Source organism: Urocampus carinirostris, chromosome 1 (assembly GCF_059441175.1).
Source record: "Urocampus carinirostris isolate Australia breed hairy pipefish chromosome 1, RoL_Ucar_1.0, whole genome shotgun sequence".
Taxonomy (NCBI): Eukaryota; Metazoa; Chordata; class Actinopteri; order Syngnathiformes; family Syngnathidae; genus Urocampus; species Urocampus carinirostris.
In genome coordinates this window covers 495,575-783,932 of record NC_142349.1, presented here as the reverse complement: position 1 = coordinate 783,932, position 288,358 = coordinate 495,575, and the positions used below count along the sequence as shown (strand labels likewise).

General features: G+C 41.2%; 4 protein-coding genes across 11 annotated transcripts; 3 read left to right on the top strand and 1 right to left on the bottom strand.

The window, feature by feature from the left end:
• The first annotated feature begins 49,726 nt into the window (after nt 1-49,726).
• ppl (periplakin) lies at nt 49,727-73,934 on the top strand. The gene is made up of 22 exons (XM_088331185.1): nt 49,727-49,922; nt 52,423-52,522; nt 53,553-53,707; nt 53,799-53,919; nt 54,149-54,274; nt 54,350-54,391; nt 54,496-54,657; nt 54,896-55,003; nt 55,085-55,180; nt 56,668-56,790; nt 56,871-57,017; nt 65,450-65,601; nt 65,693-65,793; nt 66,713-66,870; nt 67,015-67,193; nt 67,321-67,459; nt 67,620-67,813; nt 67,904-68,054; nt 68,157-68,240; nt 68,328-68,444; nt 70,677-70,769; nt 70,855-73,934. The coding sequence occupies exons 1-22, from the start codon at nt 49,867-49,869 to the stop codon at nt 73,522-73,524; spliced, it is 5,274 nt and encodes a 1,757-aa protein (XP_088187311.1). The 5' UTR covers nt 49,727-49,866; the 3' UTR covers nt 73,525-73,934.
• A 6,175-nt stretch (nt 73,935-80,109) lies between these two features.
• Nucleotides 80,110-123,425, top strand: glyr1 (glyoxylate reductase 1 homolog (Arabidopsis)). 3 transcript variants are annotated; one of them, XM_088330627.1, is made up of 16 exons: nt 80,110-80,245; nt 84,854-84,890; nt 84,982-85,061; nt 86,763-86,901; nt 88,434-88,544; nt 99,047-99,124; nt 108,622-108,675; nt 108,973-109,023; nt 109,110-109,183; nt 109,509-109,608; nt 118,609-118,719; nt 118,805-118,906; nt 118,996-119,158; nt 119,308-119,487; nt 121,343-121,467; nt 122,482-123,425. In XM_088330627.1, exons 1-16 carry the CDS (start codon nt 80,208-80,210, stop codon nt 122,554-122,556), a joined length of 1,518 nt encoding a protein of 505 aa, XP_088186753.1. In that variant the 5' UTR covers nt 80,110-80,207; the 3' UTR covers nt 122,557-123,425. The 3 variants fall into 3 exon arrangements, with proteins under 3 accessions (XP_088186753.1, XP_088186839.1, XP_088186925.1); XM_088330713.1 differs by lacking the exon at nt 99,047-99,124; XM_088330799.1 differs by lacking the exons at nt 84,854-84,890; nt 84,982-85,061 and having other exon boundaries at nt 80,130-80,245.
• Nucleotides 123,426-130,033: 6,608 nt separating this feature from the next.
• Nucleotides 130,034-174,137, bottom strand: rogdi (rogdi atypical leucine zipper). Of its 3 annotated transcripts, XM_088331005.1 has the most exons (12): nt 174,006-174,137; nt 173,873-173,932; nt 160,681-160,752; nt 157,841-157,923; nt 157,318-157,372; nt 157,153-157,233; nt 152,963-153,058; nt 148,484-148,582; nt 147,501-147,614; nt 146,790-146,839; nt 138,467-138,593; nt 130,034-133,513 (listed from the first exon to the last, which is right to left on the bottom strand). In XM_088331005.1, the coding sequence occupies exons 2-12, from the start codon at nt 173,906-173,908 to the stop codon at nt 133,472-133,474; spliced, it is 855 nt and encodes a 284-aa protein (XP_088187131.1). In that variant the 5' UTR covers nt 173,909-173,932; nt 174,006-174,137; the 3' UTR covers nt 130,034-133,471. The 3 variants fall into 3 exon arrangements, with proteins under 3 accessions (XP_088187131.1, XP_088187052.1, XP_088187207.1); XM_088330926.1 differs by having other exon boundaries at nt 173,873-174,084; XM_088331081.1 differs by lacking the exon at nt 157,153-157,233 and having other exon boundaries at nt 173,873-174,086.
• A 43,738-nt stretch (nt 174,138-217,875) lies between these two features.
• Nucleotides 217,876-287,933, top strand: cog1 (component of oligomeric golgi complex 1). Of its 4 annotated transcripts, XR_015849923.1 has the most exons (16): nt 217,876-218,287; nt 223,770-224,011; nt 231,927-232,108; nt 237,156-237,332; nt 252,621-252,777; nt 254,629-254,839; nt 263,270-263,606; nt 265,198-265,640; nt 275,540-275,686; nt 275,775-275,933; nt 276,012-276,136; nt 276,219-276,327; nt 280,380-280,489; nt 282,275-282,356; nt 286,634-287,267; nt 287,365-287,933. XR_015849923.1 is itself a non-coding variant. In XM_088330190.1 (15 exons), the coding sequence occupies exons 1-15, from the start codon at nt 217,982-217,984 to the stop codon at nt 286,769-286,771; spliced, it is 2,925 nt and encodes a 974-aa protein (XP_088186316.1). In that variant the 5' UTR covers nt 217,876-217,981; the 3' UTR covers nt 286,772-287,933. The 4 variants fall into 4 exon arrangements, 3 of the variants coding, with proteins under 3 accessions (XP_088186316.1, XP_088186513.1, XP_088186429.1); XM_088330190.1 differs by having other exon boundaries at nt 286,634-287,933; XM_088330387.1 differs by lacking the exons at nt 263,270-263,606; nt 265,198-265,640 and having other exon boundaries at nt 286,634-287,933.
• The last annotated feature ends 425 nt before the right edge of the window (nt 287,934-288,358 follow it).

Genomic DNA, 288,358 nt, shown 5'->3' with positions numbered 1-288,358 from the left:
AAAAAAAACTGAATCGTCTCTGCACCGCACAACACAGTGGCCACGATCACACTCTCAGTCCGCTCTTGGCGCCCATACTCAGTCATCCCTCTCCTCAGAGCGCCCTAAACCTTGCTTCCTTGATTGAGTAGAAGGACGTGTATAAATAGTGCAATTGCGATAGAAGACAAGTTTGAATTACTGAAATTCCGAGTATTATGGGATGAGTCAGACGAAAGAGAGACATAGATTGTGAACTTAGGTTTTAACTCAGGGGGGAAGTTGAGACATTCCGTAAAAATAAGTTAAAACCTAGTTTTTTCCGAAATTGATGAAAAATTGTCTTCTGAATAAGCTCTCCATATAACTGTTTTTTGAGATTCAAATTACGAAATTTGGACGGATAGAAAAATATTACACAGAAGAAATGTTGTAATATTACAAAATTTACAATGTTTGTCAAATTGATTAACAAACAAGTTTACTTACTGAAGAGATCATATATAGGTTATGATTTTTATAAAAGGCAAAACAAAGAGTGGATCATAACAATAAAAACGTCTTTTCTTGGGTTAAATTGACAATTTAACAATCTATCCTGGTCATCTGCCTCGAGGGGAATGGCCAACAGCAAGATAACACGTTGAAAATCAAAAGAAAATGCAAATAAAAAGTGCATACAAATTTTTTCTCGGATGTGATCAATCTACAAAAGAGAACACTCAAACACTCAAATCAGGGTAAATGATTCTGACAAGGATAATGGTTAAACTGATCCAGTGACTGTATTTAGTGAAAAAGCAAAATTTAAAATTTAGAACTGACAATTTAAATAATAAATTGTTTATCTTCTAGTTAGAATTTTGGGATAGAATGCTCAAAATGGGTAGGGCATCTTATAGTGGGGATTTTGATTTTCACTTAAAATAAATATAGAAACGTGCAACCAGTCGGAGTGCCGATGGACTACCAGAAACCAAATGTGTTAACGACAGTACAGACTAAAGTGACGGATAATATGCTAAACCTTAATGTGACGATACAGGCGAGAAGGGTACCGACACACCAAAGTCCAGAAAAACCTACACCCACGGCGACAGCACTGAAGAGTGAGGTTACAACGCCGACAGCCAAAAATGAGTGCACGGCCAGTACGTAAAATTCGGGAAATTGTGTAGAAGAGGAAAACCATAACCCTAACTCGGTAGTTGTGTAGGCGCATGGTCTCAATGTGCACTGACTTAATTAGACTAATTAACTTAAATTTTTGTGGGCCATCTGTCTTGTTTTATGTTTTATGTTTGTTCAATGTTGTAAGTGTTTGTATTCTTTCCTGTATTCTTATCTTTCTTGTCTATATGGTTGTCCAGCGTTTAATCAGCCCACGTAACTGAAAGGATTAACAGAAAAATATCGAAGGAAAAGGAAAAAGGGAACAATACAGTGCTCATTGAGACGAGAAAAACGTTTTTAAAGAGGAAGACGGTTTAAAATGTATTGTTTTAGATAGAACCGATAGCACGTCTCGTTAGGAATCGAAAACGTTCGTTTTTTTTAAGAAATCGTTTTGACGCTAAGGGTGTGCAACATAACGTCTGAGAGCCTATGGAGTTCCCAGAAAAATAAATTTTTTTTCAGTTGGAAAACGATGAATTTAGGGGTGAAAAGTATAGAAAAATTAAGTTTGGTTATTTTAGGTGCTTTAGATTAAGTTAATGCCAGAATAACACCAAGAAAGGATAGAATAATAACAAAAAGAAAAAAGTTAACCTATTCCGGTTTTCAGTTCAAAATTGGAAAGTTGAGGAATGTGAAGACGAGGAAAAATCCAATTGAGAGAATTGGGATGGAGTAATTTGAGAATGAAAAGCATTGTTGTACGAGAATAGTGGAAAAGCGTGAGTAAATACTTTCTTTTCATTGAATATGGAGGGAAAATTCATTGAGTGGAATACAAATGAGTAAGAAGAATCGTTGTAGATCAATGCACGTCATTTTCACATTAAGTAGGTGAAGCTAAGATAGTAGATTGAATTGGTTTGGAAAGACAAAAAATAAAAATAAAAAATAAATAAATAAATAAATAAGTGAGATGGTTATATGTCAATTTCCCATTAAACTAGTGGGCTAAAAAGAATGTGTTAGAGGGCGTAGGAGAAGGGAAAGTTATGTAGAAAATGGATTGTTGGCAGAGCAAGTAAGGAAGTTACAAATACAGAAAGATAAATGTTAGTAAAAGAAGGTAAAAAGGGGAGAGATAGTAGGCATTGAGGAAAAGAGAAGAGGGGGACATGCAAGTGACAAAAGGAAGGAATGTAAAGGGGAAAAGGTAATTGAATGAAATATTTTTGTTGACAATTGGCCGCAGTAAAGAAAGCATATGTTCCGGGTAGACGTGTATATCTAGATACCATCAGACAACCGAGAGGAATTCCAGAAGAATTTAAAGCTAGGAATAAAATTAAGTCTGGATTAGAATCGATATTTATCTGGATAACTCCGAATAAGAACGCAGAATGGATTAATTACATTTATTACAACCAGCAACGTTTTATTAATTACATTAACGAGGCCTTTAGTGCAGTAGGAGAGCAAAGCGATTTTCTCTTAGCCAGTAAAGGAGGCGTGTGTCATATGATATAGGAGGAATGCTGTACTTATATACCTTTAAATACATCCGAAGCAGGAAGCTTCACAAAAGCACTGTCAAAGATTCGTGAGTTGAGCAATGAAGTGACAGTAAATACTGAAAAGAACAGTATCTCTTTTGATTGGTTCTCGTCTACATTTGGGTACTGGGGTGGTATGTTAGCGAAAGGGGGAATTCTTGTACTAACTGTCGTAATAATTATGTGTTTGTTGTGTTTCTGTGCCATACCTCTTCTTAAAAGAGGAATGCTTAAGACTTTTGGAGAACAAATGACAGTAGTGGCTAATACTAGGGTGGCAGAAGCTCAATGAGCACAGTTGGTGATTAAATATCCAAGCCTATTCCTGAGTGAGGAGGAACAGATGACTCAACTGAATTCAAATTCAAATTGAAATTCCATTGAATTTTATCTGGCAACATTAACAGTCAGTCTACATTACATTAAATAATGGAGCATCTGCGGAAAGAGACACAAATGATGATCTGCACTAATAACAATATCAATTAGCACTACTGTTAAACACGTAACACACTATATAGCACTAGGAATAACAGCAACAAATATGTTGGTTTCTGATTGTGATTCTTTTGTTGGTATGTCACACTGCCGGGGAGCAAGCTGCTGTCTGAGATGGTCAGGATGCATCGTCGCTTCCGGGTTTTTGGCTGCATGGAAACTGAGCGTGATGCCTGCTGGGATGAACACTCACTCCAACATCTGACTTCATGAGACCCGTTGACGAATACGACAGTGCATGGTCTTCAAATTGTTCACGGGGGTCAGGCCAATGGCCAATGTGTACACTGTATCACTATCCAGTCATGCACTCATCTTGAAATGTATCGACGACTGTTACCAAAATTTGTTTCATTTACCTTTATCACGTACCGATCAACCGTCGACGGTCCACGTGTATAATCCAGTATGTATGGATAAAGATAAATGAAGGGGGGGTTAGTGCATGGGTCAGATGTTTGGAGTGTTGGGGGTTTTTGTAAATGAAACATGAACAATGAAAGTTAGAATGATCACAGCAGGCTGACCGCCAGAATTTTATTTTATTTTCGATTCGCGTAAACTCTGTCCGTGTATTGATATCTATGATTTGTAATACTTTGCCACTACTCTGTATTGATTTTCAATTTTAATTTCCATTCAAAATGGGAGTATAAACTCCCAAAAGGGGGGATAAGGTAACAGAAAAAAAAAAAAAAAAAAAAAAAAAAAAAAAAAGGGGGGATATGTTGTGGTAAATACACTTGCAAATGTAGAATGGATTTGCATACATGTAGAAATTTAGAAAGACTTGCTTACAGTAGTGGGAAACGGTCGGGTAGACATCCTTGAAGATACTCTTGGCAGACATTAAGTTTCCTTGAAGATAGCGTGCAAGGGACGGGACGCTCTGTACTTGATACGTGATACAGGACCGCCTTTTGGGGTGTACTCAATCGAAGCCTAATCGTCACTACCAGCTTTAAATACATTGTCATGTTCCTAGCTCTGTGAGATCTTTATTGACGCATCAATAAAGTGACATCTCCCTCCGTAACGAGGCTGGCTCCTGTCTATTTCTCTTATCCACATATGAGAAGACTTTTCTCTCGATTATCGGACCTCCAATTTCTCCAACAGTGCTGTGGAATGCTCTGCATCCGGAGATAAGATGTGCAGCCTCAGTGGAAGTTTTTAAATCACAACACCTCTCCACTCATTCCCATCACCAACAAGAGCTGTAGCTTCCACTACATTAAGACCTATTTCCTCTCGTGCACTCATAACACCATCCATCCACGTCAATCGCTGCCTTCCTCTTGGTCTCCTTTTCATTTACTTCTGCTCTGTAGATCCTCTTCACCATTCGCTTCTTATCCATCCTCTCCATGTGCCCAAAACAACCGAGTATCCACACGCTTACTCAGTTCCACTACTACTCCAATTCTGTCTCTCACAATTTCATTTCTCAAGCCATCCAATCTTGTCACTCCTAACATATTCCTCAAACACTTAATCTCGAAAACATTTCATTTCCTTCTCAAAACCGCGTTAAGGCTCCAAGTCTCTGCACCCTACAACACAGTCGGCACAATCACACTCTCAAACAGTCCTCGCTTAACATCCATACTTATACTGTTTTTTACTCATCACTCTCCTCAGAGCACCCAAAACCTTGCTTTTTTTGATTCACTGCAATACCTCGGACTCCATTCCACCAACTGCAGCCACATCACAACCCAAGTACCTAAAGGTTTCAACTTCTAACAGCACCTGTCCATTTAACCTTATTTCAACGCCATGCCCACTCCATTACGTGAACACTTCATCACCTTACTCTTGCAAACATTCACACATAACTTCTTTCTGAACCAGGTCCACATGCACTTATAAACATCCATACTTATACACCCCACTTTAATCGCACCCACATCAATCTTGAAGATATCTCTTTCCACTCTACCATGTTCTTCCTTTGCTTTCCAACACACAAGCATAGCCACCTCTTCTGTAGCATGTCCACCCGTAACTCCAGACTTTCTACCATACATACCTCCAAGCTGTAATTCACCCTTTCCTTTCTTTTTTGTTTCACTCAAGGCTAACACATCAACCTTCTTTTTAGTCATCATCCTTCCGATCTCCTCTTTTTTCCACTCAGTCGCTTTACTTCCACATCCTCTCACATTTAGTGACCCTATAACCAGGGTTTGCGAGACCTTTCGGTCTTCGGCCCCCCTTTCTTTGTCTTGCTGTCTCTTAAGGAGTAGAGATAGAGAGGAGAGGATCCCCAGTACCCTCGCTCCCTCCATTTTAGTCGCCTCTTACCACACGCAGCGGATCACGGTGGGACAATTCTCACACCTCCCAGAGGGAGAAGGCCCCTCACCACAGGAGATTAGAGAAATATAATTAATATATTAATCTTAAAAAAAAAGATAAAATACAAAACATTTTTTACCTTTTTATGCTAAACAAATTTAGTCAACACGGAATCCATCAAAAATGCATATTGAGAAAAAAACTGTCTCGGAGAGAACAGTCTTTTTATTGGTGGGCTCCCTCGTTCACTTCCATTACAACAGTGGGAAAAATAATGAGTTTGATGACCTCGTTCCTGGAAAAAAATAACTCCATTATGTAATGGTGTCATTTACAACGGTGTTATTCCCGAATCCTGACACCGCAGCTGAGACATGCATAATCTCTCTCCAGTGCTACAGCGCTGACTTCGTAGAAGTGTCAGCACACATTGCTGCTGGAATCAGTGAGCTGGAAAGTGCAGTCCCATAACAAGAAGCTCAATGTGAAAATCACGTGCACACAGTGGCAATTTTGGAGGATACTGAGGTTACTTGACCCCAGGGCCGTAGCCAGAGATGACTCTCAGGGGGGGCGGGGCACAACTTTTTTTACCCCCCAAAACGTTTTCACGCAGCCCTGCTACGTGGGTTTTTCCAGTGCGTTTCGCAATTAGTGTTTATGAAAATACAGTTCAATCTTGTGTTTTGTAGTTTCGTTGTTGATGCACTGAAAAGTCAATATGTTTGATAGACATTTTGTTGTGTCATGCAGGGATTCCAGTTGCTAAGTATAAATACCCTCTCAATATTTTGCTAGGGCCTGCGATTCTGACGTTTGTAAAAAAAAAACACAAATGTTAAGATTTTCAGCATCAAGAGATGCTTCTCTTAAAAAATAATAAATTAATGGGTAATAAAAAGTTATCATGTATCTATGACAGCATATAATGCTACACAGGAGTCAGGAACCACTGGCTCTTTTCATGAGTACATCTGGCTCAAAGACAAGATTCTTTCCAATTTGAATATTTGGTACAGTAATGCAACACCAGGGTTTAAGCATGGGAAGCCAAAGCAGCACACAGATTGCATAGGGTTCAAACCAGTTTCTATAGCAGGGGTCTCAAACTCACGGCCCCCAGGATGATAGTTTGAGGCCCCTGCCTTAATATAAAAGTTAAAGAGACAGTGTGCATCTCTTGCCCATTAGATGTCACCGTATTCTGTCGTGCCACTGAAAATGAGTAGTAAAAGCACAACGGATGACAAAATATGGAAACTTTAACGCGACCCAAACACACCCTACTACTTCTGAAAAGAAGATAGATAATAAAAATTTAAAAATTAAAAAAATTGACAAAAAAACGGGTAAAAAAAAAAAAGAAAACTATAAAATAAATGTCAGAGCCAGAACAGATGGTAGACCCAAATGCTAAACGTTTCACAACAAACTTCAAGTATGGGAAAGCGAGCGCCAGCAATCCGGCGATCGCTGGCGAGGAGGAGCAGGGAGTTCACGGGATCAGAGTGTAGTCGGAAGACAGGAACGAGTTGAGTAGCCGGGCCATCGGAGCGTGGTCGACGGGCAAACACGGGTTGAGTAGTCGGGGTGGGAGATCGGCGCATGGTTGAAGGGAGGAAGTCAGGGAGCCGGAGACGATTGGGAAGCCAGGGGCGGACGAGCAGGACACAGGTAAGGACGGGACAGACGGGAGCCAGAGTCAAATAGTGCTTGCTTTGCGTGTGCAGAGGTTCGCTGACGGACTGACAAGGAGTGAATGGAAGCATTTAGGCAACGAGCAACAGCTGGCACCAAACGAGTGGGCAATGGGTAATCGTGACTATAAACAATAAGATGAAACTCCTGGAAAAAAAGGAATAGAAAAACGAAAAAAGCAAAAAAGAGAAAAATTTAGAAAAATTGAAAGAAAAGAGAAAATGTTTTTCCATTTTTGTCATTAATCTCTTTAATTCACATTCTTTCTTTCCTTTTTCCCTTCTTTTCCCTTACTTTTCTTAATTTTCTCGTTTTTTTGCGTCTTTTTCTCCTTTCTTCCCTATTTCTTATTCTTTCAAAATAATTATTTTCATTTAGTCTTTCTTTGAGAAAGGCTGGGTAAAAATTGGAAGAAAACGGCTGCTTTTTGCTCACTGCTCACCGTAGTTTGTAGTCTTCCTTGGACTCATTTTTGGTTGCACTATGCATTACAGCAACATTTAGTGGACAAACATAAAACACTGTCCCTTTAAGAAACAGCGGAATGTTTTTATCAGCCGAATCCTAGCTTAACCTCACCCGAATCCTAGCTTAATGACACTAACAGACCCCGTTTTGGCCGCACGTTGCTAAGGGACAATTTATATGGAAGCTCATTGAACAATGCATATTCACTGTTGAGACATTTTATGATGAAAACCAACAGAACAAACTGTACCCAAAAAGCTGGCCACGCACCCGAAGCAATTTGATTTGGTGATTGGTGCAACTTTTGCAGTCACTCAGCAAATGCTTCCTTCTTTCTGCCTAGCACCGTCTGCACCGAAGGTAAATACGATCATTTGCTGATTTGTGTGACCAAATTGAACCTCAACAACTCTACCCCCCAAAAAAATTTCTTAATATTTTGCTTTCATGGCTCTTTGGGTCAAAAAGGTTAATTCAAAGTTTTTGATGGTTTCTATCAATCCATCCATTATCTGAACCGCTTATCCCCGCGAGGGAGTGCTGGAGCCTATTCCAGGTATCTTTGGGTAGGGAACCCCCTGAACCTGTTGCCAGCCAGTCGCACGGAACACGGAGACAGACAACACACTCGCTCATTCAAACCCATGGACAATTTGGACCGGCCAAATTACCTGACATTCAAGTTTTTGGAATGTGGGAGGAATCCGGAGTACCCGGAGGAAACCCATGCAAGCACGGGGAGAACATGCAAACTCCGCACAAGAAGTCTGGTAGCTGGATTTGTACATATGACCTCAAAACGACTTAGCTGCCGTGCCACCCTGATTGTTTCTATTGAGTCTATATTACTTATTATACCGGCAAGATACAGTATGTTGTTTTTTTAACGTTTTTCTGATTCTGGCACACAAACTCACAACATGACAACATTTTAAGACCAAACTAGCAAAAACTAAAGCTCGGTTTGTTTAGTGTTTTGACTAGCGCAGAGATTATTTTGCCTTCAAGCTAAGCTCACTTACTTGATACGTCACAATGTTTACAAACAGGCGAAAGGTCTATTGGCTAAACATTATTGTCCACAGTGATCTTTTTATCCAATTGTTGTTATGTACCTTTCGTTCTCCTAAAATTTGTTCCACCAACCAGCAATTGAAAAGACCTGCCTTTTTCTGGGAGTGAATTTACAGCATGACTAGAATTCCTCGACATTCTCTGTCTCCAAGCTCTCACTTATTATACATATATATATATATATATATATATATATATATATATATATATATATATATATATATATATATATATATATGCCCACTGCCCGATGATTGCTGGGATGGGCTCCAGCACCCCCGCGACACTACTGAGGATAATAATAATAATAATGAGATGAGATGAGATTATATATATATATATATATATATATATATATATATATATATATATATACTGGACTGTCTCAGAAAATTAGAATATTGTGATAAAATTCTTTATTTTCTGTAATGCAATTAAAAAAACAAAAATGTCATACATTCTGGATTCATTACACATCAACTGAACTATTTCAAGCCTTTTATTATTTGAATATTGCTGATTTTGGCTTACAGCTGAAAAAAACTCAAAAATCATATCTCAAAATATTAGAATACTTCCTCAGACCAAGTAAAAAAAATAATTTTATAACAGCAAAACTAAATCAAACATTTGAAAATGTCCATTGATGCACTCAGTACTTGGTTGGGAATCCTTTTGCACGGATTACTGCATCAATCCGGCGTGGCATGGAGGCAATCAGCCTGTGGCATTGCTGAGGTGTTATTGATGCCCAGGATGCTTCGATAGCGGCCTTCAGCTCATTTGCATTTGTAGGTCTGGTGTCTTTCATCTTCTTCTTAACTATACCCCACAAATTCTCGATGGGGTTCAGGTCAGGGGAATTAGCAGGCCAATCAAGGACAGTGATGCCATGGTCAGTGCACCAGTTACTGGTGGTTTTGGCACTGTGGGCAGGTGCCAGATCATGCTGGAAAATGAAATACTCATCTCCATAGAGCTTTTCAGCAGATGGAAGCATGTAGTGCTCTAAAATCTCTTGGTACACAGTTGCATTTACTCTGGACTTGATGAAACACAGTGGACCAACACCAGCAGCTGACATGGCTCCCCAAACCATTGCTGACTGTGGGAACTTCACACTGGATTTCAAGCAACTTGGATTTTGCTCCTCTCCAGCCTTTCTCCAGACTCTGGCGCCTTGACTTCCAAATGAAATGCAAAACTTGCTTTCGTCTGAAAAGAGGACTTTGGACCACTCTGCAACTGTCCAGTGCTTCTTCTCCATAGCCCAAGTCAGACGCTTCTTCCGTTGTCTTGAGTTCAGAAGTGGCTTGACCATGGGAATACGGCTATTGTAGCCCATTTCCCGGACACGTCTGTGAACTGTGGCTTTTGATACCTGGACTCCAGCTTCAGCCCACTGTCTTTGAAGCTCCCCCAAATTCTGGAAGCGGCTCTTCTTCACAATTTTGTTAAGGCTGCGGTCATCTCTCTTGGTTGTGCAGCGTTTCCGGCCACATTTTTCCCTTCCAACAGACTTTTTGTGGATATGCTTTGAAACTGCACTCTGTGAACAGCCTGCTCTTTGAGAAATTTCTTTTTGTGTCTTACCCTCCTGATGGAGGGTATCAATGATGGTCCTCTGGACAGCAGACAGATCAGGAGTCTTCCCCATACTTGTGATTTAGTTTACTGAACCAAGCTGAGTGTTTTTAAGGCTCAGGAAACCCTCGCAAGGTGTTTCGAGTTAATTAGATGATTCAGGTGATTAGTTGAATAGCCTACTTGTATACTTTTTCATGATATTCTAATATTTTGAGATAGGATTTTTGAGTTTTCTTAAGCTGTAAGCCAAATTCAGCAATATTCAAATAATAAAAGGCTTGAAATAGTTCAGTTGATGTGTAATGAATCCAGAATGTATGACATTTTTGTTTTTTTAATTGCATTACAGAAAATAAAGAACTTTATTACAATATTCTAATTTTCTGAGACAGTCCAGTATATATATATATATATATATATATATATATATATATATATATATATATATATATATATATATATATATATATATATATATATATATATATATATATACAGTATATGTATATATACATACACATATATATATATACACATATATATACACATGTTTGGATATAGGGCATAATTCCAACATCCTGGAAGATAGCGGATGGGTGCTTTGTGCCAAGGAAAAAGACTCATCTGACATAAGCCAATTCCGAACCATTTCTCTACTAAGTGTCGAATGTAAGATCTTCTTCTCAGTCCTGGCAAAGAGGCTGACAACGTACATGGTCAAGAACAAATATATCGACACATCAATCCAGAAGGGTGGCATCTGGATGTCTGGAGCACACAAGCATCATCAGCCAGTTGATCCGCAAGGCCAAGGAAAGCAAAGGGGACCAAACAGTCGTCTGGCTAGACTTGGCCAATGCATATGGGTCAATTCCCCATGATCTCATCAACACTGCTATGGAGCATTACCATATCCCACAGCACATAAGGGGAATGATCACCTCCTACTTCAGTGGATTCAAGTTTCGGTTCCGAACCACCCAGTTTACCACCCAGTGGCAAGACTTGGAGAAGGGGATCGTCACGGGTTGCACCATCTCCCCCATCCTGTTGGTTATGGACATGAATCTACTCATCACTGCCGCGGCGAAGGACACCAGAGGGCTGATGACGAGGTCTGACATATGTAAACCTCCGTTTAGATGCTGTATGGACGACCTCACTATTACAGCGGTAACCCATGTGCAAGCAAGATGGATCCTGAAGGCACTTGACGAGGGAGCAACCTGGGCTCGGATGGAATACAAGTCTAGAAAATCAAGAAGCATGGTGATCAGGAGTGGGAAGGTCACAAGCAGATTTCAACTTCGAATCCAAGGCGAAAACATACCATCAATTCAAAGATAACCCAATAAAATGCGTTGGAAAGTGGTACGATTCATCTCTGGGCGAGAGGGGCAGCGTTCTCAGGACAGTAGAGCAGGCTGATGAGTGGCTGCAAAGGATTGAGCGATCAGGCAAGTTCAAGACTTGGTTGTTCCAGTATGGTCTCCTACCAAGACTTCTGTGGCTGGTAACGATCTATGAAATCTCTATGACGGCTGTCGAAGTAATTGAGAGGAGGACAAATAAACATCTCCGCAGGTGGCTTGGGATTCCACCAAGCTTCACATCAGTAGGGCTGTACATCAGGTCGGGGCAGCTGCAGTTTCCCCTGTCTTCGGTAGTCGAAGAGTTCAAGGTGACCAAGTGTAGGGCTGTCATGATGCTCCAGGGACGAGATGGTTAGGGGCACGGGCGTGATTACAAGATCGGGGCGGAAATGGGCAGCAGACAGCCAAGTACATCAGGCAGAAGGCAGGCTGACGTTGAAAGATGTAATCGGAAATGCATGCATAGGGCGTCAGGGACTGGGGTCTACTCATTTCCAGCAATGGTCAAAAGCTGATCCAAGTCAGAGGAGAGACATGGTGCAGGCCGAAGTCCGTCAACTGGAGGAGGAAGGCAGGTGGTCCAGGTCAGTGGAGCTTGGAGTCCAAGGAGCCTGGACGAAGTGGGACCTACCAAAGCGAAGGATCACCTGGCCAGAACTCTGGAGGGTGGAACCGTTCCGGATCTCTTTCTTGCTCTGGTCAGTGTACGACACACTTCCCTCAACAACCAACCTGTACAGGTGGGGGTTGAGGGAAGACCCAAAGTGCAGGCTATGTGGTGGGAGAGGGACACTGGCGCATATTCTGGCAGGATGCCAGGGCAGATACCGCTGGCGCCATGACAAGGTCCTCGGGGCACTGGCTTACATCTTGGAGCAGGAAAGGCGGAAGATGCACCAACTTCAACCCAGTCAAATACATTCCATCCAGTTCGTCAGGGACGGGGAGAAACCAGCATCCTCCAAGAAGACCAAAAAGAGCCTCCAGCAAATAGCACCAGCGTGGGAGATGAGGGTAGACCTGGGAAAGAAATTACACTTTCCCCAGGAAGTCCAAACTTCCTTGAGGCCAGACATCGTGATTTGGTCAGAAGAGGCTCAAAAAAATCATCCTCATTGAGCCTACTGTACCGTGGGAAGAAGGATTGCAGCGAAGCCCATGAAAGGAAAAACGGCAAATATCAAGAACTGGTCCAACAGTGCAGGGACAAGGGATGGCAGACCTTGCTATTCTCAGTGGAGGTCGGGTGCAGGGGCTTCCCAGTACAGTCTGTATGGGACACATTAACAGCCCTGGGAATAAGAGGGAGAGGAAGGCAGCTGCAAAAAGGGTGGGGGAAGCCGCGGAGAGAGCCTCTTGCTGGCTCTGGAGTAGGAGAGAGTTGTTTAGCTGGGGACCAGGAGAAGATGGGCAGTGACTGGCCATCACTGCCGGCCCGCCAATTTGAGGGCGTTGTGGTTAAGGGTCGAAACGCCCGGTGACGGTTGGACACCACCTGACGACATCTTTTCCTGGTTGTAGGCGACAGTCGCTGTTTGAGTGACTGCAAAAGTTGCACTGATTAGAAGTGTATGTAATCTCATCTCATCTCATCTCATCTCATCAGCTGCACCACTTATCCTCAGAAGCGTCGCGGGGATGCTGGAGCCCGTCCCAGCAATCATCGGGCAGTGGGCAGGGGACACCCTGGACTGGTTGCCAGCCAATCGCAGGGCACACGGGGACAGACAACTCACTCGCTCAGTCACACCTAGGGACAATTTGGACCGGCCAATTCACCTGAAATGCATGTTTTTGGAATGTGGGAGGAAACCGGAGTGCCCGGAGGAAACCCACGCAAGCACAGGGAGAACATACAAACTCCGCACAGTAAGGCCGGGAGCTGGATTTGAACCCACTCAGGAGGTTCCCACGACCTCTGAACTGTGCCGCACACGCGCTAACTACTGCGCCGCCGTGCTGCCCAGTGTATGTAATAGTAGTGTATATATATATATATATATATATATATATATATATGTATATACTGGACTGTCTCAGAAAATTAGAATATTGTGATAAAGTTCTTTATTTTCTGTAATGCAATTAAAAAAACAAAAATGTCATACATTCTGGATTCATTACACATCAACTGAACTATTTCAAGCCTTTTATTATTTGAATATTGCTGATTTTGGCTTACAGCTGAAAAAAACTCAAAAATCCTATCTCAAAATATTAGAATACTTCCTCAGACCAAGTAAAAAAAAATAATTTTATAACAGCAAAACTAAATCAAACATTTGAAAATGTCCATTGATGCACTCAGTACTTGGTTGGGAATCCTTTTGCACGGATTACTGCATCAATCCGGCGTGGCATGGAGGCAATCAGCCTGTGGCATTGCTGAGGTGTTATTGATGCCCAGGATGCTTCGATAGCGGCCTTCAGCTCATTTGCATTTGTAGGTCTGGTATCTTTCATCTTCTTCTTAACTATACCCCACAAATTCTCGATGGGGTTCAGGTCAGGGGAATTAGCAGGCCAATCAAGGACAGTGATGCCATGGTCAGTGCACCAGTTACTGGTGGTTTTGGCACTGTGGGCAGGTGCCAGATCATGCTGGAAAATGAAATACTCATCTCCATAGAGCTTTTCAGCAGATGGAAGCATGTAGTGCTCTAAAATCTCTTTGTACACAGTTGCATTTACTCTAGACTTGATGAAACACAGTGGACCAACACCAGCAGCTGACATGGCTCCCCAAACCATTGCTGACTGTGGGAACTTCACACTGGATTTCAAGCAACTTGGATTTTGCTCTTCTCCAGCCTTTCTCCAGACTCTGGCGCCTTGACTTCCAAATGAAATGCAAAACTTGCTTTCGTCTGAAAAGAGGACCTTGGACCACTCTGCAACTGTCCAGTGCTTCTTCTCCATAGCCCAAGTCAGACGCTTCTTCCGTTGTCTTGAGTTCAGAAGTGGCTTGACCATGGGAATACGGCTATTGTAGCCCATTTCCCGGACACGTCTGTGAACTGTGGCTTTTGATACCTGGACTCCAGCTTCAGCCCACTGTCTTTGAAGCGCCCTCAAATTCTGGAAGCAGCTCTTCTTCACAATTTTGTTAAGGCTGCGGTCATCTCTCTTGGTTGTGCACCGTTTCCGGCCACATTTTTCCCTTCCAACAGACTTTTTGTGGATATGCTTTGAAACTGCACTCTGTGAACAGCCTGCTCTTTGAGAAATTTCTTTTTGTGTCTTACCCTCCTGATGGAGGGTATCAATGATGGTCCTCTGGACAGCAGTCAGATCAGCAGTGATTTAGTTTACTGAACCAAGCTGAGTGTTTTTAAGGCTCAGGAAACCCTCGCAAGGTGTTTCGAGTTAATTAGATGATTCAGGTGATTAGTTGAATAGCCTACTTGTATACTTTTTCATGATATTCTAATATTTTGAGATAGGATTTTTGAGTTTTCTTAAGCTGTAAGCCAAATTCAGCAATATTAAATCAGTTGATGTGTAATGAATCCAGAATGTATGACAACTGTCCAGTGCTTCTTCTCCGTAGCCCAAGTCAGACGCTTCTTCCGTTGTCTTGAGTTCAGAAGTGGCTTGACCATGGGAATACGGCTATTGTAGCCCATTTCCCGGACACGTCTGTGAACTGTGGCTTTTGATACCTGGACTCCAGCTTCAGCCCACTGTCTTTGAAGCTCCCTCAAATTCTGGAAGCGGCTCTTCTTCACAATTTTGTTAAGGCTGCGGTCATCTCACTTGGTTGTGCGTTTCCGGCCACATTTTCCCTTCCAACAGACTTTTTGTGGATATGCTTTGAAACTGCACTCTGTGAACAGCCTGCTCTTTGAGAATATTCTTTTTGTGTCTTACCCTCCTGATGGAGGGTATCAATGATGGTCCTCTGGACAGCAGTCAGATCAGCAGTCTTCCCCATACTTGTGATTTAGTTTACTGAACCAAGCTGAGTGTTTTTAAGGCTCAGGAAACCCTCGCAAGGTGTTTCGAGTTAATTAGATGATTCAGGTGATTAGTTGAATAGCCTACTTGTATACTTTTTCATGATATTTTAATATTTTGAGATAGGATTTTTGAGTTTTTTTCAGCTGTAAGCCAAAATCAGCAATATTCAAATAATAAAAGGCTTCAAATAGTTCAGTTGATGTGTAATGAATCCAGAATGTATGACATTTTTGTTTTTTTAATTGCATTACAGAAAATAAAGAACTTTATCACAATATTCTAATTTTCTGAGACAGTCCAGTATATATCTACATATATGTATATATATATCAATATATATGTATATATATTTATATATATGTATATATATATATATATGTATATACATATATATATATATATATATATATATACATATATATATATATATATATGTACTTACCTTAAGTACTTCATATTTCTTTGTGGTTTTGTGCAAAACAGCACTGCACATTTTCACACCAGTGATGCACTAAGCAAATACAAGATGATAAAAGGACCTTACAGCAAAAAGGGGCTAATAAAAACATTCTACTGTTCTTAGATAGCTTTTAAAAGATTATAAACGAATTACGATCTAAAAAATGGGATGGGCTCCAGCACCCCCGGGACCCTACTGAGGATAAGCAGTGCAGCTAATGGATGGATGGATGGACACACTACACAAGACAGCAACATTTAGTTGTCAAATAATACACACTGTCCCTTTGACTTTCATATTAAGGCCACAATTGGCCCCGGGTCGCGAGTTTGAGACCCCTGCCTCACAGACCTTATCACTGAGTTATTTTCTTAATTACTCACTACCCGGGCATGGGCTTACTGCATACTGATAGTAGGAGTGTAACGTCCTATGGCAGGGGTCTCCAACCTTTTTAAAAGCATCAAGCTACTTTTTTCTTTTACTCATTAGTGCAAAGGGCACCCATTTTGATATACATTTCCAAAATAAAGTATTGTCTTGCAATACTAACTTACTATAAGGAAGAAAAAAACGACAAAAAGAAAGAAAGTGTGAGAAAGAGAGAGAGGGAGGCAGAGAGACACAGAGAGCGAGAGAGAGAGAGAGAGAGAAAGAGAGCGAGAGGGAGGCAGAGAGAGAGAGGGAGGTAGAGAATGAGAGGGGGAGGCAGAGAGAGAGAGAGAGACCGCCTAAAGATGAAAAAAAGACAAACAAAAGAAGAAAAAAAAAGTATAAAAAAAGAAAAAAACAATAATAAAACAAGAAAAGAGAAGGTAAACGCAATGGGGGGAACAAAATGAAAAAAGAAACGCCAAAATAGAGATTAAAAAAGGAAACAAGCAAGATTTTTTTAAATAGTAAAAAGCAAGAAAAAGGAAACAAAAGAAGAATAAAATTACATTAAAAATAGAACTTGGAGACCAAATTTTAAAGCGAAGGGGTGGGAGTAAAATGCTGGAAGGAAAGAAAAAAAGAAACAAAGGAATAAAAGAGAAAATATATATATTTCTTGTGCCCCAACAGTCACCACGAAATGCCCATTTACCCCAATCCCTCTTTCGACTGGCAATGGCCCTGCACCGAACACTTGATATGTTTATTTTTTACCACGAAAGTGCATTGGAACATATAAATAGTTATTTGCTGCCCTCGTCTGGACAGTTGCATACAAGTCAAGTCAAGTCATTTTTATTTGTATAGCCCTTAATCACAAAGAGTCTCAAAGGGCTTCACAGGTTATTACACAGACTATTTTTTTCAGACTATTATTACACCATCCCCTGATCTGGAACCAACATGAGGGCAAGGAAAAACTCAAAAAACCTCAACATTAGGAAAATGAAGAAACCTTGAGAAGGGACCGCACATGTGGTATCCAGGATTACCAGACAGCAAATGATTATGCAATCACAAAAAATACAGAGATATTGTCCACAAAAAGTATAGGTTATTCATATGCTATAGCGTAGAAGTGAGTCTTAAGCTTAGATTTAAACATTTCCACTGAGGTTGCAGATCGAATCTCAGGAGAAGGAGCACCTAACCCTAACCCGGATGGAGAACGCTTTCGAACCAGCGGAACACTTCTTGGCTCTTGGGATCACCAGAAGACTGGCGCTCTCCGAACGAATGTTTCGGACCGGATCCTGGTTAAAAGCCTCGCTGCGGCATTTTGTACCAGCTGAAGACTCTTGATTCTGGACTTCGGGAGACCGGAGAGTAGTGCATTACAGTAATCGAGAGGAGATGTCAGGAGACCGGACCAGAGCGGAGGCAGGAAGGGAGAACTCATTCGCGTTAACGATCAGATACTTTTATTAAGGAAATAAAAGTCGTCCAACACTCAGGGACAAGATAAAACAAAAACAGGCTTACAGGCAAACAGGAAATAAGACAAGAGATACTCACAAAACAGGCTTTTACTCAAAACGTGCAAACACAGGTTTCTTCCGAATCAAACAAAACAGGACAGAGCAAAACAGAACAGAAAATGCAATGAACCAGCAACCCGCAATACCTAAACCCCCCCTTAAGAAGCAAACACGCAAATTAGGCGATCTGCTTCAGACGGTGCCCAGGGAGCGGGGCCAGCCGGTCGCCACGGCGACCATGCTGGCCATGATAGAGCCCCCCCTTTAAGGGACAGCTCCTGAGGTCCCAAAAAGAAAATAATTACCTCGCACCCCGGAATGGGTCGACGCTCTCGATTGGGGCAACCCCGCTCCCTCCTCCGAACACGCAGGAACGGGGAGAGGCAGGCGCCATCGGCGTTGGACGGATCGGACTCGGCGCTCGGCAGAGGGGGTCGGACAGCCGATCGGCAGCGGAGTCGGACAGGCGATCGGCAGGGGAGTCAGACAGGCGATCATCAGGGGAGTCAGACAGGCGATCATCAGGGGAGTCAGACAGGCGATCATCAGGGGGAATCAGACAGGCGATCATTAGGGGTGTCGGACAGGCAATCATCAGGGGAGTCGGACAGGCGATCATCAGGGGAGTCAGACAGGCGATCATCAGGGGAGTCAGACAGGTGATCATCAGGGGAGTCAGACAGGCGATCATCAGGGGGAATCAGACAGGCGATCATCAGGGGGAATCAGATAGGTGATCATCAGGGGAGTCCGGCGGGCGATCATCAGGGAGTCAGACAGGTAAGCAGGAGTCAGACAGGTACAGGAATCAGACAGGAAAGAAAGAGTCAGACAGGTAAACAGGAGTCGGACAGGAAAGCAGGAGTCCGACAGGAAAGCAGGAGAGTCAGACAGGCAAGCAGCAGGGGAAATCAGACAGGCGAACAGGACAGGCGAATCAGACAGGTAAGCAGGAGTATCAGACAGGCAAGCAAGGGAGTCGGACAGGCAAAAAGGACAGGTGAATGAGACAGGCAAGCAAGGGAGTCGGACAGGCAAGCAAGGGAGTCGGACTGGCAGGCACGGGGGTCGGACAGGCAGGCACGGGAGTCGGATGGGATCGTCCGCTGAGTTCAAATCTGGGCTGGTTCATTCTGTCACGGGACCGGACCGGATCAGAGGCAGGAGGCAGGAATGATGAACTCATTCGCGTTAACGATCAGATACTTTTATTAAGGAAATAAAAGTCGTCCAACACTCAGCAACCCGCAATAGCCAAAACCCCCCTTAATAAGCAAATACACAAATTAGGCGATCTGCTTCAGCCGGTACCACGGCGACCATGCTGGCCATGACACGGGAGGTAACAAACGCGTGAATTATAATCTCCGCATCCAACTGAGACAGTATAGGACGAATTTTAGCAATGTTACGAAGATGGAAGAAAGCGGTTTTGGTAATTTTTTTTACATGTGTTTGAAAGGACAGATCGGGGTCAAATATGACACCTAAATTTTTAACTGAGTCACTCTGTGTGATGTGACATTTGTTCACAGCAGTTTTTGAGAATAAGTCGCGGCATTTAGATAGACCAATAACTAACATTTCGGTCTTTTCAGAGTTAAGACGCAAGAAATTCAGTGACATCCACTCTTTTATCTCAGTGAGGAAGGCCTCCAAATTTCCACAATTTAGTGTGGCAGATTCCTCCAACGGAAGATATGGTTGAGTGTCATCTGCGTAGCAGTGGAAACTGATTTTATACTTGCGAATAATATCACCTAATGGAAGCATGTAAATGCTGAAAAGAAGGGGGCCAAGCACTGAACCCTGCGGAACACCACAGGTAACACTAAAGAGCTCAGATGTCATTTCGCCATATTTAACACAGTGCGTCCTATCTGAGAGGTAGGATGTGAACCATGAGAGGACGGTTCCCGAGAGACCAATCGATTTTTCCAACCGTTCTAGTAAGATATTATGGTCCACTGTGTCAAAAGCAGCACTAGGGTCCAGCAGCAGCAAAAGTAATGATGCGCGAGTCCATTGCCAGTAGGAGATCATTGGTTTCCTTAATCAGAGCTGTCTCAGTAGAGTGGTTAGCCCTGAATCCTGATTGCTTTGATTCAAAAAGATTGTTCTCGGATATGAAATCATTCAGCTGCTGTGCCACTACTTTTTGAAGTACTTTAGAATGAAACGGTAGGTTTGACACAGGTCACAATTACATAAGCTTTCTGGATCAAGGTTGTGTCGTTTCAGTGTAGGTTTAATAACAGCTGGAACTACACCTGAGGAGAGTGATATGTTTATAACATTTAGAACTGAAGGTCCAAGGACCCCAAAAATACCTTTAATAAGCAAACCTGGAAGCAGGTCGAACTGGCAAGTCGTCGGTTTGGCCGTATTCACCATCTGTTTAAGATTATCGTGTGACACTTCACTAAATCGGGACAGATTCCATGGACAGACACCATGTCGTGCATCAATAGACTTCAGCCCTTTAGTATGTGTTGTATTGATACTGTCTTTAGCAATTTCTTCCTGTATGCATTGAATCTTCTTATTAAAGAAGACCATTAAGTCATGGGCTTAATGGGTGGAACTATCTGGGATAATCTGTTGCCTTGTAAGCGATGCTACAGTGTCGAAAAGGACTTTGGGATTGTTCTTTTGTGACGCAATCACCGCTTTATACTTTAACAAGCTGTCACACCAGGTTTGATGGAAAACCTCAAGCTTGGTAGCGCGCCATTTTCTTTCAGATTTCCTGCATTCTTGTTTAAGGGATCTAGTTTCATCGGTAAACCAAGGCGTGCGTCTTTTAGGTCGTGATTTAAGCCGCATGGGCGCTACTGAATCCAGGACACTAGTCAGGGTAGCATTAAACTCATTCATGAGTGAGTCGATAGAGCCTTTGTATGGAGGAAAGGACGCAACTGCTCCTGAAAGAAGATCGGAGAGCTCAGAAACTGTGCCAGTGCTTATATTGCGTCCGCTAAATCCTTCAGCTTTTTTAGTACTACATTTAGATAGCACCTTGAATGTAACTAAATAATGATCCGAGATAACGGTAGTACACGGTAACACCGTCATGTTTGAGGTTAAAACGCCTCGAGTCAGAACCAAATCTAGCGTGTTTCCATCTTTATGAGTTGGCAAATCAACCAGTTGATTAAAACCAAATACATCAATTAGAGACCGAAACGCAACAGTGAATTGAGTGGGGAGTTTATATGAATGTTAAAGTCCCCCATAATTATAATTTTGTCTGCATAGGTTGCTAGTTCAGACAAAAGTTCAGCAAATTCGTCCAAGAAAGCTGTGTATGGCCCTGGTGCGCGATAAATAGTTACGACATAAATTGACAATAGAGAGGACCGCATAATAAGAGCCTCAAACGCCTTGTAATTGTTAGGGGTACGAGGAGTAAATTTGAGCGTTTTTTTTCGGAAATTAGCGCGACACCTTGAGTCTTGAGGAAAAGCCTCATTTAACGGTAAAAACTCATCCGGTCTCAACCAAGTTTCACATAGACCAATCAAGTTAAGTTTGTAATCACGAATAATATTATCAACAAGTAAAGCTTTAGGAGCAAGCGATCTAATATTTAAAAGACCAAATTTTAGCTTTGTTGAATCGTTTAACTGAAGTCTTTGTAGAGATCGTCACAAGATGTCGCCGTTCGGGTGCGTTGAGTTTCAGACGTCGGTTGACCGGCAAGACCGGTGAAGAAATAATGGTGGAATTAGTCATATCTTCGTGTCCTTCTTGCTACTTCTACTTCGCACGCTCCACACACTTTCCCGCACGACAACCCTGCTTCTGCTTTCTATCTTTACGGCGCCTCCGTCGTTTCGTAGGTGGAGTGGCTGACCACGGAGATGCCAGATGCCTTTGTAGCTCGTTCGGGATATCATAGGCAGTGTAAAAAGTGCCCGAAAAGTCGAAATTTAGACGCCCACCCAATTGAATAAGTTCCTCCCGACTATAAGTCTTATTGGCCACGCATGTGTCCAAAAAAGAAAGCAAAAAAGATAAGAGAACTTTAGTAAATAGAAGGTTAGCTGGACAGCAACTAGCCGCAACGTCCTTACGCGCCGCCATGTTGGATACATTATCAACTCTCCCTCAATTAAATTTGCATATTTATTTACAGCAAAATATGCATGCAATTGATCATTGTAATTGATGCTATAATTATTCCGTCTCTCCGGTAAAAGGTTGCAGTATGCTCATCCGAACATGCTTCTGCACAATTGGCACGACATACCTGTCCAAGGTGTGTTTTGTTTATTTTTCTTTCCAGCAAACGCTAAACTTTAAAACTAATATGTAGGGTTGGCATGAAAAGGAACAGCGTGTACAGTGTCATCTGCATTGTTATGTTAGTAAAGATTAGGATGTGACTTTCAAAAAGAATATGAATACGAATATAGTACAACAGTACTCCCTTTACAGTATATAAGAAAGCTGAAATGGGCTCCAGCACCCCCGCGACCCTACTGAGGAAAAAGCGGTGGAGACAATGGATGGATGGATGATTTTTAAACCTATTTTGTGAGGGGAATTTAAATATATATAGGATTCGAGGCGAATTACGATCTAAAAAATGGGATGGGCTCATTATTATATATATGTATGTGTGTGTATGTATATATATACAGTATATACCTGTATGTATATATATATATATATATATATATATATATATATATATATATATGTATGTATTACAACAGTGGAATGTTTTGTGGCCCAACCTCAGCCAGACCCTATCAAGTCAATTTAGTATGACACCCCTAATGTTGCAAACTTAGGACTTTATATAAGCACTACAGCAACCTTGGCAACAATGTACCATACCTTTCATTCCAAGTGTGAACCCTCCTCCCAGTAATTACCTTTAGTGAAAAGCAACACACCTTAAAGTTGCAAAGGTCCTACCTCCCAAGGGAATGTGGTAATCCAACAACCCCATTTCATTCATTCAATTGACAGAATGAACCAGAATGGTGCCACACAAACATTTTCTCGCATTTTATTTTAGTAACGTGGCTAAGGTACTGGTTGTTATGTTTTAACTGTAGTGGCCTTAAAATATCTCGATCATTCGATGGTAATTATATTTTGTCCATGAATACTTTTTAAATTATTCAGAATGGCAGTCATCTTCCTTTTATTGTTTTTTTCCCTTGTTGTGCTGCTTCCAGATGTATGCTTTAGCTAAGCCAGCCAGGTGCTAAGCCACCTGCTAAAAAAGGACTACCTTAATGGTGAATGGATTGCATTTATATAGTGTTTTTCAAGTCAATGAAGAGCTCTGAAAGAGCTTTTTACATGTGCTTCACACTTACCCATTTACAAACACACTCACACACCGATAGCAGGAACAGCAACCTGCTTATCGGGGGCATTAGAGGTTCAGTGTTTGGCCCAAGGACATTTAATATTTAAATGTGTGTTTTTCAATTGGATTAATATTTATTAATATATTTAAAAAAAAACATGTTTATTGTTTTCCCATAAGAGTGAGATGGAAATTTAAAACTACTGTATCACGAGCTGCAACTTGAAAAATAATGATGGGACAAAAGTTCAAACTCAAAAAAAAAAAAAAGTTTAAAGTGAAGTTTAAGGATGTACCGAAAATCAACTCAAAGCTACACAGGTTAACTTAATTTAAAGTATTTCTCTTTTTACGAAAATCTATTTGTAGAAGGTGGATTCAATCTTTCCTACAGTGATTTTTGTAAATCCCTAAAATGTAAAATTGTATCCAAAACGTCGCTACCTTTTGGTAATCAGTTTATTATTATTTTGCCTGTTCTTGACGCTTTTCTACTTTTTCTGCGTTTTTTTTTCTTGTGAATTCTGGAATCTCTATTTAGAGGTTTTTCTTGAAGGGAAGCAGCACACTTTTCTATTTTTTTCTAACATTTTGATGTTCATTTTCCAGAATTCGTGAACGGGACACGTCACTGTTCTTTGTATTTCTGGATAATTGGGCCATAATGATGAAGCATGACCTGGGTCGTGTAATTTTGGTAATTACCTCGGACAAATCAGCAGAAAAATGGGAGGCTGGCCAACCAAAAGCATGCAGTAGGCACCAACAAAACTATAATGGGAACAAACACAAACCCAGCTGTAAATGTACCAAATGGTCACGGCAGACTACCCAGATGCGATAGAGGGCAAACCGGGACTGATCAGAAATCTAGCTGAAGGCCGTCACAATCAGTTCTACAGGCCCTTAGGCATAAAATATGTTTGAATAAAACTGTTGGTTCAGCCAATCAGATTTTGAGTTGGTGGATAAGGGCCTTCTGGCAAGCAAAATGATATGTCAGCGGTTCTACAAAGTATGATTTCCTAGGAGAGCTGTAATGCACAAAAAATCTTTGTGTCCTCTGCTTCTGTCAAATGGACATTTTCAGCCATAAATTGAAAAAAAAATTAAAAACGTATGCCAGAAATATGACAGAGGCTTGACTTTCAGCATTAGCTTTGAAGACGATGGAAAAGAACATATTGATGGAACTGGAAGGCACGGAAAATCTGTCACGGTTGCTCATTGACCCCAATTGTCTCCACCCGTTTGGCACCAGCTGCGGTTCGTTGACTGATTGACTTCCCTCCTCTTTAAGCTCAGTGCTCTCACTCACCCTTTGTCAGTCCGTCATCGAACCTCTGAAGCCGCAGGACGTGTTTTCTGTCCGGTATCCTGCTTGTGTATCTTGTCTGGTATCGATCCCGTCAACCCCTTCCTGTTTGATATCTGACTCCAGTCTCCAGTGTCTGGTATTGATCCCGTCTGTCTCGTTCTGTCTGATACCTTGCTACAATCTCCAGTATCGGGTATCGTTCCCGTCTATCTCGTACTGTTTGTTATTGGACTCCAGTCTCCAGTGTCTGGTATCGGTCCCGTCTGTCTTGTCCTGTCCGATATATTTCGCCAGTCTACAGTCTCCGGTATCAATCCCGTCTGTCTCGTCCTGTCTGATATCTGTCTCCAGTCTCCTGTATCTGATATCGATCCTGTCTGTCCCGTCCTGTCCAGTATCGACCCTCTCGGTCCGGTATCTGCTCATGTATCTGGTATCGATCTCGTTGTCCTCTGGCTTCTTGTTCTTCCACTTCTGCCTTTTGTCTTCCGCCTAGCGATCACCGAATCACTGGCGTTTGTGTTAACGTGCATGACTGCCCTACCCCTGTAGAATAAAAGCTTGTGTGAGAAACGTTACGCATCTGGGTCCTCCTCCTGTTATGGTTCTGACAAAATCTTCACAACAAATTGAATTCTTCTTGAGGACAGAAAGGTGGATGGATTTTGTGCACAAATGAAAAGGATTTTTGGTGAGTAAAATGTGGCTACATTCCTAAATAATAGTGCAGTACATTTTTTTATTGCCATAAAATAGAGTTTAAGGGCCAGATTGTTTCGGACGTAACTTAACTGTTATATTTTGGCATGAAGGTATGCAAAATAATTCTGGTTCTATTGATTGATTGTTTGATTAATGATTGGAAAGTGGGAAATTAAATGTAACGAAATACGTGAGGCATGGTTAAAATAAAGCAAGAATTAGAGACGCTATTTTTCATCTTACCGTTATGTAAAGGACATTAAAAACGAAAATAAAATAAACAATTCTCAAAAACTCTAAGGAAAGTGTCAAAAACCAGGACAGGAAACAGCAAGCAGAACCCACTCGCGCAACGTTACTCCCAGTTTATTGAGGAGAAGAGGAATGAGCGCGCGCCCGATCCGGGGATTGTTGGTCGCGGAAGTAGATTGATCGGAATGAGGAAGTGGTAAAAATCAAACAAATCGGGGATGAGAACAAAACAGTAGCAAAACAGAGGCAAAAATAGGGATTCACAGGGCTTGACGTATCACAACAGAGTTTAGCAGGAGTTTTGCAGACGCTCCGACACCAAGCGACTCACAGACAGCGTTTAAGTAGTCAGGGAGCAATCTGTCAACGCATTTCACCTGGTGTCCATGGATGGGACCAATTGGGCGCCATGGCAACCGTGACAGAAAGTGTCAAACTAACAGATCAAATAAGAAACGATTATTTCACAAATATTTAAATCATTAATAGGACTGTGTGATATTGAGTGTTGCCTAATGGTAAAAAAACATCAGTAAAGAAAAATCTACTTGAATACTACGCACATAAACTATCATACCAATGTACATTTGTATATAAAAAAAAAACATTGGTTGAGAAATTTGTATTTCTTTCTATAGTGGAATCCCTACCTAGAAGTTGCTGCCATGTTTGTCTTGCAACTTGCTGCTACGCTATGCTCCGTGGCACTGGTTTTTGTTCACATTAGAAAATACAGTTCACTTTCAAGGACAACAAATGTGTGGTATTACCTTTAAGTGTCATCAGATATCATTTTATATGCACCACAAGTGCAGTTCCTTAACTGAGGATGTATAAAGAATTTTTCAATTATTTGTGGTTTAAAATTAAATTGTCAGTTAACTTTCAATGTCAATCCTGACATATTTAAATCACTCTTGCGCAGGGGAATAGTGAAGTCGCCTTTGATTGGCACAAATGAGACGTTCTCTGGCATTTATTTGACTTATAAATTTTGATAAAGAAGCAGAGCAAGGCAATTTAAAATCTTGTATAAAAGCTTCAGGTTGGAAAACACTGCTAACTAAAATGTGTATCCTTAGGTCACTTCATACAAAAACTCACACACACACACTTAAGTGTACATGAAATGATGGGGCCTTGGTAAAACCAAACTAAATACCTTGGTATTTAGTTTTTTTCCCTTTAAAGCACTCAAAGCATCACATTGGTGTTTTAATAAACTCAGATGTTAAAATGTGTGGAGCTTGCTTTGCTGAACAAGAGTTACTGTGTATTACCCGGAATGCTATCAAACCTGTTCTACAAATGAGGCAGACGTTCCAGTCATAGTGTCGCACTGATGTAACGTCAGGATTACACCTTTCAGTATTTTTTTTTCACAAATACAATTCATCTGGGAAGTATTCACATTTTACATTTTGTTATATTACAACTTTATTCCAAATGTCTTTGATCCCTTTTGTTACAAAACAATATGTACAAAAGCCCCCATAATTGTCAAGGTGAAAGAAGTTTAGCTAGATTTTTGGGAATTAATTCAAAATGGAAAAAACAAAAACAAAACAAAAAAACATACAAAAAAGTATTCACAGTAATTGTCCAATACTTTCTCGATGCAATCACATGCTCACCTTTTCATATATCCCCTGAAAAAAGGTATTCATAAATCAATTTTCAAGCAATGAATCACAACCCAAAATGCTGTTCAAAATCATTTAAAATAAAATCATCTTTTTTTCCCTCACCCAACAACGCTAAATACACAGACACACACAAAACGGTTCAAATTGAAAACAAAATAAGTAGTTATACAGGAATAATTATTAAAATAAATTTATGGCAAGACACAGACCATGAAGGGAAAAAGACCTGACGAAGACTCATCCACACAGATAAAGATGGCAGCTGATGGCTTCAGGAAGGATTTTCAGCAAGATAATTACACCTAAAACATTGGAAGAAACACTGAAATTAAATAAAACAAAACTAGAGAACTCTAACATAAAATATCTGAAATAGAAAAGAAAATAAATTACAGTAAAAGGTTAGAGGCAAAAGGAATCAAATTACATTAATATGATCAATCAAAAGCCATATTAAAAAACATATAATGCCGCAAAGTTGGCATGCCTTTCTTTGGGTAATCTAGTCCATTCCTCGTTGCAGCACATCTCAAGCTCCATCAGGTTGTATGAGAAGCGTCAGTGCACAGCCAATGTGCGAGTGTGTGGAAAGGATTTAACACATTCAGGTTCCTGGCCGAATCTCAAATAATCTCTCCTGGACAGTCAACACCACAGCCATCATTAAAAGCCCCAGCAGCATCCACAATTCCTGAGAGTCATCAGAAGGAACAACCTGGACGGTAAGCTGCTGCTGGCCTCTTGAAAGCCTACTTAGTTTAGTATTTTCATCTAGGTCAGATGCTGCTCTGAGGCAGACAGATCTAGAGGACAGTGAAAGCAGCACAACCCATCATTTCTTGACCCCACTTCCACCCCCTACCCCCCAATGATGGAAATCTTGTTTCACTTCTTGCTTGGTTTAAGCTTTGACATATACTTTCAACCGTGAATAGAAAAGTGAGTGCCATTCTAAATCATGTCCAATCAAATGAATATGCCATTGGTGGACTCCAATTAGGCCATAGAAACATGTCAATAATTATTAGTGGAGGATTCACTTGAGATAGATTTTGAGGTTTGTGGCAAAAGCTTTGGATGCTTATGTTCACGTTTCAGAGATCGCTTAACCGCTAGGGTTGTCAGGGTACCAATTCCTTTTGTGTGTCTTGGGCAATTACAGCCTGGCGGGGCCTATTCCTCTCCAGACTGTTTTTTGGGTAGAAATTTGCTCCCCCATGAAACAGCTAGTTCTTTTTTCAAAGGTTAGAACTTACTAATAGCAGAATAAGCCTCCTGGTGTGACTCAGATACAGCACTTTCATCATCTGGTGGCTGTTGCCTTTTGGTGTAAAGCGGTATTCCGGTCCTCATAGATGAGCCGAACCTCAGCATTGACAGGCAACAGTATGTGAAAATACTGATACTGGGGAAAAACGATTTTGTTACGAAATAATGAGTATCACATTGTACAACACACATTACATCACTGACTTTTATAATTTTGTTGCAAAAATAACCTTCGTTGCAATGATGTAGCATTTGTGTACTTTAAAAAAATACATATATGAAAGAATTGAATACAGCTGTAACATTGCAAAATGAGAAAAAAAGTAAAGTGATGGGAATACTTGCCAGATGCACTATATTGAGACAATTGCTCTTTGTTAAAATAACAAAGTTGGTTGCTAGGCCTCCCTCAGCCCAAATTAATAGAGTATCTATCCATCCATCCATCCATCTATCTATCTATCTATCTATCTATCTATCTATCTATCTATCTATCTATCTATCTATCTATCTATCTATCTATCTATCTATCTATCTATCTATCTATCTATCTATCTATCTATCTATCTATCTATCTATCTATCTATCTATCTATCTATCTATCTATCTATCTATCTATCTATCTATCTATCTATCTATCTATCTATCTATCTATCTATCTATCTATCTATGAAATGATCTGCATTTATATAGCGCTTTTCAAGTCAATGACTTCCCAAAGCGCTTTACAATGTGCTCCACATTTCCCAATAGCGGCCTTGCAGCCTTGTAAGGCACTAACCTTGGGGGTATTAGGGGTTCAGTGTCTTACCCAAGGACACTTGGACATGTAACACGGACGAGTCGGGATTCAAACTGGGATCCCTTGATCCCAAGACGAGCGCTCTACCTCCTGATCTATCTATCTATCTATCTATCTATCTATCTATCTATCTATCTATCTATCTATCTATCTATCTATCTATCTATCTATCTATCTATCTATCTATCTATCTATCTATATATATATATATATATATATATATATATATATATATATATATATATATATATATATATATATATATATATATATCTCTATATAACACAGAAGAGCTGGGAATTGAACTTGTGACATCTTGGTCCCAAGATGAGTGCTTTACTTCCTGAGCTACTGCCGTACAGTCATCTATATACAGGCACTTCACCCAAGTCAAGTTACTAATAGCATATACATATACATATACATATACATATACATATACATATATATATATATATATATATATATATATATATATATATATATATATATATATATATATATATATATATATATATATATATATATATATATATATATATATATATATATATATATATATATATATATATATATATATACATATATATATATATATATATAGGTGTTGGGAGTCATTAGGTGACCAAACCCCCCAATTCCAACCCCTAATGCTGAACGCCAAGCAGGGAGGCAACGGGTACCAATGTCTAAGTCTTAGGTATGACTCGGCCGAGGCTTGAACCACAACCTCCCAGTCTCGGGGCGGGCGCCATACCCCCAAGGCCACCGAGCCGAAACGTTAGTTATTGGTCCATCTAAATGCCGTTACTTGTTCTCAAAAACTGTTCTGAACATTGACAAATGTAATATAACCCAGAGTGACTCAGTCAAAAATGTAGGTGTCATATTTGACCCCAATCTGTCCTTTCAAGCAGACTTTAAGAATATTACTAGAACAGTTTTTTTCTATCTTCGCAACATTGCTAAAATTTGCCAGATGCTGTCTCAGTCGGATGCAGACATTATAATTCATGCGTTTGTTACCTCCCGCATCGATTACTGTTATGCACTACTCTCCGGTCTCCCGAAGTCCAAAATAAAGGCCTTCAGCTGGTACAAAATGCTGCAGCGAGGCTTTTAACTAAGACTAGAAAGTTTGATCACATTACCCTGATTTTAGCTAACCTGCATTGGCTCCCTGTTAGCTTAAGATGTGATTTCAAGGTTCTGTTGGTAGCATACAAAATCATGCATGGACTTCCTCCCTCATATCTTTCAGATTTAATTTTGCACTATTCAAGATGGCGGCGCGTTGTGCAGACTCTGCGGCTCGGGCTCCAGTTCGTCTTTTGTTTTTCAGTGTCCCCTGATCCCTCATATTTTCCCTTCGACTCCCTTCGCATTTACAATAATATCCACTACATCCCGAGGGATATACAGAGACCACCAAATCTCCCTGGAAGATTTGCCCGCCTGTCGACAACAACAACGACGGAGCAAAGGCTGAGCTAAGAAGGCGACCACACAGACCAGCGCTCCCAAGCATGTTCAACCAACGCCAGATCCATCGTCCACAATGAGTGAATTTGAGCTGCGGATCGCCACCAACAACGTCCGGAATTTGAGGATTTTTTTTTGTCATCACGGAGTCTTGGCTTTCCCGACGCCGCATTACATCACCGGCTCGAACGAGACGAAGACTCCGGTAAAAACAGGGGTTGGAGACTACGCGCTATTGACACACACTGCTCACTCGATATGGAGTTTCTAGCAGTATCGTGCAGACCCTTCTATGAGAGTTAACTGTGGTCTTTGTGTTTGCTGTTTACTTTCCACCGCTAACCGTTTCACCGGATGCTAACGTTAGCATAGCGCTAAATCTTAATAAACAGCAGCTTGCACACCCCAACGGAGCTTTATCGTCGACGGCGACTTTAATCGGGCATGTTTATGGACTGTACTACCAAATCCATTCAATTGTGGACTCCATTCAATTGTGGACTGAGCAATTCGGAAAAACACTGGACTATGTGTAATGTAAGGGGCCGGTCACACAGACATTTGCGGCTGAATCACGGCCAAAATTTTGCGATTTTTTTTCGCCCGTGGTTGCCCGCGATGGAAAATGCGCAAAATTGGCCACCCCGCTGTTGATCGGTGTATGGCCGCAAAAAAGACGCCGGCGACTGTTCCGCTTCCTCATCGCGTCATTTCTGCGTCATTTTCTCGTGTGGACCACAGGTATAAAAGCTCCCGAGCCGGTGTTGTGCCCAAATCCGACTCCTACGCAACACAACCCACCGCCACACCCCCTCGCGTGAACGCACATTCTGCTGTGATCGCTTTTGTTGTCATCCGCGTTAACAAACGCATTTTGTAGAATACGATCGCACTTTATTGTTTAAATAAACGCGTTATATAGACTAGGATCTCCCAATTGTTATAATTAGCTCACTTTATTGTTTTAATAAGCGTTTTATATAGAATACGATCGCTTTTGTTGTCATCCGCGTTAACAAACGCATTTTGTAGAATACGATCGCACTTTATTGTTTAAATAAACGCGTTATATAGACTAGGATCTCCCAATTGTTATAATTAGCTCACTTTATTGTTTTAATAAGCGTTTTATATAGAATACGATCGCTTTTGTTGGAAGCGCAGCAGAATGCGCGTTCACGCGAGGGGGTGGGGGGGTTGGGGTGTTGCGTTCGATTACGTTCACAACAAAAACAAAGACGGAATGGTTTAAGTTGTATTAAATTCCCAATAAATGCAAGACGAAGTGGTTTTGGTTATATGTTCGCCATTACATTCCCTAAAAGTGAGATAAAACGAGGTAAAAGTGGTTGTTGTAGCGAGGGTATGCAAATCTCGGCAGGGATGCACCGGGCTGTAGAAAGACACAGTCCCGTGAAGATCAAGATTTCAAGCTATGGAATCATTTTTATTTCATTATCTTGAAAAGAAATGTCAAGAAATAAAAATGGATTAAGACGAGGTCACTACGCTGACGGGGATCCATGTTCACCCCCTTGACGTCTCCAGCACAACTGACGTGTGCTTGTGCTCGGCAAATCGCGCTGTATAAACGCAGAGAAAGGCGAAAGACTGTCACACGCGTAACACGCTAATTTCACGTAATAACACCACGGTACAGGCGCAGAACATGCTATTACCATGCTCCACCCACTATTACCCGCTGAAATTTCCCGTCCTACCCATGTGTAACCACGCCCTGGCCGCGACCATAGCACGTCATTTCCGCGTCATTACCTCGTGTTGACCACGTGTGCGGCACGCGGTTTAACACGTGCTCAAACTTTTGAGCAGCTCAAAAGTTTTGAGTGCGGCCAACCACGTGTGAATTTCCGACCGCGAGTAAAGCACTGCTGTATCTCGTCTATATAGCGGTCTCAAAACGTCCCACTGCGCCCAACAGCATCTGCTTCACGGTCAGAAAATTCTGGCCGTGGTTCAGCCTTGATACGCTCGTGATAGGCTGTATACACGCGCTCTGCAGAATTGAGCAGCGCAAACTTATTTCGCGCTGCCACCCGCGCGCGAATTTCCGACCTCGTGTTAAGCACTGCTGTATCTCGTCTGAATGGCGATCTCAATGCGTCCAATAGCGTCTGCCCCAAAGGCAGAAATTTCTGGCCGTGATTCAGCCGCAAATGTCTGTGTGACTGGCCCCTAAGATCAAACATTCGGTTGTATCCGGCAACTCTGTTTGACCCTCACCCCCTCTCACCCCCCACCCCAACAATGGGTAAGTGTGAAGCACACTGTAAAGCGCTTTGAAAGGTCTTCATTGACTTGAAAAGCGCTTTATAAATGCAGACCATTTACATTTAAAGTGAGTTTATTGCTACCATAAAACATTTTTACTGTTACTTCAGAATAATATTACTCTAGAAGAAGTAAAAAATGGCATCCAAATAACTTTTGAGTAAAAGTGAAAAAAGTACTTGGTGAAAAAAATATACTCAAGTACAAAGTATCTGTAGCAATGTTTTTTATATGAATTTTCTCTTTTTAACCAGTCAATCAGAGCATCAAATCATCAAAGTCCATCCAATCAACTATAAATTACATTTGATTAAAAAGAAATACTGAAATAATCAAGGTAAATTCAAGTACTTTAATAAAGAATAAAATAATGCTAGTATAAATCAAATTAAGCACTATTAGCACATTTAAAGCTCCAGTACTTTTTTAACAGGGTCTGCAGGCAGAACAACAAACCCAGGGATGTGCAAACCAAAATGTTGAAAGAGCCATTCTGGACCAAAGAATTTTTTTTTTTTTTTTGTCGGGAGCTGCAAAAAAATTAAAAGCTGTATCTGAGCCTTATCCAGAAAGTAATACATGCTGTATGTATTCATATTAGCCTATTGTCAAACAACTAAATTGGATGCGGCACATTCTGTGGAGAATGACGTGACTACTCTGTTATACAGGTTAAACTTTGTTACAATAAGAACGAATTACGGAATGTTTAAGTGTTTGGATGAAATGAAAGAAATGCAATCAAGAAATCCAATTGTGTATGTCGTTTTTATTTTGCGGATTGGAAAAAAATAACCACAACAAAGATGCATGATGTGCCCCTTATCTGGGCAACAAAAACAGTTCAATAAAACACAGCATGCATTTGTAAAAATAAAATCCACCTTTTCAAAAAGTAAAGTAAATGAAATCACATTAATAAAGTTTAAGTTTGATTTTTGGGCAGTTATTATTCTATATTTTACCTTTGAGGTCCTTGGTCGATCACACGAACACGCCTGTTTGCGGCCCGCGTGGGTCCTTTATAAGGGAGGGCCTTGGACCACAAAGCTGGCTCTCACACATGGAACACGAAAGAAGACAAAAAAGGGCGTAATTACTTAAGTAACAGATTCAATGAAGCCTAATGCAGCAGAGTAAGAGTTACGTTTCTTTTCTAATAGGTAAAAGTTAAAAAATAATGATTTAAAAATACTCCCAGGAGTACTAAATGTCACTAAACGTATTCAAGTAAATGTAATTTGTTCCTACCCACTTACATGTAAATGCATTTCAAGGAAGCAACCATGTATTAAACCTTTGCTACTCAAAGGTCTATTTTTAATGGTTATTTGAATGGTTACTCCAACAAAACTGTTCAATGTCATGCGTAAACTTAAATCAAATGCTAAAATGCCTAAAATATTAATGGGTAAAGCTTTTTGTTCATTGTACAGTATTTTTTTTCTCCTTTCAAAAGAAAGACATAGATTGTCCACTTAAATGCAGCAAAAAGACATGGTATCCCATGAATGTGCATGCTAATGCAATTATTTAACAGTGCATTTACTGGCCACACCTATGCAACCAGATTCCCCACCGTAGATCCATTTGAGTGTCTGCTTTGCTTGCTAACGCTGTGAGAACATTCAAAGTATGATTTTATCTATATAAAGAGTGCACGATTCATTAATATTGTATTTTACTTTTAATTAGTTTTTTTTAATGAAATTTGCTTCAAAAATAATTTGTGAAAAACTTGTCTTAGTTAAAAGCCTCGCTGCAGCATTTTTTACCAGCTGCTTGATTTAGGACTTTGGGAGACCGGAAAGTAGTACATTTCAGTAATCGAGATGGTAGGTAACAAACGCATGAATTATATCTCTGTATCGCACTGGAACAACATAGGGCGAATTTTAGCAATGTTGCGAAGATGGAAAAAACTGTTCTCGTAATATTCTTAACGTGTTTGGAAGGACAGATTGGGGTCAAATGTGCCACCTAAATTTTTGACTGAGTCACTCTGGGTGATATTACATTGGTCAATATTCAGGGCAGTTCTTGAGAACAAGTCACGGCATTAAGATTGACCAATAATTAACATTTCAGTCTCTTCAGAGTTGAGGTGCAACAAGATGAGTAACATCCATCTTTTTATCTCAGTGAGGCAGGCCTCTAATTTTCCTCAGTTTAGTGGCACAGATTCTTCCATCGGAAGATATAATTGAGTGTCATCTGCGTAGCAATGGAAACTGATATTAAACTTGCAAATAATATCACCTAATTGAAGCATGTAAATGCTGAAAAGAAGGGGGCCAAATACTGAACCCTGCGGAACACCACAGGTAACAATAAAGGGCTCAGATGTAATTTCACCATATTTAACACAGTGCCTCCTATCTGGGAGGTAGTATCTTAACCATTAGAGGACGGTTCCTGAGAGACCAATCCAAACTGGTTTCGCAAGATATTTGGTTCCAACGTGTCAAAGGCAGCACTAAGGTTCAGCAGCAGCAAGAGTGATGAAGCGCTGGAGTCCAAACATTATACAAAGGGATTTATTTTTCATAGCAAACTACTGATGTGATTTTGAATGAAAAAATGCATAACTCTGCATTGCTTTGCCGTTACAAGCAAACATGGGTAACAAGTGTGTGAGACAATAGTTTATGTTGCCCAACGGCAAATGGAAATAAATTTAAGGCTTTTCTATTTTCTATGTTCCATATACTAAATGTTTCAGAGAACCTGGAGAAACCAATCATGTAGGTCAAGGTATGAAACCAAAACCAATGAACACGTGTAATCATTGACCACTAGATGGCACTGTCTAATGCGAATGGAAATCAGTGCCAAGAGCACAGTCTAGCACAGCAAGATGCTAGACAAACCTTGCTGCGACTTCTAGGTAGGGATTCCACTATCTACAAAAAGTACAACTTTCTTGATCTGACTTTTTTACAAAAATGAACATTGGTATGATGATTTGTGTATTTTTGAATAGTATTCAAATGAATGTTGTTTTTTTTTACTGATTGAAGGTTTTTTTGGACTACTAGAGGGCACTAAATATTACAGACTTTACATTTAGTCCTTACAAAAGATAAAACTATAAAACCACATGGAGTTTAAAAACACACCAAAATAAAATAAATAGACCTTGGTGTGATATCTTTACATGAAAATTAACACTTTAGTAGAAAGAAGAAACAGATTATTAGCCACAACATAAAAGATTTGCAAATCTTTTTCCTCACTCTCATCTTGGATGACCTGATAATGTACTGAAAAGTCACATTCGAAACGGACATTCAATAATTTAGTGCCAGTGTGAGAAAAATACGTGTTAAAAAACATCTCATCTCATCTCATCTCATTAGCTCCACCGCTTATCCTCAGTAGGGTCGCGGGGGTGCTGGAGCCCATCCCGGCAATCATCGGGCAGTGGGCAGGGGACACCCTGAACTGGTTGACAGCCAATCGCAGGGCACACAGGGACAGACAACTCGCTCGCTCATTCACACCTAGGGACAATTTGGACCGGCCAATCCACCTGAAATGCATGTCTTTGGAATGTGGAAGGAAACCGGAGTGCCCGGAGGAAACCCACGCATGCACGGGGAGAACATACAAACTCCGCACAGTAAGTCCGGTAGCTGGATTTGTGTTAAAAAACATATAAATGTATATTTGTTTAACCCACGAGAAACCAAAAACACTTTTCTTCTTTGGAAAATTATGATGTGGGTTCTCCAGGGTTTAATACTCGTAGGCTGAGAAGTTTGTATTTATTTTACTTAACCATAGTCTCACCTAGAAGGAACTCTAATGATTGTCCGCCATCTTGCAGGTAAGGGTACCCTCATAAAACAAAAACCATGTAACGGTTTTTAGGAGGATGATAGACCCATGTGGGGGACACAAAAACTGGTAACAAGGGTTCAAAACGAGGACGGTATTTATTTACAACACTAACACCAAAGTAGCAAACAAAGAAGTGGGCACCAAACATCTAACAAAATGTCCAAACATGAAACCAGAAACAACTACCAAACCTGACAATTTTTAAACTGGAAACAACGACCGAAACTGAAAACTGCAATGAGCAAAGTAACAAAGAAACACCAGAAAACAACCACACACAAACTTAGCGTGCTGTTTAATACAAAAACACAATGACCCAACAAACATATGTAGATTCAAATATCCTTTTTAAAGGGTTCTGAAGAATTGGGCACACGTGCGTGTGGTGATTGAATACACCTGTGCGCAGTTCAAATCCCAGTTGGGGCCCTCAGGTCGTAGGAGGCTTGTCAAACCAAAACGTATCCTCCCCCAAAGGGTTGGATACCAGACGCCCCCCCAAAAAACTACATTGAAAACATTTTTCACTGAGGCTGCAGCAATGGGAGCTGAGTCCTTGCCCCTTGCCACAAGAAAGGAAACCAGGGAGTGGCTGAGTGGGCTTACCCTCGCCGACTGGACAGAAACCTGGCGCGGTCGAGAGGGCTTTATCCTTGCCGCCTAAACATACGACATTGAAGGCCTCTGGATATATTTCTGGGCCTGGCAACAAGTAATGGCTAAAATGTGATTGATTAAATGCTTAAATGAAAGCACACATCCTTAAGCGGTGCATGCCGGAACATACTCAGTACCTATTTTTTTTTACAGATACAGATATACTTTATTGTCATTCTTGTACACATGTATATGTAACGGGTGTAATAATAACTTTTGTTTTATTGAAATTCCTGCTGAAATATGTGTATAGTTTTTGGTAAGTGTCCTGCAATGATGAGTCCAACAGTGCCACCTGCTGGTATGGGGTGGGGCTTGGTTTTGGCTTCTGACATGAGACGGGGAGGCAGGGTTTGTTGGCAGTCTACAGAGAGAGGTGCTAACGGTAAGACACATCTTTTGGTGCTCCACAAAAGAAGTTAATTTTAAACATTATAACCACAGCTGACAAATCTCTCAACATGCACAGTAATGTGATTGCTGTTGTCAAGCTGTTTGGATTTATTTTCGTTTTGTTTCTGTTTTACTAAAATGTTAATTCCCTTTGTAGAGATCAAAGAGATCAAAGCCAGCAGAAAAGCTAATGTTGTGACTCATTTAATCTGCAGGTAAATTGTATCTGTTTTTATACTCATTATTGTTTTTATTTCTATTTTCTCATATATGTTAAAAAGGATGATGTCGGTTGAAATTCAGACTAAAGAAAAACATGTTGAATTCATTGGAAACGTTAAAAATCCGCTATACGATCTCTTGTTAAAAGTATCTTGTTAAAATGGATGTAAAAATGTATTGTGATATTCTAAAATGTATTTTATGTACATTGAAAAGAAAGCTCTTTGATAAGCTTTGTTGGGCAGTCTACAGAGAGAGCTGCTAACGAGATCAAAGAGATCAAAGCCAGCAGAAAAGCTAATGTTGTGACTCATTTCATCTGCAGTAACTGTAATAAAAACCTCATCATCCAGTCCAGCGTGAATGTGGATCTTTGGTGGGACAAGTACACCACGGTTACATTGGTACCGTGACCCATGACTTCTATCAAACTCTACGAACCGAGGACTGTCCTACCTGCCACATCAGCTCACAGTATTTGAAATTTTAGTTACATGAACGTTGTCGTTAAGCTCATTGGCGTTTCCACTCTGATCAGGGAGCCAATTTTGAGAGCAAACTGATCAAAGAGCTTCTAGAGATGGCTGGGGTGCAGAAATCCCATACGACTCCGTACCACCCCATGGGAAAGGGTATCGCAGAACGATTTAACCAAACATTGGGAGATATGATCAGAGCCCTTCCACCTCAGCCCAAAGCAAAGTGGCCACAAATGCTGCAGCAGCTCACCTTCTGCTACAACTGCACAGAGCATGAGACAACAGGGTTTGCACCGTTCTACCTAGTGTTTGGGAGGATCCCTCGTCTCCCTGTCGATGTCATGTTTCAACATGCTAGTACCAATGATGCTGTTGTCAGCTACTCTGACTTTGTAACCCATCTTAAAAAGGATCTACATGAAGCTGCTCGGATTGTACGGAGGAATACTCTCAGAGAACAGACTCGCCATGCCAAGCTGTACAACCGTAGGGCCAAAGGATCACCCCTCGTCGTAGAAGACCGGGTATTGATCACCAACAGAGGTGTCCCAGGGAAACGCAAGGTTGCAGATAAGTGGGAGTCGACCCCGTATGAAGTCATATCAGTCAAGCCTGATCTCAATGTCTATAGAGTCAAGGATTGCCTGACGGGCAAAGAGAAGGTAGTTCACAGGGATTTGCTGCTCTCTGTTAGCTTCTTGCCCTGTGAGGAAAATATGGCCAGCGAATCTAAACAATCAGGGTGTGACGCTGCTATGCGTGGAAGTGATGTATGTCCTGATTTACCTGACGCGGTCGAAGGCTGTGATGTCCGTACAGTAAACTGGGTGATACAGTCAGGTGATGAGCAAGTTCATTCAGAGGTGGAGGATAACTCACTAGACAGCAGATCTGATGCCCAGTCTGACTCTCTCAGAGTCGATACATCCAGTCAAGGAAGTACACCAGGATAAATGACATTATTATCAGCGGTTTGGACATTAAACCTCGGACCTATGCCAAGGCTGTGGCAAATAAAAATATTGCAACGGATGCTGATGAAGATTCTGCTGAGCAACAGCTCATTGCTTTTATGAGCAAAAAAGGCATATCCATCAATGTTGAGGACATAGAAGCATGCCATCAATTAACAAGAGGTGAGAACCGACCTAAGGCGACCATCGTGAGATTTGTCAACAGAAAACGGAAACATGAAATCCTTAAGCAAGGAAAAAAACTAAAAGGGACAAATGTTTATTTAAATGAACAGTTAAGCAAAAAAAACCCTCACATTGCAAGACAGGCTCGATTTTTGAGGAAAACGAACAAGATACAAGGAACTTGGACTTCAAACTGTAGAGTATACATAAAGCTAAACGGCACTCCAGAAGAAGCAAAAATACTTTGGGTCCGAGAAATGCAGGAGCTGGACAGATTTGCCTGAAGTGTAACAATGGCATCCTGGACTGACAATATGGACACCTTTATTACAGATCACAATAAAAAAATCCATCATAAGATATTACGCCATGATCTAACGGAACTTAGTATTATTGATCACACTGACTCCAATAATTCAAGACTAGATGACTTCGATCCTGACCACAAATTCCTATCAGCTAGCTCAGACAATTGCAAGTATTATACTAGAAATGAATATAATACTTTTGTTAAATCTGAAGGCAAATTCTCAAGAATACACTTCAACAGTAGAAGTATGTACACACATTTTGATGACATCACTGAATACTTACAGCAATTTGGGAACCCGTTTAGTGTTATTGCAGTTTCTGAAACGTGGTTCAGTGAGGAAAGGGGTGTAAATTTTGAATTAAACAACTATAATTTGAACTACGTAAATAGAACAAACAAAATAGGAGTTGGAGTAGCTATATATGTGCACAAAAGATTAAAATAGAAAATATTACAAAACATGTCATTTGTCATTGACGATTTATTTGAATGTATTACAATAGAGATTATAAATGAAAAAAGGAAAGATATTATAGTCAGTTGTGTATACAGTATAGATCACCGGGCTCAAATCTGGAAACCTTCACAAACTGGGCTGAAAAAACATATTCAGCAATAGGCGCCAAAACACTATTCATTTGTGGAGATTTCAACATCGATCTAATGAATCCAAACAAACATAAAAACATTGATGACTATATTAATATGATGTACAGTATGAGTTTGTACCCAACTATATTAAGTCCTAGTAGATTCACTTCACACAGTGCAACACTCATTGACAATATATTTACAAATAATATGGAATTTACAAACATCAGCGGATTACTGGTTTGTGATATTTCTGATCACCTCCCAGTATTTACAGTGTATGATGAAAAGGTTACTAGACAAGAATCAATTAAGGATTATGTTTACAAACGAGTTAGAACTGAAGAGACTATTATATCACTCTATGATGACTTAGTTAAACACAACTGGAATGCTATATATGGTACAGAACATGTGGATCGTGTGTTTGACATATTTTGGGAAATATTCACCAACAAGTATAACAAAAATTGCCCAATGAGACAAACTGATATTAAGAATAAATCTGTAAACCATCCATGGATAACTAAGAGTTTACATAATGCTTGTAAGAAAAAAAACACCTTATATAGAAAATGTATTAAACTAAGAACTGAGGAAGCCGAATCCCGATATAAAACGTATAAAAACAAATTGACAGGAATATTAAGAGCAAGCAAGAAATTATACTATACCAATTTATTACATCATGACAAAAGTAATATCAAAGGTATTTGGGATATATTAAATAGTATAATAAAAGGAAAGAATGTAAGCAAAGCATATCCAAACTGTTTTATTGATAAGAACAGTGAAAATTATAATTTAAATCAAGTTGTGAAGAATTTCAATAGTTATTTTGTAAATGTTGGACCAGAGCTCACTGCAAATATCCCAGAGTGCAGTGGTATACAATTTGAGTCACTGATAAAAATGAACTCCAAAACCATGTTTTTATCTGGGGTTACGGAATCAGAAATCTTAGACGTGGTTAACAACTGTAAAAACAAAACGTCTATGGATTGTTTTGACATCGATATGGTACTAATTAAGCAAATTATAAATAGCATTGTGAAAACATTGACCTACATCTGTAATCTATCATTTCTAACAGGCAAATTTCCAAATCAAATGAAAATAGCAAAAGTTATACCAATATACAAAAATGGAAACAAGCACAATTTTACAAACTATAGACCAGTATCTCTGCTTCCTCAGTTCGCTAAAATATTAGAGAGACTTTACAATTTGTAGATAAACATAAATTGATTAATGAAAGTCAATATGGTTTTAGAGCAAACAGATCAGCAACAATGGCAATTATTGATGCAGTAGAAGAGATCACCCATAGTATAGAAAAGAAGAGATACGCAGTCGGAGTATTTCATCTCATCTCATCAGCCATACCGCTTATCCTCATTAGGGTCGCGGGGGGGCTGGAGCCCATCCCAGCCATCTCCGGGCAGTGGGCAGGGGACACCCTGAACTGGTTGCCAGCCAATCGCAGGGCACACAGGGACAGACAACTCATTCGCTCATTCACACCTAAGGACAATTTGGACCGGCCAATTCACCTGAAATGCATGGTTTTTTTGGAACGTGGGAAGAAACCGGAGTGCCCGGAGGAAACCCACGCAAGCACGGGGAGAACATACAAACTCCGCACAGGAAGTCTGGAGCTGGATTTGAACACACGACAGGTTCCCATGACATGAACTGTGCCGCACAAGCACTAACCACTGCGCCGCCGTGCTGCCGTCGGAGTATTTATTGACTTAAAAAAAGCATTTGATACCATTAATCATAATATACTATTAAAAAAACTGGAAAGATATGGCATCAGGGGAGTGGCTTTGCAATGGATTAAAAGTTATTTGACGGGGAGGAAGCAATATGTAAAAATGGAAGAGTTTTCATCTGAATATTTGGACATCTGTTGTGGAGTACCACACGGTTCTATCCTGGGACCAAAGTTATTTAATTTATATATTAACGATATCTTTAATGTTTCAAAACTATTGAAAATAGTAATATTTGCAGACGACACTAAAATTTTCTATTCAAATGATAACTATATTGATTTGGTAACCTGTATTAATCTCATCTCATCTCATCTCATCATCCGTACCGCTTATCCTCATTAGGGTCGCGGGGGGGCTGGAGCCCATCCCAGCCATCTCCGGGCAATGGGCAGGGGACACCCTGAACTGGTTGCCAGCCAATTGCAGGGCACACAGGGACAGACAACTCATTCGCTCATTCACACCTAGGGACAATTTGGACCGGCCAATCCACCTGAAATGCATGTTTTTGGAATGTGGGAGGAAACCGGAGTGCCCGGAGGAAACCCACGCAAGCACGGGGAGAACATACAAACTCCGCACAGGAAGTCTGGAGCTGGATTTGAACCCACGACAGGTTCCCATGACATGAACTGTGCCGCACAAGCGCTAACCACTGCGCCGCCGTGCTGCCCCCTGTATTAATCGTGAACTAATTAACCTAAAAGTATGGATGGATATAAATAAATTATCTTTAAATTTAAATAAAACCAAAGTAATGTTCTTTGGTAATCGTAAGGCAAATCAAGATTTAGAAGTAAAAATGGATGGTGTCGCAATAGACATTGTATCAGAAATTAAGTTTTTAGGGGTCATAATAGACAATAAATTAAGTTGGAAAACACACATCAGACACATACAAACTAAGGTATCTAAAAACATTTCAATAATTAATAAAGCCAATTTTCTTTTAAATTATAATGCATTGTATTTGTTATATTGTTCTCTCGTTCTGCCATATTTAACATATTGTGCAGAAGTCTGGGGCAATAATTACAAAAGTTCACTACAGCCCCTTTTTATCCTTCAAAAACGTGCAATAAGAACCATACACAGGGTAAGATATTGGGATCATACCAATATTTTATTCATTCAGTCCAAATTATTAAAATTGGATGATTTAATACAATTTTTCACTTCACAACTGTTATTTTAAGGTCAACAAAAACATAGTGCCAGAAAACATCCAAAAATTATTCACTCGGAAAGAGGGAAATTGTTCTGTGTACATTGTTACAAAGAATGACAATACAAAGGAAATTATTATTATTATTATTATAACTTGAGGGGCTGTGGTGAATTCAAAATCCCAAAGGTGAGAACCACCAGGAAAAGTATGTGTGTGTCTGTGTGTGGAGTCAGACTCTGGAATAATTTGCAAAATGAGATCAAACAATGTCCAACTATCCATGTGTTCAAATTTAAATACAAAAAAGCATTACTGGAGAAATACAGCGATGAAGAAAATGGGATATGAGGGAGATTGGAAATACTGCATTTCAAACTATGGTTAACTTGTTGTTATTGTTGCTATTATTATATCAGAACTGTTATTATAAGTATTGTGTTTATTTTTATTTTTATTATCACTGGTGCCGCAGTGACATTATCCGCATTTTGACATTGAGGGATGGGTATTGCGAAGATTAGTGTATAAAATATATGATTATTGTAACTATTATAATTATTGATATCTGACCTATGTAATAAGTATATCCATGAGATTTTGTTGTATTGGACACAAGAGGAGCTATCTATAAAATTTCTTTAATAGGGAAGATAAAGGGGTAGGAAAAATAAGCATCTGCTTCTGACTACCCCTTTTCGAACATGTTATGTGACATTATTCTGTTGTTGACTCATTGTTTTTGTCCTGTTTTTATTTTTATGTTCGAAATAAAAGTTTTCATTCATTCATTCATTCATTGTGATATTCTAAAATGTATTTCATGTAAATTGAAAAGAAAGCTCTTTGATATGCTTTGTTGGGCAGTCTACGGAGAGAGCTGCTAAAGAGATCAAAGACCGCAGAAAAGCTAATGTTGTGACTCATTTCATCTGCAGTAACTGTAATAAAAACCTCATCATCCAGTCCAGCGTGAATGTGGATCTTTGGTGGGACAAGTACACCGCGGTTACATTGAGTGAAAATCAAGAGTTGCGTGACGCTGAATCCACGGACCGAGTACCTTATTTGGGGCAAGTTACCCGAGTCGGCCGGGATGTCAGCGGGCAGCACAGTGGTCGTTGAGCCAACCCAATCTAGGGCTGGGCCCAGACAAGTCCTCGTCGGACGAGTTGTTACTCCACTCTGGGGAGATGGATGGGTGCCTGTTAAAATCTTTAATCCTACGGACAGAGTTGTGGTGCTGAGAAGAAACAGAAAAATTGCAGATGTGTCTCCTTGTATCGCAGCGGAAGACCTGCCCAGTGCAGAAGAGGTCAAGTGCAACGTGGACAGTGTACAGAGCGAAGAGGTCCAACCCAGTTCAGAAGAGGACATGATGCATACATTGGAAGCTCTGGGACTGCAAGACATTGACCTGAAGTCATGCGAGGTTTCGCTGCAGTGTAAAGACAAGTTCCTTCATATCATCGAACAATTCGAGTCAATCTTTTCTCGCCATAAGATGGACTGTGGAGAGGCCAAAGAGTTTGTACATCGTATCCACCTTGTTGATGATAAGCCGTTCCGTCTACCCTAGAGACGTATACCACCAAGTCAGTATGAAAAACTGAGGACGACTCTGAACGAGATGGAAGAGAAAGGAATTATTCAGAAGTCGACTTGTTCTGCGCTTGTTCTCATATGGAAGCGGAATGGAGAACTCAAGGAATGTACTGATTTCAGAAGGCTTAATGCGAGAACCATAAAGGATGCCTACCCACTACCGCATCAAGCTGATGCTTTGGCCGCACTTGGGGTAGATGCCTTTTTCTCCACGATGGACCTGACGTCAGGCTACTACAATTTCCCCTTGCACCCTAATTACAAAAAGTTAAATGTTAATTCCCCTTGTAGAGATCAAATAATTTCATCAGCAGTAACTGTAATAAAAACTTCATCATCCAGTCCAGCGTGAATGTGGATCTTTGGTGGGACAAGTACACCGCGCTTACATATACAGAACGAAATGTCGATACATCTTTCCCTAAATATGCAGATATAAATATATAGTATTGAGTTGGAGTATTGAAAGGGGATTTTATGTACAACAGTGCTAAAAAAATACAAAAATTGTAGAGTGAAACACGCAAGTGGGGGGTCATATAATGTACAAAAAACAATATGGATGAGCAATGGTAGGTAAAGAATTATAGCAATGAGTACTGTACACTAGTGCAAAGAGTGCAAGAGGAGCAGCTGAACAGATATGCAAAATGGGCTGTCAGGTAAACAAGTCACTATACAATATCAATAACAATGGAGTACGGTAGTGCAAAGGAGAACAGATATGCAAAAGGGTTCGCTAGGTACAACAGAACTGCCAGTAGTGCAAGGACGAAAAAACAAAACAAACAGATGTACAGATTAGCAGCTGGGTAGGCTTGCTATGTGTGTGATTGACCGTTTAACAGTCTAATGGCCAGGGGGTCAAAGCTGTTGCAGAACTTGGTGGTCCTGCACCGCACACTGCAGTACCTCTTCCCAGAGGCTAGCAGAGTGAACAGTCCATGATGGGGGTGAGAGGGGTCCCTAATGATGTTTTTGGCTCGGGATAGGCAGCGCTTCTGGCCAATGTCCTGAATGGAGGGGAGAGAAGTCCCGATGATTTTCTCTGCTGTCCTCACCACCCTCCTCACACTTCCTTCAGTCGGAGGCACTGCAGCCTCAACACCACACAGAGATACAGTTAGTCAGGATGCTCTCTATGGTGCTTCTGTAGAATGTGATGAGGGTGGGTGGGGGCAGGTGGGCTCTCCTCGTCCTCCGCAGGAATTACAGGCGCTGCTGAGCCCTCTTCACCAGTGATGCAGTGTTCACAGACCAGGTGAGTTTGTCAAGTCAAGTCAAGTCAAGTGATCTTTATTTGTATAGCCCTAAATCACGAAGAGTCTCAAAGGGCTTCAGAGATTATTACACTATATTACACAGACTATTTTTCAGCCGACGAGAAGTGTAGGTTATTCATATGCTATGGAGTAGAAGTGAGTTTTAAGTTTAGATTTAAACATTTCCACTGAGGTTGCAGATCGGATCTCAGGGGGAAGAGCATTCCACAGCACCGGTGCCCAGATGGAGAACGCTCTCGAACCAGCAGAACACTTCTTTGCTCTTGGGATCACCAGAAGACCGGCACTCTCAGATCGTAGGCTTCGGACCGGGACATAGGGGCAAATCAGATCTGAAAGATAAGAGGGAGCAAGTCCATGTATGATTTTGTACAATACTAAAAGAACCTTGAAGTCACATCTATGGCTAACTGGGAGCCAATGCAGGTTAGCCAAAATCGGTGTTATGTGATCGTACTTTTTTGTCCTAGTTAAAAGCCTTGCTGCGGCATTTTGTACCAGCTGAAGAGACTTGATTCTAGACTTCGGGAGACCAGAGAGTAGTGCATTACAGTAATCGAGACGGGAGGTAACAAATGCATGAATTATAATTTCCGCATCAGACTGAGACATTATTGAACGGATTTTAGCAATGTTACGAAGATGGAAGAAAGCGGTTCTAGTAATTTTCTTTACATGCATTTCAAAGGATAGATCAGGGTCAAATATGACACCTAAATTTTTAACTGAGTCACTCTGTGTGATGTGACGTTTGTCAATGTTAACAGCAGTTTTTGAGAATAAGTCACGGCATCATTTGTCTGTGATGTGCACCCCTAGGAACTTGGTGCTGCTGACCACCTCCACAGCCTTGTTGTTGATGAGAAGTGGGGCATGGTTGGGCTGGTTTTTCCTGAAGTCGACAATGATCTCTTTAGTTTTGTCAACATTCAGGACCAGCCGACCAACTGCTCCACCTCCTCTCTGTAGGCCAGGTCGTTGTCGTCCCTGATGAGGCCCACCACTGTTGGGTCGTCCGCAAACTTCACAATGTAGTTTGTGGCTGACCTGGGGACGCAGTCATGTGCCATCAGGGTGAACAGCAGGGGGCTCAGGACACAGCCTTTTAAATTAGTTATTGTTTTTTTGGGGGGTGAGCACTGTTCAAAGTCCTGCAAAAAAAGGGAAATAGAGAGAAAAAGCTTCAGCATGAAAGCACGACGAAGGAGCGGTACACACTCTTAGCGAGATGCAGAGGAACGCAGAGCAGGTTTACCGTCACAGTAGGAAAGAAGTAAGCTGCCTGATCTGCATGAAGCTGGCTGACTCCACACCCCCACCGCCCTCTCCCACGCAGTCGTGAGAGCGGTGCGGTCCGTGTGGGGAGCATTAACATTGAATGGCCAATCGGCTTTATTCTTGGCTCCCCCAAAATGTTTCTCAACATTCGTTGTCGTTTTTTTCAAATCCGATATATTTTTTTTCTTAATTAACTATTATTTTTTTGTGATTTCTAGTTTTGATTAGAAAAATTGGGGGCGATAACTGAAGCATGAAGTAGCGATAAGTCTCTGTACTACATGGTGCAGCGAGGTTTTTAACTAAAACAAGAAAGTTTGATTACATTGCCTACAAGTGATCCCAAGAGCCAAGAAGAAATGTAGGGTCGAGAGCATTATGAATGACCTATATTTCAATGTCGATATTTATGTATTTTTTGTTGACGCCCTTGCAACATCCATTGCAGCCTGGTCATCCTTGAAGGGGATTACAACTTGTGCGGTCCCTTCTCAAGGTTTCTTAATTTTCCTCATGCTGAAGTTTTAAGTTTTTCTTTCCCCTCATGTAGGTTTTAGGATTATAATAGTCTGTAATATTCTGTAATGTGTATAGAACTTTGAGAATTCTTTTGGGCTATACATGTAACCGCGGTGTATGTGTCCCACCAAAGATCCACATTCACGCTGGACTGGATGATGAGGTTTTTATTATTACAGTTTCTGCAAATGGATGAGTCACAACATTAGCTTTTTCTGCTGGGTCTGATCTCTTTGATGTTCTCTCTGGTAAGACTAACAACAAAGCATATCAAAGAGCTTTCTTTTCACTTTACAGAAAATACATTTTAGAATATCACAATACATTTTTACATCTTTACATTTTAACAAGATACTTTTAACAAGAGATCGTATAGTGGATTTTTAACGTTTACAATGAATTCAACATGTTTTTCTTTAGTCTGAATTTTAACCAACATCATCCTTTTTTAATGTATATGAGAAAATAGGAATAAAAACAATAATGAGTATAAAAATGGGTACAATTTACCTGCAAATGGATGAGTCACAACATTAACTTTTTCTGCTGGGTCTGATCTCTTTGATCTCTACAAGGGGAATTAATATTTAGTAAAACAGAAACAAAACGAAAATAAACGTAAACAGCTTGACAATATCAATCACATTACTATGCATGGTGAGAGATTTGTCAGCTGGGGTTATAATGTTTAAAATTAACTTCTTTTGTGGCGCACCAAAAGATATGTCTTACCTTTGTAGTTCTCTCTGGTAAGACTAACAACAAACCCCGCCTCCTGGTCACATGTTAGAAGCCAAAACCAAACCCCACCCCATACCAGCAGATGGCACAGTTGGACTCAGCATTGCAGGACATTTACCAAAAACTATACACATATTTCAGCAGGAATTTCAATAAAACAAAGGTTATTATTACACCCGTTACATACAAATAAAAATGACTTGACTTGACAGCACAAAAACAATTCATGATTAATTGAAAATATTGATAGAAAAAATACACAATTAATATCAAATGATTCTGATATTTTTTAGGCCAGCAGAGAAGGCCTTGCAGGTCTTCACGGCCCACCACTGCCAACAAAAAATATTCAACTCAATTGCATTCTGCAGTAGGTGCATTTGTCAAGTAACATTCTTTATGCGGAACGCCCTTGTTCCTCGGTGTCCACACACACACACACACACGTTTCCTAATTTCCAGATGGACCGGCTCATCCAGTGCAATTGCAGTGTACCCGTGCATGAGCGTGTACGTTTGCCAGCACCTTTGGGTGCGAACACCTGAAATCATGCATTCAACCACGCCTTGTTTGCTGCTGCAGGCTGTCAACAAGTCAACGGTGTGGTTTGTGCAGGTAATGAGAGCAGTGTGGGAGGGGAGGCGTGGACAAAGTAAAGGGTGTGTAGACACAGTTGACATTCAGCAATCGCACGCGGGCGGCGACGGATGAACACCGGGAGAAATAGAGCCCATTTTTGGCATTGGTGTCTGACAGAAAGCCGACGACAGGTTCACCTGTCACCATGAATCGGACAAAGAAATCAAGCAAAAGTCCGGTCGTAAGTCCGGTCAAACAAACGTAAGTGGCCTTTTGAACTGACAAATGTTTATCCCTGAAGTTAAGGTTAAAATCTTTCATGACGATGTTCTAAGATGCCTTCAAGCAAACTCGGTAATATGAAACACTAAACACTCACCTACCTAATGATAGTACAACTTTAACTTGTTTTAAATCAGGGGTCTCAGACTTCAATTACTTGGGGGCCCTCAGAGCTAGGGTCTGGGTGAGATGGAACCAAAACGGGTCTTCCACAAAAAACCTCTGATAAATGGCTTTTCCTGTTCTCAAATATAATTTGTTAGCCTTTGCTTTAATGAAAGATCTAAAAAAGGAAATAATGAAGTCATTTCACGTTTATTTGTATAGTCCTTGATCACAAAAAGTATCAAAGGGCAGCACAGATTCCATGTCACGAGTTTGAGACCTCTGTTTTAAAGTGTTTGTTTGATGCCTAGAATTACTTAATTTGAATACTCATTATGAGTTTTCCCCTTTTTTTATTGCTCCAAAGGCGTAAGTTTGGTCTGAGCGAGGACATATATTTTTTTAAAGTGATCACATTATATCGTGGGGACAAGTCCCGTCAGTCCATGCCAAAAGTATGTTAAAAAAAAGATAAAAAAATGTCTTAGTGCTAAAAAAGACAATGTGAATATTAAAATGCCACCTCAACCGTTTGCATGATTTGTCCTTTTTTTTTTTTTAAAGTAAGGGTGTGTCACTATTGTAAAGTTGTGGTAACTGGTTTGATAGGTATTCAGCAGTATCACAATGAGAAATGCTTGCAGCCTCTCCCACAATAATTTAACGTATCTCAGCACGAAGCCACCAACCTCTGCCTTGTGGTATTTGGAATTTTTCTGAGCTAAATTTTCAGACATTTTCTTTCATCAACTATAGTAATAGCAGTAGTCAACTTTGAAAAGTTGCTACTATGTCTTGACAATAATCTGCAGGCAACTATAAATGGCAATTAGCAGTAAACCAGAAATTCTTACATATCTGAATGTCTGTCAGTCCAAAAAAGCAACATTGGAAAAGATAGTGACATTTTGAGTATTAGTGGTAGAGTAAGCAAACATTATAGCAAATACAATGTTAGGGGGAAATGGTACTGTTTTGCATAAGGACCTTCTTTCTAAAAGTGTAGATTTCTCAATTCAATCAACAGTTCATACTTTCTAAAAGTGTAAATTTCTCAATTCAATCAACAGTTTTTATATGAACATGTGTTCGGTGATGCATTTCCTATAACATTGTCATTGTTGACCTACGTAAAAGCAGTTTGGCAACTGCAACTACAGTACTACAAACGATGTAGGGCTTTCCCAACAAGTGTGCATGGTAACAGATGCCAATAAAGGAGTAATGATCACAACAAATGACACCATCGCCCAACCCCATGATGATTTCAATGGGCTGATTTGGGCCTCTTGTTCCCTATTAAGCCCCCCCCCCCTAGTTTTAAAATGACATAGACATTTCATGCCGAACACACAAACATGCATATATTGTCACTGAATGCTGTTCACTTGTTAGTATACTGTAATAATGCAAACCATTAACATATATACAGGGGTGAGGGGTGTAATAATATGAATCTCTTTATCAAAATTTTAACATTTTAGGACTGAAACAACTTATAAGCATTTATTAACCTTTATTTGTGCTCAAAGAAACCTGTAGATATGGCTAATTAGCCTTACCTCTTCTTCTCGAGACTTGGTCCTCTAAAATGTTAATACCAACCAAATAACTCACCACAACTTTTAGCAAAAGCACTTGTCTCATCTGTGCTACGTACTGATCTGGTTGAAAGTGATTACAATCAGATCCAATGTCAAATAAATGTCACGATGCATAAGTAATGAGTTTTCTGAAATGCTTCTTATGAAGGCAGGAAGAACGCGAAACTTGACAGCAAAACTTGTCAAACTTGTTTTTGTCTCTTTCCTATCTTTGAGCTGACACACCCTGTCCTATCACTATGACTGCTATGTTTGCAATGTGTGCAAAAGTCCATAAAGTGCTTGTAGTGATTGACTTGGCAGCCAGGAGTATGGTGGGGCTTTCCATAGAGAGAAAAAGTGGCATTCATGTAGTACACAACCATTGGAGATTGATGGTTTAGGGATATCCATATGTTTTGTACGTTTATGTAGTTGACTTACATTACAGTTACTGCAAGGATAAAAAAATTACAATTTATCAAACTTCAAGGTCAAATTTCAATGCGTTTAAGCATACACTATAAGTGCCAGAATAAAGCTTGTTAAATTTTAGGGTACTTAGACAACATAGTATTCCACAATATTTGTAACAGCACAAGATTAATCAGTTTTTTGACATCTATAAAATCACACATTACTATTTTCATGAATTAATTCAAAATTATTAAGTCCACTGGCTTTCTGTTATTTTGCTGATAGGAAAGCAGGAAATAAATACCGATACTCTCAAATCATTGAATGCTCTACTAAAATGACTAATGTTTTCTCTCTGGTTCTGTTTATTTTAGTGTAACGTCTACAGAATTGACAATTCTGATCGAGAAGCTGCAAAAGAATGCTGATAAAGTGGAAAAGAACATCTATGATGTGGAGCAGAACCTTAATAAGGTACTGGCATCTTTACACCTAACACTTTAATATTGATAATACAAAAGCGAGATTTTAACTGAACTCGAATTTTGATATCCTTGTGTTAATAATTGTGAGTTAGTCACATTGGTGGGTGTTGGAGCAAGTTGTGACTTTTTGGGTTCCAAGGACGTCCAAATTAAGAAAAAATAAAGCAGATTGTAAGGTCATTAATCAAGCCAAAGTTCAAACATTTCATATTGGCATCATCCCAGCTTAATCCAAAACACAATCCAATTGTAATGGTATTTGCGTTATACTTTTGTATTGAATACAAATAGGTGGCCACAGCGCTCTCCTTATGTATACTGGTGATGTGCACCAGACAAAGAAAAGAAACTTATATTTCAAAAAAATGTAATGCTCACTAGATAAAAATGAGACGGTTAGTATTTTGATAAATTTAAAGTAAAGTTGAGATTTTAAGATGTTTTAGTTAAAAAAAAAACAGAAACAAACCCAATTGGTAACTGAAGTAAGAGTTAAGGCAACGTCATATTTGATTAAAGGAATACAAAAGTTCATGTCATGGGAACCTGTCGTGGGTTCAAATCCAGCTCCAGACTTCCTGTGCGGAGTTTGTATGTTCTCCCCGTGCCTGCGTGGGTTTCCTCCGGGCACTCCGGTTTCCTCCCACGTTCCAAAAACATGCATTTCAGGTGAATTGGCCGGTCCAAATTGTCCCTAGGTGTGAATGAGCGAATGAGTTGTCTGTCCCTGTGTGCCCTGCGATTGGCTGGCAACCAGTTCAGGGTGTCCCTTGCCCACTGCCCGGAGATGGCTGGGATGGGCTCCAGCCCCCCGCGACCCTAATGAGGATAAGCGGTACGGCTAATGAGATGAGATGAGATGAAAAATCTCAACAAAAAGAAAACATGCATTTTTTTGTGTGGAGGATTGGTCACATTTGGAATGAAAACACTTAACATTTCATTTTGGAAGTAAAATGAAGATCCCTAGAATTCATTGTGAGTACATATATTTTTTTTTCACTCTGTCATTGCTGCAGGACGTGAGTAAGATCAACGAGGGCAAGCAACCACTATATCAGGAGGACACCAACAAGCGACTGCTCAATTCACTGGAGCTGCTCGTAGGCCTAGATGAAGATGCTGTCAACGCCAAGCGGCTTCAGCATCCTCAAGCTGAAATGATAGAACAAGAGTGAGAAATTGTCTTAATATTCTATCATATACTAAATGGCTGAATTATTGAGCATGCATGCATGTGTTTGTTTGTATGTGTTGGTATACAGTATGAAGCAGCTCCGTGAGAGAGTGAATAAACTGAGAGAGGACCATGACCGCATCTACCATCTCATGCGCACTGAGGGAGTACCCACTATCAACTGGGGAAACATGATGGACGAAAAACTGGCAAGATTTTGATTTTTTTTTTAAATACGAGCCAAACAAATTTAATGTGTTCCCAAAACAAATTGACAGTAATCCTACATTTGTATATTTATATCAAGTATTCTATATTATCTTTGTATATTTATCTTTGTGTTGAAACTTAAGATACATGCTATTAATACTCTACACCAGTAATAAACTACAATGTACATGAGTGAGGTTTGATTTTTATTTTCATGTGGTTTCCTAGGACAATCTTAGCAACAAGGGCTTCGGTCAGGACCTGCCAACTGTGGAAAATGATGTGGAGGAGCATAACATCTTCCATAGTGAAGTAGAGGCTTTGGCTCCTCACATTTCTGCTGGTGGTGATAAGGTAGCAAATAAACAAGCATACTTATTTCAGGCAAATTAAATGTCGTCCTCTTATCTTTTTTTTCTTTACTTTCAGGAATATGTCAGTGGTCTTCAGATGAAATACAACAAACTGCTGGTAGTTAAAGTGACATACATTCTGTCTCACAATTAAAATTGCATTTAGACAGCTAATGTGGAAGAACACCTATTATTATAATTATCTTAAATTCCTTTCTCTAGGCCCTTTCCAGTGATCGCCAGCGTCACCTGATGAGTCTACGTGACTACATGCAACGCTGCACCAATGAGCTTTACTGGATGGACCAGCAAGCTGATGAGAGAATCAACTACGACTGGAGTGATGGCAACCTAGACTACCCTGCCCGCCAGAGGCAGTATGAGGTACCCACCCGGGGGGATGCCTGAATGGCCAGAATTTGTCTACGTATCCATCTATGTATCCGTCTAATTCTCTGTCAATGTGTCCGTCTATGCGTCCGTCTGTCTGTCTACAAAAAAACAATAGTATGAATAAAACAATAAAAGTATGGTATCCTTTTTGGAAGGCACTCTCATGTGAGAAAATTGTATAATTCATATATTTTATTTTATAGTAACTCTCACCCTCTTGCCCAAACAGAACTTCATCGGCAAATGCCTGGAATCCAAGGAGGGAACAATAACAAAGCTTAATGAAGATGGAGAAAAGTTGATTACATCAAAACATCCAGGGTCAAATGTTATTGAAGTAAAATATTGCAATTGAATATACCGCATTTATTGACCAAATTGATACATCTTTGTTGTTAATGAATAACTCTTTCCCCAGGCTCATATGGAAGCGGTTCATGCTGACTGGAAGGAGTACCTGAATCTGCTCATCTGTGAGGAAAATCACCTAAAACACATGGATGAGTACCACAAGGTTAGACACTGACCATAAATAAGGATTATAATAATTTGACACTGGGTCATAGACAATGTTCACTCTAAGCTTGGACTAAAAGTCAGCAACATCAATCCCTAGTGTCAACCAAATAATTGGCAAACATGCTCCAAACTGACATCAAGTTACATGTTGAGTTTTTGGCAATGCTAATAATATTTGTCAAATTTTAATGAATTGACTAATGCACTATTGGAAAGGTTGCACGGCCCACACGTTATTTTTCCTCCAATTATGACATAAATTTACCATTTTTTTTTAAAGTATCATTTTTTTAAATAATTCTAACATTTGGTGGATTTATTTAGTTGGTTGCACCATACTAAACTGTATTTGATCACACTTTTTTAGTGGAAGGACAATGTTGGCAAAAACGATAATTTGCAAATTATTTGAATGTAAACACAAAACCGATAAAAGAGACCCCCATAACGTATCCTTTTCCTGTTTTTTTTCTTCTTTTTTAACTTTTCTTTCTTTATGTTTTTCTTTTTTGTTTTCTTTTTCTTAACTTTTTGTTTCTTTTCTTTAGCTTTTTACTCCTTTTTTCTCGCCTTTTTTTATTTTGTTTGTTAGTTTTCTATTTATTTTATGCGTTATTTCCTTTTTCCTTGTTTTTGACTTCTTTTTTGTTGCTTTGTTTTTCTTGCCTTATATTATAGCTTTTCTTGTGCGCTAAGAAGGTCTGGACAGTGCGCAATAACAGATCCAACAGGGTTTGTTTTCAGCCAATCAAACAGCGAGGCACAAGACAGCCGGGTCATTTTGTATCACAGACAAGCATGGCATACTAGCGACTTCACGATCAACTCAATGTGCATAGGATCGATGGGAATTGAAAAAAAGTTATATTTGTTCGGCACTAAGTGTTTTATTTTTATTACACTGCTTGCACTTTCTTTGAGTATTGTCACAGCGCCCTCGTTAGCATATGACCAAAACAAATGGAAGCACAGGTGGCGTTTCGTAATTAAAGTTAAACGGGTTAATTATTATGTCCTCTATATACCATTATTTCTCGCAAATCTCAATCTATTTCTATGTGTAGTTGGTACAGGGCTTCTGACTTCCTCATAGATTGCCATCATTTTGCATCCATTTTACGAGGTTATTAGCGTCTTTGGACACCATGATGCCATGAATATAAGTGAGATCCTTTTCTCTGTCTTTTGAGATAGGTTTGCATAATAAAGAAGAAATAATATGGCTATGCTATCAGGAATAGCGACTAAAGAGTCACTTGCAGTTGTTTCGGCCGCCCTTTTTGCTCCGTGTGTGATACATGGATACCGTAACTATTGTGGGCGTGGCTTAGCGTTCTCTGTCAATTCTAATAATTGAGCACCAGCGCAGCTTAGATGGAACATTGGTCATAGATGATCACACTTACTCAATCATGCTGACATCTACACAAAAATCATATTGTCTAACAGAACGTTTTAATGTTTATGCACGTTTCTGATTAGTATCACAAGGAGGCACGTGACACCCAGGACCTCCTGAAGCGCCTGGACACGGAGGTCAAGCAAAAGTACAATCCTGAGTTTAAGGATGTGTACCAGGTGGAGGGTCTGATTAGAGAGCTGGATGTAAGTTATTTTGGGTGTGATTGCTCATGTTTCACAATCATCTACAGTTTGCTAAAATATTTACTTATTTGCCTCTATAGGACCAATCCAAGGCCATGGATCACTTTGATGATCGTGTCAAGGCTCTTCAGAAGCGTGGCCTGCAAGTTTTGCCCCTAAAATACAGACGGGAGAACACGGCTAAACTTCTCCCTGTGGAATCACTTTGCGATTTTGACACAGATGAGGTAGGTCTGCATGCTGTCTTGTCTTTTAGGAAAGTAATTGGTACAAAGTTTAGAACAGTGTGTTGGTAAACATCTAAAAATAATTTCAATAACCTGTGAAATGGCGGTTGATACAATTTTGCCTTTGATATGTGTGTTTAGTTTGCACTTTTCTCTTTCTTGATTTAGAATAAAGAATAAGAAAATCATATTCAATGCTGAATGCTTGAAAAAATGTGGCACGGCTATGATTGACTGGTTAGTACACTTGTTTAATGTATGCTTTGGTTGTGGTTCCTGTTGATTGGTGTAGTGCATATGTGATGCCATTGTATAAGGGTAAAGGTGATAAGTATGAATATAGCAACTGGAGAGGTATCAGTTTGTTGTCTGTGCTGGGTAAGCTGTATGGAAGAGTCTTGATTAAGAGAGTGAGAGGAAGAACGAATGAGTTGGTGATTGAGGAGCAGAGTGGTTTTAGGAAAGGAAGAGGATGTGTGGATCAGGTGTTTGCAGTATGACAGGTGTGTGAGAAATATTTTGCAAAAGGTAAGGATGTTTATTCGGCTTTCATGGACTTGGAAAAGGTGTACGACAAAGTTGATAGAGTTGTGGCAGGTGATGGTAATCTATGGAGCAGGTGGAAAGTTGTTGGAAGCATTGAAGAGTTTTTATGTGAACAGCAGAGCATGTGTAAGAGTAGGGAGTGAGACAAGTGAGTGGTTCCCTGGGTTAACTGGTGTGAGACAGGGGTGTGTGATGTCACCATGGCTGTTTAATGTGTACATGGACGGTGTGGTGAGAGAGGTGAATGCAAGAGTATTTGGCAGAGGTGTAGAGATGATGGATAACAGTGGAACGGTGTGGCAGATAAGTCAGTTGTTGTTTGCAGACGACACAGCACTTGTGGCTGATTCTGAGAAAACATTGAGAAGGTTGGTAATGGAGTTTTGAAGAGTGTGTGATCGGTGTAAGTTATGTGTAAATGTTGGGAAGAGTAAGACTAAGTGTTCACGTGATGGAGTGGGCATGGTGTTAGAAATAAGGTTGCATGGACAGGTGCTGAAAGAAGTTGAAAGCTTTAGGTACTTGGGTTGTGATGTGGTGGAATGGAGTGCAAGGTATTGCACAGAGTGAATCAAGGAAGCAAGGTTTTGGGTGCTCTGAGGAGAGTGATGAGCAACAAGAGAGTATGAGTATGGTTGTCAATAGGGGACTGTATGAGAGTGTGATTGTGCCGACTGTGTTGTATGGTGCAGAGACTTGGAGCCTGAACGCAGATTAGAGAAGGAAATTAAATTTTTTTTAGATGAAGTGTGAGGTTTGAGGAGTATGTTTGGAGTGACAATATTGGATAGATTGAGAAATGAAATTGTGAGAGACAGAACTGGAGTAGTAGTAGAACTGAGCAAGAGTGTGGATAAGGGAGTACTCGGTTGGTTCGGACACATGGAGAGGATGGATGAGGAGAGAATGTTGAAGAGGGTCTACAGAGCAGAAGTAAATGGAAGGAGACCAAGAGGATGACTGCGATTGACATGGATGGATGGTGTTATGAGTGCACTGCAGGAAAGAGGTCTAAATATAGTAAAAGCTAGAGCTCTCGTTGGTGATAGGAATGAGTGGAGAGGTGTTGTAAAAGGATAGTGGGATGTTTAGACCAGTGTTTTTCAACCAGTGTGCCAAGGCACACTAGTGTGCCGTGAGAGATCGTCAGGTAAGCCGTGAGAAACAATCAAATGTCACTTTTTAAAATTTTATAAAACATTTATGAATCATTTTCTGCAATTATTACGTCATTGTCAAGTGTCTGTGTGGTAAAAAAAATGGGAGTATTATAAATTATAATTATATTTTAATTAAACGTACTGTTCAGTGTCATTGTATAACATTTTTGGTTAGTAGAGTGCCGCAAAATTTTTACAATGTCAAAAAGGTGACCTGGCTCAAAAAGGTTGAAAAACACTGGTTTAGACGCGTTCTAAGGGATGGGCTGGGCACCTGTATGATGCGGCAGGGGTAAACCAGTAAAAGCTGTCAGGCCCTGCTGTTGAACAGATGAGTGTATTGTGTCACCCTGACCCGAGTGACATGGCCGCTTTTTTTGTGTCCCGTTTCATGACCAACTTGGGTGCCGAGATGCTTAACTTGTTTGGGTGTTTGGGCATTTGGGTTGGCCATGGTCCAAAAAATGTGTGTTTTTTGCTACTTTTTCCCTTTTTTATTTTCTTTGTTTTTGTTTGTGTTTGTCTTGCTGTCGGTCACTCCTCTTGAGGGATATGACTAGGGTAGATGGATAGAAATTCAATGCAAAGAAGAACATGCGATTTTCTCTTTAGCAGAGAGGACGAGCAACCGTTAAATAGTTTCTGCTACATAATGGAACGCACACAAAGAAGTTCATCTCATATCATCTCATTAGCTGCACCGCTTATCCTCAGTAGGGTCGCGGGGGTGCTTGAGCCCATCCCAGCCATCTCCGGGCAGTGGGGAGGGGACACCCTGAACTGGTTGCCAGCCAATCGCAGGGCACATGGGGACAGACAACTCACTCGCTCAGTCACATCTAGGGACGATTTGGACCGGCCAATCCACCTGAAATGTATGTCTTTGGAATGTGGGAGGAAACCGGAGTGCCCGGAGGAAACCTACGCAAGCACGGGGAGAACATACAAACTCCGCACAGTAAGGCCGCTAGCTGGATTTGAACCCACACAGGAGGTTCCCACGACCTCAGAACTGTTCAAGTTCATATAATGATAAAATGTATTCCTTTTCTATAGGATTTGTTGCATTTTAATGTTGCAAAATTTTATATATATATATATATATATATATATATATATATATATATATATGTATATGTATATATATATATGTATATGTATATATATATGTATATGTATATGTATATATATGTATATATATATATATGTATATGTATATATATATATGTATATATATATGTATATGTATATATATATATGTATATATATATATGTATATGTATATATATATATGTATATATATATATGTATATGTATATATATATGTATATGTATATGTATATGTATATGTATATGTATGTATATGTATATATGTATATGTATGTATATGTATGTATATGTATATATATATATGTATGTATATATATGTATATGTATATATATATATGTATATGTATATATATATATGTATATATATATATATGTATATGTATATATATGTATATGTATATATATGTATATGTATATATATGTATATGTATATGTATATGTATATATATATATATATATATATATGTATATATATATATATATGTATATATATATATGTATATGTATATACTGGACTGTCTCAGAAAATTAGAATATTGTGATAAAGTTCTTTATTTTCTGTAACGCAATTAAAAAAACAAAAATGTCATACATTCTGGATTCATTACACATCAACTGAACTATTTCAAGCCTTTTATTATTTTAATATTGCTGATTTTGGCTTACAGCTGAAAAAAACTCAAAAATCCTATCTCAAAATATTAGAATATCATGAAAAAGTATACAAGTAGGCTATTCAACTAATCACCTGAATCATCTAATTAACTCGAAACACCTTGCGAGGTTTCCTGAGCCTTAAAAACACTCAGCTTGGTTCAGTAAACTAAATCACAAGTATGGGGAACACTGCTGATCTGACTGCTGTCCAGAGGACCATCATTGATACCCTCCATCAGGAGGGTAAGACACAAAAAGAAATTTCTCAAAGAGCAGGCTGTTCACAGAATGCAGTTTCAAAGCATATCCACAAAAAGTCTGTTGGAAGGGAAAAATGTGGCCGGAAACGCTGCACAACCAAGAGAGATGACCGCAGCCTTAACAAAATTGTGAAGAAGAGCCCCTTCCAGAATTTGGGGGAGCTTCAAAGACAGTGGGCTGAAGCTGGAGTCCAGGTATCAAAAGCCACAGTTCACAGACGTGTCCGGGAAATGGGCTACAATAGCCGTATTCCCATGGTCAAGCCACTTCTGAACTCAAGACAACGGAAGAAGCGTCTGACTTGGGCTATGGAGAAGAAGCACTGGACAGTTGCAGAGTGGTCTAAAGTCCTCTTTTCAGACAAAAGCAAGTTTTGCATTTCATTTGGAAGTCAAGGCGCCAGAGTCTGGAGAAAGGCTGGAGAGGAGCAAAATCCAAGTTGCTTGAAATCCAGTGTGAAGTTCCCACAGTCAGCAATGGTTTGGGGAGCCATGTCAGCTGCTGGTGTTGGTCCACTGTGTTTTATCAAGTCCAGAGTAAATGCAACTGTGTACCAAGAGATTTTAGAGCACTACATGCTTCCATCTGCTGAAAAGCTCTATGAAGATGAGGATTTCATTTTCCAGCATGATCTGGCACCTTCCCACAGTGCCAAAACCACCAGTAACTGGTGCACTGACCATGGCATCACTGTCCTTGATTGGCCTGCTAATTCCCCTGACCTGAACCCCATCGAGAATTTGTGGGGTATAGTTAAGAAGATGAAAGACACCACACCTGCAAATGCAAATGAGCTGAAGGCCGCTATCGAAGCATCCTGGGCATCAATAACACCTCAGCAATGCCACAGGCTGATTGCCTCCATGCCACGCCGGATTGATGCAGTAATCCATGCAAAAGGATTCCCAACCAAGTACTGAGTGCATCAATGGACATTTTCAAATGTTTGATTTAGTTTTGCTGTTATAAAATTATTTTTTTACTTGGTCTGAGGAAGTATTCTAATATTTTGAGATAGGATTTTTGAGTTTTCTTAAGCTGTAGGCCAAATTCAGTAATATTAAAATAATAAAAGGCTTGAAATAGTTCAGTTGATGTGTAATGAATCCAGAATGTATGACATTTTTGTTTTTTTAATTGAATTACGGAAAATAAAGAACTTTATCACAATATTCTAATTTTCTGAGACAGTCCAGTATATATGTATATGTATATATATGTATATATATATATGTATATACATATGTATATATATGTATATGTATATATATATATATATATATATATATATATGTATATGTATATGTATGTATATATATGTATATGTATGTATATATATGTATATGTATGTATATATATGTATATGTATGTATATATATGTATGTATATATATGTATATGTATGTATATATATGTATATGTATGTATATATATGTATATGTATATGTATGTATATATATGTATATGTATGTATATATATGTATATGTATGTATATATATGTATGTATATATATATATGTATGTATATGTATATATGTATATGTATGTATATGTATATATATATGTATATATATATATGTATATATATATATGTGTGTGTGTGTAAGGCGCAGTGGTTAGGGCGTGTGCGGCACAGTTTTGAGGTCATGAAATCGAACTTTCCTGTGTGCCACCTTCTTCCACATGTTTGGTGTGTCTCCCAGGTGGCTTGTGGCAAACTTTAAATGACACTTTTTCTGGATATCTTTAAGAAATGGCTTCCTTCTTGCCACTCTTCCATAAAGGCCAGATTTGTGCAGTATACGACTGATTGTTGTCCTATGGACAGATTCTCCCACCTCAGCTGTAGACCTCTGCAGGTCATCCAGAGTGTTCATGGGCCTCTTGGCTGCATCTCTGATCAGTTTTCTCCTTGTATGAGCTAGAAGTTTAGGAGGACGGCTCGATCTTGGTAGATTTGCAGTGGTCTGATACTCCTTCCATTTAATCATTTTTGCTTGCACAGTGCTCCTTGGGATGTTTATAGCTTGGTAAATCTTAATGTTTCCAAATCCAGCATTTAACATCTCCACAACAGTATCTTGGACCTGCCTGGTGTGTTCCTCGTTCTTCATGATGCTCTCTGTGCTTTAAACAGATCTCTGAGACTATCACAGTGCAGGTGCATTGATAGAGAGACTTGATTACAGACAGGTGGATTCCATTTATCATCGTTAGTCATTTAGATCTACATTGAATCATTCAGAGATCCTCATTGAACTTATGCACAGAGTTTGCTATACTGAAAGTAAAGGGGCTGAATAATTTTACACACCCACTTTTTTGTTTATTATTTGTTAAAAAAGTTTAAAATATCCAATAAAGTGTGTTCCACTTCCTGATTGTGTCCCACTTATTGTTGATGCTTCACAAGAAATTCCAGTTTTATATCTTGATGTTGGAAGTCTGAAATGTGGCAAAAGGTCACAAAGTTCAAGAGGGACAAATAGTTTCGCAAGACACTGATATATATACAGCGCATCCGGAAAGTATTCACAGCGCTTCACTTTTTCCACATTTTGTTATGTTACAACCTCATTCCAAATTGTATTAATTTAATCTCTTATCTCAAAATTCTACACAAAATACTCCATTATGACAATGTGAAAAAGTTTTTTTTTTTCCTTTTTTTTTTACTTTTTAAAAATTTATTAAAAATAGAAAACTAAGAAATCACATTTACATAAGTATTCACAGCCTTTGCTTAATACTTTGTTGATCCACCTTTGGCAGCAAATACAACCTCAAGTCTTTTTGAATATGATCCCACAAGTTTAGCACACCTATCCTTAGGCAGTTTTGCCCATTCTTCTTTGCAATAAGTCTAAAGCTCAATCAGGTTGGATGGGAGACGTTTGTGCACAGCCTTTTTCAAAGTTATTTTATAAAATTGTGAAAAATATTGCTATGGAGAATAGTGAGTCTTGCGTATTTTGCAGACTAAGCTGGGCAAAGAGGCATGTTCACCCTTTCAAATTGCTGTAGGTGCTTTGCTAAAGCTTATGGGGCGGGGGTCGCCAAACCCGTTCCCACGGGCCCGTTCTAAAAATAGACAGAAACAGAAAAATAGACCTAATATCAATTTCTAAAATGTGATTAAATTGTGGTTCGATTTTTTTGGGGGGGAATTGCATTTGCAGTGATAAATTAAAAACTATAAGTATGAAAAATATCTAAAAAAAACTTTACAAAAAATCAAAGTAGCAGAGTTTGATAATCTGAGAAGGGTGACGTAACACGAGGCAGAGGTGAGCGCGCATGACAATCGCAGACTTGATTTTCACGTCGCGAAGGAGTGCAAATCGATTTCTACATACATAAACAAAGCGGATCGAGGAAGAACCCAAAATGGAAGGAGGAATTATTTTTTTAATTAATGTGAAAGAAAACTCTCTGTGTCCTATTTGCAGAGCAACTGTGGCTGGAGCAAAGTGGAGTGCCACTTCAGCACTTGTCACAAAGGCTTCCATCATACCGTAATTACCCACTCGGCAGCGCACCACTAACAGAAAAGGCCCACGAGTTGAATCCAACTTTGGGCAAAGGACAGTCTTTTTTTTTTTTACCAGGCCAGTAAAAAAAAAAAACTCATAAAGCAACCGTAGCCTCTTTTAAAGCCACACCATTTTTGGTAAAGTGGATGGAAGAAGGCATTTTCAGACTGGGAGGTTCTTTGAGAGGCAAACAAACAAATGACAATGTTGTTGGTGGCAATAGTTTAGTGCCATGGCAGAGATGGAATTCAAATATTGAAAAACTGTTAAAAATGTATTACTGAGATTAAAATGTTTTATTTTAATGGCTGCACCTTTAGTGATTAGTAAAATTGTTTTATGTAAATAATAAAATATTTTTTTTGTTCCTACAAAATGTATCATTTGTACAAAAACTGAAAAGAGTTTATGAAACTGAAACTGATGATAGCATCATGAAAAATTGAAGGTGATTTTCTGAAAAATGTTGTGACCATTTTTTTTTGGTTTCATTTTGAGCATTTGTAATCGAAACAATTGGAAAGGTAAGAAGAAATAAAAAATTACATGTTGTTTATAAGAGTTAGTTTATATGTTTCCTACCTTGTTGAATCATTCTGTATAATTATTATATATTAAAAATCAGTTACCAGGTAAAAAATCAGTAAACTATAAAATAAATTAATCAATTAATTAAACGAAAGTTCTTGTTTCGGGGGTGCGTTATCAAGGTGCCCTATGTGTTACTCCGTGCCCTTGAAGTTGCTCTCGGGCTCAAAAAGGTTGGAGAACCCTGTTCTCCAGGTTTTGAAGTTTGTTATGTGGCTTTTCATCATAAAATATCTCAACAATTAATATAGATTTTATGGGGCTTCATTAAACGTAATGAAGGATTATTTTGCAATTTATAACCAAAATGGGTCAGTTGGTGCGACATCTTGACTGTAAACAGTAGTTAAAAATGTGTCCTACATATATACTTGACCGTGCCTTTAATTCTGTCAGTGTTGTCTTGGTTTTGCACGTGCGACAATCTGCTCTGAAAGTAAGTAATTACACAATGTCTATTTTATCTTCTAATCATATGTACTCACGACAAGAGCCATATATGGTTTGCCATAAGTTCCCAACCCCTGACTTAGAGAGTTTCTACCTATAATTTAATGACCTGTTTTGAAACGGTGCAGGGGCAAATTGTTCGAGGGAACAGATACACTCTGCTTCGCAACAATGGAACCAAGTGGGATGTGAAGGACGCAGCAGGCCAAAAATTCACTGCTCCAGCCGTCTGTTTCATTATTCCCCCGACAGACCCTGAAGCAGTGGCCCTTGCTGACAAGTGAGTTAGTATTGTTTAACAAATTCCTAATATACGTTGGAATCATGATATAGAGCTTTAACTGTTGCAATGATTTGCCTTAACACAATAGCTTGGCTGGTCAACAAAATGCTCTCAAGCACAAAATGGGAGACAGCAAAGCAGGATTGTTGAAGCGCTTTGATGAGCTGAAAAAATCCAGTGGTGGGGCAGGTAAACCCGACATTTTATTCCCAGCTTTCACAACTTTCAAGTCGGTAACAATTTCCCATCTTAATTTTAGAATCAACTTCCTGGATATCTCAATCATTATACGTGTTTCATTCTCTTCTAGAAAATAAATAAGTTCGGGCTGAAGCCATTTGTGTTGGTTAAAAGTCCACCAGCTTCTGTCCCCCCAAAAATCTTTCCTCTATACCAAATGTACTAATGACTTCTAAATCACCCCCACCCTTTCCTTACCAACAATTTATCTGCAATAAACCAGGATCCAATCAACGACTTTGTTCTTTCTATCTTTTGCACGTCAAAAAGTGTAATTCCAATTGTTCCACAACCCGAAATTCTGACTTTTACCTGACTATTGTCTGTATGGCAGCTTTATTCCTCTGCCTCTAAGGCCAGATTCCCACCACAGAAGAATAAGTTCACATTTCTGCCGCTACTGATGGTCTAAAAAGACGCACTGAGTTGTGCCAACCTCACAAAAGATCATCTTAAATACTATCCTACTTTGTGTAATGGGATGTTGGTCACCTGGAGGGCACTCTTGGTATACTCAGAAAGCAGTTTGAACAAATATTGCTTCTTATTGTGACAATTAAAAAAAAGCAAAATAAAATGTGTATAGTTCATTTGTGATGTGCTGTTTGTGTTAAGTGGTTGCAAACCCCACAGTGCACATTCATTACTGTTATTTCTGTGATTGTTTCTCTCCTAACATACGGCATCCAAGTTTGGAAGTGGGTTTATTCCTTTAAAATCTTGTCATTAGATCAAGGCTTATCTGGGCTAGGGCCTGGCTTACAGTTTCCACAATATCACAAATCAAAGCATGACGCAACTATCCATCTAAGTTACTGGAAATGACCACGAAATAATAGTCAGCAAAATGTATTGTAACTGCCATCAGACAAGCAGGAGCAGCAGTGCCGCCAGTTGATGGCTGGACTCGATCAGGTTGCCAGAGACATGGATATGCAAGAGAAGGCTATTCAAACCCGACTGCGCCCACCGCTGGAGCTGAAGAAGCCTCTGCAGGATAGCAGTGACCGCCTGCAGGATTTGAGGGTAATTACTGTACTGCAACTGTTGTATTCCACTCTAAATGAAATATATTCAAAATGTGTTTGTCACTGCTATTTTAAATACTTTTTTTTTTTTTTACATTTTAAAAAAATGCTTGTATTTTTGCACTTTTTTTCATTTCTCCAGGATATTGACATTGCAATTCATAAAATTGAGCCAGAAAAAACTTCCAAAGTGCAAGAAGCAAAGAACTTTTTGGTCTCAAACCCGACATGTGCCAGCGCTCCTTACCTTCACAGTAAAGCAGATGATGTCAACAAGAAGTACAATTACTTAGAGCAGCTTCTTCAATACTCTCAGGAAAAGTATGACATATCATTCATCTAATCAATCTCACTTATCATGGGAAAATTATTAATGTGATTTTGTTCTATTGACTCCTCTTCAAGGTTTAGATTTTAGTAAACAATCAGTAAACCTTACTTTCCTCAGAATGAAGAATTCCAACCAACTGGAGGGCTCTCTTCAGAATGGAAAGACTGCACTGTCCAACTATGAGAACAGGCTGGCTAGGGAGGATGTTGCTCCTCCTGACTTAGGGTCTTTGGAGAAAACACAGCGCGAGCTTGCAGTATGATTATACTTTGTTTCTACATTTACTGTGATATATTGTTTAAGGGATTTACTCCACCTTTTTTTCCTTTTGAGATTCTAAACCGTTGTCAGCAGTAGCTTTTGTCTTAGTGTCGCTCTTTACATAAAATAACAGACTATATTGTGTACACTGACAGGAAATTGCCTCAGACCTAAGAGCCAAGAGGGGAGTGGTCAATGAAACTGAGCAGAACCTGCGTTTGGCCAAAAACAGCGCTGACCAAATGGCCATAAAATTCCAAGAGCATTGTCCTGACATCGAGAGGCAGGAAGCTGATGTCCAGAAGCTTAACAAGCGCTTCAATATCCTTAACAATCAGCTCGACACCAGGTCAAAGCTTTTTGAGAAAGAAAAATTTATAAAAGAACTCAATGTATTATATTTAATGCATTTATCACTCTCCTTTAAACAATGTCACAGGTCTCAAAATTTGCAGAGAGCAAAGATGGCATACAATAATTACCGCAATGACTATACTAACATGAACAACTGGCTTGCTCGTATCCCAAACTATGAACCATTGGCAACTGATGACTTAAAGCAACTTGAGATCAAACTTAAAAATCAAAGGGTAAGCACAGTTTGCTGACTGTTGGAAAAAAAAACATTTTTTCTCTGAAGCATGATTACACAACCCCAAGCATAATTTATTATTTTGCTTCCTTATCCATAGAACCTATTATCAGATATTGCAAGAAAGGAACCTGACATGAACAATCTTTCAAAAAATAGTCGACTTTATCAGCAAGCTATCAAAGTAAGTGTTTGTTTTTGGTCACATCAGAAATTGTTTACATTAATGGAAATAATTAATAATCGTAATTTTTCTGATGGATCTTTATAGGACTACGAGGGAGAAACAGAGAAGTTCCGATCTATTTTAGACCTTGATGATGGACTTGTACCTCAGACTTACAAGCGGAGCAGAATGGAGTCCCCTGCACTGGTAGTCAAAGCAGAGGTGAAGCATGTTGTATTAATTTAGCAATCCTGTAGTTCATTTTTCCAAGAATATTGATGATATATATATATATATATATATATATATATATATATATATATAGTCATATGCGAAAGTTTGGGCACCCCTGATCATTTTCAAGATTTTCCTTTATCAATCATTGGTTGTTTGGATCAGCAATTTCAGTTAAATATATCAAATAGCAGACCAGAAATGATATCTGAGAAGTGAAATGAAGTTCATATGATTTACAGAAAGATTGCAATAATTTCATAGAATTTACAGAAAGTTTGCAATAATTGCATAAACAAAAGTAGGCAGGTGCACAAATTTGGGCACCCGAACAGAAAAATGTCCTCAATATTCAGTAGATCTTTCTTTTGCAGAAAAAATAGCCTCTAAACGCTTCCTATAGCTTCTAATGAGGGTCTGGATTCTGGTTGAAGGTATTTTTGACCATTTTTCTCTACAAAACATCTACACTTCAGAGAGGTTTGATGGTTTCTGACCATGGACAGCCCGCTTTGAATCACACCACAGATTTACAATAATATTCAGGTCTGGGGACTGACATAGCCATTCCGGAACATTGTACTTGTTCCTCTGCATGAATGCCTTAGTAAAATTTGAGCAGGGTTTGGGGTCGTTGTCTTGTTGAAGTATCCAGCCCAGGCGCAACTTCAGCTTTGTCACTGATTCTAGAACATTGTTCGCAAGAATCTGCTGATACTGACTGGAATCCATGCGACCTTCAACTTTAACAAGATTGTCAGTACTTGCACTGGCCACACAGCCCCACCACCACCAAATTTCACTATGGGTAGCAAGTGTTTGTCTTGGAATGCTGTGTTTTTCTTCTGCCATGCATACGGCCTCTTGTTATGTCCAAATAACTCAATTTTAGTTTCATCAGTCCACAGCACCTTATTCCAAAATGAAGCTGGCTTGTCCAAAAGTGCTGTAGCATACCTCAATGTTTATGGCACGTGCGCAGAAAAGGCTTCTTCCGCATTACTGTCCCATACAGCATCTCCTTGTGCAAAATGTGCTGAATAGTTGAACGATGCACAGTGACACCATCTGCAACAAGATCATTTTGTAGGTCTTTGGAGCTGGTATTTGGGTTGAGTTTGACTGTTCTCACCATCGTTTGCCTCTGCTTATCTGAGATTTTTCTTGGCCTGCTACTTCGGGCCTTAACTAGAACTGTGCTTGTGTACTTCCATTTACTCACTATGTTCCTCATAATGGAAACTGACAGCTGATATCCCTGAGCTAGCTTTTTGTATCCTTCCCCTGAACCATGATGTTGAACAATCTTGGTTTTCAGGTCATTATACAGTTGTTCTGAGGCTCCCATGTTGCCATTCTTCAGAGAAGATGCAAAGAGGAGAACATCTTGCAAATGGCCCCCTTAAATACCCTTTCTCGTGTTCACCTGTGTATGAAGGTCAACGGTCAATGAGCATACCAAAAAAATGTTGTGTTCCAATAATTACTGCTAAAGTTATTCAAATCAATAAAACAACAAGGGTGCCCAAATTTATGCACCTGCCTAATTTTGTTGAAGTTATTATTGCACACTTTCCGTAAATCCTATGAACTTAATTTCACTTCTCAGATATCACTGTTTGTCTGCTATATGATATATTTAACTGAAATTGCTGATCCAAACAACCAATGATATATAAAGGAAAATCTTGAAAATTATCTTGTGTGCCCAAAATTTTGCATATGACTGTGTGTGTGTGTGTATATATATATATATATATATATATATATATATATATAATTACACACACATCCTCAACATTATTATATCATTAGGACACATTACCAGCTCTGGTATAAATGGAAGGGAGAGGAAGGTAGCTGCCCATAGGGTGGCTGCAGAATGAGCATCTTGCTGGCTCTGGAGTAGGAGAGAGGAGTTTAGCTGGGGACCAGGAAAATTGGCAGTGACTGGCCATCACTGCCTGCCCACCAACTCGAGGGCGTGGTTTAGGGTTGAAACGCCCAGTGACAGTTGGACACCACCTGATGACATCTTCTCTTGGTTGAAGGCTACATTCATTATTTGAGCGACTGCAAAGTTAGCACTGATTAGAAGTGTAGGTAATAGTATAAATATATATATATATATAAAAAAATTGGCATCTTGTGTGTGCGTGTGTGTGTTTTACACTAAATATTTTTTTATGCTGTTCCAATGGTGTTTCTCCCCCTTTTAAGGAAGCTGTTATTGAGGCCAAATACACTGAGGTGAACACTCTAAACAAGCAAAGACTGCAAAATCTTGAGTTTGCTCATAGCCTTCTCAACCAGGTGACGTTTTACATGACAGTGGACTCAAGTAATATCATAAATACTTTCACAAATGCTGAAATAATAGTGTGCACTCCCTTTTTAGCAACCAGATATTCCTTTGATCCAGTCAACAAATCTGCAGTCGGTTAACACTGCCCCAGGAGGGGAGCTCTGGAGAATCAAAAAGCAGTTGCAAGATGAGATCCAGAGGAGAGAGCAGTTGGATAAAGAAATAGAGATAATCCAGACTGACATATATGTCCTAGAAGGACAGAAGCCTCAGGATACCATTGTCAAGAAAGAGTTAATTAAAAAAGTCCCGGACCCTCAGCTAGATGAGGAAGTGTATAAGGTTCAGCAGAAGCTTTCAGAGGAGCGTCGTCTTACGCATGTCATGGAGAATGACCTGGAGGTACTGAAATTGAAACTGCGTGGTCTCGAAACTGAGGTCAAGGAAGGAGCACAGCAATACATGGTGAAAGAAGTTCTCAGAATTGAAAGAGACCGTGGTCAAGAAGAGGAGATGCGAAAACTTCGAGAAGAATTAGATGAGCTCAGGAGGCAGAAGTTGATTAAAGACAATGAGCTTATTCAGATACAAAAGCAAGTGACGATCCTGGGCGAAGAAAAGAACAAAGAGCAGGAAGTAATTAAAGAAGAGGAGGTCATAAAAGTACAAAATGACCCACAACTTGAAACAGAATATAGACTTCTCCTAAACAGAAAACAAAAAGAAACTGACGGGAGGAAGCAACTAGAAGATGAATTGAAATTCCTTCAAGAGAAACTCCGCAGGCTAGAAAAGGAAAAGGCAATGGCAGAAGAAAAGATTTCCATCAAGGAAGTGCTTAAAGTAGAGAAAGATGCTGCCCTGGAAAGGGAGGTAGAAAACCTTAGGAGGCAGTATGAAGATGAAAAGGCCAAACGGAGATCATCCCAGCGAGAAAAGACTGATCTTCAAAGGAAAATTGCAAGTCTAGAGGAGGAAAAGTCCAAGGTTGTGATCCAAGAGAAAATGCGGGAAATTGTCCGCCCTGACCCTAAGGCCGAGAACGAGGTAGCCAATCTACGACTTGAACTTGTTGAGCAACAGAGGCGTTACAAAGATGCAGAAATGCAACTTCGATCCCTTCAGGATGAGGTGACTTTGCTCAAGAACAGGGGACCTCTAGTCGAGGTCAAGGAGATCATTAAAGAGGTAATAAAGTACAAGACGGATCCACAGACTGAAAGAGAACTTGAAAGACTTCGTAATGAAATTGTTGACAAAACTCACCAGTCTGAAAAATTTGAAATGGAGATCCGCCAACTTAATGATGAAATTCATAGATGGAAAGATATGAAACCTCAAATACAGACCAAAGAGGTTGTCAATGAAGTACTCCAATACAGAGAGGATCCAAAAACTAAGGACGAGGTTGAGATGCTTAAAAGAAAACTTGCTGATGAGCAATCGAAACGCCTCGAACTTGAGAGAGAAAGGTCATCGCAAGAAGAAAAGATCAGATTGAGGAAGATAGATCTGTCTCAAGTCCGAGAAAAATTTGTTCAGCAGGAAGTAGTGAAGATGGAAGAAGATGCTCTGCTTCGATCGGAATGTGAAACCTTCCTACAAAATATTAACAATGAACAAAGACAAAAGGATAATCTGAAAGCAGAACTCTACCAATTGCAAAGACTGAAGGCAGACATGGACATGCAGTTGGAGGAACTTGAGCGTGAACGTAAGGCAAGACGCGAAGCTGAAATAGAGATCCAGAGGCTTCGCGTCAGACTTACTGAGCTGGAGATGCGAGATAAAGAAAATCGTGAGAAGGTGACTGTCAAACAAAAGGTTGTCCTGCAGCAGGATCCCCAACAGGAAAAGGAACATTCTATTCTAAAACTTCAGCTGGATGAGGAGAGACACAAACGCATTTTGCTTGAGAAAGAACTGAATGCACTGATCCAGCAGCAGGTCACCTTGGAGAAGATGGATGTGAAGGAAAGAGTTGTCCGCACAGAAAAAGTCCAGGTTGAGAAAGATCCAGAGGCTGAATTTGAGATTGAGAATCTGAAGAGAACTCTGGAAGAGGAGAAAAGGAGAAAAAGAGAACTTGACCAAGAGTTGGTAGCTATCACTTCCAGGCTCTCAGAAATTGAATTTTCCAACACCAAGTCAACTAAGGAGTTGGATTACATCCGAGATGAAAGTAGCCACTTGCAGCAAGAAAACCAAAGACTTCAGAATGAAATTCGCAAGCTTCGTTCTGAGATTGATATCACCAGTAAAGAAACTCAGCTTATCACTGAGTCTGCACCTAGAGAAGATGGAAAGAACCTGGAGTTGAGGCTAGATTCTCTACAGAGAGAACTTGCAGAACTCCGTGCTATAACCGTTAAAAAAGATGAGGAGATAGAGAGGCTACAAAAGAATCTGTCGGCTGTTAGAATGAAGAGAGAACAGAGAGAAAGTCACCTACGTAGGTCTATTGTTGTTATTGACCCAGACACAGGAAAAGAAATGCGACCAGAAGAAGCCTTTAAGCTTGGCCTGATTGACTGGAAGATGTTTGTCAACCTTCAAAGTCAGGAGTGTGACTGGGAAGAGATCACAGTCAAAGGTCCTAAGGGAGAATCATCTGTACTCCATGATAGGAAGTCAGGAAAAAAATTCTCCATTGATGATGCTTTGAGTCTTGGCCACATCACAAATCATCAGCTTCAGCAGTACATGAACAAGCAACTAACCATCCAGGAGTTTGGTGCACTGGTGTCGGGAAAGAACAAGTAAAGTGATTAACAAAATTCTGGTTGATTTCAGAAAAATACATGTATTAGTTGAATATTTTTAATGTGTTTTTTTTCTTGCTCCTGGTGAAATGGCTCCCCTGACCCCACACTACTTTTACTACTTTTTCTACTTTTTAATGTGCACTTTGTATTTACTTGCCTAATCATATTGTTGAATTCAACACAGTTATAACCAAAATGATCTACATTAAATATAGTCTTGGAAAAAATGAAAATTGCAGATCTTGAACGACTATAGTGGGTAAAAGGGTTCATAACTCTTTTTTTTTCTCTCTCTGATTCTTCAAATTCAATGCATTAGGACACATGTATATTTCCATTATTTGTGGGATTTTCCAGGAAATCAAATGTATACTTTACCTGTGATAAAATAAAAGTCCAGTAAACCGATGAGCGGGTTTTTTTTCTTTATGGGCACTTTTGAAACCCTGAGTGGTTTTTAATGCTCATTTTTTAACAAATGAATGATGACATCACCTCAAATCGGCCTTATTCCACCTATTCAGTTATTTTTTTCTATTTGGTTGTCCATTGAAGTAACCGAATTACAGCCCTATGCAAGAAATTTAGAGCCTAAAGCAAAAAAAAATGTAGTAGTGCAAACTCCACATACAAAAGTTCTCATACACTTAAATTTCCAATCTTACTGTGTTATGTACTTGCGGACTTCCGATTTTGGAATTTCAGGCCAAGCACTGATTGAAAATTATTTTCAACCCGAAGCATTTGTCCTTTTCAGCTTACTGCAAGCGGCCAAATGGCCTTCCCATGACATATGTTAAAACATATATTTGGATCTTATTTGGCCTTTTTAAGTCACGTTCTACAATTTATCAATAGAAACAGTCTTTATGAACAATAGGGCCACACACTATTAAAGAGGTTTTGTTCATTTGTAAAAGCTATAAAATTCAAAGGAAGCTGAAAGTAATCCACATGAAAGCTAGTGAATTGTATATATTTTTTAGTAACTACAGTTAATCACAAGATGTGGTCCTTAAAAAACACATCTGTAAATACAAAGGACCACACACGTTCAACAATTGGGGGTGATGATGCATGCAGTTACTGCAAAGCAGTAAGAATGTTCATATGTAATTTAATGAGGTGTGATGCTAGGAGAACATACTGTATATCCAGTGTCCGTACTGCTTATGATTAATGGCACAGGGGGAGTGCTAGACTTTAACACAGCTGTCTTCGGGCAGTAGGTGAATGACAGCCCTAACTCGAACCCTAATCTAAGGTATAGGTTGGCTTAAATTCTCAGTGGCCATTTTACTGAAGGATGATTTGTACTCACCACTGCAAACGATGCTCTTTAGAAAGTGTAAAAAATGTGAGCACCTGGCCAAATCACAAGCTTTCAAACCAGGTTTCAGCCTTCCTGATTAATAAATAAAATGTTAAAATTTAAATACAAAGGATCCCTTAACCGCCTGAGTTGTCGGGGCACCGCTGAGGAAGCAACTATGGACAGCTTTCTCCGCTGCTGACAATTCCTGGCCTGAGTTTGGGTTCTTGCAAAGTTGGCAACAGTCCATTCCTTGATGTTGTCGGCCCAGTTCCTTTTTTTGTCTTCCTCTTCAAATGTGCCCTGAAGAATTATCTTGGCCAGTCCTGATGATCTTGTGACATGACCATACCAACGCAGCTTTTGTAATTGTATTTAAGTAGAATTGTAAATATTTTGGGTATTACTTGAGTATTTTATTCTTTATTTTCATACTTTTTATTCCACTTATTAGATACAAGTATCCACACAGTATAAATAATTGTAAGAAAATAGCTTATTCCTTTTTAACATAGAAGGGGCAACAATGTACCACAACTGTGATTATATATGAACAATATGACAATATCTATTGGCAAAGATAACAAACACATGCAAACGATTAGCTAACATTGATTAGATTTTAAATTTAAAATGCACCAAAATGACACAAATTATATATTTTGCAAATTCCGAGTGGGTGCCAGTATACTAATTATTACTTGTTAACCTACATGATTGAATCATATTGTACATGGATTTGGGCTAATCAAATGTATTAGGTATTAGTATGATTGTCATTTGATAGACAATTTTTAGCATACCTTAAGTGAAAAGGTTTTTATTACACTAAACGTAACTATCTTTGGCCAAACGTCAACCTGAGTTAAACCCGCGTGGTGTTTTGTTATTGGACTTCTGTGCTCTTCACGGTTTGCACATAGCACATACCATGTTCAAATATAAGGGTGTCCATATGAGCACTTGGCAAAAATACATCCTAGGCTGCAGTTCATTGATCGACTTTGTAGTTGTTTCCTCAGACTTGCATATTTTGGACACTTGAGTTGGGAGTTGTCAAATGATCACTACCTTGAGGTGAGTTGGTAAATTTCGACGATCACTCTGGAGTGTTTACTTAGCCTCGGAGTGCTACGTCAACAGTACGCAGCGGCCTACAAAGCAGCGAGTAAAAGTGGCAAGCGGAAGCGCTGTGACCGGGGAAGGAAACGAGGTTGTCGGGCCGGGCTAACGGCTCGGATGAAGGCTAAACCCTTCAAAACGCCTCTACCATCCATTTTCCTATCCAACGTCCGCTCCCTGGACAACAAACTGGACCATTTACAATTGGAATTCTCATCGAACCGCGAGTTGACGAACTGTTGTGCTTTAATTCTGACGGAGACATGGCTAAACTCATCTATCCCGAATGACGCTGTTAGCATTGTGGGGCTAACTGCTTTCCGCGCCGATAGAAGCGGCGAGCTCACCGGCAAAAGTAAGGGAGGCGGTCTATGCATTTATACAAACAACAACTGGTGTAGAAATGCGAAGATAATCTCGAATCACTGCTCACGAGACATTGAACTTTTGACGGTGATCTGCAGACCATTCTACCTACCGAGGGAGTTTAGCGCGACCATCATTACTGCCGTGTACGTGCCCCCCAGCGCTAATACGAAGGAGGCAATGGACGTTCTCTACCGAACTGTGAGTGAACTGCAGCATGCTTACACCGAGTGCATTTTTATTGCGGCGGGGGACTTTAACCAGGCCAATATGAAAACAGTTCTCCCGCATTTCCATCAGCATGTAAATTTTGCTACAAGAGGTAGGAACACATTAGACCTGGCCTACACAAACATCAAAGGTGCATATAAAGCAGCCCCCCGCCCCCACCTTGGCTCATCAGATCACCTTTCTGTTATGCTAATTCCAGCATACAAGCCCCTGCTGACCAGAGAAAAACCTACAGAGAAGCAGGTGAGGGTGTGGTCTGAGGGGGCAATGGAGGCACTACAGGACTGCTTTGATTGCACTGATTGGGACATGTTTAAATCGGCTGCCACTTACAACAACAAAATAAATATAGATGAGTACGCCATTTCTGTGTCAGCCTATATCAGTAAATGTGCAGAAGACGTCAGCAATACCAAAACTATATGCACCCGTGCCAATCAGAAGCCCTGGATGACTGCTGAGATACGCAAACAACTAAAAGTACGGAACCTTGTCTTTAAATCTGGTGACATGGAGGCGCTGAGATCAGCGAGGGCTAACCTGAACCGTGCTATCAGACTAGCAAAGCGAACGTACAGTCAAAAAATCCAGGAACGTTTCCTCAACAAAACCAACACCAGGGATATGTGGAAAGGCATTCAGGCCATTACCAAATACAAGCCAACCACCGCCCCAGTGCAGGACACTAGCATGGACTTTCTGAATGACCTCAACAAATTCTTTGGAAGGTTCGAGGCACAAAACGGCACCACTGCAGCGAAAGCGGTTCCAAATCAGGACGAAAGAGCACTCCACCTGGACTCATCTGACGTGAGGAAGACCCTGAGAAGGGTCAACACAAGGAAGGCTCCAGGCCCGGACAACATTCCGGGGCGGGTACTTAGGGAGTGTGCCGATCAGCTGGCTTGTGTACTAACAGACATTTTCAACACCTCGCTAGACCAAGCCAAAGTACCATCCTGCTTCAAATTTGCCAACATCATCCCAGTGCCAAAGAAACCCCAGATCTTATCATTCAACGATTACCGGCCCGTTGCACTGACTCCTATCATAATGAAGTGCTTTGAGAGACTGGTTAAAGAGCACATCACCTCCAGTCTCCCCTCCTCATTCGACCCCTTTCAGTTTGCCTACAGGACAAACCGCTCCACCAGGGATGCCATCTCCTCTGCGCTTCACCTGAGCCTGACACATCTAGAGGAGAAGAACACCCATGTGCGGATGCTGTTCCTGGACTTCAGTTCAGCATTCAACACCATCATCCCACAACATCTGGTAGACAAGATGAGACTCCTGGGTTTCAACACCCCCCTGCGGAACTGGCTGCTGGACTTCCTCTGTGACAGACCCCAATCAGTGCGGATAGGTCAGAACAGTTCAGATGTCATCTACCTCAGCACGGGCTCCCCCCAAGGCTGCGTCCTAAGCCCCTTGCTGTTCACCTTGATGACACACGACTGCGTCCCTAGGTCCGCCACCAACCACATCGTGAAGTATGCTGACGACACAACAGTGGTGGGCCTCATCAGGGATGACAACGACCTAGCCTACAGAGAGGAGGTGGAGCAGTTGGTGGGCTGGTGCAGGGACAACAGCCTGGTCCTGAATGTTGACAAAACTAAAGAGATCATTGTCGACTTTAGGAAAAACCAGCCCAACCATGCCCCACTTTGCATCAACAACAAGGCTGTGGAGGTTGTCAGCAGTATCAAGTTCCTAGGGGTGCACATTACAAACAAACTCACCTGGTCCGTGAACACTGCATCACTGGTTAAGAGGGCACAGCAGCGCCTGTACTTCCTGCGGAGGATGAGGAGAGCCCACCTGCCCCCACCCTCCCTCATCACATTCTACAGGGGCACCATAGAGAGTATCCTGACCAGCTGTATCTCTGTGTGGTGTGGAGGCTGCAGCGCTACCGACTGGGGTAGTGTGAGGAGGGTAACGAGGACAGCAGAGAAAATAATCGGGACTACACTTCCCTCCATTCAGGACATTGGCCAGAAGCGCTGCCTATCCCATGCTAAGAACATTACCGGGGACCCCTCTCACCCCCATCATGGACTGTTCACTCTGCTAGCCTCTGGGAAGAGGTTCTGCAGTGTGCGGTGCAGGACCACCAGGCTCCGCAATAGTCTAGTCCCCCTGGCCATTAGACTGTTAAATGGTCAATCTAACATATAGTTAACTTAAATCTAAACGGCTGCTAATCTGTCTTTTTGCACTACTGGCAGTTTTTATAGCTTGCCACTTATTGCACATTGCTCTCTGCACTATGGTAATTACAGCGTTATTGTTACAGTGTTAATGTTACTGTGTACCTGACTTGTTAACCTGGCTGCCCATTTTGCACATCTGGTTAGCTACTCTTCTTGCACTATCGGCACTATGGTAAAATACTATACGTAGCCAATTACAATACAACTTTATTTATATCTGTACATTCAAGGAAACTGTGGGGGTCAGATGCATCGACATTTCGTTCTGTATACACGTGTACTAGAATGACAATAAAGTAGATCTGAATCTGAATCTGATCTACTGATGGTGGGGGAAGATGCCAGTCTATAAGGAGTTTTAATTCCCACGTCAAGTCACATTTATTTGTAGAGCCCTTAATCACAAAATGTCTCAAAGGACTGCAAAAGCCACCATAAGACCATACCCTGATCTGTAACCAGCATGCGGGCAAGAAAAAAACTCAAAAACCTCAGCATTAGGAACATAAGCAACTTTGAGACGGGGCCGCCCAATGTCAAGGGTGGCTATTAGATGTTATATCATATCCATCCATTCATCCATCATCTGCACCGCTTATCCTCAGGAGGGTCGCAGGGGTGAGAGACCTTGTTTCTTTTATTTAGATTTGACCACTGACCCAAACAACCACCAGGTGGTGGTTGTGGGTATTGTTAGTAATTATTTTCCCCTTTTTTAGAGTACTGTATGTGCATTGTATATAACTGTAGCGTTACATTTTTTAATTCGCAGAGGGTTCACCCAAACAAACTGAGTGCACAGACTTACAATTACACAGACTGGTACTTTATTGTTGATGGACTTTGATGATCTACTTGAATAGTTGTTTGGAGGGAAAACATCAATAAATTAGACGTTGCTACAGTTACTCAGTACTTGAGTAGTTTTGTCACTAAGTATATTTTTACTTTCACTCAAGTCATGATTTCGATGACTACTTTTTACTTCTACTTAATTCATATTATTCTGAAGTAACAGTAATTTTCCTTGAGTAAAATGTTTGGCTACTCTACCCGCCTCTGTATACATATGCGCTATTGCATTCTCCAAGCACTACACTGTAAATATTTTTTCCTATTAATCCTGATATTTTGTATATCTATTTTTTATCCGTAAAGTCTTTACTTACACGTTAATACTAGGATGCAATGACAAATATTTTTGAAAAACATGTTTACGTTGTTATCAACGACAATAAAGACAATTCTAATTCTAAAGTACCGTACTGTACCTTTTGTGTATGTCATCCGAGCCACCGGAAACGAGGCTTGTATCAGCCAATTGCGGACGCTTCTTGGACTGTAAAGGCGGGGCCTCGCTCCGAATAGAGCGGGCGTCTAATGTGTTGTCTTTTTCTCTCATTTGTTGCGACGTTTTATTAGAGTTGCAAGATGGCGACGATGCATCTGAGAATCGGTGACCTGGTGTGGTAAGATATCTTTAAATCCCGGCCCATTAACTCGTAATGCTATCCATATAAACACATTGTAATCAGTGCAGTTCTTTATTGTGTTGGCCATATTGGAAAAACTATTACTAACTGTAAAGCTTTTGAGTGTAAGGTTTTTTATTTGGTAATGGACGACCCAAACAAATGGTAAGCCAAGCCGAATCGACACTCGGCTCCTTGCTAACATTAGCAGGGGAATTAGCAGATGTTAACATTATTGATATTTGAGATATTAATATTAAATATTTGTTTTTTTTTTCTTGGAAACTGATTTGAAACACTAAATTATTAGCCCCACTTTCACTCTATCATATGAATTAAGCCGTTGAACCTATGAAGACGGGCGTTAATGCCAAATTTGCTTAAGTGGAAATCTAGATTAGCTCGAAGACGTCCCCCTTGTAAATTGGATTTATTTATCGACTTGTCCGATTCAAAACGTTTTGCATTATGCTTACGTTTACAATAATTTTCGGGCACATTTTTATTACTTTGTATTGGATACACTTGCGAAGCTGCTCGAAACGCTAGCTTGGTATGGTATCGCTTGTTTGCTCTTCTCATCGAGAATGATCCTAACACAGTGTAGACTTCTGCAGTTTTTAGTGAAACAACAAGAAATAGGGCGTCCTCGATTGTTTTGTCACGGAGACGTTAGGGTTCTTTGAGTATATCGCCTAGATTAGTGGCACTAAAATGGTCTGGTTTAACGAAATACTTTCGTGGCAACATCGCGTGACCACAATATTGCAACTATCAAAATGGTGGTTCTTGTGGTATTAGTTGGGCCTTTTAGAGCAAATGCATGCCACAAGTTAACCCACCATACACATTGTTTATTTGGACAGAGACCTTTACATTGCACCGTGGGAAAGTGTTACCTTAATACAGGGGTCGGGAACCTATGGCTCGCGAGCCATATATGGCTCTTTCTACGAGTATCTGTGGCTCAGAGACAGATTTGATTGCATGCAAAATTTCTCCATCTTGTCCAAAACTTGATTTGTCTTACCTATTAAGTTACACGCAATGCCAAACCAAAACTTACTGACGAATGATTACTTCGCAGTATATACTGGACTGTCTCAGAAAATTAGAATATTGTGATAAAGTTCTTTATTTTCTGTAATGCAATTAAAAAAACAAAAATGTCATACATTCTGGATTCATTACACATCAACTGAACTATTTCAAGCCTTTTATTATTTGAATATTGCTGATTTTGGCTTACAGCTGAAAAAAACTCAAAAATCCTATCTCAAAATATTAGAATACTTTCTCAGACCAAGTAAAAAAATAATTTTATAACAGCAAAACTAAATCAAACATTTGAAAATGTCCATTGATGCACTCAGTACTTGGTTGGGAATCCTTTTGCACGGATTACTGCATCAATCCGGCGTGGCATGGAGGCAATCGGCCTGTGGCATTGCTGAGGTGTTATTGATGCCCAGGATGCTTCGATAGCGGCCTTGGCTCATTTGCATTTGTAGGTCTGGTGTCTTTCATCTTCTTCTTAACTATACCCCACAAATTCTCGATGGGGTTCAGGTCAGGGGAATTAGCAGGCCAATCAAGGACAGTGATGCCATGGTCAGTGCACCAGTTACTGGTGGTTTTGGCACTGTGGGCAGGTGCCAGATCATGCTGGAAAATGAAATCCTCATCTCCATAGAGCTTTTCAGCAGATGGAAGCATGTAGTGCTCTAAAATCTCTTGGTACACAGTTGCATTTACTCTGGACTTGATGAAACACAGTGGACCAACACCAGCAGCTGACATGGCTCCCCAAACCATTGCTGACTGTGGGAACTTCACACTGGATTTCAAGCAACTTGGATTTTGCTCCTCTCCAGCCTTTCTCCAGACTCTGGCGCCTTGACTTCCAAATGAAATGCAAAACTTGCTTTCGTCTGAAAAGAGGACTTTGGACCACTCTGCAACTGTCCAGTGCTTCTTCTCCATAGCCCAAGTCAGACGCTTCTTCCGTTGTCTTGAGTTCAGAAGTGGCTTGACCATGGGAATACGGTTATTGTAGCCCATTTCCCGGACACGTCTGTGAACTGTGGCTTTTGATACCTGGACTCCAGCTTCAGCCCACTGTCTTTGAAGCTCCCCCAAATTCTGGAAGCGGCTCTTCTTCACAATTTTGTTAAGGATGCGGTCATCTCCCTTGGTTGTGCAGCGTTTCCGGCCACATTTTTCCCTTCCAACAGACTTTTTGTGGATATGCTTTGAAACTGCACTCTGTGAACAGCCTGCTCTTTGAGAAATTTCTTTTTGTGTCTTACCCTCCATCAAGAGGGTATCAATGATGGTCCTCTGGACAGCAGACAGATCAGCAGTCTTCCCCATACTTGTGATTTAGTTTACTGAACCAAGCTGAGTGTTTTTAAGGCTCAGGAAACCCTCGCAAGGTGTTTCGAGTTAATTAGATGATTCAGGTGATTAGTTGAATAGCCTACTTGTATACTTTTTCATGATATTCTAATATTTTGAGATAGGATTTTTGAGTTTTCCTAAGCTGTAAGCCAAATTCAGCAATATTCAAATAATAAAAGGCTTGAAATAGTTCAGTTGATGTGTAATGAATCCAGAATGTATGACATTTTTGTTTTTTTAATTGCATTACAGAAAATAAAGAACTTTATCACAATATTCTAATTTTCTGAGACAGTCCAGTATATGGCACGTTTTTCACTACAATTTACAGTCAAGGTGTTACACAAAAAATGGGGAAAAAAAAACTTGTTTTAGCTGTACAACGCTAAAGAATCCTTTATATAAAAGTTCACTATGTAATCTGTGTTCAGATACCTTATGATGAATCCACAGAACTGTAAATACGCCAAAACACCGGAAGAGAACTTAGTCATTTGATTGGGTGAGTGGGAGGGATGGGTGGAGCTATGCAAAAAGTACAAGCACTCCTTCCCATCTCTCGCCAAAGGTAAGCACATAAGACTCCCTATTCTCAGAATGTTGTGACGTTTTTACAAAATAAATGCTTACATCTGGTTTTGAAACCAATATGTATGATAAAAAAGGGTCAAAAGGAGTTTAAACGATCTTGAGTCATTGCAAGAAAGAGACAAGTTTAAAGTGGTATGTTTGTTGATTTTGGGACAGGGGCTCTGGCATTATTCTCTTTTCATAATTTTTATCAAATCATCAAAAATGAATGTGCTGAAGACTAAGCTTTTGTCTGGGGCGCGGGTTTAGCAATTTAGTAAATTTGTCTCATAATATATGGTGTGGCTCTTTCCCAAAATAAAATTAATATTTTTTGCTTTTATGGCTCTTTGAGTCAAAAAGGTTCCCGACCCCTGCCTTAATAAGAAGTGGCTGTCCGACGAAGGTTGTTCGCCATGGCTAAAAGCTGTACCAAGTAATGTGTACGAGGCACGCTGAATTGTGTGCAAGAAAGTTTTTTTTGGGTGTGTTTTGTATGTTTATTTTATTGTTTTTAATTAATCTTAAATTTGACTTCTAAAGGTATTAGAAGTCTTTTAAAAAGTCTTGAATTCAACTTATCTTAAGCTGTGGGTACTCTGGATAAAGATACAATCAATATAATGGTAAACAAGCTAATAAAATAACATTTTTAAACCTTATACTGTACCTTCAAGCTATGCTTTAATAGCAAACATTCCTGCAATATTTTTGTATTTCACAATTATTTCTTTCAACTCGTTCCTTGTTGTCACAGTTTTCCACTAGTTTCCCCTTATCAACAAGTTTCTTGGGAACCATTATTATGGGCTGAAAATGGGAATAAAACCAATGAAATGACTATAAAATGAGATTTGGTTTCAAACAGACTTGGGGCAGTGCCGATTGAGTGAACAGGAAAAAAAGATTGACCGAGCAGGGCATATCGCCATTTACTGTGTAATTAACCCTCGTATTTTGTCGTCTTCTTAAATTCATTTTGGCCTGTGATTCACTTTTTGATTCCGACCCACCAGTTGAAAAACACTGACCTAGATAGAAGGCTATGAGCTGCATTTGTGGTTGTTGTTTTCTAATTGAATCAATGCCATCCAGATGTTTTGTTATCAAAATCAAATTATTAATTCAAAAACATTAGACTTTGTAAATCGTAAACACATCTCACTGACCCCAACGATAACATTGTAGAGTATTTTGTGACATTCTGCAATTCAATTAGATGAATTTGGGCAAACCTTGTTATTACATGACTTAAACAATCACTGCAATAGTCCATGGTTGAAAATGAGATCAATAACCAATTTGATCTAACTAAAATATTCCCAAAAATCTCGTACGGCATATTTTTTGATCACATTTCTCTTAATATGACTTGGACTACTTTTTATAATAATAATAATTTCCTTTGTATTGTCATTCTTTGTAACAATGTACACAGAACGAAATGTCGTTACACCTGACCCGTTGTAGCGAGTCGATGCAGCCGCAGCCAGAGGGCGCCGCCATTATACGTACCAGCTCAGTAGCCTAGATGGTAGTGTGCCCGCTTTGAGACTGGGAGGTCGCTGGTTCGCGCCTCGACTTGCGATACATTGCATAAGATTTGTTTTAAATATTTCTAATCTTACATTTCAGGGGAAAACTTGGCCGATATCCGCCGTGGCCCGGGAAGGTAACAGATGGGCAAAAACTCACATCTTAATAAATGACTAAAATGGACGATTGTCACGTGGTTTTCTTCGTAACATTTATTTTCAATTTAGATTGTAAGCCCGCCCAAGGATCTTAAAAAGCCAAGGGGAAAGAAATGCCATTTTGTGAAATTCTTTGGTACTGAAGACCAGTAAGTATCTTTACTATATACAGGGCTGTCTCAGAAAATTAGAATATTGTGATAAAGTTCTTTATTTTCTGTAATGCAATTAAAAAAACAAAAATGTCATACATTCTGGATTCATTACACATCAACTGAACTATTTCAAGCCTTTTATTATTTTAATATTGCTGAATTTGGCCTACAGCTTAAGAAAACTCAAAAATCCTATCTCAAAATATTAGAATATCATGAAAAAGTATACAAGTAGGCTATTCAACTAATCACCTGAATCATCTAATTAACTCGAAACACCTTGCGAGGGTTTCCTGAGCCTTAAAAACACTCAGCTTGGTTCAGTAAACTAAATCACAAGTACGGGGAAGACTGCTGATCTGTCTGCTGTCCAGAGGACCATCATTGATACCCTCCATCAGGAGGGTAAGACACAAAAAGAAATTTCTCAAAGAGCAGGCTGTTCACAGAGTGCAGTTTCAAAGCATATCCACAAAAAGTCTGTTGGAAGGGAAAAATGTGGCCGGAAACGCTGCACAACCAAGAGAGATGACCGCAGCCTTAACAAAATTGTGAAGAAGAGCCGCTTCCAGAATTTGGGGGAGCTTCAAAGACAGTGGGCTGAAGCTGGAGTCCAGGTATCAAAAGCCACAGTTCATAGACGTGTCCGGGAAATGGGCTACAATAGCCGTATTCCCATGGTCAAGCCACTTCTGAACTCAAGACAACGGAAGAAGCGTCTGACTTGGGCTATGGAGAAGAAGCACTGGACAGTTGCAGAGTGGTCCAAAGTCCTCTTTTCAGACGAAAGCAAGTTTTGCATTTCATTTGGAAGTCAAGGCGCCAGAGTCTGGAGAAAGGCTGGAGAAGAGCAAAATCCAAGTTGCTTGAAATCCAGTGTGAAGTTCCCACAGTCAGCAATGGTTTGGGGAGCCATGTCAGCTGCTGGTGTTGGTCCACTGTGTTTCATCAAGTCCAGAGTAAATGCAACTGTGTACCAAGAGATTTTAGAGCACTACATGCTTCCATCTGCTGAAAAGCTCTATGGAGATGAGGATTTCATTTTCCAACATGATCTGGCACCTGCCCACAGTGCCAAAACCACCAATAACTGGTGCACTGACCATGGCATCACTGTCCTTGATTGGCCTGCTAATTCCCCTGACCTGAACCCCATCAATAATTTGAGGGGTATAGTTAAGAAGAAGATGAAAGACACCAGACCTACAAATGCAAATGAGCTGAAGGCCGCTATCGAAGCATCCTGGGCATCAATAACACCTCAGCAATGCCACAGGCTGATTGCCTCCATGCCACGCCGGATTGATGCAGTAATCCGTGCAAAAGGATTCCCAACCAAGTACTGAGTGCATCAATGGACATTTTCAAATGTTTGATTTAGTTTTGCTGTTATAAAATTATTTTTTTACTTGGTCTGAGGAAGTATTCTAATATTTTGAGATAGGATTTTTGAGTTTTTTTCAGCTGTAAGCCAAAATCAGCAATATTCAAATAATAAAAGGCTTGAAATAGTTCAGTTGATGTGTAATAAATCCAGAATGTATGACATTTTTGTTTTTTTAATTGCATTACAGAAAATAAAGAACTTTATCACAATATTCTTATTTTCTGAGACAGTCCTGTAATTGTATTTTGCTATAACTTGCTCATATGTCTCCAACTAACAGGAATTGATCAATCATATTTCTCTTTCAGTGCTTGGATCAAAGTAGAGCAGCTGAAGCCCTATCATGCTCACAAAGAGGAGATGATCAAAATAAATAAAGGCAAGCGCTTTCAGCAAGCTGTTGATGCAGTTGAAGACTTCCTTAAAAAAGGAAAAGGCAAAGAACAGGTATTAGAATTGTCACTTCACACTTCTAAACAGATACACAATCATTCACTTTTGATCTGGATACAATATTGTAAATATAGTGTGTTGTAGGTATACACGGTAACCGTTACCAGTGCCGATTAAGACTGATACCGATCACTAATAACCTTTTTTATATCTAATATTATTATAATTAGTGGGGAAATAACACAGAGAGAATCCAAACATTTTTAATTGTGTCTTTGTTCACAATAACGTTATACAGGTCCAGTAAACATGTAGTGTTGTAGACTCTATTTCATCAATAAATAGATCAACTTATTACAAAATAAATATTACGTTTGTGCCTGTTGTGATTCGCCAAAAGAGTACAAATATAAAAATATGAATATTTGAGCATCTTATTTATGATTGTACAAAAAAGAAGCACGTAATGACATTTAGAACACTTGTTTGCAGATTTTAATTTGTGCTCCAAATCTTTATTAAATCCACATTCAAGAACAAACACATGCAGAAGTGCAACCACAAAAAATATGTGAAAAAAACACAGTGCTCATTAAAGTTTGGGTTTGCATAGAATGACAACAGCGCAGAATACAGATCCTGAGCCTTGCAACTGGCAGTGGGCGAGCCCTCAGATGCCTGGCACAAATTGCGTAGACTTTAAGAGAGACACGACCAAATTGTGCTGCTGCATACTACTTTAGAAACTATAAATATGACAACGGGGAACATAAGTGCTTGAAATATTTTAGCAAGTTGTCTCTGGTGATTTAATAATGTAGCGTGGCTCCAAGTGACCAATTATCCGGTCTGCTGTTTTTTTATTGGACTAATTAAGATGATTTCATGTTTTGCCACCATGATTTCTTTCCCCTTTGTGTTTTATTTAGCATGGGATTATTTATTCTTCAGGCTCCTTCTTGCCGCTTTGAATTTCATAGTCCTCAGTCACCGGCTACTGAAGCTTCTGGTTGTTTAATAAGTAATTGAGAAAGCAATATGAAAACCAAATTATTAAAATCTTGGTTGCGTCGTTTAAGGAGTCCTTAAAAACGTTAAAAGGTAAATACCTTTTCTCTTTAGCTTTTGTTAACAATGCCCAACAGAGCTTTAAACATGTGTATTCCGTATTATCCCATGTGCCTATCTGGTTTCATCTTACTCTAAGCAAACCTGTTTGGAGCAGGTATTTTTTTTTCTATTTGTATGTGTGAAATGTAAAATGTTGATAGTGGAAAGGCCTTCTTCGAACCCTTAGAAAGATTAAAAAAAGGTTTATACGACCGCAACTTGCACGTGTATCATGAGGGAGCTGACTAAGGCTGCACTAATAACAAAAGCCAGGAGATTGGCAGAAATTAGGAAAAAAGTTCCAAATTCCGTCCTGCTCCTTTCAATTGACATAACGGAACCAGCACTGTTTGGTGACTTTCTTTTGTATGGGTTAATTCCAATGCCATTTTTTTTCTTAATTAAAAATGTCCGAATAATGTTTACTTTATAATGCGCTAAAGTAAATGGTCTAATTGTGAGATGTATATTTAAAGAACTCTGAAGGTAAAGGAGAGTCCAAAGGAAAGAAGACTCCTAAAAGGCCCCTAAAAATCCTTGATGAGGATGATGAGGATCTCAGTGCCTTGAGGGACCCTTCTGACAAGGTCAGTAAAACACAAACAAAACGGGACAAACTTTTTTGTTGTGTCTGTTAGTCACAAACACACTAAGCTTGACACTTTCATTATTCTGACATGTGCTGCCATCTGTGCTATACTGTCACTGTTCCACCAGCTGATTGATAGATCCCTTTTAGACCTCATTGTGGATATAAATTAGCTGCTATGTTTGGCTGAACCTTTAGAGTCCTACCATGAATATATTGATTATACTTTGACTGGAATTGTCCCAATTTGATATGAATATTTTATATTGATCTGAAATTGATTCAATAACAGTCAGCTTGGCAGCGCAGTGATTAGCGCGTGTGCGGCACAGTTCTTAGGTCATGAGATCGAACCTTCCTGTGTTGAGTTTTCATGTTCTTCCCTTGCTTGCGTGGGTTTCCTCCGGGCACTCCGGTTTCCTCCCACATTCCCAAAAACATGCTTGTCAGGTTAATCAGCCGGTCCAAATTGTCTCTAGGTGTGAATGAGCGAGTGAGTTGTCTGTCTCTGTGTGCCCTGCAATTGGCTGGCAACCAGTTTAGGGTGTCCTCTGCCCACTGCCCGGAGTTAGCTGGGATGGGCTCCAGTGCCCCCGCTACCCTACTGAGGATATGCGGTTCAGATGATGAATAGATTGAATAACAGCCTTTACAAGAGTACCCGATTAAATCCAAAATCTCAGCTACAGTAGATGTGGAAACCCCAGCCATTGACATTTTCACTCTTCGGCAGTGTTCCCTCTAAGCTGCGCGCGTGCGCAATTGCGCACTGTTCGCACATTCTCAGGGCACAAGAAAATCTAGCCAGTGCACAAAAATGAGGGCTCAAAATTCCTAATTAAGAAGCGACTTAAGTCAAAGTTACAGTGCATGAAGGTAAAAATACACGGGTTACACTGAGGTTGTGTCCTAAATGCGGTATTTTGAAGTCGAGTCGAAGTAGAATGAAGTTGAGTAAAGTTAGTAGAGTTTGTTGAGAACTGGCTTCTTCGGCTCTACTCACTAAAAGGAACCGGCTCTTTCGGGTCCTAAACGGCTCTTCAGGTTGTTTTTGCTCCTTTAATCCCAACATGACCAAATATTATGTAAAATTATGCACAAAATGACTTAAGGAAGGGGGGAATAGAACAACAACAACAAAAAAATACCATTTACTGATGGCGAATATTTTACAGAACCCGTGTGTATGTGTCTGTGCGCGCTCGTGTCTTATGCTTTGCTGCTGTTATTTCAAGTTTTGATATTTTCTGCAACAGGATATCATTGATGAATGGTATGGTAGCTGTCCATAGCAATTGTTCTTTGATTGTAGTTCATTGTTAATGAAGGATGATAAATTCTTGTGGCAAAAAGTTGAAGTCATGGATGGTCGCAGCCCTTTCCACTTGTTATTCACATTCATTTTTTAGTTGATTGATGACCAAGAATAGTGGAAGATGAATTGGTTATACCACTGTTTTTCAACCAGTGTACCGTGAGACCTTGTCTAGTGTGCCGCTGGAATTTGCCCAATTTTATCTTTAAAAAAAAAAATCAGGCAATTATTCAGTATTTTTGCAATCTTCAGACAGGGAACTGTAATAGTCATCCATATCAGTAGGTGGCAGTAGATTTTTTATATACTTTTTATGTACTAATTATCTGCTCTTGAGGTAGCACAGTACATTTAATAACTTAATTTGTTTAACAAAAGGGTTTTAGATTGCACTGTAAAACATCATAAAGCACATCATTTTTATTTTAGTTATTATTTTCTTTTTATATACCAATTATCTGCTTATGAGGTAGTACAGTGAAATATTTGACATAACTTCGTTTTCAAACATTTTCGACCGACGCTGTGCCTCGGAACTTTATTATGAATAAAAGTGTACCTTTGTTCAAAAAGGGTTGAAAAACACTGAGTTATACGATTAAAATGTATATCCATGTTGTATATATGGACTGGTGTAAAATTACAGCTCTGTTGGATATTGAAAAAATGTTGTGCGTGTCATTAATCTTGGTGTGGCAGACTGATTTACAAAGAAATTTGAAAGTGGCTCTCCACACCAAAAAGGTTGCTGACCCCTGCTCTACACCAATGGTTCCTAAACTTTTGCAGGCTGGTGGCCCCTCGGCTCCCAAGTAAATTCATAGCGTCCTTTTAGCTCAATGTAATTTTGAATTGAAATCAGTTCTTCCTCTGCCACTCCAGTTTCTGCACCGTCGGCATTTAGGAATGGATTGATCACCGAGTTTGGTACTTCAAGCAATGAAATGTCCTCAAATGTCTCATACATGTCTCTGTGCAGTTCATCCAGGTGTGTACATTGCACTTGAAGGTCATTGTCTGGTATGGCTTTTTCCTTATCCTATTCAGATAGGCTTGGGAACTGGTGGAGTACATGGCGAGCTTTGTTTCGTTTAAACAACTGTAACTTGGCCGGGAAGGTGGAGATAGCTGATTTACCTTTAATTAGGTTAGCCTCATTTCTTTGCAGCTGCAAATTAACTTTATTGAACTTTGTGAATATATCTGCCAAATAAGCAATGCCATGCTTCATGTTTCTTTGTTTAGCACACAGAACAGAATTGGAGTCTTGGAAGAATTCAACAACTGTAAAAAACAGTGAATAGAAACGTTTCAGGCAGTTTCTCTTTGACAGCCATCTAACTTCTGTGCGCAACACTAATCGTTCAAACTCGTCATCATTATCAGTGCACAGCTGTCGAAACAGTCAGGAATTGAGGGCATGTGCCTTGATTTTATTTATTGCCGTGATAACGGTACTCATTGATTTGTGTAGTCTACCACTCAGCTTTTTTGCGACCAGATGCTGCCTGTGGATTACACAGTGTAAGTACTGCAGGTACAGCTTTTTTCAAGAAACTAATGAAGCCACGATAACAACCTACCATTGATGGTGCCCCATTTGTTGCACAAGCAAGAATGTTAGAAAGTGGGATGTCTTTCTCTTTGAAGAAAAAATCATCATCGACACAAAATACTGACTCCCCTTTTTGTGTCTTTTTCAAGTTGTCTCGCAAATAACAGCACTTGAACCAAGCGTTCATCTTTGATGAAACGAACATAAGCAAGAAGCAAAGATTTATTTCCTGGCAGAGTGGACTCATCTAACTGTAAACTAAATTCTGTTGTCCTAAGCATGTCACACAATCTTTCTTCAATATTTTCAGACATTTTACCTATTCTCTGAACAGAATTATCACTGAGAGGAATAGCTTTTCTAATTTGGTCAGGTGACTTGCGTAAAACTGTGCGTAGAACCTCTTTTACTGCTGGTAGAATAAGCTCGTTTCCAATTGTATGAGGCTTACCAGATCTATTAATCAGCTAAGAAATGTTGTATGACGCTCGCAAACCGACAGTATATTGTTCTGAAGCGCTGGCAAATATATTTCTGATGGTTTTCCATTTCCGAATGTTGTCTCGGAGTGACTGAAAATATGCCAAGTTTTTGTCTGCATTTTCTTCAAATGTTCCTAAAGCTTTGAAAGTTTCATAGCTTCATTTTAAAACGCTTGATTACACAGCAGACACATTGGTTGCTGTTGGTTGTGTGGTGCTGCGACATCCATATTTCAGATTCCACACTATATTGCAGACACTTCTTTTTTTGTTTGCTGTACCAAGGCCATACTTTATCCTGGAACAAAAAAATAAAACCATGTAAAATACAGCCTTTTTTCACATTTCATTAATAGGCGTGCTCAAAGAGAAAAACGACCAAATTAAAGGTATGAAAAGTAAGTTTACCCTCTCATGTATCCATTTTCTTCCATTTACTCACAGAAAATGGCGGACGTGATCTAAGGCACGCCACCCTCGCCCACCCACAAAACAACTCACGCATATATGCACACACATTCACACACACATGTAGTCACATGAACATACAGGTACAAAGTCGTATACATTCGTAACAATATATTTCAGTGAATGCACCACCCTAACCAGCTCAACACGGCGCGTTCTGGCGAGTCCCCAATTTCATGTTGACCTGAACTCAAGATGACATTGACCGCCAGAATGCGGTTTTTATTAAAAGATAAAATTCTGAACATTACAATCTAGAAATTACAAACATGAGCTTTTGATTTTGTAGTCCATGCTGTGTCGTCCATTGACTAGTCCTGCTGCACGTGTTGAGTACGAATCATTGAACAAACGTTCGAACTTTGACTGACCTCCCGCACCCCCTACAGCCCCCTTCTTCAGGGTGGCGCTCACTTTGGGGAACCGCTGCTCTACACAATCGATAGTGAACTTTTACACATGGGCGCAACCAGCCTGTTTTAAATTCAACTCAAGCACCCCTAAATATTATAGAATTTAAAAAAAAAACTCTCTTTCCCCTAATAAAAGACAAGGTAAGCTTGAATTTGATGAAAAATGCTAGATTAAAAAAAATTAAAAACAGTTGGAAATACTCCAATGCCTTCAAATAGTTCTGTCCATTTAATTCTTATCACTGCTCTAGAGCTAGGGTTCTTGTGAAACTGGGCCAAATCGGGTTTTCTACAAGAAAAACCTCCTGAAAAACATCATTTCTTTAATTTGCAACACAAAATAAGTAAAAACATTTTGAATTAATGTATAAATATGAAAAGGGAAAAACTGAATCCGTAATTTGCATGGACTTAACTTGCATCAAAGGTACAATGTGTATTATTTGATGTTGTTGTATTGTATAGTGCAAGGAAGAATACAAATTATGAAGACTCAAGTGACTAAAAATCACAATTTCACCACTTTTTCTTGCCCAACTCTGAGGTTTTAGTTACCCTTAGCAGCAAGATGACTGACAATTGGCTCATGTTATGTGAAATAAATGGAAATTTCTCTCACGAGTATTTTTGAAGATGCACACTTTATCATATTTCGTGAATTTTGGATTTTTTAATATTTTTTAATTCCATGGGAATCACTGCTCCTTATGATTAAGTAAAGGAAAAAACGAGCACAGAAAACTCTACAATCGCATTGAAACTTCAATGCTGGTGTGAAAAATCGCAATTAGGTTTTTTTTATTTTTTATTTTATTTTTAATTTTTTTTTTATGTTGCAGCCCTTACTCTCCACCGTGGCTCTGTAAAAGGACTCCGGCAGCTTCTGTTCAACGTTGTTTTTCCCTGAGCACTCTTATAAAGTGGAGTCATTGCTGGGCCTTTCCTACCACAGCTCTGGTGTTAGTAGGCAAGGAGAGGTCATCTCTAAATTTTAAAAGAGTGGACTCTACATGTCAACCTTGTGGCCCATGAGTCGCATCAGGCCTACCAAGGGTTTTAATCTCTGTCGCTCTGTCTGTCTCTGACAATCTGATCAGTCTCTATTTCGCTCTGCTCTCTCTGCTGCTCTTTGATCAAGAATTGAGAAAAGATGACCAAGAGAGGATGGAATAAAAAAAAAAAAAAACCATTATCAGATGTATTTTGATAAGTACATTCAGGGTACTTGGGTGTTAATTTTTGTGTCAATTGTGATTTCTTCCTTTAGCCCAATAAACTTGAGATACTTTCAATTAGGGCGGCAGTAGCTCAGGAGGTAGAGCGATCGTTTTAGGATTAAGGGATCCCAGTTCGAATCCCGGCTTGTCCGTGTTACATGCCGAAGTGTCCTTGGGTAAGACACTGAACCCCCAATACCCCCAATAAGCAGGTTAGCGCCTTACATGGCTGCACAGATCACGGCCGCTATTGGGAAATGTGAAGCACAATGTAAAGCGCTTTGGGAAGTCATTGACTTGAAAAGCGCTATATAAATGCAGATCATTTCATTTCAAATCCCACAAAAAAAGGCTTAGTATGTAATATTAAGTATTGTCTTTTCTCTAAAATTACATCGGCTTACTTCATGCATTAAGCCAGACATGGTGCGGAGGGACATCCCAGCCACACATTGTGTCAACATTGAAAAATTCACCTACACGTGATGGGCTAACACCTGCAGTGAATATTGCGCTTCCTTCAAACGCCATTGGAATTCGCCAATAAAGTGCAGCGCTTAATCTACGCATGTTAAGTCAAGTCATGTTTATTTGTATAGCCCTTAATCACAGATTCTCAAAGGGCTGCACAGACCACAGATTATTGCAAACCACAGACTATTGACAACATCCCCTTATCTAAAACCTACATGAGGGCAAATAATACTCCGATATTGTCAACATAAAATTTAGGTTATTTATAAGCTATAGAAGTGTGTTTTAAGTTTAGATTTCCACTGAGGTTGCAGATCGAATCTTAGGGGGAAGAGCATTCCACAGCACCCGAATGGAGAACGCTCTTCAACCTGCGGATCTCTTCTTGGCTCTTGGGGTCACGAGTAGACCGGCATTTTCAGAGCGAAGGCTCCAGACCGGAACATAGGGGGAAATTAAATCTGAAAGATATGATGGAGCAAGTCCCTGCATGATTTTGTATACTACCAACAGAACCATAAAATAACATCTTAAGCTAACAGGGAGCTTATGCAGGTTAGCTAAAATCAGAGTAATGTGATCAAACTTTCTTGTCTTAGTTAAAAATTCTCACTGCAGCATTTTGTACCAGCTGAAAGCTCTTGATTTTGGTCTGCGGGAGACCGGAGAGTAGTGCATTACAGTAATCAACACGGGAGGTAACAAACGCACGAAGTATAATCTCTGCATTCGGCTGAGACAGCTTAAAAAAGAATATTCTTAACGTGTGTTTGAAACAAAAGACCGGGGTCGAATAGGACACCCAAATTTTTGACCGAGTCACTAGATGATATTACATTTGTCAATGTTCAGAGCAGTTTTTGAGAACAATTCACAACATTTAGATGGACTAATAACTTACATGTCGGTCTTTTGAGAGTTCAGGTGCCAAAAGTTGTGACATCCATTCCTTTATCTCAGTGAGGCAGACCTCCAAATTTCCACAGTTTGGTGGGGCAGATTCTTCCATCGGAAGATATATTTGAGTGTCATCTGCTTAGCAATGGAAGCTGATATTATTCTTGCGAATAACATCACCTAATGGAAGCATGTAAATGCTGAAAAGAAGGAGGCAAGTACTGCGGAATACCACGGGTAACACTAAAGCGCTCAGTTGTCATTTACCATATTTAACACAGTGCCTCATATCTGAGAGGTAGCATGTGGACCATAAGAGGACGGTTCCTGAGAGACCAATCCATTTTTTCCAACCGTTCTAGTAAGATATTATGGTCCACAGCGTCAAAGGCAGCACTAAGGTCCAGCAGTAGCAAGAGTGATGAAGCGTCTGAGTCCATTGCCAGTAGAAGATCATTGGTTACCTTAATCAGGGCTGTCTCAGTAGAGGGGTTAGCCCTGAATCCTGATTGCATATATTCAGAAAGATTGTTCTCAGATATAAACTCATTCAGCTGCTGTGCCACAACTTTTTCAAATACTTTAGAAAGAAACGGTAGGTTTGACACAGGTCTGTAATTACATAAGCTTTCTGGATCATGGTTGGGTCGTTTCAGTGTAGGTCTAATAACAGTAGGCTTAAAACCAGCTGGAACTACACCTGAGGAGAGTGATATGTTTATGATATTTAGAACTGGAGGTCCAAGGACCTAAAAAGACCTTTAATCAGCAAACCCCGAAGCGGGTCAAACAGGGAAGTATTCGGTTTGGCCGTATTCAACACCTGTTAAAGATTATCAAGTGACTGATCACTAAATCGGGAAAAAAATCCCTGGACAGCCAACGTGTCGCACATCTATAGATTTCAGACCTTTAATATGTGATGTATTAACATTGTCTTTAGAAATTTCTTCGTGTATGCGTTGAATCTTATTATTAAAGAAGACCATAAAGTTGTGGGCTGAATGGGTAGAACTATCTAGAATAATCTGTTGCCTCGTTAGCGATGCTAAAGTGGAGAAAAGGGATTTTGGGGTTATTCTTTTGTGCTGCAATAACCTTCTAAAATGGGCTGATTTTGCAGAGGCAAGGGCTGCTCTATACTTTAACGAGCTGTCACACCAGGTTTGATGGAAAACCTCAAGCTTGGTAGTGCGCCATTTCCCTTGAGATTTCCTGCAGTCTCATTTAAGCGATCTAGTTTCATCAGAAAACCAAGGCCTGCGTCTTTTATGTCGTGATGTAAGCCGTAGGGGCGCCACAGAATCCAGGAGACTAGACAAGGTAGCATTAAACTCATTCATGAGTGAGTCACTAGCGCCTTTATGTAAAGGAAACGACGCAACGACTCTTACAAGAAGATCAGAGAGTTCAGAAACTATGCCAGTGCAAATATCGCAGCCGCGAAATCTTTTAGTTTCTTTAATACAACATTTAGCCAACACCTCAAATGTAACTAAATAATGATTAGAAATAACGGTAGTCCACTGTAACACCGTCACATTTTAGGTTGAAACTCCTCAAGTCTAGTGTGTTTTCATCTTAATTAGTCGGCAAATCAATCAGTTGATTAAAACCAAATGTGTTACGAGACTGAAACGCAACAGTAAGTGAACTGAGTGGGGAGTTCATATGAATGTTAAAGTCCCCCATAAATATTATTTTGTCTGCATAGGTTACTCGGTCAGACAACAGTTCAGAGAAATTATCTAAGACAACTTGAGTATGGTTCTGGTGCACGATAAATAGTTACTACATAAATTGACATTAAAGAGGACCACATGACAAGAATCTCAAACGCCCGCTGCTTGAAGTAAGCTAGGATGGGCTCCAGATGCCCTCCTCCGATTATAGGATAAGCGGTGCAGATGATAGATGGAGGAATGGTGTACAGTATTCTTATTTTTTAAGACGATGCATTTTATAAACTGCATGTCTTGTCTCAGTCATCCTGAGATGTGACTTCATCGGAGGAACACAAACATCCTTGCAAGCCAGTTGTCATATTTTTACGTATTAATTAGTTGAAGAGGTTTCCTGTGTTATAAATCCTTATGTTCCATGGCCTGCTTTCGGGCTGTTGAAAAGCAAAGTCTTATTTTCACTAAGTCACTTGTCACTGAAATACGTCCTGTCACATCATTGGAAACGAGATGCTCAAACTATCAAGCCGGAGTAGCTTACTATTAAGTCCCCTGGTTGACAGCTCATGAGATCATACTTTGCAAAAGATGGAGTCGTTACATCCAGGACCACCCAGTGATTTCAACCATGTGAAATATTTACTCAAACGCTTGATAATGCAGACATAAAGAAATCCGCCTGAAAGCATTTCTGCATCGTTGGACATTCTCTGTTGCAATCCTTCTTTCACCACACAATTTCCAATAACAAATAAAAACTCGTATAATTATTTTCAATATGGCTGTTAGCCTCTGACCTTTTAATTGACACCACTCTTAGCCAATAGCAGGCTTTTTTCACACTCCACAGCCCGCATTTGCGTATAAGGGCCTATATTGATGAAATGGGGATCTCCTTCTTTAGCTCCGGATATCTTAAGCCATTAGTAACCAATTCAATGATGATTGAAAAATTCTGAAAAGAACGATATGGCAGATGTAGGTAATGTATTTAATTTAGACCCCAAAATAAGCATGCTTAAAGCCACCAGTGATTCATTTTTTTCCCATTATTTACGTGCAAGTGTGCACAATCATTAATTGATATTTGGAAATAGATGTGAAACATTTTCAACTCTTTCAAATGAACACTTGGAAACGCCAAAACCGGTTATTTGATTGCAAGATGATATTGAGGCGAAAATAAAAACTTTCAATTTTTGTGTGTTCCAACTCAGATTACTTAATGTGAGTAGCACTTGCGGTGATTATTTCATTTTGGGACAAAGGATTAGTGTGTTTCTTTTGAAATGATACACAGTCCATTTTCTCCAGATGGTTCAAGGACAACATTCAATTTACTTGGATACGTCTTGTTTGGGATTTTAGGCGAATTTTACAGGAATGTTAAGGGGCTAAGCCAAGTTTTCGTAGTATTGTAGAAAATTCCTAGGCATTGTATGCAGGTTGATGCAGTAAACGTAAAACATAGGACAAGTATTTAAAAAGAGGCTAACAGGCAAAAAAAAAAACACGGTGAGCCACCAACAGGGGATAAATGCAAAGCCATCCATGAATAAACCAGAGGGTTAACCCTAACCCTAAATCTTCCAGCCGAGCAAAGGACTTCAATATTGAAGGTAATCAATCTCTGGATGTTAACCTCATTTATCATGCATCCTCGAAAGTACATGGCAAAAAATGTTAAAAATGTTATGAAAATATTCAAATACTTCCTAAAATGCTGCTGAGGAGTAATTTCATTTACTAGAAATTAAACACATGTAGATGCATAAGTTCTAAACTTTTTTATCCGAAACCCAAATGTCTTTAGCATGCACCTCAAACATTCCAATCAGGAATGATTTTTGTTGAGGGTTTAAATGTCTTTCAGAACTGAAATCGTTTCAACAGTGGTTGTGTTCACACCCAAAATGGGTGCTCCTCCACAAAATATTAAGGTTTTTGAAAATTAATCTAGTTTTAAAGGCGGATGTCTGTCTTTTTCCTCCTCAAAGGATTTAACTGACTCTGACCCTGAGCCGTCCACTTTTGAGAGGCTGGGGGCTGCACCTGGATTCAAATGGGAAAGCAGTGTAGGTGAACACATCCTGCCCTACTTCCCACCAAGCTTGCCTTGCCCTCCTTCTGTCATTAATCTTCGCTTTGAGAAAACTTTGCAGAATTCTCCCCTCTGACCTTTTTGGTGCTTGCAGTGCTTGTTTTTGTTTTGCTTTCGAACTGACCCCTTTTAGTTTATTGGGGCGGCAGTAGCTCAGGAGGTAGAGTGCTCGTCTTGGGATCAAGGGATCCCAGTTCGAATCCCGGCTCGTCCGTGTTACATGTCGAAGTGTCCTTGGGTAAGACACTGAACCCCTAATACCCCCAATAAGCAGGTTAGCGTCTTACATGGCTGCAATACAAGGCCGCTATTGGGAAATGTGGAGCACATTGTAAAGCGCTTTGGGAAGTCATTGACTTGAAAAGCGCTATATAAATGCAGATCATTTCATTGAGGCTTAAAAAGTGGCGAGTTGCCTTTAGTAAAAAGAAGAGAAAGATATGAGTGGCTGATATGTTTGAGTTGAGAAACCTTTGTTTGTCAAACAATTATAATGTGCCTAAAGGATCTGTTTTAGCACGGTTTTCCACTGCCATTCTTAAAATGTATCAAATTATCAAAATGCTCGCCAACAAAAAAGGAGTTATAACTTTTAAAAATCAGTTAAATGTATGTAAAGAAAAATTATGATCAAAGTGCCAAATAACAGTACATAATAAACCAAGTGCTCCGCAACTTTTTCTGTACCATGGACCGTTTTACAATGTTGTATTGGAGCATTATGGGAACAAGTTCAGCCAAAATGTACGCCAATTGACTAGTGCGCCTTCAAGATAGAAAAACAGGCAAGACAACGTGATACCGTGATTTAAAATATTGTGATAAAATTAAACTTAATGCATTTTCCTGTGTCATCAATGGCGCTCTCTGTTGCAATTCAGGTTCATTTCCCGTTTCGTCTAATGTTGAGCAAAAGCGGTCAATGGCATTTGTCGACTGATCAACCATAGCTTAAGTATGGTAATTTACCAGAGTAAAATCTCACAAACTTTTGCAGTTTTTCCAGGCCAAAAAACTGTGGGTATACACAAATACATTCGGTATAAGGAACAATCAAGAAGTTTTTTCTTTCTGTTCGGCCACGGCCCTGTGGTTAGCAACCAAAAACCAAATATCATACTGTTTTTTTTTTCTTTCTTCCTTTTTGTTTTTGGTCTTACACGTAATGAATCATTGTCAAACTCTTGGGTCTTGAGTTGTCATTCACCTGTTACAAAAACCTTAACATTTGTCAACTGGAGCCTTTCACCCTTTCGTTTCCTTCTCTGTTTGCTCCATCTAGTCCTGACACTGACCCTCAATCATTGCATTTAAAACACACTGCAAAGGAAAGCTTTTTTTTTTTTTTTTTTTTTAATAATGTGCAAATCCGTGTGAACTACGCGAATGTTTAATCTTTTTAAGTCTCAGTAATTCTCATCTCATCAGCTGCACCGCTTATCCTCAGTAGGGTCGCGGGGATGCTGGAGCCCATCCCAGCAACCATCGGTCAGTGGGCAGGGGACACCCTGGACTGGTTGCCAGCCAATCGCAGGGCACACAGGGACAGACAACTCACTCGCTCAGTCACCACCTAGGGACAATTTGGACCGGCCAATTCACCTGAAATGCATGTTTTTGGAATGTGGGAGGAAACCGAAGTGCCCGGAGGAAACCCACGCATGCACGGGGAGAACATACAAACTCCGCACAGCAAGACCGGTAGCTGGATTTGAACCCACTCAGGAGGTTCCCACAACCTCAGAACTGTGCCGCACACGCGCTAACCACTGCGCCGCCGTGCTGCCCAATTACGCCGCCGTAATTGGGCAGCACGGCGGCGCAGTGGTTAGCGCTTGTGCGGCACAGTTCATGTCATGGGAACCTGTCGTGGGTTCAAATCCAGCTCCAGACTTTCTGTGCGGAGTTTGTATGTTCTCCCCGTGCTTGCATGGGTTTCCTCCGGGCACTCCGGTTTCCTCCCACGTTCCAAAAACATGCATTTCAGGTGAATTGGCCGGTCCAAATTGTCCCTAGGTGTGAATGAGCGAATGAGTTGTCTGTCCCTGTGTGCCCTGCGATTGGCTGGCAACCAGTTCAGGGTGTCCCCTGCCCACTGCCCGAAGATGACTGGGATGGGCTCCAGCCCCCCGCGACCCTAATGAGGATAAGCGGTACGGCTAATGAGATGAGATGAGTCTCAGTAATTTAGAAATGGAAAAGAACGATCCAGACGGACATGAAAGAAGGTACAATTTGGAATTATTCTTTTTCTTCATTCTCAACTTTACAGAAGCATTGGGGTTGTTGTTTTCTTTTTAATTTCCCAGCTGAAAGTATTGTTTGACAACCTTTGACGCAATGTATTTCTTGAAATCGTGTGCGAGCAGGCCATTAAAACGTGGGAGGAGGGTGCTGCCACAGGTGTAATGGGTGAAATTTAATCAGTATTCAAACCGCGGCATTACCTCAGCCTCAACTTGGAGGTAGAGCAGGCTCATTGCTCAGCTAAAAGGCTCTCTCATAAAGTTCAGCAAAGTAAGATTTTAGTTAATTTTAAAATGCATGTGAATGTTCCATTTGTGACTAGTGTAAAATTGGAGCACACGTTTCAATACGATTTTTCACTTAGCTGCTTTATGGTAATAATATTGTCTTTAATTTTGAGCAACCTGAATTCTAGTGGCCAAAATTATAGTTTTTACAACATATTCATATAACAAATTTCTTTCAAAGGGGAAGAGCCAGCCAATTTTTGCTATTTTGACTAATTTTTAAGGCCTATTTCTGTAGCTGTGTAGGCATAGGACAGGGGGTTGTGATCAAATTTTAGAGAAAGCGTTTCCTCTGTCTGAGACCTAGTAATATATGGCCCATCAGTAATGTTGACTGCAGTATAAAATACATTTGTACAAAAAAAATTACCACTTCACCAGATAAGGGCAGAGCCCTTCGGCCATATTGCCCTTTGCGTTCCGTCAGAATTTTAGCCCACACCATTTCTGACATGGCGACTGTTAATAAAAAAAAAAAAGGGGGGGGGGGGAAGTTGCCTGTGAAGGCTAACATTTCCAGGACAAGTGGAAATTGTAATATTATTTTCACAGAAATTCAAAACAACTGCATCTGCCTATTATGCCAAGAGTCTGTGACTGTTTTCAAAGAATAAAATATGAAGAGGCACAGCCAGTCGAACATGCTAACTACACAAAGGTAACTGGAAACACCCTGACAATGAGAAAGGGACTTTGTCATCCTTTTAGAAAGAAAAAAGCTCTGAGCGTTAAGTCTTTACCTTTTCACAAACGTGTGTAATATATATATATATATATATATATATATATATTAAGGCTGGGAAGAATGTCGCGTTAACGAGTTGTGTTATAATTGTTCAATTTAACGCGTGAAAATATATTAACGTAACGATTAAAATTCCGCCCTGGGCACGCCCCCGGGTGTCAAGCCGCACTGCTCCAACAAACGAAGAGTCACTTACGTTTTCTGAGACAAACGCGGCGTAGCATGCTAGCAATGGAAAAAGAAAAGAAACAGTTTTGCTTTATAACATTGCTCGATGGGAATATTGACAAGGCAAAATATGTATGCTTTGCTAAGCTGAATTTCATTACCATCGGAGCACTTCTTCCCTGATGTATCTCTTGAAAGCTAAGCACCCCGGTGCGGTGGTACAGTCAGACAACGGACCTCGTCAAAGAACTTTAGATAAGTTTGGTGCAAGAGACTGGTGTTCAACAATGTTTACATAAGAAACTTGAATATTTTGTTTATGGAAGATTTGTCTTTTCCTTTACTTCGTATGCATTTTTTGTTAGAATATTTGACAGCTTTACAGCAAATTTACAGTTCAACAATGTTGACATAAAGTACTTGAATATCTTTGTTATGAAAGCTATCTTTGTCATTAGTCTGTATGCAGGTTTACTGTACCTGGTGTAGTCCTATACCATTTGGCATAATAATAAATGTAATCTTATTTTTCTATGCATATTTTTTTATATTAGTAAATCTGGAATTAATAAGTTATTCGCGAGATTGTTTAGTTAAATTATTTTTATCGATTCCCAGCCCTCATATATGTTTACATATATGACACACACACACACTATACTTGTATACATATATTCACTTCTCTTACCACACAGCTTCCCTATGGCTATACTCTCTATACTGAGCCGCCTACACAAAGCTGCTCTTGCCATCTTATGGTGTTATTCAGACTGAAATCATTCCCAGGGGCTTAATACTTACTAATGAAATGCGCCAAACAATTTTTTTTTTTAATATAAATAAAAACTGCCTTTGAAAACGTAATTATACGTTATAGCACTGAATGAGTTAATAAAATGAAAATGTATTCTATTATTCAACTTGGGGCTAATTACGCAAATTTATGATTGCACACAGGCATGGTACATTCTCCACAGAAGCAGTTAAATGTGTCTTCCCCTTTACTCGCTAGCACATAACTAACTGCTCGACGCAGAGACTGTCGGCTGTCAAATATGGACGCACGTTCTGCAATACTGTAGTTTTCAGCATTTTATCTATCTCTATCTACCTTGGTCATATGCCTCAAGAGGGGTGACCGACAGCAAGACACACACATACAATAACGAAGAAAATAAAAGGGAAATAAATAGCAAAAAAAAAAAAAAAAATTGGACCATGGCCAACCCAATTGCCCAAACACCCAAACAAGTTAGGCACCTCGGCACCCAAGTTGGTCATGCTTTCGTCCCTCCAGATGAAATGGGACACCAGAAAGCGGCCCTGTCACTCGGGTCAGGGTGACACGAAACACTCTTTTGTTTAACAGCAGGGCCCGACAGCTTTCACTGGCTTACCCCTGCCGCATCATACGGGTGCCCAGCCCATCCTTAAGAACGAGTCCACAATCCCACTATCCTTTCACAATACCTCTCCAGTCCTTTCTATTACCAACAAGAGCTCTATCTTCCATTATATTTAGACCTCTTTCCTGCAGTGCACTCATAACACCATCCATCCACGTCACGACAGTGGTGGGCCTCATCAGGGACGACAACGACCTGGCCTACAGAGAGGAGGTGGAGCAGTTGGTGGGCTGGTGCAGGGACAACAGCCTGGTCCTGAATGTTGACAAAACTAAAGAGATCATTGTCGACTACAGGAAAAACCAGCCGAACCATGCCCCACTTTTCATCAACAACAAGGCTGTGGAGGTTGTCAGCAGCATCAAGTTCCTAGGGGTGCACATCACAAACAAACTCACCTGGTCCGTGAACACTGCATCACTGGTTAAGAGGGCACAGCAGCGCCTGTACTTCCTGCGGAGGATGAGGAGAGCCCACCTGCCCCCACCTTCCCTCATCACATTCTACAGGGGCACCATAGAGAGTATCCTGACCAGCTGTATCTCTGTGTGGTGTGGAGGCTGCAGCGCTTCCGACTGGGGTAGTGTGAGGAGGGTGACGAGGACAGCAGAGAAAATCATCGGAACTTCTCTCCCCTCCATTCAGGACATTGGCCAGAAGCGCTGCCTATCCCAAGCTAAGAACATTATCAGGGACCCCTCTCACCCCCATCATGGACTGTTCACTCTGCTAGCCTCTGGGAAGAGGTACTGCAGTGTGCGGTGCAGGACCACCAGGTTCCACAATAGTCTTGTCCCCCTGGCCATTAGACTGTTAAATGGTCAATCAAACACATAGTAAATCTAAACTGCTGCTAATCTGTACATCTGTTGGTTTTGTTTGACTTTTTGCACTACTGGCAGTTCTTTATAGCTAGCCACTCCTTGCACATCCGTTTCTCTGCACTATTGTACTTACAGCGTATTGTTACAGTGTTATTGTTACTGTTTACCTGACTTGTTTACCTGACTGCCCATTTTGCACATCTGGTTAGCTGCTCCTCTTGCACTCTTTGCGCTACTGTAAAATACTATACATAGCCATAATTATTTAGTATATTATTAGTACTCAATACTCCAACTCAATACAACATTTTATTTATATCTGTACATTCAAGGAAACTGTGCGGGTCAGATGTATCGACATTTCGTTCTGTATACACGTGTACTAGAATGACAATAAAGTAGATCTGAATGTGAATCTGAACATTCGCTCCTCATTCATCCTCTCCATGTGTCCAAACCAACCGAGTACTCTCTTATCAACACGCTTGCTCATTTCCACGACTACTCCAGTTCTGTCTCTCACAATTTCATTTCTCAGTCTATCCAATCTTGTCACTCCTAACGTAGTCCTCAAACACTTCATCTTAAAAACATTCAACTTCCTTCTTAAATCTGCGATCAGGCTCCAAGTCTCTGCACCATGCAACACAGTCTGCACAATCACACTCTCATACAGTCCCCTCTTAACATCCATACTCATACTCTTGTTGTTCATCACTCTCCTCAGAGCACCCAAAACCTTGCTTCCTTGATTCACTCTGTGCAATACCTCACACTCCATTCCACCAACTGCAGCCAAATCACAACCCAAGTACCTAAAGCTTTCAACTTCTTCCAGCATCTGTCCATGCAACCTGATTTCTAACGTCATACCCACTCCATCATGTTAACACTTCATCACCTTACTCTTTCCAACATTGACACATAACTTGCGCCTATCACATACTCTTCCAAACTCCCGTTACCAACCTTCTCAATGTTTCCTCAGAATCAGCCACAAGCGCTGTCATCTGCAAACAACTGACTTACCTGCCACACTGTTCCACTCTTGTCCATCATGTCTACACCTCTGCCAAATACTCTTGCATTCACCTCTCTCACTACACCATCCATGTACACATTAAACAGCCATGGTGAGATCACACACCCCTGCCTCACACCAGTCAACACAGGGAACCACTCACTTGTCTCACTCCCTACTCTTGCACATGCTTTGCTGTTCATATAAAAACTCTTCAATGCTTCCAACAACTTTCCACCCACTCCATACAACACCATCACTTGCCACAACGCCTCTCTATCAACTCTGTCATACACCTTTTCCAAGTCCATGAAAGCCAAATAAACATCCTTACCTTTTGCAAAATATTTCTCACACACCTGTCGTACTGCAACCACCTGATCCACACATCCTCTTCCTTTCCCGAAACCACTCTGCTCCTCCATCACCACCTCATTTGTTCTTTCTCTCACTCTCTTAATCAAGACTCTTCCATACAGTTTACCCGGCACGGACAACAAACTGATACCTCTCGAATTGCTCCATTGATACTTATCACCTTTACCATTGCACAATGGCACCACACATGCACTACACCAATCAACAGGAACCACACCACTTAAAAAGCATACATTCACCAAGCGTACTAACCAGTCAATCATAGCTGTGCCACCTTTTTTCAGGCATTCAGCTGTACAACCATCCAACCCAGGTGGCTTCCCCCCTTTTATTTCTTTCACTGCCTCTTGCACCTCCCATGTTTCCACAGGCTTTACATTTAAATCACCCAACACGGGCATTCTTTCCATACCATCGATCGCCTCGACTCTCTTCTCTCCCATCCTCCACATTTAGCAACTCCTCAAAATACTCTGCCCATCTCGTCCTAACTGCACTACCGCTAACCAGCAATCTACCATCCTTATCTTTCACTTTCTCTTCCTTTCCAGACTGTTTCTTACTCTTTTCACTTCTTTTCAGAACACTTTTCTTCTTTCCTCAAAGTTCACTCCTATCTTTCGACACCATTCATCATTTGTTTTCCTTTTAGCTGCTTCCACTGCCGTTTTACCAACTTTTTCTTCACTTTATATCTTCCATACGCATCGCCAGTCTTATCTTGCAGCCACTCCTCAAGGCACGTCTCTTTTCTGTCACATTCTCTGATACCTCATCATTCCACCATTCACTTCCTTTCCTAATACCTTGACCAACTTTTCTCATTCCACACACTTCTTTTGCACTCCTCAACACTGCCTCTTTAAACCACTTCCATTTAATTTTCCACACTCTCCCATTTCTCTTCTACTAACCCGCTCATACTCTTCCCTTATCCTCTCTTTAAACTCTCTTTCCTTTTCTGCCTCATTCAGCTCTTCTCTCACACTCTTCTTATAATTAGCCCTCCACGATGCATCTATTCTCAGTTTTCCTTCCACATAAAAATGATCAGACATACCACTCATTTCACCTCTGTAAACATGCACATCCAACAATCTACTTAACATCCATTTCTTAACCACTACATAATCCATCAGTGCTCTGTCCACCATATGCCACTATCCACTCTGACAAAGGTATACTTATTCACGTCCCTCTTTTCAAACAATGTATTTCCAATCACCAACTCAATTTCCACACATAACTCATTTAATTTCTTCCCACTCTCATTTCTTCCTGGTACTCCATATCTACCAATCACACTTTCAACATTTCATCACCCACTCTAGCATTCAGGTCACCTAGTATTACCACTTTTCACCCTTCTTTCGCACTTGCCACACATTCGGACAAGTCCTTCCAGAACTCCTCTCTCTCCTCAGCGCTTCTTTCTGAACCAGGTCCATATGCACTCATACACATCCATACTTCTACACCCCAATTCAACCTCACCCACATCAATCTGGAAGATATCTCTTTCCACTCCACCAGTTTTTCCTTTGCTTTCTCACTCACAAGCACAGCCACTCCTTCTCTAGCATGTCCACCCATAACTCCAGACCATCTACCATACATACCTCCAAGCTGTAATTCACCCTTTCCTTTCATCTTTGTTTCACTCAAGGCTAACACATCAACCTTCCTTTTAGTCATCATCCTTACGATCTCCTCTTTCTTCCACTCAGTCGCTTTACTTCGACATCCTCACATTTAATGACCCTATAACTGACCCTATAACCTTTCGGTCTCCCGCCCCCCTTTCTTTGCCTTTCTGTCCCTTAAGGAGTAGAGATAGAGAGTATCCCCAGTCCCCTCGCTCCCTCCACTTTAGTCACCTCTTACGACACACAGCGGACCATGGTGGGAGAATTCTTACCTCTCACAAGGAGAGGGCCCCTCACCACAGTTTTCAGCATTTAATACCACTAAAAAATAGAATTGCCACCTGCAGGTGTTACTGCAGCTCTGCTTCATCTGATAAACCAGACTGTGTGCTGAGTTAAAAGATAATGTCATTCTCTCCACACATGTGAAATAGCAACAAATGAAGCACTTTGACGACTTAAAAAGGGCCTGTGTAACGGCACTTGTTCTCCACTCCTCCCCCCAATGCTCTTGGATCTTCAATAATATTCTGCAAGTTTTTACTCTTTGATTTTGGCCTATTTACAGTATCCTGGTGCATGTCGAGTGAACTGACCATTGCAAAGGCTAAATGGGTGTAAAAGTAGGTTTTTTGTGACATGAATGGGCAGATGAATTGGTGGTCTTGAAGTTAGGTTGATGCTCTCCAATGACGAAAATTGGAATGTCAAATAAAACACAATCTAACTGAATACTTTTACTCTTGCAGCCTGTGAAGAATGATCCGCATTTTCATCATTTCTTGCTTAGCCAGTCTGAAAAGGTATATATTTTTTTACATTTTTGCAACTTGAGATTGTATAATGAATTGTTATATTGTTATGAACAACTCAATTTGGGATGTTCATCTGTAACCGTTTACAGATATTGTATTGTTGTCTTTTGTATTCTCTTGTTTTTTTGTTGTTATTGTTGTTGTTTATTTATTTATTTTTGGGGTTTCTGAAATTTTGAATTTTGTCATTCAAAAGCAACTTAATTTAGGGCACTCAACTGCATGCTTTGATATTTTTGTAACCCTCAATACAAATGGTATTATTTTTCTCCCATGTTCCTTTAGCCTGCCTCATCCATGGAACCAATAAGTAAACGCCTAAAAATTATTGAGGAGGTATAATTCAGTCTTTGAGAAAACAAAATTGCATTTCAACTACATTTTTAGTCCCTTTTACCATAACATGGCCTTTGATTTTACAGGACACAGCATCAACATCCATTCAAGCTGCAGACAGCACAGCCATCAATGGCAGCATCATACCAACAGACAAAAGGTATGAACCAGAGTTGCACCAAAATGGCAATTTTGTGACAACTTGGAATGTGAAATGCTTGCTCTAAAAAAAACAAAAAAACAGGTTTTTCTTTGTTACACTTATGAAGTTATTTCATCTGATCATTGTGTATTTAGCACCTTTATTTTTTTATATTTTTATTTTCATCTGACACCAAATATGCACATTTTTGGTCAAAATAAATCTGCCAATGACACATGAGTACAGTGTTATAGGTTGTGCCAAATTTTATTACCTAAATGATTTGCTTTCTTTCAAGTCTGCTTTCTTTTGACCACTTTTCTTTTAATCATCTTATCTACAGGATAGGATTCCTCGGTCTAGGGCTAATGGGAAGTGGCATAGTATCCAACCTACTGAAAATGGGTCATGTTGTCACAGTCTGGAACCGCACAGCAGAAAAGGTATTTTATTTCAAATCAGTCTCCATCACCCATCTGTATAGGGTTTTCTGATGACAAAAAAAAAAGTGGTGAGATTTTTTTCAGTTTTGTGCGCTCATTTAGGGTGGTGATGGTCCTGGGGAAGAATAGAGTAGAATATACCTTTATTATGATTGTTACAAAATAAGTTGAACATATTGTGTCAACAAAATTGGACGTGGACCTCCAGTTACACATTTGGACTGTATAGGATAAAAGATTTAAAAAAAAAAAGATAAAAATATTGTGAATATATATGAACACAAAATATTTACACAAGAAAGTATGGGCACGTGAAGCAGAAGAAATTTACGTAGAGTGTTTACTTACAGGGAATTGTAGTAGTGCAAATAGGCAAACTTGCGCAAAATGCATAGGCATGAGTAACATTTTAGTGTGTTTGCATTGGTATTCCTTTTTAAAGAGCGTTTGTGGAGAGTTGGTGCTGTGTGTATTTAGGGTGGTGATGGCTCTGGGGAAGAAACCGTCTCTGAGTCCGTTTGTTTTGGTTTTGTGTGACCTGTAGCGTCTGCCAGAGGGCAGCAGGTCAAAGAGGTGGTGGCCGGGGTGAGAAGAGTCCTCGATGACGTTTTCTACTCTGCCGAGGTAGCGAGCAACCAACGATTCTGTGGGCTGTGTTGATGACCCTCTGAAATATTTTCTTGTCTGCTGCTGTACACCCAGCATACCACACCGTGATGCAGTACGCCAGAATGCTCTCCACTGTGGCTCTGTAGAAGGACACCACCAGCAGCTGCGGTTCCAAAATTATTTTTCCCAAGTAATCTCAGGAAATGGTGCCGCTGCTGGGCCTTCCCTACCACAGTTCTGGTGTTTGCAGACCAGGAGGGCTCGTCCGAGATGTGAGCACCCAGGAATTAGAAAGAGTGGACTCTCTAAACAGTTTCCATTAACAATGAGTGGTGCTGGGTCCTTGCTTTTTCTCCTGAAGTCCATGTGACTTCCTTTGTTTTTTTGTTTTTTGAACACCACGTTGTCAGTGACTCCCCCTCTTCCCTGTACGCCGCCTCGTCCCCTTCAGAGATGAGGCCGACCATGGTAGTGTCGTCGGCGAACTTAACAATTGTGTTTGTGAGGTGGGTCGGTGAACATTCGGAGGTGTAAGGGTCAAAAGCAGGGGGCTCAGTACACATCCTTGGGGGGAGTCTTTTCTCAGTCTTAGGGTGGGAGAGACGTGGTGGCAGAGTTTCATGGACTGTGGGCAGTTTGAGAGGAAGTCTATTATCCAGTAGCAGATGGAGGAATAGAGTCCTAGGTGTGAGTTTCTCCACCAGGATCTCTGGGATAATGCAGGGATCAGAATTTTCCGCGGATCCGCGGATTTCCGCTGTTTTTGAACCCCAAAGGCATTCCGACTTTTTCACTTTTTCTCTTGCGTAGCAAACAAATTCAAAATCCGACTGTCTCACTCTTTCCTTTATTGCTCTGGCGCACCCTGGCGGCCGTTAGAAAAATTGGCCGCATTGTCGCACAAGCTGCAGGGACTGAACTGCATTTGAACTTATCTTGCAGTATTTACAAAAAAATCAGTTATGTGGGCAAATTATTTTAATCTTCTAAAAATGTTACTTAAATGATAAATATAAGCATGGTTTTGGACAAGTACCGTATTTTCTGCACTAAATGGCGCACCGTGTTAAAAGGCGCACCTTCTATGAATGATATATTTTAAAACTTTTGCCATAAATAAGACGCACCCCATTATAAGGCGCTATAAGTGCATGCTGGTTTAAGATCAGGTAATTGTGCAATTTTGTAATTGTAATCCTGTGCAGTCCTTCGAGACATTTTTGTGATTAAGGGCTATTTACGGTAAATAAATGTGACTTGACTACAGTAGAGAATGTAGTTACGTTATGCAACCTCTAGATGTTGCCACGCTATAGGGAATGTCATCAAAACATTCAAAAAGGTCAAACTTTATTGTTAACAAACAAGCTTTCCACAACTCCATTCACTCCCAAAATAAATAAACAGCCGTTTTATTATTTTCTCTGAGGTAAAGCATTTTCGTGACACATCTTTAACATCTTTGAACAACATCAAGGCATATCATTTTACTTTTACAAAAAAAAAAACGTCTGATACTGTTATTTTAAATGAAACGTTAGTGCAATCGCAATAAAGTGACACTCGTAATGTGCAAAAACGACAAGTGCAAAACAATAACAATAAAGCAATAACATAATAACTGTAAAATGTAAAACGTAAACACACAAAAGAAAAACAAAGATCAATCTATAAGCTCCTCATCGACGAATCCCTCGAATTCTTCTTCTGCAGTGTTCGAATTGACCATCTCAGTGAACGGGCCATCCAACACGTCCGGCTCCGTTTCATCAAGGTCGTCATTAATTGAGTCAGGGTCGCTGATGTTGTCTGACTGTTCGGGGACAATTCCCGTCTTCTCGAAAGCTCGGACCACAGTTGAGACCGATATATCAGCCCATGCATTTACGATCCACTGACAGATGGTGGCGTATGTCGCCCGGCGCTGTCTCCCCGTCTTGGTGAACGTGTGTTCGCCTTCTTTCATCCACTGCTCCCACGCAGTACGCAGTCTGGCTTTGAATGCCCTGTTGACACCAACATCTAGCGGCTGGAGTTCTTTTGTCAATCCACCCGGAATGACGGCAAGCACTGAATTAGTGTGCTTCACATGGTTTTTTTACACTATTGGTGATATGTGAGCGCATGGAGTCGTAAATCAATAGGGACGGAGCTGTGTGAAAAAAGCCACCCGGTCTCTTCGCATAAATTTCTCTCAACCATTCAATCATCTTTTCTTCATCCATCCATCCCTTCGAGTTAGCCTTGATGACTATGCCGGCTGGAAAATTTTCTTTTGGCAAAGTTTTCCTCTTGAAAATCACCATGGGTGGAAGTTTCTGGCCATCAGCGTGGCAGGCGAGAACTACAGTGAAGGAGGATTTCTCATTCCCTGTGGTGCGTACGTTCACTGTACGTACTCCCGTTTTATCCACTGTGCGGTTCACAGGAATATCAAAGGTGAGTGGAACCTCGTCCATATTTATGATATGCTCTGGCCGGATCTTTTCTTCAGCAATCTTGTTTAAGCAGTATGTGCGGAAAGTTGCCAGCTTTTCCTCGAAGTCAGCTGGCAGTTGCTGTGAAACAGTAGTTCGAGTACGGATGGATAGATTGCATCTTTTCATAAAACGAAAGCACCAAGTAGGACCACCCCTGAATTCTTTAATATTGAGTTCTTGTGCCAGCGCCGTTGCCTTCATACGTATAGTTATCGTACTGACACTTCTGCTTGCCGCTCTTTGTTGAACAACCCACTGTTCAAGTGTCTCCTCTAACTCTGGCCATCTTGCTTTATTGCCACGGAAACTTTGTTGAGTTTTCCTTACTTGGCGGAGCTTATCTTCATCCTTTCTCCACTTCCGTACCATCGATTCATTTATGTTTAACTCTCTCGCTGCCGCTCTATTGCCGTGTTGTGCTGCATGACCGATCGCCTTGAGTTTAAACTCGACGTTGTACGCGTGTCTCTTAACAGGAGCCATTTTTTTTTATACAAATGCACGTATGAAAGAGAATCGTTGTTTAATATTTCCCAGTATGCACAGCGCGAAAAATGGAGTCGGCGGCTGTTTCTCGTAGTTGCGAGACCTTGCGAATTTAATATTGAGCCATATATAAGGCGCACTGTGTTATAAGGCGCATGGTCAGCTTTTGAAAAAAATTTAGACTTTTAGGTGCGCCTTATAGTGCGGAAAATACGGTAAATTGCCTAAAACCCAGGTTTTGGAGGGGGGGGGGACTCCGCCCTGGTTTATTCCTGGACGCTCGCTATTTCAGCTGAAAATGAAAATCTCCATTCTGATCCCTGGATAATGGTATTGAAGGCTGAGCTGAAGTCCTGGAAGAGCATTCTGACGTAGCTTGCCTGGTGCTCCAGGTGGCTCAGCGCGGTGTGAAGTGCAGGATCTATGTCGTCATAAGTGGAGCGGTTTGCCCTGTAGGCATACTGATGGGGGTCCAGTGTGGGTGGTAAGGAGTCCTTGATGTGCTGGCACACAAACCTCTCAAAGCACTTCATGACCACATGTTTAAGTGGAACAGGCCTATAGTCGTTGAGGCTTTCCACTGCTGACTTCTTGGGAATAGGAATGATGGTGGAGGATTTGAAGCAGGGTGGGATGGTAGCCTGTGATAGGGACTGGTTAAAGATGGTGGTCAAGACCCCAGCCAGTGGCTCAGCACAGTCCCTGAGTACCATCTCTGGTACTCTATCTGGGCAAGCTGCCTTCCTGGGGTTTACAGTTACCTGCACACGTCCAACGGGGCTGCATTAGCTCAGGAGGTAGAGCGCTCGTCTTGGGACCAAGAGGTCACAGGTTTGGTTCCCGGCTCCTCCGTGTTAGATGTCGAAGTGTCCTTGGGCAAGACACGATATCCCTAATGCCCCTGATAGCAGGCAAGTTGCCTTGCATGGCTGATGCTGCTATCGGTTAGTTAGTGTGTAAAAGAGAAAAGTGTGAATCACATTGTAAAGCGCTTTGGGAGGTCTTCATTGATCTGAAAAGTGCTATATAAATGCAGACTATTTACATTTTACATTTACTTCATGCTCCTGAAGAGTCAGTGTGTTGCTGCTTGTTGTTGGTGGGTGTGGTGTGACTGCTGGTGGCCATCCAGCTTCAAAGCTGGTAAAGAACTGGTTAAGATCCATAGCTAGTGAAGCATCAGCCCCAACAGCCGCCAGGTTGTTACCTCTGTAGTTTGTCATGTGTTGTAGACCCTGCCACATCCTCCTCGAGTCATTTCCAGCGAAGTGGTCCTCGGATAGGCTGCCTTTGTATCCTTAATGCCTCTCTTCAGGTCAGCCCTGGCCGTGCTGTGAAGAGCCTTGTTTCCAGGCCTGAATTGCGGTGTTTGAGGAAGGTGCGCACTTCGCTGGACATCCAGGGTTTTTGGTTCGGGTAGACTGACAGAGAGCCCCCTCAGGCCATGTTTGTATTGTCCTTGTTGCAGGTTTTGTTTTACTCCGGAGGGGATGAGGAACAGACTTAGATGGTTAGATCCAGCTAGGTGGGGGAGGGGGGTGGCTCTGTACGCATGTTTAATGTTACTGTAAACATGGTCGAGTGTTTTGTTCCCCCTGGTGTCAAAGTCCACGAATTGAATGAATTTGGGAAGTACAGTCCTTAAGCATGCCTGATTAAAGTTGCCGGCGACGATAAAAGCTCCCTCGGGTTGTGCAAGTTGCTGTTTGTTGAAAACAGCAAGCAGGAGATTTAGCGCTATGCTAACGTTAGCATCTGGTGGAACGTAAACAGCAATTACAATGACCACAGTTTGCTCTCTCTGTTGATAGAAGGGGTCTAAAAGATACTGCTAGAACCTCTGTATCGGATGAGCAGTGTGTGTCAATGATTCTGCTGATATTGCACCACGCAATGTGCACGTAAGAGCATAGTCCCTCACCCCTGTTTTTACCGAAGTCTCTGTCTTTGTTGTGCCGGTGTAGCGTCCGTCCTGCTAGCTCGACTGCAGCGGTGGGGATCCATGGGTTAAGCCAAGACTCCGTAATAACAAAAATACTGCAATTCCGGACGTAGCTGGTGTTGGTCAGGAACATGCTTGGAAGCGCTGGTCTGTGTGGTAGCCTTCTTAGCCTAGCTGCTAGGGCCGACCGGCAGCCCCGCTTCCCTCCGCTGTCTCCGTCGCTTGTTGTGCAGGCTGGTCACCCAAGGGGTATCCCAGTGGTCTCTGTATATACCTCGGGATGTTGAAGTGTTATTGAAGTCGCGAAAGGAGTCGAAATCTAGTCTTAGTCCCAGGTTACTGGCGACTGAGGGCGTTTTTTGCCAAGCATGTATTTATCGTGAAAAATAGGAGGGATAAAAAAAAAACTAAAAACAAAAATACTAACTGGAGAGCCTGAAGCCGCTGGACTCGCGTACGCAGCCATGTTGCTAATGAAGCTGTCTCTAAAATTATCTACCCTTCTTTTGTGGCGCCTGTAGCACCTACCAGAGGTCAACAGGTCAAAAAGGTGATGGCAAGTGTCTTTTAGAATTATGGTTTTGCTACGATATCGCAAACTAGGAATGTCCTCTAGACTGGGCAGAGTGCAGCTGATGACCTTTTGGACTGTGTTGATTACACTCTGTTTGTCCAGTTCTCTGCAGTGAAATTCATGTAATCATGAACATCATCATCATTGCTCAGTTTTAAATACACCTCAAAATTTGGAAATAAGATACAATTATGTTTTAAGATAGTAAACATTATGATGTAATGTGTACTTGATAGAGTTCAATTTATATGTCTATACATAGTAATTTATTTTTCTATATCTTATAATGTATGACATTCAAGTTTATCAATATGCTTTACAAATAACTAACTTCTTTTAAAGTATATATTTGAATTTCAATTATTGAGCACAGATGTACATTATTTGTACAGTTTGACTACTGGGTATTTCATCATCTTCACTCATTATGCTGTATTACAGCAGTGTATAGTGTTACTTATTTTTATATTATTATTGGAAAAAACAGTGACTATGCAAACAGTCTTACTGGAATTAAGTTACTACTACAAGTTAGTTATTACAATTGACCTATATTATTAAAAACATCTTTTGATTAAACATATTTGATTTATTTAAGTGTCCATTGAGAAATATGGTCAGCAAACCGGGGATGGTGCCAGACAGCTTGCTTTGTTGTTTGTTGTTGTTTCTTTAAGTACAAAGTGATGGCCAGCAGGAATTGAGTGGAATCATTTTTACTTATTCGTTCAAACCTTTTGTATCAAATGAAAGCAAACAAGAGCTGCTTTTTTTTTTTACATCAAACAAGATGAGTATTGTAAATTCCGGACTATAGAACTCACCTGATTATAAGCCGCACCCAGTAAATTTATAAAGGAAAAATTTTTTTTTTAAACATAAGGCGCATGTGCCTGCATTGAAACCTGAGATATTTACAAAGAAAAACGGTACCCAGTGTGTATGTATATATATTATATAGATATAAAATATGGTACATTCCGGTGGGCCACTGGACTTATGATAGACAAATAAGTGTCTATACGATGTCAGCAGTCACTTAAATATGTCATGCCACATATCATTGGAAAGCTTAAACTCTTCGGATTTCAAACTATCTTCATCAGAGAAACATGATCAATCTGAAACTAGATTCCCGAAAACTAAAAAGCCAACATACCTCACCATTACGTCCCCTGGCCGTCTTCAACTTCTTTGAATGTCCGCGAAAATGTCAACTAGGACAATACATAGAATTCACCCGTAAAAGATAGATAGATACTTGATTTATCCCCGTAGGGAAATTCACACTTCCAGCAGTCTCCCTTGTTTATTAACAGATTAACATGATGCCCTCGGGGTGCTTGTTGTAGTTAGCGGAGTGGATGGCGTCACACGCTAGTCCAAAAGTTCGACGTCCCTGCGGCAGAAGGAAATCTTTGTGCCCAGGGATACACCACCTCGTGTTAGCGAGTCCACCTCCTCTCCGTTCCTGCAGGCTTTCGTGTCTCTGTCTAACAGCGCTGAAGCCGGATAGCTCCGGTCCGGGTAGCTCCGGGTGGTTACACGTTAGCGTCCGGGATGCTAAACGTGAGCCACGTTTCCGTAAAACACAGCTACTGCACTCCCTGTGCTCTTTGATGTTTTTTACCAGCAGAGCCAGTTTGTCGGTCTTATTCAGTATAGAGTTCACATTTACCATGATTACGGATGCTACCGAAGACTTATAACGCCGCTTAGCTAGCTCCGGCTCTCCATCCATGATAGGCCCCCTCATCACGCCGGCACGAGAATTCTTCAGTGCAAGGAGTTGATTCCTCGAAAAAAACGCATTTTTGTGCATTAAAACCCATGTCAATAGGATAGAAAGTAATCCAAAGTGTTGTTGTCAAACGGGACGAAAAACACAGAAGATGGAAGCAGACAATAAATCACAAAAAGAGCAAGATAACAGGGGAGCTGCTGGAAAGGCTGGTATCGGCGGTATTTACTCAAAAACACACGATTATGCAGACAGATGAATATAAATTCCCCTTAGAGATTTCTGCTTCGTTGGACGTTGCTTCTTGTAATCAGTGTGTTTTGCCACATTATTTCTGTTAACAAATAAACACACTCGTAAAATTATTTTCTCAATATGGTAGTTATCCCTCCCCTTACAATTGACACCTTTTCCATTATGAGTGTCTGTTCATGGTAGTTTTATTTAGAATGCATTAATTAGCCGCATCTTTGCGTAAAGTTTGAAAGCTTGTGACAAAAGTCGCGGCTTGTAGTCCGGAATTCGCGGTAAATACAATCCTTCTGAAAGTATTAGGCCACCTTGAACCTTTCGACATTTTGCTTCATTTCAGGTTGCCGGAAAAAAACATTTTTTTTTTATCAAGAATCAAAAGTAATGTTGAATGATGTAATATATTTTGCCCTCATAGATCCAATAACTATATTGTATCTACTTTTTTTACATTTCTAAATGAGATTCACTGCTATTTCAAAAAGAGATGTCTCAATTTTTTGGGCCATTTTGTATTTATTTGTTATTTGCATTTTTTAATTGTATTATATTTATGCAATTTTCACATTCATGGATTATACATCCTATAATTCTATTGTATCTTTACTTAACATTTGTAATTGAGAGCCATTGTCTGATTTTTCCAACTGTTACAGAAAAAGTATAGTAGCCAAATGACCTTGGTATTGTATCCTGTACACTGTCACTGCTATTTCTAAAAGATTTGTCTCAATGTTTTTTGTCATTTTTTTGTTATTTGTGCACTTTTTTCATCGCAAACATTCCATTCATGGAAAAGTATGGAATAGATATGTCTGTTTATAATAGCAGTGACAACATGAAATTATTAAAATAGTCAATACATTTTAAATGTTTGATTTTCATAATGCAGCATTCTTGTGTATTTGTGTTCTAGTGTGACTTGTTCATCCAAGAAGGGGCGAGGTTGGGCCGAACCCCTGCAGAAGTCTCTTCAATGTGTGACATTACTTTCTCTTGTGTCTCTGACCCAAAAGCTGCCCGAGATGTAAGTTAAATATCGACAGTTCTGAATATATAATGGATGGATATTTTGGTCTTGCTAATTGAATTGTCTTCTTGCTTTGACTCAGTTGGTCTTGGGTCCGAGCGGTGTACTGCAAGGAATTAGGCCGGGCAAGTGCTATGTAGAGATGAGCACTGTTGACCCGGAGACAATTACAGAACTATCTCAGGTTTGTTATTTTTTCCAATCCCACTGTGCAGAAGTTGGTGCTTTTCAAGTGGTAGTGTTAAATGCATTATATGTATATTGTTTTATCAGCTGATCACATCACGGGGCGGTCGTTTCCTGGAAGCTCCTGTGGCCGGAAGTCAGCAACTTTCTAATGATGGGATGTTGGTCATCTTGGCAGCCGGTGACCGAACAGTTTATGAGGATTGCAGCAGCTGCTTTCAGGCCATGGGCAAAACTTCCTTCTTCTTAGGTGTGTAGGAAAAAATGATGCTTGTCGTTTTCGTGCTTCCTTTTGTTCCAATTTTGCTGTTAGACCAACAAAACGTGTTCCACCTACAGAACTAAAATTGTATTTTATGAGTGTTGGTGTTTTTACTAAACCATTGTGTATCTCTAAAGGTGAAGCAGGAAATGCAGCAAGGATGATGCTCATCCTCAACATGGTGCAGGGCAGCTTCATGGCCACCATTGCAGAAGGACTCACTCTGGCCCAGGCCACTGGTCAATCACAGCAGACTTTCCTGGACATCTTATGCCAGGGCCAAATGGCAAGCACATTTGTGGATCAGAAATGCCAAAGTAAGTACAAAAAGTTAAGCATGTCTTTTAGGGGTGGGGGACATTTCCGCCTGTTGAGTGCATTGCAATTATGAAGAGAACAAATCTGAATCAATTCATAAACGTCCAAATTTTGATTATTAACTCATTCAGTGCTATAACATATGAATACCTTTTCAGAAGCATTGTCCCTGAGTGCCAAAACGTAAAAATAAGTTGTTTTTTTTTTGTTGTTTTTTTGTTTTGTTTTGTCACTATTCTCAAGGCTTGGGCACTGCCGATCATTAAGCATCAAGTCTCTGCGTATTATATCGGTATGATAAATCACCACTCGTTGGCAAAAGTGGCTTTGATCAGATCTTTGCCTAGTTTCGTTGTTGTAGTCACCGGATTATACCGTATGGCAGTGTGTGTAGGCGCTGGCCAATATGCTGAGTACGCGCAGTGTAATGATGAAAGCGGAGGTGTATTTACAGGCGGTTAACGCTCAAAGCTTAATTTCTTTTCATAAAAAAAAGATGACCAAGTGCCTTTTGTAATGATCGGGACAAAGAGGAATGACCTTTTGTGCACCTCTGCGATCACCATGACGACCTGAATCATGTGATCACGTTACAAGAAACATCGGCTGAAAAATTATTGCAAAGTTAATGCATCGTTTATGCATAATGGCGGCGCCCTCTGTTGGCTGCGGCTGCATCGGCTCGCTACAACGGGTCTGGTGTATCGACATTTCGTTCTGTGTACATTGTTACAAAGAATGACAATACAAAGGAATTTATTATTATAAGTTCAGTGTTCTTGCAATAAAATGTTTTTTGCAAGAAAAGTTCCCTTGTGTTTATGGAAGCATTGTATAGATATTGCAAATGCAAAAAAATGCACAGGAGTGAAAGTTCTGTCTGAAATGCAACCTTTCACAAAAAGCTGTTTTTCTTAGAGGTTTTCTTGGGAATAAGTAGTTTCAAGAAGCATACTTTTTAATGAAAGATGAGCAAGCTTTCTTTCAATGTGTTCTATGCCTATACAGCTACAGAGTATAACTTTATGTATGCTTTAAAAATGAGTAAAATGGCAAAAATTGGCTGGCACAGACACTTCCATTCGAGAGAAACGTCTGGCACTGAAAGAGTTAATTTCTCAAATTATTTTTTTTTTTAAATGGATGGTCATATGAAAAGCAGAACAGTGATGCGAAATTCTGTTTAATTGTTAGTTACCATTGATCAACTCAAACGGTATTAATAAGGTAATTATTCTGTTTTTAAAGGCAACAATGATTCAATCGCTGGTACATCTCTTAAAATAGGTATTATTGTAATTGCTTTTTATCACCAGTGACTAATAAATAAGGTTTTACTATCAGATTAAAAAATATTAACATCTGTGTGTCTTTGCAGACGTCTGCACAGACTTAAGTTTCATGGCTGCACGGCCGCTATCGGTGTGTGAGTGTGGGTAAATGGGTAAATGTGAAGCACATTGTAAAGCGCTTTGGGAAGTCTTCATTGACTTGAGAAGCGCTATATAAATGCAGACCATTTCATTTCATGGTTTCATGTTACGATTCACAAACATTCACAGCCTGAAGGAAACTTTTTCATGACAAATACAAATAAAAAGCAACAAATTACTTTTATTTAGGGAAGTGGTCATTTGGACTTAAAATAGTGTCGGTATCCTAGTTTGGGAGTTTGCATGAACTGTAGATCACTTCAATTATTGTTTTGCTTTGTTTATAGATGCACAGTTATTAAGAACAAGTGTTTGTATTCTAGCTTGAATTTAAGAAAACTCACTAATCATTTCCTTATTAAATTGTGCGTTACCTAAAATGTCCACCGCTAATGTGATATATTTATTTTTTTTTATTCAGATATACTACAAGGCAATTTTAAACCAGACTATTATCTGAAACACATTCAAAAGGATTTAAGGCTCGCTATCTCCATGGGTGACATGGCCAACCATCCAACCCCAATGGCTGCAGCTGCCAATGAGGTAACTTTACTTCAAGTGTCTGTGTGCTGATTCATAAAATGGTTAGGGTCAAATTTTTAAAATATGACTGAGTTCGGATTTCGTTGTGTATGATACGGAGTTCGTACAAGTGCTTGAAATGGTTGAATATGCTTGAATTTTAATGTTGTTTTATAGGATTTAAAAGTGCTTACATTTTCTTTTAAGAACGTGAAATTATGTTTCACAAGTCTGCTTAAAAATGACGCCAACACTGCTCTCTAGTAGCTCGACTTTGCCGCTGCATTTCTTCTTCCCTCGTGATTAACTGCAACGAGTTTTTATGGTATTGTACTATGATACATCAAGGCTCCTTCGGGTGTAGGCCAAGAGGACAGGTGCATGCTAATCCCAAACAGGGCACTATGACATGTGGATGTGCAATGATTATGTGTCAATTATCGGAGTTTATTACGGGCCGTGCAAAAATTGAATGTAGCGTTTCCCAGTGGTAAGTTGTAATGGGAAGAACTTCCTGCAACAGAAAGATGTAAGCTATATATTAGCCGTTTTAACCAACATTTAGGGCAAAGAATTTGAATACTCTGCAAAGGCCAAGTCAATCTGCAGATCTCAACACAGAAAGACCAACAAACAAGCAGCAACTCAAGGCTGCTGCTGTAAAAGGCTGACTAATTATTACAGAGGAGGAAACCCAGCGTTTGGTGTTGTCCGGGGTACCAGACTACAGGCAGTGATCGTCTCAAATTAATTTGCACCAAAAGATTGACAACAAACCTTTTTTTTAAGATAATACCTAATTGTCCTATTACCCTTTTAAGCCCATTTTTTTGATGTGTTTGGAAACATAGGTAAGCATTCATTTTCAGCCAGATGTTGTCATGCACCCTCTTGAATTGAATATTACTATCTGCACTTCTATTCTGGTCAAAATATTTCATTTTTAGTCCAATTTGGTTTGCATTTAGAGCCCAACTTGTGTCCACCAGTCTTTATATTTTCTGGTCTAACTGTAGGATCTGTTTGTTCCTTCAGGTGTACAAGAGGGCTAAGGCACTGGACCAGTCAGACAATGATATTTCTGCAGTCTACAGAGCCTACATTCATTAGATTGATATGTGATGTATTGTCTTGGCCACATGGTCTTTAATCCTTCATATTTACACACTCTCGATGTTTTATGTTTTTTAAATTCTAATTTTATTTCACAGTTATTCCATTTTTTTGGTCTGCTTGGTTAAATTTAAAAAAACGACGGTATTGCAATTTCTTCATGATAGGAAATATTAAACATGGGTGACATCAAACTTAGGTGAAGGTAACACCAGTTGATTGTGAGGGCACAATTGAATCATCCAAAACCACTTGAGCAGGTTGGCCAGTCTCAGCTGCATGGAATGCTATCAGGTTGTGAATGCGTTACCTCTTGATTTGCAACTAAGCTATTTAGGTTAATCTACACTTCAACTCCTCTTCAAATATCTGAAATTCTAAAAGGAAACTTGAGAACATGCAACTACGTTGCCTCAAAATAGTAATCCTTTAACTTTTGCATTGGATTGATTTATTCGAAAGGTCCTCTTTGCAGTTTGATAATGGATTATTTTGTGTATTGGACAAAGACTAGAAAAGCTTTTACATTAATAATTTTTGTAGTCCCTGACCCACACAGACATAAGCCTTAAAATGCAGTACGAATTTGTGATCAGATTTCCACATTCGATTCTTGAGTGTGATTTTTTTTTTATGTTGAAGTGGATGGAATACACGTGGGGGGTGGGACAATTCTCAGGAGCAACTAACATTGTACTTGTCGTAAAACTGCAAAAATTTTATTTTTGAGTATCAAAACATGCCTATAATTGAAAAAAAAGAGTTTTATCAAGATGGCAACCCATGATTGCTTTTGGATATTTATGATTTCTACATGTGGAATCAAGGCTTTTGTGCTGTTTATTAAATCCTCTCCATCAGTGACATTGAAGTATTGTTTTTTGGGGAGTTTTACTAAATTTTTTGAATACATAGTGTTAATTATATTCTTTTTTTAGTAGTGTATTGCACATCTATTGCTCATCTCTGAGGGAATGTATTACTGAATTAATTCATGATGCGTGTCTCCAATGGTAGACCTAGTATCTTTTTTACAGCACGTATTCAGAGGCAACTTCATCTGATTATGTTAGGATGGGCATACAAGAGCCTTTCCAAAATACTTCAGCCTGGACAAAGTTGTCATGTCAGGGTTCGTATGGGTGCTTGAAGTTTAATGTTGTGGTTTGTAAGGTCAAGAAAATTCATGAAATTGTTGCCATTTCTATGTTTAATGGCAGTCTGACTCTATAGACCACGCATTAAATGAAGACCGTTTTTCTCAAAGAACTAAATTTAAAAAAGTGCGTGAAAATGACGCCGACATGCCTGCTATGGTGGCTTATGCCGTCATGTGAGGAGTCACCGCGCCCTACAAGTCTCATCCAAGAGGACAGCTCTAATTAGTAAAACATCGCTTGGCTGACTGAGAAGAGTTGCCTTTTTTGGCTCCCAAACGGCTCCTCAAAAAAAAAAAACAACACTAAATTATTTAGTAATTGGTAACTTCATATGTTTTGCAGGGAATCCCTGAAAAACAAAAGAAATATAAATTAATGTTCACAGATTTAAAAAAAAAAGTAAAATAAAAAACAATTTCAGCTTTTTACTCGCCGAACAAATTTCAAGACGAAAAACCCTGAATAATCAAAAAAATAACTTAAGATTTCTATTTTAACCAATTTAGGCACCTCCTAACTTTCTAAATTATTAATTAAAATAAGTACAACATGAAACAAAAGCTCAGCAGTCAGTAGCCCGTTGGCCACTTTGCCTTTGGCTTTCTGTGAGAATTTCAGTCTACCACATTTCTGACATGGCAACTGTAAATAAAAAAAGGAAGTTGACTGTGGGGGCTGCCACTTGCAGGGCAAGTGAAAATTTGAATGTTTTTTGAAACAACGGCATCTGCCCAGTATGATCAGAGCCTGTGGTTGTTTTCAAAGAATATAATGTCAAGCGGCACTGCCAGACAAAACATACTGACAGCAAAAAGCTAACTGAAAACGAACGCTGTGAAAATATAAAACAACTGGAAGCTGTTTTATCGGCACAGCAGCACTTTTTCCGGAGAACATGCGAGTCAATTGAAAATCCGACGAGGTCTGGAAGTTGATCTCAAAGCACTGCAAACCTTTCACAAAGGCTGAATTTATTACTGTTCAAATAATGCCAAGCTGAATGCATCGCACTTTCAGCTTGCCAAATCTGCCCCACTTTTTGAAAAGTTTGGACACCCCTATTAAGTAACTGCAGGAGGGAGGCGAGTTAAAAGTGGTGTGTTTGTTGATTATGGGTCAAAGGCATTGTGTTTTTATATATATATATATATATATATATATTACATCTAATGTCCCTGAAAAATAACCTTTTCTCTGAACAGCGGGTTTTGCTGAATTTTGTTTTAAAATATATGGTGTGGCTCTCTCTTTCAAAAAGAAAATATTTTGCACTTGTAGGGCACTGCCCAGCTCCCAAGGCATTTTCCAACCAACAACTTTACCAACACAATGAGTGTCCCCTGCCCGATGATTGCTGGGATGGGCTCCAGCACCCCCGCGACCCTACTGAGGATAAGCGGTGCAGTAATGAGATGAGAACTTTACCAACACAATGAAAGACCCACAATTTGTTCGCAAGACCCTTCCTCTGTCCTAAAAGGACACATGGCGTCATGTGGACCCATGACACACACAACAGGGCCCACGATCAAACATTGTATTCATTCACAGGAAGTGACCTGACTTTACAACTGTATAATGTTTTGAATCCCCAGAAAGATTAATGATTTGCATGTGTCATGTTTCATGAGAGGATTTCATTCACGGCGGCACAGTGGTTAGTGCGTGTGCGGCACAGTTCTAAAGTAATGAGATCGATCCCTCTATGTGTGGAGTTTGCATGTTCTCCCCGTGCTTGTGTGGGTTTCCTCGGGCAGTCCAGTTTCCTCCCACATTCAAAAAACATGCCTGTCAGGTTAATTGGCTGGTCTAAATTGTCCCTATGTGTGAATGAGCGAGTGAGTTGTCTGTGTGCCCTGCGACTGGCTGGCAACCAGTTCAGGGTTTCCTCTGCCCACTGCCCGAAGATAGCTGGGAAGGGCTCCAGCACCCCCGCAAACCTACTGAGGATAAGCGGTATATTACATGGATGGATGGATTTTTTGCTTGTTATAAGAAAATTTTGCCTTTTATCAACGAATGGGAGAATTTTATTTTGGAAAAGGTATCAACAGGGAACTACATTGACCACAGGATCCGTCGCCGGTGACCATGACGCTGGAACAGCTTTTTCTTTCTTCACGTGCTCCTTTCTGAAAAATGAGCCCTGGTTGGACAATGCATAAAAAAAGGCTGAGTTCCAGAGCAGGCCCCTTGGTAACGAAGCCTTCGGAACGCCAATCACAAGGCCTGGTTGACCCATGGTAGTCCCTTCTAGAGGTAAGATCGGGCCCAAAAAAAGCACCCGAGCCCGACGCAGGCCCGAGGGGTATTAAACCCGACCCGGACCGAGCCCGACTAATTAACTGGATTTGCTGGCCCGGCCCGAGGGGGCCCGAAATTACATATTTTATTTATAAGGAGGGGTGATTTATGATAACAAATTAAACTCTGCCTTTTGTTACAACATCTAGGCCTAAGTTAAATAAAACTGTATAAACATTTACATCATTTTTTGAGGTAGCGAAAACATTTAAGGGCGTCCGTCATTTTGACGACTTGATCATTGGGCCATAATCCACAGCAGCAGTAGTAGTACGTCCTTAAGATTTTAGCGCGGCACTATCATTGAGGGGGTGTTGACGTGTTGTGCCCTTTTCCGACTCCTATGCAAATCCCCCCCCCCTGATCGTATTCTATATAAAACGCTTATTAAAACAATAAAGCGAGCTAATTATAATAATTGGGAGATCCTAGTCTATATAACGCGTTTATTTAAACAATAAAGCGTGATTTTATTCTGCAAATTGAAACGCGGATGAAAATGTCACCAACGTCAATGTACACTTCAGACAAAAGGGATCGTATTCTATATAAAACGCTTATTAAAACTCTTACCAGAGTGCGTTTTCCTCGTCAGTTCTCCTCTCTTGAGTTTATCCTTAACTTCTTGTTGGTCCGACTCCATATCGGGGATACCAGGCCAAAATCACGCGAATTTGCGGAGGGGAAGATTATTAAGAGGACAGCATTCACGTCACGTGCACAGAGCATGCTCTGGCTCCGTTAAAAGCAATTACAGCTCCTTCTCCGTTTTATCCAAATTATTTATTTTATAACAAGTATTCCTTGGTCTAGTATCCATACATAGTTTAAGTATATATTTTTAATGAACATATATTTATAATTATTAATTAATTAAAAAAAAAAAAAAAAAAGCAGGACCGAACCCGACCCGACCCGACCGTATGACTGACATTTCAGGCCCGACCCGGCCCGAAATTGCCTCGGGTTCGGGCTCGGGCCATGAATCTTAGCTCTAGTCCCTTCCTGTCAAGCTACAGTGAAGGGAGGGGAGAAAGATCCATCCTTCTCCATGCACCCACCGGAGAGGGTTGTGTTTTCTGTGGTCCCAACCCCCACTTTTTTACTCTGTGATGCTTTGTCTGACCCAAAGGTAAGCAAGAAAAGATTTGATAGCAAACCGTTTTTGGTGTTATAAATGTCATCATGAAATGCTATGGAATAATCAACTCTTTTAATTGAGCGGGAATTGTCTTAAAACCGGGTTTATTGATCAGTACTGTTAACCTGCTACCAGATCTCCCCCTCATCCCTTTTGCTAACGCCGTGAGTTCTTGTCAACAATTCTCTATTTTTTCGCTTAATTCTATTTTCCCTAAGTAAACAAATGCATTTATTGAAATGAAACAACGCGCATTATCTTTTGGACTGGTCGATCTATCCATATTGATGCAAAATCGATGTTTTGAGTATTGCTTAATGATAAATGCTAGGTACAAACGTGTCCAAATCATGATCACCACATAATTAGATGCTGAACCAAATAAATATAATTTAAAGCACTGTTCTCCCCACTATTTAGGTTCTTCTGAGTTTCCGAACCCTCCTTTATTGACACACGTCAAAAACACATAACAAACATTAACGTGTATCATATTTCGGTCAAATGTGACATTCAGATGTAAAATGGAAATATAATTATAGATATACAGCGGCTTTTGAAATTATTTGGCCCCCTTGAACTTTGTGACCTTTTGCCACATTTCAGTCTTCAAACATCAAGATATAAAACTAATTTCTTGTGAAGAATCCACAATAAGTGGGACACAATCATGAAGTGGAACACACTTTATTGGATATTTTGATTTATTTTTTTAAACTAATAAGTGCGTGCGTGCGCGATTACACCTGCAAGTCGCTTGGGGTATGTCTCGATCAGTTTTGCACGTCGAAAAACTGATATTTTTTCCCATTTCTCCTTGCAAAACATCTCAAGTTCCGCGAGGTTGAATGGAAAGCGTTCTGATCAGCAGTTTTCAGTTCTTTCTCAATTGGATTGAGGTCTGGACTTTTGACTTGGCCATTCACCTTGATATATCTTTTGGTGAACTGTAGCTTTTGTAGCTTTTGCTTTATGATTTGGATCATTCTCTTGTTGGAAGACAAATCTGTCCCGTTCTCATGTCTTTTGCGGACTCCATCAGGTTTTCTTCCAGAATGGTCCTGTATTTGGGTCCATCCATCTTCCCATCAATTTTAACCATCTTCCCTGTCCCTGCTGAAAAAAAAGCGGGTCAAACCATGATGCTGCCACCACGTTTGACTGTGGGGATGGTGTGTTGAGGGTGATGAGCTGTGCTGCTTTTACGCCAAACAACGTCTTGCAATCTTGCCAAAAAGTTCGATATTTGTCTCATCTGACCAGAGCACCTTCTTCCACATGCTTGTTGTGTCTCTCAGGTGCCTTGTGGTAATCCTTAGACGACACTTTTTATGGATATCTTTAGGAAATGGCTTCCCTCTTGCCACTCTTTCATGAAGCCCAGATTAGTGCAGTATACGACTGATTGTTGACCTATGGACAGATTCTCCCACCTCAGCTGTAGACCTCTGCAGTTCATCCAGAGTGATCATGGGCCTCTTGGCTGCATCTCTGATCAGTTTTCTCTTTGTATAAGCTGAAAGTTTTGTGGGATGGCCTGATCTTGGAGTGGTCTGATACTCCTTCCATTTCAATATTATTGCTAGCACAGTGCTTCTTGGTATGTTTAAAGCTTGGGAAATCTTTTTGTATTCAAATCCAGCTTTAAACTTGTCCACAACAATATCTTGGACCTGCCTGGTGTGTCCCTTGTTCTTCATGATGCTATCTGTGCTTTAAACAGACCTCTTAGACGATCACAGTTGCAGGTGCGTTTATACAGAGACTTGACACAGGTGGATTCCATTTATCATCGTTAGTCATTTCGATCAACATTGAATCATTCTGAGATCCTCACTGAACTTCTGGACAGTGTTTGTTGCACTGAAATTAAAGGGGCTGAATAATTTCACACCAACTTTTTTGTTTATTGGATATTTTAAACTTAACAAATAAAGTGTGTTGCACTTCATGATTGTGTCCCACTTATTGTTTATGCTTCACAAGAAAGTCCAGTTTTATATCTTGATGTTTGAAGTCTGAAATGTGGCAAAAGGTCACAAAGTTCAAGGGGCAAATAGTTACGCAAGCCACTGTTTTTTTTATTCATGTGGACAGGTGTTTTAATGTTAATGAGACTTGGCAGAGCATCCTTTTAGAGTAAAACAAATCCTTGGGGTAACTGGGCAAAACCACAATAGTAGTTTGAAAAACCAAAAATGTCATTCTCAAATGCTTTGTAAAGTCAAATAAAACATCTATATTTCACACCCAGCAAGGTGGAATTCTTAAAGGTAGGGTTTGCTGCTCGAGTTGTCCTTGAGAAATTATTCTTTTAAGTTTTTTAAGTGTCAGGGGTGTCCAAACCCTTCAGAGAGGGGGCGGGGGCATATTTGGTAAGCTGAAAATCTGCAGACCGATCGAATGTACTCAATATTTTATGACTGTCTATAATAAATTCACCCTCCGTAAAAGGTTTGCAGTGCTTGGCGATCAGTGCTGCGAACTCATAGCTCTACGTTGTAGCATTTTTGTATTATTTAGCGCCTCCTGGTGTGAAAAGTATAATTCATTAAAAAGAAATAAATACTAATTTAAAAAATAAGCAAGAAAACATATGAAATATATATGAAAAAACATCCATGTTTTAAAATACTCATAGGTAGATAAATATGCATTGATTTTACATAGCAGCCTCACATAGATGTAGCTGACATCATTGTCGGCCATCTTGCTTCTGTAGGTACCCCCAAAAACAAAACAAAAAATGTCCTTTATCCTTTTTTTTCTTCTGTCTTTATTTTTCCCCTTTTCTTTTTTTCATCTTTTTGCCCTTTTTTATTTTCCCTTTGCAAAAGGCTGGGTAAAAAAATAAAAATGCACACTTAAAATCTCTGTAGGTTGTCTTCTTTTTAGCACTCATTGTAGATAGATATTTTATATATTATATAAAATACATATACACAGCCACGCACATTGATACACACATATACATACAATGGATACAATTTATTGCACAGATAAATTTCTCAGGCAATATTTAGGTAAATAACATTGGAATGATTTTGTTCATAAAAACCCCAAAAGCCATTTCTGCAACTGTTATATTCTCAAGTCAATTTCTTCTATGTGACTTTTGACACCCTTCGAGTGCAAGTAGGTGGTTTTGATCAATAACACCAGCAAGTATTGTGTCCTGCTGAAAAACTGCTGAATGATTTAAAATTGAATAAAATATGTGCAAGTAAATTCAAATAAATATACTGTAAGCAGTATTAATTAGCATATTTTTTCAAAACTGGAATGTGATGAATGACATCAAATCAAAACAATGATAAAAACAAACATTTCCTAGATGCTGCTATACTATCCATCATCATAAACTTGACTGCAACCTTATTCGAAAAAGTAGAGATATGCCCTAATTCTCATTGATACACTTATGAAAGGCTATAAGGAAATGTTTACACTAGACAACAAAGAAGGTTTTTGTCCAACATATTGCTTTTGGTTGCACAAATCACATAAACCTCCAGGTTTTTTTTTTACATGTTGATATAAATGTAAAGCTGGACTGCAACTGCTGCCAAACCACAAAAATCCAAAGCAGAACTGAATAGCTCAGGGATGCTGCTGGAAATGTGAATTTCCCTTCGGGGATGAATAAAGTATCCATCTATCTATCTATCTACAATACAGTACCTCTACTTACAAATGCCTATACGAGGGGTCGGCAACCTATGACACGCATGCCACACGGCATAAGTGATTTTTTTTTTTTTTTTTTTTATAAAAGCGCATTTACCTAAAAATTTAGACATTTTCAGTTGCGCGCTGTGTTGTTTAGAGGCTTTACGGTCGCGCCCCTACTCTGCTCTGTTTGTGTGCATGTGTATGTGCGGCGCCGAGGAGAGATCTGTGTTTTAACTCAGCCAACGAAACACAGGCGCGCGATAAACGAATGAATCATGACGGCTCCTCCAGCGAAAAAATGTCATTCTTTTTAGCCATCGTAGGCAAATGACTGGGGCTTCGTGCAAAAAAAAAAAAAAAAATGACCATGCTGTTTGTGCATTATGCCTCGAGAGCATTGTACCTCGCAATCAAGGGTTTAAACGTTAATACGTAACGAATCGTGAACATGAATTCAAGGACTAGTTTGACAAGGCGGAGACATTAAAACGCGCTGTGTCCAGGTACGGCAAACAAACACAGACCCTGAAAACCATTGTCACTGCTAAAAACGCCATTGCTCACTGCATAGCAGGGCACGGAAAATCTTTTACTTAATGCGAATATATTAAAGAAGCGTGCTTTTCGAACTCGGAGGTTTTGTTTGGTGGCTTGCCTAACAAATAGACGATCAAAAACAAGAATAAAACACGCCCCCATGTCAGCCGTAGTGTTGAATATTAAGAGGAGGAGCTGGCAGAAAGCGCTTGTGTTTCAATTTGATATTTTCTGCTATAAGATTTCATTGGTGAATAGTATGGTAGCTGTCCATATCACTTGTTTTTTTGATTATAATTCATTGTTTGTGAAGAATGGTTGATTCTTGGGGTAAAAAGTCATGGATGTTTATGGGCCTTTTCACGAGTTGCTCACATTAATTTTTTAAGTTAATTGATGAACAAGAATAGTGCTAGATAAATGTCAGTTATACGATTTCAATGTCTCTCCATATTGTATATTTTGACTAGTGTAATATGACAGCTCAGTTGGATATAAAAAAAAATGTTGTACGAGTCATTAATCTTGGTGTGGCACATTGATTTACAATGAAATTTGAAAGTGGCGCTCCTCAAAAAAGGTTGCTGACCCCTGGCCTATACATACCAAAGTTTCAAGTACAAAGTACCTGAACAGGGAAAATTTCGCCTCTAATTACAATGGTGTTTCAGAACACTGAGTCAAAAATACAGTGCAGTATGCGCTGCCATTCACCATTCCCAGAGTCCTACCAGGCATTCTGATGCCTTTGCATGCTCTTTGTTACCCCAGTTAAAGTTAAAAGGTAAGTCAATATTTTTATTTTTCTTTTATTCTTTGTTTGGATGTGCCTCTCGTTTTATGTTTATTCTGCTGTAATCTAATTTTAATGTTTTATGTTCTGATGCTCTTTTATGATTTATTTAAAAAAAAAAAAATCATACATTTGCAGGGCTTAGAACGGATTAGCGCATTTACAATCAATAGTCGTCTCTACCTACAAATGCTTCATGTTACAAAGCTACTCCAAGAATGAATTAAATCCATAGGTAGAGGTACCACTGTATGTTTGAATTATTGCAGCAAAGAAATTCTAAGAGGACATTTTGCACAAAATACTGGCGACTAAAAGAGTATGAAAATAAAACAACATTTTGAAAAACACTTGATGACGGGAGTGTGAAGCAATTGTTTTATTTTTTGCAACCTAAACGGTTTAATAAAAAAGAGGGGGCTCGGAGGACGGCTTTAGGAAGGGATGTTGTTTTTTTGTTGTTTTTTATGCTTCTCTCCTGGTCGTCCTTGCGAGATAAAAATCCATTGATGTCTACTTGCTACAGGTAAGCTCTTAAGCCCGAGCCCGACTGGAAAGTGGTCCCAAAACATCCCTCTTTCCCCACGAGTCCTCACAAATAAAATGTGAAAATTCGGGTTTGCTCCTGACTTAGTTCCTCACATCAAATTAATTGGTCAGGCTTGGGGCTGGTTTGGATTTTAATAGCTCGGGGCTGGTTTTTTTAGGCCCAATCTTACCTCTACTTCTCATCTTATATTGAGTGTCTACTAAATTTTAAACACAACTGTTGCCTTTACTTTTTTCTTGATCGATCCCCCAGAAAAAAACAATTCACTTAATTGTAATACAAATTTGCCACAATGAAAATAGATTTCCACAAAAAACACATGTGAATCTTTAAACTCAACCCTGTGAAAGATATATAAAATTCCCAAAAATATTTCAAATTTTTGCTATTTTCACCTGAAAAGTTTTAAACAATAATCACAACATAGCAAGAACGTAAAAAAAAACAAATATAAAACAAAGATACTACATTCTTTTTTTTTTTGTCCGTTAGGTAGGACCCCTCATACATCTGACGAATATTGGTCTACCACAAAGCAAGAGAGAAGATTTAAACACATCTGTTGCATCCAACTTCATCAATCGGACAACCATGGGACATTTTAAATACAATGACTAGCTTGGATCTAGCTAGCTATATATAGCTCGGGAGATATAGATCCAGCTTTATATAACGAGCTTAGACACTGATGAATAAAGAACATGTCCTTCACACCTCATGTTTATGTTGGGGTGAGTGCTAAAAATGTGAGGTGATCAGTAAGCTTTGTAGTTCCAGAAACCAGAGAACACAGAAATCTGCAGACACATGAGAACATTTTTAAGTCACATATCTCTAGTATGTTTTGAAGAAATTCTAAAAATCATGTCATTGCGTCTATTATACATACATACATAATAGACAATAATATATAAAATCAGTTTTTGTTTATGACAAAAAAGGATAGAGAGAGTCTACATCAGGAGTGTCAAACTGGTTTTAGCTTAGAACCCACATGCTAGAAAAAAAATCTCACGGGACTAGACTAGTAGATTTAAAAGAAAGCGTAAGAAAGAAAGGGAAAAGAGAGGGATGGAAAAAGAGTGAACAAGGGAGACAGAATAAGAGGGAAAGAGATAAAAAAGGGGAGAAAGGGTGAGGGGAGAGAGCACAATAGAGCGAAAAAAAGGACAGAAGAAGATAAATAGCAAGAAAAAGAGGAAAAAAGATAGGAGGGATGAAGAAAAAGATTGAAAAAGAAAGAAAAGAGAGCAAGATATATGATAGACATATGAGAGAAGTGACAAGAGAGAAAAATAATCAAAGACAGGGAAAAAGGGTGGGAAAGAGAGAAAGCGACAAAATAGAAAGAGAAATGTAAAGAGAGCAGAGTAGAGGGTGAGAAAGAGAAAAAAGGAGAGAAGAGTGAGAAAGAGAAGGAAAAAAAATGTGGAGAGAAAGAAAAAGAGAAAAGGGAGAAAAATAAACACATAAAATAAAGAGAAAGAGAAAAAACAGACAGCGTCAGACAAAGTGAATTACATTTCCAGTCGCTTTGTGTGTAGCGCCAGAATTTTGTGACATGTGAATATATTTAAAACTGCAACTAATTAGTCTCTCGTGCTTCCCTCAACTTTGTCTTGCGGGGCCGCATGTTTGACATCTGTTGTCTACATAGTGTATTATTCGTTATTTCCTTTATCAAATTGAATTGTCTTTATTGTCATTGTAGCGACTGTGAGATAGCGCTCAAAGTGTAGTTAACCTGTTTTCAGGAAGCACGTACGAGTAGAGAATGATATATGATTAGCTCTTATCATAACATAAGTTAGTCAATCAAACGTGTGTGAGTGAAAATAAAAAGAACGCTAAAGTGGAAGTGATTAGCCGTTACTATAACATGAGTTTGTCCCTCTGGCTCTAAAACAGGTGGCTCGAATTTTGGACTATAATTCATAGGGTTTTTTTTCATAGTTTCATAGGGCGTTATATATGCAACTATTGACAGATTATAACATCATTGAGTTTTTGTTTTTTTTAAGCGGTACTGTTAATCGTTTAACATATAATATTTTCACATTAAATCGTAAGGCTTGCGTTGATAATTTCAACCTTGTCCTCTTATAAGCATTCATACCTGTCAACCTGTACGTTTTGCCGTACAAAGTACGTTAATTATGCATTTTAAGAGGCGTACGACGTACAAGAAAATCTGTACGGAAAAACGGAAATTTGTCAATTATGGGTATCATCCGGTATATACCGACTATCACGAAACGGCAAATCAATCAAGTCAAACCAGTTCACTGCGGTAGCCTTTATCTCGGTATCGTTTTTTTCCGTTGCAAACGAAGCGAGCAGTGAAAGGAAGTCCGTCTCTTTTTAGAGAACTGGCTTTTTCAGCTCAACTTATTAAAGAGAGCTGGCTCTTAAACAGCTCACTTGCTTTGATGCATTATATTACGATGATGTTGTATAAAGAAGTTAAGAAAAAAAGGAAGAGTAAAAGGAGAAAATGAAAAAAAAAAGACAGGTTTGTGGTTATCCCTTTAATCAGTATATTACCAACAATAATTTAATGCAGAAAATGAATTAATAATTTGAATAATAAAAATTATTATTCTACTTAATTACTTTTGCATGGATTTTTTCTTTCTACAGTGAACGTCCAAGCTACTTAATTTTTTTTATAATAAACCTCATTCATGTCGAGCAACTCAGTATCTCACAACAAAATGTATCATATATATTGTAACATTATACATATATCTCATCTCATCAGCTGCACCGCTTATCCTCAGTAGGGTCGCGGTGGTGCTGGAGCCCATCCCAGCAATCATCGGGCAGTGGGGACACCCTGAACTGGTTGCCAGCCAATCGCAGGGGACACAGGGACAGACAACTCGCTCGCTCATTCACACCTAGGGACAATTTGGACCGGCCAGTCCACCTGAAATGCATGTCTTTGGAATGTGGGAGGATACCGGAATGCCCGGAGGAAACCCACGCAAGCACGGGGAGAACATGCAAACTCCACACAGGAGGTTCGATCTCATGACCTCAGAACTGTGCCGCACACGCGCTAACCACTGCGCCGCCGTGCTGCCCTATATGTATATATATATATATATATATATATATATATATATACTGGACTGTCTCAGAAAATTAGAATATTGTGATAAAGTTCTTTATTTTCTGTAATGCAATTAAAAAAACAAAAATGTCATACATTCTGGATTCATTACACATGAACTGAACTATTTCAAGCCTTTTATTATTTGAATATTGCTGATTTTGGCTTACAGCTGAAAAAAACTCAAAAATCCCATCTCAAAATATTAGAATACTTCCTCAGACCAAGTAAAAAAATAATTTTATAACAGCAAAACTAAATCAAACATTTGAAAATGTCCATTGATGCACTCAGTACTTGGTTGGGAATCCTTTTGCACGGATTACTGCATCAATCCGGCGTGGCATGGAGGCAATCAGCCTGTGGCATTGCTGAGGTGTTATTGATGCCCAGGATGCTTCGATAGCGGCCTTCAGCTCATTTGCATTTGTAGGTCTGGTGTCTTTCATCTTCTTCTTAACTATACCCCACAAATTCTCGATGGGGTTCAGGTCAGGGGAATTAGCAGGCCAATCAAGGACAGTGATGCCATGGTCAGTGCACCAGTTACTGGTGGTTTTGGCACTGTGGGCAGGTGCCAGATCATGCTGGAAAATGAAATCCTCATCTCCATAGAGCTTTTCAGCAAATGGAAGCATGTAGTGCTCTAAAATCTCTTGGTACACAGTTGCATTTACTCTGGACTTGATGAAACACAGTGGACCAACACCAGCAGCTGACATGGCTCCCCAAACCATTGCTGACTGTGGGAACTTTACACTGGATTTCAAGCAACTTGGATTTTGCTCCTCTCCAGCCTTTCTCCAGACTCTGGCGCCTTGACTTCCAAATGAAATGCAAAACTTGCTTTCGTGTGAAAAGAGGACTTTGGACCACTCTGCAACTGTCCACTGCTTCTTCTCCATAGCCCAAGTCAGACGCTTCTTCCGTTGTCTTGAGTTCAGAAGTGGCTTGACCATGGGAATACGGCTATTGTAGCCCATTTCCCGGACACGTCTGTGAACTGTGGCTTTTGATACCTGGACTGCAGCTTCAGCCCACTGTCTTTGAAGCTCCCCCAAATTCTGGAAGCGGCTCTTCTTCACAATTTTGTTAAGGCTGCGGTCATCTCTCTTGGTTGTGCAGCGTTTCCGGCCACATTTTTCCCTTCCAACAGACTTTTTGTGGATATGCTTTGAAACTGCACTCTGTGAACAGCCTGCTCTTTGAGAAATTTCTTTTTGTGTCTTACCCTCCTGATGGAGGGTATCAATGATGGTCCTCTGGACAGCAGACAGATCAGCAGTCTTCCCCATACTTGTGATTTAGTTTACTGAACCAAGCTGAGTGTTTTTAAGGCTCAGGAAACCCTCGCAAGGTGTTTCGAGTTAATTAGATGATTCAGGTGATTAGTTGAATAGCCTACTTGTATACTTTTTCATGATATTCTAATATTTTGAGATGGGATTTTTGAGTTTTCTTAAGCTGTAAGCCAAATTCAGCAATATTTAAATAATAAAAGGCTTGAAATAGTTCAGTTGATGTGTAATGAATCCAGAATGTATGACATTTTTGTTTTTTTAATTGCATTACAGAAAATAAAGAACTTAATCACAATATTCTAATTTTCTGAGACAGTCCAGTATATATATATATAAAATGTAACAATATATATGATATAACAAAACACATGTACATTATAAATGTTAAATTACATAAACACGTTAGAAAAAAAATATTTTTTGTATTTTGTAAGGGAAAATACGACAGTTTGTAAGGGCATGGAGCCGTGGAGGTTGACAGGTATGAGCATTGGAAGGAGGATGTGGATTTTAGTCTACCTCCCAAGTCGTTGGAGTTGTTTACCGCTAAAAGTGACACCGAGGATGAATATTTCTTTGGATTTAGTGATCTGCAGTGAACCTGATACTTTGGTAAATTTGTTCTTAATGCTAGAGTTATCTGATTGAGTCTAAAACATGCACGTACGAACGTTATACCGTACATTTATTTCGCCTGGTGTTCTCCATTTAATTTTAAATTCCTTTTAAGATAACATGTATGGTTTTTACATTATTAAATAAATACATGAATACATTTCTCACAAAAATGCGACTTATACTCCAGGTGTGACTTTATATAGGGGTTTTCCCTCTGAATCCTTTACTGTTCTCTTATTCCAATCTTACTGCATAATTTTGGTCTGCCATCCTCCCGTTTTTTCGCTGATTGGTCCCGGTTAGTCTTTTTTAGCAGTTGGCTAGCCTGCCGTGTCCCGGCTGGTTTAGCCAGTAAGCTCTTTGTTTTGTTTTTGCCAGTTAGCCCCATTTTTGCTGCTCTCCATTGTCCCATTGCCGCCCCCACCTGCACCATCCTTGGCATTCTCCACATAAACTCCCAAAACTTGTCTTAAAACACTCTTCGATTAATTACCATGTAAACCAATATGGCGACTGGCTTGCTAAGGTGCTGTTGTTCTTCACATGACGTCACAGATCAGGAAGTCAAAGAGACAGACTGTCTTTAAAATGCATTATCTCGGAAAATAAGTGGAATATACCAATGACATATAAATGTTACGCAAAAAAAAAGTACAATTTTCTCACATTTTGTAAGATTTAGAATTTGTGTCGCCCTTTAAGACACACACACATACCTTGTCTTTCAGCTGCTGACAAAGCTGTAGCGAGATGGTGAAAAACACAAGCGTGTCATTGAGCCAAGGGACCACACATTCCACCTTATGAACATGGTTCACCTCAAACCGGTTGTTGTTGAGTTCACTGTGGAGCAAGAGAGATGATATTAAACAACCCTTGATGAAGACTGCCAATACTTTTGGAATAACTTGAGAGTGGGAAAGGGATTTTGCAAGTGGCCTAATGAGAAGCTAGAATATTTATTGAGGGGGAAGCAAACATTTTTTTTTATGTGTTTGGAAAAAAATTACTTAAAGCAGGGGTCTCAAAATAGCAGCCTGGGCGGGACAATTGCAACCCACAGGATGACAGTTTGCAACCCCATCATGATAATGAAAGTAGAATGGCTCAGTATGTATTATTAAGAACCTATAGAGGTAGAATTATAAAAAACAATATTGATTTGAAGAACAAGGAAACTACGTAACTATGACATAAACGTGCATTTTTTAAGTATTCGTATGTCAAGAAATCTAAATTTATTTTACAAGCGATAATTGTCGGCCATATTCCTGCTAAGCAATGTTCCCTCTAATTTTCCACGGGTCTGAGCATTCACACAAAGTCGGTGAGCAACGCTTGAAACAACAGTGAGCAACCATAATCCAAAGTGTGGCAAGATGATTAATTATCAAACATGTCCAAAACTTGAAATCAAGTTACATTTTACCGAGTTTCCAGCAATGCAAAATTATTTTTGTCTTTTGAATGAATTGACTCATGTACTATTGCAAAGGTTGTACGGCCTACAAACGTCGTTTGTTCTTACAATTCTTTCACAAGATATCCAATTCTTTTTATTTCCTGACATATTTTGTCGCATAATATTAACATTTTTGGGGGCTTATAAGATAAGATACAGAACTGTACTTAATCACATTTTTTTAGTGGAAGTACAATGTTGGCAACAAGATTCACTTGATGTAATTGGAAATTATTTGAATGCAACACAAACTTTTTCTTCTTTTTCGCCGTTTTTTTCTTTTTTTTTTTAAATTCCTTTATAAAAAAATCTCATTGTGTTTATTTTTTCCTGGCTGTTACTTTTTTCTTTTTGTTCTCTATTTCTTTTTTTTCCCTTTGTTTCTTTTTCTTTTTTTCTGACTTTTTACTTCTTTTTTCTCTTCCGTTTGTTTCTTTTTTTCTCAGCTTTTCCCTACTTTTTCATTTTGGGGGCGGCAGTAGCTCAGGAGGGAGAGCGATCGTTTTAGGATTAAGGGATCCCAGTTCGAATCCCGGCTTGTCCGTGTTACATGTCGAAGTGTCCTTGGGTAAGACACTGAACCCCCAATTACCCCCAATAAGCAGGTTAGCGCCTTACATGGCTGCACAGATCACGGCCGCTATTGGGAAATGTGAATCACAATGTAAAGCGCTTTGGGAAGTCATTGACTTGAAAAGCGCTATATAAATGCAGATCATTTCATTTTTCATTTCATTTCCTTTTGTTTTTTTGTTTTCTTTTTTGTTCTATTCCCGTTTCCTTTAAGTCATTTTGTGCATAATTTTACACAATATTTGGTCGTGTAGGGATGAAAGAAGCCAAAACAACCTGAGGAGCCGTTTAAGACCCGCAAGTTCCTTTTAGTGAGCCGAGCCAAAGAAGCCGGTTCTCGACTAACTTTACTGTTCAACTTCGTTCGACATTGACCGAATACCGCATTTAGGACACAACCTCAGTGGAACCCGTGTATTTTTACCTTCATGCACTGTAACTTTGACTTAAGTCGCTTCTTAATTAGTAATTTTGAGCCCTCATTTTTGTGCGCTGGCTAGATTTTCTTGTGCGTTGAGAATGTTCGAGCAGTGTGCAATTGCGCACGCGCGCAGCTAAGAGGGAACACTGCTGCTAAGTGTACCTAAAAAAAAAAAAATATAATAATAATGTTGTGAGGAAAAAGAAGAAAATGGTCTAGTCACTCAAAATCTCCGTAGTTTGTATTTGTCCTTGTGCCCCTATTCTTACATTTTCTCTCTTTATTCCTTTTTCTCTTTTCTTTTTTCTGTCATTTTCTCATTTTTTTCTTTTTTCCCTTTTTTCTTCCATTTTCTTTTTCATTTATTTTTTTTCTTTATTTTTTATTTCTCATGGAAAAGAGGACAGATTGAGGGTGAGGGAGAAAGAGAGAGATAGAAAAGAGAGTAATGAAGAGAGTAAGCTTGAAAAAAATAGAAAGAGAGAAAAAACAAAAGAGAGAAAAAGTGGGGAAAAAAAGAGAACGATAAAACGAGAGAAAGAAATCCAGCTCCAGTTGCTTTGGAGGTGGCGTCTGGCTTTGGTGACATCAACTGAACACTTTTTAAAATGCACCTCATTTTTCTCTTGTGCTTCTCTCAGCATGTTTTGACACCGTCTAGATCACAAACGCTTACCCTTCATAACATCTCAAAGTTCAGCGAGACACGTTAAAAACCCAACAAACCTCATTGAACAATAATTATCACAACATTTTAGAGCAGGGGTCTCAAACTTGCGGCCCGGGGGCCAATTGCGTCGCCCTGGATGATAGTTTAATATGAAAGTAAAAGGGAGTATTATTTTCCCACTAGATGTCATTGTATTCTAAAAAGCATTTAAGAAAAAGACAATATAGGTACAGTTAAAGTGAGCAAAAGGTAATTTATAACTTTTGAAAAGAAGAGAAATTAGAAATTTAAAAAAAGAAAGGAAAAAAATAAATTTTAAAAAGACGGAAAGAAATTGAAGAAAAAAAGTAGAGAGAAAAATGGAAAAAAAAGGAATAAGACAAAAAGTAAAACTCAAGAAAAAAGGAAGAGAAAAATAAAAAAAGGAAAAAGTAAAAAAAAAATTAAAAGAAAGCAAATTGCATTTTTTTGTCTTTTTTTCTCTTTAATTCCTTTTTTTCTTTCCTTTCTTCTTTTGTTGTTTTTTTTCTTTCTTTTTCTCCATTTTCCTTTTTGGCATTTTTCTCCCCAGTTCTTCTTAACTATTCTGTATTCCTTTAAAAAAAAACCTTTGCCCTTCTTTTTGTCCTTTTTTGAAAAGGATCTGGGTAAAAATCCAAAGAAAAAGGTGCTTTTCGCTCACTTTCAATCTCCGTAGTTTGTAATCTTCCTTGGACTAAATTTTGCTTGCACTACACATTACAGCGACATCCATTAGACAGATATAAAACACCGTCCCTTTAAGAAAGGCAGAATGTTTTTATAAGCTCTGTTTTTGTGAAAAACCCCATTTGGATCAAGACCTATATGGGGATAGATTCATCATTTGAGACCCCTGTTTTAGAAAAAGGGAAAACTATTAAACTAAAACAAATTTCATTCGAATAGATCTTAGAAAGCTGTATTCAATAATAGCATATAAAAAGTAAAATGGTATCCTACTATGACATTTTATTGACGTTACCGCAATATATATTGGTGGTAGTAGTTTCAAAGCTGTGTTTGACTGTAGTGGGCTAAAACTACGGTTTCTTGTTAGCAAATATTGGTGTGATTAATTCATCGGTCACAAAGGTAAAAATGTGTTTGTATTAAAAAAGTGCATGAATACAGCATTGCTTCTTTAAATTATTTGCTATTTCTCATATTGTGACTTAGGTTGAGGGGTAATTGTACACAATATTGACATTATATGTAATAAATGCAAAAAAAAAAAACAGGGTTCGTTCACCTTTTCAAGGCCAAATCAGAGCAATATATTTGGGCTTTCAATGTAAATTTCTCCAGTACCATTAAAACAAGAAATTCAGTGAGAATTGTGTACCGTAAATTCCGGACTATAAGCCACTACTTTTCCCCCAAACTTTCAACACTGCGGCTTTTTCAGTGATGCGGCCAATTTATGTAATTTTACTAACGGCTGCCAGCGGCGCTCGAGTACCAAAGGTAGGATTTAGACCGGTGAAATATATGCGCCGAGGAAGACTGCAACTTCTTGGCTTGACTAGCGGCGAGAAATCTTTCACTAAAACGAAAACAAACGAAAGGCAACTTTTTCGCAAGTCTGCCAGTGGATCCTGACAGCGTGGGGTAGCATAAAAAAAATCCACCATCACCAACGGGTTCCGAAAAGCCGTGATGGAGAGTAGGGCACACCAGCGACAGTGACCGCCCGAGTGAGGCTGCGGGAGCGTGGGACGACGTCTATGTGACACTGTTTCTTTCCGACACTGAGGAAGACGACTTTGATGGCTTCAGTTGTAAGGAAGAAGATGAGGACGGTTTACCGTGATTTTTACAAGTACGGTATGTTTTTTTAACAGACCCGTTTACTGTGTTGCGAGCGTGTTGCTAACATTAACTGCCCTGTCAGGCACCGTTTGGGATGAAAGTTATATTATTATTATTATTATTATTAAAGCTTTGAAAACTCTCTCGGTGTACGGTCTTCCTTTGTAAATATGTGTAACCGATGTATAATTTGTATTTGCACCTGTATATTTTTGTAATGTATTTATTTGAGACACTTATTCTGGGGCGGAACAAACGCGGGCTGACGGGAAGTGGGGTAAAGGTTCGTGAGACCTGTTGTTGCGGCGGACAATAGTGGATATATATTTTTCCCACCCTTACCTTTGGAAATATACTTTTTTTCCTTGGATTAGTTTTAACGGGTACCCGGACTCTGCAGGTCTGCATCAAACTTTAAGTACCGGTATCATTTTCCGTTCATTTTGCCGGCTGTCATTTTTGGACCGTGTACTTCAATGAAGGACATTTAGTTTCAACCGCGCGACTTGAAGTCGGGTCTGGATAAATTTAATGTTTGTGTTACAATTTTTTAACGTGAGCGCATGCGGCTTATATACAGGTGCGGCTTGTGTATGTACGAAATCGGTTTTGCTCTGAAAATGTGGTGGGTGCGGCTTATAATCAGGTGCGCTCTATAGAACGGTATTTTCCAAATCCACAAATACATCTGTGATTTACATATGCAATTTTAAATCTTGTGTGTGCAATTATCAAGACATATGATTTTTTAGATATTGAGTAAATCGCGAATTCATTTGTTTTTGAGAAAAATCTTTCCCCAAACAGGTGTTGGGTAAAATTATAGTAATATCTAGTTGCAGGAAGTTCTTCCCATTGCAATTTACCACTAGAAAACGCGACCTGAATGTGTTGCAATAAATGTCCATAAATGATCCATTATCCTTGTACTAATCCACATTTCGAAGTGCCCTGTTTAGGTGTAGTATGCACCTGTCTTCTTGGGTGTGCCCCGTAAGGGGTGATGACGCTTAACAGGCAAATGCCATACGAACTAATGACAGCTGCTGTTTAGCCGAAGGGAAGAAGACTACAATGGCAAAGCCAAGCCAACAGAGAGCATTGTTGGTGTCATTTTTAAGCAGACTTGTTGAAAAACATGGCAAAAATTTCACGCAGCTCACATAAAAGGTAAGCACTTTTAAATCCTTGAAAACACAACATTAAAAATCCAGCATTTTCAAGGATCTCAAGCACCAGTGTGGCCGCTGAAAAACGTAAACCTTGACGGTATTTATGGGAATTTTTGCATATATATTATAAGTGGTACCTCTACTTAAAAATGTCTCCACATACAAACGTTTCTGGTTACAATGTACTGGAAGGGGAAATATTGCCTCTAGTTGCAAAGGCGTTTCAGGATACAAAGTCAAAAATACAGTACAGTACGCTGCCATTCGCCGCTCCCAAAGTTCTGTCTGGCAATGCGGTCCGTATGTGTGAATCCCGACATTCTTTTCATGTCCCCTTCCCGCTCTGTCAACAGTGGATTGTCAGTAGAACGCTACGAAGAGCTATAATTCACAATGGACCCCACAAAAGACATGCAGAAAAGTGGATAAGGTGAAAAGAATAGGAAGAGACTTTTTCTGGCCAGTGAAACAAAGCAAAAGATAATGGAAAGGTATGAAATCACACACCACCGTGCAAGAGGAGTTCAAAGACGACATGGAGGAGGACGCAGCCATCATTCCATTATCCCGAATTAAAGATATTGTCAAAAGACGGCAAAAGCAGACGTCAATAGATCAGTTTTTCAAGAAACGGCAGGCAAAATTCACTGCTGAGAACCATTAAATAAAGAGGTCAGTAAAAATGTAATCAAATATTTGTATTATTTTCCATTATTCTTTGTTTGTTTGTTTTTTGACATTATGTGCCTCTCATTTTATATTTAGTGTGCAGTAATGTATTTTTAACATGTATTCGTTTCATGTTCTGATCAGCTTTTATAATTTATTAAAAATATATACTTTTGAGGGGCTTGGAACGGATTAGCGCATTTACATTCAAAGTGTGTGTCGACTACAAATGTTTCCGGTTTCAAAGCTACTCCCAGAACAATTTATATATATGAGCGGCACAGCGACTGAGTGGTTATCACGTCCGCGGCACAGTTCTGAAGTCGTGGGTTCAAAACTAGCTACCAGCCTTCCTGTGCTGAATTTGCATGTTCTCCCCATGCTTGCGTGGGTTTCCTCCGGGCACTCCGGTTTCCTCCCACATTCCAAAAACATGCATTTCAGGTAATTGGTCGGTCCAAATTGTCTCTAGGTTTGAGTGAGCAAGTGAGTTGTCCGTGTCTGTGTGCCCTGCGACTGGCTAGCAACCAGTTCAGGGTGTCCCCTGCCCACTGCTCGAAGATGGCTGGGGTGGGCTCCAGCTTCCCCGCAACCCTACTAAAGATAAGCGGTGCAGATAATGGATGGATGGAATTATACAGTGAAGAAAAGAAGTATTTGAACACCCTGCTATTTTGCTATTCCTCCAACTTAAAATCATGGAGGGGTTTGAAATTTTCATGTCTACTGTGAGAAAGCTAAACTCAAAAGAAATCCAGAAATTACAATGCATGATTTTTAACAATTTATGTGTGATACAGCTGCAAATAAGTATTTAAACACCTGTGTTTCATCAAGAATTCTGACCTTGAAAGACCTTTTGGTCCCTCCATTAGACGTCCACCTGCACTCCATGTATCATCCTGAATCCGATGCACCTGTTTGAGGTCGTTAGCTGCATAAAGACACCTGTCCACCCCATACAATCTCTAAGCCCTTTACTTGTAACATGGCGAAGACCGAAGAGACACAATTGTACACCTCCACGAGGCTGGAAAAGGGCTACGGAGCAATTGCCAAGCAACTTGGTAAAAAAAGGTCAACTGTTGGAGCTATCATTAGAAAATGGAAGAAGCCAAACATGACGGTCAATCTCAATGGGAGTGGAGCCCCATTTCCAAGGCTACTTACTGTAGGTAATACACTAAGACGTCATGATTTGAAATCACGCATGGCACAACATGTTCCCCTGCTTAAACCAGCACATGTCAAGGCCCCTCTTAAGTTTGCATATGACCATTAGGATGTTACAGAGGAGTCATGGGAGACATTTTTGTGGTCAAATGAGACCACAATAGAACTTTTTGGTCATAATTCCTCTAAGTGTGTTTGGAGGAAGAAGAATGAAGAGTACAATCTGAAGAACACCATCCATACTGTGAAGCATGGGGGTGGTATCATCATACTTTGGGTTTTTTTCCAGCACATGGGACAAGACAAGTGCACTGCATTAAAAGAAAGGATGACTGGGGACTCGTTTTGTGAGAATTTGGGGAACAACCTTCTTCCCTCAGTCAGAGCATTGAAGATGGGTCGTGGCTGTCTTCCAACACGACAACGACTCGAAGCACACAGCCTTGAAAACAAAGGAGCGGCTCCATAAGAAGCATATCAATGTTCTAGCATGGCTTAGCCAGTCTCCAGACCTGAACCCAATCGAAAATCTTTGGAGGGAGCTCAAACTCCATGTGCGACAGCCCAGAAATCTGACTGATCTAGAGAAGATATATGTGAAAGAGTGGGCCAAGATCCCTCCAGTAGTGCGTGCAAACCCAGTGAAAGACTACAAGAAACATTTGACCTCTGTAATAGCAAAAAAAGGCTACTTTACCAAATATTAAATATTTTCTCAGGTGTTCAAATATACCATTTGCAGCTATATCACACAAATAAATCATTAACAAATCATGCATTGTGATTTCTGCATTTTTATTTTTGGTTTATCTCTCTTACAGTGGACATGCACCAACAAAGAAAATTTCAGACTCCTCCATGATTTCTAAGTGGGAGAAATAGCAACAGAGCAGGGTGTTAAAATACTTATTTTCTTCACTGTAATAATTATTTATATATATATATATATATATATATATATATATATATATATATGAGAAAGCCATAACAAAATGTCAATATAAATTAATGGGAATGATCCACAAGGAGGAAAAAAAACGACAAACAGATATACTATATTTCATCTTACAACATGGCACCGGGGTTGTGCAGCACAGAGTTTCCAGATGGCTTGAAATTCTGTCAAGAAGCAGTAACAAGACAATTAAGCTACCGCTGTCACATTTTCACTTATTAACTCATCCAGTGCCAGACGTTTCTCTCAAATGGGAAGTGCGAGGGCCAGCACATTTTTGCCATTTTGACCCAATTTTAAAGGACTACAGAAAGTGGAGCTCTGTAGCAATATCGGACACATCAGAAAAAAGCTTGAACCCTCATCTTTCATTAGAAAAAACAATTTTGAACATTGAGGAAGAACAGCTTTTTGTGAAAAAAAGTGTGTTACTCAATTAAAAGTACTGTTACTTCAGAATAAAATTATTTAAGTAGAAGTAAAAAGTCGTTTACTTGAGTAAAAGTAGGTGCATGCTGTGCTCCACAAAAAAAAAATAAAAAACGCGAGCGAAAGGCCTGGCTCGGCTCAACGTAATAATTGGCCGCCAGTCCAAGATCTTACCTCTACAACACAAGGAAGAGGGGGCTCTTTGAGGTGTGAAAAAAATATCAGATCAAAGCCCTTCCTGACATATAGTAGTGATTTATCATATTGTAATCATAAAAAGCAGCACCTAACCTTTAGAGGGCTTTTTTTGACATATTTTTATGTTTTGGCACTAAGGGACAAAGCTTCTGAAAACGATGGCACTGAATGAGTTAAATGCAGAACAAGTGGTCAAACCTTGGTGGTGTTGGGTGGCATTACGTGAAGCTGGTACACGGTGAGACACAGCTTGCTTAAGTTGATGTAAAAATTCACCATCACATCACCAGGCATGGGTGGAGTAAACATTTTCTGATGGAAGGAGTAGCTTGTTAGGGGGGAATTTATCTTCTCCTCCACAGAAGAAAAAATTGACCAGACCAAAAACAAACATTTTTCGCACATGTGAACTGGAAAAAGCTGTGTTTGAATGGATTACTCGAGAGCCCTGTGAGGAATGTAGGCCTTCAACGCCCGTAGGACTATTGGATGGTCACTCCCTTAGAATACCCCAAAGCTGACAGAAGTCATAAACCCTCTTAAAAACTTTATGAGCATAATGTATGGAAATTAATTCCAATTACTTCACCCCTGATAAGTAGAGGAGAATGAATAAGAGGCTGTTTGAGAAGTAAATCATACTTGCTCTCACATCTAACATCATACTCCAACACGTGCACATCTATACTCTCATGTAGACACAGTCATACCCATGCAGAAACACTACTATACACTCTCATGCATACTACTAAACTCACATACGCCTGCTACTATGCTTTCACACATACTCTATATGTGTGAGAGTATAGTAGTGTGTGTATCAGAGTATAGCTATATGTGTGAGAGTATAGTACACACACTACTATGCTGTCTCACACATACTGTCATACACCTACTACTATGCTTTCACACACACACTACAATATGCTTTATATGTCTCTATGCTGTCACACACCTCCTGCAATACTATCTCATGATTATAATTTACTCTCTCACACATACCATTATACTCTCATTCTCACAGGTTATATCACATAGCAAGTGTATGAGTGTATCTTGGGGTCTGTATGAGAATATAGTAGTATGTACAAGATATAGTATTATATTCGAGTATAGTAGTATGTGTGTCACCCATTTCAGTTAGGCGTCTGGACCAATTATGGTTAGATCAAAAACCGTACCATGAGCCCACTTGTGGCCAATTCAGGCAGTGTCATGGACGCTGGGGTGGTGAGGCGGTTTTGTGCACGTGTCAGTTGTAGCATCACAGCATCCATTAGCTACAACAGTAGAAGGATCAAGTCAGTCTTGCTAGAAATGTTACATCAGGCATGTCAAATGTACAGTCCACAAGCCAGATTCGACTCGTTGGATGATTCTCAAACGGTTCAACAACTGCATTCAATTTACTTTGGGTATGTCTTAGATTCAGATTTTAGGTGAATTTTACAGAATTATTAAAATGTCAAATTTAAGTAAACAGTACCCTCTTCTAAGGAGCTTTCTTAGAGTTGCTGTCTATAAATCTTTGAAAAAAACAGTACTATGTGGTTAGCACATTCGCCTAACATGGGAAAGGTCCCGGGTTCGAGGCTGGACGGAAACATAAGTTGGACTGTAGAGGGGTGGGCGCCACCAGACAGTACTTGCCCGAGACACACTACAGGAAATGGTGCCCCTTTGACCGTAGTGGTTGAGGGATCCTACCAACCAACCACTATGTGATTTCACAATTGCATTAAGTCACATCACAATATTAATTCGATTTTGGTTAATTGCGCAGTCTTATACTGTACTATCAAAAAATTTAAACCGTCAACGTGAACTGGGATTGTAGTACCAGCAAACTACGGCTCACAGGCTTATTCATCCAGCCCCCCCAAACAAAATTAGTAAAAATAAAAAGTGTATAAAAAAAAGTGTTTAAAAGAAAATAGAGTGCTACTAAAAAATATTTGAGGAGCGCCAAGTTTGTCCCTATTGTCCCTTTGTGTCTACAACAAAAATAATACTTTTTGGGTGGCATTAGCTGAGGAGGTAGAGCGCTCATCTGGGGATCAAGAGATCGCAGGTTCGATTCCTGGCTCCTCCGTGTTATATGTCGAAGTGTCCTTGGGCAAGACACTGAATCCCTAATGCCCCCAATAAGCAGGTTGGCGCCTTGCATGGCTGCACGGCCGCAATTGGGGTGTGTGTGTGAATGGGTAAGTGTGAAGCACATTGTAAAGCGCTTTGGGAAGTCTTCATTGACTTGAAAAGCACTATATGAATGCAGATCATTTCATTACTAAAGAAATATTACTAAAATATTACAAAATTACTACAAAACTCCATATCAAATTCAGTGCTTAAATATATTAATATATTATTTTGCTTTCATTCTGAAAAGAAAATACAACAATAATACTACTACAGAAATATTACACCAGAAATACTACAACAAATACAATTACAGTCACATTACAAAAATACTACAAATACCACTACTAAACAAGGGCACTTTGCTTGCAAATTCCCATTTTACTACTACAAAATATTCCGACAGAAATACAGAAAAAATACAACTACACTAATACAAAAATACTATAATGGAATTACTACAAAAACACTATTGCAGAAATACTACAAAAATATGAAAAAATAAAACAAGAAAAACACTACAAAAATACAACGACAGTGGTACTACAAAACTAAATGTTAAATTGAGTGCTAAAAACAGGGACCTTATATAGTATTTTGCTTAAATAGTGAACGTTTCAAAAGCAATTTGACAGAAATAATATTTTTAAAAACAAGAAGAATACACCTTGGTTTACTGAAGAAACTAGGTTACTCAAAGTTGCAGAAAACATGAACAAAAATGGCGCACTACTAAGCTGGAGGTCTTCTGACTGGCCTGGTGTGTCAGTTTGCTGAAATATAAAGTAGCTCTTGCCTCAGCGAAAGCATCGTTTTTCTCTAAGATTATTGTTAAACATAAGAATAATCCGAAATTTTTGTTTGACACAGTGGCGAAACTTACCAGACAACAATTTAACCCAAATGGTTGCACTTATTCTGCTAACGACATTATGGATTTTTTTAATAAAAAGATTCAACTAACCAGGAATGAAATTTTAAAAGAACGCTCTGTATCCTCCTCCTATATCAAAGATGTGGAGGTGTTAGGTATGGACCGTGTCGGCGGTTGTTCAGAAACATTCTCCAGTTTCAATGATTTGTCCCTTGATAATCTAACACAGATGGTCAGTAGGGCCAAACAAAATACGTGCCTGCTTGATCCGTTTCCAGCTTCACTGGTGAAGGATCTGTTTGAGATCTTAGGACCATCAGTTTTAAATATTATTAATATATCGCTATCCTCAGGTATTGTTCCTGTAGCCTTCAAGTCTGCCGTCATTAAACCCACGCTTAAGCGACCTAACCTTGACCCAGAAAGCTTAGGTAATTATAGGCCAGTGTCAAATCTGCCATTTTTTGCAAAATTACTTGAAAAGGTCGATGCACAGCAGTTAAATGACTTCATGTCAGAAAATAACCTCTTTGAAACTGTCCAGTCAGCATTTAGGGCAAATCACTCTACTGAGACAGCCCTGGCTAAAGTAACCAATGATCTCCTTTTAGCAATAGATTCCGGTGTCTCATCGATGTTACTGCTGCTGGATCTCAGCGCTGCTTTTGATACTGTCGACCACAACATTTTATTGGTTTGTCTAGAACGCATTGGTATCTCAGGAACTGTACTCTCGTGGTTTAGGTCCTACCTGTCAGACAGAATACAATGTGTTAACTATGGCAATCTGACCTCTAAACAATCTAATGCCCCCTGTGGTGTTCCTCAAGGCTCTGTACTTGGTCCCCTTCTTTTTAGTATTTATATGATCCTGCTTGGTGACATTATCCGCAAGTATAATATTAGTTTACATTGCTATGCAGATGACACAACTGTATGTGCCACTGGAAATTTAAGTTGTAGAAATCTGGAGGCTTGCCTTACTGAGATTCAAAGATGGATGTCACTTAATTTTTTACGCCTTAACCCAGAAAAAACTGAAATGTTGATTATTGGTCCAACTCACTGTCGTCAGTTGTTTTCAAACACTACCCTGAACCTAGACAAATGTTATTTCACCCATAGTGACTCAGTCAAAAATCTAGGTGTTATATTTGATCCTAATCTGTCTTTTCAGTTCCACGTGAAAAATAATACTAGAATAGCTTTTTACCACCTCCGTAATATTGCGAAGATTCGTTCAATGCTGTCCCAATCAGATGCAGAGGTTTTAATTCATGCGTTTATTACTTCTCAGCTTGATTACTGTAACGTATTGCTTTCTGGTCTCCCGATGTCTAGCATTAAAAGTTTGCAGCTGGTTCAGAATGTGGCAGCTAGACTTTTGACTAAGACCAAAAAGTTTGAGCATATTACTCCTGTATTGGCCAACTTGCACTGGCTCCCAGTCCACTTAAGATGTGACTTTAAGGTTCTCTTATTAACATATAAATGTTTGCATGGGCTTGCACCCTCTTATCTCTCCGATTTGATTTCCCTCTATGTTCCTGCACGGAGTCTGCGCTTGGAAAATGCCGGTCTACTTGTGACTCCGAGAGCCAAGAAGTCTGCAGGCTCGAGAGCGTTCTCCATTCTGGCCCCGGTGTTATGGAATTCCCTGCCTCTGGAGATAAGATCTGCGAACTCAATGGAAGTTTTTAAATCAAGCCTTAAGACACACTTCTATTCCAAAGCGTATGATTGATCCCAACCTCATATTCTGTTTTGTCCTGTCTTTTTCCGACGCCTGCCTGGCTGATACGAAGGAGAAGGATGATTTGAGATGAGTCAGCGGACCAGCGTCTGACCTGCAGCATGTCAACCCCTGCATTTACCAGCTGGCAGAGATGGAAAGCAGCGTCGTGGCCGTCATAGACTTTCTGGACTAGTTTACAGGCTGGGGGCGTCGTTGGTGTCATGCTCTTTCCGGACATCTTCAACATCTTACCTAATGTTTACTATTATGTGTACAGTAATGCTAATTGTAATTCACCCAGGTCAATCCTGGAAGGGGGATTACCACATGCGAGGTCCTTTCTCAAGGTTTCTCTTTTTTCCTCACACTGAGGTTTTTGAGTTGTTCCTTGCCCGCATGCTGGTTTAAGATCAGGTAATTGTGTAATTTTGTAATTCTAATCCTGTGCAGTCCTTTGAGACATTTTTGTGATTAAGGGCTATATAAATAAATGTGCCTTGACTTGACTAAAGAAATAGAACATATAGATGTCTGCATGTATATTTATTCATTAATGAAAAATGACAGGTCTACAAGAACGGCCCCTTGGCCATTCTTTTAACACAGTGCAGTTTGCCACTCCAAATAGTTGCCCACCTCTGCCTCAGTGTATAGTGAGGCATGGCAAAAGTTGGTCAGAATCCCTTCAGAAGGAAATCAGAAAGCTGGCTGGTATATCGTACTCAACCCAAGAGGGTTTGATTAATTGTGAAATGTCATTCCAAGTAATGCCACAACAAGTACTGTAGCCAAACAGAATGAAGAACTCAAAGCACGATGTAAATCAGTGAAGTAGTAAGACTGTGAGGGGTAAACTGCGTTATAGCGACGGTTCACTGTACATGTATAAATGCTTCATAGTTAAAGGCAAACCTTGTTAACTTCTGCTCCTGTTTTGAAGTCATAGTTTTCATCATGTCTGCTAATCATCTGAAGGGCTTGAGTGACGTGGTTTCGTGCATCTTGGATCTGACAAAAAGAAAAACCTTTTAAGTAGACTTGGTTTATATTTTGTCCTGGATGAATGCAAACGTTACATAAGTCTAAAATTCTTTGTGTGCAATATGATGGGAATCATCCCTCAGAGTATTGCCACAGGTGGAACAGGATACTTGTTACATATAAGGAAATGTTAATGTGGAGGAAGGCTCTTTGCTCTATGGCTTATTCATGATAAGAATCAAATATACAATTTTAGAATCTTATATAATGTACGCACAGAAGGAAAATTGGAGTTCATTAAGACTTCACCAGTTTATTAACTCATAAAGTCAATGATACCAGGAACTAGTTTGAACGTATTAGTCATGATTTGTGAAAATAATAAAACATAGTTTCATACACTTTTTTTCAGACTGATTACCAAATCTTGAGTAGTTGAAATAACACTAAAATATGCTGACACCATTAGTTCATAAAATCTCATTTGTTCTGGCTATTAGCACTGAAAGAAATAACATTAAATCCTAACACAGGATTAATACAGTTTTATGCAAGTTCAATTCAAGACTTTAGAAATGCCTTTTGAAATCAAATTTATGAGTAAGTCGACACAAAAAGTTGAAACAAACAAAACGAAAACAATAAAAGGATGTTTGCAGTACTGCATGGATCGTCAGTAAAAACTGGCAGATGATTACAAATTCCAAAGTACTCTTATACTAGATTAAAGAAGCATTTTTATCATAATGCATGAAAAATGACTTATTGGTTGAGTGTACTTTTTTTTAAAAAGATAACATTGATATACTATATTCATTAAAATAATTATTTAAAAAAACAAACGTATCAATCGTCTAAATCCCTGGATGTGGACAATTGATAAACATGACTAAATATTTGTGCACACATTTATAAGATTTCCGAAAATTGGATTTAAGACAGTTTAATGACAATTAAGGCCTTATTTTCAGAACAATGATTTAAATGACTTTTAAGACTTTAAGACCTGCAGGAAGCCAGTATCATGTTTTCCTTGGATTCCATTAATTTGATATTCCTAATTGATAAATGACCACAAACAGGCAGCTGATACTGGTATTACCTACCGTTGTGAGCACCAATACCTTAAGAAATGCTGGTGTAGGCACCGATACTGGTATTGGTACTCATCCTCCCTCATCAAATGTGTTCACCAAAACAAACAGAAAGCAGTGCAATGTTTTTGTTACCTACGTTAATAGTAGCTAAGAGTATGTGAGCGTGGATGGTAGTAACGTTGTAAAACGCAATTAATTATTGCAAGAATTTACAATGATTAAAATAAGTGATCATGGAGGAAGATCGATGGATACTCACTTGCATCCTAACCAGAAACCTGAGCCTTACTTTGAAACTTTGTTGGTTTGGGTTTTATATCCTAAAGTGAAATTTTAATTAGCACGTTAGCAAGCAGGACATAATATATACCTAGTGAGAGAAACACGTTTGAACGGATTTGTTTAAAAAAGAAAAAAAAAACTTGCACTCCACCTTTGACTTGAGTGCCTGCTACACTTAATGTCTACACTTCATACTCAATTCTTATATAAAGCTTGATGCATTGCGTGGAGGCTAAATGTAAACAAGACACTCTGCCAATGAGAACGCCACTGTGCCCTTGTGTAGTGGAAGTGCAATTGCACTTAATTCTGAGAAGGTCAAGGTCGCGGTCGGAATTGAATTATTCCTTTGAGCTTGACAATGAACTCATGAACTTTGAGAAACCAGCAATACTAATGGATTTGGGATTTCCGTGAATTGGAAAACTCCAGAATTATGTTTTCTTTTATTTGATGAACCTTCTAGTCATAAATTTGAATCGTCATTAAGACTTGAACTGTATTATTGTGTGACATTAAATTCTGACACATGACAGACTTAGGTCGATTCTGAAACGCAAAATGTCAATTTTGGGACAAATCATAGGTTGTTAACTGAAATTAGAATAGATGACCGGTCATCAACTGATATAGAAAGAAAACAGGGATAGTAACCAAGATTAACCAAATGCAAGATTTCTTATGTAACGCCTATACCAAACAAAAGTGTCCTTTTACTGTCATTTATGTTAAATGTTGTCTATTGTCTTGTCCATTGTTCACTAAATTGCCAACTTTTGTTCAAATTAATTGTAATTGTTTTTCCTCTATTAATGTTGCCACTCATCAAACCTAGAACAAGTCCAGTAGCTTTTCTTCTCTTTGCTTAACAGCATAGGTGCTACACTCGGGTCATGTTTTTTTTTTACCCACAATTGATTTTGGAGAATACCAATTTATCTCTCTGTTTGACATATAACCAATGTATAATGGTTGTACGTTTTCAAGATTTTACTTACAAAAACTAAACAAAAATAATTTACTCCATGTGCCATTGTATTCTTTAAATATGTAAAATATGCAACTATGTCCAACATAATTTATAAACTCTAAACCAATAGTTGGCACTGTAAGTTTATCAAAAATAAAAAAGATTAAAAAATTGCAATAACCCTTAATCCATATTAGACTTAAACCCACCATTACGCACTGCTCCACGAGTTCTTTCACTATACTCTCTGTCACGAACCAGGCAAAACTCACACGTTATCACATACACAGCAGCTAAAATCATTTGCCTACCCATACACATACTATCAAACATAAAAAGCAGGTTCAACATCCAACTGGCAAACAAAATAGTCCGGAAAATCATTAACCTAATACATCAATACTTTATCCCACTACCGTCAGGGTGCAGATACAGGACAATAAAATTTAGGAGGGCCTGCCTCAGAAAAAGCCTGATCCCCTCTGCCATTACATCTTACCACTGACCCATCAAATAAGTCTACCTTTATTGTCTCACTGTCATAGATGTTCTTCATTCCACTGTTGCCAATGTTTCTCTCATATGGTAAACATTACGGCCTACTTGCTGACGTCTTAATGGAAGTTTATCGTTGTGAAACAAGAAAGCTTTGTAGTAGGATGCAAGTCATGTTTCTTTGTATAGACCTTAAAAGTTTCTGGGTGAGACAAAAATATTTGAGAAAGTACCTAGTTGGGGTGGGACAAAATAAATTGATGAATGTAAAAATGCAGGAAAGCAAAGAAAAATGGATAATGGAGGAAGAAAGTGAACAAAATAGAACCCCTGCGTTTTAAATCCAAAGCATGGAGACATTTAGGTTTGTATAAGGTCTCTTGGAAGTTGGATGACCAAAACTGTCTGAAAACTTTGTCGCAGACCTGAACAAGGGTTCAAGCTTTTTTGTGATCTGACTTTGATACTCCTAAGCACTAACTCAATTAACAGAAGCAGCCAAAAGTAACAGTCGCCTACCTGTTACCTGCTAGTAACAAAAAGTGCTGAAAGTTGTTTGCTAGTGTAAATCTCCAATCCCGGGTTCTGTTAAACTTGAATTTCAAGCACATAATTTTAAAGCTCACCGTTTAGCTGGTTCCTTTAAAGCAGTTTTGCACAAATGTTGCATTTTATTACCTTAAAGCCTTAACTCAGACAGCAATGGTTACCTGCAGAACAGGGTTTTGAAAAAAATATGTTGAATTTGAAGGATCTTGATTTGAACTAAATTACACTTGTGCTTATTTATTTCTTTTAGAGGCTCCATTTAATTTTATCATCGTACACTGTTAACTGTAAATAGGATTAAAAAAAAGACCACATTTGTGTTACGTTGACGTTTCAGTTCATTACATGGTTTAAACCTGTTGCACAGTGTACATGTTTTTGTTCTCAGTTGAAAAAAATGTCAGCTTCCAGACGGATGTGCATTGTTTGAACATCATTCAGGATTTATTGTCCAAGAAGTAAATTATTTAAGTTGCTTGTTTTTTATGAAAGAAAATTAAAGCGCAATCTTCAATTTTATGGAATACTTATAGAATTGCAATTATCGAGAATCGTGATATAAATCAAATCAGCACCTTAGTAACATGATACAATCAAATCACGACCCAAGCATATCGTCCAACCCCTAGTTTCTAGTCAGGACAAAAAGGTGTCCGCATAATTGAGCCATTTGTTTGGGCAGAATATAATTGCATTAACTCAGCTCAACCCTGTCATTTTTCATATACCTGCTGCATTTTCCACTGCTTGTCTTCTCTGAACTGGAAGTGCAGTAATTGGCTACTCTTTGCAACCTTGAGATTGATATCCTATTCCAAGTCAGAACAACATAGGAGACAGGTGAAATAGATACTCATTTATTTTGTCAGATGGTAAAGCACAATTAAACTTACCACTTGAGTCAAAACTTCTCCCTGTAGTGTCAGCACACCTTTCACCTGATCCATGCTGAAAAACGTTTTTTTTTTCAACAGAAAATGAACATGATAAACATTTTCACGTGGAAGCCATGACCTCTAAAAAAGGTGACTATTCATACTTGCATAATACTACATCACATATAAACTGACCTCCTAAAAGTGCTTTGAAAAAGCAACATTCTAAAAGAAATATGGACCATTGAAGACATATAAATATTTTACGCCTCCTTGTGTTCGTTTTGTTTTATGTGCATACTATAAGACCCCGATTTCATTTCCGTACAGTGGTACCTTTTTATACAAGTGCCTCAAAACACAAGAATTTCAATAATGAGTTTTATTTGAAACAAATAAAAGAACTATGAGCTCGATGCAGTAATAAACTTAGCTCGTATGATGAAGTACCGCTGTATTTTATCTTCTACATTCGACTTATATGCGAGTATATCAGGCAGTTCTTTTTAATTTTCTGAAAAATAAAAGCAGATAATATTACGTTGAGCTGCCCAGGATATAGTTTTCCTGTTTGAGCTGACTCTCCATTCCCGATGTTGGTATGATAAAACGTCTTGACGCTTCCTGTTAGGGGAGGAAAAAAAAACGTCAGGAGGGGGACAGATTTTGCAGTTCATGTCCTCAAAAGGGGATGTATATTGATCAATGATGACTTTTGACCTTCATATTGCACAGGTTCTTCACAAAGTTTCAACACAGTGCTCACACTACCGGACACATATGGATAGTCTGGAACTTTTGGAGGGAAAAAATGTAAGAATTAACTAATATTTTGGACTTGATCAAAGTTATTATTTGACCACCAAATGCCGCTGAATGGTCTAGTGCTACCAAAAACAAATGCCAAAAAGCACAAGAAACAATACAACCTCAGAGACTTAATCCAAAACACAACATTTTTCTCTTCATTTTTATGCACAGCCTTATTAAATATTTTATGGTACTCGTAGCAGCAAGATGCCAGACAATTATGTCAGCTCCCCAATGTTCAATAAAAAGGATATTCAAAAAATTAAGATACTCTTATAGCAAGGGTTTTAGGGCGCCCTCTGTCAGACCAAAGTGTTACTACAATCCTATAACTTCACAACGAAATGCAATGCACTTATAATAATAATAATAATAATAATTTCCTTTGTATTGTCATTCTTTGTAACAATGTACACAGAACGAAATGTCGATACACCTGACCCGTTGTAGCGAGTCGATGCAGCCGCAGCCAACAGAGGGCGCCGCCATTATACCAATTAGGTTTAACGATCTTCTTGGCTCATAAATCGCGCAACACACTGAAACGGTAAGGAATTAAGTTGCCATCTATTTTAATAATTAATTTATTGTTGCAGCCCTACTGCACATGACTATAAGCCACATGAGCCCATTATAAGGGGGACCTCATATCCCAGGGGTGGCGAACAAGTTTGACACAAAGAGCCGAATTTTTTAACTGTGAGAGTCAAAGAGCCACACCACACCCTGAACAGCCATGACAGACACAAACACACACAATTAAAACATATTATTTGCCATAACACACTCCTCTCCGTACAATACAACAAGTATTGTTCTTGTGTTGATTTCAAGGAAAGTGTCCACCCTCAATACACACACACACAAAAAAACACTAAACATGAAACAAGGCAAAGAGCCACATTCTTATTGGCCAAGAGCCGCATGCGGCTCTAAAGCCACGTGTTCGCCACCCCTGTCATATCCATATTCATGAAGTTGTCTGGTCTGATGTAAATGTGCTATCTTTGTTTGAATGAATTTGTAAAATTTGCGACTTTTCCCTTGTGGTCGAGGGGGATGCTGACAGAGATGTCCGTCTCTGATTAACAGACCTTTTTGTTTTATAAATCTAAGATACAATGGCAGTCCTTCTTTGTGAATCCTATATTTTTTCAGTGAGTTGTTTTTCCTTTCAGTCTGATCTGCACAGTGGAATCAGCTTCTTATAGAGTAGGGGTCCGGAACCCTTTTGACCCAAAGAGTCATAAAAGCAAAATTATCAGGATTCTTTTCTCGAGAGAGCCAAACTACATATTTGAAGACATAATTGGATAAAACCGCCAAACCAGCGCTTCAGACAAAAGATATTTCCTCAGCAAATTTTATTTCATTGTGTGATGTTTGATACTTTGATAAAATCAATGAAATAAGAATAATGCCAGAGCCTGTGTTCCATCTTAATATATATATATATATATATATATACACCACTTAAAATGTCTACCTCCTGCAGTTACTTAAGAGTGTTAAGGCTCATTTCGTCAAAAGTGTGCCAAGCTGGCATTTTATTTTGTGTTTACAGTGTGTTCTGTGGGATTTTATCAAAAAGTGTCTCAACAGTGACTATACATTATTTAATGAGCTTCTGTATAAAGAACTTTTGGATGTTCACTATATTTTTGTATACTGCTTCCCAATACTAAATCTATTGCACCCTGGTCATCACGGAAGGGGGATTAACACTTGTGAGCCCCTTTCTCAAGGTTTCTTATTTTCCTCATGCTGAGGTTTTGAGTTTTCCTTGCATGAATTTTGTGTTAAGATAAGGGGACGGTGTAATATTAACCTGTTCAGTCCTTCAAGGCATTTTGTGATTAAGGGCTATACAAATAAAAATGACTTGACTTAAATAATAATTTCAAAACAAGGTGCAAGCAAAGTTATTTTGCAAAAAATGTCACAAAATACTGCAAACAAGGACACAAACGCAGGGGGGAAGAAAGAGAATGCACTCCCTGTGTATAGCTCCGCCTGTGCTTCTGCTCACCCAATCAAATTGCTCTAAGTGCTTTGCGAGAGAATTTGTGTAAAATATTTTGGGTTAAAGTTTGTTCCGAGGCGTTTCATCATAAAGTGTCTTGACAATGAACATGGATTGTTTAATGAGATTCCATAGAAAGGATTATTTAACAATTTACAGCCACAACAGTGTCGGTTTGAAGTGACACCTTACCTGTAAATTAAAATGGTGTCCTATATATACGGGACTGAACCCTTTGTAAATAAGCAGAGTCTCGGCTTCACATGTGCAACAATCGGCCTTGCATGTATCAGTATATTCAATCATTGCACAAATTCTTTTTTATCTCAGAGCCACATGTAATCATGAAAAGAACCATACTGTATATTGCTTGCGAGCCATAGGTTCCAACCCCTGTCATATGGTCTAAATATAAAGTAATGTTAATTAAAATACTGTCTTCGGTCAAGTTTTGGCACATAAAGGGCATTATTGTGGAGATAATTTATTACCTTGACCTCTAAACATTGAAATGGAAACCAACCTAACATTATTTTATCAACTCTTACCTTGAGGACATCCTTCAATTGCTTAAGAACAGCGTGCACTTCTTCTTTAAGAAGCCAGTTGAACTCTTCTTCCTGGTGGTAATTGGAGAAATGGCAAAGAGCAGAAGGTAATTCAAATACAGAAGTGGAAATCATATTTTCACACAATCTTGACAAAATGAAACCACATCCCTCATGTACAAAAGGGTTTAAATAAACCTCAATATAAATTATCACATAAGGGGAACCAACATTTAGAAGGAATTCAATTCTGACTTACATGCTTCGTTTGGATTTTTGGAATATCAATTTAATCCCATATACACTCAAAAATAAACATCACAACAAGACAATAATAACAATATTGGCAATAATAATTATTATAAAAATAACAATTGATACATTATTTACGTTAATAATAATCAGCATCCAATGTGCACAACAAACTCCTAAACGTACACAATAAAAACGAAACCAATGGACACTGCGTAAGATTTGACCACTAGATATCGCTTTATTGTGTGGTGCACAGGTGTAAAACAGGAGGCCTGCTGGCTAGATCAGGGTTTTTAATTTGGACAACTAGACAAAACCCAGAGAGCACAAGAGAAAAATCAGCTGCAGTTTAAAATATGGCCACTTGATGTTGACAAAGCCAGGCGCCACCCGCAAAGCAAGTGGAGCTATATCAATTGCTCTTTTTCTTTCTTTCTTTCCGTTTATTTCTGACTCTTTCTATCTTCCTTGATTTCTCTCTCTCTCTCTCTCTCTTTTCAATTCATTTTATCTGCCTTTTTCCACACTTTCTTTTTCTCTTTCACTCTTTTTCTATGTCTGTCTTTCTCATTCTTCTCTCTCTCATTTCCATTATTCCTTACTCGTTTAGTTCTCTCTCTCTCTCTCTCTTTCTCTCATTTCCCTTATTCCTTACTTGTTTAGTTCTCTCTCTCTCTCTCATTTCCCTTATTCCTTACTCGTTTAGTTCTCTCTCTCTCTCTCATTTCCCTTATTCCTTACTCGTTTAGTTCTCTCTCTCTCTCTCTCTCTCTCTCTCTCTCTCTCTCTCTCTCTCTCTCTCTCTCTCTCTCTCTCTCTCTCTCTCTCTCTCTCTCTCTCTCTCTCTCTCTCTCTCTCTCTCATTTCCCTTATTCCTTACTCGTTTAGTTCTCTCTCTGTCTCTCGCTCTCATTTCCCTTATTCCTTACTCGTTTAGTTCTCTCTCTCTCTCTCTCTCTCATTTCCCTTATTCCTTACTCGTTTAGTTCTCTCTCATTTCCCTTACTCCTTACTCGTTTAGTTCTCTCTCTCTCTCTCATTTCCCTTATTCCTTACTCGTTTAGTTCTCTCTCTCTCTCTCTCTCTCTCTCGCTCTCATTTCCCTTATTCCTTACTCGTTTAGTTCTCTCTCTCTCTCTCATTTCCCTTATTCCTTACTCGTTTAGTACTCTCTCTCTCTCGCTCTCTCTCTCTCATTTCCCTTATTCCTTACTCGTTTAGTTCTCTCTCTCTCTCTCATTTCCCTTATTCCTTACTCGTTTAGTTCTCTCTCTCTCTCTCATTTCCCTTATTCCTTACTCATTTAGTTCTCTCTCTCTCTCTCTCTCTCATTTCCCTTATTCCTTACTCGTTTAGTTCTCTCTCTCTCTCTCTCTCTCATTTCCCTTATTCCTTACTCGTTTAGTTCTCTCTTTCTCTCTCTCTCTCCCTCTCTCATTCCCTTATTCCTTACTCGTTTAGTTCTCTCTTTCTCTCTCTCTCTCTCTCTCTCTCATTTCCCTTATTCCTTACTCGTTTAGTTCTCTCTCTCTCTCTCTCTCTCTCATTTCCCTTATTCCTTACTCGTTTAGTTCTCTCTCTCTCACTCTCTCATTTCCCTTATTCCTTACTCGTTTAGCTCACTCTCTCTCCCTCTCATTTCCCTTATTCCTTACTCGTTTAGCTCGCTCTCTCTCCCTCTCATTTCCCTTATTCCTTACTCGTTTAGCTCTCTCTCTCTCTCTTTCTCATCAAATCTTCGGAGTCCATCCAATCAACAATAAATTACATTTAATTTAAAAATAGATTATAATAATCAAGGTAAATTCAGATACTTTAATGAACAATACAATTATAATAGTATTAATCAACGAAACACATTAAACACAAGTAGCACATTAAAAACCCGCGTACTTTTTGGACATTTTTCATAGGGGTACCACTTGAAGAGGAGGACTTAGACTCTTTGTGGGACTCTTGTCATTCTGTGTACTCAGAGAGTGGATTTGTAGATTGAAATTATACAGGACTGTCTCAGAAAATTAGAATATTGTGATAAAGTTCTTTCTTTTCTGTAATGCAATTAAAAAAACAAAAATGTCATACCTTCTGGATTCATTACACATCAACTGAACTATTTCAAGCCTTTTATTATTTGAATATTGCTGATTTTGGCTTACAGCTGAAAAAAAACTCAAAAATCCCATCTTAAAATATTAGAATACTTCCTCAGAATAAAAAAATAATTTTATAACGGCAAAACTAAATCAAACATTTGAAAATGTCCATTGATGCACTCAGTACTTGGTTGGGAATCCTTTTGCGCGGATTACTGCATCAATCTGGCGTGGCATGGAGGCATTGCTGAGGTGTTATTGATGCCCAGGATGCTTCGATAGCGGCCTTCAGCTCATTTGCATTTGTAGGTCTGGTGTCTTTCATCTTCTTCTTAACTATACCCCACAAATTCTCGATGGGGTTCAGGTCAGGGGAATTAGCAGGCCAATCAAGGACAGTGATGCCATGGTCAGTGCACCAGTTACTGGTGGTTTTGGCACTGTGGGCAGGTGCCAGATCATGCTGGAAAATGAAATACTCATCTCCATAGAGCTTTTCAGCAGATGGAAGCATGTAGTGCTCTAAAATCTCTTGGTACACAGTTGCATTTACTCTGGACTTGATGAAACACAGTGGACCAACACCAGCAGCTGACATGGCTCCCCAAACCATTGCTGACTGTGGGAACTTCACACTGGATTTCAAGCAACTTGGATTTTGCTCCTCTCCAGCCTTTCTCCAGACTCTGGCGCCTTGACTTCCAAATGAAATGCAAAACTTGCTTTCGTCTGAAAAGAGGACTTTGGACCACTCTGCAACTGTTCAGTGCTTCTTCTCCATAGCCCAAGTCAGACGCTTCTTCCGTTGTCTTGAGTTCAGAAGTGGCTTGACCATGGGAATACGGCTATTGTAGCCCATTTCCCGGACACGTCTGTGAACTGTGGCTTTTGATACCTGGACTCCAGCTTCAGCCCACTGTCTTTGAAGCTCCCCCAAATTCTGGAAGCGGCTCTTCTTCACAATTTTGTTAAGGCTGCGGTCATCTCTCTTGATTGTGCAGCGTTTCCGGCCACATTTTTCCCTTCCAACAGACTTTTTGTGGATATGCTTTGAAACTGCACTCTGTGAACAGCCTGCTCTTTGAGAAATTTCTTTTTGTGTCTTACCCTCCTAATGGAGGGTATCAATGATGGTCCTCTGGACAGCAGTCAGATCAGCAGTCTTCCCCATACTTGTGATTTAGTTTACTGAACCAAGCTGAGTGTTTTTAAGGCTCAGGAAACCCTCGCAAGGTGTTTCGAGATAATTAGATGATTCAGGTGATTAGTTGAATAGCCTACTTGTATACTTTTTCATGATATTCTAATATTTTGAGATAGGATTTTTGAGTTTTCTTAAGCTGTAAGCCAAATTCAGCAATATTAAAATAATAAAAGGCTTGAAATAGTTCAGGTGATGTGTAATGAATTACAGAAAATAAAGAACTTTATCACAATATTCTAATTTTCTGAGACAGTCCTGTATACAGACGCTGCTCTACTCACGAACGGACGATTGTTCGAAAGTTGAATTCATTCAGAAGTTGCTTCAGAGCTATATTTTGTGTGTTTAAGGTTTATTTAAGTATGTTTAAGGCTTTAAGTAACCTGTATTGTTTTGTACACAAATTTAAACATTTTATAAAATAATATTCTACATAAAGATAAAGAAAGTGAAGTTTAACCTACTTTTGAAAAATGGGCTTCAGAAATTAGGCTACTTCCTCCTCCGTGGTAGAATGTGGTCGAAAAAAAGCGATCCAACCATTTTCTCAACCGCATCAATATTTCTTATTCCACTTTAATTTCAAAAGAAACGCCTCGCCTCTTCTTTACACTTTACACCAACCATATTGAATGGATGCACGAGATATTAAACAATAAAAAAACGTCAAAGTTCTTGGCGCGTTAGAGATACAGTACACGTAGTATATTTACACACGAACTAGGAAGTAGAAGCCGAATTTCTTCTTAGGGGTGGATGCTCAGTGACCTCTAGTAGCGGCACGTGGCGGAAAGAAGCACTACAGTACTGGCCTCTACTTGGGAAAAAAAGGTGCACACAATACAAAATCTAACTTACAGCAATGTTCATATCTACCGTTTTTCGTAAGTCGAAAGGTTGTGAGTAGGGGAGCGTCTGTATACAATGCGCATACAGTACAGTATAAAATAAAGTTCCTAGCCCTGCTCACAAATGCCACCTGGTGGTTGTTGGGTCATGTGAGAATCTTGCATAAGGGGATTTAAGTAATGGATTCAATTTAGCTTAATTTAGCGGAGTAAGGGTACAGTTTTTTCTTCAAAAATCTACTCAAGTATAAGTATAGTGATTCAAAAATACTCCTAGGAGTACATGACGTTCTCAAACATACGCAAGTAAATGTAAGGGGGTATACAGTGCATCCGGAAAGTATTCACAGCGCTTCACTTTTTCCACATTTTGTTATGTTACAGCCTCATTCCAAATTGTATTAAATTAGTCTCTTATCTAAAAATTCTACCCAAAATACTCCATTATGACAATGTGAATTTTTTTTTTTTTTTTTTACTTTTTTTGAATTTATTAAAAATAGAAAACTAAGAAATCACATTTACATAAGTATTTACATCCTTTGCCATGAAGCTCAAAATTGCGCTCAGGTGCATCTTTTTTCCACTGATCATTCTTGAGATCCTTCTACAGCTTAATTGGAGTCCACCTACAGTAAATTCAGTTGATTGGACATGATTTGGAAAGGCACACACCTGTCTATATAAGGTCCCACAGGTGAGTGTGCATGTCAGAGCACAAACACCAAGCATGAAGTAGAAAGAACTGTCTGTAGACCTGCGAGACAGGATTGTCTTGAGGCACAAATCTGGGGAAGAATCCAAAAAATTTCTGCTGCTTTGAAGGTCCCAATGAGCACAGTGGCCTCCATTATTCGTAAATGGAAGACATTTGGAAGCACCAGGACTCTTCCTAGAGCTGGCCCGCCTTCTAAACTGAGCAATCGGGGAAGAAGGGCCTTAGTCAGGGAGGTGACCAAGAACCGGATGGTCACTCTGTCAGAGCTCCAGCGTTCCTCTGTGGAGAGAGGAGAGCCTTTCAGAAGGACAACCATCTCTGCAGCAATCCACCAATCAGGCCTGTATGCTAGAGTGGCCAGACGAAAGCCACTCCTTAGTAAAAGGAACATGGAAGCCGTCTGGAATTTGCCAAAAAGCACCTGAATGACTCTCAGACCATGAGAAACAAAATTGTCTGGTCTGATGATACAAAGATTGAACTCTTTGGTGTGAATGCCAGGCGCCATGTTTGGAGGAAACCAGGCACCGCTCATCACCAGGCCAATACCATCCCTACAGTGGAGCATGGTGGTGGCAGCATCATGCTGTGGGTATGTTTTTCAGCAGCAGGAACTTGCAAACTAGTCAGGATAGAAGGAAAAATGAATGCAGCAATATATAGAGATATCCTGGATGAAAACCTGCTCCAGAGCGCTCTTGACCTCAGGCTGGGGCGAAGGTTCATTTTTCAGCAGGACAACGACCCAAAGCACACAGCCAAGATCTCAAAAGATTGGCTTCAGAACCACTCCGTGAATGTCCTGGAGTGGCCCAGCCAGAGTCCAGACTTGAATCCGATCGAACATCAGAGATCATTGTCGACTTCAGAAGAAACCAGCCCAACCATGCCCCACTTTTCATCAAGAACAAGGCTGTGGAGGTTGTCAGCAGCATCAAGTTCCTAGGGGTGCACATCACAAACAAACTCACCTGGTCCGTGAACACTGCATCACTGGTTAAGAGGGCACAGCAGCGCCTGTACTTCCTGCGGAGGATGAGGAGAGCCCGCCTGCCCCCACCCTCCCTCATCACATTCTACAGGGGCACCATAGAGAGTATCCTGACCAGCTGTATCTCTGTGTGGTGTGGAGGCTGCAGCGCTACCGACTGGGGTAGTGTGAGGAAGGTGACGAGGACAGCAGAGAAAATCATCGGGACTTCTCTTCCCTCCATTCAGGACATTGGCCAGAAGCGCTGCCTATCCCAAGCTAAGAACATTATCAGGGACCCCTCTCACCCACATCATGGACTGTTCACTCTGCTAGCCTCTGGGAAGAGGTACTGCAGTGTGCGGTGCAGGACCACCAGGTTCCACAATAGTCTTGTCCCCCTGGCCATTAGACTGTTAAATGGTCACTCAAACACATAGTAAATCTAAACTGCTGCTAATCTGTACATCTTTGGGTTTTGTTTGACTTTTTGCACTACTGGGAGTTCTTTATAGCTAGCCACTCCTTGCACATCTGTTTCTCTGCACTATTGTACTTACAGCGTTATTGTTACAGTGTTATTGTTCTGTTTACCTGACTTGTTTACCTGACGACACATTTTGCACATCTGGTTAGCTACTCCTCTTGCACTATTTGCGCTACTGTAAAATACTATACATAGCCATAGTTATTTAGTATATTATTAGCACTCAATACTACAACTCAATACAACATTTTATTTATATCTGTACATTCAAGGAAACTGTGCGGGTCAGATGTATCGACATTTCGTTCTGTATACACGTGTACTAGAATGACAATAAAGTAGATCTGAATCTGAAACATCTCCGGAGAGATCTGAAAATGGCTGTGCACAAACATCTCCCATCCAACCTGATTGAGCTTGAGACATATTGCAAAGAAGAATGGGAAAAACTGCCTAAAGATAGGTGTGCTAAACTTGTGGGATCATATTCAAAAAGACTTGAGGCTGTATTTTCTGCCAAAGGTGGATCAACAAAGTATTAAGCAAAGGCTGTGAATACTTATGTTAATGTGATTTCTTAGTTTTCTATTTTTAATACATTTTTAAAAAGTTTAAAAAAAAAACGTTTTCACATTGTCATAATGGAGTATTTTGAGTAGAATTTTGAGATAAGAGATTAATTTAATACAATTTGGAATGAGGCTGTAACATAACAAAATGTGGAAAAAGTGAAGCGCTGTGAATACTTTCCGGATGCACTGTATGTAACCTGTACCATCCACTTCTGTTTATGTCTATGAATTGTAATGACAAGACTACATTACACCATACCCAGATCTAAAACCACTTTAGCACATATTTTTTTGTTGTAAGCTATCCTTTTAACACTAGAACTCCCAGGATTTTTTTTCACTTCTGCAGAAGGCTCTGTTATTTAAAACTAACAACTGTGTAAATGCAGCAAAGTGGGGTTGTTCAAATAGATTGTGGTGGGTTTGGTATTGATAGATGCATGAAGAATCAGTTGGCAAAAATTAAAAATACTACAAATTTACAACAAAACTAACCATCAAACCTAGTGCTTTTCAACAGGGACCTATTATATTATTTTGTCTTCATTCTGATAAGAAAAAAATACGATAGAAATACGACCAAAATACTTCTACATAAATATTACAAGAGAAATACGACAAAAAGTCAACTACAGTAATGCTAAAAAAAATAGTAAGGAAATACAACAAAGATACTAGTATGGAAATACTTCAAAATACTTCTACAGAAATACTGCAAAAATTCCACTACAATACAAAAATACTGCTACAAATATATTATGAGAGAAATACTACACACGTACAACTAAAGTAATACGACAAAAAGTACTACAAATATTCTACAAAAAACATACTATGGAAATACTACAAAATAAACGTACAGTAATACAATAAAATTACTAGAGAAATCCTAGGAAATCAGACTGCAGAAGTACTACAAAAGACCACACAAAAAAACAGAGTAATACCACAAAAAAAGGGGATGGTTACGCCCCGCACCAAACATTCTTTTCATCACTTTTGCCGTTGAATTAATAGTGAAACTAATCCAGTCAGTGGATTGTCCTTTGGGTGTTCTATGTAGAAAAGCCAAATGGCTTGGCTGCGGTACTTCTAGTGCAGGGGTCTCCAACCATTTTTAAGCTGAGAGCTACTTTTTGCTACTTATTATTGCTAAGGACACCCAGTTTGATATACCTTTCGAAAATGATAACTTATCTTGTACTACTTACTGTGTTGTTACCATGTTATAACCAGGTTAATTATTGCAAGTAAAAAGAGTAGAGAAAATAGACAGAGAGAGCGAAAGAAAGAGAAAAAGAAAGACAGAGAGCGAAAGAAAAAGACAAGTGAAAGAGAGAGGGAGATAGAGAAAAAAGAGAGAGAGAAAGAAAAGTGGGGAAAAAGAGTGAGAGAAAGAGAAAAGGGAGAAAGATAAAGCTAAAAAAGGGAGATAGAAGGAGAGGAAGAGAAAGAAATGGAGAAAGAGAGAGGAAGACTAAGAAAGAGAGGGAAGGAGAGGAAGGTAAAAAGAAAGAAAAAGAAAGAAAGAAAGAAAGAAAGAAAAGGAGAGGGACAGAAAGAGCATGAGAGAGGGAATGAGAGGAAGATAAAAAGCAAAAGAAAGAAAGAATGAAAGAGAGAAAGACAAATAAAGAGAAGAGAGACAAGGGGGTTAATTTAACTAAGTAATTAAAAAAATAATTTTACTAGAAAATAGGCAGCACAGCAGTTGAGTGGGTACAGGTTTGCAAAACAGTGTTGAGATTGTAAGTTCGAATCCAGTAACCAGCCTTCCTGTGCTGGGTTTACATACATATTCTCCCTGTGTTAGTGTGGGGTCACAAGACAGAAACGGAGACAGGACCCAATAGTATTCGTTAAACTCAGTTTTATTGAAAAAAAAGAACAGTGCTTGCTTCCACGATCCGACGATCGTCGGACACAGGTAGCTGATGGCAGGAACATAGTGGCACTTCCGTGTCAAGCGGGGATAGTTGTGGGTGGCAGGAAAGCTGGTCGGTAACCGGGACAGGGGAGCAAGGGCGGTAATCAAGTCCAGAAAAAAAGTCGGCAACAAGTATCAGGCAGGAAACAGTGCAAAACAGGTCGATGGCTGGGACAGAAGAGCAGGGCAGAAACGGGTCCAAAACAGGTAATCAGGCAGGAGAAAACAGAGCATGAGATTGTCGGAGGGTACGGTGCTTGCCTAGCAAAAGTGTAGGTGCGCAGGACGGTCTGACACTGGTAACAGCGACCAGGGCTGTTGACGCTCCTCGACGGACAGCAACGCACGATCCACCTCCATTGCCTCCGGTGGGTCTAGTAGGATCGCGGGTGGCTGCTGGAAATCCGAGGCTGCGCCAGTCCCCTCGGGTGAGCAGGAAACTGGGTGGCTCTGGCGGACTCTCTCACGGCGTCACCCCTGGACCCGACGATCGATCCGGGCCGTTAGCGCAATGGCCTCGTGGAGGTTGGTAGGCGGGGCGTGGGACACCAACTCGTCTTTAATGTAGTCCGCCAAGCTGTGGAGATAGGCGTCCACTAACGCCTCCGCGTTCCAGTTGCTATGGCTGGCCAACGTTCGGAAGTCGATTGAATAATCAGCGATCGTGCGTCTCCCCTGGTCAATGTTCATTAGGGACCGGGAAGCATCGGCTAAAGAAGATCCTGTGTCAAATACTTTTAGGATCTCCTGGGCCAGGAGATCGAATGAGAAACCTGCCGCTGAATCTCTCTCGAATTCGGCCGTTTCTCAGAGTCAGGTTCTCGCGGACAAATGGTTAATCGTGAAGGCCACTTTGGCCGGTTCGGGCGTTAAGTCGCGGGGTTGCAGATCGAAAATGAGCCGACAGTTCACCAGGAAAGCGCGAACCTGGCCAGGATCGCCACAAAATTTCTTTGGGGCGCCCACACACGTCTCCGCCGTTTCGATGGTGGGAGAGTTCGTGAACGGGACGGGCGGGACGTGCGGCGGCACGGCAGATGGAGAATTACTGGGGGGCAGGGCCGATGCGTGCAGCTGACGGGCAAGAATCTCCGGGAGGGCATCCAACCTTTCTTGCTTGCGCTGAAGCCACTCTTGTTGCAGCCGAAATATTCGAAGAAAGGCGGACACGTCTCCTGCCGTCCGTCAGACCTCCCCCTCAGTCCGATGCGAACGCTGCATGTCTCCTTTCTCCAATCGGCGCTCGTGAGAAACCTTCGCTGGGTCCTTTTCGGGTCAGACCGTTCTGTCACAAGCCAGAAACGGAGACAGGACCCCATAGCGTTCGTTAAACTCAGTTTTATATGAATAGAGTTCTTGCTTCCACGATCCGATGATCGTCGGACACGGGTAGCTGATGGCAGGAACACGGAAGTGGCACTTCCGTGTCGAGCGGGGATAGTCGTGGGTGGCAGGAAAGCTGGTCGAGACAGGGGAGCAAGGGCGGTAATCGAGAAAAAAGGTCGGCGACAAGTAGCAGGCAGGAAACGGCAAAACAGGTCGATGGCCGGGACAGAAGAGCAGGGCAGAAACGGGTCCAGAAACAGGTCGCCAACAGGTAATCAGGCAGGAGAAAACAGAGCAGGAGATTGTTGGAGGGTACGGTGCTTGCCTAGCAAAAGCATAGGTTCGCAGGATGGTCTGACACTGGTAACAGGGAGCCGGGGGGTTTAAAAGTGGCAGGGAGCCAATCAGCGACCAGGGCTGTTGGCGCCAACAAGGCAGCCGCAGGTGCCCAAAATCAGTAATCATGACATGTGGATTCATTCCGAGCATTACAGTTTCCTCCTACATTACAAAAGCATGCATCTCAGGTTAATTGGCCGGTCCAAATTGTCCCTAGACGTGAATGAGCGGATGAGTTGTTTGTCTCTGTGTGCCCCCTGACTGGCTAGGAACCAGTTTAGGGTGTCCCCTGCCCACTGCCCAAAGATGGCTGGGATGGGTATACTTACTGAGGGTAAGCGGTGCGGATGATGGATGAATGTATTTTACTAGAAAATCACAATGACCCAATACAGTTAGGGTATTTCCAGAACAGGTCTACGAGCACCTCAGCTGTCCACAGGAGGTACACGGGTGCCCGCAGCCACCAGGTGGAGACCCCTTTAATCTACGACTGATTGCTGGCGGTCTTATGTCGAGAAATGCACCCCTGCCGCAATTTGTACCCCATAACGGGAGCGGGCACACGTCACTCCCGCTACTATAAACACTTTTACCTCGTTTTAACCTGTTTTAAGGGGGGGGGGGCTATTTTGGTCAGCCAGGCTGGTCCCTCCCACCAGCATCATGTACATTTATTACGTTGACTTTGGATCATTTGTACTAGAAAAAAAATTACACCGTTTCTGTGACAATGTTAAGCACGGAATGATCTGTTTATTTAAGTAAAATACAATTATTTACGTGTTACGTCCTGTTTGACGATGACAAGAAATCAAAAACGTTCTTCTCACGTTTTATCTGGTGATGATTTGACAGTTCATTTCAGCATAATAAGCTTTAGGGTAGAGTGCATAACGGTTTCAATACCAGCGATTTGAGTAGGAAAAGGCAAAATAAATATTTTACCTGCTCAAAAGTGATTTACAGTGGAACCTCGGTTTTCGAACGCCTCTCAGTTCAAACAAATTGGTTCTCGACCAAAATTTTCGAGAAATTCTTGCTTCGCTTTTCGTTCAAAAAATCGGAGTTCGAACGCCGGTATTCTAGGGGCGATGCTGAGCGGCGGACGGGTGTAGATTGCCCCCACCCCTCGTGAAGAACTGTTGTCACGTGACTGCACACTTCTTCTTGCTTTCGTTTTTAATATCTTTGAACGGAGTGTTTTAACCCCTAATTATGCCCCGGAAGAAGTTCTGTGCAAGCAGCAAAGTTGCTACAGGTGAAAAAAGAAGAGTAGTGCGTACAACTATTGCATTTATGAAAGAAATAATAGCAAAATATGAAGAAGGTGTGCGAGTTTCCGATCTTGCTATACAAACAGCATGGCTTCTGCTGAGCACCACAAAATGTTTTTTTGGTTTGAACAAATTTATTGACACTAATAACAGAAAACAATCATGACAATCTCAACAGCAATTAAGCACATTCACAATATTATATTCCAATATGACGTTTTTAACAGCAAACACAATGTGAGGTTTGAACAACCCTTCTCGAAAATCTTATTAGCAATCAAGCATATTCACAATTTCATAATATAACAATAGGTAAGAAATCCTATTCATAATTCTTTTTTTTTTTATCCTTTAACCGCTCACCACTTTTTGTGGAGACCCGGGTGCTAAATGACGTGTAAACAACCTGATCTTTTTAGTTGTACACGTTCGTGTTAGCGTAATCTTTCGTACGGAAGATTACGCTAACGCTAACGTACGATTAGCCTGGGTTCATGCATGGTAAGCGTTCAGGGTGCTGGAACGTATTCAAATGATTTTACATTACTTTTAATGGCAAAAACGATTTTCAGTGATCGACCAAATCGGTTTTGGAACAGAGGTCTGGAACGGATTATGGTCGAGAACCGAGGTTCCACTGTATATACGGTGTGCATTACCGTTCTACTACACTCACAACAAATACAAGAAGGAATTGTTTAAGTTGTATTACATTCCCAACAAATGCAAGACGAAGTGGTTTTGGTGACATGCTCGCTAATACATTCCCGAAAAGTGAGATAAAAATGGGATAAAACGAGATAAAAGTGTTTATAGAAACGAGAGTGACGTGTGCCCTCTCTCGCTATGGGGTACAAATTTCGGCATAACAGCTTAACAGCGGCAGGCCTGACGGAAGCTGAGCCTCAACTCAAAACGGACAGTGCAAACCCTATTTTCCTGCACCTGCGTTCTAGCATTTGTTATTAGAGACTTGTGACGACTGGGTATATATATACTACCCGCCTGGTACTTGTGACACTACCTGTACTCAATTTGGGGCAAGTTTCATTTTGCCAAACAAATACGACGATGATATTTGCTTCGTCGCTCTTTAAATCCAATGATATTGAATACATGTGGAGGCTATAAGCTCCATGTATTCGCTTTGCCTTAATCATCGTGTCGCCTTACCAGCACTGCTCTCTCCACTTGACTGGCAGCCGACATCTTGGGTAGTTCCGATAGAGATCTCTGAGAGTGAAGCATTTTGTGCAGTAAATTTGGATAACACTAGGAAAACTACACAATCTTTAATGAGCGTTACCGTTGACAATCGTTCTTTTCCTAGCTTAGCTGAAGGGGTGTTACATTCAAGTGCCGTGGGTATTCACAACTGCCTCAGCGGAGGGAATCGGGCAAATAACGAAACGTCTTAACAAATAGTGACATCAAATAGCATGCAGGTGCGCTACATGTACTTGAAGTTTAAACACCAAAAAGTGAATCAGTTTTATTCTTTGACAATAATTACATACTTCCATTTAATGTGAAATAAATGCAACAATTCTATTTTATTCAACGGATCCGTACAAACAAGGTACTGTTTTAAACTCATAGGGTCCACACACACACACACACACACACACACACACAAACACACACACAAATAAACATGACATCAATAATCGAGTAACTGCTAAACCATTACCGGTACTTAAAAAACAATAAATCTGGCCAGATAAGATACTAACGGATGCAAAACAATCGAAGAACGTTGAACGCATCATAACTCTGTCACACTTTCAGAAATGAGTGGGCGCGCCCATTAAACCTTATTAGTAAACTTCCGTAGTACGTCAAAGGCAATTTAAACCGGAGTTAAATGCATCACTGTATTTTAAATAATAAAGTATTGGTTTCTTTCATACAGCCATTTAACAATGTTTAATGATGCATTCAATGTCAGACGTTTCTCTCATATTGTAAGCCATTTTGACTAATTTTTGAAGGCCTACTGTAACAGAGTTGAAATTTGATTGTTTTGAATGTTTTTTTGAATTCTCACAAAATCTGTGTTTTTGTTGTATTACTGTTAATATTCCGGTACCTCATTCAGTTGTTAAGTCATGGGCGTCTGCGACTGTTCTTTTCGTTTGGCACTTTATGGGCTTCAGCGCTTGCCGTAGCTTAAATAAGTTTGTAAGCGTTGAAGGTAAGATGTGCCCAATATCAGTTGGATAAAAAAAATGCATATTTTGCTAGACATTTGAGCTGCTTTCGAAATTATTTTTGTATATATAGATATATAAAATGTTCTAAATGATGTATATTAAAAAAACACTAAATAAGAGGTTAAGCAATACAGCTTGAAATGAAGATGCAACGTGTTTTGATGCAAACACGCCACGAGGTGCGGCCTGTTGAGTGATGACCCGTTCTTTTGTATCTTTAATATTTTAGATAATTGCAGTCGTGAACAGAAGCCCCTGACTTTTGTATTGTTTTGTTTATTGAATGCAGGTACGTGTGAAAGTTATGTTCATTGTTATTATCGAAGTTTCATTATTAATGTGCTCGCATGTTGTCTGCTTGCTGTAGCTTAAATAAGTTTGTAAGCGTTGAAGATAATTACAGTCGTGAACAGAAGCCCCTGACTTTTGTATTGTTTTGTTTATTGAATGCAGGCAATAAACCCAGAGATTGTGAAACCTTGTGTCGTGCATGAAAGAGGGTCGCTACACTGGTGCCGTGACTACACAACTGGATCACTTTGATCAGCCTCTGAGCAGATCCCGGTGTTGCTGCATATTCTTCTTGTGTCCACTAGAGGGTACTGTTGCACTGCATTGGCGCGTTGATTTCGTCTTATGTATTTGTGCCACTGTGCATTTGCTATCAATACGTAAATTATTCGTTAATTTCTGGTTTTTATTTTTTTCCTGTTTTATTTTCTATTCTTTGTACTACTGAAAGTATAATGGCTGAAGGATATAGTAGTCAAAATGACGATTTTCAGGGCTTTTCTATTGGCAGGGGTGTCCATTTTAATGGTTTGAATGCAAACACACTTACTAGTGGGTATGGAAGTGAAGGTGTAGGTGGTCTCCAAGAACATGTTAGTGATGGGAGGGACAGGGGGCGTGGTATGAGCCCAAACTGGTCTCCAAGTGAACAGTTCTTGAGGGAGAGTGCACAGACTTCAACCCCAATGAGTGATAACATTGCCCTGCAACACCTGACTGACATGGTAGGCCGAATTGGAGAGCAGATAGGCAACTCAGTATTGGCTAGTCTGCTCTCTTCTGGTTTCATTGATCGCACACATGCACATGACACACCAATGACTGGCAAAGCAGCGACTGCTATGACTAAAGACGACCCCAGACCACATAACACAACGCAGGTAAACACTACACCGGTAATTGTCCATGTCAAGACTGAACGTGAAATTGTGACTTTCAGGGGAAATGGTTCTGACAAGTTTTCAATTCAAGAATGGATCACCATGACTAAAGCCCAGCTTCGGAAACAGTCTTATACAACAGCTGAAAAAGCAGATGAGATACTAAGCAGGCTTTTAGGGAGGGCAAGAGACGTTGTCAGAGTAGCTCTCAGGAGTGATGAGGCACTTGATGTGAGGCAAGACCCAGATATCATTTATGACATTCTAATACGATACTTTAGTCATTCCTCGTCAACTCTCCCGTTGCAAGATTTTTACACCACGCTACCCACGCCAAAGGAAAATCCAGTTGACTACTGGATCAGACTAAACAAAGCAGCAGACACTGCTGATGAGGGTTTGCGTCGCTTGGGCAGAAAAATGGAAAACCTTGGTGGGGAAGTGGCACAAATGTTTGCAAAGTACTGTCCTGATCCACAGCTATCGAACATTTTCAGATGCAAGCCTGTTAATGAGTGGACCTCTAAGGACGTTCAACTCAGGATAGATGAGTATCAAAGGGAATCAGGGGCGTCAACTAGGTCTTGCAGTGTCCCTCCACTGAAGAATTACCCGACTGCAGTGCTTGACAGTGAATCTTCTTGTTGTTCCTACTCTGGCTCTATAGAGACGGGTCTCCAGTCCATTTGTCCCCACCATGTTAACCCCGATCCATATACAGATTTTTCGTGTGTTCGACAGCATGCCTAGCGCCCACAGCATGTCTCACCGCCTGTCCGTGTCCCACCACAGCATGTCCCACCACAGCATGTCCTACCACAGCATGTCCCACAGCCTGCTCAGAAAGATGACAGTGATGTCCTTGGCCGAATGATGAGCATGCTAGAGAGAGTTTTGTCTAGAGTGGAGCCACGCAATCCTGAGCGTATTCAGAGGCGCTTAAGTCCTTTCAACTCCCCTCCATGTAAGGTGTGTGGTGGCGCTGATCACTCCACTTTATATCATTGCAAATTGAATAATCTGTGTTTCAAGTGTCTAGCCCCTGGTCACTCTAAGCAGCATTGCCCCGACAAAGTTTCTCCCCAAATCAGTTCAGTTTCGGGAAACTAGCTGACCTGTATTCAGAGGGAGGCCGTACAGGTCAAAATGAGTTCTCCCACCCATTTGATCTCAATTTCAATTCAGTTTTTAATTCTGACACGTTCACACAATCTCAGTTGCCTAATATTGTTTATCAAAACACACATACTGTAGGGGGCAGCGATAGTTTGTTTTATGTACCAGTTAGAGTGGGGAGCAGTATGACTTTGGGGGGGGATGTTGGATAGTGGCTCCATGGCCTGTACCGTGAGTGAGACTGCTCTGCGTAAGATGCTCTCTGTTGGAGCAGTATGTACAGAAGACGAATTTTCCACCAACGTGACACTCATTGGTGTTGGGGGTCGACGAGTGTGCCCAAAGTCAGCTTTCAACATCCATATGGAAATCAATAACTGTAAAATAATTGTGCCAACAATTGTTGTTGAGGGGCAACCTGATGACCTAATCATTGGAACTAATGTTATCAGAAACATATTGCATGAGTCAAAGAACTTTAGTGCGTACTGGACAGCAATCTCTGCTCCATCATCCACTAATGCTGAAACGGAGCAATTTCTTTCAATGCTAGCTGGCTTGCATAGATGGAGTGGTGGTGAAATGCCCGAGAAGATAGGCACAGTGCTCTGCAATTCAGCCACATGCCTTGAGCCTGGCCGTGAGTACCTCTTGTGGGGGAAGCTGTCAAAAACTGCACGAGTATCTCCTGGGAGCGCAGCGATGACAGAACCTACGTCGGCACGATCTGCCCCCAAGGGTCTAATGGTCGCCAGAATCGTCACACCTCTGTGGGCAGATGGATGGGTTCCACTGAAGGTCATGAATGTCACAGAATATCCGCTGTTTTTGAGACGCAATGCAAAGCTGGCTGACTTGGTGCCTTGTGTTGCTTTGGAGGATCTAGACCTGGTCAGTGGCCATCAGAGTACTTCCGTTGTGCAATTGCCTCCTGTCTGCTCTGATGTAAGTAATGCTGAGGAGAAGCTACAGTCTATTGGCCTGGGTGAACTAGATGTTGGCTGTTGTGATGCATCGTCTGAGTGTAAAGACAAGTTGTCCGAGCTGATCATTCACTACCAAGACATCTTCTCGCGTAATCACCTTGACTGCGGAAAGGCGAAGGACTTTGTTCACAGAATCCATCTGGTTGACCAAAAGCCGTTCAGACTCCCTTTCAGACGTGTGCCACCGAGTCAGTATCAAAAATTACGCCAAGTCTTGAATGAAATGGAAGAGAAAGAGATCATTCGAAAGTCGACAAGTGAATATGCTTCACCTATAGTTCTCATCTGGAAGAAGAATGGTGATATGCGTGTGTGCACTGACTTTAGGTGGTTGAACAAGAGGACTCTGAAAGACGCTCATCCTCTGCCACATCAGGCTGATTGCTTAGCAGCACTTGGTGGCAACTCCTTCTTCAGTACAATGGACTTGACGTCTGGGTTTTACAACATGCCTTTACACGAAGATGATAGGAAGTACTCAGCGTTCACTACGCCTATGGGGCTTTATGAGTACAACAGGTTGCCACAAGGGCTCTGTAATAGCCCACGGAGTTTCATGAGGATGATGACTTCCATTTTCGGGGACCAAAACTATTTAAGTCTGTTGTGCTACTTGGACGACATTTTAGTTTTTGCCCCTGATGAAAGTTCTGCACTCAGACGTCTTGAAATGGTGTTCAGCAGACTCCGTGCCCACAATCTGAAACTGGCCCCCAGGAAATGTCACTTTTTAAGGAAATCTGTAAAATTCTTGGGCCACATTATTGATGAACATGGAGTGTCAACCGATCCAGAAAAAGTTGAAAGTATAAGCAAAATGACTGTGGCGGACTTGATGGAGTCGGATGGAGCGACACCTTCTGAGAAACGTGTACGGTCTTTCTTGGGCATGTTAAATTTTTATCAACACTTCATTCCGGGGTATTCAACACTCGCAAAGCCCTTGTTTTATCTGCTGGCTGGCCAGAAACGGAAGAAAGGCAGAAAGCCCAAATGCACTGTAGTGGGCCGCAAACTGAAATCAGGTGACTGGACTGCTGACCACGACCAGGCATTTACAGACCTCAAAAAGGCCCTTATTCATTCTGTGGTTTTGGCTCATCCAGACTTTAGTCGTCAATTTTTGCTGTCGACTGACGCCTCACTGGATGGCCTTGGAGCCGTTTTGTCCCAGGTACGTGAAGGTGACACAGTGGCTAGGCCAATTGCGTTCGCTAGCAAGTCTTTGACCCGGTCACAGAAGAACTACCCAGCTCACCGTTTGGAATTTCTTGCACTGAAGTGGGCTGTGTGTGAGAAGTTTAGCCATTGGTTGAAAGGCCATGAGTTTACCGTCTGGACTGACAATAATCCACTTACACACATTATGACTAAACCCAAATTGGACTGTTGTGAGCAAAGATGGGTGTCAAAGCTGGCCAGTTACAACTTTGAAATCAAATATGTGCCTGGTCCCAAAAATACGGTTGCTGACGCTCTCAGCCGTGTCCCTTTTTGTCAGAATGTTGGCCACAGACTAGTCAGTGAACCTCTTCATGATCTCACTGCGGAAGCTGCGGTTTTGTCTGATACAGCCGTCCAACAGACTCTCAGAGACTCTACAGATCAGCCTGTCATGGCAGAGAAGCTGTCCCATTCTATAGCTACAAATGTCCAGTCATTACTCGTGTCGGCCCAGACTGTATCCAATCAAGAAGTTGCTGCTGTTGTCCAGTCACACACTGAATGGGCCTCCGGTGCGAGAACTCGTGCAGCTCAACTGATAAGCAACATGCCCCACCTTATTCCAGATACACTAACCAGTCTGCCTGCCTTCTCTATGGATGACCTGCGAGAGGCTCAGTCCAGGGACAGAGTTTTGTCTCGTCTTCGGTTTTATGTGGAACGGTCTCGAAGACCGTCTAGACGTGAAAGGGCACACGAGACAAGTCAAGTTCTGGGCCTCCTGAAGCACTGGGAGAAGTTTGTTCTGAGTGATGATGTTTTGTACAGAGTATCCCGTAATCAGATTTCAAATACAAAACGCCATCAGTTAGTGGTCCCTGATTGCCTGAAGGCCGAAGTTTTAAAAGGGGTGCATGACAGTGCGGGCCATCAAGGCCAGTCAAGAACCCTGAGCATCGCCAGACAGAGATTCTTTTGGTTGCATATGGACAGAGATGTGAGGATGCATGTTCGTCAATGTCAGCGTTGCATAGTCAGCAAAGTCACTGAGCCTGCAGGGAGGGCCCCTCTGGAAAGCATTGCCACTTCCCGCCCATTGCAACTTGTTTGTATTGATTTCTGGTCCGCTGAAGATTCACACAACAAATCTGTTGACGTATTAGTGATAACAGATCATTTCACCAGATTGGCACAAGCTTTTCCATGTAGAGACCAGTCAGCCAGGCAAGTAGCTAAAGTTCTATGGGAAAAGTATTTTTGTGTTTATGGCTTTCCGGAGAGGATCCACAGTGATCAAGGCCCAAGCTTTGAGAGCAATTTGGTCGCAGAACTTTTACAATTGTCTGGGGTGCGTAAGTCACATACCCCGTACCATCCGATGGGAAATGGAAGTGTTGAGCGTTTTAATCGTACTTTGGGCAATATGATCAGAGCTCTACCCCCTGAATCAAAGCAGGACTGGCCAAGACGTTTACAAACACTCACATTCATGTACAATTGCACTGCTCATGAAACTACTGGATATGCACCATTTTACTTGATGTTTGGGAGAGTTCCTCGCCTCCCAGTCGACACTCTGTTTGGGAACATTTTGTCTGACCCTGACATTACCACCTACGGCAGATATGTTGCAAAACTGTCTGAAGACCTGAGGGAGGCTATGTCAATTGCTCAGGAACATGCAAAAAAGGAACAGGGCAGACAGACTCGACTCTATAACAGGGCAGCAAAAGGGCCGTCAATTGGAGTTGGAGATAGAGTCCTTGTGGCGAACAAAAATGAGAGGGGCAAGCGAAAATTGGCTGATAGGTGGGAGTCTACCATCTACACTGTTATTGAGATGAACCCTCAAACACACACATTCAAAATTCAAGACACCATCACAGGGAATGAGAAGGTTGTTCACCGTAACCTGCTGATGTTGGTTAACTTTCTCCCAGTTCAAGACCAGCCCTCTCTCCAGTCTGATTTGTCTTTGTCCTCTGCACAATCATCTGCCTCTGTTTGTTCTTCAATGACCAGTCCCATCTCACGCTCGAGTGCCTGCTCAGCTAAACCGGTCTGGATGTACGGCAGATGATGCGCAGAGTCTTGTAAGCATCTCAGGCCCTGACAACTACACAGATCTCACGCCTGCGTCTGGGGAGAGAACCAGAGAGTGGGTGCATGGGCTGAACTCTGAAAGTTCTGATCACTCTGGTCATTCCTTGACCACTCATACTCACGACACTGCTGTTAGGAATGACATTTCGACTCTTAGTGAGCATGATCATGTTCAATCTGTAGTGGCTGCTGTCTCTGGAGGTAACGTTAGCCACACTGATCAACCAGAGTCTGCACCACACCGCACTACACGCCTGGGTCGTGTTATACGACCAGTCAACAGGCTTCTTCACACTATGGCTAGACAAGATGTCACCAGACACCTACAGTGTAATGTTTAGACTATGCGTAACACAGTAGTTCGAGCTCTTGGGGCATGACATTTTTTCCCTTTAAAATTCTTCTGAAATAACTTGGTTTTGGAGATAATGTTTTGTGCTCATTTATGTCTTATATATGTCTTGGGTGAATGTGGAATGTGTAAGGCATTCTATAGCCGGTGGCTGGTTCAGAGAATTTTCTCTGTCCACTGCATCCTTAAAGGATACTTCTCAAGTCGGTCCTAATATGTGTGACCCAATGACTACTGTTATATATTGATTTTGATTTTATAACCAAGTGTCAGATTTTGTCCAGAATTCGGTGGGGGTGGGTGTAACAGAGTTGAAATTTGATTGTTTTGAATGTTTTTTTGAATTCTTACAAAATCTGTGTTTTTGTTGTATTACTGTTAATATTCCGGTACCTCATTCAGTTGTTAAGTCATGGGCGTCTGCGACTGTTCTTTTCGTTTGGCACTTTATGGGCTTCAGCGCTTGCCGTAGCTTAAATAAGTTTGTAAGCGTTGAAGGTAAGATGTGCCCAATATCAGTTGGATAAAAAAAATGCATATTTTGCTAGACATTTGAGCTGCTTTCGAAATTATTTTTGTATATAAAGATATATAAGTTGTTCTAAATGATGTATATTAAAAAAGCACTAAATAAGAGGTTAAGCAATACAGCTTGAAATGAAGATGCAACGTGTTTTGATGCAAACACGCCACGAGGTGCGGCCTGTTGAGTGATGACCCGTTCTTTGGTATCTTTAATATTTTAGATAATTGCAGTCGTGAACAGAAGCCCCTGACTTTTGTATTGTTTTGTTTATTGAATGCAGGTACGTGTGAAAGTTATGTTCATTGTTATTATCGAAGTTTCATTATTAATGTGCTCGCATGTTGTCTGCTTGCTGTAGCTTAAATAAGTTTGTAAGCGTTGAAGATAATTGCAGTCGTGAACAGAAGCCCCTGACTTTTGTATTGTTTTGTTTATTGAATGCAGGCAATAAACCCAGAGATTGTGAAACCTTGTGTCGTGCATGAAAGAGGGTCGCTACACTACAGAACATTTAGTTCTGTAGATATATAGGAATAGGATATATCAAAAGAAAACTTCTACCCACATCTTCCTAAGAACAAAAAAATGTTTTTAGTTTTCACCATTGTTTCGTAAACAACCGTTAAAATTTGTATTTATTTTCTTTAAACTCGTTTTCTGTCAGGCAAGACGGAAGGAAAACTGAGATCACTTGCACTCGTTTCTTGGTTTTTATTGGAAGGAAGGAATGACAAGACGTGAATCTTCGATCCGTTGTTTGACGGATTGTCGAGACTTGACAGGCGGGTGAAGGCTTGGCGGGAATGGTCGCGGACAGGCGTAGTCGTCGTGTTGTTGGTTGGGGCTGGAGAAGAAGGGCGTCGTTGTGTTCGGAAGAGAGATCAGGAGTCAGACGGGCAGGGCAGGTCATAGGCAATTTCGGAAACGGGTCGGCAACGGAGATCAGGTAGAAAAAGAGGAGGCAGGCAAAGAGTCGGAGGTACGAGCTTTCTGAGCAGATGGGAACAGATCGCATAGTACAATTGGATAAAGTGTTACCGGAAGCTGGGGATTTAAATGTACAGGGTGCGCCAATCAGCTGTCCTGGCTGTTGGCGCCAAATCCTAAACACAGGTGTTCCCAATCCGGGTGATTGGGACATAACCCCCCCCTCAAGGGACGGCTCCAGAAGTCCCCAGAAAAAAGGAAAAAAAAAATTAATCCGACAGGCAAGAGTATAATCCGACATGCAGGAACATAATCCGACAGGCTGACCAGTTAGAACTCCTCTGAGCGGACCGATGCTCCATCGTCGTCTTCAGGCGGCGTAGTCGATGATGGACCCGGCGGAGATGTAGTCATTGGCCAGACACCCCTACGACGACCTCGGCGAGGAGCAGGTTGATCTGGATACTGGCGGTGGAACTCGGAGATGAGCGAGCGATCCAGGATCTGCCGGGTGGGGATCCAGGACCGTTCGTCCGGGCCGTATCCCTCCCAGTATTGGAGACCACGTCCTCTACGACGAGAGCGGAGCAGACGTCGCACGGTGTACATAGGGTCACCATCCAGGAAGCGAGGGGCTGGGGGGGAGGGACTTCAGGAACCAGGGGGCTCTGGCGGACAGGCTTAATGCGGGAAACATGAAACGTCGGGTGAACCCTCATGGTGCTGGGCAGGCGCAGGCGGACTGCCGATGAACTAATGATTTTGTCCACCGGAAACGGTCCCAGGAATCGGGGAGCCAACTTCTTGGACTCCACCCGGAGTGGAAGGTCCTTGGTGGACAACCATACTTGCTGGCCCACCTGGTACGTTGGAGCCGGAATTCTTCTTCGGTTAGCCCCCTTTGAATAACTTTGGACGGCCCGAAGAAGAGCAGCCCGTGCCTGAGCCCAAGTGCGACGACAGTGACGGGCATTTGCAAGAGCCGACGGACAGGAAACCTCTTTCTCTTGGTTGGGGAACAAGGGTGGCTGGTAGCCATAGACGCACTGGAAGGGAGACATGCCAGTGGAGGAGCAGACAAGGGAGTTGTGGGCGTATTCCACCCATACCAGCTGTTGCGCCCAGGAAAGAGGCTCACGGGAAACCAGGCAGCGGAGAGCCGTCTCCAGTTCTTGATTGAGGCGTTCAGACTGTCCATTAGATTGCGGATGGAACCCGGACGAGAGATTGACCGAAGCCCCCAGGAGACGGCAGAACTCTTTCCAAAATCCCGAGACAAATTGGGGACCTCGGTCTGAAACAATGTCTTTTAGGATTCCATGGAGGCGGAAGACATGCAGCTGGACCACCTGCGCCGTCTCTTTGGCGGATCGAAGTTTGGGCAAGGCCACGAAGTGGACCATTTTGCTGAACCGATCCACAATCGTCAAAATGGTTGTCATCCCTTCCGAAGCAGGCAGCCCAGTAACGAAGTCCAGGGAGATGTGGAACCAAGGACGGCTGGGGACTGGTAATGACTGAAGCAATCCGGCAGGGGGTCGATTCGAAGCCTTCTGCCGGACACAGGTTTGGCAAGCCCCGACGTACTCCTGAACATCCTTTGCCAATGAGGGCCACCAGTAAGGCCGTGCCAGGAAGTTGCTGGTGCGGGTAACACCCGGGTGACAGGAGAGGCGAGAGTCGTGCCCCCATTGAAGGACCTCAGACCGTAGGGCTTCCGGGACGAATAGCCGCCCCTCTGGACAAGTACTGGGGCCTGCTTGGTCTTGGAGGGGCTCTTTGACGCGGTCCTCGATGTCCCAGGTGAGAGTGGCCAGTAACCGGTACTCAGGAAGGATGGCTGTCGGACCCTGGGAATGATTGTCCTCCTTTTGAAACTGGCGAGAGAGGGCATCTGGCTTGACATTGCGGGACCCGGGCGGTAGGAAAGGGTGAAGTTGAAACGGGTGAAGAAGAGTGACCAGCGGGATTGTCTCGGGTTCAAACGTTTAGCAGAATGGATGTATTCAAGATTCTTGTGGTCAGTCCAAACTAGGAACTGAACTGGCACCCCTTCCAGCCAGTGGGGCCATTCCTCAAGGGCCAATTTTATTGCTAGCAGCTCACGATCCCCCACGTTATAATTGCGTTCGGCAGGGGATAAGCGACGTGAAAAGAATGCACAGGGGTGCATCTTTTGGTCCTCGGTCGACCTTTGAGAGAGAACAGCCCCAACTCCTATGTCCGAGGCATCCACTTCAACAACTAGCTGACGCCACGGGTCAGGTACTTGGAGGAAGGGAGCCGTCGAAAATCGAGCCTTGAGGGTGGTGAATGCTTTGTCGGCCGCAGGAGACCATCTGAATGTTTCTTTGGGACTAGTGAGAGCCGTCAGGGGACCCGCTACCGTGCTATAGTTCCGAATAAATCGTCGGTAAAAATTGGCGAAACCCAAGAATTGCTGGAGTTTCTTGCGATCCGTGGGGACAAGCCAGGAGGTGACTGCCGACACATTTGCAGGATCCATCTGTAATCTCCCCTCCGCGATGATATACCCCAGGAATGACACGGTTTGGGCGTGGAACTCACACTTTTCAGCCTTAACGAAGAGGGAGTTTTCCAGGAGTCGTCGAAGGACAAGTTGGACGTGCTGCGTGTGTTCCTCCAGGGATTTAGAGAAAATCAGAATGTCATCCAAGTAAACAAACACGAACTTGTTGAGCACATCATGCAGCACGTTGTTGATAAGGGACTGGAAGACGGCAGGGGCGTTCGTTAGACCAAAAGGCATGACTAAATATTCGTAGTGCCCCGTGGGAGTGTTAAAGGCCGTTTTCCATTCATCTCCCTCCCGGATACGGACAAGATGATAAGCGTTTCTGAGGTCCAGTTTAGTGAACACCGTGGCCCCTTGCAGCAGTTCAAAGGCGGAGGCGAGCAGTGGTAAAGGGTAGCGATTCTTAACTGTCAAGTCATTAAGGCCCCTGTAGTCAATGCACGGTCGTAAAGAACCATCTTTCTTGCCAACAAAGAAAAAACCAGCTCCAGCCGGGGAAGAGGATGGCCGAATTATTCCGGCTGCCAAGGCCTCCGTGATGTATACCTCAATGGACTGTCTTTCGGGTGCAGAAAGGGAATAGACACGACCCCGCGGGGGAGTAGAGCCAGGCAGAAGGTCGATAGCACAGTCATAGGGGCGATGTGGAGGAAGGGAAGTGGCCTTGGCTTTGCTAAAAACTTCCCGTGGTTGGTGATAGCAGGCAGGGACCTTGGACACGTCAGGAGGAGACTTGGAAGCCACGGGTCGGTCGGGGTGATATGCAGAACGTAGACAGGTTTGATGGCACTCGACGCCCCATTCCATGACTCTCCCCGAACGCCAATCAAAGTGAGGGTTGTGCCGTACCAGCCATGGATGACCCAAAACGAGTGGCTGGCTGGGGGATGGGAGCAGGTGGAACCGAATTTGCTCTCTATGATTGCCAGAAAGTCTCATCTCCATTGGTTCGGTAACATGGGTAACTGTGCCCAGAAGACGGCCATCTAGTGCTCGGGCGTCGATAGGAGTAGCGAGGGAATTCAATGGGATCTTGAGTTTGTGGGCGAGGGAGAGGTCCAAAATGTTAGCTTCGGCCCCTGAATCCACTAGCGCGGAAAGTCTCTGTGGGGAACCAGCAATCAAGAGATGCACCTCGAGGGAAGGTCAAGAGGTTTCGGAGGACGGGATAAGGGCAGAACTCAAACGGACGCCTCCGTTGTCCGACGAGCCCTCCCTTTTAACGGACACGTTGAGATTTGATGCCCCTTGCCGCCGCAATAAAGACAAAGTCCCTCAGAAACCCGCCACCGGCGCTCTTCGGCCGATAGCGCTGCCCGATTAATGTCCATGGCTTCGTGAGTAACTGTCATCGGGGATCGGGGCGTTTGGAACCCACTTGGCTCTTTGGGCGAATTCGTCGGGAGTCGTATTGTTCTTCCCCTCTCCTGTCGCCGTGCTTGGACCCGACGGTCAATTTGCGGTGTCAGTGCAATGGCTTCGTCGGGGGTAGAAGGCGGAGTATGGGACACCAATTCGTCCTTCAAGTAATCGGCCAAACTGTGGAGGTAAGCGTCCACTAACGCTTCCTCATTCCAATTACTCTGGCTAGCGAGTGTTCTGAAGTCAATGGAGTAATCGGCGACCGAACGTTTTTCTTGGCGAATGTTAAGCAGGGAGCGGGATGCGTCAGACGAGGCAGACCCAGTATCGAATACTTTCAGGATCTCCTGGGAGAATAGTGCAAACGAGGAACATGCCACCGATCCTCGTTCAATCTCGGCAGTACCCCAAAGCCGAGCTCTCCCAGTCATGTGGTTAATGACGAACGCTACCTTGATTCCCTCGGATCGAAAATTTCGGAGTTGGAGATCAAAAATGAGTCGACAGTTTACGAGGAAGGCTCGGACTTGGGTAGGGTCGCCGCAAAACTTTTCGGGTGCGCCCACATGGGGTTCTGCTGCTTCGGAGACATGCGAGGTAGGCAATGGAAGACTCGGCGGGAGTGTTTGTGGACTCGGAGACGGGTTGACGGAATGCGGAAATGGTGACGTCAGTAATTTTGACAGCTGCTCAGACAGGCTCGTGACCTGCTGTTGGTTCTGTAGTAAGAGGTGTTGTTGCTGTTGCAGAAGACCTAGTTGCTGTTGGACTTGTTGTTGTAGTGTGGCGACGTCACTTGCAGACTTCTGTACGGCACTCTCGTTCCATTGTAGCCGTTGTAGAGCGGAAGGAGGCTCCGAGTTGCTTGGTTCTTCCTTCGGAGAAACGTGCGCTGATCTCATGACTTGATCCGATTGTTCTGTCAGGCAAGACGTAAGGAAAACAGGAGATCACTTGCACTCGTATCTTGGTTTTTATTGGAAGGAAGGAATGACAAGACGTGAATCTTCGATCCGTTGTTTGACGGATTGTCGAGACTTGACAGGCGGGTGAAGGCTTGGCGGGAATGGTCGCGGACAGGCGTAGTCGTCGTGTTGTTGGTTGGGGCTGAAGAAGAAGGGCGTCGTTGTGTTCGGAAGAGAGATCAGGAATCAGGCGGGCAGGGCAGGTCGTAGGCAAATTCGGAAACGGGTCGGCAACGGAGAACAGGTAGAAAAACAGGAGGCAGGCAAAGAGTCGGAGGTACGGGCTTTCTGAGCAGATGGGAACAGATCATATAGTACAATCAGATAAAGTGTTACCGGAAGCTGGGGATTTAAATGTACAGGGTGCGCCAATCAGCTGTCCTGGCTGTTGGCGCCAAATCCTGAACACAGGTGTTCCCGATCAGAGTGATTGTGACAGTTTTCAATAAAACTTTGTGAAAGGATGCATTTCTAGCAGAACTTTCACTTCGGTGCTAAATGTGCATTTGTGTTACCTCCAATATCTAAAATAGTGCTTTCCATAACCACAAGGGCACTTTGATTCAAAATAACATTTCATTACAAAAACAGTGAACTCATACATGAACGATGCATAAACTACAGTATGTCACAAAAGTAAGTACGCCTCTCACATTTCTGCAGAGATTTAATTATGTTTAGTGAAACAACACTGAAGATACATCGCTCTGACACAATTAAAAGATGTATGTAAATAAAGGGCATGGCATAATGGAAAGATATCTTCTGCTCTGATGAGACAGATTATTTATTTGGCTCGGATGGTGTGAAGCATGTGTAGCGGCACCAGGTGAGGAGTACAAACATGTTTGTGTCCTGCCTAAAGTCAAGCATGGTGTTGAGAATGTCGTGGTTTGGGGCTGCATGAGTGCAACTGGAGTTGGGGAGTTGCATTATATTGAAAAAAACAAGAACTCAACCATGTACAATGAAGGAGCAGTAATGATCTCCTCCCTTCAGAAACGGTGTTGCAAGGCAATGTTCCAGCCTGACAATGACCCCAATTACACCTCTAAGATGACCAAGGCTTTTCTAAAGTGGCTTAGGGTAAAGGGGATTGACTGGCCAAGCATATTTCCAGATCTAAACCAAATAGAACATCTTTGGGGCATCCTCAATCGGAAGGTGGCGAAGCACAAGATGTTGAATATCCCTCAGGTCAGTCATGTTGTCATGGAGGAGGGTAAGAGCGTTCCAGTGGCAATTTGTGAGGCTTTGGTGAAATCCATGGCCAGGATTATTAAGATGGTTCTGTAAAATCCATATGCCCACACAAAATATTAAGCTTCTGGAACTTATACTTTAGGGTCTACTCACTTTTGTTACCAGGGGTTTAGATAGTAAAGGAATATGGAAGTTTGAATTTGGGTTTGTCTGTTGGACTCTTTGTGCTTTGTGCCAAAGTTTTCGGGAGACCGTAAATTTTGACCTGGGGCAGGTCTCAGGCAGAGGGAGGTTACGAGCTGTCTGAGGGCCTACGCGGAGGAGTCAACGTGCCATTCTCCCGGGAACGGGAGACCTTAAACCTTGACGAGCTGTCTGGGGGCCGACCGGGACCGGGCGGAGTCGACGCGCCATTCTTCCAGGAAATGGGACCAATGAGATCCAGCGATGGGGCGGAGGAGATGCTTTGCTGCTTGGTAAGCAGGATCCTTTTCAAAATTCTGCACATTGGCAACACTAAATCAAACGAGGAAAGAGGAGCGGAGCGGGGTAAGAGTAAAGTGTGGACGATAGTAGGGTTTAAAATCTGGGATTTACCTACTTGAATAGTTTGGAACTATTCGTGGTTACGATACGGTTTAAAATCTGGGATTTTATCTGTGGAAGCTGTGTGAGTGTGAAAAAAAAATAATAAAATAAAATTGTTCTGCGTAAAAAGTTGTTAGAACACGCACGGGTGGATTGGAGAATGACGGACGTATGGTCTGAGATTAATGGTCATCATGCAAAGTTAGAAACGCAGTTATTTCGCGGGATCAAGTAAGTAAATTAAGAAGGAAAAGGAAAGTAAAATTTTGGCAGATCTCCGAGAAATGAAGGAGGATCATAGTCAAGGCGGATGGCGGCTACGTAAAAAAACTTAAGAAAGAAGTGAAAAATTGAAAAAAAAAAAAAAATAGACGAGGCATTCACCAGTTGGAGGTCATAGTGACGGCTTTGGCAGTGATTAATTAAAAGGGAGGACAGTGATAAGAGTGGAAGAGGAAGAAAAAGGGAGTATTTAAAAAAACGGAATGTTTGGGAGGCATTTATCCAAGGTTGCTGAGATCATACAGTTGATCGAACAGGCTGTGAATAATAATAAAAAAAAATGAGGGGGGAGCAGCAAGGAAGTGTAGAGGTGGAAATGAGGGCGCAGAAAGTAAGTGGACACTAAATTAAGGACAAGAGGAATGATATTCAATTGTTATTAAATGTTAATATGTGGAAAACAAAAATAATTTGCACGGAAGACTAAGTGATCAGAATAATTTCAAATAACCCAAAACTTTCAAGTGAAAATTATTAATGACATGGCTGTTCCAAACACTGAATGAGATGTGCTTTCTTTATTAAAAAAGAAATAGATAAACACACAAGAGTGATAATGAAATGGGAGGCAATGAGGCAATTTGTTACTGATAAGTAGGTGTCATTCTAGATTGAATCCATGAGGAGAGATAGTTGAATAGAATGAGGGGAAATTAAAATTAAAAAGTTTTTCACGTTAAGTTCAATTGGGCATTTTTTATTTTATTTTATTTTTTAGATTTTTGATGCTTAGGCTGTGTGATAGTTTAAAAATTAAATTTGAGCGTGTTGAATGTTGATATGTATATTTTGGGTAAATTAAGAACACAATTTGTCAATGGAGAGAGCATTTTCAAAAGACAATGAGGAGCAGATTAATCGATCCTGAGAGGGATCATGGAAAGTTTAAGAATAGCAGATTAATCGATCTTGAGGAAGACCATAGAAAATTTAAGAATATAATTGCTAAGATAATGTCTGCATGGTCATTTAACCTAGAGTAAACATCCTTTTTTGTAAACATGATGGATTTAACAGGATTCTGAAAAAAAAAAGAAAAAAAAAAGAAAAAAGCAAAGAAATGTTTTGGAAGTGAAAAAGACTGTTGAAAAGAACTGAAAATGGACAATATACTGGTCGCTGTGAGGGGGACACAGCTGAAAAAAACAAAACAAAACAAAAAACAAAGGCATTCACTCATTCATTGTCTGCGCCGCTTGTCAACAGCAGGGTCGTGGGGACACTGGAGCACATCCAGGCTTTCCTCAAACAGTGAGCAAGGGCCACTCTAAACTGTTTGCAGCCAGTTTCAAAAAAAAAAAAAAAAAAAAAAAAAAAAGACAGAAAACCGACAACGACCAAGGTCAGTGTTGCACTGATAAGGCACATGGACACATTCAAGCAGCGGATTACGAGTGAACGTCACAATGGACTGAGCCAGACGTCCAAGGTAGTCAACGAGACGGGAAAACAAACAACACAAGTCTGCTATAAGTCTCATTAGGGTCTTGTTAATTGACGAAGTGTTTACAAATCTGAGGAAGATTGATAAATTTGGATTGTAAATTATTTTATTTTTAACAGGAATACTGCTAAAATTGTATTTTGAATATGCTCTCCAGGAAACGTTGATATTTCTCTCCAGATGCAGGAGCATCAGGAGGATTTTTAAGGAAAATAGGTAATAGAAAAATTACCTTTGATTTTTTTATTGGTTGACAAAACGACTAAGTATTTACATGGGTAAAAATTGTGCTATGAAAACCTAGCAACAAGAAATTCAGAATGCTGATATGCTAAACAGGTGATGTGAATAAACGTCTACATTGAAATTTTTAATGAAAACATTCATGTAACAAGATTAGGCACAATATTTTAGCGTAAACATGATATTAGGATTTAAAAGGGGAAATGAAAAAAAATAAATAAATAAATAAACAAGTAAAGAAGAAAACGTTTACAAAAGTGATGCTTTAAGATTGGCCTAAAATCGTTACAAAGATAAATAAAAATGGAATAAATAAATTAAAAAAAAAAAAGTAGTGCTCCTCCTTGATCTGCTACCTTATCGTGGTGGAGGAGTTTGTGTGTCCCAATGATCCTAGGAGCTATGTTGTCGGGGGCTGGTAGGGTCACCCATGGCAAACAGGTCTTAGGTGAGTGGCCTGACAAAACACAGATCAGAAGACCCCTTATGATGACACAAAACTTTGGTCCTCGATTTCCCTCGCCCGGACGCGGGTAACCGGGGCCCCCTTCTGGAGCCAGGCCTGGAGGTGGGGTCCACTTGCGAGCGCCTGGTGGCCGGACCCTTACCCACAGGAGCCGGCCGGCCACAGCCCGAAGGGACGACATGGGACCCTCTTCCCATGGGCTCACCACATGTAGGAGGGGCCAAAGGGGTCGGGTGCGCAGCTCATCCCGTCGGATGAGCTGGAGGAGGTGGCTGGGGATAGGGACGTCTGGGCTTCCCTTTTAACGCTGCTGCCCCCGCGACCCGACCTCGGATAAGCAGAAGACAATGGATGGATGGATGGAAAAAAGTAATGAATCATATGTTTTATTTGGCAAGGCAATTATTTAGAATGTGGATCAATTCAGTGACGGGAACCTTGCAAATCAGCCAAATTTGAGCTTTAGAAACCAAAATAGATTAACAATTCTGAAGTGGGACTTGATTAGAAAATATTTATATGATAAAAGGTTGTGATAACCTTGTTGTATAAAGATTTGGTGTTTTTGGATTGCCCACTGTCAGGATAGAATGCAGGAGACGTGCAGCGGAGGGTCTCCGCGGTTGTGCAGTTGGCCACCAGGGTGGCGCTGAGGAGTTCTCGTCCATCCTGCACGCTCTCAATGCTCAACCCACGTTGACATTTTTTATGTATTTTTCATGTATTTTAAAAATTTCGACATTTCCATCATGACTCATTGTGATGGGTTTCGAACAGGTGGAATTAGCTCAGGAGGTAGAGCACTTGTCTTGGGACCAAGGGACTGCAGGTTCGAGTCCCGGCTACTCCGTGTTGTGTGTCGAAGTGTCCGTGGGCAAGACACTGAATCCCTAATGCCCCCAATAAGGTTGGCGCCTCCCATGGCGGCATGGCCACTATTGGTGTGAGAGTGTGGCGTATGTCTTATTCGTTATGTCTATCGTGTGTGTACCTATCCTATCAGCTTTTTTTTTCATGTGTTTGTGTTTGTCCTCGTCGGAAAAAAAGGCATGGTAATTGCTCACAAAACCTTAATGGAGAACTTGTATGAAGCAATCAAGGGCCCTCACGAATTGGCAATTGTGAAGGTCCAGGGACACTCGAAAGCCAACACCATGGTGGCGAAAGGTAATGAGAGGGCAGACGCCCTTGCGAAGGAAGTGGCCACGTACATTCCACAGGGGGAGATGATGTTAGCATCCTTCACTGTGGTTTGGGATGGCGAACCTCCGGATCTCCCAATGGCCCCCGAGGTGGCACTGGATAAGATCATGGAGGCACGAGGTAAGTCGTCGCCCAAACAAAAATCAGTGTGGATCACGTCAAAAGCAGTCAGGTGATCGGATGGTCTCTGGGTGGTCAGCCGGTCCTCCCGCAAGGACAACTAGTGACTTCAGTGTTGTCTGAGGCCCATACAGTGGTGCATGTGGGGCCTCAGGCAATGCTGCCCAAACTCCGTCAATGGTGGCATCCAAAGTTACAAGAGGTGGTTTGGCAGTTTGTGGCGGCCTGTGACCTATGCCACTTTTAATGCCAGGCCAACATTGAAACCTAAACAAGGGGCATTCTCTCCTGTGGCCTGGCCTGGAGCTGAAATTGTCATTGACTTTACAGATATGATTGACAGAGTAAATGGTAAGTAAGCGTTTCCTTCTGGTTATTGTGGATTCATATTCACGTTGGCCAGAGGCTTATCCGTGTGCCAAGGAAGACACCACGTAAGTGATTAAAGCTCTAGTGAATCATTAGATCCCCACACATCGCTTTCCTGCATTAATCAGACAATTGTACTTATTTCAACAACAAAGCAATGGCCGAGGTTCAGGCCCTTTAGGGGCTGAAACATCGCTTTGGGTGTGTTTATCACCCCCAGAGCCAAGGCAAAGTGGAAAACATTCAATAGGGCTTTGAAAGAGAAATTGGCGAAAATCAAACCAAAATGACGTGGTTGCAAGCCTTGCCCTTGGCACTCCTAGTTGTCCGCCAAATTGTCCATAAAATGACGTGCTTTGCCCCGTTTGAATTATTGACTGGTCACCTCATGCCTGGCCCTGCCTCCACTTTGATGCCACCAGCTGATCTGCCGACGCCGGATTTGTCACACGCAGCATACTGGAAGTATCTTCACTCACTTGTATCCAGTGTGTCTACCCAGGTGGCTGACAAGGCAGTTGCGGAGGCGTCTTCATAATTGGTATCATTACTCACAGTTGCGGCCGGCACCTGATTTTGTGCCTATTAATGATGAGCCTACAAACAATATAATTGTAAACGCGTAAGTTTAGTCGTTTTTTTGCTAGTTGGTTTATGCTTTGTGTGGACAATGTTGGCATTTGAATTTACTCTGCAGGATGAAAGGAATGAGGGGTGAATGACGAACGAGTGATGGTGTATCATTCATGTAATGGAACGGTATGGTATGGAGCAGAGCAAGATGGTGGTAAGACGCTGACACAGACACAACAATTACTTTTAAATCTGTAAACAACCAAAATGGGTGAACACTTGGGTGACAATTTCTAATTGGACACATCAGTGGAATGATTTGATCGATAAATTGGACAATTATCAGCCCCGATATCAAGACTGGAGATCCCTATCGATTCAAAGGGTGAAAAGACAAACAGGACAAGATTACTGGGACCAATATGAAAAGGGATATCAACCTTGGATGGTCAAGTGGGCATATAATAATTTGTTGCGGTTTACAGTGGCTCCAAACACAATCACACAGATTAATATCCCAATTAAAGCGTTGAGGGGTTTTCGAGAAGTATGGTATAGAAATGCATGGTTAGATATGTCGCAAGTAACAGGGGACATGTTTCCACGTTATTGGTGGTACTTGACAGGACACGTGATGAGATTTGGTTGGGATGAGCTGATAACAACACAGGTAGGTGACTATTGGAGTCCCCCTCAAAATGTCTTAAGTACTATAGGCACAAAGTAACTCTGAGTAAGGAGGGGGAGGTGTTAGAGTTAACAATAAATATGGGGAACACGTCTATTGCATACCCACAGCAGAAGATAATGATTGCTAATACTTCATGTTGGGGGTTCTTATTATGGGCATACACATCAGGGAAAGACCCATATTTTCCTATCGTAATTTTTTAAAATAATACCATGCATAGAGGTGATGCCCCATTGATGAATAAACACACTGAAATAGAGGGGGGAATTGCAAAGACAATGACGACAGTGGATGACTGGTTTATGATTCACACAGGTATTTCTATGGTTACGAATAATTGGCTACTCATGGCTGAGCAGGCAGCCAATAATACAAACGAGAATTGTTTGGTTTGCTTTAGGTGCAAGACCAGTTTTGAAAATCATGGCAGCAAAGGCTATATCCAAAACTTGCCTCTTGGGTTTCCTGTATGATAAGACTCTCCAGGAGAGTGTAGCAAATTGGACTCGGCCTTTCCACTGACAGGAATGGAAAAGAAAAAGCCTATTTTTGACACCCAAATTGCAAAGCAAAATTTCACCTGCTTGAAGTTGAATGGGATTGGGAACATCCAAGAGTCATGGTGTAATGAAAATGTGTCTTTGCCAGCAGGAGCCCCTCTTGCTCGTGCGGATGTTTGGTTGTGGTGTGGAGAGAAAGTATTGTATGATAGGCTGCCCACCAATGCCGCAGGTAAGTGTGCCGCCATAAGGCTGATCATGCCAGTTAGTGTGACAGCATGGGACGTGGCCAAAATGAATTGGGGAAATGTTGGACAATGGGGAAGAATTCCCTTCCTCATGAGAATGAAGAGGAACATGCAGGAATGGTTGAGTGCAGGGGACCCTACATACATTGATGCAATTGGAGTACCAAGAGGGGTCCCAGGTGAATACAAATTAGTGGACCAAGTTGCAGCAAGGTGTGGGAGAGCATTTTCATGTATGTGACCGTAAACAAGAATGTGGATAGAATCAATTATCTGCATTACAATGTCCAACGATTGGCTAATTTCACCACCTCGGCACTCCAGGCGGTGAACAATTGGCGGCCGCGTCTCTGATGGCATTTCAAAACCGGATGGGGTTAGATATGGTATTAGCCGAAAGGGGAGGTGTTTGCGGTAGTTTTGGAGACGAGTGTTGCACTCTGATCCCCAACAATACATCTCCAGATACCAAGGCATTGGAGGGTCTGCGCACGCTGAGTAACAAAATGAGGGAACATTACGTTGTGGACACCAGTTGGTATTCTGACTGGTTGAATGTCTTCGGTAAATATAAAGGCTTGATTGCATCAGTACTAACTCCTATTGCTGTGTTTGCCACTATTATGGTATTATGTGGCTGTTTCTGTATTCCCTGTATTAGATCATTAACTGTAAGAACAATTGAGCGTACGTTGGGGCCACTCCCTCAGGGTGGCCAGTACATGTTGATCCCTCAGAAGGACCCCTAGGTGGCGGAGACAGCGGCGGCCCTCCGGGAGTTTGGGGTGTGAGTATGTGAAGGTGGCCTCGGGGACCTGGGGCCATGAGAGTGGAATGAAATTTACTAATCATTTTATAATGGAATTAAATTTACTAATAATTTTATACATCATGGCGGCGCCCCTGTTCGGCTGCGGCTGCATGGGCTCGCAACAGTTTTTTACACGTCGGCCATAAGACCCAGTATTCGACTCATTTTTTACGGCGCACAAAGTCGGCTCGAACTGCAGATTAAGATACGATTGCAGTTTTTTTTTTGCTGGATATGCGATCATCCAGACATCAAGCGCTCGGTGCTACGACCACTCGGGAGTGTTTATTAGCCACGGACTGCTATGTCAACAAGACCCAGCGGCCTACAAAGCAGCGAAGCAGAGTGGCAAGACAGGGCGTGACCGCCGGACGAGGAAGCGAGGTTGTCGGGCCGTGCTAACAGCTAGGCTAAAGGCTAAATGCCTCTCCTATCCATTCTCCAACGTTCGCTCTCTGGACAATAAACTGGACCATTTAACAACTGGAAGTGGCATCGAACCGCGAGATGACGAACTGCTGCCCTAAAATTCTGACGAAGACATGGTTGGCTTGTGTACTAACAGACATTTTCAACACCTCGCTAGACCAAGCCAAAGTACCATCATGCTTCAAATTTGCCAACATCATCCCAGTGCCAAAGAAAACCCAGATCTTATCACTCAACGATTACCGGCCCGTTGCACTGACTCCTATCATAATGAAGTGCTTCGAGAGACTGGTTAAAGAGCACATCACCTCCAGTCTCCCCTCTTCATTCGACCCCTTTCAGTTTGCCTACAGGACAAACCGCTCCACCAGGGATGCCATCTCCTCTGCGCTTCACCTGAGCCTGACACACCTAGAGGAGAAGAACACCCATGTGCGGATGCTGTTCCTGGACTTCAGTTCAGCATTCAACACCATCATCCCACAACATCTGGTAGACAAAATGGGGCTTCTGGGTTTCAACACCCCCCTGCGGAACTGGCTGCTGGACTTCCTCTGTGACAGACCCCAATCTGTGCGGATAGGTCAGAACAGTTCAGATGTCATCTACCTCAGCACGGGCTCCCCCCAAGGCTGCGTCCTAAGCCCCTTGCTGTTCACCTTGATGACACACGACTGCGTCCCTAGGTCCGCCACAAACCACATCGTGAAGTATGCTGACGACACAACGGTGGTGGGCCTCATCAGGGATGACAACGACCTGGCCTACAGAGAGGAAGTGGAGCAGTTGGTGGGCTGGTGCAAGGACAACAGCCTGGTCCTGAATGTTGACAAGACTAAAGAGATCATTGTCGACTTTAGGAAAAACCAGCCCAACCATGCCCCACTTTGCATCAACAACAAGGCTGTGGAGGTTGTCAGCAGTATCAAGTTCCTAGGGGTGCACATCACAAACAAACTCACCTGGTCCGTGAACACTGCATCTCTGGTTAAGAGGGCACAGCAGCGCCTGTACTTCCTGCGGAGGATGAGGAGAGCCCACCTGCCCCCACCATCCCTCATCACTTTCTACAGGGGCACCATAGAGAGTATCCTGACCAGCTGTATCTCTGTGTGGTGTGGAGGCTGCAGCGCTACCGACTGGGGTAGTGTGAGGAGGGTAACGAGGACAGCGGAGAAAATAATCGGGACTACACTTCCCTCCATTCAGGACATTGGCCAGAAGCGCTGCTTATCCCATGCTAAGAACATTACCGGGGACCCCTCTCACCCCCATCATGGACTATTCACTCTGCTAGCCTCTGGGAAGAGGTACTGCAGTGTGCGGTGCAGGACCACCAGGCTCCGCAATAGTCTAGTCCCCCTGGCCATTAGACTGTTAAATGGTCAATCTAACATATAGTTAACTTAAATCTAAACGGCTGCTAATTTGACTTTTGCACTAGTGGCAGTTTTTTTATAGCTTGCCACTCCTTGCACATTTGATCTCTGCACTATTGTTACTTACAGTGTTATTACTTACAGTGTTATTGTTTACAATATAATGGTACTGTGTACCTGACTTGTTAACCTGACTGCCCATCTTGCACATCTGGTTAGCGTCTCTTCTTGCACTATCGGCACTATGGTAAATAACACAATACAGCTTTATTTATATCTGTACACTGAAGGACACTGAGGGAAACTGTGGGAGTCAGATCCATCGACATTTCGTTCTGTATACACGTGTACTAGAATGACAATAAAGTAGATCTGAATCTGAATCTGAATCTGAATCTGGTTAATCTTATCTATCCCGGCTGACGGTCAAAGTAACTGTGCGGGTCAGATGTATCGACATTTCGTTCTGTATACACGTGTATGCGAATGACAATAAAGTAAATCTGAATCTGAAAATAGAATGAAATTTACTAATGATTTTATACTAGAATGAATTCTTTTTATTGATTTTTAATTTTCTGCTAATCTTTTAATAGTTTACTGATTTTGTGTATGGTGAGAAAGGGGGTGTTTGAGTGATGACCTCAGTCGTCTGAGGTCATGAGAGGGAATAAAGGAATATGGAAGTTTGAATTTGGGTTTGTCTGTTGGACTCTTTGTGCTTTGTGCTTTCGGGAGATCGTAAATTTTGACCTGGGGCAGCTCTCAGGCAGAGGGAGGTTACGAGCTGTCTGAGGGCCTACGCGGAAATGTGAGGGCTTTACTCACTCTTGTGACATACTGTATGCCAGGACTTTCTGATGACGTGCTCGGACAAATTGATTCACACGCGAAAGTGGGGGCTCCTGGGTGTCTAGACAAAGATCAGATCAACACCATTTCTGCCATCTAGTTGTAATTTATCATACTGAAATCATTCACAGAGGCTTGATACTTCCTGATGAGCAGCGCCAAAGCCTTTTTTAAGGATAAAAAAAACAAAAAAACATTTTCACAGTTTGCCACTAAGGGACAATGCTTTCAAGTGTCATGTTCTGTTGTTTTGTACTGTAATGGTTTGTGTTACAATGTATGTGTTCTACCCGGTGCGGTTAGACAGGTGCACCAACTTGTAATGCAGGCACTCAAGTTTCCGGTAAAGCTGATGAACATACTTCTGTGTGTGATTCTTCATTTAAATATAATATGTAACAAAACAGTTTTTTGTCTTTCTGTGGAATTATGCTCTTCAATGTCTGGAAGATTATTTCACAAAGAGTACAAGGCAAATTGCCTGTTGAAAAACCAGCCCAACCATGCCCCACTTTGCATCAACAACAAGGCTGTGGAGGTTGTCAGCAGTATCAAGTTCCTAGGGGTGCACATCACAAACAAACTCACCTGGTCCGTGAACACTGCATCTCTGGTTAAGAGGGCACAGCAGCGCCTGTACTTCCTGCGGAGGATGAGGAGAGCCCACCTGCCCCCACCATCCCTCATCACATTCTACAGGGGCACCATAGAGAGTATCCTGACCAGCTGTATCTCTGTGTGGTGTGGAGGCTGCAGCGCTACCGACTGGGGTAGTGTGAGGAGGGTAACGAGGACAGCGGAGAAAATAATCGGGACTACACTTCCCTCCATTCAGGACATTGGCCAGAAGCGCTGCTTATCCCATGCTAAGAACATTACCGGGGACCCCTCTCACCCCCATCATGGACTATTCACTCTGCTAGCCTCTGGGAAGAGGTACTGCAGTGTGCGGTGCAGGACCACCAGGCTCCGCAATAGTCTAGTCCCCCTGGCCATTAGACTGTTAAATGGTCAATCTAACATATAGTTAACTTAAATCTAAACGGCTGCTAATTTGACTTTTGCACTAGTGGCAGTTTTTTTTTTATAGCTTGCCACTCCTTGCACATTTGATCTCTGCACTATTGTTACTTACAGTGTTATTACTTACAGTGTTATTGTTTACAATATAATGGTACTGTGTACCTGACTTGTTAACCTGACTGCCCATCTTGCATATCTGGTTAGCGTCTCTTCTTGCACTATCGGCACTATGGTAAAATACTATACGAAGCCATAACACAATATAGCTTTATTTATATCTGTACACTGAAGGACACTGAGGGAAACTGTGGGAGTCAGATCCATCGACATTTCGTTCTGTATACACGTGTACTAGAATGACAATAAAGTAGATCTGAATCTGAATCTGAATCTGAATCTGAATGAAAGTTCCGTAAAAAGTTAAGAAATACTGTAGTTCAATGGGAGTTTAAAGGCTGTACAATATATTAGTCAACATTTTTGAATTTTTGCTTTTTTACTTTTGGGGAGCAAATTGGAGAAAAGTAAAGATAGTAGGTAGCTAGCCTCAGGAAAAGACCAAGTGCTGTTAATGTTATAGCTTTGGAAGGAATAACAAATATTGATCTCACAAGCTACGTTAAGTTACCCATTTACCCCGAGGTGGGTAGAGTAGCCAAATATTTTACTCAAATAAAAGTACTGTTACTTTAGAATAATATGACTCAAATACAAGTAAAAGTAGGCATCGAATAATAACTTGAGTAAAAGTAAAAAAATGTACTTGGTGAAAAAAACCTACTGAAATACTGAGTAACTTTAGCAGCGTCTTAAAGACAAAATCAGATCAACAAATCGTCAAAGTCCATCCAATCAACAATTAATTACATCTAAAAATAAATTAAAGATATCAAGTTAAATTCAAGTACTTTAATAAACAAAACTATAATAGTATAAATCAAAAACATGCATGTCAGGTTAATTGTCCAGTCCAAATTGTGCCTAGGTGTGAATGGACGAGTGAGTTGTCTGCAGGATGTCCCTGCCCACTGTCCAAAGATGGCTGGGATGGGTAACAAAAAGAGTGCAATAAAACATAGCATGCATCCTCAATAATAAAAAAGCCACCTTTTGAAAAAGTAAAGTAAATAACATAACATTAAAACAATTTGAGTCTGATTTATGTGCAGTTATTTTTCTTTTTTTACCTTTACGGTCAATGGTGAATCACACACACACGTTGGGTTGCTACCAGCCTGGCTTGTAACGCTGTCCCTTTAAAAGGGGCGGGGTTTGGGGACACTTCATGTAAAGAAAACAAATGAAGGATTAATGTGCATATTTATGTAGAGGGCATTTAAGTAACGGGTTCAACTTAGCCTAATGTAGCGGAGTAGGGTACAGTTTCTTCTTCACTAATCTACACAAATAAAAGTAAACGGTATAGTGATTTAAAAATACTCCCAAAAGTAAAAAATATCCCAAAATTTACTCAAGTAATCGCAACAGAGTAACTGGTAATGTCATGAACCAGGAACGGAGACGGGAACCCAATTGCGTTAGTTTCTTAGTTTTATTTTAAAAGAGACGTAAGCTGGCACCCACGATCCAGGGATCGTAGGTTGTGAGGAGCAGGTCGCTCGTGACGCGAAAGTGGCACTTCTCTGGCGAGCGATAGCGGTGTCGGAGAGGGAAAAGTAGGTCGGGTTACCGGGGCGCAGGAGCAGAGACGTGATCAAACGGAAACCGGTCAAAGCCGGGAAACGTGCAGGAGTCAAAAACAGGGAGTAAGGATCGGAAGGCTGCCTTAGCGGGAGCTGAAGGTTCGCAACGATCGGACGCCGGTAACAGGGAGTCGGGGGGTTTAAAAAGTGGCAAGGAGCCAATCAGCGACCAGGGCTGTTGGCGCCACCGGGGCAGCCGCAGGTGCCCCGAATCAGTAATAATGACAGAACCCCCTCTCAAGGGATGGCTCCAGAAGTCCCAAAAAAAAGAAGAAGAAGTAATCCAACCGGCAGAAAAAAGGTAATCCGACAGGCAGAAAAAAGGCAATCCACAAGCAGGAAAGAAAAATAGCACCCAGAAAAATTGAAAACTCCTCCGAGTGAACCAAGGCACTATCATCAGCATCAGGCAGATGTCGCAGAGGGGTGAGCAGGCAGACGGACGTCGGGACAGGCGGGCAGACGGACGTCGAGAGAGGCGGACAGACGGACTTTGGGACCTGCGGGAAGGCAGGCGGACGGACGGACGTCGAGACAGACGGATGGACGTCGAGACAGGCGGACCGACGTCGAGGCAGGCCGACAGACGAAGCGTCGGACAGGCAGGCAGGCGGACGAAGCGTCGGGCGGGCAGGCGGACGAAGCATCGGGTGGGTAGGCGGACAAAGGGTCGGGCAGGCAGGCGGACAAAGCATCGGGAAGTCAGGCGGACAAAGAGTCGGACTGGCGGGCAGATGAGCCAAACTGGCGGGCAGACGAGCCGGACTGGTGGGCAGACAGGCTGGACAGGTGGGCAGACGGGCCGTACGGGCGAGCAGGCAAGCCGGGCTGGCGAGCAGACGGGCCTCGCTGGCGAGCAGACGGGCTGGGCTGGCGAGCAGGCGGGCCAGGCTGGCGAACCGGCAAGCTGATGGGAACCTCAGATAGATCAGGCGTTGCGGGAGGAGACCTGGAAAGGATAGGATGAGAGGTTGTGTGAAAACAGGTTCGTTGGCATTCAGCCCCCCACTCCAGGACGGCCCCTGTCCGCCAGTCCAAGCGAGGCTTGTGCTTAACCAGCCACGGTTGTCCCAGGACCAGCGGTTGACCAGGGGAAACAGGTAGAAACTAATCCACTCGCGGTGGTTCCCAGATAGTCTCATCTCCATCGGCTCTGTAATTTTTGTTGCCGTGCCCAATAGATGCCCATCCAGAGCTTGGGCAGGAACTGGAGTTGGAAGGGGAATGCCTCTCAACCCTATTCGCTGGGCGAAGGCCGCGTCCAGGATGGTGACCTCCGCGCCCGAGTCTACAAAGACGGACAGGGACTGGGTTGACCCGGAACTTTGAAGGTGCACCTGGAGCCTTGGCCCTCCGTTCAGGGAGATCGGGGTTTGGACGGAACCCAACCGGACGACTCCAACCGTCTGGTGAGCTCCCCCTTTTGACTGTGAGGATGATGCCTGGTGTCTTTGCCCTCCACAGTACAGACAGAGGCCCTCGGAGAGTCGACGCCGACGCTCCTCGACGGACAGCGACACGCGATCCACCACCATTGCATCTGGTGGGTCTAGTAGAGTTGCGGGTGGCTGCTGGAAATCCAAAGGGGCGCCAGTCCCTTCGGGTGAGCAGGAAACTGCATTGCTCTGGCAGACTCTCTCACGTCGACCCTGGACCCGACGATCGATCCGGGCCGTGAGCGCAATGGCCTCGTCGAGGCTGGTAGGCGGGGTGTGAGACACCACCTCGTCCTTCATGTAGTCTGCCAAGCTGTTGAGATAGGCGTCCACCAACGCCGAGCCGAAGAAGCCGGTTCTCAACATACTCTACTAACTTTACTCAACTTTGTTCGACTTCAAAATACCGCATTTAGGACACAACGTCAGGGAAACCCGTGTATTTTTACCTTGATGCACTGTAACTTTGACTTAAGTCGCTTAATAATAAGTAATTTTGAGCCTGTAGTGGGTTTTACATAATTCACCCATGGAACCATTGTTCAGTTAGCCAGTTCCTAGGGGGACTCTTTAAAAGGTATGGGAATGCAGTCTGGGTTAAGTTCCGTCTTTTCATTCTGCCGGCTCACGCCACTCTCGTGTTTGTTTTGTACGTTTTCAATTGCAAGTTTAAATGTCATTAAAGCAGCTTTTCGTTGGCACCTTTGTTTGACACTCCCGTCTCTGCCCGCTACATTGGTGACCCCGACATTAGTCTCGTGGAAATTTCCCAGGCCGTGCATAATACTGAGCATACCGACATGGCATACGCGCCCGTTCTCAAGCTCCCCGAGTTCTGGGAGTCATCTGCGGCAACATGGTTGGCACAAGCAGAGGCTCAATTCGCCCTGCGCGGAATCACTGATGATGACTCTTGCTATTACCACGTGGTGTCTGCTCTGGGGAGCTCAACTGCAGCCAGAGCGGTGAGTTTCATCACATCCCCTCCTGAACTGGATAAATATAAGGGACTGAAGGCATATCTCCTCAGAATCTTTGAACTGTCGCGTTCTGAGCGTGCTCGACGCCTCCTTGCTATTCAGGGCTTAGGAGACAGTAAGCCATGAGATCACATGGAAATGATGTTAAACTTGCTTGGCACTGAAAAGCCAAATTTTCTTTTCACTGAACTTTTTCTGCGTTACATGCCGCTGCATGTCCAGACGGCGCTTGCGAATACAACCATTACAGATCTGCGTGCACTGGCAAAGGAAGCGGACCGTTTTTTCCTGGCCACACATAGATACACACATGAGGTGCTGGCCCCTACACGCACCAACACACCATCAAGTGTGGCACACATGGACCTCCATTAACTTCTGCCAATGACACCGCCATCCGCACATACGGGACACGGACAGTGGACTTGTGTTTTGGGGGTCATCACTTTACATGGGACTTTGTCACTGCGGATATTGCTTTTCCTCTTCTTGGTGCAGATTTTCTGTGTGCCAATGGACTACTCGTCGATGTGAAAAATGGCCGCCTCGTTGACGCATTGAATTTCTCCTCTCTCGCGTGTGTCCGCGACAAAGGGATTTTTGAGGGTCTGTCCAGCTCTCTCTTGGACGGTGATATTTACCACCGGCTCCTCGCCGAGTTCCCCAGTCTGGCAAAGCCCACCTTCCCAGCCTCCAAAACCAGACATGGGGTTGAGCACCACATTGAAACCAAGGGGACCCGGTTCATGCCAGGGGCCAAGGACTCAATCCAGACAGACTGGCAGCTGCCAAATCCAAATTTGCCAACATGGAACGTCTCGGCATCATTCGCCGATCAGACAGCCCCTGGGCCTCACCACTACACATGGTCCCGAAACCAGGCGGTGGCTGGCGCCCATGCGGGGACTATCGCCGCCTTAACGAGGCTACCACGCACGACCGTCACCCAGTTCCGCACATTCAAGACTTCTGTGCACACCTGGCAGGTAAACTTCTCTTTTCCAAGGTGGACCTAGTGCGGGGATACCACCAACTGCCAGTGCATCCCTCAGATATACCGAAGACGGCCGTGATAACTCCATTTGGGTTGTTCGAATTTCTCAGGATGCCGTTTGGACTGAAAAATGCCGCTCAGTCCTTCCAAAGGCTGATGGATTCAGTGCTCAAAGGACATGCCTTTTGTGTTCGTCTACCTGGACGACGTCCTTGTTGCCAGCTTATCAGAAGAGGAACACTTGGAGCACATCAGGGACCTCTTCACCAAGCTCAGTCCGCATGACCTGATTATAAATCCCGCGAAATGTGTTTTTGGCGTACCCTCCATCCACTTCCTTGGGCATCTCATCACCAAGGATGGGGCTTCCCCCCTACCGTCTAAGGTAGAGGCCGTCTCCATCTTTACTCAGCCGCCAACAGCATGGGGCCTCAGGGAGTTTCTCGGCATGGTGACATTCTACCATAGGTTTATTCGCCGAGCCGCTGATGTCATGCGCCCACTCTACGAGGCCCTCCAGGGTAGGTCACCCAATCAAGCTGTTGAATGGACCGCTGAGAGGACACAAAAACCGCACTGTGCCAGGAAGCCATGCTGGCTCACCCAGCCCCCATAGCCCCAGTCGCACTCACTACAGACGCATCAGACCTTGCAGTGGGTGCTGTGTTCGAGCAGTGGGTTGACAATGCTTGGCAGCCACTCGCCTTTTTTAGTCGCCGGCTGGTCCCCAGAGAACGTAAATACAGTGCATTCGACAGAAAACTACTTGCCATCTGGTTGGCGATTCGCCACTTCCGTTTCATCTTGGAGGGCCGTGAGTTCATCGTCTTTGTTGATCATAAGCCTCTTACGTTCTCCACGTCCAAGATGTCCGAACCGTGGTCCGCCCGCCAGCAGCGCCAGCTGTCATTCATATCGTAATACACGACTGACATCAGGCACATTGCTGGGAAGTCCAACGTGGTTGCTGATTGACTGTCCAGAGCACCCATCAGCGCTGTGCAATTGGGGCTTGATTATTCCAGTATGAGTGTGGACCAGGCTTCTGACAACAGCGTCCAAACGCTCAAGAGCTCAGACACTGGTTTGCGGCTGGACGAGGTTGCGGTCGGAGACTCAGGGGCCAAGCTCTGTTGTGACCTCTCCATGGGTTGGCCTAGGCTGCTTGTTCCTGCTGGCTGGCGTTGGGCTGTTTTTGGGGCAATACACGGCCTGTCTCATCCTGGCAGGAAAGCATCCATTAAGCTCGTGGCCCAGAAGTTTGTGTGGAAAGGGATGAAAAGGGACGTCCGGGACTGGGTTGACTCATGCGTGGCATGTCAACGTGCCAAAGTGCACCGTCACATCAAGGCCCCATTGGAACCATTCGCCATCCCCGAACGGAAGTTTGACCACGTTAACATTGACCTGGTAGGCCCACTGCCCCCTTCACACGGTTTCACTTACCTCCTGACGATGGTGGACAGGACGACCTGTTGGCCTGAAGTGGTTCCGCTGACTTCCACCTCAGCTGTCGATGTGGCCCGGACGTTCATCGGCACATGGGTCGCCCGTTTTGGACCCCCTGCAGACCTCTCATCTGACAGGGGCGCACAGTTCACCTCCGAGGTGTGGAACACGGTTGCCGAGGGCCTGGGAGTCAAACTTCACCGCACCACTGCCTACCACCCCCATGCTAACGGGTTGTGCGAGCGGTTCCACCGCTCAATGAAAGCGGCCATGCGCGCCGGCCTGACCGATGGGGACTGGGTCGATAAGCTACCCTGGGTCATGCTGGGACTAAGGACCGCTCCCAAAGAGGACCTTCAATGCTCTTGGTTTACGGTCAAGTGCTGCGGGTGCCAGGTGATTTCATCCCAGACCCAACGACACCCTGGGCCGCATCCAGGGAGAAGTCCATCTTGCAGGGCACTGCAGGAGCGTTTATGCCTATCCCCACATCGCGACACGGCAGGCCAGTTTCACGGGTTCCCTCCAAGGTGCGCTCGGCTGGTTTTGTCCTTATTCGCCACAATGCCCACCGCGGACCATTGCGCCCTCCCTATGATGGACGTTTAAGGTCCTGCAGCATGGTGACAAGACCATGGTCGTGGACATTGGTGGTAGGCCAGAGACTGTCTCTGTGGACAGGGTTAAGCCTGCCCTCATTGATATGTCCAAGCCATTGGAACTGGCCCAAGCCTCACGGCGTGGCCGTCCTCCTGAGGCATGACCCTCCGGCCCCGTGGGTACCCACTCTGACCCTCCGCCCCCAGCACCTGTGGGCTCTCCAACTGGGTCCACAAGCTCTCATCCCCCCTCTGTTCCAGCTCCTTGCACCCGCAGTGGCCGAGTCAGCATCCCAACCAGGCACATAGACTTTGACTATGGGTGAATTCTGGGGGGGCTTGTGTAGTGTGTTTTACATAATTCACCCATGGAACCATTGTTCAGTTAGCGAGTTCCTAGGGGGGACTCTTTAAAAGGTATGGGAATGCAGTCTGGGTTAAGTTCCGTTTTTTCATTCAGCCGGCTCGCGCCACTCTCGTGTTTGTTTTGAAAGTTTCAATTGCAAGTTCAAATGTCATTAAAGCAGCTTTCGTTAGCACCTTTGTTCGACACTGCGCCTACGACTCCCGTCTCTGCCCGCTACAAGCCCTCATTTTTGTGCACTGGCTAGATTTTCTTGTGCGCCAAGAATGTGCGAGCAGTGCACAATTGCGCACGCGCACAGCTTAGAGGGAACACTGGTTGCAGGTCGAAAGTGAGTCGGCAGTTCACAATGAATGTGCGAACCTGTGCCGGGTCTCCACAGAACTTTTCAGGTGTGCCCACTCGCGGTTCTGCCGATCCGATGGCGGGAGAGTTCGTAAACAGGATGGGCGGGGCGAGTGGTACCACTGCAGATGGGGAATTACCGGAGGGCGGGGCCGATGCGTGCTGCTGGCGAGCAAGAATCTCCGGAAGCGCATCCAACCTTTTTTGGTGGCGCTGAAGCCATTCCTGTTTGTTGTGTATGTAGTAGGAGTTGTAGTAGGATTCAAGAGAGGCACGAACGGTACATTCATAGAGTGTTTACTTAACTTCTTCCTCGGTAGTTCTCAAGCACAAGTACAAGGCTGCACATTGGTATATAGCGACACCGCAGGAAGAGGAGTGTATTACACGACACCACATATTCCCTTTTTGTTAGAATAGGACACAAACAGTAGCATTAATCTTAAATACGCAATAACTCTTCGGTAAGTATGAGCTTATGGAAAACATACATTTCAATATTCATTACCAGATTAAGTGTGTAAATAGTTATCAAAGGTAAGCAATATTGTAAGGAACTATACTCTCATTATCGGTAAGCAAAAGTGTGTAAGCCTTGTAAACGTAAGCAGACTGTATGAAGATCACATCATAAACAAACATGACAATTTTTAAAACAATGAACATTCATCATGTCTTTTTTTTTTTGAACATCACCACATCTTTTCTGTATCTTTTTTTTTTTTTTTTTTTAAAGTCACGTAATCTTGAAACCATGCAGGAGCATGTCGTATTCTCGGTGCACTCGGAGAGGGATGTGGTGAGGGCACAGTTTCAGTTTCAGGTTCAGGTGGCTCAGCACCTTGGTTGCTTGGCAGGAGACAAGCATCAGCATTAGCAGGCTGTGGCGCTGAAGCAGCAGCACAGGTGAAAGAATGGGCAAGGTGGAAAGCATTCCACACCTTTCCATCAGACAGCAGATAAGTGGCTGGACCCTTTTGGGCTACCACTGTCAGTGGCTTGGTGAACTTTGAGTGTCCTTTGGCAATGATTCCAGGTTTGCGGATGCGAACCGCAGAGCCAATCGTGGAAAACCTTGTAGCACCACGGAGCTCAGTGAACACCTCCTCAATGTGTGGCAGTGGGTGACTGTCGATCACCACAGCCTTGTTTGGTTCACGTAAGTCCACACACACACGAAGGCCACCTGTTTTCTTGCTCACGGCCACCAGAGGCGACACCCAGGCAGACGCGTCGACTCTCTCGATGATGCCATCAGTTTCCAGTTTCGTCAGCTCCTCTGACACCTTGTCACGCACGGCATATGGGAGTCTGCGTAGCTTTTGCTGGACTGGAGGGACGTCAGCACGCACTTTAACTTTGTGAATAAAACCTGTAGCAACGCCTAAAGCATTTGTAGTGTTGACGGTGTGACTCATCTCCGATGCGGCAGGTGTTGCAATCTGCCCATCTTGTATGTGAAGGCGAAGTGCAGTGACCAGGTCCATTCCCAGTAGTGGAGTACCTTCAGGAACTATGTAGAAGTCAGTATGTGCACTCTGGTTGCAGTATGTAGCAGTAAGTTGAAGACAGCCCAACACAGGAATTGGCTTCTTCATGTAGGTCACCAGACGTACAGTAGGCTTTGAGAGAGGCATGTGCATGAATGAATGTCTGTAAATTCTCTCTGGCAGAATTGTGACTGCTGAACCAGTGTCCACAAGCAGGTCAGTAGTAATTGACTGTTCATCATTCGCATGGAGAGCAACTGTACACGTAAGGTGCTCTGGGACTGCAGCTGTAGGGGCTACATGACACACAGTAAGGTCTGGGACAGTAACTTCTCTCACTGATTGAGTAGGAATTTCGCTGCGGCACACTTTACTAAAATGTCCAATTTTTTCACATTGGTTGCATTTTGTATTTTTAGCAGGGCATTTGGGGTCATTTGCTAGATGAGAGTTGGAGCCACAACGGTAGCAAATTTTGTGTTGATTCCTTTTATCTCTCGAGCGCTGTGTATGCGTGCTGCTCCGATTCCTTTTATCTCTTTGTTGCACGAGCTTCACAGGAACGTCGGGCTCGTGCACAGGAGCAATAGCATTAGCTTCTGACATAGCGGATTCGATTTGTGTAGCAATAGCGATCGCTTTGTCAAGTTTTAAGTCCGTTTCCAACAGCAAGCGTTCTCTGATCCTCGAAGAGGACATCTTCTCAATGAATTGATCCCTAATCATATCATCAGCAAACGTGCCAAAGTCACAGTTAGCAATTAATTCCCTCAATGCGGCAATGAACTGAGCAGTGGTCTCGCCCGGTCTCTGAGCACGCTGACGGAACTTGCTACGCTCAGCCACGACATTCATCTTTGGTACAAAGAAAGTTTTTAGCGCATCACAGGCAGATTTGTAAGAAGTGCAGCAGTAGTGCGCGTTTTCGTTTGTCCGGCATGTCGTTTGCAGTCAATGCTAGCAGGTAATTTTCGAACATCTGAATCCGCGTGGTGTACAACATCGTAGGCTCACCCGGGGTTTCAAGCAAAGCAGGGGGTTGTGAGATTCCGATCCAAGTCATCCTCGTCGCCAATATGTTGTGTATGTAGTAGGAGTTGTAGTAAGATTCAAGAGAGGCACGGACGGTACATTCATAGAGTGTTTACTTAACTTCTTCCTCGGTAGTTCTCAAGCACAAGTACAAGGCTGCACATTGGTATATAGCGACACCGCAGGAAGGGGAGTGTATTACACGACACCACACTGTCGCTCTCGAACAATCCGTAGAATGGCTGACACGTCACCTGCCAATTCCAGAACGTCCTGACCCCAATGAAACCTCTGGAAATGCCAAAAGAGATTGACTTACCTCACTGATGCAACAAAGCGCAAGCCCCACATTATACGGTTAGATCAACTTTCAAAAAGTTCTGTTCCTCTCTTATTTTGGATCACTATTAGTTATTACTGCAGCAGTGAGTATTTGTCCTGTGTACTACACAAGTTAATGGACACACTTTACCTGTGCGTCATGTCACGGTCGCCGTGGCGACCAGTCTGCCGCGCCCCCGAACTCCAGCCTTAAGTAGCAGACCAGCAATCAGCTGATCTGCTACAGCTTGAGTTCAGGGGCGCGGCAGACTGGTCGCCACGGCGACCGTGACACGTCATGTGTATTTGGTATATTGTTTCTCTAAGTACAACTACTATCCATTAAACGTCTTTATTTTGAGTAACACCTCGGTGGTTTATTTCATAATGATGTGACATTCTGTGTGTAAACTGTGTGGTTGTTGGACAGAAAACAATTACAAATAACTTAAATAATAATAATAATTTACTTTCAGAAAAACAAACTCACATTGGTCCTAAATACATAAGAGTAAATAAATAATGTTCCACAAAATGTAGCAAAAATATACCAATATTTCCATAAAACTGGAAAACACAAACTGGAAATTCATTGAGATCTTAATGAAGTAAAATGTTTTCCTTTGACAAAACCAAAGGAAACATTGCAGAGATATCACTGCTCTGGCAATTTGTCCATGAGCATACCAAAAAAGATCAGGAACCGCTCCGTTTTGGCCTCAGTTTCCTCGTTCCTTTTCTGCACTCTGGCAGAATCCTGTTTCAAAAAGAGTGTATCATGCTTCCTTTTTTTCTGGGTGATTTGGGATTTGGTGCCGAAGTGGAAGATGCCGACGAGGTGCCTGGTGGTGTGGATGGTGTGGTAGCTGTGATGGTGGCCAGCTCTTCAACGAGATGTTCTACATTGGCCTTTAGGTTGGATGGAAAAAAACAAGGATAATTACTAAATACCAGTGTATTGTACAACAACAACTGTGTATAGGGTGCTGTACATAAAGAAAACGTTACTGGTGGGTTCAGTTCCTGCTCCTCTCAAATTACCATTGGTGATTCTGTGCGTTCAGGTGGGGTGAAAGACGCCACCAATACTGGTGGGTCAACCGATGGCCTACCACAGAGAACCGCATGCATGGCCTCATAATAATGCTAGTTTGATGCTGTCTGTTCTCCATTACAGGTGCCTGATCCAATTTTGGGCATTTTTAGGTTCTGCAATCGCAACACTCACAGTAACATGACACTGTAATATATTGTGTATCTATTTGAAACAGGATATACTTAAAACAGCTCACGGGTTAGGATGATGTAGATCAAATTGGATTTTGCAATACCTTGTATTTCATTTTTAATTTTTCCCATGTTTTTGCTGCTTGTTGTCCTGTGATTCTCCCCTCCAAGCTTCGACAGCTTTCCCAACTTTTTCTTTGTGACCTGCTCATCATTTTCTGCCCTGAATTTGATCAGGGCTTTGGTTTGCTCCACAGTCCCTGAAACTTTAGCCCTCATGACCACATTAGACTCAAGTTGTTCACTAATAGGCCGATGCAACTTGATGTGAGACAGGAAATTATACAATGTGTTCTGGATAATTATTTAATAGTGAATAAATACACATACCTGACATGTTATTCTTATGGCTGTAAGAGCCTTCCATTGGCGAGCATCACATATGCTTTAGAATTGTCTCCACATTTGGACAACTGTTTGATAAGGTAAATAGTTTATTTAATATGCGTTGACAGAGAAGACAGTGGACCATGTGAGAGTTATTTGTTACATCTGTATTTCCACGTGAAATACGGGGGCATTCCTCATGATTCATGATGAGAACTAATGCATTGTGACAGTTACGGAATGCCTACCTCCCCTCTGCGTCAATAATGTATTTGATCTCGCATGAAAGCATCATATTGTAAATAAAACAGGACACTCAGAATTGTGTGCAGTAAACAATCGCAATGACATATATCTATAATGTTATTGTGACTATGCTGCTTTAGCAACTGGCCAAGTAGATGTAAAGGGATGACTCGTTTAAGATAAAAACAGGGATAGGCTAAACTCTGATATTCTGCACAATTATCCAACTCTACGGTTTGGAGTGTGCGGCTCTCTCAGTAGAGTTGTGCACTGTGTGAAGTAGCGATTTTTCAATGTTCATGTTTTACCGCGAAAATATGGTTTTCGATTGCATCTATGTCTAACTAAAATATTTCAATATATTTTGTTGCAAATACATGCGTAGTTCTGGCAAAGGACTTACATTTGTGCAGTTCCTTTCCAGCCATGTTTGTTGATATTGAGAATTCGCAAAGTCTTCTGGGAAGTCACTTCGTTCTAAGTCAGCTCCGGACCTCTCTCTATCTGAAGTGATTATTTTATGGGTTGAAGGGCACTTCTCCCTTGGTCCTGAGAGTATTGGGACACATTACACTTGCATGTGCACGCGCAAAACCAAGTGACTAGGGCAAATAGCTAGGGAAAGTGAGAAGAATGGGACTCAGCACAAATCTAAGCCAGGTTATTAGGGAAAGTAAATTGACTGAGTGAGTACTTATTTTCTCCTCAAAATGCACGGATTACGTGTTTATTTTCCTGCACTTGCTTTATAAAAGTAGCATTTTCTGACCATTGCGATGTTTTTTTGTTAATTTATTTAATTAAAATTTTAGTGTTTCTGAATGCCAATATGTTGCACTTCTAATGACCTTACAATTGCTTCATGTTTGTGATTAGAGTTTTTTTCTAAAGAATAAATATAAATGTAAATGGGAATGGTCTGCATTTATATAGCGCTTTTCAAGTCAATGAAGACCTCCCAAAAGCTTTACAATGAGTTTCACACTTTTCCATTTCACACACAATTAACCGATATCAGCTAGGAGGGAACCAGCTGTTGAATGGTAAAAAAAACTACTAGATTACACAGTTACTAAAAAAAACCCACCCGTTAAGTAATGTTAAGTAATTTTTAATGATTGGCGCAAATAAATGTCGTATGATCCCATCTTCTCTCCCTCCCTATAATCGCACTCCTGCAGTTTACTTCCTGCTGCTGGCTCATGAAACTCTGCATCTTTTGCCTTAACAGGCATGTTCTAAGTCAACTCGTGATAAAATATTTATCTGGCCCGTGGCCTCTGTTGTTAAAGTAATAATATGTGGCCCGCCAGTTTTGTTGACTGCCGTATAAAATAAATTCGCACCCAGAAATGTTTTATATATATATATATATATATATATATATATATATATATATATATATATATACTGGACTGTCTCAGAAAATTTGAATATTGTGATAAAGTTCTTTATTTTCTGTAATGCAATTAAAAAAACAAAAATGTCATACATTCTGGATTCATTACACATCAACTGAACTATTTCAAGCCTTTTATTATTTGAATATTGCTGATTTTGGCTTACAGCTGAAAAAAACTCAAAAATCCTATCTCAAAATATTAGAATACTTCCTCAGACCAAGTCAAAAAATAATTTTATAACAGCAAAACTAAATCAAACATTTGAAAATGTCCATTGATGCACTCAGTACTTGGTTGGGAATCCTTTTGCACGGATTACTGCATCAATCCGGCGTGGCATGGAGGCAATCAGCCTGTGGCATTGCTGAGGTGTTATTGATGCCCAGGATGCTTCGATAGCGGCCTTCAGCTCATTTGCATTTGTAGGTCTGGTGTCTTTCATCTTCTTCTTAACTATACCCCACAAATTCTCAATGGGGTTCAGGTCTGGGGAATTAGCAGGCCAATCAAGGACAGTGATGCCATGGTCAGTGCACCAGTTACTGGTGGTTTTGGCACTGTGGGCAGGTGCCAGATCATGCTGGAAAATGAAATCCTCATCTCCATAGAGCTTTTCAGCAGATGGAAGCATGTAGTGCTCTAAAATCTTTTGGTACACAGTTGCATTTACTCTGGACTTGATGAAACACAGTGGACCAACACCAGCAGCTGACATGGCTCCCCAAACATTGCTGACTGTGGGAACTTCACACTGGATTTCAAGCAACTTGGATTTTGCTCCTCTCCAGCCTTTCTCCAGACTCTGGCGCCTTGACTTCCAAATGAAATGCAAAACTTGCTTTCATCTGAAAAGAGGACTTTGGACCACTCTGCAACTGTCCAGTGCTTCTTCTCCATAGCCCAAGTCAGACGCTTCTTCCGTTGTCTTGAGTTCAGAAGTGGCTTGACCATGGGAATACGGCTATTGTAGCCCATTTCCCGGACACGTCTGTGAAGTGTGGCTTTTGTTACCTGGACTCCAGCTTCAGCCCACTATCTTTGAAGCTCCCCCAAATTCTGGAAGCGGCTCTTCTTCACAATTTTGTTAAGGCTGCGGTCATCTCTTTTGGTTGTGCAGCGTTTCCGGCCACATTTTTCACTTCCAACAGACTTTTTGTGGATATGCTTTGAAACTGCACTCTGTGAACAGCCTGCTCTTTGAGAAATTTCTTTTTGTGTCTTACCCTCCTGATGGAGGGTATCAATGATGGTCCTCTGGACAGCAGACAGATCAGCAGTCTTCCCCATACTTGTGATTTAGTTTACTGAACCAAGCTGAGTGTTTTTAAGGCTCAGGAAACCCTCGCAAGGTGTTTCGAGTTAATTAGATGATTCAGGTGATTAGTTGAATAGCCTACTTGTATACTTTTTCATGATATTCTAATATTTTGAGATAGGATTTTTGAGTTTTCTTAAGCTGTAAGCCAAATTCAGCAATATTAAAATAATAAAAGGCTTGAATTAGTTCAGTTGATGTGTAATGAATCAAGAATGTATGATATTTTTGTTTTTTTAATTGCATTACAGAAAATAAAGAACTTTATCACAATATTCTAATTTTCTGAGACAGTCCAGTATATATATATATATATATATATATATATATATATATATATATATATACATATGCACGAAAGTAAAATTCACCATTTCACCAGTTGATCGCAGTAGCCCCCTTTGGTCACCTTTCCGTTTGCTTTCTGTGAGAATTTTAGCCCACCCCATCTCCGACATGGCGGCTGTAAATAACAAAAGGGAAACAACTGCGTCTGCCCAATTTGCCTAGAGCAGTGGTCGGCAACCTATGACACGCATGCCAGCAGTGGCACGCGAGGGGTTAACCAGTGGCACGCAAGCGCATGGCAAAATAATACAAATAACAATGGGTTTTTTAAAGCGCATTTTACCTGAAATTTAGACATTTTCAGTTGTGCACTGGGTTTACGGTAGCGCCCCTCATCCTCTGCTTCGTGTGTGAGTGCGTGCGTGTCTGTGCCGCACCTCGCAGAGGAGGAAAGATCCGTGTTTTAACGCAGCCACAGGAACACCGGCGCGCGATAAATGAATGAATCATGACGGCTCTTCCAGCGAAAAAATCTTGTTCTTTTCAGCCAGCCTGGACAAATGACTGGGGCTTTGTGCAAAAAAAAAATTACCGTGCTGTTAGTGCATTATACCTCGAGAGCGTTGTACGTCGCACTTCAAGTGTTAAACGTCATTACGAGACGAAACATGAGCATGAATTCAAGGATAAGTCTGACAAGGTGGATACATTAAAACGCGCTGTGTCCAGGTACAGCCAACAAACACAGACTCTGTAAACCTTTATCACTGCTAAAAACACCACCACTGAAGCAAGTTATCACATTGCTCACTGCATAGCAAAGCACGGGAAACCATTTTTATCTGCGACCAAATCAGATGTTATTTCTGTTGCCCTTATTTTCTAGTAGCCTTCTACCGTGCTGCTGTAATTTCAAGTTTTGATATTTTCTGCAATAAGGTTTCTTTGATAAATGGTATGGTAGCTGTCCATATCACTTGTTTTTGATTGTAGTTCATTGTTGATGAAGAATGGTCCATTCTGGTCAATTCTTGTGGTAAAAAGTTGAAGTCATGGATCGCTACAGGCTTTTCCACATGTTGCTCACATCCATTTTTTAGTTTATTGATGAACAAAAATAGTAGAAGATAAATTGGTCAGTTATACGATTTCAATATATATCTTTTTTGTATATCGGACATGTGTTAAATTACAGCTTTGTTGGATACAAAAAAAATTGTGCGAGTCATTGATTCTGGTGTGGCACACTGATTTATAAGAAAATTTGAAAGTGGCACTCCACACCGAAAAGGTTGCTGACCCCTGGCCTAGAGACTGTGGCTGTTTTAAATGAATATAATAACAAGAGGCACTGCCAGACAAAACATGCTGACAACAAAAAGCTTACTGGAAACGAACACTGTGAAAAGGTGAAGAAACTGGAGGCGGCATCTAACGGCAGAGCAGCGCTTTTTCACGAGACCCTGCGAGTCAAATGAAAATTCTACGAAGGCAAGTTACGATGTTGCGACTCTGATTGCCAAGCACTGCAAACCTTTCATGGAGGTTGGATTTATTAAAAACTGTTCAAAGAATGCCAGGTTGAATAGTCTAAGCTCACACATATTCACTTGACCAAATCTGGCCCGCTTTCTAAAAAATTAGGACACCCTGCCTTATTCTGATGTAGGTGATTAAATGATTTGACCATTGGAGGGCAGCAACTGACTTGGCGTGTCTAATCTACCGGATATCTCAACCCCGAAGAAGAACTTTCCTCATTTGTTGACGTATTAACCGGATATCTCATATTAACAGGATATTTCGTTCATAACTTTTCCGGGACAGGTTTTCTCTTACTTACTTATTTAGGAAACGATGACAAATGAACCAGCGTCGTCTCTCAGGTTATCTGAAATCAAGGACCCGGTGGTCCTGTTCGAGTGCTACAGCACCGAGGACATCCGTGACATGGGGCGGAAAGTCCGCGGGGAAATCGAGCACAAGAAGGAGGAATTAAGACAAATGGTGGGCGAGCGCTACCGCGACCTAATAGACGCCGCCGACACAATCTGCGAGATGAGGCAGAGCTCGGAGAGTGTTGTCAAGTCCATTCAAGATTTGGACCAGTACTGTCACCGCCATAAAAAAGCCAAAGACTGCGTCAACAGCTGCAGTCCGGAGGTAAACGCAGCTACCTTTTCTTTGTTTCTCCGCTATAGAAAACCTTTTCAGTTAGGACCGTACAGTATACACCAGTGCTTTTCAATTATTTTCTGTCTGCCTCGATATTTTTTTAAAAAGTGATCACATATTTTGGGGGATAAGACAGTGATTGCTTGATATTGGTAACCAGTGTTGGGCGCATTACTTTAAAAAAAGTAATCGGTTATATTTACTCACTATTTCTTCCAAAGAGTAAGCGAAATACTCTATCGTAAAAGTAACTAGTTATCAGGGAAAGTAACAGTTTGTGTTCCTTTAAAAGGAAGTTTGTGTAAGTCAAAGAATTTAAAATTGTCTGTGCAGTATTCAAGTCAGTTAAATGGAGAAGAACCGTTCTGTTACAGAACCTGGTTATATTTATCAATAAATAAACAGCAATATAATAAAATAACAATAAACACTAAACAATGTAAGTGAGGTTTAATCAATAGAATGTAAAAATAGGTAGAAACTGAAGAACCCAAAGAAAAAAATAACAAAAGAAAAAGAGAGATTAAAAAATAAAATTTTCATGCATCCATCCATTATCCTCAGTAGGGAGCCCATCCCAGCCGTCTTCCGGCAGTGGGAAGGGGACACCCTTATGGTTGCCAGTTCATTTTTTTATTTTCATTTTTATGTAAACACATTACCACTGAAAAAAAAACCCACAGGAAATACAGATGAGAGTAGAAAAAAGGCATCTAAATGTGAATGGTCTGCATTTATATAACGCTTTTCAAGACCTCCCAAAGCGGTTTACAATGTGCTTCACACGTTTCCCTTTTACACACCAACTAACCGATAGCAGCTTGAAGGGAACCAGATGTATATTGGTAAAAAAAATGACTAGATTACACTGTTACTGAAAAAACACAGCTGTTATGTAATGTAATTTTTAATGATTGGCGCAAATAAATGTCGTATGATCCCACCCTCTCTCCCTCCCTTTAAGTGCACTCCTGCGGTTTACTTCCTGCTGCTGGCTCATGAAGCTAGGCATCTTTTGCCTTTAAAAGTGTATCAATATTGGCTGTCATATCCTGGTAAATGCTTCTCGGCCTTTTGGCTAAGATCAAGTGTAGGAGGTCGCTGGTTCAAGCCTCGGCCGAGTCATACCTATGACTTACAACATTGGTACTCATTGCCTCCCTGCTTGGCGCTCGGCATTAAGGGTTGGAATTGGGGGGTTTGGTCACCTAATTACTTCCAACATAGAAGTTGGGTGTAAAATGGCGGCGCCCTGTTTGGCTGCAGCTGCATCGGCTCGCTACAGTTTAACTGTAAGGGTCAAGTGTATCGACATTTCGTTCTGTGTACATGGTTACAAAAAATGACAGTAAAAGTAAATTCAAATTCGAATTCTTTATATGAAATACTTTTCCAAGCCTATTGCAGACTCATGGAGTACTTTGTTTCTGGGGATTTCTTGCCTAAATTTAATTACCATTGATATGTGGCGACACAGTATTCAACAACAAGTGCACAAAATATAAAAAGTGCCTAATTGTGTTTAAAGTTTGGTAGACATTCAATATAACGAGAATAGGGGAGAGAACCTAAACTTCAGATAAGAAATTCCAACCTGTTCCAAAGCTCTTACGTTTTATAAAATATCCAAGGTTACAAAAGCAGATCCGCCTTTAAAGGCTGTGGAAAATCAAAGAACAGCAATATGATTGATCTATAGTGACAGATTTAAACATTGCAAAATACTCAAAACAACGAACAACAGTGAGGTATATTAGTTTAAACAACAAAGTGGCATCCTGAGTGATCTCTTCTGGAGGTATCCAATATTTAAGGTGGAAGGTAAAAAGGTATCATTAAGATAATAAAATCAGTATTTCATATATTCTCCGCTTTATCCAAGTATGGCTATGTTCGACATTTGTAAACAAACTTGACCTGTCTTTTTCTGTAGTGTGAAATGGCCACTCACATTTGAATGGAATTATCTCCATTTAGTGTTAAGTTGAATGGAATTATTGCCATTTAGTGTTAATGATTTCAAAGACTCCGTTATTTAGTTCCAATCTTGGTATCATTTTGTAAGGCAAAGGCCCGTGACCCACTCAAGACTTTTGGGTCCCAACCCACCATTTGAGAAACACTGTTTAAAAAGTTGAAAATAAGAAAAAGAATCTATCAAGTGTGTGTGTTAACAATGCCCAACTGAGTTCAAAGCGCCCTTGTTCTTTATTTTCTACTGTGCTTATTTGCTTTCATCATACTTTATGCAAATATGTCCAGGTGGAACACATTAAGTACCGTCGTAGGAATGACTGGTGCGGGGGTCAAATACATTCACACGTTTTTTTTGTTGTTTTTTTTGTTAAGTGTACCAAGAAAATTGTGAAAGTAAGAAAAGGTTTGCCTCAAGTCCAGACGGCAACCTAAAAGAAAGATGAAAAAGCAAAAGTTTATTCAAGCACATCTAAGAAATGCTCGTTCTTGCATGTGCATCATGAACGAGCTGACTGAGACAACATAAGCCAGGAGATAGTGGCAGGGACCAAAAAGTTCAAAATTTCGAGCAGCTCCTTAAAAACAGAATAAATGTATCAGTGCTATCTATCTATCTACCCTGGTCATATCCCTCGCGAGGGGTGACCGACAGCAAGACAAACACATACACAAAATAAAGAGAAAAAGTAGCAAAGACCAGGAGAGGTCATCGGAGATGTGCAGACCCAGGAATTTGAAAGAGTGGACTGTCTCTACACAGTCTCAGTTTATAATGAGTGGTGCTGGGTTCCTGCCTTTCCTCCTGTATGAGTTTTGTTTTTTTGGTCTTCAATATGAGGTGGTTTTTCGAACACCACGTTGTCAGTAACTCCACCTCATCCCCTTCAGAGATAGGTCAATCATGATAGTATCGTTGACGAACTTTACAATTGTGTTTGTGAGGTGGGTCGGTGAGCAGTCGGAGGTGTAGAGGGTGAAACCAACCATGCCCCACTTTGCATCAACAAGGCTGTGGAGGTTGTCAGCAGTATCATGTTCCTAGGGGTGCACATTACAAACAAACTCACCTGGTCCGTGAACACTGCATCACTGGTTAAGAGGGCACAGCAGCGCCTGTACTTCCTGCGGAGGATGAGGAGAGCCCACCTGCCCCGACCTTCCCTCATCGCATTCTACAGGGGCACCATAGAGAGTATCCTGACCAGCTGTATCTCTGTGTGGTGTGGAGGCTGCAGCGCTACCGACTGGGGTAGTGTGAGGAGGGTAACGAGGACAGCAGAGAAAATAATCGGGACTACACTTCCCTCCATTCAGGACATTGGCCAGAAGCGCTGCCTATCCCATGCTAAGAACATTATCGGGGACCCCTCTCACCCCCATCATGGACTGTTCACTCTGCTAGCCTCTGGGAAGAGGTACTGCAGTGTGCGGTGCAGGACCACCAGGTTCCGCAGTAGTCTAGTCCCCCTGGCCATTGGACTGTTAAATGGTCAATCTAACATATAGTTAACCTAAATCTAAACGGCTGCTAATCTGACTTTTTGCACTACTGGCAGTTCTTTATAGCTTGCCACTCCTTGCACATCTGCTCTCTGCACTATTGTACTTACAGCGTTATTGTTACAGTGTTAATGTTACTGTTTACCTGACTTGTTAACCTGACTGCCCATTTTGCACATCTGGTTAGCTACTCCTCTTGCACTATCGGCACTATGGTAAAATACTATACGTAGCCATAATACAATACAACTTTTACTTATATCTGTACATTCAAGGAAACTGTGCGGGTCAGATGTATCGACATTTCGTTCTGTATACACGTGTACTAGAATGACAATAAAGTAGATCTGAATCGGAATCTGAAAAGCGGAGGGCTCAGTACACATCCTTGGGGGGAGCCGGTGCTCAGTGTTGGGGTGGGAGAGAGATGGTTGCAGAGTTTCACGGACTGTGGGCGGTTAGAGAGGAAGTCCATTATCCAGTGGCAGATAGAGGAAGCGAGTCCTAAGTGAGTGAGTCTCTCCACCAGGATCTCCGGGATAATGGTATTGAAGGCTAAGCTGAAGTCCAGAAAGACCATTCTGACGCAGCTCCCCGGGTGGTCCAGTTGGTTCAGCGCCGTGTGAAGTGCGGTGTTTATGGCGTCATCAATGGAGTGGTTTGCCCTAAAGGCAAACTGGCGGGGGTCCAGTGTGGGTGGTAGGGAGTCCTTGATGTGCTGGGACACCAACCCTTCAAAGCACTTCATGACCACAGACGTGAGTGCCACATGCCTGTAGTCTTGAGGCTTTCCACTGCTGACTTCTTGGGAATGGGAATGATGGTCGAGGTTTTGAAGCAGGGTGGGACGGTAGCCTGTGACGGGGACTGGTTGAAGATGGTGGTGAAGACCACAGCCAGCAATTCGGCACAGTCCCTGAGTACACTCCCTGGTACTCCATCTGGGCCAGCTGCCTTTCTAGGGTTTACAGTTTTCAGCACACGCCTCACTTCATGCTCCTTAAGTGTCGGTGTGTTGTTGGTGGGTGTGGTGTGACTGTTGGTGGCCTTCCAGCTTTAAAGCGGGCAAAGAACTGGTTAAGCATCAGCCCCAACAGTTGCATGGTTGTTTCCGCTGTAGTTTGTGATGTGTTGTAGACCCTGCCACATCCTCTTAGAGTAATTTCCAGCAAAGAAGTGCTCGATCCTCCTCATGTAGGCTGCCTTTGCATCCTTAATGCCTCTCTTCAGGTCAGCCCTGGCCATGCTGTAAAGAGCCTTGTCTCTAGACCTGAAGGCGGTGTTGCGGTGTTTGAGGTGGGTGCGCACCCCGCTGGGCATCCAGGGTTTTTGGTTTGGGTAGACCCTGATTTTTTTATTTACTGTGACGTTTTCCATACAGTGCCTAATGTAAGATAATACAGTGTATTCCTGGAGGTCATGATGTACAAATACCTCCCACCAAGTCCGATGAAAACAGTCCTGCAGCTTAGAGTGAGCTCCTTCAGGTCGTGTTTGTATTTTCCATGTTGCAGGCTTTGTTTTCCTCCGGATGGGGTGAGGAACAGACAGATATGGTCGGGTCCAGCTAGATTTGGGAGGGGGAAAGGTCTGTACACATGTTTGATGTTACTGTACACACGGTCCAGGGTTTTTTTTCCCCCCCTGGTTGCACAGTCGACGTATTAAATGAATTTGGGAAGTACAGTTGGGATGTGCAAGCTGCTGTTTATTGATAGCAGCAAGCAGGAGATTTAGTGCTATGCTAACGTTAGCATCTGGTGGAACGTAAACAGCAATCACAATGACCACAGTTGGCTCTCTTGTTAGAAAGCCTTTTCAAAAGTAAAAAAATAGCTTATTTTTACGTTTTGGCACTCGGGGACAATGCTTCTGAAAACGTATTTATACGTAATGACACAGAATAAGTTAATCTATTCTAGTCATCCGCAGGTGAAATACCAAACCTCACAATCTGTGACTGCAAATCCATATTTTTATTATTGTCCAATAGAGGCAGTGGCAGGACAAGTTCTACACTATGGCATCACAGATCAAGCTCCTCTTGGAGATTCCCGAGCGCATCTGGAGTGCCATGGAGGCTTATCAGTACCTTCAGGCAACACAACTCTACCTGATGTGTTGCCGTCTGCACCATCTGCTCCAGTTAGAAACGGCCACTGCGGGTCATTACAGTCCTGCTCTGGCCCGCTTCCCTATTCTTGTCCGCCATGTCGCCACCACTGGTCACTTCAGGTACTGTACTCACTACTTTTCTTAAGTGTTATTGTAACTGATATATTTGTAATTGAATTGCAGCGGTAACTCTTAACACGAGCTTTATGCGTTCCAGGAATGTGCTCTCAGCTCTAATTGCTTGTGTAACGAGTGAATTTCCCCCGCCCCGATTTTTTTTCTTTTTAAATCATTAAAACGATTAAGACACGATCTCATTAGCTCTAATCTGGATCATCTTGGTCACTGGTAGCACACTACAACCTCATCGTAGATTGCTAATATAGTTGCGGTATTCTACATAGTCTGTCTTTCTGTGTGTAAATAGGTGCCGCATTGTGCTTGTATGATTTAGATAGATCTATTTTATTTGTCATTCTTGTACACACGTATACAGAACGAAATGTCTACACATCTGACCCGCATATATCCATTTCCATATATGTATAAATAATACATATGGAGTTTATTATTGCTTAATAAAGAAGATTTGCTATTATTATTTAAGGAGAGCAATTGGCGGATGTTGAGAAGTATCAGATTGAGAGACTGCTAATGATTCATAAGCACTTACTGGTAATTAAAGTTACTTTAATTTAAAAAAAAAAATGTACACACAAAAAACATTTTACAGCAGATTTTTTTGTTTAATTATTTTCTTGCATGTGGTAGTTTGCATGCACATACGAACTGATGCAATCACGAGTGATGAGCGGTCTCTAGTTGTATTCACTCGGACTGCTCGTGAACTGGATTTTCCTTTTGTATAGCGAGCATGATTTTTGTTGCAAATAAAATTTGTGTACCCAAATTCTCGTGTTTTGGAGGTGCTTGTATAAAGTGGTACCACTTTAGTAACTATTTGAATTATTTTGAGCAGTTGTTCTCAACTGTTATGCCTTGAGGATCCATCATCCCAGCCTAATTTCAAGCTGCGAACCAAATCAAGAAAACATTTCCGCTTCTCAAGTTTATTGAGTCAAAGGCAGTTTAAACTCGAGATAAAAGAATACAGACACTGCCTCACTTATGAATGAGAGGTTCCGGATGATGGTTCGTAAGTTGAATTTGTTTGTAATTTGCATCAGTGCTATATTTTGTATGAAATGCATGTTTTGGGTTTATATAAGTATGTTTAAGGCTTGTATAAGTAACCTGCATTGTTTTGTACTAAAAAATAAACATTTTTTTCGTAAGGCGAATGGTCGTAAGTAAGGGAGCGTCTGTAAACTAACATTTCATTTAACTGTTGACAAACAAACATGTGTCTTTATGTCACCCAACACTAAAATGTCATGCCACATATCATTGGAAAGCTTAAACTTTTGGGATTCAATTGACGTTCAGTCATAAACAAGGTACCCGAAAACTCTATACCTGGGATCCCTCACTAATAATGTCCCCTGGTATTCAGGATATAAGATTGTCCAGTTACATTCGCGAGAGTCCAGTAAAACTGTGTAACTTATTTATTCCAAAACGCACTATACTGCCGACAGATTAAAAAAAAAAAAAAATCGACTTTAAAGCATTTGTGCATCGTTTGATGTTCCTTGTTGTAATACACCTGTTTCGCCCCAAAATTTCCTTTTTAAAAGTAAAAAAAAAAAACTAGTGAGATCGTTTCCAATAGCCTTTGACCTTTTGATTGACACCACTCTCGGACCATTACAAGATAACAAGATACCCAAAAACTATGAAGCCGGTATAACTCACTCAAAAGTCATGTAATATTCCACTCGTGAAACGGTTCCCTGCAAAGATGGTCAGGGAAAAGTTCCAGATTCATTTGACGATCATTGTTGTTTGGCTCCATAACACCCCTTTAAAAATAAACAGACTCCTCAGATGTTTTATGATATAGCCGTTAGCAATTTGACCACTCTTAGCCAATTGTAAGCTTTTTTTTCACTATCCTTCACTGTCCTTAGCCTGCCACAGCATATGGATGCATGTATTGAGATAAATGGTGCATTCATATGACCAACTCTGGCTTCAGAAATCTTCAGCTAATAGTGACACACTGGTTAGCCTACAAAATTCCCAACATAAATTTAGGCCACTTTTCGGGTGTATATTCAAATCAGACCTGTATACAAACTCAGAATCCATTTTTCAAACTATTATTACAAGTCCACAATCAGTGATTGACTTCTGGAAAGAGACGTCAAACATTTACAATTCTTTCAAAATGTTTAAATGACGTCTAAAGTAAAATGTACGGTTCCAGAGGTTATAGGGCTGCAAACTGGTTGTCTCCAAACGGCCACTTTTGGAAACACTTTGACATACCTTTAGAAAAAAATGTTTAGAATAAAATGTTTGTATTTTCAGACTGTGATTAAATTTGGCCAGGAACCAGGTAAGGCTCAATGCTACAGTATTTACCAGCTAAAATGCCCATGCTACACCCATTTGCAGGCCAAATTGGGGCGAAAATAAAAACCTTTTGTTTCTGTGTGTTCCAACTTGGATTACTCATTGTTAGTAGCTCTTGCAGTGACAAAACCTGAGAGTGTTACCTTTCAAAGAGACCAATACCTTCCATATTCTCCAAACGGTTAAAGAACAGCATTCAATTTACTTTTATTCTAGGCGATTTTTACCGGTAACGTATGGTGTTGAATACAAAAGGACATCAATGAAATCCATCCACCCATCCATTATCTGCACCGCTTATCCTAATAGGTTCGCGGGGGTGCTGGAGCCCATCCCAGCTATCTCTGGGCAGTGGGCAGGGGACACCCTGAACTTTTTGCCAGCCAGTCGCAGGGTACACAGAGATAGACAACTCACTCGCTCAGTCACACCTAGAGACAATTTGGACCGGCAAATTAACCTGCCATGCATGTTTTTGGAATGTGGGAGGAAACCGGAGTGCCTGGAGGAAACCCACGCAAGCACGGAGAGAACATGCAAACTCCTCACAGGAAGGGTGGTAGCTGGATCCATGACCTCAGAATTGTGCCACGCACGCGCTAACCACTGCGATGCCTCTCCTCCCTTAATAAAATTCAAAATGCTTCAAATGCAATAAAAAAGGCAAAGCAAAAAAAGCAATTATTTTGTTGGGCCTGGCTGCTGTTGTGTTGTCCACCAAAAGGTTACCTAAACTTGCGCGCCTGCGATCCATTATCCCTGATTGCATGTTGCCAAAGACAGGCGTTGAGAAAGCAAATTTGTGTCATATGTGCCGGACTTTTTCCCGTTTATTTTTTCTTGCCTAAAATGAACAGCACCCACTTAGCCACAATCCATTATTAATGGTCAACTGTTGGTGCAGAGTGGATGTCAAAAAGGGGGGGTTCGAATATCGCAGGGGATTCGGGTCCCCGTTGACCATTATCAACTGACTACAGTGTGTGGGTTTCGCCATGCTGAACATGTGTAAACAAACTTACCCGTATTTACCCGTCTTTTTTTGTGGTGTGAAATGGCAGGTGTCAACTCACATTTGCAAGGCATTATCAAAATCTTTTTTCTCAGAGTCCAAGGGATTCTCAGTTATTTTTGGCTTGTGACCCACTGAAAAAATAGGTCAACAGAATTTTGGCGGGCCAGATTATATAAGTATGTTTAAGGTTTATTTAAGTATGTTTAAGGCTTGTATAAGTAATCTGTATTGTTTTGTACTGAAAAATAATATGCTCTATAAAGATAAAGTGAAGTTTAACTTGTGGAAGATGGGCTTCAAGAGATAGGCTACTTCCTCCTCCGTGGTAGAAAGTGGCTGAAAAAAAGCGATCCAACAATTTTCTCTACCACATCACGCTTTCTTTTTCCACTTTTATTTCAAATGAAACGGCTCACCTCTTCTTTACACTTTACACCAGACATGTCCAAAGTCCGGCCTGGGGGGGTAGACTGTGTGATGACAATGGTAAAAAATATCTGTCCTGAGAAGCAGCAAGAGTTTGCCAAAGTCTGCCTGGCACATAACGCTGTGGCGCGCATGATTGAGGAGGTGTCATCGGACATCAAAAGACAATTGGGAGTCAGAGGAAAGGAGTTTGACTTTCTCACTAGCTTGCCACGAAAGCACAAACGCATCTGACACTGCTCAGTTACTTATTTTTTTGAGAGGAGTGGACAACGAAATTAATATTACTGAAGAACTACTTGACCTACAGAGCCTGAAAAACCAAAAAAGAAACAACAGATTCATTCTCTTCTGTTCGCGCTGCCATGGATAACATGAAATTCCAGTGGAATAAAATTTCTGTGACAATTACGGATGGCGCGCCATCGATGACTGGCAAACAAAGCGGAATAGCAACAATAATAAGTAACAATGTAAGTGAAGAAGGAGGGAAAACTGTAAAACGCCATTGCATCATTCATCAGCAAGTTCTGTGTGCTAAACATCTCTGATACGAACATGTTATGGGACCGGTGATAAAATCAATTAACTATATCCGCTCCAGACCGCTATGCCACCATCAGTTCCAACAGTTTCTCAGCGAGATTCATGCGGAATATGGAGATGTTGTCTATCACAATGACGTGAGAGGGCTCAGTCGGGAATCTGCACTGTCACGCTTCTACTCACTTAGGCAAGAAATCGGTGAGTTTTTGGCTGAAAAAGGACAACCTATGGGAGAACTAAGTGACCTTATTTGGCTGGCTGATTTGGGGTTTCTAGTTGACATTACAAAGCATCTTAATGCCCTCAACACCAGTCTCCAAGGACCAGAGGCAGTATAAGCCAACTATATTCACATGTCAAGGCCTTTGGAATCAAGCTGCAACTGTTTGAAAAACACCTGTCGTCGACCCAGCCCAGCACTGCACACTTTCCATCGCTGCAAGAAATCATGGCCAGATTCCCACAGAGCGATGTCAGTGTGCAAACTAGGAGGTACGCGTCAGATATTTCATCTCTGGCTAAAGAGTTTAAACAACACTTTCAGGACTTTGCAGCAACCGAGAAGGAGATCAATCTTTTTTCCTCACCTTTCTCCGTGGACACAGATGATGTTCCAGACCATTTGCAGCTGGAGGTCATTGAGCTGCAGTGTGACGCAGAGATCTGGGGTCGGCACCAGCAGCTTACTCTCGCCAACTTTTACCTACAGCTGAACAAGGACAGGTTTCCAGAGATTTGAGCATTTGGTAAGAAAATGCTAAGCTTGTTTGGGTCGACGTACAGTGCATTCGGAAAGTATTCACAACGCTTCACTTTTTCCACATTTTGTTATGTTACAGCCTCATTCCAAATTGTATTAATTTAATCTCTTATCTAACAATTCTACACAAAATACTCCATTATGACAATGTGAAAAAGTTTTTTTTTTTTTTTACTTTTTTTGAATTTATTAAAAATAGAAAACTAAGGAATCACATTTACATAAGTATTCACAGCCTTTGCCATGAAGCTCAAAATTGAGCTCAGGTGCATCTTTTTTCCACTGATCATCCTTGAGATCTTTCTACAGCTTAATTGGAGTCCACCTGCAGTAAATTCAGTTGATTGGAGATGATTTGGAAAGGCACACACCTGTCTATATAAGGTCCCACAGGTGAGTGTGCATGTCAGAGCACAAACACCAAGCATGAAGTAGAAAGAACTGTCTGTAGACCTGCGAGACAGGATTGTCTTGAGGCACACATCTGGGGAAGGATCCAAAAAATTTCTGCTGCTTTGAAGGTCCCAATGAGCACAGTGGCCTCCATTTTTCGTAAATGGAAGACATTTGGAACCACCAGGACTCTTCCTAGAGCTGGCCGGCCTTTTAAACTGAGCCATCGGGGAAGAAGGGCCTTTGTCAGGGAGGTGACCAAGAACCGGATGGTCACTCTGTCAGAGCTTCAGCGTTCCTCTGTGGAGAGAGGAGAGCCTTCCAGAAGGACAACCATCTCTGCAGCAACCCATCAATCAGGCCTGTATGGTAGAGTGGCCAGACGAAAGCCACTCCTTAGGAAAAGGACCATGGAAGCCCGTCTGGAATTTGCCAAAAAGCACCTGAATGACTCTCAGACCATGAGAAACAAAATTGTCTGGTCTGATGAGACAAAGATTGAACTCTTTGGTGTGAATGCCAGTTTGGAGGAAACCAGGCATCGCTCATCACCAGGCCAATACCATCCCTACAGTGAAGCATGGTGGTGGCAGCATCATGCTGTGAGGATGTTTTTCAGCACCAGGAACTGGCAGACTAGTCAGGATAGAAGGAAAAATGAATGCAGCAATATATAGAGATATCCTGGATGAAAACCTGCTCCAGAGCGCTCTTGACCTCAGGCTGGGGCGAAGGTTCATTTTTCAGCAGGACAACGACCCAAAGCACACAGCCAAGATCTCAAAAGATTGGCTTCAGAACCACTCCGTGAATGTCCTGGAGTGGCCCAGCCAGAGTCCAGTCTTGAATTCGATCGAACATCTCTGGAGAGATCTGAAAATGGCTGTGCACAAACGTCTCCCATCCAACCTGATTGAGCTTGAGACTTATTGCAAAGAAGAATGGGCAAAACTGCCTAAACATAGGTGTGCTAAACTTGTGGGATCATATTCAAAAAGACTTGAGGCTGTATTTGCTGCCAAAGGTGGATCAACAAAGTATTAAGCAAAGGCTGTGAATACTTATGTAAATATGATTTCTTAGTTTTCTATTTTTAATAAATTCAAAAAAAGTAAAAAAAAACAACTTTTTCACATTGTCATAATGGAGTATTTTGTATAGAATTTTGAGATAAGAGATTAAATTAATACAATTTGGAATGAGGCTGTAACATAACAAAATGTGGAAAAAGTGAATCGCTGTGAATACTTTCCGGATGGACTGTATTTGTGTGAGAAGACTCGGTTATGAACTTAAATAAGAGCCATGTGAGGACACGGCTATCGGACTCTCACTTACAAGACATCTTGCGCATCAATACTACTGCCATTGAGCCAGACCTGGCCTTTGTCCTGCACTCCAGATCTCAGTTTCACCCATCACACTAATGCAAACAAGTCATCATTTTTCATTTAGGGGGGGGTTATGTTTGTTTGTTATTCTGGACTGAAAGCCTGCAGGGTTGGACTGTAAGGTACGCACAAAGTGCGCTTCACCGCTAGTGCGCACATCACCACCGCGTGTCCTGTCCCCGGGTCGCCAAGCGAGAGGGAAAAAGAGGTGTGCCAATCAACATTTATAGTTACTGTCATATTTTAAATGAGACCTGCACTTGTTGATACTACAATTTCACTGTTATTGTGTTTAAAAATTCTGTAAATATTATACTGCCATGGTGAGATATTTTTTCTATGTTTCAAATGTAATTTGCACCCAAGAGTACAATTACTTCTCTTCAACTGTTACAAAAAAGTTAGTGTTAAATAAAAGTGAAGTTAAGTGAATATTGAATTTTGATATGCATGTTTCAAATTAACCAAAAGATATGCTTACTATAGCTGAAATTAAAATAAAAAAGCAAATGTAAAACACAAAACGGCTCGCTGAAATGTATTTAAATTAATTGCTGTTATATGTAAAAAAACGTCCGCCAAGGTTGGCCCCCCTACGTTTTTAACACACCAAATCTGGCCCCCTTTGCAAAAAGTTTGCACACTCCTGCTTTACACCAACCATATTGAATGGATGTATGTGATATGAAACAATAAAAAAACGTCAAAGTTACTGTCCTGTACTCGGAAAAAGGTCCACAATACAAAATCTAATTGATAGCAATGCCCGGATATTTTTCAACATCCGTAAAAAATGTTCGTGCCTACCGTTTTTCGTTACTCGAATGTTCGGAAGTAGGGGAGCGTCTGTACTAATAGGCGGTCGATTCCTAACTGAAAATAGGCCTGCGACACACTTTTGAAACACTGATTTAAAGCAAGGTTTGCCAAATCCATCAGACTGAAAACGTTTTTGCCATTTAATTATCATATAATAAATGTGCCAAGTTCAACATTTTCTTTTTTTCTTTTTTCTTTTTGGGTCAGGTCGACCATTCTTATAGACAGCAAATCTCTGCTGCGGGGTCGGGCAGTGTCGGACCAGGCTATTGCGGAGGCCCTATTATCTACGATGCTGCTGGAGCACAGCTCTCCACGGCAGGCACTCGCTGATTTCTTGCTCGCACGGAAGACTTCCATCCATCAGTTGCTTAATCAGCCCCAACACGGTAGTACACTCTTAGTACATACAGCAGTCAAGTCAAGTCATTTTTATTTGTATAGCCCTTAATCACAAAGAGTCTCAAAGGGTTTCACAGGTTAAGTTATTCATATGCTATAGAGTAGAAGTGAGTTAGATTTAAACATTTCCACTGAGGTTGCAGATCGGATCTCAGGGGGAAGAGCATTCCACAGCGGCAGTGGAGAATGGAGAATGCTCTCGAACCTGCGTAACACTTCTTGGCTCTTGGGATCACCAGAAGACCGGCGCTCTCTGAACGAAGGCTTCGGGCCGGAACATAAGGGGAAATAAGCTCTGAAAGATATGAGGGGCAAAGTCCATTTATGATTTTGTATAAGAGAACCTTGAAATCACATCTTAGGCTAACAGGGAGCCAATGCAGGTTAGCCAAAATTGGGGTGATGTGATCGGACTTTTTTGTCAGCTGAAGACTCTTGAGTCTGGTCATCGGAAGACCGGAGAGTAGTGCATTACAGTAATCGAGACGGGAGGCAACAAACGCTTGAATTATAATCTCCGCATCTGACTGAGACAGTAAAGGACAAATTTTAGCAATGTTACGAAGATGGAAGAAAGCGGTTCTAGTAATTTTCTTCACATGTGTTTTAAAGGACAGATCGGGGTCAAATGTGACGCCTAAATTTTTAAGTGAGTCACTGAGTGTGATGTGGCATTTGTCAATGTTCACAGCAGTTTTAGAGAATAAGTTGCGGCATTTAGATGGACCAATAACTAACATTTCGGTCTTTTCAAAGTTAAGACGCAAGAATTTGAATGACTTCCACTCTTTTATCTCAGTGAGGCAGGCCTCCAAATTTGCACAGTTTAGTGTGGCAGATCCCTCCATCGGGAGATATAGTTGAGTGTCATCTGCGTAGCAATCGAAACTGATATCATACTTGCGAATAATATCACCTAATGGAAGCATGTAAATGCTGAAAAGAAGGGGGCCAAGCACTGAACCCTGCGGAACACCACAGGTAACACTAAAGGGCTCAGAGGTCATTTCGCCATATTTAACACAGTGCGTCCTACCTGAGAGGTAGGATCTGAACCATAAGAGGACGTTTCCTGAGAGACCAATCCATTTTTCCAACCGTTCTAGTAAGATATTATGGTCCACTGTGTCAAAAGCAGCACTAAGGTCCAGCAGCAGCAAAAGTGATGAAGCGCCAGAGTCCATTGCCAGTAGGAGATCATTGGTTTCCTTAATCAGAGCTGTCTCAGTAGAGTGGTTAGCCCTGAATCCTGATTGCTTTGATTCAAAAAGATTGTTCTCAGATATGAAATCATTCAGCTGCTGTGCCACTACGTTTTCAAGTACTTTAGAAAGAAACGGTAGGTTTGACACAGGTCTATAATTACATAAGCTTTCTGGATCGAGGTTGGGTCGTTTCAGTGAGGGTTTAATAACGGCGGACTTAAAAGCCGCTGGAACTACACCTGATGAGAGTGATATGTTTATAATATTTAGAACTGAAGGTCCAAGGACCCCAAAAAGACCTTTAATAAGCAAACCTGGAAGCAGGTCAAACTGGCAAGTCGTCGGTTTGGCCGTATTCACCATCTGTTTAAGATTATCGAGTGACAGTTCACCAAAACGTGACAAATTCCCTGGACAGCCACCATGTCGTGCATCTATAGATTCCAGCGCTTTAGTATGTGTTGTATTAATACTGTCTTTAGCAATTTCTTCTGTATGCATTGAATCTTCTTAGTAAGGAAGACCATTAAGTCATGGGCTGAATGGGTGGAACTATCTGGGATAGTGTGTTGCCTTGTAAGCGATGCTACAGTGTCGAAAAGGACTTTGGGATTGTTCTTTTGTGACGCAATCACCTTCGAAAGGTAGGCTGATTTTGCAGAGGCAAGGGCCGCTTTATACTTCAACAGACTGTCACACCAGGTTTGGTGGAAAATTTCAAGGTTGGTAGCGCGCCATTTTCTTTCAGATTTCCTGCATTCTTGTTTAAGGGATCTAGTTTCATCATTAAACCAAGGTGTGTGTCTTTTAGGTCGTGATTTCCTGACTCCTGCCGCCCAGCAGGAGTCAGGAAAATACTCGTTCCGGGTGTTGGAACGGATTAAAACGATTTACATTATTTTTAATGGGAAAATTAACTTCGGTGATTGAACGAATCGGTTCTCGAACAGGGTTCTGGAACGGATTATGGTCGAGAACCGAGGTTCCACTGTAATAAATAACTTTTCGTGCAACGAGAGGACCTACAGTCAGATTGTGTTTGTCCCAATGTTTTACTAGAAGATGGTTCCATTCAATGTTTTTTTTCCCATAATTAAAGGGGCACTGTGTGATATTTGACCACTAGATGTTACTGGACTGAGTAGAGCAACTGAACACAAGTGCTTCAAAGCACAATAAAAAATATGGAAACTTTAGGTGACCAAACCACACCATTTTCCTTCTATGCCCCGCCTTTCACAAGGTTTTTTGTTTTGGGCGGTATCCATTGCAGCAAAATGTTGTCATTTCAGCTCCCTCAAGGTTAGCCTCATTTTATGTAAAATTCTAATTTCTATCATTTTAATTTTTAAGTTTTTAAAAAAAGCAAGTTTAAATGGCGATTCATGTGTTTTTGAGTTATTATTCAGATCGACACTCCTTCACCACTAGGAGGTGCTAGATAATATGCAATGTCCCTTTAAGCCATCTTGTAAAACATTCTGCCCGTTGGGTGATTTAATCCGCCACGTAATAAATTTCTGAATATTTCAATAAAAAAGCCAGTCTCTCGGTCATTTATTTGACTTTAAGTACTAACATTACCTTTAAAGGGACAGAGTTTATTATTTAGAGGCTCCTAGTAGTAATAAATTTCATTTATTAAAGAAACATAATTTAAATAATTAGCAAAAATACATGTAATTCATATAAACATGCATTTTTTCAAATACTTGTAGGTTGAGAGTTTTGTATTTATTTGACACAACATGAGCCACATTTTTATTTTCAGCCATTGTGCTTCTTATGGCACCTGTAAAACCCCAAACCATGTTAAAGTATAATAATCAGAAAAATGTCGTTCTTTGGTCATATTTTCTTTTTTAAGTATGTGTTAATATTGCCCCACTGAGTTCAAAGAGTACCTTATATGTTATTTTCCATTGCTCCTATCTGTTTTTATCTTAATTTTATCCGGCCTGTTCTAGGTAGAACAAACCCCTAAAAAGATGGAAAAAGAAGAGCTTATTCGAGCGCATCTAAGAAATGCATGCAAATCATGTGTTGCTCTGCCGCCATCCCCTGGCTTAAAGTTTTAATTGTAGCCTTAAGTTTTAAAATGCCGCACCCCACCCTTAAAAAAGCTAAACCTTCTTGCATGAAACAGTTACAGAGTGGGTCTTTAAGTGCATATCTATTTTCTTAAAATGTATGTACTATAGGGTAGATTTAATATCTTATAGTATGAGATGGAGGGGCTGGTGATTTCAATTAGTTTGAATTTCTAATTGGAGTGTCCAAATTTTAAATTTGGGCACTTATATTTTAATTTTGGCACCCTTCTCATTGGCCTCAGAAGGTCCGCCACAGTCTTATTTTACTGAAATAACTAATAGAAGTTCAATATTTATTTATATTAAAAACATTTTTTATAACGGCACCAAATCTTGGTTTGTCTTCTCAAGGCTTAAGGACAAAACATGGTTGCAAGCCCTTTGTTTGGACTTTATTTCTTAAAAAGCTTTGTTATTCATAAAGTGGTATGTTCTGTTTAACCTAAAATGGCTCACTAGTGATGAGTCTGATGTCTGAAAACGCAAAAACATGTTAACATATATTTATTTCAACTTAGCTCATTTTTCTAAATTTTACAAAATAAGATATATTCAAAGGTACATCCATGTATGGTATGGCAGTTTAAAAAAACCTTTGTTACCTCATTCAGTGTCATAGCGTATAAATACGTTTTCAGAAACCTTGTCCTTGAGTGCCAAAACGTTAAAATGTTTTTCTTGTTTTATTTTAAAAAAAACTTACAAAGGCTTTAGCGCTGCTTATTAGTAAGTATCAAGACAAGAGGGATATAATTTCAGTTTAAAAAATTACCATTAGATGGTAGGAGTATCTTTGGTGAGATCTATGTCCATACATTGAGGTAGCCCCCACTTTTTCTGGCAAATGAATGTGTGTTGGCGACCCCACGCAGTAAGTAAGCGTACTGAAAAAGTGCGGCGAGACACTCAAGGCATAGACAAATGCTCTTCAAGAGAGCTTTTTTTTTTTCTTGTGGTTTTCTGGTCAGGGAGGGATGACGTTTCAATCGGGTTTGCAATCGGGAATGCTTACCAAAATCATTTGATCCATTTACTGGATCACCGGATGCTAAACAGTTCTTGCAAAGTTCATGTGTCGATTCTGCATAGTTCATGCAGAAGTTTAGTGTTCTTGCATTTAAATGTTATTTTGCAAGCAAAGTGCCACTGTATTTATGGAAATCATTGTTTAGATGTCGTAAATATCACAAATGCAAAAGAATAATTAAAAAAAGACACGAAAGCGAAGCTCTGCTTCACTAGCTTAAAACACTTCTATAGCATATGAATAACCTATATTTTATGTTGAGAATATGTATTTTTTTTTAATGTAGGTTTTAGATGATGGGATGGTGTCATAATAGTTTGTAGTTTGCAATAGTATTTGATCTGTGCAGCCCTTTGAGACTCTTTGTGATTAGAACTATACAAATAAACATGCCTTAAAAGCCGTTTTTGGAAACTGGTATTTTCAAGATATGCAACAATGTTCTACTGTTGTTTACTAAACAATTGTAAAACATAGAAACATACAGCTTTTAATAAAGGATTAGGGTCACAGCTTTCTTTTGATTTGTCCTATGCCTATATAGCTATAGAATCACATTTTCTGTTGGCCTTTAAAAAATGAGTCACAATTGCTAAAATTGGCTGTTCCCATTTGAGAGAAACGTCTTACACTGAATGAGCCCGGAATGTTGAAATTATCTGACATGGGTTTCAGAAAATATCCATTTATTAAGATTTCGATTTGTTAGGTGCTGGTATCAAAGCCAAAGTGTGCAGCCTTGTGGAACTGCTGGTGACCACTTTGTTTCAAGCGTATGCTGTTTTCTACACGCACCCTGAAGGGGGATCCAGGACTGGGGAAGCAAACCTCAGTTGTGGCCTTCTCTTTTCCATTCTGGAAAATGTCACCTCTTCTTCCTCTTCAGGTAAATTTGAAAAGATGTATTCGATGTTTATCATGGTAGTGAATAATAACACTTAATCACTAGCCAATTATAATGTCATTTACGTTTCATGTAACGTGTATTAACACTTATTAGGGGTTTTTCTTATTGAATTACTACTCGCAGGCTGGCATTTTCTGTGGTGAGTACATGAAAAAAATATAAAGATTACAAAGGAAGCCACTATACCAGGGGTGGCGAACACGTGGGCCGTGGCGCATGCGGCTCTTGGCCAATAAGAATGTGGCTCTTTGCCTCATCATATTTTCTATATAATGTGGCTCTTTGCCTTGTTTCATGTTTACCGTAAATTTCGGACTATAAGCTGCTACTTTTTTCCCAAATGTTCAGCCCTGCGGCTTATTCAGTGAAGCAGCCAATTTATGTAATTTTTCTAACGGCCACCAGCGGCACTCGAGTACAAAAGGTAAGATTTACACCGGTGGAATTGTGCGCCGAGGTAGACTGCATCCTCTTAGCTTACGTTCGAATTGTCCGTATGACAAAGGTTCGTTTCGATTATGAGGAAAACTCCCTTGATGGCGACAGTTATAAGGAGAAAGCTGAAGACGGTTTAACGTGAATTTCCGCAATTGCGGTATGGCTTTTTTTAACAGCTGCGCTTTATGCGTTGGGAGCGTGTTAAGAGTAGCGTGGTGGTACCTTTCACAGGCATGGTTCGGGATGAAAGTTATATTATTATTATAAAAGCTTTGAAAACTCTCGGTGTACCGTCTTTCTTTGTAAATATGTATAACCATTTATAATATATATTTGCAACTGTATATTTTTGTAATGTATTTATTTTAGAGACTTATTGTGATATGTTTTCTACGAGCGAATCAAAAAGAAGGGGCGGAGCAAACGCGGGCTGACGGGAAGTGGGGTAAAGCTCAGTTAAATAATAATAATAATAATAATTTCCTTGTATTGTCATTCTGTGTAACAATGTACACAGAACGAAATGTCGATTGCACCTGACCCGTTGTAGCGAGCCGATGCAGCCGCAGCCAACAGAGGGCGCCGCCGACCACTTTTTAAGTCTTAGGAATGACTCGGCCGGGGCACAAACCACCGACCTCCCAGTCTCAAAGTGGGCGCCTTACCATCTAGGCTACTGAGCTGGTATCTCTTTGTTGTTGCAGCGGACAATAGTGGATATATTTTTTTTCCCACCCTTAACTTTGGAAATATACATTTTTTTTCATTGGATTACTTTCAACGGGACCTGGACTTTAAAGGTTTGCATTAAATTCTAACTACCGGTATCATTTTCCGTTCATGTTGCTGATTGTGATGGATGGATTGTGTACTATATCTGCAGTTACAATCGCGGCACCTAAAGTCAGGTTTGGGTTAAACATGTGACTGTGTTACGTGTTTAAATGTTGGCGCATGCGGTTTATATACAGGTGCAGCTTGTGTAAGGACAAAACTAATTATGTATAATCAGGTGCGCTCTATAGTCCGGATTTTACGGTAGTTTTTTTGTGTGTGTGAGGGCAGGGTTGGGTAGGGTTACTTTAACTTGATTACTTTCAATTGCTTTTGGATTACTCAAATACCAAATTTGCTAATAAAAGACAAAAGAAACTAAATATGAATAAAATTACTAAATTTTGTGCAGGCTTGGGGAGTAACGGAATACAGAACGGCAAAAATGATGTTGGCAAGCTGTTTGGATTTACTTTCATTTTGTTTCTGTCGCATTTTATGTTAGTTTTGCCAGAGATCAAAGCCAGGAGAGGAAGCTTACCATGTGTTGTGAGTCATAATTTTATTCATATTTAGTTTCTTTTGTCTTTTATTAGCATATTTGGTATTGGAGTAATCCAAAAGTAATTGAAAGTAATCAAGTTAAAGTAACCCTACCCAACCCTGATTGAGGGTGGACACTTTCCTTGAAATCAACACAAGACCAATACTTGTTGTATTGTAAGGAGAGGAGTGTGTTATGGGAAATAATATGTTCTTTATTGTGTGTTTGTGTGTGTCAGTCTGTCATGGCAGGTCAGTGCGTGGTGTGGCTCTTTGACTCTCACAGTTAAAACTTTCAGCTCTTTGTGTCAAACTTGTTCGCCACCCCTGCACTATACTAATGTTTTTTTTCTTCTTACCAATTTAAACCTTGATATAACTTCTGTGGCTTTTACTTTTAGTAATACGAGTACCAACAATTGTGTCCATGTGTGCGTGTTCAAACAATTTATGGAAGGATATTATATGGATGCTTTTTTTCATGTTTTCATTACTTAAACTTTCACTGGGTAAGGGTCAAGGTTCGACAGGAATGTAGAGCTCAGTTTGACTTTGGGTTCGGAACCAAACATTATGTTTTCAGGTGGGCCAGATCAAAATGATAATGTCACCTTTAAATTTTTATCTTACCGTAGTTTTTCAGTAGTATGCTTTATCATTCAACCTACTTTAGTTACGTACCGTAATTTAATCCGGGATCTTTTCTAAACTTAATACATTTCACTAACAATGGGAAAAATTGCTTTTCATGTTTCAGCAGAGAATACATTTTCTGGTTTATTTTAACAGTTGACTCAATAGTTTTACTCCTGAACCAACTCACAACGCCATACAGACTAAAGTGGGAGCTATGAAAAATATATAATCTTTGCCTTAATTTTGTACTGGTTTGAAATACATAAAAAACAAATACAAAAAAGCATGGGCAATAAAATAAGACTACATCAAATCAAACTCCCGAGCCCTGTTTACAAAAGCTGACATTATATCCTTTACAGCTCTTTGGCAGCCAGAGGGAGGATTTGGTTTGCATGTATTTTAAAAATCATAACTTTTTTTAAAAAAAAATAAACCAGAGACTCGCTTCTTTTTTTTATATACTCTGAACTTTATGGCGGGCTGGATTTGGTCCAGTCTCCGCCCATAGTATTGGAATGCTATTTAATGACCCTGCCAAACATTTAATGTAGAACGTTATATAAACACCTTTGAAATTTGGTAGCCTTTGGTAACCTTCAAAGACTGTTGCTGAGTGATTGAACCACTGACATTGACATTAGTACAAATTAACCCTTTATTGACCAGGTATCATACAGGCCGCCTGTAGTTTTTATGTTTTTTTTGTCCATGAACAAGTCAAAAATCATGTTATAAGTGATTACTTTAGTCCCTTTTTGTCTGAAACAACCCAAGTTTCAATATCTGGCAGTATCTACTATAACCATGTCTTCAGAAAATGCAAAAACCATTTAAAATAAAAAAACAATAACAAAAACAGACTTGGATTTTTCAGGATTATAATGAAGTAGAGAATGGAACTGACATGAACACATTGTCTATCTATCTACACTGGTCATATCCCTCGAGAGGGGTGACCGACAGCAAGACTCCACATACAAAAATCAAGAAAATTAAAGAAAATTAAAAAATAAAATAAGAAGGGAAAAAGTAGCAAAGAAACACACTCAACAATTTTTGGACCATGGCCAACACAAATGCCCAAACACCCAAACAAGTTAAGCACCTTTACATCCAAGTTGGTCATGCTTTCGTCCCGTCAGATGAAACTGGGCATCCAAGTTGGGAACATCTTGGATGTCGAACACATTGTAAGATAACAAAAACTGGAAATATAAACTGTATAAGTATACACACACAAAACGTTTTTGGGTCTTGCTCTCAGCGTCCATAGATTTCGTTTGATCTCTGGCGCCGACTCTGACCCTGAATCCTCTCAAGTGCAGGGGAATATAGTGTTCAGCAGTATCCATCCTAAAAGATAGGCATGTATTAGTCTTGAAGGAAAGTAACCAATGGAAAGATAGGTACATTGAACTAATAACAATTATAATGTACAAAAAAACAGGATAAAAACTAAAAAGGTAGAGTATAATAATAAGATGCATGACACACCAATTAATTGCCCCTTTGACAATCAAAACTAGATGGATAGATGGGTAGAAACTTTATTCATCCCCGCGGGGAAATTCACATTTCCAGCAGCATCCCTGAGCTGAGAACAATACTATAATAAAGCAAAGAGAATACAATATACAAATACCCAATGCGACGTGCAATGCCCACTGTAGCGTGTTATATAGAATATCTAAATAGTGCTACACAGAATACATATTGCAATACAATTAGGTAATATGCAATGTAGGGGGGTTTGGTTTAATGTGGGCTTTTACTCTGCCGGGTAGAGTTAAAGAGCCTCATGGCATGAGGAAGAAAAGATCTCTTCAGTCTGTCCGTACTACAAGACAGTGACAGCAGTCTGTCGCTGAAACTGCTCTTCTGTCTGGAGATAATGCTGTGTAGTGGATGCGATCGATTGTCCATGATTGACCGCAGCTTTTCCAGTGCCCGTCTCTCAGCTACTGTTGTCAGGCTGTCCAACTCTGTGCCCACAACAGAGCTCGCTTTCCTCGCCAGTTTACTGAGACGAGAGGCACCCTTCTTCTTGACGCTGCCTCCCCAACACGCTGCAGCATAGAAGAGGGCGCTCGCCACAACTGTCTCATAGAATATTTTCTTGAGCTTTTTGCAGATTTTGAAGGAGGCCAGAAGTCGGCTTTGGCCTTTCCTACATAGAGCTTCTGTGTTGGCAGTCCAGTCCAGTTTGTTGTCCAGCTGCACACCCAGGTATTTGTAGGTCTGGACAAATTCTACACATTCTCCTTTGATAGTTACAGGAATCCCATACGACTCCGTACCACCCCATGGGAAATGGTATCACAGAACGATTTAATCGAACATTGGGAGATATGATCAGAACCCTTCCCCTTCAGCCCAAAGCAAAGTGGCCACAAATGCTGCAGCAGCTCACCTTCTGCTACAACTGCACGGAGCATGAGACAACAGGGTTTGCACCGTTCTACCTAGTGTTTGGCAGGATCCCTCGTCTTCCTGTTGATGTCATGTTTCAACATGCTAGTACCAATGATGCTGTTTGTAACCCATCTGAAGAAGGATCTACATCACAGGTGTCAAACAGGCGGCCCGCGGGCCAGATCAGGCCCGCTAAGGGATTGAATCCGGCCCGCGAGACAACACTCAGAGAAGCGCAAGAGAAAAACAAGCTGCAGGTTGAAATAGGTCAACTTGATGTTGCCAAAGCCAGGTGCCTCGAACAAAGACACTGTACTTGTATTTATTTCTCTCTCTCTCTCTCTCTCTCTCTCTCTCTCTCTCTCTCTCTCTCTCTCTCTCTCTCTCTTTTCCACCCCTTTTCTCCCACTCTGTCTCTGTCTCTTTCACTCTCTGTGTCTCTCTTTTTCTCTTCCTTTGTTGCTTTGTCTCGTTCTCTCTCTTTGTCTTAAGCTCTTTTGCTCTAACTTCCTTTTTTCCTTTTCTCTTTCTCTGTTCAAACCCTTCGCGCTTTCCTTTCTCTTCTCTCTCCTTCTGTCTTTCTATTTCTCTTTGGATTTCTTTCTTACTCTCCCTTTTCTTTCCCCTCTCTCAAGACATTTTTTTTTGTTTTTCTCTCCCTATCTCTCTTTTTCTTTCTTTGTCCCGCCCACTCTCCTTTTCCCTCCCTCCTTCTCTTATTTCTTTATCTCTCTTTTTCTTTCTCTTGAATCTACTAGTCCGGCCCCTGACGGAATTTTTGTTCTATCATTTGGCCCCCGAGTTAAAATCAGTTTGACACCCCTGATCTACATGAAGCTGCTCAGATTGTACGGAGGAATACTTTCAGAGAACAGACTCGCCATGCCAAGCTGTACAACCGTAGGGCCAAAGGATCACCCCTCGTCGTGGGAGACCGGGTGTTGATCGCCAACAGAGGTGTCCCAGGGAAACACAAGGTTGCAGATAAGTGGGAGTCGAGCCCGTATGAAGTCATATCAGTCAAGCCTGATCTCAATTTCTATAGAGTCAACTATTGCCTGACGGGCAAAGAGAAGGTAGTTCACAGGAATTTGCTGCTCTCTGTTGGCTTCTTGCCCTGTGAGGGAGATCTGGCCAGCGAATCTGAAAACTCAGGGTGTGATGCTGCTATGCATGGAAGTGATGTATGCCCTGATGTACCTGACGCGGTTGAAAACAGTGATGTCCGTACAGTAAACTGGGTGATATAGTCAGGTGAAGAGGAAGTTCATGCAGAGGTGGAGGATAACTCACTAGACAGTAGATCTGATGCTCAGTCTGACTCTCTCACAGTCGATACATCCAGTCAAGGAAGTCAGTACATCCCCGAACAAGATATTGACCATACTGCAAGTGACAATACGGATAGCCCACCACGGTGCTCTGAAAACATGATCCCTTTGGGTATGGGCCCTCCAGATACTGTCCTCCCAGACGAGACCCCATTGAACACTGTCCCCCCGGACATAGTTTCCCCTAGTACTGACGCGTATGAGACAGCCACTCCTAATAATGACTGTTTAGACTTGACTGTCCCAGACTCTCAAGCTCAGGTTATTTGTGCTCAACCAAGCCGTTATGATCTTAGGGTCCGCCAGTCCATCAGGCCTCCCAGTCGTCTTATTTGTCAGATGAATGACCAGTTTGTAGGTGACAATTCTGTGTCCGCAATATCTGCTAGTTCCTTGTTTAAGTTCTTTAGAGATGCACTTTCAGTTTGAGTAACAAAGCTTGACCAAGAAACAAGAATCGCGCCTATGTGATTACTTGAAATTACAGGAACAATGTTTGATATTTCAGAGATGTAACAGGCATCTTTGAGTCCGTGCTTAGTTAGGAGTTTGATCGCCTCCTTTCTTTTCACACTCCTTTTTGGGAGAGTTTTAGAACTGACATGCACTTCAGTTTGTTCCTTGTAATACTGTACCAGTTTTTTTGTCCGTTTTTTCATCAGTATTTGCACTTTTGCATGTGATTTTTTTCTGTTTAGTGTAGCACTCCCATATTTAGCAGAATTTCAGGGGGGTGTATCTAACGGGTGTAATAATAACTTTTGTTTTATTGAAATTCCTGCTGAAATATGTGTATAGTTTTTGGTAAGTGTCCTGCAATGATGAGTCCAACAGTGCCACCTGCTGGTATGGGGTGGGGTTTGGTTTTGGCTTCTGACATGTGACCGGTAGGCGGGGTTTGTTGGCAGTCTACAGAGCGAGCTGCTAACGAGATCAAAGAGATCAAAGCCAGCAGTAAAGCTAATGTTGTGACTCATTTCATCTGCAGTAACTTTAATGAAAACCTCATCATCCAGTTCAGCGTGAATGTGGATCTTTGGTGGGACGAGTACACCGCGGTTACATTGGTTTGTGTGTGTGTGTATATATTTATCAGGTACACCATGCTAGTAACCAGTGTGAGAGCTTTATTACATGGTGTACTATCTTGCTGAAGGTAGTTATCAGAAGTTGGGTACATTGTGGTCATAAAGGGATGGGCATGGTCCGCAACAATACTCAGGGAGGCTGTGGCGGTGCAACAACGCTCAATTAGTACCAAGGGGCCCAAAGAGTGCCAAAAAAAATTCCCCACACCATTACACCACCACCACCACCAGCCTGAACCGTTGATACAAGGCAGGGTGGATCCATGCGTTCATGTGGTTAACGCCAAATTCTGACCCTACCAGCCGAATGTTGCAGCGGAACTCAAGGCTCATCAGGCCAGGCAACGTTTTTCTAATTTTCTGTTGTACAATTTCGATGAGCTTGTGCAAATTGTAGCCTCAGTTTCCTGTTCTCAGCTTAAAGAATTTCCCTTCGGGGATGAATAAAGTATCTTATCTATCTACAGTATCTATCTATCTATCTAAAGGAGTGGCACCCGGCGTGGTCTTCTGCTGCTCTAGCCCATCTGCCTCTAAGTTTCACGTAACGTGCATTCAGATATGTTCTTCTCCCTAACCTGGTTGTAACATGTGGTCTTTTGAGCCACTGTTGCCTTTCTATCAGCTCGAAACAGTCTAACCATTCTCCTCTGACCTCTAGGATCAACAAGGCATTTCCGAACACAAAAAAGCTGCTCACTGGATTTCTTATTTTTTTCAGACCATTCTCTGTAAACCCTAGGGATGGTTGTGTGTGAAAATCCCAGTAAATCAGCAGTTACTGAGATAATGTACTGAGACCAGCCATACAACCATGCCACGTTCAAAGTCACTCAAATCACTCATCTTCCGCATACTGATGCTCTGTTTGAACTGCAGGAGATTGTCTTGACCAAATCCACATGCCTAAATGCACCGATTTGCCGTAATGTGTTTGGCTGTTTAGAAATTAATTATTAACGAGTAGTAGGACTGCTGTACCTAATAAAGTGGCCGGTGAGTGTGTATGTATGTATGTACATATATATATGTATATATATATATATATATATATATATATATGTATATATATATATATATATATGTATATATATATATACACAGGACTGTCTCAGAAAATTAGAATATTGTGATAAAGTTCTTTATTTTCTGTAATGCAATTAAAAAAACTGTCATACATTCTGGATTCATTACACATCAACTGAACTATTTCAAGCCTTTTATTATTTTAATATTGCTGAATTTGGCTTACAGCTTAAGAAAACTCAAAAATCCTATCTCAAAATATTAGAATATCATGAAAAAGTATACAAGTAGGCTATTCAACTAATCACCTGAATCATCTAATTAACTCGAAACACCTTGCGAGGGTTTCCTGAGTCTTAAAAACACTCAGCTTGGTTCAGTAAACTAAATCACAAGTATGGGGAAGACTGCTGATCTGACTGCTGTCCAGAGGACCATCATTGATACCCTCCACCAGGAGGGTAAGACACAAAAAGAAATTTCTCAACGAGCAGGCTGTTCACAGAGTGCAGTTTCAAAGCATATCCACAAAAAGTCTGTTGGAAGGGAAAAATGTGGCCGGAAACGCTGCACAACCAAGAGAGATGACCGCAGCCTTAACAAAATTGTGAAGAAGAGCCGCTTCCAGAATTTGGGGGAACTTCAAAGACAGTGGGCTGAAGCTGGAGTGCAGGTATCAAAAGCCACAGTTCACAGACGTGTCCGGGAAATGGGCTACAATAGCCGTATTCCCATGGTCAAGCCACTTCTGAACTCAAGACAACGGAAGAAGCGTCTGACTTGGGCTATGGAGAAGAAGCACTGGACAGTTGCAGAGTGGTCCAAAGTCCTCTTTTCAGACGAAAGCAAGTTTTGCATTTCATTTGGAAGTCAAGGCGCCAGAGTCTGGAGAAAGGCTGGAGAGGAGCAAAATCCAAGTTGCTTGAAATTCAGTGTGAAGTTCCCACAGTCAGCAATGGTTTGGGGAGCCATGTCAGCTGCTGGTGTTGGTCCACTGTGTTTCATTAAGTCCAGAGTAAATGCAACTGTGTACCAAGAGATTTTAGAGCACTACATGCTTACATCTGCTGAAAAGCTCTATGGAGATGAGGATTTCATTTTCCAGCATGATCTGGCACCTGCCCACAGTGCCAAAACCACCAGTAACTGGTGCACTGACCATGGCATCACTGTCCTTGATTGGCCTGCTAATTCCCCTGACCTGAACCCCATCGAGAATTTGTGGGGTATAGTTAAGAAGAAGAGGAAAGACACCAGACCTACAAATGCAAATGAGCTGAAGGCCGCTATCGAAGCATCCTGGGCATCGATAACACCTCAGCAATGCCACAGGCTGATTGCCTCCATGCCACGCCGGATTGATGCAGTAATCCGTGCAAAAGGATTCCCTACCAAGTACTGAGTGCATCAATGGACATTTTCAAATGTTTGATTTAGTTTTGCTGTTATAAAATTATTTTTTGACTTGGTCTGAGGAAGTATTCTAATATTTTGAGATAGGATTTTTGAGTTTTTTTCAGCTGTAAGCCAAAATCAGCAATATTCAAATAATAAAAGGCTTGAAATAGTTCAGTTGATGTGTAATAAATCCAGAATGTATGACATTTTTGTTTTTTTTAATTGCATTACAGAAAATAAAGAACTTTATCACAATATTCTAATTTTCTGAGACAGTCCTGTATATAATCCTGGTGGAGGAGTTTGTGTGTCCCAATGATCCTAGGAGCTATGTTGTCTGGCAAAACAGGTTCTAGTTGTGAGGGGCCAGACAAAACGCAGATCAGAAGACCCTTTATGAAGACAAAAAACATTGGTCCATAATTTTGCTTGCCCAGATGCGGGTTACCGGTGCCCCCTTCTGGAGCCAGGCCTGAAGGTTGGGTCCGCTGGCGAGCGCCTGGTTGCCAGGGCTTTGCTGATGGGGTCCGGCCGGGCACAGCCCGGAGGGACAACGTGCGTCCCTCTTTCCATGGGCTTACCACTTGTGGGAGGGGCCAAAGGGGCTAGGTGCGTAGAGAGCTGGGTAGCAGCCAAAGGAGAGGTCCTTGGCGCAACCTACAGAAACTAGCTTTTGGGACATGGAATGTTACCTCTCTGGCATGGAAGGAGCCCGAGTTGGTGTGTAGGTTGAGAAGTTCCGACTAGATATAGTCAGACTCACCCCCACACACAGCTTGGGCTCTGGTACCAGTCCTCTCGAGAGGAGTTGGACTGTTGTTTGTGCTTATGCACCAAATTGCAGTTCAAAGTACCCACCCTTCTTGGAGTCCTTGGAGGGTGTGCTTGAGAGCGCGCCCCCTGGGGACTTCCTCGTAATGCCTTGAGACATCATCGCTCACGTGGGCGATGACAGTGAGACCTGGAGGGGCGCGATTGGGAAAAACGGCCCACCCTGACCTAAACCCGAGTGGTGTATCGTTATTGGACTTCTGTGCCTGTCATGGTTTGTCCATAACCTTCTAGCTATGAGTTCAGACATAAGGGTGTCCACATGTGCACTTGGCACCAGGAAGCCCTGTAATTCGATGATCGACTTTGTAGTTGTTTCATCGGACCTGCGGCTGCATGTTCTGGACACTTGAGTGAAGAAAGGGTGGAGCTGTCAAAAGATCACCAGGTGGTGGTGAGTTGGCTCCGATGGTTTGGGAAGATGCCTGTCTGACCCGGCAGACCCAAGCGTGTTGTGAGGGTCTGTTTGAAACGGCTAGCAGAATTTCCTGTCAGAAGAAGTTTCAATTCACACCTCCTCCGGCAGAACTTTGCCTGTGTCCCGAGGGAGGCGGGGTACTTTGAGTCCGAGTGGACTATGTTTCGCGCCTCCATCGTCGAGGCGGCTGATCGGAGCATTGGCCGTAAGGTAGTATATATATAAAAGCAGGGTTGGGAGGGTTACTTGAAAAATGTATTCCGATACAGTCACTAGTTACCTGTTGAAAAATGTAGTCAGTAACGTAGTCCAAGTACCATAAGATTACAGTAATGTAGCTTGATTACTTTCAATTACTTTTGGATTACTCCAATACCAAATATGCTAATAAAAGACAAAAGAAACTAAATATAAATAAAATTAGTACATTTTGTGTAAGACAAATTAACAGTGTAACCTTGCAAAAGAAATAGAGGAAACCAAGGTCAGGTAGTTGCTTGTAGTCCTACAAAGAAAATGCTCAAATCTTAACCACATAGTATAGTTTATTTAGCAAAAGAAAAAAAACTTTCTCTTTCACATTGCAGCCAAAATACGCTGTTTTAGTTCACATTATGAATCAAGAGCATATTAAGAGCCCAATATGGTTTTAAACACAAAAAGTGTTCACTTTCTAAATTTTCAACAAAAATTTCAAGCAAGTGAAAGATATTGAACACCACAATGTAAATTCAGGCAGGTGCTTTTGAGTTTAAATTAAAAGTATAAGCTTACATCACAATATACAAAATAGAAATAAAGTCTGCTCCTTGTACAGTGAACACAAAAATATTACTTTAGTCTTTCATCTAGCACTCACACCATTAAGTAAATACAGCACGTAGGTAGATGAAATATAAATCTAAGTAATGGCCTAACGCAAAATTCCAAATGGAAATAGTCTTAACAAAACACTAAGTGCTCTTTTTAAGATTACTATATAGATTAAGGGCACCCACAATACACAACGTTAAACAAAAATAAAGTATACTTCTTGTGTAGTGAACACCAAATTCTCACACTTAAGTCCTTCGCACCCTGTTTGACAAATCAGGTGTGCTCTCTGAATTTTCAAAAATAAAATAAAAGGACAATCAAAATTAATGTAAGGTACTACACTTTAAGAACATAAAGCAAGGCAAAAATAACATTTGCTGCTTATACATTTGCAGAACTAGTGTGTAGGAAGTAGGAACCATTTGTAAAATCCTGAGACTGGAAATGTGCTGCCCAACTGTAGTCTTATATTCATTCAAAACTGAGCTTTGGGCAAAACTTTCTGTTATAACGAAGGAGGAGGACTTGCTCCATGTGGTCATCAGACATTCTACTACGAGATGAGGTCAGTACATTTCCACCATAACTGAAAAGGCGTTCAACTAGAGCACTGGAAGGCAGCGTAGTATTGTACTTCATAAAGAGCTGCTTAACCAAAGGAAATGCATACAGGGAGTCCATGGTCTTAACGGTATCATCAAGGAGCCTACGAACCTCTTCCTCTGCTGTGCTCTTGTCAGTCCTGTTTTTCTTCCCAAACACATTGATCCATCAGTGTCAGAGATGGTGTTTGTTGCATCTGCAGGAGATTTCCCATTTTCCAAAGAGCTTGCCTCCTGAACCATTGTTTTGCACATATCCTCTTTCTTCTCAACAGGAAGCCAACACATGTGGAATTTTGGCATGGTAGTTCAGATTCAGATTCAGATTCAGATCTACTTTATTGTCATTCTAGTACACGTGTATACAGAACGAAATGTCGATGCATCTGACCCCCAACAGTTTCCTTGAATGTACAGATATAAATAATGTGGTATTGTATTTTGGCTACGTGTAGTATTTTACCATAGTGCCGAGTAGAAGAGTAGCTAACCAGATGTGCAATATGGGCAGACAGGTTAACAAGTCAGGTACACAGTAACATTAACACTGTAACAATAACGCTGTAATTACAATAGTGCAGAGAGCAATGTGCAAGGAGTGGCAAGCTATAAAAAAAAAAAACTGCCAGTAGTGCAAAAGTCAGATTAGCAGCCGTTTAGATTTAAGTTAACTATATGTTAGATTGACCATTTAACAGTCTAATGGCCAGGGGGACTAGACTATTGCGGAGCCTGGTGGTCCTGCACCGCACACTGCAGTACCTCTTCCCAGAGGCTAGCAGAGTGAACAGTCCATGATGGGGGTGAGAGGGGTCCCCGGTAATGTTTTTTGCATGGGATAGGCAGTGCTTCTGGCCAATGTCCTGAATGGAGGGAAGTGTAGCCATTCTTGCATCATGGCTGCTTAGCATGGCCCCAAAGCGATGATCAATTGCATCAATGACTGCAGTAATTATGTGTGCTGTGTACATCACTTGTGGCTCCTTCTCATAGAGCTTAGATTTTAGGCTTAAGATTGTTGGAATGAGGAACCCCAGATAGCACTTTTTCCTCCCCCTGTAGAAGATCAATGGATTGAGTAAGTGGCTGTAAGACAGCTACATATTCCCTGAGAAAAGTCATCTCATGAGGGTTCAGCCTGGTCACACAGAGTCTTGAGCAGATGTCTCCCAGCTGATCTTCTGTAATTCAGTCAGTTTGGCAATGGCCGTATATTCAGAGCTCCACCTTGTAACACATGGAACCGTAACTCTCATACTGGCAATATCCTGCACGACTTCTGCAGCTGCTGATGATCGATGTGCTTTGTTCCATATAGAAGCACACTTTCCCATTGCACTTCGATACACTTTCCGGGACGGCCCTTTGGATTCTGCTTTATCCACCTCATTGGTGGCAATCAAGTTAAGTGTGTGTGCTGCACACCGTTGATGAGGAGGGAGGAAGAAGTGAAGTTCCTCATCTATCTCCATCTCCAGAGCTGTGTCCATATCCAAGAACCTAATTCCTTCATTCAAATCATCTGGTGCTGCCCCCTCACTTGTTTCAAATTCTCGGAAAGCCTTAACAAAGTTACTCCCATTGTCTGTAACTGTGGCCCTTACTTTCTGCTGCAACTTATAGTCTGCATGTATTTAACTGATTTTTGCTGTAAGGACATCAAATATCTGATGTCCCATCCTTATTACGTTAGCTACTTAATACGAAACTCACTATCTATACAGCAAACGATGATCCGGTTGTCTTGATACAGAGAATCACGTTTGCTAACTTAGAATTGCTTCATGAACACTGAAACGCTAAAAACGAGAGAAAAACGCAGGTGCTTGGCAGTCTCTCTCTCTATGTCTCGAACATATTTTCGTTTAGTTTTTGTTAACAAATATAACACTACCACGCAGAGTACTAACCTGCTCATCAAGCTCACCATTCATGCACATTCATTCACCATTGACACAGCAATTTGGGTAATTAAGTGTCTTGTTCAAGGACACATCGACATGTGGGAATATGGGACAGACTTTAATTTCCAGCAAACCAGAGCTATTGTTTGACAAAGCACTGAAAATATAGCTGGAGAATATTTTCCAGAGGTAGTAGTTGTAGCAGTATCAGCAGGTACGCTAGCTAACTAAAGTTAACTTAAGCTAATAATAGCAGTCTTACCTGTAAATGTTTCTTCAAATTATAAGTGGAGTCCTTGGATGATGACAGCAGTTTCACAGCTGGAAGGCATAACTTACACTGCACGGTGTTGTTGTTGCCCTTTTCAGCTCGATGAACAAAATAATGACGAAATTTCCACCCAGTAAAGGCATTCTCTTCATTGGAGGCCATGCCAGCAATTGCAAAGATTCTCTCGGTGCCGTGAGTCTCATGAAGTGTTCTAGTGGTGCACGCACACGACGTGTGACGCTTATCTCTCTCAATCTCTCCAGTGTCAGTGACAGCATAATGAAATGATGATAGGCACAATTCGTGTATCCGCGCATTATGTATATATAAATATACTTATAAATAAAAGTGTAATCCTGCAAAATAATCCTTATTTTTACTAAATGTACCTGTAATTTGATTACGTCTTTTTTTCTGTAACTAGCCGAATACAATTACATTTTTTTGGTATCCAAATTACCTAACACCGTTCCATGTATTCCGTTACTCCCCAAGCCTGTATATAAGGTAGTATATATATTATACCATATATAAAGTCACCTAATGACTCCCAACACATCAGTTGGGTTGAGCGAGGCGGCTGGGAATCATCTCCCATCAAACCCCCAGAAAGAGTCAGAAATGTGAATGTGTTCTTGACTCTAGCCACCTACCACTATATATATATATATATATATATATAACATGGTAGCTGGCACCCCCATGGTAATTAAAGGGTTAAGACACAATTGAAATAGAAATACAATCCCTGCCACTGTTTCTGTTGCTTCCCTTAGGTAAAGTCAAAAACATCTTTCATGAAGACACAAGTAACCGTAGCTGGTTCAAATACATGCCTCTATCCATCACTGAGTTCCAGCCCACACTTCGTACCCTTGCTCAGCCAATCCAGAGCAAGCAACTACGGGACACATTGCAGCAGTGGATCGACACGTAAGCCTCATTCATTCCGTTTATCATAGCAGAACATATGCATTAACAAACTGTCTGGAAATTTTACAGGGGCAAAAAATAACTTTGGAAATGTATTGCAAAATAAAATATAGATTGAGTTAAATACATTAGTAATAGATTAGTTGTTGATTAATCAATTATTAGTTTCCCTTCTCGTAAAATAGGAGAAAATTCATTAATATTGCATAAACTTCACTGATATGTACAGCGCCTTGCGAAAGTACAATCTCCTTTCGCTGCAAAAACAGCCTTGAATCTTTTGGGTTACGTCTCGTTAAGTTTTGAACATCCTGAAATTTTTACCCACAGCTTCACATAATTTTCCTGGCTTAACTTTAGCATTGAATGTGACAAACATTGAATGCATGTGGCTATGCGTTTATTTCTATTTTTCAGGACGACCTAGTTCCTTCCCACAATGCCTTTCCCTTCATGCAGTTCAGAATCTTGTTCACCTTGTAAAGACTTTGCATGTCAGCAACACAGTACTGTATTTCAGTGGTCCCCAACCTTTATTTGCACCACAAACCGGTTTAATGTCTAACAATATACTTGCGGCCCAGCCCAATAATAGCATCAATAATTTGGTAACCGTGACTATAAAAATTGTGTGATAATGACGTAAAAGCTAATGCCTTTTTGTGTGTTTTCTGTATCCCTAGTAGTCTAGTGGATAGGGTCTGGTGCTTATCCCGCTGCGACACAGGTTTGATTCCTGTTGCAACCAATTTTTACAGATGTAATCAGGGAGAATATTTTGACTAATCAATCATTGCACAGATGTGATACATATTTAGATTTAGTGCAACAGGAGTCTTAACTGTAGTTTTAATTCTGTGCGCCTTCCTTACGTGAAAAAAATAATACAAAAGATGCATTTTTGGGGGTTCGCATGGTAGTTTGAACGCCATATCGTTATAGTTACCCAGCACTTATGGAGCCCTCTCTGTGTTTGTAAAAAGTGATGTATTTAAGCTCTACGTGCATTTTTGAAGCAGAATGGTAGAATTCATATCAGTGTATAGCAGCCTTTTGACAAAAAAATATCATATATAGTAACAGCAAAACATAGCACAAAGTATGTGCTAGCACCAAGACAGCAACTTAATTTAAGTCATTAAAGTAAAAAAAAAACAAGCTGGATTTCTTCCGTTGAAGATACTGGGGAAATTGTCCTTGAATGTGTTAGAACCGTGCCTGAAATTTAGCCACGCTAAACAGGGCTAACTACCAGCTCGGTGGCCTTGGGTGTATGGCGCCCGCCCCGAGACTGGGAGGTTGTGGTTCAAGCCTCAGCCGAGTCATACCTAAGACTTTAACATTGGTACCCGTTGCCTCCCTGCTTGGCGTTCAGCATTAGGGGTAGGAATTGGGGGGTTTGGTCACCTAATGACTCCTAACACCTCAGTTGGGTTGAGCGAGGGGGCTGGGCATCCCCTCCTCTAAATCAATCTCCCAAAAAGAGTCAGAAATGACTCTAGCCACCTCCCACTAGGGGGATATGGCTGTGGTATATATATATATATATATATATATATATATATATATATATATATATATATATTTATAAACAGGGCTAACCTAAAAAACAGGAGGCTGGCTGACCAAAAATATACACTAAGCAGCCAGGATAACCGGGAGCCAACAGCAAAAAACTATTACGAGAACAAACACAAACCCAACCATAATGCAGGACATGAGGCTCTCGAGAACCAGGTTGGCCACCCCTGCTATAGAGGGTGAACCAGGACCATTTGGCGGAAAAAAATGGAGTCTGTCTGACCAAAAACATGCAATAAGCAGCTGGGACAACTGGCCATTTGCTCCTAGATGTAAGGAGGACATCTTCTGCGGTGTTGCTAGCCTTCTCGTCTATGTGAAGAGCCTGAAAGGACTAGCAGCCATTCGAGATGCTGTTTGGGACCTCCTCTCTGCCGACTCCATCAATCAACACTGGAATATAGTGTGTAAGCGGCTGTTGGATCGCCGCCTTGCCATCTGGGATGAATTCCTTCAACAGCTCTTCCTTCAACGCTTACAGGTGACCAATCACAATCATACAACACTTAAAGGGATTACAAAATACCTTTTAAAAAAAAATAGGCACAGAGCGTTTTGTGCTCCTCCTCACAATCATGCAGCAATATTACATTGTCCATGCGCAATAGAACTCCAGGAATTAAACCTCAACGTTGAAGGTTTGACCTCATATCACCTAGAGCTGTGACGTCACCGGATGACAATAAGGACTTAAAACAATGGTGGGACCCATTGAAAAACAGACAGCGATTGTAGTAATCAGCGAAGGCATTTCTGCTTTGAGTAATTGGAACTTTTCTAGCCTGTCGCTGGGTAACTTTTGACTCTTTTGTCCGAAATGTATGTTGTGATAATCGATAAGCTGCGTGAGGTAAATTTATCTGTCGGGATGTTTTTCCTTTTGTGTTTTTCGCTGTGTGTCACGCAATTAATATAATATTCGTAAATAGCTTCCTGTTGGCGTGCAGGCTCCCAAAGCTTTCCCGTTTTCCTTGGTCCAGATTAGTTCCGTTAGCAATCAGCTAGCTGCTCATTGCACGTCCAGGGTTGGGTAGGGTTACTTTAACTTGATTACTTTCAATTACTTTTGGATTACTCAAAAACCAAATATACAAATAAAAGACAAAAGAAACTAAATATGAATAAAATTATGACTCACAACACGTGGTAAGCTTTCTCTCCTGGCTTTGATCTCTTTGATCTCCGGCAAAACTAACTTAAAATGCGACAGAAAAAAAATGAAAATAAATCCGAACAACTGGCCAACATCATTTTTGCCGTTCCATGTATTCCGTTACTCCCCAAGCCTGCTCAAAATTTTGTAATTATATTCATATTTAGTTTATTTTGTCTTTTATTAGCATATTTGGTATTGCAGTATTTCAGAAGTAATTGAAAGTAATCAAGTTAAAGTAACCCTACCCAACCTGTGCACGTTGCATCGTTTCTCCCTAGCTGGTTTCGCGTTTGATGCTGTGATCATTTCTTGCTGTTGGCTCCTAGTTGTCCCAGCTGCTTATTGCATGTTTTGTTCAGCCAGCCTCCTATTTTTTCCGCCAAAGGGTCCCAGTTCATCCTATATAGAAGGGGCGTTAAACTCAAATTCACAGTGGGACAAAATTAAGCAGAAAAGTAAAGTCATGGGCCTAAGTCAATATTTATTGAAAAATTAACTGCAACTGATATGTAATGTGTAACCTTATAATATGGAAACAAACTTAAGTTTTGCTTAAACACAAATATGGAACAACCAAAGCTTGATATTACAAAAACATGAGAAATTAAATTTGAAATAAGACACAACATTTTTAAATGTTGACAGACCATGCCTTGCAGTAGAAAAAGTGCATAAGAAACAAATGTAAATCTAATTGTTCTGCATCTACATAGCGCTTTTTAAGTCAATGAAGACCTCCCAAAGCACTTTATAATGTGCTTCAAACTTTCTCTTTTACACACATTAACTAACCGATAGCAGCGTCAGCCATGCAAGGCAACTACCTGCTTGTCGGGGGCATTAGGGATTCAGTGTCTGGCCTCAAGGACACTTTGACATATAACTCGAAGGAGCCGGGAATCGAACCTGCGACCTCTTGATCCCAAGACGAACGCTTCACCTCTTAGCTCCTGCCGCCCCGAAACAGATTTATTCAAGCTCAGTTTGCTACGCTCTGATTTACTCTGCACATTGGTCTAAGCCAAACACCTGGCATCTTTCTTTCGATGCAAGTTCGTCAAAGTCTGGAGTCACGCTCTGAGCTGAGGAAAGCCTCAGGAAAGAGTGAAGGTGCTCATCAGTGAGTCGACTGTTGTAAGGTGTTTTGTTCAACTTTTTAGAGAACAGTTGCTCACATAAATGTGCCTCCAAACATTGAGAGCATCTGAGGGGCTTGGGTATGTAATTGAGGCTTTGTGTCAGGAAGGAAACATGGAAACTGCGCAGCACCAACAGTCATATTTTGATTTGAGCATGTCATGGAGTTCAATTAGCTCCATTTGGAGGCTGGTTGGTGTGCGTTCCACATCGATTGCATAACAGGTTACTGAGCAGTTCAAATCTTCCTTTCTGAGCCTCGAAGTCAGCAAATCGCTGGGAAAACTCTACGCTGAGCGCGTTGAACTGTGTGAACTGTGCGCTAGGCAGCACGGCAGGAGAAATTTTGCGCTGCAAACATTTGGCAGCACAGAAAATTACCAAAGTGTCCTTGCAGCATCTTGAGTCTTCCACAGACTCAACTTAGTTTTAAAGGCCCTCACAGCTGCGTACATGTCTGTGATGACGTGGCCCCGTCCCTGAAGCTGCAGGTTATGCACATGGAGAAGGCTTACAATGTCAGAGAGAAATGCCAGCTCACACAGAAACTTTTCATCTCTCGGCTCTGTTGTGAGCTTTCTTTTGTTCTTCATAAACTGACAGATTTCCTCACGCAGCTCAAAACATCTGTTCATTATTCCTCTGCTTAGCCATCTCACCTCTGGGTGATGAGGCACATCTCTGTATTCTGAACCCAACTCCTCGAGAAAAGACTTGAACTGCCGGTGATTCAAACCCTTGGCTCTTATGAAGTTGACTACTCCTTTTATAGAGCTCATAACATGTTCCATTTGCAGAGCTTTGCCAAACAGCGCTTCCTGATGAATGATAGTTATAAATTGTAATCTTACCTGCATCTTCCTCCCGCATCTTCTACTGAATTCTGCCAACTGATCCGCTCTCATGACCGCACATTGCGGGCGCACTATCTGTCGTCAGTCCCACAGGTTTATCCCAAGGCAGGCTCATTTGTTATACATTTGGATAATTATTCAAATACATATTTTCCTGTGGTTGTTCCATGTATTGATTTTAATCCCAAAAGTTCCTCTGTGACGCACCGCTTGAGTCTACTCCACGGATGAAGATTGACAGCTGAGCAGTATCAGACGTGTCGCTGCTCTCATCCACAGCAAAGGAGTATGCAATAAAATCTTTTCCCTTTTTATTAGTTGTTCATGTAGATGAGTGGAAAGCTCACACATGCTCAGCCATGGTATATCTGCTCAGGCTCACGTTCCTATCTGGGCACACAGTGTTGAAAACTTTGACCATACACCTTTTGACAAACTCGCCCTCATTAAAGGGCCCGGGCCGATTTTGCGATCTCTGCTGCCACAATAAAGCTGGCCTTTACAGCAGCTTCACTTTTTGATTTTGCTTTCGTGAACAAGGTCTGCCTGCATACCAGACTTCTTTTAATCTCCTCCACCTTTTGCAGCTTCTGCTTTAGGTCCAGGTCCTTGTACTTTTCATAATGTTTCGTTTCATAACGTCTTCTTATGTTATACCCTTTCATTACAGCCACACCAGCTCCACACACAAGAAAAACAACAACTAGCTTTGGTGGCTTTGCTTTGCCTTTGCATATCTTCTTCCCTCGTGCTCTACGGCAGCTGGCATTGCTTTGTATGTCAAGTATCATCGCCCCCTACGTGTCGCGCCCAAGAGTACAGTTGAAAAGATGCCGGTAGGCTGCTGTTTTAGAAACAATTGCTGGAAACGTAGCTAATGGCTTAAATGTGGAACAAATCCACACGCAACATGCTCTAAGGTAATAAGAGAGCCAATTTTCACAATTGGAGAGTCCGCTCTCTCCAGTCATATTCAGATTCAGATTCAGATTCAGATCTACTTTATTGTCATTCTAGTACACGTGTATACAGAACGAAATGTCGATACATCTGACCCGCACAGTTTCCTCGAATGTACAAATATAAGTAAAAGTTGTATTGTATTATGGCTACGTATAGTATTTTACCATACCATAGTTCCGATAGTGCAAGAGGAGTAGCTAACCAGATGTGCAAAATGGGCATTCAGGTTAACAAGTCAGGTAAACAGTAACATTAACACTGTAACAGTAACGCTGTAAGTACAATAGTGCAGAGAGCAAATGTGCAAGGAGTGGCAAGCTATAAAGAACTGCCAGTAGTGCAAAAAGTCAGATTAGCAGCCGTTAAGATTTAGGTTAACTATATGTTAGATTGACCATTTAACAGTCTAATGGTCAGGGGGACTAGACTACTGCGGAACCTGGTGGTCCTGCACCGCACACTGCAGTACCTCTTCCCAGAGGCTAGCAGAGTGAACAGTCCATGATGGGGGTGAGAGGGGTCCCCGGTAATGTTCTTAGCATGGGATAGGCAGCGCTTCTGGCCAATGTCCTGAATGGAGGGAAGTGTAGTCCCGATTATTTTCTCTGCTGTCCTCGTTACCCTCCTCACACTACCCCAGTCGGTAGCGCTGCAGCCTCCACACCACACAGAGATACAGCTGGTCAGGATACTTTCTATGGTGCCCCTGTAGAATGTGATGAGGGAGGGTGGGGGCAGGTGGGCTCTCCTCATCCTCCGCAGGAAGTACAGGCGCTGCTGTGCCCTCTTAACCAGTGATGCAGTGTTCACGGACCAGGTGAGTTTGTTTGTAATGTGCACCCCTAGGAACTTGATACTGCTGACAACCTCCACAGCCTTGTTGTTGATGCAAAGTGGGGCATGGTTGGGCTGGTTTTTCCTAAAGTCGACAATGATCTCTTTAGTTTTGTCAACATTCAGGACCAGGCTGTTGTCCCTGCACCAGGCCACCAACTGCTCCACCTCCTCTCTGTAGGCCAGGTCGTTGTCGTCCCTGATGAGGCCCACCACTGTTGTGTCGTCAGCATACTTCACGATGTGGTTTGTGGCGGACCTAGGGACGCAGTCGTGTGTCATCAAGGTGAACAGCAAGGGGCTCAGGACACAGCCTTGGGGGGAGCCCGTGCTGAGGTAGATGACATCTGAGATGTTCTGACCTATCCGCACTGATTGGGGTCTGTCACTGAGGAAGTCCAGCAGCCAGTTCCGCAGGGGGGTGTTGAAACCCAGGAGTCTCATTTTGTCTACCAGATGTTGTGGGATGATGGTGTTGAATGCTGAACTGAAGTCCAGGAACAGCATCCGCACATGGGTGTTCTTCTCCTCTAGGTGTGTCAGGCTCAGGTGAAGCGCAGAGGAGATGGCATCCCTGGTGGAGCGGTTTGTCCGGTAGGCAAACTGAAAGGGGTCGAATGAGGAGGGGAGACTGGAGGTGATGTGCTCTTTAACCAGTCTCTCAAAGCACTTCATTATGATAGGAGTCAGTGCAACGGGCCGGTAATCATTGAATGATAAGATCTGGGGTTTCTTTGGCACAGGGATGATGTTGGCAATTTTGAAGCATGATGGTACTTTGGCTTGGTCTAGCGAGGTGTTGAAAATGTCTGTTAGTACACAAGCCAGCTGATCGGCGCACTCCCTAAGTACCCGCCCCGGAATGTTGTCCGGGCCTGGAGCCTTCCTTGTGTTGACCCCTCTCAGGGTCTTTCTCACGTCGGTTGAGTCCAGGTGGAGTGCCCTTTCGTCCTGATTTGGAACCGCTTTCGCTGCAGTGGTGCCGTTTTGTGCCTCGAACCTTCCAAAGAATTTGTCGAGGTCATTCAGAAAGTCCATGCTAGTGTCCTGCACTGGGGCGGTGGTTGGCTTGTATTTGGTAATGGCCTGAATGCCTTTCCACATATCCCTGGTGTTGGTTTTATTGAGGAAACGTTCCTGGATTTTTTGACTGTACGTTCGCTTTGCTAGTCTGATAGCACGGTTCAGGTTAGCCCTCGCTGATCTCAGCGCCTCCTTGTCACCAGATTTAAAGACAAGGTTCCGTACTTTTAGTTGTTTGCGTATCTCAGCAGTCATCCAGGGCTTCTGATTGGCACGGCTGCATATAGTTTTGGTATTGCTGACGTCTTCTGCGCATTTACTGATATAGGCTGACACAGAAATGGCGTTCTCATCTATATTTATTTTGTTGTTGTAAGTGGCAGCCGATTTAAACATGTCCCAATCAGTGCAATCAAAGCAGTCCTGTAGTGCCTCCATTGCCCCCTCAGACCACACCCTCACCTGCTTCACTGTAGGTTTTTCTCTGGTCAGCAGGGGCTTGTATGCTGGAATTAGCATAACAGAAAGGTTATCTGATGAGCCAAGGTGGGGGCGGGGGGCTGCTTTATATGCACCTTTGATGTTTGTGTAGGCCAGGTCTAATGTGTTCCTACCTCTTGTAGCAAAATTTACATGCTGATGGAAATGCGGGAGAACTGTTTTCATATTGGCCTGGTTAAAGTCCCCTGCCGCAACAAAAATGCACTCGGTGTAAGCATGCTGCAGTTCACTCACAGTTCGGTAGAGAACGTCCATTGCCTCCTTCGTATTAGCGCTGGGGGCACGTACACGGCAGTAATGATGGTCGCGCTAAACTCCCTCGGTAGGTAGAAGGGTCTGCAGATCACCGTCAAAAGTTCAATGTCTCGTGAGCAGTGATTCGAGATTATCTTCGCATTTCTACACCAGTTGTTGTTTGTATAAATGCATAGACCGCCACCCTTGCTTTTGCCGGTGAGCTCGCCGCTTCTATCAGCGCGGAAAGCAGTTAGCCCCACAATGCTGACAGCGTCATTCGGGATAGATGAGTTTAGCCATGTCTCCGTCAGAATTAAAGCACAACAGTTCGTCAACTCGCGGTTCGATGAGAATTCCACTTGTAAATGGTCCAGTTTGTTGTCCAGGGAGCGGACGTTGGATAGGAAAATGGATGGTAGAGGCGTTTTGAAGGGTTTAGGCTTCATCCGAGCAGTTAGCCCGGCCCGACAACCTCGTTTCCTTCCCCGGTCACAGCGCTTCCGCTTGCCACTTTTACTCGCTGCTTTGTAGGCCGCTGTGTTCTGTTGACGTAGCACTCCGAGGCTAAGTAAACACTCCAGAGTGATCGTCGAAATTTGCGCTGGATTTCTGGATGTTCGCATATCCAGCAAAAAACTGCGATCGTATATTAATCTGCAGTTAGAGTTGTCTTTGTTCGCCCTCATAAACTGAGTCGAAGATTGGGGTTTTTGACCAGAATGTGAGAAACTGTCGGGAGCAGATGCAGCCGCAGCCATACAGGGCGCCGCCATTTTGAATTTTATATGAAAGGCAATTGACTGAGATGGCTAGCTTAAGTATTTTTTTGCCAACCGTTTGCTACATCCTACATCTAAACAGGACACTCTAAAGTGATGAAATGTGCATTATCAACTATGGTAATGTCAAAAATTAAGGTAGCGTTTCCTAGTGGTAAATTGTAATGGGAAAAACTTCCTTCAGCTGAAAATGTAGGCTACATATTTCTGTCATTTTACCAAACACCTTAATGGGGAGAGATTTGTCTTACAAATATTTCCACATGTTTTGATCAGGTCCCCAAATATATTCTCAATTTACTCCGGATCTAAAAATCCTATGTCTTGACAAAGTCACACGCTTGAATAAAAATTTGCAGATGTAAACCGAATTTGTGTACTTTTTTTGAGGACTTGGAAAAACACGTCTGTGCAAATCACTGATATATTACTGGATCTGCAAATTACATTATTCACACTTTTAATGGTACTGGAGGAGTTGGAATTGTTTGTGAAAGTCTTTTAAAAAATGCTTGAATTGCCATGAAAAAGGTGTACCACCACTGTTTAATCAATTTTTTTTTTTACGAGATGATGCGTTTTGAGGACAGCATGTCTTATCTTTGTCATCATGAGCTTCGACGTCATTGGAGGGGTGCCAGCAGCTTAGCAAGGTTACAAGTGTTTTAAACAAAGTTTTAGTCTGTTCTGTGAAGAAAACCCTACTTATGTCACAGGTGGATGCAGTAATTTTACAACAAAGGACTTGTAGCCCAAAAAAAAAAAAGAAACCACAGAGAGCCACCAATGGGGTTTAACCTGTATGATCAGCCGCAACAATGGCTGAAAAACACAAAGTTGGTCGAGCAGGCAGCCGAGATTTTACAAACCAAGGAACACTGGCACTAACACCAGCTTAGACAGCCAAACAACGCAAGGTGGGCAGCCAACAAGCACCAACTGGGAGCCAACAAAAAAGGAAAGTCCTTGGCATCACCTATGTTAATGGAGAGTTCGCCAGACAAAATGATCCAACAGCCCCACACGCATCGAAAAACACGAATGAAAAGCCACAACTGCTTACTTCCAAGCCGAAATAAGCAGTATGCAATCGGTGTTAGCTACCACTCGCTGTCTTTTTCAAAGCTTGCTTCACAAGTTGTATTAAAGGAGTTGCCATTTTGAAAGTGTTGTGTTCTTTCAATGACGTCAGAGTTCTACAGCAAACAAGCCAGATGGGTCAACTTTGAGACTACATTTCTTGAGTCCCCTGTGCGTGGAATATTTTGCAACAAATTTGGATCATTGTGGGAAAAGTACACTACTTTTTCTGTGTCTTATTGAAAGAAAAGAATTACAGATTGAGAATACCTTTAATCAAAACTGTATAATATCTTATTTGTGTGTACGTATTCTCAAATTTGCAACCCTGTTTAAATCCCTACAAGTCTATTACCAAAAAAGAAACGGAAGGCATCGCAAGGAGCTTAGTGGAGCTGCTCAACTCTGCCGTTAAAGATCTTGAGGGCCAGACCATCAAAAGTCGTGAGGCCTGGTACGAAGCAGACGTGTCCACCTATTTGTGGTCTGAGTCTCCAGGCGACCTGCCTAGTGATGCGGGTTGGGTCAGCCTTGCTGAGAGTGGACAGTGTCACCAAAGAAGTGGTCTGGCCATGAAAACTGAAGCCCTGACACCCTGTGTTCAAAACTTTTGCTCTTCCATGGACGCCAAGCTGAAAGACTGGCTTGATGACGTTCAGCACTACCTTCCATCCAAGGACACAGGTTGGTGTCATGTTAGCATACATCCTTCAATTCCTTTAAAAATAAAATCTATATCCTTTAACCACATGGGTTGTCAGTTCACCACTTCCTGTGGTGTGTCTTGGGCAAGTACGTGTTCAGTCGCTGCCAAAATGTGAACTGAGTCCAGTTACCGCCATCCTATCCCAATCCAGGAATGCTGAAGTTCTGTTCATTTACCAATTACATTTGTTAAAAGTTTCGAGTTTTTTTTTTGCTTTAAAAAATGACACATTTACATGTACTTTTTTGTCCATTGAAAATTCATGAAAAAAGGGAAATTAAACAATTCCATCACCCTTTATCATATTACATAAGTATAATAACTAGTATAAATGTAATACATAAGATATATATACGTGTGCGTTATTATGCAAGGTTACTGTATTTGTGAAACTATTGATTCATTGAAAAACATCACTCACCTTAATCATAAACAATTGTGTGCAATATGAATAAATCCCGGGTTGCGGCTGTAGGATTCCCGACACTTAACCCACTGGACCACCAGTTATACAGATGACACACAAAAAGGCATTTGATTTTATCTGATTATCGCACTGCTTTTACTCGCAGTGCCAAAAATAAATGTCAGAGAAAGGAAATAACAGCAAACCGTCTTAAAAGATGGAAATAAACGTGAAGTCCGATTTATCATCAGATACACCAGAGAGTTTTTGCCTTGTGCTTTTTTGCATTAATATCGTTCAGGACGGCTTTCTTTTTGCATTCTCTAACATTCGTTCCTGGCACTGTGGGTAAAAATTGTGTGATAATGAGATAAAATGTAATGCCTTTTGTACATTATCTCTTATACTAGTATTTTAGTAGTTTAGGTGATTGCGCTCTCACTCTCATGACCCGGTTTCTCTTCCTGTTGCATACGATGTTTTGCAAATTTGATTAACATAAATATGCATTACTACGAAACTAATGTATACATGCACTAATATGTACGCGAATAAACTCTGTACCTCTTACTGAAGTTTTAATTCCATGTATTTTAGTCCAGTGCACCTAATACAGGTATATGTAAATATTAATGGAGAGAATATTGTCTGAGTGTGCCTTATAACTTGGTGTGCCTTGAAATCTGGAGAATGCGTTCTATAAAATTACCATTAAAACAGTTATTATTGTTATCAGAGGGGCATTGTGTATAATCTAGTGGCGTCTTGGTGTTACGTAGACCTCATACAATATAAAAATACATATACAATCATCCCTCGTTTTTCACAATATTGTGTTCCATAAATGTCCCGTGTTAGTCAAAAGCCTCAAAGTACAAAGCTTTTTTTGTTTATTCTTTTTTTTTTTTTTTTTTTTTCTCATTTATTCATTAAAATATTTAAGCCTGTGAATTGGGTTGATTCTTAAGTATTTGTTTGACAAGTAAAATAATTGTACTTAATAAAGTTAAAGTTTGATGATTTGATAAAATCGATGTAATAATTTGGGGCTGCATTACCTCAGGAGGTAGAGCGTTCGTCTTGGGATCAAGAGATTGCAGTTCGAATCCCGGCTCCTCTGTGTTACATGTTGAAGTGTCCTTTAATGATGTATTTCTCCGCAGGTTCAGTTACAACAGCATCATCAGGACATAGCGGGTGTTCGCCAGCATCCTCCCTTAACCGCTTCATGGACATGCTCGCAGTGCAGGAAGCGTTACGAGACGGATGCTTGAGTTGCGTTCAAAGCATCCTCTCTGCCGTCCGTTCCAAAATTGCCATAATGGCGCCAGATCCCAGTCCAGCCAGCATGAATTCTGTCCTTTTCATGGCAAGGCTGTGTCAGTCCATGTGGGAACTGTGCCCCAATTTGAAGCACTGCATTTTGGGACAAGAGAGCGGAAGCGAGGCTGTAGCCAAAGTGACTCCAAGGCAGAGTAAGAAATTAGGCAGAGCAAAACCGGCCCCGGAGGTTAGCACTGCTCAAACTAAGTCGGTGGAGCTAAAGGAGGAGCTACTCAACTGCAGCATGGTAGCCTACCGCATCTGGACCTCTACTCTTTCAAAGGTTAGCAAAGTTCTTGTTTTTCAGGCACAGAAATTCTCTTTTTTTGATTTGCCATTTTGAAGTTAAAAGGGGTGACCTATGTGAATTTTGTAGATCTGAGGACAAAATGTTTGGACTAGGGAGGGCGGTATTGTGAGATATTTTAGAGTGAATAGGGCGTTATATACGATTTGTGCACACGTTACGACCCCATAATGAATTGCAGTATACAGTACTCCCCATGGGAAAGGCCAGTAAACGGTAGACATAAAAAAAGCTATACTATTCAACACAATTGGAAATGACTAGTCAAACAAATATTGTTTGTCAGGTAAGGTGGGTCACCTTGTCGGAAACCACAAAGAAACTGATGATAGCTTAGCAGGGCTAGTTACTGACCTATACTGTTTTCCTCTTGATATATTCACAGATCTAAGCAAGCCATCTAGTATGACTGACTTCAATCCTCACGATCTGTACCACTAAAATTCTCATACACCGACGCTGGTCTAAAAGCTCATAAAAAATTCTTACCAGTTCTTAGTAGCTGATTTGTGTAATGCGCTGACCGGGAGCTTTTGTGCCTAAAAATTCACCCCCTAGGAGTGAAATGAGCCTCCGTTTACCCCAGTCACAGTAATAATCAATTTTTAAATAAATAGCTTACATAACATGATTTGCGCATCCTTTAACTGGCTGGTAGGAGCACCACTTCCTTCGTGTTTGACAGCCTCCTGGCGCCAACCCTCTCCAGGCTGGATTTTGGGGTAGGGGTTTGCTCCCTCACATGAAACACAAGGTACTGGTTTCCATGGTTACCAGTAGCAGGGGAAACCTGATCTGTCTCAGATACAGCACCTGCGTCATCTCTTTGCTGTTTTTCGTGTAAAGCAGTGACAGGCAGCAGCGTGTTGCAACACCGATACAAGATAAACTTGATCAAAACTCTGCAATACCATATTTATTGGAAGCATTTGGATAACTATGGATTTTGTACCTGGTCATGTTAATGTGGTTTGTCAAAGTACTTTGTGAATAGGCAAGTCAAATTACTATTCTATATGTAGTTAGATCAGGGGGATTGTGGGCACCAGGTAGCCTCCCAAAACACCTGAGCACCCCACTGACTGGTTCTGAAAATAGCTCAACAGTGATGGTGTCCTGGCAGGTCCCATGCTCTTTTAAGGAAACTTAATTGTCTGCCAAGACTTTTACCGAAAGTCTGATGTCAACATGACTTTTCTCCACCACAGAATCCCCCCATTGGGAGTTTCAACTCCCACTCTGAACGGAAATTAAAATTGAAAAATTAATACAGGGTAGTGGTAAAGTAACATAAATCATAGCTACCAATACACGGACAGAGTTTACGCGAATCGAAAATAAAAATAAAATTCTGGCGGTCAGCCTGCTGTGATTATTCTAACTTTCATTGTTTATGTTTCATTTACAAAATCCTCCGACACTCCAAACACTTGACTTGAACATTTCAACCCATGCACTAATCCCCCACTGCATTTATCTTTATCCGTACATACTGGATTATACACGTAGACTGCCGATGGTTGCTCTGTACATAATAAAGGTACATGCATATATGAACTGACAAGTGATATCAGTGGTTACAACAGTGCAAACCTCTGGTTAGAGTCGTTGGTACATTTTAACATGAGTGCATGATTGGATAGTAATACAGTATACATATTGGCCTTAGGCCTGACCCCCGTGAACACTTTGAAGACCCTGCTTCGCCGTATTCGTCATCGGGTGTCGTGAAGTCAGATGTCGGAGTGGGAGATCATCCCAGCAGGCATCACGCTCAGTTTCCATGCAGCCCAAAACCCGGAAGCGACGATGCATCCTGACCATCTCAGTCAGCAGCTTACTCCCCGGCAGTGTGACATACCAACAAATGAATCACAATTAGAAACCAATATATTCGCAGCTATTATTCCTAGTAGAGCTAAGATTCATGGCCCGAACCCGAACCCGAGGCAATTTCGGGCCGGGTCGGGCCTGAAATGTCAGTCATACGGTCGGGTCGGGTCGGGTTCGGTCCTGCTTTTTTTTTTTTTTTTTTAATTAATTAATAATTATAAATATATGTTCATTAAAAATATATACTTAAACTATGTATGGATACTAGACCAAGGAATACTTGTTATAAAATAAATAATTTGGATAAAACGGAGAAGGAGCTGTAATTGCTTTTAACGGAGCCAGAGCATGCTCTGTGCACGTGACGTGACGTGAATGCTGTCCTCTTAATAATCTTCCCCTCCGCAAATTCGCGTGATTTTGGCCTGGTATCCCCGATATGGAGTCGGACCAACAAGAAGTTAAGGATAAACTCAAGAGAGGAGAACTGACGAGGAAAACGCACTCTGGTAAGAGTTTTAATAAGCGTTTTATATAGAATACGATCGCTTTTGTCGGAAGTGTACATTGACGTTGGTGACATTTTCATCCGCGTTAAAAAACGCAATTTGCAGAATAAAATCACGCTTTATTGTTTAAATAAACGCGTTATATAGACTAGGATCTCCCAATTATTATAATTAGCTCGCTTTATTGTTTTAATAAGCGTTTTATATAGAATACGATCAGGGGGGGGGGGGGATTTGCATAGGAGTCGGAAAAGGGCACAACACGTCAACACCCCCTCAATGATAGTGCCGCGCTAAAATCTTAAGGACGTACTACTACTGCTGCTGTGGATTATGGCCCAATGATCAAGTCGTCAAAATGACGGACGCCCTTAAATGTTTTCGCTACCTCAAAAAAAAAAAAACGTCAATGACAGATTGTCGCTTAATGTAACATCTGCAGTGCAGACACAGAAATATAAAAGATGTAAATGTTTATACAGTTTTATTTAACTTAGGCCTAGATGTTGTAACAAAAGGCAGAGTTTAATTTGTTATCATAAATCACCCCTCCTTATAAATAAAATATGTAATTTCGGGCCCCCTCGGGCCGGGCCAGCAAATCCAGTTAATTAGTCGGGCTCGGTCCGGGTCGGGTTTAATACCCCTCGGGCCTGCGTCGGGCTCGGGTGCTTTTTTTGGGCCCGATCTTACCTCTAATTCCTACGCTATAGTGTGTTGCGTGTCTCACAAAAGTACTATCGGATATTGCATTTAGTCCAGATCATCATACGCGTCTTTTCCCGCAGATGCTCCATTATCGAGTATAGGTCTCCCTGACTGTTGACGTCGCCAGATAAAATTCAAGGTGTTGAATTCAGTTGAGTCATCTGTTTTTCGTCGCTCAGAAATAAGCTTGGATATTCAATCACTAACTGTGCTAATTGAGCTTCTGCCACCTTAGTACCAGCCAATACTGTCATTTGTTCTCCAAAAGTCTTAAGCATTCCTCTTTTTAGAATAGGTATGATACAGAAACACAACAAACACATAACTATTACAACGGTTAGTACAAGAATTCCCCCTTTCGCTAACAGACCACCCCAGTACCAAATGTAGACGAGAACCAATCAAAGGAGATACTGTTCTTCTCAGTATTTACTGTCACTTCATTGCTTAACTCACGAATCTTTGACATTGCTTTTGTGAAGCTTCCTGATTCGGCTGTATTTAAAGGTATATAAGTACAGCATTCGTCTTTTATCATATGACAAACGCCTCCTTTACTGGCTAAGAGAAAATCGAGGGCCTGACGATTCTGCCAGGCCATCCTAGATGTCTGATGTAATTGTTCTCCTATTGCACTAAAGGCCTCGTTAGTGTAATTAATAAAACGTTGTTGGTTGTAATAAATGTAATTAATCCATTCTGCGTTCTTATTTGGAGTTATCCAGATAAATATCTATTCCAATCCAGACTTAATTTCATTCCTAGCTTTAAATTCATCTTGAATTCCCCTCGGTTGTCCGATGGCATCTAGATACACTCGTCCATTCGGAACATATGCTCTCTTAACTCTGGCTTCTCCGGGAGTTCTTAGTACCTCATAAAACCCCTTATACATTATATGGACAGGTACTTTCATTCTCACAAGTGTACACAATCCTATCCAATTTCGTGGGAGCCTGTTCCTTAAATAGTCACCCCCACACATCCAGTAACTGTCTGCTACTGCGACTGATTGATCCCTAAAATAATGTATGTCCGGAATTGACATTGTTATGTTTTCGCACGACTGATCATGCACACCCGGATTTTCGAACCATATTGCCTTTTCTGGAAAATATGGATCCATCTTTGCGTGTGGAAACCAGGATATAACCCAAGTTGTCTTACACTTCACTGTCGTGTTTCCTACCTCATGTCCAATTAGGCCACTATAACTATACGCACCACTCGCATAACATTCATACTCAGCGGTTCGATCTACTCTATACCTTGTTGGAGGGCCTTTTTGGTCCGTTGTTCGTTGAAATTCTCTACACATCCTATACCTAATTTTTTTCAGGTGTTGATGTCAGCCTTGTATAATAATGTCCACCTTTATGACCAGAAGTAAATCTACATTCTATCGTACACATTGGCAGTGGAGGAGGTTTAACAACAAAAACTTGTGAAGCAAATCTTGGGTCTTTGCAAATCCGCCGCTGCTCCTCTGCACATGTCTTCATATTATGCTTTTCTGGAATTACAATTGAAACACCTGGCGGCGCCATCGAGCATGCTATACATTCTTCATCTGTCATGTCTCTCGCGGTATACCATAACCATCTATACCACAAGTTGTACTTTGCGTTTTCCCACCCACGTTCTTCCGTCGGGTCAAAACTTCTTGGCCTAAATACACCCAAGCCTAGTCGACTGTCCTGACCGTCAACTCCACCATCCGCACAATAGTCTTCGTATGCTAAACTTTTTTGAGGTTTTACTCCAATTGGCTTACCCACTGTACCGTTTTCAGTTTTAACTTCAATTGGCTTTCTTATTGTAGGGCTCATGGTAACACCTTCTTTCAGATGTGGCTTCTTTGGCTGTTTAACCTTTGTTACATTTTCCTGTATTTTACGTACTGTTAGTGTACTCATTTCTGGCCGTTGGCGTGTTGTAACCTCACTCTTCGGTGTTGTCGCTGTGGGTGTAGGCTTCTCAGGCTGCACTTCCGGACCCGCGATTTCCATTCGCCGCTGCGATTTCTCGAGCTCTAACGTTACTGCCCTGTTGATCTTGGTTGGTCTCCTTGACGGTGGCAGCGTGAGCCTTGGTACAGTGGTTCAGATGGTACCAGGTTGAGCTGCCCTCGACCTGGACTGCGGTCGGCGTTGCCCTTACGACGGTGTATGGTCCCTCACGCCTCGGTTGGTTCCACTTTTGTCGAAACACCTTAATGTACACGAGATCTCCTGGGACCACCGTCTTCTCGAATGGTTGTTCGACCTTGGACTCTTGTCTCTTCATCTGCAGGTAGATGGCCTTCTGGATAGCCGTCAATTGTCTCATATAGTCTCAGTTCAGTTTGTAGTTGCTCAAGCGGCGGCCCCTTATAGGGACCTCTCAAATGCGGCGCTGGCATCGGTCTGCCTGTTAGCATTTCATGCGGTGTTAAATGTGTGATCTGATGAGTTTGCATACGATAACTCATCAACGCTAACGGTAGCGCATCCACCCAGTTGAGCTTAGTACTCGCACAGATCTTGTTTATCTTTGATTTCAATGTTCCATTTACTCTTTCCACCATGCCCTGACTTTGTGGGTGATACACTGCACCCAACCGTTGTTTAATGTGTAATTTTTGTAGGATGCCCTTCACGACTTTTTGAACAAATGCCGCACCGTTATCTGAGCTTATTTCTGACGGTATGCCAAATCGCGGAATAACTTCTCTGATCAAAAACTTAATTACTGTTTCCGTACCTAGATCTTTTGATGGCACTGCTTCAACCCAACCACTAAATCGGTCGATCACGACGAGCATATATCGTTTTCCTTGGACTGTCTTTATCATATCTACATAATCAATAACTAAATGCTTAAAAGGCCCCTGTGGGACTGGCACAAATCCAATCGGTGCCCGTACGCATTTTCTGATGTTATTCTATGCACAGATTTCACACTGGTTGAGCACTTCGTCTACCGTGGCCTGTAAATATGGAGACCAGTAACCTTGTTTCTTCAGCTTTTTTACAACCTCCCCCCCTTGCACAATAATAATAATAATTTCCTTTGTATTGTCATTCTTTGTAACAATGTACACAGAACGAAATGTCGATACACCTGACCCGTTGTAGCGAGCCGATGCAGCCGCAGCCAACAGAGGGCGCCGCCATTTTACCAATTAGGTATGACTCGGCCGAGGCGCGAACCAGCGACCTCCCAGTCTCAAAGCGGGCACACTACCATCTAGGCTACTGATATTGTGCGCTTCCGATATCAACATAGTCAGCAGTGACACAGGAGCAATAATCAGTCCTTCATGTGATCTCCAAAGTCCCTTATCATCACAGGTAGCACCCCTCTCTCTCCACAGTGTCTTTTCGTTCAGGCTTGTGTTACCTTGAATCAGGAATATATCTTCTGGCTTTGCTACCGGTTCCAGTGAAACCATAGGTGCGAGGACAGCAACTTTGCTTTTTGACACTTCTTTGGCTGCTTCATCCGCTGCATTGTTCCCACGTATCACTGCATCATCTCCTCTTCTGTGTGCCTGGCACTTGATGATGGCTAATTTCGATGGTAACATCATTGCAGACATTAGTTCCGTGATTTGTTGATGATGTTGATTTTTTGAATCCTCTTTGCTTCCAAACAGTTCCAAAATGATGGCAAACTCCATGTGCATATGCCGAGTCGGTGTATATATTTGCAGTTTTTCCTCTTGCAAGCTTACACGCTTCTGTCAAGGCTTTTAGTTCTGCACGCTGAGCCGAACAGGGCTGTTCACATTTTTCTGCTTTCTGCGTCACATACTGCTCAGCTTCTTGCCTTACAACTGCGTACCCAGCATGATTTCCTTGGTAATCTCGGAAGCACGATCCATCAACAAAATTTGTCAGGTCTGCATTTAGTAGCGGGGTGGACTCCAAATCCGGTCGCAACCTGTACTTCATCGTGTCTGCAACGCATTCGTGTGCCTCACCCTCGAACTCAAACGGTATGGTGTTAGCCGGATTTGTTGTATTACATCTTTTCAATATGTCAACAGTGGCATGAACTGCAGAGATCTGGCCTGAGTAACAACAAACTTGCCTTGATTTATCAGTTCTGAGATTTTGTGATGGGTGTAAATTATTACTGGATAGCCCATAGTTACCGTTGTGGCCTTTTCATATGCATAATGAACTGCAGCCAAGCCTTGGTAACATGGCGGCCATCCTTGCACCACATTGTCAAGTTTGGTCCTGTAGTAGGCAATTGGCTGTTTTTGTCTGCCACTGCACGTCTCTTGCATTAACACAGCTGAAGCATACATATTGTATCGATTCGCTAAGTATAGCATAAATGGTTTTGTGTAGTCCGGTGTTGCCAGAGAAGGCGCTCTTTGCATTTCTTGCTTGATGTTTTCGAAAGCGTCCATCGCAATGTCTGTCCATTGTAGTTTTGCTCTTAGCATCGTTGTTCCTGCTTCTTTCATTAAGTCCCTCAATGGGTTGGTCTTCCATGCGTAGTCCTCAATCCACTCTGAGCTGAATCCCCTCATTCCAAGGAAGGTCATCATTTGTCCGACCGTCTGAGGTTTCAGAGCTTTGCTGACTCCCTCGAGCTGCTCTGGTGTCATTGCAATGCTTCCTTGTGAGATGAGTCCTCCCAGATATTCCACTTGCGGCTGACAGTATTGTAATTTGGCTTGTGAAGCCTTGTGTCCTGTTCCAGCCAGTCTCTGTAGGACTCTGATTGAGTCTCTATGACATTCTTCGAGCGTTGCTGAGCAGATTAGCAGGTCATCAACATATTGTATCAGTGTACTATCGATGTCCTGGCCTTCCAGGTCATTACGTAGTACTTGGTTGAACATATGAGGACTGTGTTTGAAGCCTTGTGGCAACCGTGTGTAACTGTACTGCTTACTTCGGGATGTGAATGCAAAGAGATACCATGAGTCTTCAGATAACGGTATACTAAAGAATGCTGAACAAAGATCAATTACTGTGAAATACTTTGCGTTTGGAGGCACATTTGTAAGGATGGTATTTGGATTTGGAACTTCAGCTGGCCAATCCTGGACAACCTCATTTACCGCTCTCAAATCATGCACCAATCTGTATTTAGATTTGCCCGATTTGAGAACTGGAAAAATCGGAGAGTTGCATGGACTTGGCATCTCAATTGGTACTCCAGCCTTGAGCAGTCCGTCGATCGTCTTCTGTATTCCCACTTCCGCTTCTGGCTTCAGCAGATATTGTGGTCGAAATGGCAACTTCGTTCCCCGTTACAATTTTATTTCAGCTGGATTTGCTGATTTTACCAATCCAACATCGGTGTCGTGGTTGACCACACCTCCTTCGGAACATGTTTCAGCATTTCTTGTCTCAATACGTTCTCTTGTTTTTCTTCATCTTGAACAGCTTGTGTCGCCTCTGGTATGGTAATCACCCAAGGTTTCGCATCCATTTTCACTTCACACGGTATTCTCACCATACCTCCTTCGTCTGAGATCGTCATTTCCGAATCCTCAGTTTCAATCCATCTCACGCTCTATGCTGCTTTCACCATGGGACCTAGGTCTTTAGATCTGAATCCTTTGCTGACAACTAATGCAATATGTGGTTCTGATTCCGGCACTCTGAACCACTGCGAGGTGAAGTCGTTTGGTTTGATGTTTAGAGCTGCACCCTGACGGCCAATCAGGAACCAGTCAGCCCAAACTTCTACTGTAGTGTAGAACTCAAATGTTGGAGAAAATGTAGGCTCGAGAATCTATTAATTCTTCTCGCATGCGTTCAAAGAAATGCAAGGATGCCGGCGTCATGAGAGGGATGTTCTTTATTGCATCGTCCCAAAGAACTCAAAGAACTTTAGAGATAACAAAGCTTTTATAGCTTCAAGTGATAAAACCCGAGAGTGGGCCCGGTCCTGCGAGAGGACTTGCGTATCATCTTCGGAATTGTTTTTCTCTTAAGGAAGGTGTTGTCGTATCCTTATTTGGAAATGTTTTCGCCTCAGTTTGCTCAGAGAGTCTTGGCAGGTCCCATGCTCTTTTAAGGAAACTTAATTGTCTGCCAAGACTTTTAGAAAGTCTGATGTCAACATGACTTTTCTCCACCACAATGGGTCATTGGGATTTTCTAAGAAATTTGGATTTCTAACTGGGAGGATGCTCAAGTGGTTACGTGAGGCTATTTCAACCCTAATAACACAATAATGTCACAGTAACAACATGGTAATAACGTGATGACTTAGTTTGAAAATGAAAGTGGTAGCCCTCAAAGGAGCTGTATGGAATTTGGAACGTTGTTACTCCCTGCAACCATCTCTTGGATTGAAGTAATGATGCAGCCTTTGGGACGCTCGATTAAACTCTTCTTTTTTCATCTTTCTTTGGGTTTGGGTTGCAATTTGGACTTAACTTGAGGCAGGCCTTTTCTTACTTCCACTTACTATTTTATCATGCTCTTCTGCCAAAAAAGCATAACGTCACTCTCCGGCACGCCTCCAGCCTCCATTTCTCAAACCTAAAAGTAAGCTAAGTAGATAGGCATGGTGGAAAGGAATCACAAGGATTCTTTAAACCCACTTTGGCATTGTTAAAACATACTTAATATGGAAAATATTTAACTTTGAACTTTTTACAAATGCTTCAGACGAGATACCCCACCTTTAAGGTAGTTTTTGACAATAAAATAGCTCTTAGCCTCAAAAGGTACTGTGACCCCTGGATTAGATTAACAATAATATTTTTGTGTTTTATATTTTAAAATTTAGGTTGAATGTTAACACTTGCTCCTATGATTTTTTTTATTGTGAAGTTTGTAATCGAATGCTGTTCTAATAACTTTATAGAGGTTGTTAGAGAATTTTCGAACAGCTCTTCATGCCAATACGGCTGGTGATATCTTGACATATTCAACAAGCTGGGAAGACTTTGAGATTCAAGAGGAAACGGAATCAGGGAGCAGCGTAATGTCCAAAGTTTGTCTTCCTGTTCAGGTAGGCTGTTCTGTTAGCCTTCTTTGAAGGTTCAGCACATTTAAAATGTTTAAAGTAGGTTGACATTCCTTTATTATGTCTTCTGCAGCCATCTTTGTTTGTCCACTCGCTGCTCTTTGACTTGTGTGTGGAGGTGAACAGGGTGGGCGGCCATGCCCTGCCCCAGCTCACACTGCAGGACCTTGTAGGAGCTTGCCTCGATCATGTCTTGCAGCATTACCAAAGCCTCATACAGCAGACACCAGAGGTAACTCACCACCGACTTCCCAAAATTAATATTCTGGAACGAGAAGCAGCATTCATGTTGAAGGAGGCACTCTTTCAGAAAGGCGCATTTCCGATGACTCAAAACAGAGCGTTGCAACTGATGTTTGACCTTCGCTATCTTAACGCAACTTTGTCTGCCAATATGAAAGAAGGCAAGAACTCCAAATCCCATCAAGACCACAGGTTACAACATATATGATTTACATTACACCGACAAGTAAGTATTTAGAACAATTTTTAAAAAAAAAAACATTTTGGCTTTTAGGATGCAGGAGGTCTGCAATTGGCTTGAGAGTCACATTGACCCCTTTGACCTGGATGTGTTCACGGAACCGCTGAATGCAAACCTCAGTCGGCTGTTTCAAAGGACGTCGGTACTGTACTTAAACATAAGCAAATATTTACTCAATCAATCAAAATGTATTTATCAAACTCTTTTAAGGCAAAGTATTGCAACTCAAAGTGCTGTATAAAAACATTGAGTGAACAATCAGAAAATAACAAACCCCCCCCTTTTTTTTTTCATCTCGCCCAAAATCCCAGAACACCAAATTCACAGATACAACTGTTCCAAGGGAATAATACAATGAAAAAAAAGAAAATAAATAAATACATTTATGGCAAGGCCCATGATTATCATGTCAGGAAAGGGAAATGAGTGAGGCTCAGCCACACTGAAAATCCTTCAGATGATGGCTGCAGGATTTTCAGCCAATTTACTCTACTCTCTCAGTGTGGACGTCCCCCTCAATGAGGAAATACTGATATAAATAAAAAACTGGACAACTTAAACATAAAAATGTAAAATACAGTGGAACATCGGTTTTCAACCATAATCCGTTCCAGAACCCTGTTCGAAAACCGATTTGTTTGATCACCTAAATCATTTTTCCCATTAAAAATAATGTAAATAGTTTTAATCCCTTCCAACACCCTGGATGTTTACCTTGACTGTTTAACGTTTTCATAAAGCTAACCCAGGCTAATCGTACGTTTGCATTATCGTAATCTTCCGTACGAAGGATTACGCTAACATGAACGTGTAAAAATAAAAAAAAAACAGGTCGTTTACAAGTCATTTAGCACCCGGGTCTCCACAACAAGTGGTGAGCGGTTCATTGGAAAGGGGGCTCCGTTCCAACACCCTGAATTTTTGGCTCAGTTCCAACACCCTGAATGTTTACCTCGAATCATAACGCTAACCCAGGCTAATCGTACGTTCGCGTTATCGTAATCTTATGTACGAAAGATTACGCTAACACGAACGTGTAAAAATAAAAAAAGGATAAAGAAAATAATTATGAATAGGATTTCTTACCCTTGTGGTGGTCAGCAGAAGGCCCAGGTGGGCGGTGGGGTATTCCCTAGCAAGACCAGACACTCGCACACCTCCTTCATATTTTGCTATTATTTATTTCTCAAATGAAATAGTTGTACGCACTACTTTTCTTTTTTCACCTGTAGCAACTTTGCTGCTTGCACAGACTTTCTTCGGAGGCATAATTAGGGGCTAAAACACTTCGTACACCTATATTAAAAGCGAAAGCAAAACGAACAAAGCACGTCTGCACGTGATAACAGTTGGTCACCAGGGGTGGGGGGCGATCTACACCCAAACGCCGCTCAGCATCGCACCCTAGCATACGCACTAGCGCATTACCGGCGTTCGAACTCAGATTTTTTGACCGAACAGCGAAGCAAGAAGTTCTCTAAATTTGTGGTCGGACACTGATTTGTTCAAACTGAGAGGCATTCGAAAACCGAGGTTCCACTGTATATTGTAATACTTATTCCAGTAAAAGTTTATCAAACCAAATGATTAGTTAAAAGCCTCCTCTTATGGATATCAAGGGTACCCCTAGGCCTGATGTCCCCTGGCAGACCTTTGCGGAGTTTATTTTTTTTGGTGGATTTGGTTCAAATATTTTTTGTGTAAACAAATAAATACTGGATGACTAATTCTGTCAGAAAATAGTACAGTGACCCCTTTTGCCCAAAATGAGGAGCTCACGTGTTTTTTGGCTCAGTTTTGGAAAAAATCATTTTTTACACAGACTTCTTCAAAATACAGTTTGAACACATTTTGAAATTAATTAATACATCTTAGTTCATAATACAGGGTTATTATGGGCGCTTGAAATTTTGACTTTTAAATGAAATGTTTGTAAATGATTAAAATGGTTGCAGATTTCTCAACAAATCTGCTTAAAAATGCTCTCTGTTGGCTTGGCTTTGCCATTGCATTTCTTTTTCCCCTCATGATTGACAGCAGCTGGCATTAGTTTGTATGACATCGTCCAATGAATCGTTATTGCCCCCTGCGGGTCGCGCAAAAGTCGACAGGTACATACTACATCTAAGAAAGGGCACCGTGAATGTGTATTAGTGCAAGAGTTATATAGATCATTTATTTATTCTTAAAAAATGAGGTAGAGCTTCCCAGTGGTAAAGTGTAATGGGAGGTACTTCCTGAAACTGTAAATGTAAGCTACGTATACTAAATACTCAATTTTCACCCAACACCTATTTGGGGAGATATTTGTCTCAAAAATATTTACACACGCATCGTTCAGATCTGCAAATAATTTTGCGAGTTACAAAAGACTTAAAAAACATGTCTTGATGAATGCGCATGCAGGTTAAAAAATTGCATCTGTAAATTGCGGTTATCAAATTCAAGACTTGTAGATATAATTGTGGCTCTACAAAATACATGATTCACAACAAATTTCTTCTTATTATGGAAATTTCTTCTTATTATGGAAATTGGAAAACTGGCCCCTTTAAAGTGGTAAAGTGTAATGGGAGGTACTTCCTGAAACTGTAAATGTAAGCTACGTATACTAAATACTCAATTTTCACCCAACACCTATTTGGGGAGATATTTGTCTTAAAAATATTTACACACGCATCGTTCAGATCCGCAAATAATTTTGCGAGTTACAAAGACTTAAAAAACATGTCTTGATGAATGCGCATGCAGGTTAAAAAATTGCATCTGTAAATTGCGGTTATCAAATTCAAGACTTGTAGATATAATTGTGGCTCTACAAAATACATGATTCACAACAAATTTCTTCTTATTATGAAAATTTCTTCTTATTATGGAAATTGGAAAACTGGCCCCTTTAAAGTGGTAAAGTGTAATGGGAGGTACTTCCTGAAACTGTAAATGTAAGCTACGTATACTAAATACTCAATTTTCACCCAACACCTATTTGGGGAGATATTTGTCTTAAAAATATTTACACACGCATCGTTCAGATCCGCAAATAATTTTGCGAGTTACAAAGACTTAAAAAACATGTCTTGATGAATGCGCATGCAGGTTAAAAAATTGCATCTGTAAATTGCGGTTATCAAATTCAAGACTTGTAGATATAATTGTGGCTCTACAAAATACATGATTCACAACAAATTTCTTTTATTATAGAAATTGGAAAACTGGCCCCTTTAAAGTACCTAAAGAGTGCTTGAATTTGGCCATGAAAAAGCTATACGAACCCTGATAATACAAAACCTCATTCGTTTTATTATTCAGTGCCATGTCTTTCGTTGCATACAATCTTTTACAATATTGAAATTAATAACAATATAGACTATTCTATTTCATTCTAACATTTGTCCCAGAGGATTACAAAATGTGGAAAAAGAGCTCAAAGTGGCATGGTTTGCCAGGAAAAAGGCTAGAATTGATGTCAAGTAATGTGGTCAACCAGCTCGGTAGTCTAGATGGTAGGGTGCCTGCTCCAAGACTGGGAGGTCGCTGCTTCAAGCCTTGGCCGAGTCATACCTAAGACTTACAACATTGGTACTCATTGCTTCCCTGCTTGGCGCTCGGCATTAAGGGTTAGAATTGGGGGGTTTGGTCACCTAATGACAAGAATGGCTGCGCCCTGTTTGGCTGCGGCTGCATCGGCTCGCTATTTTTTTTTACATACCAGCTCGGTAGCCTAGATGGTAGGGCGCCCGCTCCGAGACTGGGAGGTCGCTGGTTTAAGCCTCGGTCGAGTCATACCTACAACAACATTGGTACTTACAACATTGGTACTCATTGCCTCCCTGCTTGGCTTTAGGTGTTGGAATTGGGGGGTTTGGTCCCTTAATGACTCCCAACACAGCAGTTGGGTCTAAAATGGCGGCGCCCTGTTTTGCTGCGGCTGCATCGGCTCGCTACAGTTTAACTGTACGGGTCAGGTGTATCGACATTTCGTTCTGTGTGCATGGTTACAAAGAATTACAAAAAAAGTAAATTCTAATTTTTAAATTAATTCTTCATCAGTTAAAATGAAAGGAACAAAATATCACAAGAAACACTGTACCATGTTTATTCTAGATTGAACTACAAAAATAAGTCCTTCCCTAATCCCTTGCCAATTTTACCTTTCTGACCTTAAATGATATGTCTGCAAATGTTTGATTCCAGGTGATCTATGGACAAGTGACTGGTTCAGAGAAGCAGTTTGCCACACGTAGCAGCAACACAAACACTCAAGAGACGTATAACATCCTTCCCTTGGCCAACACTCAAGTCAGGTTAGTCATGTAAAAAGGATCATACTTAAAGTTTTTTTTTTTTTTTCAAATTTATTGCTCTCTATCACAGCTTCGCCCTGCACATCAAAATACATAAACTTGTTAAGTGCCCTAACGTACAAATACCCTTTCAGGAGCATTCTCCTTGATAGCCAACATGTAAAAGAGGGAGCGCGCGGTGAGGGAATGTGCGGTGAGGGGAACATGTGGGGAGGAAGCGCGCGGGGAGAGAGACGAGACGAGGCGGCGAGACGAGGCGGCGAGACAAGGTGGCGAGACAAGGTGGCGAGACAAGGTGGCGAGACAGTGGTAGCGCGAGATGGCGGTAACGCAAAAAAGTGACAGTGCAAGAGAAAGTGTATGATTGTGAGTATGTAGTCTGTACTTCCCTTTCAGATTCAACCAGCTCAGTAGCCTAGATGGTAGTGTGCCCGCTTTGAGACTGGGAGGTCGCTGGTTCGCGCCTCGGCCGAGACATACCTAATTGGTATAATGGCGGCGCCCTCTGTTGGCTGCGGCTGCATCGACTCGCTACAACGGGTCAGGTGTATCGACATTTCGTTCTGTGTACATTGTTACAAAGAATGACAATACAAAGGAAATTATTATTAATTATTATATACTTTATTGTCATTCTAGTACACGTGTATACAGAACGAAATGTCGATACATCTGACCCGCGCAGTTTCCTTGAATGTACAGATATAAATAAAAAGTTGTATTGAGTTGGAGTATTGAAGTACTAATAATATACTAAATAATTATGGCTATGTATAGTATTATACAGTAGTGCAAAGAGTGGAAGAGTAGCAGCTAACCAGATGTGCAAAATGGGCAGTCAGGTAAAGAAGTCACTGTACAGTAACAATAACACTGTAGTACGGAGAACAGATGTGCAAAGGAGTGGCAAGGTATAAAGAACTCCTAGTAGTGCAAAAAAACAAAACATCCTCCAGTACAGGCGCTGCTTTGCCCTCTTAACCAGTGATGCAGTGTTCACGGACCAGGTGAGTTTGTTTGTGATGTGCACCCCTAGGAAATTGATGCTGCTGACAACCTCCACAGCCTTGTTGTTGATGAAAAGTGGGGCATGGTTGGGCTGGTTTTTCCTGAAGTCGACAATGATCTCCTTAGTTTTGTCAACATTCAGGACCAGGCTGTTGTCTCTGCACCAGCCCACCAATTGCTCCACCTCCTCTCTGTAGGCCAGGTTGTCGTCGTCCCTGATGAGGCCCACTACTGTTGTGTCGTCCGCAAACTTCACGATGTGGTTTGTGGCTGACCTAGGGACGCAGTCGTGTGTCATCAGGGTGAACAGCAGGGGGCTCAGGACACAGCCTTGGGGGAGCCCGTGCTGAGGGTGATGACATCGGAGATGTTCCGACCAATCCGCACTGACTGGGGTCTGTCAGTGAGGAAGTCCAGCAGCCAGTTCCGCAGGGGGGTGTTGAAGCCCAGGAGTCTCAGCTTGTGACTTTGAGACTCTTAGTGATTAAGGGCCAAACAAACAAACTTGATGAATGAAAGATGAGGGTTGAAGCTTTCTTCTGAAGTGTCCTAAAGAACTACAGAGCAAACATTTCTGTAGGCCTTCAAAATTATGTTAAAATGCCAAAAATTGGCTGCCCCCGTGCGCTTCCCATTTGAGAGAAACGTCTGGCACTTGATGAGTTATATGGTTGTTGTACATTTTCATTATCTTAAAATCTGAATCAACAACAAGAGATTCAAAAATAAAAAACACATCAGTCTCTTCATTGTATCTGTTGGTTTTGTCCTGCTCAGGTTTGGGTTGTTGCCCCTCAGCATGTTTGATACGCGCACATCAAAGTCAACAAGAAAATGCTCCATTGAACCAAACCAGTTGGTGAGTGAGGCCTCCTCTTCTCAGTTATGGTTTGCATCAGGGATGGGTAAACTATGGCCCACGGGCTTTTTCATCAAGCCCACCAAACAAAAATAGTCAAAATATAATGACAATATATTTACATTTAATAAAGTACTACTGATAAAAACGTTTTTTCGGTGCCAACGTTATCCCCATTGTCCCTTTCTGAGTCTACAAAAAAAATATTCGACAAAAACACTACAAAATTATAACAAAAGTAAATATCAGATTTACTGCCTATAAACGGGGACTTATTGGCCCAATCCCATTCCTCTCACTTGGCGAGAACCCTCCAGTGAGGTCCCTCTATAGCGAAGTGTCCTCGGTGAGTGGAGTACAAAGTGATGATTGTCCCCTAAGAAATTGGACGAGACTTGCAAGGTTCCACCCCAGTCCAGTAGATGGCTGTAATACGATTTGGCTGTAGACTTCAGTGACGTATTGGTCTACGTCACATGTAAACAACTCGAGTCTCAACCTGTGGTGTGGCAGTTGGAGAGTTCGTGCAACGTTAAAAATGCCTGCTACAACTGTGTTTTTACCGATTGCCTGGAAGCTCATCACCTTTTCCGTGCCTTCAATCAACGGAGGAGAAATGTGCTGTACTGAAGACAGCTTCGGCGCTATGTAGCGCTGATTCATCTTTACAAGGTACGTACACTCATTAAAAAAAATGACCCGTTTGGTCAAATACAGTAAGGGTTAACATACAACGCAGGTTCACATAATACCCTATGTTTGTGTAGACATAAATGACAACCTTAATGCCATTTTATGACATATAGTAGGGGTCTTTAATGTGTGACATGATGAAAAGTAAACTAACACAAGAACAGTCCACCTGACCCTTAAGCTGACATAATATCATCACCAAACTTCCCTGTACGACCCAAACACATTAGTTCATAAGGAATTTAATTCAGAAGAGTTGTCATTGGATATAAAAAAGGTCATTTCAACATTTTTTCATGATGCTTACATCACAGTAAAAGCTGTCTTTTTCTTTTCTATGCCCACATTTATGTCTAAATTGTTTATGTCTATTGTGTTCCAGAGTGGCCGTCCCATAAGTGTGGACAGATTGGACAGGAATGTTCCCATCCTGTGCTTATGGTTCGATGTGGAGTCAGAACTCATTCAGGACTTAAGGTTGCGCAAGAAGGTCATGTGGGCCCTGCCAGATCTGCCTAAGAGGGAACAGGACCATGGCTGGAGGTCCTGATCTACGTGTACTGGCTGGCCCTTGGACTGTCCTACCGTGTGGTGTCACGGGTCTTCAGGGTTCCCAGGCCCACCGTACACAGAATTGTCCACAGTTAATATGGAATAAATTGCCCAAAAGCCATGTTTTTCTGGAAGTCAGACCCACATTTGCATCCTGTCCTTTTCTGCATTGGCGCCAACTGCCCTGGACTCTGATTGGCCCTCTGTCCCTGTTCGAACCCACTCCTTTCTGTCCCCGTTTGTTGGTCCGTCTGCGGGCCTCAGTTTTCGCTTGGCGGGCCTTTTTCGGCCCTGACTCCCATCTGTTTTTTGCTCCCGTCTGTACCCCGGCTGCGGGCCGTTTTTGGTCCTTTCAATAAACATCTTTATTTTGAGTAGTTTGGGGTTATTTGGACTTTTTGATCAGGAGTTAGCAGGGGGGGCATTTTGCAGTCATTTTACCTGCCAAAATCTGACTCTTTTTCTAAAATGGACCCTGTTTGAGATACTGACTTGTGACTTCTAGGGTAACCTTCTTGGACATAAATATGTCAGCACGGTGATTTTGAAGAGTTTCAGACGTTTCTCATAATATTAATATATATAACTATATATTAATATATATATATAATATATAACTAATAACTATTACTATTAATAATAATAGTAATAGTTATTAGTTAATTACTGGCGAAATACAGAGATGAAGAAAATGGGATATGAGGGAGACTGGAAATACTGCACTTCAAACTATGGCTAACTTGTTGTTATTGTGCTATTATCACATCAGAACTGTTATAAGTATTGTGTTTATTTTTATTGATATTATCACTGGTGCCGCAGTGACATTATGCGCATTATGACGTTGAGGGATGGGTATTGCGAAGATTAGTGTATAAAATATGTGATTATTGTAACTATTATAATTATTGATATCTGACCTATGTAATAAGTATATCCATGAGATTTTGTTGTATTAGACACAAGAGGAGCTATCTATAAAATGTATTTAATAGGGAAGATAAAGGGGTAGGAAAAATAAGCATCTGCTTCTGACTACCCCTTTTCGAACATGTTGTGTGACATTATTTCGTTGTTGACTCATTGTTTTTGTCCTGTTTTTATTTTTATGTTCGAAATAAAGTTTTCATTCATTCATTCATTCAATAGTTATAATAAAACACCGCGCAGGCACACGCTCACCGTAAATCCGCTAAACAACACAGCGCGCAATGAAAATGTCTAAATTTCAGGTAAAAATGCGCATTTAAAAAAAAACTATTACTTTGCCGTGCTCTCATTTGCCACTGGTTAACCCCTCTTGTGCCGCTGCTGGAACGCGTGTCATAGGTTGCCGACCCCTGGTCTCGATCAACAAATATATTTGCAAATTACTCATGTTCTAAAAATCAAATGCACACGCAAGATTAAAAATCGCATATGCAGATTCCAGATACTATTTGTGGCTGTGCAAAATACATGATTCACTACGGATTTTTTCTTTTAATGGTATTAAAGAAATTGAAGGGTTGGCTTTCAAAGTCCTTAAAAAGTTATTGAATTTGGTGTACAAATCCTTTATCCAAAACGCTACTCTTCTCGTTTCGTATCATCAGTGTCTTTTTCAAACCGCTGCAGTTTCCTTTAATCCACGAGGAATGATGACAAGCCATTGCAATTTTGACCATTTTTGTTTGGCGAGCCAGATGAAAAATTCCGAAGGGCCGCATGTTGCCCGAGTGCAGTAGTTTGCCCACCACTGCTTTAATGATTAAATGAGATAAATGTCGACGTCTCCTTGGGTAAGACACATAACCACTGATGCCTCCGATATCTAGGTAGGCGCTTTGCATGGCTGCCTTGGCAATGGGTGTGTGAGTGTGTGTATGAGTGTATAGAGAGTGTAAGTGCATAGTAAAGCGCTTTGGAGGTCCTTAGTGACTGGTTTAAGCGCGATAGAAATGCATTCCATTTTCCGTTCATTTGCCATTTGTTGCTCACATGTTGTCTCTGCAAGCCAAGTGCAGCTATGATGCATTTTGCAACAAATGGCTTAGTGGACTGCTTTTTAAAAGTGATTTCTCTTTCAACAGCAGGACTCATACGGATACTAGAAATCCTTGAATTATGCTTGAATTTTTATGTTGTGTTTTCAAGGTCACGTAAATGCTTGAATTTTAGGTGAAGTGCTTCAAAATGTTTGAAAGTGTTGGCATTTCCATGTTTCAATAGACCACGCAATAAATAAAGAGAAACACGCTTGCTCTGGTAGCTTGTAATTATGGCGTTGTCATGTGAAGTGTCACTGCCCACTGCAAAACAAATGGAATATAAATTATAATAATCACAGATCTACAAAACAAGATGAGAAGTCCAAAACAATTTAGCTTTTACACACTGAACAGATTTTGAGTGGAACAAAACACAAAATCCCTGAAATTTGAAAAAAATAAAATTAAAAAATACAAACAGTAACTCTTCAGTGCTATTAATAAATTATAAAATCGACACCAAAAAAAACACTACAATGCTATTATTATAACTAATTAAGACACAGATCATCTAAAACATGCAAAAGAAATATAAATTAAAATAAGTAAAAGAAAAAGCAAAAGCTCAGGAATCTCTTAGAAATGCATTCTGCTTCGGAGCGCTATCATTAAAATGAGTCTAAATTTGGCTCATTTTTCTGCTTTTTATACATACAGTACTTTTTTTGTCTTCCGTATTGAACTCAATTATTACTCAACACCTATAGAGCCCTTTCCATGTTTGTGACGGCGGGAACAACATATGTGCTAGCAGCAAGACAGCGACTTTATTTTAGTCATCTAAGAAGACAACAAACAAGTGTTTGATTTCTTACTTTGTAGTCACTGGAAAAAATGGGAAAATTAGCCTTAAAAGTGCTTGAGAAGTTCTTCAAATTTGCAAATGAAAAAGGTGTACAAACCCTGTTACTAAATCACAGCAATAGAATTTATTTTGTTGAGTTTGGTTTACATATCAAACAAGTACGTTGACAAATGAGATAACTTTTCTTTCTTTTGCAGCCTTCTTCGTCCTCCATCTCGGCAGACAGTCGAGAGAGCTTCCAGCCAGGCAACCTCTTCCGACAAATGGCGGAAGAGGAGGACACAAGCTCTCCATCTTTATTTAAACTCAGTTGGCTAGCCAGCATGACTAAATAACCTCTAGGTGGCCCTTATGCTATTGTTTTTGCTCAACTAAATATTGTTTTTTACAGACTATAAAGCGCTTCGGAGTACAAGTCGCACCAGCCACAAACTGCATAATTATTCCTTGTGGCATGCATTTTTTTTTGTGTGACAACACAATTTAGTGTACACAGGGTACCCGCAGATCCTTAAAATTTCTTAAAAGGCATTGAATTCATCCATCCATCCATTACCTTCCGCTTATCCGGGGTCGGGTCGCGGGGGCACCAACCTCAACAGGGAGGCCCAGACCTTAAGGTGTGACAATGTCACACTTCCTCCAGCTCATCCAACGGGATCCCAAGGCGTTCCCAGGCCAGCCTCGAGACATAATCCCTCCAGCATGTACTGAGTCGGCCCCGGGCCTCCTGCGTATGGGACAAGCCCGTAACACCTCCCGAGGGAGGTGTCCAGGAAGCATCCTTATCAGATGCCCGAGCCACCTCAACTTGCTCCTCTCATTGTGGAGGTGCAGTGGCTCTACACAGGCGGACTCAATGTCCCCCACCTCCCTTGAGACATGGGCAAAGTAATGCCTGAGTGTGAATTGAAACTCTTACTGACAGGATGTTCTGCTAGCCGTTCCCAACAGACCGTCACAACACGCCTGGGCGGACCGGCTTCTTCCCTCACCATCAGAGACAACTCACCACCAGGTGTTGATCAGTTGACTGCTCCGCCTCTCTTCACCCGAGTATCCAGAACATGCGGCCGCAAGTCCGATGAAACGACTGGCATTGGATTAATTATTCTAAAAATAAGGCCTCAATTAGCATTGACATGTCTCAAATCCAATTTTCGAAAGTCTTAAAAATGTGAACACATTAATTACCTTTATTTTTTTTTTAAATTAAAACGATTTAGTAAGATATATCAATTGTCTTTTATCATGACTTACTAATTTACTTTTGTGGCAACATCATGTGATGTGATTTCAGTCGGGCTTTCAGACAATACACATAGCAACTACGGACAGAGATGTTTACTTTGGACCATGAAAGTGTTAATTTAATGAGAAGTGGCTGTCTGGTTCGATGTGGAGTCAGAACTCATTCTTCGCAAATTGGGTAGAAGCTGTTTAGAGGTAATGTGTACGGAGCACGATGTTTTTTTTTTAAATAAATATTTGTGGGGGGTTTTTTGTTTTGTGTTTCATTTTTTTTTTTTTTTTTTATCTTCTTAGTCTTTAAGTTGATTTCATAGGAATTAAAAAGTCTTGGCTTTAACTTTCCTTAAGCTGTAGGAACCCTAGTGCATTATTTGAACATGAAATTAAAGTGTAACAACCCAGCCAGCTATCTATAAACATTTTTGGCGTTTCAACCACTCAAAATGTTCTGAGACAACAGACCTATACATACATATAGCTTTTCATTTATTTTTCCCATACCCCCCTTAGGACAGTACACGTTCTAAAGAAAACTATTTGAACTGTGTGTGTAATAATTTTATATATATATATATTATATATTTATTTATTTATTTTTTCCCGCACTATAAGGCGCACCGGGTTATAGGGCGCACCCCGAAAAAAATTGTTTTTGGTCCTATTGTTGACAT

What these genes read in the sequence shown, in the direction of transcription:
- ppl (XM_088331185.1), top strand. Translation starts at nt 49,867, where the DNA reads ATGAATCGGACAAAGAAATCAAGCAAAAGTCCGGTCGTAAGTCCGGTC. An exon ending in AAAATCCAGTGGTGGGGCAG is followed by an intron (nt 65,794 to 66,712) that starts GTAAACCCGACA and finishes AACTGCCATCAG; the next exon opens with ACAAGCAGGAGCAGCAGTGC. An exon ending in AACAATCAGCTCGACACCAG is followed by an intron (nt 67,814 to 67,903) that starts GTCAAAGCTTTT and finishes ACAATGTCACAG; the next exon opens with GTCTCAAAATTTGCAGAGAG.
- glyr1 (XM_088330627.1), top strand. Translation starts at nt 80,208, where the DNA reads ATGGCGACGATGCATCTGAGAATCGGTGACCTGGTGTG. An exon ending in GATTCAAATGGGAAAGCAGT is followed by an intron (nt 99,125 to 108,621) that starts GTAGGTGAACAC and finishes TTACTCTTGCAG; the next exon opens with CCTGTGAAGAATGATCCGCA. An exon ending in TGGCTGCAGCTGCCAATGAG is followed by an intron (nt 121,468 to 122,481) that starts GTAACTTTACTT and finishes TTGTTCCTTCAG; the next exon opens with GTGTACAAGAGGGCTAAGGC.
- rogdi (XM_088330926.1), bottom strand. Translation starts at nt 173,947, where the DNA reads ATGCTTCACTCTCAGAGATCTCTATCGGAACTACCCAAGATGTCGGCT. An exon ending in AATTGAAGGATGTCCTCAAG is followed by an intron (nt 157,924 to 160,680) that starts GTAAGAGTTGAT and finishes CTCCCCTAACAG; the next exon opens with GAAGCGTCAAGACGTTTTAT. An exon ending in CACAACCCCGGTGCCATGTT is followed by an intron (nt 138,594 to 146,789) that starts GTAAGATGAAAT and finishes CTTGCTCCACAG; the next exon opens with TGAACTCAACAACAACCGGT.
- cog1 (XM_088330190.1), top strand. Translation starts at nt 217,982, where the DNA reads ATGACAAATGAACCAGCGTCGTCTCTCAGGTTATCTGAAATCAAGGAC. An exon ending in CACCTCTTCTTCCTCTTCAG is followed by an intron (nt 237,333 to 252,620) that starts GTAAATTTGAAA and finishes TGCTTCCCTTAG; the next exon opens with GTAAAGTCAAAAACATCTTT. An exon ending in TTGGCCAACACTCAAGTCAG is followed by an intron (nt 280,490 to 282,274) that starts GTTAGTCATGTA and finishes TGTCCTGCTCAG; the next exon opens with GTTTGGGTTGTTGCCCCTCA.